This window comes from Pipistrellus kuhlii, unplaced genomic scaffold, assembly GCF_014108245.1.
Source record: "Pipistrellus kuhlii isolate mPipKuh1 unplaced genomic scaffold, mPipKuh1.p scaffold_m20_p_14, whole genome shotgun sequence".
In the NCBI taxonomy this organism is placed as follows: Eukaryota; Metazoa; Chordata; class Mammalia; order Chiroptera; family Vespertilionidae; genus Pipistrellus; species Pipistrellus kuhlii.
The window spans coordinates 38,190,954-38,479,311 of record NW_023425449.1 but is presented as its reverse complement, the minus strand read 5'-3'; the positions used below and the strand labels follow the sequence as shown (position 1 = coordinate 38,479,311).

General features: G+C 40.6%; 1 protein-coding gene and 1 long non-coding RNA gene across 7 annotated transcripts; both read left to right on the top strand.

Annotated features, from left to right (window-relative positions):
- The first annotated feature begins 29,708 nt into the window (after positions 1 to 29,708).
- Positions 29,709 to 50,374, top strand: LOC123652345. The gene is made up of 3 exons (XR_006741615.1): positions 29,709 to 29,866; positions 32,618 to 32,620; positions 50,364 to 50,374. It is a non-coding gene; the product is annotated as an uncharacterized LOC123652345 (long non-coding RNA).
- A 7,584-nt stretch (positions 50,375 to 57,958) lies between these two features.
- On the top strand, positions 57,959 to 180,000 carry ST18 (ST18 C2H2C-type zinc finger transcription factor). 6 transcript variants are annotated; one of them, XM_045581495.1, is made up of 25 exons: positions 57,959 to 58,295; positions 65,905 to 65,977; positions 83,025 to 83,067; positions 92,280 to 92,478; positions 93,586 to 93,689; positions 101,552 to 101,606; positions 103,901 to 103,931; positions 120,735 to 120,934; positions 126,875 to 127,672; positions 132,370 to 132,504; positions 134,369 to 134,459; positions 135,489 to 135,593; positions 138,109 to 138,302; positions 140,732 to 140,943; positions 151,425 to 151,670; positions 159,806 to 159,921; positions 162,269 to 162,331; positions 163,136 to 163,204; positions 166,396 to 166,458; positions 166,553 to 166,633; positions 167,744 to 167,965; positions 173,640 to 173,728; positions 176,188 to 176,291; positions 178,479 to 178,622; positions 179,798 to 180,000. In XM_045581495.1, the coding sequence occupies exons 6-25, from the start codon at positions 101,552 to 101,554 to the stop codon at positions 179,936 to 179,938; spliced, it is 3,159 nt and encodes a 1,052-aa protein (XP_045437451.1). In that variant the 5' UTR covers positions 57,959 to 58,295; positions 65,905 to 65,977; positions 83,025 to 83,067; positions 92,280 to 92,478; positions 93,586 to 93,689; the 3' UTR covers positions 179,939 to 180,000. The 6 variants fall into 6 exon arrangements, with proteins under 6 accessions (XP_045437451.1, XP_036293073.1, XP_045437448.1 ...); XM_036437180.2 differs by having other exon boundaries at positions 140,729 to 140,943; XM_045581493.1 differs by lacking the exon at positions 57,959 to 58,295 and adding an exon at positions 63,136 to 63,244 and having other exon boundaries at positions 140,729 to 140,943.
- The last annotated feature ends 108,358 nt before the right edge of the window (positions 180,001 to 288,358 follow it).

The following is a 288,358-nucleotide window of genomic DNA, read 5'->3' as shown; positions in this document are numbered from 1 at the left end:
AAGACAGTGTCTTATATTAATTTTTTCTCCCAAAGTTGCACTATGTCTTATTTTCAGGGGATGTCTTATCTTTCCATGCGCTAGGTCTTATTTTCGGAGGATGTCTTATTTTCGGGGAAACATGGTAGTTCCATCTCTAATCTAATTCTCCTTTTCCATGTAGCCTAACATATTCCCAGGTTCCAGGGATTAGGACCGGGATATCCCCAGGAAGCCATTATTCTGCCTCTCATAGACAGACGAGAAGGAATGATCTCAAAGTCTTGGAACATTTTTATGGATATTTTTGGAACACCCCTTTAATTTTATAAAAAGTTGAACCTTATCATTTGCACCCTTTTCAACTCATAGTCACCCTGGTGATTTGCCAGATGAAAGGGCTTTGTCTTATCTCTTTCTGTGGGTTTGATTTTTGGGTTCTCCAAAGTAACCCCCCCCCCCCCCCCCATTTTCGGGAAATAGATTGAAATTCATTTGTGTATATATCTAAGATGTTCATGGAAACTAGACGTTCGCTATACTTGCTGAAGTTAGGTGGGGGAGGGGAATAAGAAGACAGTAGACTTTCATTTCATTCAACATGATTTAGGTCAACTGCCAGTCTAGTGCACTCTTATACTTTTGGTCACAGGACTTCAGGAAATGCCTGTGTTAAATTCAGGAAGGAGATAGAGAAACATTTTGTCTTTCAGTTTATTCATGAGGAGTTTCTCAGAAATGTCTTGTTTTCAAGGTTTACTCTAGGGCCCATCCTTGTTTTTTTTTTTTTTTTTTTCTTTTTCTTTTCTTTTCTCACTTCCCAGTTCAGTGACAATGAGGAGACCCATTGTAGGTTGTGTTTTGGAACAAAGTGGAGAACAAATGGCATCCTCTTCCTGGTTCAGGGGTCACCAGAGTGTGTCTTAGGAAAGTGGGCCACATTTTGCAGAAACTGTGTGGTGTGGGTGGGAAGAGGACAGATGACAAAGGGAAGGAGGGCTAAGTGCTGGAGCAGTGGGTGTTACTTGAGAATCAGCATGAACAACTTATTCCTTCTGTTCATAGGTAGAAACGAAATCCTGCTGGGAAGGATAGACCTCCAGGGTATTATATTAAGTATAATATATTTTTCACTCAGAGAAAGACAAATACCACAGGATTTCGCTTATATGCGGAATCTAAAGAACAAAATAAACAAACACACAAAATAGAAACAGACTCATAGACACAGAGATCAGGCTGATGGTTGCCAGAGAGGTGGGGGTGGCGGCTGGGTGAAAAAGGTGACAGGGTTATGAAGTACAAATTGGTAGTTACAAAATAGTTACAGGATGGAAAGTATCACATTGGTAATCTATATTAATAAAAGGGTAATATGCTCGTATTTTCCGGCGTGTAAGACGACCCCCTAATTTTACAGGTAAAACATAGGTTTAGGCCTATATTCGCTGTATAAGACTACCCCCCACTTCCGAGGCAATACCAGTTCTTTTTTTTTAATAGACCGCCTCTCTGACTCTGGCCAATCTGAGCAGGCTTTTTACTAGAACACAGTGTAGCTTCGGGTACAGAACATGTTTTGTCCCAATCCAGCAGTCAGACATCCCCGAGGGGTCCCAGATTGGAGAGGGTGTAGGCTGGACTGAGGGACACCCCTTACCCCCGTGCACAAATTTCGTGCAACTGGGCCACTAGTATAGTCAATAATATTGTTATAACTATGTATGGTGCCAGATGGGTACTGAAAATATTAGGGGGATCACTTTGTAAAGTATGTAATTGTTTAATCACTATGCATATACTTGAAACTAACATAAAATGATCTTGAATGTAAACTATAATTGAAAAATAAATTTTTTTTAAAGAAGTAAAGCTAGGTTAAAAAAGAAAGAAAGAAAGAAAGCCCATCTTGATGATCTCAGAGGTCACAGACATTTGGTGAAAGAGGTACATGGAGATTTTATGCAACAGAAAAATGTGGCTCTTGTTCACTGTTACCATAGTCACAGAGCTACGTCTCGTCTCTGCTTCTCCAGCATCGGAATCATGCCTCCGAGGGGTAAGGACCAAGAGAAAGAGTGAAGATTCCTCCACTTATCCCTGTGAGTGAGAAATAAATTCAAGCTTTAGAAATGCAATGTTCCAAGATTTGAAGAATTGTCATCCTAGTCCTGATAGAGTTTTTACTCTAGCTTTATGAAGAATTTGAAAGAATTTCAATGTTGGGGAAAAAAAAAAATGTTCTAACTTTTTCTTAGAGTTGGTGGTCGGAATCTACTTGTGTACCAAAAGATGAAGTAGTTTATAAAATCAGTTTTTGAGTTTTGCAAAAAATTTCCAATATTAAATTGTCTCTACTTTGACTTCGCAGCCATAAGAAGAAATAAAACTTTAGATTGAAGGAACTCTCCAATCTTATGTCTAACATAACCAAACCCCATGCAAGTTAACACGCTGCAGCAACATTAATACAGGGTTAAAGGCAAAGCAATGTCACTTACAGAAATAGCAGTGGCAAACCATTATCTGGCAAATTATATAAAATGTTTCTAATGCCAATATCAAAGGGTGAGAAAACTTAATAGGCGTGGGAAGAGAAGAGCAATTAAAGGTGTCAAAAGATCCACAAGAATGAGTAATATCGAAGGTACTGGAAATAAAACTAGAAATGAGGTAGCAGGAGAAGGGAAAGATGTCAGTGAGGAGCACTAGCCCCCATGTGGCCTTGAGTGAATGGCCCTGGGCTGGATTGGAGCCAAGCAAAGGAGAAAGGAGGGCAAGGGGGGAGTGAGCTGAGCTGCACTGAGGCCTCAGACCCCAGAGCCCCAGCTTTAGCGCTTGCCATGGCACTGTGCTCCAGACAGACACCCAGGAGGAAGAGCCAATAGGTCAATCTGCAAGACTGGGAGCTCCTTAATAGATTCAATCCTTTGTGTGGAGGCAGGATTCTACTGTGGCCCCCAAGTCTGTATCTGCTGCTGTCTACGCCCTGTGTCACCCCTGGGACCTTGACCAGGATGGAGTTTACTTGAAGGAAGGACCTGATCCTCCATAGGCCTGACCTGATCCCAGGAGCCCTTTACAGTTGGGTGGAGAGAGCAGAGGAAGAGGAAGTCAGAGATTGGAAGCAGGAAAGGGATCCCATGGGAGGGAGATTTTCTGTTGTTGACCTTGAAGATGGAGGCAGCCACACTATGAGGACTGAGAATGACCTCTTGCAGTTGAGAGTGACCCTAAGTGACAGCCAACAAGAGGTTGGGACCTCAGGCCGACAACCACAGGATCTGTATCCTGCCACAAGTTGAATGCACATGGAAGAAGCCCCCAAACCTCTCCTGTGCTGAGATCCTGCCAAATCCTTGACTTGAGTCTTATGAGAATTTAAGCGGAGAACCCAGTAGCTCTGTGCATGAACTTCTGACCTAAGTAACTGAGGGTTAATAAATAAGCATTGTTTTACGCTGCTAAATTTGTAGTAATTTACTATGAAGCTACAGAAAACTAATACACGGTCTAAACTAATTTTAGAAACGTTTCATTCATGGTATTCATGAAATTTTTCTGGGTATTACTGTGGTGTGACTAATACATAAGATATTTTAAATATAAATTATATATTTTAATTGTGCAAGACAAATCATCAGCAGATATACCACTAGAAAATAAAATTTCTTGAAGTGAGATAGCCATATTTCCTACACTTCATTTTTTTAAACTCTATTTTTATTGTTGACATTATTACAGATTTCCTAAGTCCCCCCACCCTTTGCCCACCTCCATCCAACCCCCACCATCTGTTTCCCTCTGGTCATCACCACACTGGTGTCTGTGTCTATGAGTTATGCATGTATGTTCTTTGGCTAAACAAGTTGATCATGAGAATGACATTTCCTTTTGGAAGATGCTGTCTAATTCATCCTTACAAATATATGTATAATCACCCTATATAAAAGATTTGGAGTCTAGTTGTATGTCAATTTGACCCTAAAACTTGGGCAATGGAAGGAAAACCTGTTAGGCTGTAGCTAATTACACTTAATCACATGGAAGTTGTCCAAAGACCAGTGCCGAGTGGATCAGGGTTTTGTCCATCTACAGTACCTGAGGCTGAGGTGCCCTGTGGTGCAGGTTGGTGAGGTCTCAACTCCATCAGAAATAAAGCTGATGGCTTACCCTGAACAGATTAGCTCCAAGAGTGCATACAATATAGCTTTCTGGGTTTTGCCTTATACCTCTCATCAGAGATTTTACCCTATAGGTGTGGCATAGGCTCAGTAACTCTCCAGTGCATGAAGCTATTGGGCAAATAGTCCTTCTGGGTCTTTCGAGTCAATTGTGGGATTGTTTTCTTCCAACCCTGTGTTCAAAGCAGATTTGGCTCATTTCTCTTTCTGCTCTTCCAGGGTGGAAAGACAGAAAGAGTACTTGCAGTTTCCACTAGTAGACAGGCATAATAATAATCAAAGAACATGGAACTGAAGCCAAAACCTTTGCCAGACTAAAAGAAACAAATTGCTTAGAAAAATTATCCCAGACTTACTGGCTGTTGCAGTGGCAGCTCTTGTTATTGTATTTCTCAGTCCCATCTTTCTGTTTTTCTTATGGCAAATGTCACATTGTTGACTTTCCATCATGCAATGTCAAAAAGAATGATCATTAAGCAACCTTTGGAAAAACAAACATCTTTACTTGGTTTTGAAAGATTTGGAATAAAGGACTTTCTGAAACTGACTTCCCCATCTTTCAGTGGAGTGAGCGTGTAAAAGTATATGTTATTCTGAGAGCACTGGTTGATTTGTAAACTGGTTGCATTGCCTTCGAGTCAAAATCATATAAAAGGAAGGTACTTGAAAAGCAGGGGAAATATTTTATGCACGACTGAAGATTGTGACAGAGACTACATAAGGGCATAGCAGGCATCACTCTGCCCCTCAGGGTTCAGACCCTCCCCCAAGTACATTTTCCATGAATGTCAGATAATACCTCGGTGCTTATGTATTTCCTTTCACGAGAAATTTAAATGCATCATTGATAAGTAGGAAGCAAGAATTCCATAGATCTGCTCACTCCCCCTCCTCTCTCCACTCATCCCACCCCCTTCATCCTGGGAAGAGAGGATACAGGTCCCAGGACTTTTCCTAACTCTATCTCCCCTCTCCCCCAATGCTTGTATCATTGCTCTTATCCAGTTAATTATGCTCATATTACCTTTCTTCCTGACTATGAAAGGCAGGAAATTCAGACCTGGTTCCTGAGATGGCTCTGTGAATTTTGTTGTATTTTTGTCCCAAACAATCCAAAAAAAGCAAGTGAAATATTGATGCAGAATTCCATCCACTGAATTTTTGTTTATTAGTAGCTCTTGAATTAACTAGAGGAAGAGGGCAACAGAAGTATTCTCTGGGAAGGGTAGACAATGGGGCCTGGAAACAGGGAAGAGGCAGCACATTGGGAAGTCAGGCAGCATTTATAATAGGAGCCACACAGGCATGACGTGGTAGGCCACTTAAGGAATTATTGTCTTTATTCGAACAACAATGGGAAGTCCCTGAAGGATTTCAGTCTGGTGTATTCCCTTGGGCTGGGGAGGTGGCCCAGAAGAGAAATGGCAAGGTTGTAGCACTATTTAGGAATTCATATCTAAAAGATGGGTGACAGTTTGACTAAAATGAATGACAGGAAAGGAGATGTTGTGGAAGATTCCTAGATTTTGGAATGGTTATATTATTCCTTGGAATCTTAAACCTTGGAAAGTAACTCTTAAAAATTTCTTTGTTTTGTATAGAGGGCTTCCTTCCATTGTCGATGTAGTAAAATTGAGGTTCATTTTAAACAACAAAGTGATGTCCAAGAGGCATCAGGTATCTGATATACACTGAGTGGCCAGATTATTATGATCAACAGCCCTCCCTTGCAGGCCTGGTCCCTCCCAACTGCCCTTTCCTGCTGGTCTTCTTGTGGTGGCCACATTGTGTCCACATTGGGTACAGGATCTTTGACCACATGGGGGCAGCCATATTGTGTGTTGGAGTGATGGTCAATCTGCATATTGCTCTTTTATTAGATAGGATAGAGGCCTAGTGCATGAGTGGGAGTCAGCTGGTTTGCCCTGAAGGGTGTCCCAGATCAGGGTGAGGGTGCCCTTGGGGTATGGGATGGCCTGGGAGAGGGGCCTGTGGTGGTTTGCAGGCTGGCCATGCCCCCCAGTGACCCGAGTTGAGGCCCTGGGATCTGGGATTTATTTACCTTCTACAATTGAAACTTTGTAGCTGGAGCAGAGCCAAGACTCCTGCTTGCTCTGTGGCGGCAGCCATTTCTGTTGGGATTTATTTATCTTCTATAATTGAAACTTTGTAGCCTTAAGTGGAGGCCAAGACAGGCCAGGTCGGCAAAAGTTTGGCTTCCTCCATCACTGGGGGCAACCCTAGCCTCCTGCTCTCTCCAGCTCTGTGGCTGCTGCCATTTTTGTTAGGATTTATCTATCTTCTATATTGAAACTTTGTAGCCTTGAGTGGAGGCCTGGGCCCACCAGGGTATGTGGAAAGCTTGGCTTCCTCCCTCACCAGGGAAACCCAAGTCTCTCTCCTGCTTACTCTGTGGCCACAGCCATCTTGATTGGGGTTAATTTGCATACTTGCTCCCAATTGGCTGGTGGGCAGGGCTTGCGGGTGTAGCAGGGTGATGGTTAATTTGCATGTTATGCTTTTATTAGATAGGACATATATATGTTTATGTTTATGTTTATGTTTATATGTTAGAGGCCCGGTGCATGAATTTGTGCATGGGTGAGGTTCAGCCAACCTGGCCAGGGGGAGGTATATAGGCGGTTCAACCTGCCTGCTGGTTGAACTCCTGTCGAGGGGACAATTTGCATATTAGCCTTTGATTATATAGGATATACACTGAGTGGCCAGATTATTATGTGTTCAAAGATCAAAATAATCAGGCCACTCAGTGTATATCATCACCCAGTGGTAAAGACTTAAAGGGAAAATAGATGCTTGTCTCTAGAGATATCTTAGTACATTTTTAATGTCCTACAAGAGAGAGCAAATGGCCTCTCCAGGAATATCTGAGTCACTGCAGAACTAACAAGAGTTTCTCCTGTGATGGGCTGACTCATTCCCCAAAAATAATTCCCTTTCACAGGCCTGGAAGCTCTAGGCTTTCTCTGAGACCTGGGAGAATCTTGTCTATTTGTTCTGATAAAAACTATAACTGTCTCAATTATTTATTTTTATTTTTTTTAATATATTTTATTGATTTTTTTACAGGGAGGAAGGGAGAAGGATAGAGAGTTAGAAACATCAATGAGAGGGAAACATTGTTCAGCTGCCTCCTGCCAACCCCCTATTGGGGATGTGCCTGCAACCAAAGTATTATACATGCCCTTGACTGGAATCGAACCTGGGACCCTTCAGTCCTCAGGCCGATGCTCCATTCACTGAGCCAAACTGGTTAGGGCTGACACAATTAGTAATGATCAGTAACTCTAGAAGTAAGATATTCTGTTTGGTGTGGCGAAGTTTCAGTAGCAAGAGAATGATACTTTTCTAGAGCTGGAGGATTTACATGTGGGTACAGTAGTTTTTAGTGAAAGTGAGCACATATAGAAACGTAAAGAAATAGAAGAGTTTCTTCCTCTTTTCTAGAAGTTGTCTTTCTGGTCTTCAGCTTTCCCTTTCCTTCTCCCTCCAGTTTTCTTCCTTTTACTTTAGTTAGGCATTGTCTTTTGCTGTCATTTGCTCTTTTAAGAAATCCTATTGTTCTCAGCATTCTTTTCTTTCAAATCATCTCTGTTCTTCTTTTAACTGAAACTACAACCTATTCATTCACCCCAGTAGCTTCCTAGATAAGAAAAGTGTCTGACTAATTGGCTAAATATAGGCACCCCTGCTGAGCTGGTAGCATTCTTTAAAAGATTCTCAGTGGGATTCTCTCCTGCCACGCTCTTTTCTATTTAACCTTTTTTCTTCTTCTTCTTTTTTCTAATGGAAAAAGCTATGCAAGTCTTATTCTGCTACAATGATTAGTTACACAAGAAAATGCAGGAAACTTTCCCTTGAGAAACATTTAGGATACCTTACTTGGAAGAATTTCCTCAAATGCATTTCTTATTTTACAACGTGTCATTTGCTTAAAGTGAAGCACAGCTGTCCTTTGGCCAGAGCAGGTGGAAATTAGGTCTAAGGGTGAGAATTTATCTGCCTTTGTAGTTCACATGCCCTATGTTTTGGGGCAAAACAAAATGAAGATGTTGACAGGCCCTCTGAGATTGTTGAATGGTTAATATTATGTACCTTGCACATCTGGAGGGTCCTCCTGAATTTTGGCAAAAAAAAAAAAAAAAAAGTTACATTGGGTGCTCCTTGGTGAAATGGAAATGTTATTTTTACCACGCTGTTAGCAAAAATATTTTTCTGACATACCTCCTCAGGCCAGAGAAACAACAACAACAAAAGATAAACAAATGGGTCTTCATCAGACTAAAAATTTTATCACAGCAAAGAAAACCATTAACAAAATGCAAAGTCAACCCACTGAATGGGAGAACATATTTGCCAATGATACATCTGATAAGTGGTTAATATCCAGAACTTATAAGAACTCATACAACTCGACACCAAGAAAACAATATAATTAAAAAATGGACAAAGAACCATTTTTATCATCAAAGAAATGCAAGTTAAAACCACATTGAGATGTCACCTCACATATGTCAGAATGGCTATCTATATATAAAAGCCTAAGTAACTGAATGACCTGTAGACCAGTCACTATGTTGTGCGCTGACCACTAGGGGACAGACACTCAATGCACAGGCTTGGGCTCCCTCCTGTCTGGATTGGGCCTGCAGGAATCAGGCCTGTGGGGATTGGGCCTGTGGGGATGGGGCTCCTTCCTGTCTGGATTGGGCCTGTGGGCATCGGGTCAAAACTGGCTATCTGACATCCCCCAAGGGGTCTCAGATTGTGAGAGGATGCAGGCCAGGCTGAGGGACCCCACCAGTGCACAAATCCATGCACTGGGCCTTTAATCATTGATAAATCAATAAACAAGTACTGGTGAGGATGTGGAGAAAAGGGGACCTTTGTGCACTGCTGGGAATTTGGATTGGTGCAGCCACTATGGAAAGCAGTGTGGAGAAACAACCTTTTTAAAAAAAAAAAAAAAAAAAAAAAAATATATATATATATATATATATATATATATATATATATATATTATTGATTTTGTACAGAGTGGAAGGGATAGAGATAGAGAGTTAGAAACATCAATGAGAGAGAGTCATCGATCAGCTGCCTCTTGCACACCCCTACTGGAGATGTGCCCGCAACCAAGGTACATGCCCTTGACCGGAATCGAACCCGGGTCCCTTCAGTCCCCAAGCCGACGCTCTATCCATTGAGCCAAACCGGTTTTGGCGAGAAACAACCTTTGATCCAGCAATTCCACTTCTGGAAATATATTAAAAAAAAAACAAAACTGGAAACACTAACTGGAAAGAATATATGCACCCCTATGGTCATTGCAGCATTATTTATAATAGCCAAGATTTTGAAGCAGCCCAAGTACACATCGGTAGATTACTGGGTAAAATCCTGTGGTACATTTATACTTGGCTGTATAAAAAAAGGAAATCTTATCATTTGGACATCATGGAGGGACCTGGAGAGCATTATGCTAAGTTAAACAAGTCAGTCAGAGAAGGACAAATACCATATGATTTCACTATATATGGAACCTAATGAACAAAATAAACTAACAAAGTGTAGATAGACTTGTGGATACAGAGAACAGACTTATCTATTAGAGGAGAGGGCATTGGGGCTGGGTGAGAAGGGTGAAGGGATTAAGCAAAGGAAATAAAAACTCAGTGATTGCTAGAGGGGGGAAGGCAGAAGAAGGTATAGGGGATAAATAGTGATAGAAGACTTGACTTGGTTGGGGTGGTAAACACACAATATAATATACAGATAATGTATTGTAGAATTGTATACCTGAAACCTGTATAATTCTACTCCCCAATGTCACCCCAATAAATTTAATAATAAAATAGAAAAAATAGGAAAAAATAAAAAAGTGGGGGGTATAAAAGGTGATGGAAGAAGACTTTTGGGTGTGAATACATGATGCAAAATACAGATGATGTATTATGAAGTTGTACATGTGAAACCTTTAAAAAAAGATACATTGTGCCAACTCTTTAAGAAAAGAATGGATGAGTTCTAGGTCTGAGTGAAAATGCTTTGTCATAAGAAAATTTTCTTTTCTCAAATTGAAGGTAGAAAAAAGCACTGAGCAGAGTGTAGGGAATTCAAGATGTTTCTTAGAGATAATTTTATAATCATAGTTCTTAGAAATGAAAAAAGGAAAAAGATACATCAAGTCAGTACAAATTTAGATTGTGCTCAAAGTTAAGTCAATCAATCCATTAAATATTTCTGTCCTATGAGAACTATTTCTTTAACAAGTTAAACCTATTTTGATTACTGTTTAGATTGCATAGCATAATATTTCATATGTTGCATGTAAAAATGAGTGGCTGTACTTTATAATAAAAAACAACGGATTTGTTCTATTTGTCATATATTTATTACAGAGGCCTGGGGCATGAAATTTGTGCAGGCTGGGTGTCCCTTAGCCCAGCCCTGCACCCTCTCCAATCTGGGACCCTTCGGGGGATGTCTGCCTGCCAGTTTAGGGGGAATGTCCTAAACTGGCAGTTGGACATCCTTCTCACAATCTGGGACTGCTGGCTTCCTCTCCACTCACCTGCCTGCTTGCCCGATAGCCCCCTAACCACTCCCCTGCTAGCCTGATTGACACCTAACTGCTCCCCTGCTGGCATGATTGTCTCCAACTGCCTTCCCCTGAGGGGCTGAACGGATTGAGGTACTCCAGCTGGATGAGGTGGGCCTGAGGGGACTGGATGCTGCCATCTTGTGACTGTGGACACCTCCATCTTGTGAGGGTGTGACAGTCAATTAGCATATTCCCTCTTTATTGGCTATGAGTGATGCCATATTTGTGAGAGTGTGATAGCCAATTAGCATATTTCCTCTTTATTAGATGTGATACACACACACACACACAAATACTTTAAAAAATAGAATGTGAGAGGAAGAACCCTCCCTTTTCTCCCCATCTTTCCATCTGCACAAAAAAAATATTTACTGAGCACTAGCTGCATACAAACAGATTTGACTATGGTAACTGTTATAGGTCATTGATACAACTATATTAAACTGTTTACCTACTACTTAAAATGATGACCCCAGAGTTATGTTTCCCAGTGGCCATGCACTGCAAGATGCACACTTGTCTCCCAAGAAGGACCTGTTAAACCATTTGGTCAAAGTGTCAGTAAAGACAACAACGTGTTTACCATTTATTCATTCACTCACTGAATTTACTATGTAGCTATGATTTTTCAGCTCTGTTTTGCCAGGTTTTATATACAGAGATATAAATGTCCTACCTAAAACTGTCAGACTTAACGCTTTCTCCCTCTTCATTTTTCATTGCAGAGAGAGGTTGGATGTGTCAATATTTCATACTTAATATATGTGTGCATGTATGTGTTAGATGTCCACAATAGTGAGGAAATGACCTGTTATTAAATTGATGTGTTCACATCACATGGGACTTAAAGTAATTTAAGGAAATATGTGTGTCTAATATTACATAAATATTATACACAATTATAAACCTATAAATATATCCTAAAGTATAAATAAATATATACATTTATATGTTAGTAAATAGAATATAAATGTTTATTTACACATATTTCAGAGCTTCAAGTGGATATAGTTTAAAGTGATGTACCGTGTGCTAGTCTCCTCCAGCCAAGATTGTGGGCTTCTCAGATGGCTTAGCAAACAAGAGGTTAATGGACGGGGAGGAACAGGCAAAGTAAATAAAGTCAGTTAATTGCAGGAAGCAGTTGCACAGCAACTGCAGCCAGGGAAACAGTCCATAAGAACCAGCCAATCAAACAGGGGGATGAGTTAACCAGGAAGTGCTTGCTCCCTGTCCATCTCTCTGAATGTCTCTCTCTTTCTCTCTACCTCTGTGGCTCTTCTCCTTCTTTATGTGCTTCTTAGTCACTCTCTTTGCCTCTGCCTTTTTGCCTTTCTTTCTCTACATGCTCGCTAAGACTATGGTTTGTAGAAGCAGACAGGGAAACCTTAACCATCCCAATAAACACACACACACACACACACACACACACACACACAGCACATGTGTACACATAGTCCAGTTCTTTGCCCATGGCCTGGACTCAGTGTTCATGCAATGTGAAGTCAGGCTGCATGCTTTGCTCTGACTGTTTACCTGTCAGGTGCGCACAGGGTCTGTCCCGAATATGACATCATGATCCACACGAACTCCAACGTAGATAATCATGGTAACTTGATTTGTGATAAAGAATGGTACAGATGCCGTGTATTGTGGCTGGGCCCATCATGTGCTTTTCCTTTATCCCACATAATGAATTCTATATTAGCTACTCTTTGGAAAAGGACATCTGATATCAGATTTCTGATTAGGTTTTTAATTTTCATGGAAGAGGTGTATTGGCCTACAGCCCAGAAGACTTTTTATTTTATTTTATTTTATTTTATTTTATTTTATATTTTATTTTATTTTATTTTATTTTATTTTATTTTATTTGTCTCTCAAAGCTGGACTGGCAGGGGATTCCTCAGTATTAATTAATTCACTCCAGGCTCTTTTGGCAAAGTGCCTTGGAAGGGATGGCTTGTCCTGAGTGACCCTCACGTGTACTCTATGCCAGTGATCATTAAACGCGCAAAATTGTCTCACCTGGTTCCTCAGGCCATTAAATGAAGATAACAAGAACAATAAACTTGCATATTAACATAAAGGAAATCTTTTCATCTACTAGGCACATAAAGAAAACGATGTAAAATTTCCTCCTCGATCCTAGAGCAAATGCATATTTTAAGATCATTTTTAATGTTGGCCATCTATAATTCAATAAGGGTCCCGACAGGAGCAGGGCTCTGTTACACTCAGTCATTTACAAAACATGCAATCACATGAGACAAAGGGCCTTTGTAGCAGTCCGTCACACGTCACACCAGCAGCGCTGCACAAGCATCCGCTAGTGAAGCAACCCACCGTTAGCTAGGGAATCGCGCTGTTTGTCCTTGTAAATATGAGACGAGAGGCAGTGGTCTTGTGCAGCCCTGTGAGCCTCTAGGAAAGCATGACCCCGAATAGGGCTTGGATTCAACCCTTCTCCTTTTCCTTGGAGAGCTCAGGCTTTCACAGATGAGGAACATTCCTGGAGAAGGGTATCTCCTGTTGTGGAAGCATGTTCTTAGGTGCTGTACAGTCTCATCTGTATGATTCTCCATGAGGCCTACACCCACAGCGAGTAAGAACTCTATTAACGCTTTTAACCCTGAAAAGCCAGGCTCAGCCATTTCTTATCATTCCCAATAAACACACACATACACAGCACACGCGTACACATAGGAATACGTACACAGAACAACACACACAGACATATAAATACACAATGTTTCCCTAAAAACATTGCCTTATATTTTCAGTCAATGGAACACCCTTTGTGAGTGAAGAAGGATGAATTAATACCGCAGAAAAAAAAGGAACTGAAATAATTAGGGCACAAAAGGTGCTGCTGAAGAAGCAGAGACATGTAGGAAGGGGAAGTTCTGTTTTAGGAAGCAGTCAGATTACCAAGTTTCCACGAGAATGACTGGCGTGGTTGGGGGGAAGCCAAAGCGAGCAGATAGACATGACACATCCTTCACCCAGCCGACGGACTGCTCCTGTTCACCCGTCGTCGGTCTGGCACGCTTATATCCGCATTCGGTCCCCTTGCAGAGATATGTGGTGTTTTTCATTGGAAAAGCTGAATATAAGTTGTTTCTCAAAGGCTTGCATCTTGCTGATGATTTTTCAGTCTTCACCCGAGGATATTTTCCCATTGATTTTTAGAGAGAGTGGAAGTGAGAGGGAAAGACAGAGAAATATCGATGTGAGAGAAATATTGATTGGTTTTCTCCTGCACGTGCCCTGACCAGGGCCTGGGCCAGGGAGAAGCCTGCAATGCAGTCAGTGCCCTTGACTGGAATCGCTGGTCCACAGGCCAGCACTCTCTATCCGCTGAGCCTAACTGGCTCCGGCTTTTTATTTATTTATTTCTAAAAAATATATTTTTATTGATTTCAGAGAGGAAGGGAGAGGAAGAGAGAGGAAGAGAGAGATAGCAACATCAATGATAAGAGAGAATCATTTGATTGGCTGCCTCCTGCAAGACCCCTACTAGGGGGGGTCGAGCCCACAACCTGGATGTGTACCCTGATCAGGAATTGAACCTTGATCTCCTGGTTCATAGGTTGATGCTCAAATACTGAGTCATGCTGGCTGGGCTCTTATTAATGATTTTATAACGGGTGTCATTCTTTTTTTTTTTTAATTCTTCATTTTTTAATGCATTATACAATATAAGTCCCATTTTCCCCCATTGACCTCTCCTCAGGAACTTCCACCCCCCAGTACATGCCCTCACCCCGCTACTGTCTGTGTCCATTGGTTGTGCTCATATTCACGCACACAAATGCTTTGGTTGATCTCTTGCCCCTTCACCCCCTCCCTGCCTATCCTCTTAAGTTGGAGAGTATGTTCGATGGTTCTGACTATGGCTCTATTTTTTCTCATCAGTTATGTTGTCATTCTTAGGAATATGTGAAAGTCACATGTTCCAGGATCATGTGATACACAGTGGGTTGGAGGGCTCAGTGCTAGTGAGTGTATGCTGCAAGGAACTACTCAGCCAGGCCTGTGGACAGAGAGAACTTGTGTTCTAGTTTAAAAATCATTGGGAGGAGATGTAAATCAAAACAAAATGAGGTACCATCTCACACCTGTCAGAATGGCCAACATCAACAAATCAACAAACGACAAGTGTCGGCGAGGTTGCGGAGAAAAAGGAACCCTCGTGCACTGCTGGTGGGAGTGCAGACTGGTGCAACCACTGTGGAGAACAGTATGGAGCTTCCTCAAAAAACTGAAAATGCAACTCCCATTTGACCCAGTAATCCCACTCCTAGGAATATATCCCAAGAAACTAGAAACACCAATCAGAAAGGATATATGCACCCCTGTGTTCATAGCAGCACAATTTACAATAGCTAGAATTTGGAAACAGCCTAGGTGCCCATCAGCAGATGATTGGATCCAAAAACCATGGTACATCTATACAATGGAATATTATGCTGCCATAAAAAAGAAGAAATTCTCATCATTTGCAGCAACCTGGATGGAATTGGAGAACATCATGCTGAGTGAAATAAGCCAATCAATGAAAGAGAAACACCACATGACCTCACTCATTTATGGATGATAAAGAATATTATAAACTGAAGAACCAAAAGATAGATATAGAGACAGTAAAGCAACAAGCAGACTGTCAAATTACAGTGGGGAGGGTAGGGAGATCTGGGGTAGATAAGAGATCAACTGAAGGACTTGTATACATGCATATAAGTACAACCAATGGACACAAAACTCTGGGGAGAGAGGGCATGTATGGGGGGGGGCAATGGTATATGTATACAGATAATAATTTAATAAAATAAAATAAATAAAAATCGTTGGGAGTTTTGTAAATTCTAGGGGGTAGGGAGTAGATATAAGGTGCTATATTGTGGATGTGAGCCATAGCACATTTATTTTTCAACAGCAGTCAATTCATACCAGTTATTATTATTATTATTGTCATTATTATTAATAGGGGGAGTGGGAAGTTATCTCTGGGAGCAAATCTATATTCAGCACCTACTTTGTCTGAGCATCATAGCCAGGTGGTGAGGATACTTTATTCATGCCATTTTGCAGAGAACAGGTTATGTAGTTTGGCCAAGATCACCCCATTAATAAGTTCTCATTCTTTTCCTTTTACTCTAGGTTGCTCAATATTGAATAGCTTAGGTGATAGGCAATTATTATTATTTTTAAAATAATTCAAATCCATTAAGATTTTTATTTAAAAAATATATTTTTATTAATTTCAGAGAGGAAGGGAGAGGGTGAGAGAGATAGAAACATCAATGATGAGAGAAAATCATTGATCGGTTGCTTCCTGCACACCCTCCAATGGGGATCGAGCCCACAACCTGGGCGTGTGTTCTGACCAGGAATTGAACTTTGACCTCCTGGTTCATAGGTCGATGTTCAACCATTGAGCCATGTTGGCTGGGCTGATAGGCAATTATTGAGAATTATTTTGGTGTAGGATTGTATGTCTACAATGTGACATGCAATCACATTATATGTCTGGCTTTCCGTGTGCAATTCCAGTTTAATATTAACCAAGGGTAGGATAAATCGAAACAGGTATCCTTTCTGGCGCTCTTCTCTCACTTTGTAAGGGAATAGGATACACGTAGGCTTTGTTTTCTTGAGCTGAGATTATTCTCACATTCCTGAAAGAAAACATTACTATGCTCCCTTTTCAGATGGGGTATGGGTACACATCTCCATTTCGGTGATAAATCCAATTGCAAAAAACAAGATCCTTGAACATGAATTCATGATCTCGGCTGCAGCTCCTATGGCGTTTTTCTGCGGAGGCGGTTCAGGGACCTGAATCACAGCGAAAATGAGCGCCTTTGTGTGCGCTCTGCAAGACGGAGGGATTGCATTGAAGCAAGCATTGGCCCAACTTCATAGTGAGAAACCTGGATACTGATGGGGCTTAGCTTTGATTGGATTCTGGAACTTACCGCACTCGGCTGGGTGTAGGCCAGCAACGGGGTGGCACTGGCACAGGGAGGCCTGCCTCTGCAACAATTACTGGTCAATGGCAAGTGATTATAATGGCACCGTGTCTGAAACAATACGGGGAAAAGCGCTGCTTGCAAACCATGAAACAGTGTGCTCTACAATGGAACCAGCGAGTTGCTGAGTTCATCGATGAAACAGGAGATGTTGGATATTCCAGGCGCTACTCTAAACCACAGGGAGGTGGCACTTTAAAAAAACCTCTATGGTAGGGGGAGAGATCAACCAAAGGACTTGTATGCATGCATATAAGCATAACCAATGGATGCAGACAACAGGGGGTGAGGGTGAGGGCAGGATTGTGGGAGTGGGGGACAAAGAGGAGATATGGACACATATGTAATACCTTAATCAATAAAGAAAAAAAAAAAGATTCTCTCACCAAAACAAAAACAAACACACACACATACACACACACACATACACACACACACGTGCAAAACCTAGGGAAATTATGAAAAATCCATCTTCTTTATTTAGCACATGCAAATGTAATATCTATAAAACAACAACGACAAACACACAAAAACTCTGTGGTATTTGTCCTTCCTTCTGAGGCCAGCAGAACAAGGTCCCGTGGGTTCTATATTATCTCTAACAGTGAGTGGAGATGGTCGGGCAGAATTCAAGGTGGAGCAGGGCTGTGGCCAGTTTTGTGCTAGGAACCAACCCAAGAGATAGGAGGAGCCGACCAAAAATGTCTTCTGAGTGCGTGGAGGTTTACATCCACCCAGGAGAGGCACTCCCTTGGTGTGGCAGCATGCAGGTCCCCAGAAACGACCTCACTGGGAAAACATTCCCGCGATGCTTACGAGGACACGCTGGGTAGCCTTGACCAGAGGATAATTGCTCTGATCTTTTCGGGTAGCAGAGACACTGTGTTTGCCTTTGTGCCCTTTGTTGCTTGTGTGCGACGTGGCCAGAGGAGGCTGCAATTAACTGTGGACCAAGCAACTATCACACACAGCCCGACTGGAGGCTGTGGGGCTCCTTCACAGCACCAACCCTTGGCGAAGTCCGCAGTTTCCCTCGAACCCAGCCTCTCCGGTTTCCCCAGGAGCGCCACTTGGACTTGGCCCGGGCCAGTGGACTCCTCGTGGGCTGTGGATTGACTGCGACCAGCCTCACTTCGGTGACAAATTGTGACATATTCATTCTTGGCAGTCACCATCTCAGGCGTTAAATCACTTCTCTCAAATTTCCCGAGGTCTGACACATGTAATGGGCTTGGTGGGGGGTTTGCAATAATTCTTTTTCCAGTATTTATGAAATGGTGCAGCTCCCCATGGCTTCTGGGCCTTTAAGCTGCCTCTCAGACATCCCTCCCGTAAATTTTCCATGATCATCACTTCCCAGCTTGAAAATATACATCTTTATACATCGTTATTGGGACGAAGGAGGCGCCATTGACACTGCCTTGTGCTGCCCAATGGGTAACATGTCAATAGCCTCACCTGGCTAAATAAGTATATAGTTAGCTAGTGGCAGTTTTAATACAAAATGGGTTTTCTAACCATCCTGATTCGTTATTGCAAATGTGAGCCCTGTGGATCTACCCAGTCACCTTTATTCACTCGACCGAAGGTCACCCTCGTGAATGTTTTGTACATGGTGGCACCTAGCGTTGCCAGAAAAGTCGTGTTTTTAGCACTCTGTGCCTTTCTGTGTAGTAAACCCTCTCATTTCCAGTTCCTGTAAACCCCCTTTGCCCTCTCCCCTACTGCTCTACCCTGAATCCAGTTGTTACCACTGTGGGAATGGGAATAGATAGTAAAATCAAGAATTGCTATTCAAGTTTTAGCCTCCTTTTTTTTTTTTTTTAAATTATACTGCACTGATAGGACATAAACATTTAGAAATAAGTCTGTTGTATTTTGTAAGGTATAGAGATTTCTGAAATCTTGTCTGTGCTTTGCATCTTTACACATATGAATGCCAGGCAGCTCAGGATAAGAGAGTGAAGTCTGGCCGAAACCGGTTTGGCTCAATGGTAGAGCGTCGGTCTGCGGACTGAAAGGTCCCAGGTTTGATTCCTGTCAGGGGCATGTACGTTGGTTGTGGGCACATCCCCGGTGGGGAGTGTGCAGGAGGCAGCTGGTCCATGTTTCTCTGGCATCGACGTTTCTAGCTCTCTATCTCTCTCCCTTCCTCTCTGTAAAAAAATCAATAAAATTATTTTTAAAAAAAGTGAAGTTTGGTGAGGATTCCACCTGAAGTTTTATCACGAAATGACTATAGGTGTTCTTCACAGCTATCTCAGAAGCAGCGCAGTGATGTCATCCCGAGACATCGAAGAGAAACATCTGAGAGAAACTTGAGGTTCTTGAGATTTCCAGCAAATGAGTGTTCCGTGGTCAGCTGCCAGCTGTACATCATTCATCTACTTGGGAAGCTCAGTGGTCCAGGTGGACTTCTTCTTTGGGGACCCTCATCCTTAAAAGAGGATGGGCAAGATTAGGAAAGGGGGTAGTAGTGCAGGATCCCATCTACAAAGAGTCTGGGCGAAGTTTTCTGACTAATGGGGTCTAGAAACAGGGAAATGAAAGAACCACAGAATTTTGTATTTGGATTTTCAGTAAAGATGCTGGAGACAAGAAAAGTCACTCGAAGCTTGAAACACAAGGGCATTACTTGCTGTCCTCTTTTCCCTTTTTTGAAAATAAGATAGTTCTTAATTTATTAGTGTGATTCAATAATGATTCTAATAATACACAGACACCTTATTCTAATTAAGCACTTAGGATACATAACTACAGTGCCAATAGGGAACATATCATTCTTAGCTACAGTGCGCCAGAAGTTAGCCACTTTTAGCTCTGACTCAATGCAAACGTATTCATTCCTGTTCTATTTTAAGCACTGTGGAACCGGGCACTTAGAAATTCTGTACTCAGGAAGGCTGAACTGCTCTTTCAGATGATCTCCTGAGGACGTTTCAACGTCTACCAGTATCTTTGGTGCCATCGTGTTCGGTTAACCCAGAGTGAGAACTACTTCAAATTAGTCATTGAATGTTACAATGATTGAGTGTATTTTTACTGGCCTTTATAATCTCTTTCTCTCTCCATGGTATTCACCCCCACAACGGACCTCTGCTATTGTGATCATCTTCTACTTCTCTCTGCCTCTCACTGTTTTTGGCCTCACAATTTGTTCTGAACACTGTAGGCTGATGAATACTTCATCAGGCAACAGTGGGTCATGCCGCTACTCACTTTAAAATTTCCATTGGCTCCCTGTTGCTTAAAAAATCAAGTCCTGTGTCCTTAGACTGACATTCAAAACATAAACAAAAATCATGCCCATCTTAAATTTTCAAACTATGTTCTAGTGCTTTCACAAAAGCAGTCTAGATTGCTCTGGGCTTTAAATCTAGTTTTGTCACATATTGGCTTTATTACTTAGGACAAGTTACATTATTTCTATAGTTAGTGCCATAAAAAAAAAAAAGAGAGATGATCTAGCTTGTTCTAAGTAATAAACCTGACATGTGACAAAATTGCATTTCAAGTCCAGATCAAATGGAGTGTCTGGGGTTCAAGTGAGTTTGGGAGTCAAGACCCCCGGCTGCTTGGCCTCTCCCGGCTTCAGATGAATATTGCAAAGAAAGTCATTATTCTAGACACGTTGTTGTGGTTTCTAGAGCCCAGCTCTTTCCCTCCCACCCATAGAGCTTCTACAGCACAATCATTCTGTAGAATGTAAGTCTTGGCCAGGGATTCCTTCAAGGAGAAAAACTGTATGGCTGTCACTGCTTCGGAGCTCAGTGCGTAGCTGTGCTTGAGAAACAGCTGCTGATTGATTGATTAGGGATAGCTACTGATTCCTTTGGTGGCAACAGAGGAAGCAGGATTTTTAAGATGTTCAGCAACACACCGAATCGTTGGCTGTAGTTACCAGTTTTGTTGTAAAGTAATTATTGAGTATGGGTATTTTCTTTGCTTGAGGATATGACTTAACTGTGCTTTATTGGTTTTTAACAAAATGGGTTCTCTTACACAGGTGATCCTGTGTAAGAGATCATTGGGTAGTAAAAACAAATAGTGTTTTATTTTATTTACTCTACTGGAAATACCTGCCTTCAGATAAAGGTGCAAGACACAGTTTTGTAATTACACTGAATTCTGTTTCTGAACAAGCAGAGCAATTAATCCTTAGGAGATCCTGGATTGGATGACCTTATAGGGAAAAGGGAGTGTCAAGAATTAACCTTTGAGGCATCATGGAGAAATCTGGAGAGTATCATGCTAAGTGAAATAAACCAGTCAGAGAAAGACAAGTATCACATGATCTCACTTGTATTTGGAATCCAATGAACAAAATAAACTGACAAAATAGGTCCAGAGACATGGAAACATGGAACAGAGTGATGAATCTCAGAGGGAAGGGAGTGATGGAACAGGAAGAGATTAATCAAATAATTTATGTGCATATATGCATAGCCTATGGACACAGATAATAGTCATAAAATGGATCAGTGGGGGAAAAAGGGGGACATCTGTAATACTTTCAACAACAAGAATAAATAAAAAAGAAATAACACCACTATGTTATCTTTATGTTAACTTATTCTTTGTTGTATAATTGAAGTAGTTATTTGATTAAAGTAGTTTTAATGTAAAAAAATTGATCAGCTATGTCATAAATTTTTTTTTTTTTATTGTATACACAATAAATGAGAGCCAGTAAGGATATTCATTAAGGCTGTTTGCTGTAAGTGACATAAATCCAATCTTAACACATTTAAATGAAAAGGAGGGAAAAACTACTGGATATCTTACAAGACAGCTGAGCCACACAAAGGATGAGGCTCCATAGGAAAAGCTGGAGAAAGGAACTCACTCACTCATGTGTTACCAAACCTTTCTCTCCCTCCTCCTCCTCTCATACTGGCTTCGTGTGTCTTATTACAGGATATCTTTCCCCCCAAAACATTTCAGAGAAGAATCCTAAGTGGCTCAACTTTGTCAGTTGCCCACATCTGATCCCATAAACTATTCCAAGAAAGCAGCATTGAACAAAAAAGTTACGCCCATAGTAACCATATGGGTGGGAGGAGAAATCAGGAAGCTGGGGACAAAAACAAAACAATGTGTCTAGTTTAATAACTTAAAAATATGGCTTCCACCTAATTATTTAGCAGTTAACAGAGAAGTTCTGTTTAGTGGGTAAAGAGTCAGAAACAAAGAACCTCTTTGTTCTAATCAATGGTAATTCAAATGATATATTTTAAGTGTCATGACATCAGAATGAGGACTTCCTTTCACTGTATAAATAAATCTCTATAAGGAATTTTTAGAAGTATAAAATATATTAAATTTATTAAAATATTAATAAATTTTATTGACTTAGTTGTTTAAAACTTCATATTAAATTTTCTTGACTTAGTTGTTTAAAACTTCATTTTGCTTTGCTACTGTTTCTGCCAGGAATTGTGAAACTCATAATGACATGGTTGGTGACTTGTATTGACATCACTCTGTGATTCCAGAAACATACAAATACTGGTAGAAGCTCACTGCTTACCAGGGGACAATGGGACTGCTCTCCTTTCACAACTGTGTGTCCCCAACTCTCACGCACATCAACCCAAAGCAGCACAAAAAACAAGCAACATTGTAAAAATTGTGTACATTTTCTATTATTTAAACAGTGAATTTATAGCTCCTTTAAATTTTTTTCTAATTTTCATCAATATAGTTCACTAGAGGACCAGTGCATGAATTTGTGCACCAGTGGGGTCCCTTGGCCTAGCTTGTGGGATTGGGTTGAAACCAGTTCTCCAACATCCCCTGAGGGATCCTGGATTACGAGAGGGCACAGGCCAGGCTGAAGGGACCCCACCAGTACATGATTGGGGCCAGAAGGGATGCCAACTGGGGAGGGACTATGGGAGGGTCCTGTCTGTCTGGCTCAGTCCTGATAAGCCCGACCCCAGTAGCAAGCTAACATACTGGTTGGAGTGTCTGTCCCTGGTGGTCAGTGTACATCATAGCAAGTGGCTGAGCAGCCTTAGCACATCATTAGTATATTATGCCTTGATTGGTTGAACTGATGACTGGATGACTGGACACTTAGCATATTAGGCTTTTTATTACATAAGATATTGACAGGAAAGTGTAGATAAAACTAGAACTAACATTTAATAATTAAAATATTAATATTTTGCCTACTTTCTTTAGATCTTTGTTTCTTTAAAAAATTAAATGGCCATGCACAGTTGGCCTCCTCCCTGACCCCAACCCCTCATCTCCCTTTTATAGGTAATGCTCACCGTGAAATGGGAGTGCATCTTTCCTGTCTAGGTTTTTATATTTCCACCACATTTATATATAGACACAATATATGACCATACTGTTTTTGTATGACTTTGGAAATTTGTGTCATTGGTAGCATACTAAAGAAATTATTCTGCAACTTAAACAATTTTCATTCCATATTGTGTTGACTAAACTTAAGTATGTTGAAGCATGATGTCACACAGTAAGTTAGGCCATTACTGCTGCACTATATTCCCTGGTACATCTCTATCAATGAGCACTAAATTCCACTAATGCAAACTGTACACCATGAGCATCCTTAGAGCAATCTTCACGTGTAAGGTCTGAAATATTTTCTAGGCTATATCTCCAGCTGCTTTATTGATGAGCCGATGAAGATATGGTAGCAAACACCACGTTGCATCCTTGAGATGTTCAAGACTGAGACTCATCTATGCAGCCCCTCCTCTCCTCCAGAGCATGATATTGTTATTGATTTGCTGTCTTAGTGGAGAGAGTTGATCAATTATGGAGATTTTTTTTTTTTTTTGAGAGAATGTAGCATTCTTAAGGCATTAACTGCTGGAGGCAGTCACTAATTGCCATCTTTGCAATGGAATGAAGAGTCTTGTCCTGAAGGGTCATTGGTGCCACCTGGTCCACATCTGTGAGTCCTGACCTCAAGGAGCGTGCTGACTCCCAGGAGGTGGATTATGGATACAACACAGGATCGAGGGAGAAAGCTGTCAAAGCAACTGCCTAGCTGATGGCTATGGGGAAGTTATTAAATAGCTCTCTACTAGTTTCCTGAATTGTAAACATAAGACAATAGCCTTTGAAATATTTCATGGAGATCCTGTGGGAGGTAAATGCAAAGGAGCATTGTGCTTAAATAGCAAAATACACACACACCTGCACGCACACGTGCACATGTGGCATTATTTTGGTGAGCTTGTCTTACACTCAGTGGCTCAATGCAGACACTGTACAGCTTTTTATATTTCTAGGTATTGTGATAAACATGTTTAATCAAGCCTTAGAAGTGTGGCTATCAGACAGTGGAACTGTAGAGTGCAGGAGTCTCCTGGCCCAGGTGACACCAACAAAAGTGAGATTGACAAGGAGAAACTAGCAAAGGAGGAGCAGTAATGCCCACCGAGTTAGGAAGGAAACTAAGCCCATTTTCCAGAAAGCTAACGTGAAGAAAGTTTTTCCAAGAGGAGGACATGATCTGCTGTGCTAAATGCATCAATTTACTTTGGTATAAACCATTTCCTATAGATATTACCTAATATATGTTTTATTTTATTCTTGAACTAGATGGGGCTAGTTCATGAACCATGCTCTAAAATGTCCTACCTGAGTTAAAGCTTTATTTGTAAAGAAATTATCTGCTCTCAACATTTCAGTACATGAAATACTTCTTTAATTTTTAATTATTTGCCGTACCTAAATATTGTATAGTCACTGAAGATAAAGAATAAATACATAAAAAGTGGTAGAGACGGAATGTTTGTGCTCCCCACCTCCCAAATTCGTATGCTGAATCTTAAACTCTTGAGCATTTGTGAGATATTAGGCCATGTGACTGGCGTTAGTGCTCTTATAAAAGAGACCTCAGCGAGCCCCCTCACCCCCATGTGTGAGGACACAGCGAGGAGACTGCTGTCTGTTAACCAGGAGGTGAGTCCTCACCAGAAACGGAATCTGCTGGTGCCCTGATCTTGCACTTCCCAGCCTCTGCAATTGTGAGAAATAAATTTCTTTTCTTTAAGCCACTTGGTATTTTGTTTTAGCAGACTATGACACAGCAAACCAAAAATATTATCCTAAATCTAACAATATGTATATAACTACTATGTAACTTGTTTATTCGTTTTGATATGATAAACATCATTTTGATAAGCTTCTCTCTCTCTCTCTCTCTCTCTCTCTCTCTCTCTCTCTCTCTCTATATATATATATATATATATATATATATATGTAGTTATATATATATATCCACATTTTTTTAATCTAAATATATTTTTATTGATTTCATAGAGGAAGGGAGAGGGAAAGAGAGAGAGAAACATCAATGAGGGAGAATCATTGATCGGCTGCCTCCTGTAAATCTCCCACTGGGGACTGAGCCCACAATCTGGGCATGTGCCCTTGACTGGAATCGAACCCAGGACCCTTTAGTCTGAAGGCTGATACTCAACCCACTGAGCCAAACCGGCTTGGGCAACTACATCTTTTTATGTAATATAAAATAATTTTCACCAGGTGATCCTCTAGAATTAATATTTCTGTATGCAAAGATTTGAAAAACCATTTAACTGCTTAAATTAATATAATTTATAATATATTTTAATTCCCAAATATTAAGTTTCTTACATTATTTTTTACTTTATAAGTATATGTATGTTTATGTGCATGTGTGTATTTACTTGCATGCTGGTTATTTCAGACTTACTTGGTTTGAAAAAAATCTTGCTGGCATTTTAATTAAAATTGCTTAAAATTTATATGATAATTTTATTTTAAATATGTAGATTGTTTCCATCTAGGAATATAGTATATTTCTTAATTTAACTAAGCTTATTGTATATCCCTCAGTTATTTTGTATCTTTATTTCTTTTTTATGCTAAAGTGATTATTACTTTTAAGTATTTTTAGACTTGCAGAAAAGATGCATGAATAATACTAAGGACATTTTTCCCCCGATAACTATTTTATAGTAAGTTACCTACATAATTCCCCGTCACCTCAACTACTTTAGTAATTCCTACAAGTCAGGACATAACCACAATATAGTAAATTACCACCAAAATCAGGAAATTCACTTGTTAGATTACTGTGTACCATGCAGCCGGGAGACCCATTCAGGCACTGCCAATTGTCCCACTAATGTCTTACAGGAAAATGATTAAACCCAGGATGAAGGATTGCAGTTAGTGAAACATGACTTTTCAGGTTCCTTCAAACTGGAATAGTTCCTAAGCCTTTTTTAACTTCCATGACCTTGACACTTTTAAATAGTATAATCCTCTTTACAGGATATTTGTCCATATGAATTTCAGCTTCTTCATGACTACATTTAGTTTATGAATCTTTGGCAAGAACATCAGTAGACAGTAGAATATGTGGTTTCCAATATCTTAAACATGTATATCCTTATTCATCTGACACCTTGTATTTAAACATGCTCTTTCACTGCTTCTGCCCCCACGCTCTTTTATACCCCATGTGGATGACCCCCTCAAAAACCCAGATGGGCTGCTTTGTGTAGACGCCCTCCACAAGCTTGGGGACTCTTATGGACCACAGCAGCACTTCTGTGGGAGCTCGCCTCACTCTGTGTCCGTCCTTCATGGTCTCCGCCCTGTAGATTCCGCCTGCACCTTGCCAGGCTGGGACCACACCACCTCTTCAACCCACGTAGGCCCTGACATCTAGTATCAGGTTGCAAGGAAGGAAAACAAGGAGAGAGGGAGGGAGGGAAGCATTCAGACTATGTGTCATCATTTTCCCACTGAGGGTCTTGAGGTTTGCCAGGTAGATCACAATAACATCTATTTCAGCAAATTGCACTTCTAAGAAAGTGTTGAATCATCTGAGGCTGATACATTTTTTCTTACTTAATTTGAAATGTCTCTAGCATTTTAATTTTGTGCAAATATGGTAGTTGGTTTGAGATATACTTTCTTATATCAGGTTAGAAATAAGTATCAATTATTGTTTTATTTGTTTTTTGTAAAAAATGAATGTTGAATTTTGTGAAATGCATTTTTGGCACCTACTTAGATGATAGTTTACTTCCTATGACTGTAATATAACAAAACACATTAATAAGTATCTTAATATTAAAACATTCCCACATTTTCAGAAAAGACACTAATTGTTTTAAAAATCACATCATTCTTTAACTGTATGGTTATCATAATTTGATTATTTTTCAGGAATTTTCTGTTAGTTATGATGCTAACCTTCCTGTTTTGGTATCAGTTATTAATCAGTTTTCTAATTTTAGAAGACATGTTGAAAGATTTTCTTTCTAATTTATGCTTCAAAAGAGTTAAATAAATTAGAAATTATTGGATTTGAGGTAACCTGATGGTAAAACATTAGCACATATGGCCATTTTGAAGGGAAGGGACTAGTCTATCTCTGACAATTTTAAACATGCCTTCCATTGTTAGTAAGCAAGCCAGGCATCCTACCTCTTGCTGATAACATTTGAGTAATGCAGTTCTGAACATTTTAATAATGTAAGTAAAATTAGTTAAAATAGTTATTATTTTAGCATAAAAATTAAATAACATTTTAGGAATATGCAATTTCCCAGAAAATAATTTGTTTATTTGATATTTCCTAATTGATTTTCAACAAGAGCTAGAATGTTTGTATCTCTTTGGTATTTGTGTCTTTTTGAAAGTATATCTCTACCTTCTCTTTCTTTTTCTTTCCCACATCTCTCTACCAGACTTGTGTATATTTCAGGTCTCAGCACATTTCTTTCTTTTTTTTAAAAAATATATTTTATTAATTTTTTACAGAGAGGAGGAGAGAGGGATAGAGAGCTAGAAATGTCGATGAGAGAGAAACATTGACCAGCTGCCTCTTGCACACCCCCTACTGGGGATGTGCCCGCAACCAATATACATGCCCTTGACCAGAATCGAACCTGGGACCTTTCAGTCTGCAGATCGACGCTCTACCACTGAGCCAAACCGGTTTCGGCTGGTCTCAGCACATTTCTCTGTCAAGGGCAGGGAGTAAATATTCAGGTTTTGGGGGCCATACTATTTAACTCTGCTTTTGTGGCATAAAAGTAGCCCGAAACAGGATGTAAATGAATGAGGTGGCTGGGTTCCAATGGACCTTTATTATAGACACTGAAATTTGAATTTTATATAACTTTCATGTGTCATGAAATATTATTCTTTATTTCTCCCCTCAACTATTTAAAACTATAAAAAACCATTTGAACTCGAATGTCATACAAAAACAGGTGGCGGGCAGGATTTGGTCTGTAGTCTCTCCTTGCCAACCCTAGTCTCTCTCACAGATTTGAGTAAAAACAAATAATCCAAAAAAAAAAAAATAACCCATTTAAATTTATCACATCTATATCTAATTCTTTGTTCTCTAAATCACAACATTTTAAGAACGTGGCCATTCCTCCCATCAGTTTTTGTTGATGTTGAATTTTTCTAGCTTCTTGAACTTAATGCTAACTTTTTTTTTTTTTTTTTTTCCACCAATGGCCAAGCGTACAATGATCTGTAGGACAATATAACAAACAACCACATCCTCATCACCATACTTAATAAGTAAGAGATTCCAAATCGAGAAAAGCACTTCTGTGCTCGACAGCCTGGTGGACACACTAACTTTCATAACTCCCCAGTGGAAACCACTTTAGAAGCCGAAAGAGCTGGATTAATTGTGTCATTGCATTCTGAAATATATCACTGAGCTATACAAACAGAAGGAATCAACAGAAGGCTGAAAACAGGATTTAAAATCAGGAACCTCAAAGGGTAGATCAAAAAGTGTCAAAGCAACTCTGGCCCTAAGAGGCTTGGGTGTCTGCCAGCTCTTCTGGATCCAGAGCTTCTGCTGTGTTTTCTAACAGGTCAGAGGGAAGGGATTGATCCCAGGCTCTCCAGAGACAGGGCCTTGGGGCCACGCCTTCAGGAAAGAGAGAACTCAGGCTAAGAGAGCATGGCTTGCATGTGGCCCTGTAGGAGGAAAACAAACTCCTGTGAGTATTTGTAACCCAGAGGTGGCTTTCACACCCTCCTAAGCCTTAGAAATGAGTCTAAGGGGTTGAAAAGCTGAAACTGAGAATTTGATGTAAAGTGGTCTCAGGTTGATAATGGTTCCTGGTGAATGGCACGAATAAAAAACCTGCTTGGTACTATTTCAGGTAGGTGTGCAAAAGTTTATAGAGGACACATGGACTAAAATCTACAAAGGGAATCACAAAAATAACAAAGCGAAGCTCAGTCTGAACATGTAATGATCGGATTTAGAATATAAAATAATTAGGCTTAATATGTTTTAATACAGAAGAGAGAGGCTTGAAAATATGAGATTGGAGAATGATACTTTAAAAAGTGACGTTGAAGGTTTGAAAAAGAGCAAAATGAAACAATTGGAAATGAAAAATGTGATTACAGTTTTTTCAAAATTATAAAGAGCAAATTAGACAACACTAAAAGGAGACTGAATTCATGAATAGAACATAGATTAAATGCATTATGCAAAATGCAGCCCAGAGAGAAACAAACAAACAAAAAATAGAAAATATGAATGGGTGGTTAAGAGGTAAAAATCACTGAGCAGTTATTATCATATAATAAAAGCCTCACAAGGCAAATTGTCCCCTCAACCGGGAGTTCAGTTAGTTCGACTGCTTGCTATGACGTGTGCTGACCACCAGGGGGCAGTGTGGAACATGGCGGGCGTCAGCGATGTGGTGCTGGCAGCGGGTGGTAGTAGAGATGCTGCTAATTGAGAGCACACTGTGTGGAGCCAACACTGGGTGACCCAGAGGCCCATGCTATGCCCCGGCTTGTGGCATCTGGCCGCGCTTACTGCTTCTCCACATGGGAACTCAGGTGCTGTGACTCAGGCAGAGGGAGGCCCACAGGGACCCTGGGAACCCAGGTGTTGCCCAGGGCCCAGAGGTCAGCTGGGACCTGCCCTTCCGCATCAGATGCTTGTGCTTCAATAGCCAGCCAGGACCAGGGACTGCACCTGTGCACGAATTTCATGCACTGGGCCTCTAGTATAATATATAGATAGATATACCTATATATCTCAATTATTAAATATTGACATATATATACATATCTATATAGTACTTAACTTTTTTCTGTCTTCGAGTTTAATGCTTAGTTTTTCTTTTATTGTTTTTTCATAAAGTTCAAGTAACACCATTGATGAGAGAGAATCACTGATCGGTGGCTCCTGTACATTTGTTTGAGCCTCAAAATGATCCCAAACCTCTCTCCTTTTAATTGTCTGACCTTATTAAAAAGGTAGCATAACGATTCTGTTTTTTAAGTAGGGGAAGTCAGAGAGAGAAAATGAAATTTTGTATCAGGCAAAATTTCTGCACAGATTATTTCAGAAGGATTCATAACTCTGTGACGATATACAAATGATCCATTTTGTTAATCTGAATTTCTAGGGTCATTAAAATTTTTTTTCTCCCCTTCTCTGGAGTAGTTTATTACTTAGAGGGGGTGGGGTGGGGGAAAGCCAGTTTAAAACCAGGTAAGGGAAGAAAGCTGACAAAAACATAAATTAGAGGAAGAACTTAATTTAAAAAGTGTCAAAAAGGATAGATAGTCTTAGTTTAATAATAAAGCCTGGTTCAGGAGCCTTCTATCTTTAAATAAAGCGTCCAAGCACTCTATTACCTGTGTACAACCAATCTTTGATTTCCAATCTAAGTCTATTTTTGCTTCTGGTGATTAGCATACAAATGCGAGAAGAAGAAGAAGTGGTTACAGGGGTGCCGATTAGGACATGCCTTTGACTTGAATGTCAGCGGTTGTCAGGCCGGAGGTGGTGAAATGAATCGCTGCGTTGGGGGCTCCTTCGGGGTAAATCTTGTCTGAAAATGACTCCTATCCATCTCCTTTTATTTGCATTCCGTGTTCATCATCCAAACTGCAAGCATATCAGTGCATATTTGTTTTCAAAGGAATAAAACTCAATAGCATATAGCAACGTGCTAATATATGTGAGCAGGCGGCGAGCTGTGTGCGATGACGCCGGGGAATACACCCCCTCTACACAGCAGATTGGAGTCCAGAGATTTAACCTCAATGGGGGGGCTCTCCCTTGTCAAGAGTCATGGGCTGCCTTCTAGAAATGAGAAGGGAAATATTTGTTCAGACAGATATTAGGTTGGCCAGTGACTCAATGCACAGGAAGACCTGAGGCTAAAGACATCTTTTTTTTTAATTTTTTTATAATGTATTTTATTGATTTTTTTATAGAGAGGAAGGGAGAGGGATAGAGAGTTAGAAACACCGATGAGAGAGAAACATCGATCTGCTGCCTCCTGCACATCCCCTATTGGGGATGTGCTCGCAACCAAGGTACATGCCCCTGACCGGAATCGAACCCAGGACCCTTTAGTCTGCAGGCCGACGCTCTATCCACTGAGCCAAACCTTTTAGGGCTTAAGGGGTCTTCGTTTGGTTTTATCTTTGAAGATGGTGTTGACAGGCACTGCCTATTCATGAGTTTTATGAAAATGCCACCTCATCTACTCTGGTATGAGTGGAGGGTAGGCCTCTGAAAGCCAAACCTTAAAACTCCCTGGTCATGTTGTTAGGGAAGGATATATACCGAATCCCAGCTTTTATAAGAGTTCCCTCCAAGTCTTTGGAATCTTCTCTGAAGAGAGGGTCACAGGTCCTGAGGGCTCTGGCTTACTTCCCGGCGCCCGGGGCATGCTGAAACAGCAACTTCCTGGGTGGGCTCTGGCGCCGGCATGAAGGACTTTGCAGGAACAGGGAGGTGTGACTGCACGTAGGTGACTGCTGACGGATGGCCCCATTTACATCCCAGGCAGTTATTATGCATGAAACCACTCAGGCATCATTTGTTTCAGGGAGTTCAACCAGTCCATTTTTCAGGCCCATTCTGATTCAGGGTCAGACAGACATGAAGGATCTTGGGTTGGCTTCATTTTGGGCCAGTGCTTCCTGCCAGCTTATTTGCAGCAAATTCGCTTAAAGAGCACCACACTCAGACTATGTGGGGAAAAAAAAATCCTTTCACGGTGCCTCTGTGGGCACTGGGGAAGCACTAGTATGGCTGAGCCACGATGCACATTGTTGTAAATTCATCAGGACAGATAAGCTATGCCCAGGGCTCACCTGGACACTCGAAGGCGTACACAGGTGAGCAGTGTGCAGTGAGGAGGTGCCCACCATGTGCGAATGCACATGGAGACTGAGCTATGGCCACTGCTCCAAACCCAGGTCAGCTTTCAGCCTCACTTGAATCTGAACTTCAAGGAAACTATTCCTTCTCTGCTTTGATGTACGGCTCTAGGTTTCATTCCCAGACAAACAATGTTGGCTGTGGTCTTGGACTATCACTCAAAAGATTACTAACATTTGTAGGGTGCGTTGTAATGTAAAAACAAGGTGTTACTTAGAAATAATATGCTATTTAATCCACACAATAACCAGAGAAGGAAGGATTATTCTTACCCGCCAATGAAGAAACGAAGTCTCTAACTAGTTTAATCAAATCTTAAAGACAAGATAGGTAAAATAAAGGAATTAAACATTGCAAAGCAATCTTTGTATGTAAAGAATTCAGCAGCAATCCAATTCTGAATGAAAAAATAAGAAGGCAAAGTGTAGTGATGTTCGTGTTGGTTACTGGCCTGTTGTATGGAAACACTGGGCCAAAAGCACTCATTTTCTTTATTTTGTCTTTGAGCATGGAGCAGGCGAAAGAACGAGTGCAACACCACGTGTGCCCTGTCAGTTACGCACCACAGTGGCAGGTTGTGGGTATTGCACTGCCCTTGCTTTCCTCCTTTGCCTTCACGCAGTCATCACGGCCAGCTCTGGTCCCCGCAGCAAGGTCAGGACCTGCAGGATGTAGTGCAGACAAAATTTCCCTTCATCCCTTCCAGGTTCTTTGCCTGGTCTAATAATTACATTGGTAATCATTAGGTTATCAATAATTATATTATTGATTATTAGAAAAACCACAAAGATTTAATTACATATGTACAGGAGCTTCATAAAGATATGAAGACTTAAAGGGCAGTCAGGTAACTGAGGATTTTCTAACATCCTGAGCCAAGGAAAGGGGCGGGGATCGGAGGATACCAAGGGAAGGAAGACCTTTTATAGGGAGGGAGAGAAGGAAAAAGGTCCCTTTGGTAATAGCTCTCTTACGGATACAGATGGCCCTTTTTATAATGTCAGTCTAAGCACTTGAGAAGAGGTAAAGAGCTTTATTGGAGCCTGGATTTTGACTATTGCCAGTTCAAAAGAATCCTTATAACAAATACCTTGGGGTGGCGTATTCTGCATCCCTTCAAGAATACAGTGTTAAGCTCTGTCTTCTGACCCTAAATTTTATCTATTCTGCTATCCCTTCTTATCTTTTTTAGCAACTCTCTAAAGAATCTCCAAGTGAATGAAGAACTAAAACGTCATATGTAATGTAGCAGAACTGAGGCTTCCACTACTTCATACAAGTAGCAGAACCTCTTGTGTGTGTGTGTGTGTGTGTGATCTGTATGGATGTATAAATATCACACACAGGGAATTCAAGGTCCAGAGGGAACACACATAATTATTATGATTTATTAACTTCCAACCTCCTACAAAGATGGTTGAAGCCACAAAGGATGATATTTAATTGATAAGTTTTGTGTGCTGATTTGTTTATAGGAAAGAGGCCAGAATAACTTCATTATATACAGACCTTATATCTGAGATTTTCCTTCCTTTATTTGAAGGGAGGAGACAGAGTTGATTGACAACCTAATTTCTAAGCGTTCGTGCCTGGCTATTACAAAACCGGGGCTTTGTGTTTGTTCGCTCTGGAAGGAGGTTTTGTAGATGAGCCCCATCGTTTAAAAACACTCAATTGTAAGTCTGAATAAAAGTAAAAACAATTAAACTCAATAGACACACATTGGAGTTAAATGCCTTTCTCGGAATTCCCAGGGATCGCTGAAGGCATTGCTGAGCCAAGACTTCTCCCTAAAGGACAGCGTGCGGGGAGCTTATTCATTTTATGTTAATAATACGTGATGGTCCAGAGTGAGGAGATTCTGTTCGATACACACATGCACCTGAGGCTGTTTAAGGCATGGCGCGGATAAACTTGTAAGAAATAATCTCATCTCCTAGCCGCTGTTTCCTGCACACAGAATACATTTAATAAAACATTTCTTCCATGGAGGCAGAGACCGGTGTGGCTCAGTGGATAGAGTGTTGGCCTGAAATGTCCCAGGTTCGATTTCGGTCAAGGGCATGTACCTTGGTTGTGGGCGCATCCCCAACAGGGGGTGTGCAAGAGGCAGCTGATGGATGATTCTTTCTCATCGATGTTTCTAATTCTCTATCCCTCTCTCTCCCTCTCTGTAAAAAAATCTATAAAAAATATATTTAAACAAAAAACAAACACCCCCCCCCCCCTCACACACACAAAACATTTCTTCCATGGAGAGACACATACATGCACAAAATGTGACCAGGCCTACTTGTCTTAGCGCTGTCATACAATGTAGTACCATCTGGGCTCCCAACGCCAGCACCTCTCACATGAGTGCATTTCGGGAAAGTGACAAAGTGACGCTGCTTTATGAAAACATATGAATAGGTCTTTGTAAAGCAATGTGCAAAAATAAACATTTCCTCCCCCCAGATTCATGCATTGGAGTGCTTGAAGTGGTATCAGTGAGCATATTTCTAAATTTGCAAGTTAAATATTTTTTCTTCGACAAGTGTTAATATCTATTTTAGGGATTTTCAGTAAATACTACTCAAGTTTACATACATTTTCATAGTGTATGGATACTGTGTGCAAGAATGGAGAGCAAACCTACTCATGAAGCTGAAAAGTGAGAAATCCAAAGGAGGCGCAGTAACATTCAGGCCATTTGTAAATCCAAAGATGAAAACGTAAGATTGTAGTTTTGAACAAAAATGAGCAGTGGCAGATCTTTGAGGTCCACGGGTTTATCTGCTGACTAATACTCAGTGTCCATCAGCTGGACTACTAAGATAGTACTTCAAAAGAGAAAGGCTCACGATCACTTTAATTTTCACCCTCGTAAACCTTTTTGCTAAACGGTTAAACTAAAAGCAGTAGTAGATTCATTTTGCTTTTCTTTTTTTTAAAAATATATTTTTTATTGATTTTTTTACAGAGAGGAAGAGAGAGGGATAGAGAGTTAGAAACATTGATCAGCTGCCTCTTGCACACTCCCTACCGGGGATGTGCCCACAACAAAGGTACATGCCCTCGACCAGAATCGAACCCGGGACCTTTCAGTCTGCAGGCCTACAGTCTATCCACTGAGCCAAACCAGTTTCGGCCTCATTTTGCTTTTCTAAAGCCAATAACAAGAGTAACAAGCCTTAACAGTTACTTGTATTTCAACAAACGATTGGAGCTTGGACCATGTGCCAGGTGTTACCAGCCGCTGTGGGAGTAGGGTAGTGGACAGTGCAGAGACAGGACATGTGTGACCCGTCCATTGGGGGGAAAGTCCTCTGCCAGAAGTTTTAGTTCGCTCAGCAGATGAACTAAATGTGCAGTGGACAAGGCACAGGGTGCCTCTGTTTCTTTCGAAGTCTGTTCTGTGGTGGGAAAGGAGACTCTAGGCAGCAAGTATCGGGCAGTGATGGAAAGTTGGTGGTGATTGATGGGGGTACTCTGATCAGGGAGAGAAAGGAGAGGGATGACTTAGAGGTGATGCTCTTATGGCTTTCCTGCAGAGATTCTGGCCACGCCCATGTTGGTCAGACAGGAGTAACCAGCCAAAGTACAGTGAGGCGTTGAGGGGATGGTCAGGAAGTGGTGAAATCCTTTCTTAGGAAAACCTGACTTAGCCTGACTGTGGGGGGTGAAAGGGGGTAGAGGCTGTTGGGAGCTGATGAGGAAAGGCTCCCCTGAGCTGGATTCGGTGGATGAAAGGAGATTTCTAGAGACAGAGGGAAGAGGGAAACGGGCCACACATCCTGCTTTGTCCCGGGGACATGGAGGAATACAACTAAATGTCCCTGCCTTTTTCGCAACTCTGTATTAGCAATCAACATATTTAGGGAGTTTAGCAAATTAATCTCCTCTCTTTCTGGTATCCAATGGGGCAAGTATTCGCAAAGGAGAAATGTCTGCCCCCTGAAAGGGAGTGCTGATCGAGTTACAGCAGTGATGGGTGAGGTGCAGGTCTGAGTGACCAGGTGGTCATTTGACATAGGCCGTTCTCATCATCTTTGCTGTAGGTTTGTCTCAGAAGGTGATTTGGAGAAAGAAAGGCTTTGGAAGTGCTTAGGAAGCATGCTTTAGTTTTTATGCCCATGACTGCTGTTTCCTTTGCAGGTGAAAACTTGGCAGTTCCACCTTTGCCAGGCTATTTTGATTACTGTGGCCTTGTGGTGTAGTTTGGTACCAGGTATGTGATTCCTTCAACTTCGTCCTTTCTCCAGATTGCTGTTGCTATTCATGGTCTTTTGTGGTTCCACATAAATGTCTGGGGTATTTGTTGTAGTTCTGTAAACTATGCCATTGGTGTCTTGATAGCAACTGCATTGAATCTGTAGATTGATTTGGGTAGTATGGACATTTTAATGATGTTAATTCTCCTTCTTTCTTGCCTTATTTTGAATGATGGAATATTTTCTTCAATAAATACTACAGTTGTTTCTTACTACATTGGTGGGCTGTTACCTTCTAAATTTTAGAGACTTCCAATTTTTTCTTTCCGCTCACTTACATGTTCTGGGGATGAGAAGCATTGTGCTATGTTGCTATGAAAAATATCTGTTTATAACTGTATGTAATTTGTTCCAAAATAGGGCCCACAGCTTTTATCAGCTTCACGAAATGGTTTGTGATACTCTCCCACTAAATAATATAGGGTGACCTGAAAATGTATGCACACATTTTGAATTATTACAAAGGCAGTGTTTATGAAAGTACATTTCATTTTCAAAATTGAGCTATCAGCTATTGAAGTGTATATACATTTTTGGAGGCACCCTGCATATTAAATGATTTGTTATAACAGCCTATTTTCCCGTGATGTCTGCTTAGTTTATAGAAATAATACCATATTTTGTATAATTCCTCCAACTTTTTAGTTAGAAGGATAATTTACTACAGATAAATATTGACTTGCATTTCAGTATTGAAGAAATTATTATTGTTTGGCTTTTCAAAGATAATGGATTGAATTTGGCAAAGCTTGATGATATGACACACCAAATGCACTGAGAAACATTACTTCAAAGTTGATAAACTGAGACAAATGAATTTAAACTTGAAGTGAACTTGAACAAAAGTCATCCAGCTCATGTTAGTTATAATTTACTTTTAAAAGAACATAAGAGACAGCATTGTAATCCAGATAGTAGAAAACAGTGCACAATTGCTATTCATGAGGTCAAAAGCTTTTATTTACTTGTATAGTTTTCTCTATTTCCAGATTCATTAGTCACAATTATTTTAAGTTTTTACCTGGAGTTACAAAAAAGTCATAGAAGTACCCATCCTTAAATTATTTTAAGTATTTGAATTATAATTTTATATCACTCAACATCTAAAATTTTGACTATGAATTGTATAGAACTCAAACCTGTCAATATCAGCAAGTTTGCAATCTGAAGGAATGAGTAGCATGTCTTATTCAAAGGACATCAGAATTAAAATGCTTTAAAGCTGTGTATATAGTTTGGCTTATTATAAAGAAATAAATAATTTTATGTGTATTTCATATATTTAAACAAATATATATATCTACATTTTTATTTCTTCATAAATAAATAAATAAATAATTTTCTATGAATTAAAAAACTTGGGAAAAGATATAATAATACACCAATTATTAAACCATAAAATGAATTGAACCAGTTTTTTACAGACTAAAAGCTTGACTGTAGATCTGAACAAGTTTTAAAAATTGTTTTGCTATTTGTTAATAGGAATTTAAAAAAATTATGTATCAAAACTATATGCAACTGGGATGTAATATACTCTGTCACCATGAGACAGGGAATTATTGTTTTGGCTTATGTATTTATAGTTAAGGTGTTTAATAAGATGGAGTAAGCAGGATCTATTTCTCATCTCCTTTCCTCTATTTATTTTACGTTGTTGGAAATTATCTGTTTTTTGACAGAACAAAAATGATTGTGTCACTGAAATACCATATTGCTTTTCTTTCTTTATATTTGTGTTATGCTCATTAATGGAATTTTGCTGGACAAGTGCTAACTTCTGGAAACAAGTTTATAGGCAAAGAACATCTATATTTCACATACATATATTTTTATATACTTAATATAGAAGTTTATAATTTATGAAAATACACATATGTACACATATATGTATGTTCTATCTACATGTGAATTTTACATGAACTACTTTTGATGCATTTTTTCCTAAAGGAACTTTGTTTAGCACATAAACATCAATCATTTCATTTCAAGACTGAATGTGTAAAGTGGGATACTACTTAGCGTGATTATGGCATCTGATATATTTCCATCTTATAATTTTAATTATTTTCAATGTGTCTACAAGCAGGTGAGTTTTTCTTTTTTAGCTGCTCTAAGACAAGATGTTAAGGAATCTGGTTAAAGGTATTTTTGTTTACAGAAGCCTCCACCGCAGAGAGGATCCACAGATGTGTCCTGAGTAAAAAGAATTCACTTGAGAGAGTGGTGTCAATGGGTTATAGAACTGCTGAACTCATCTGAAGCATTGTGGAATGAAATGTTTGAGAAATACAGTATTCATAATTAAGATTGTTAATGAATTGCCTTGTTAATCCATATACTGTATGCATGTTGCAACGTTTTCTAGGCTTAATTAGTGTACTTGATGATTATGTTTATTTTCTGATGTACACACTGATTAAGCATTGTCCACACACTGGAGCTTGCAACAAGATCAGTCGGTACAGTAGTACCTTAGTCATCTAACTGGGGACTCCAAATGCAAATAGACCAACTTATGTAAAATTGAATTAGTTCTAATAGAACCCATTTTGCCTGAGCAGCTGGTGTCACATTATAAACAGCATTCTCTTGTTGTAAGAAATAACGGGCTTCTGTTGACAGACCCTTATATTCCTCTAAGCTTAAAATGCTGAGTGCATACGATGTTAGAGTGGGACTGCAACTCTCAGACACAAGGAATCATGGGGTATTTTTATTTACCTAATTCTATTGTGCTCTAGAAATGCAACTCATTATGCCATTATGGGAGGTGTGAGTGCCAGGTTTCAAAACGCTTTCATCAAAACCTCCTGTTTTTAGTCACGTACAACTTCTGTGAATTTTCTTCTGTTATGTTGAAATGTTCCACATTATCTTAGGTCATATATTCAAAATAGTCATATATTAAAAAATGTATTGAATACCTGTCTGCCTTAATTTACAGATACTTTAGACACATTCTTTTAATCCTCTCCATTTGATGGCTAGATTTACAAAGTTCAATTTAGCATTTAAGATGTTGCTAGACTAAAACATTTAAAAAATATATTTAATTGATATTTTACAGAGAGGAAAGGAGAGGGATAGAAAGCTAGAAACGTCGATGAGAGAGAAACATCGATCAGCTGCCTCCTGCACACCCCCTATCGGGGATGTGCCCACAACCAATGTACATGCCCTTGACCGGAATCGAACCTGGGACCCTTCAGTCTGCAGACCTACACTCTATCCACAGAGCTAAACCGGTTTTGGATAAAACTTTTTTTTTTTAAATACTTTTATTAATTTCAGAGAAGGAGGAGGGAGAGAGGTTGAAACATCAATGATGAGAATCATTGATCAGCTCCCTCCTGCTCACCCATTACTGGAATTGAACCCAGGACCCTTCAGTCCCCAGGCCAATGCTCTATCCACTGAGCAAAACCAGCTAGGGCAAGACTAAAAAGTTTTTAAACTTACTTGCAACACCATTAAGAAAGCATTTGTTCATCCACTTGTGCATTCTACACACATTTGTTGAGTAGCTACTGCTTTTCTATTTTATTATTATTTTATTTTTCAATTACAGCTTACTTTCAGTATTATTTTGTATTGATTTTAGGTTATACAGCATGGTGGTGGTTAGACAGTCATATGCTTTGCAAAGTATTTCCACTGTTATTTTCAATACCACCTGGTACCATAGATAGCTATTACAGTATTATTGACTACATTCCCTGTGCTGGACTTTACATCCCTGTAGCTATTGTGAGTAGCTTCTTTTGACATCATACATTGTCCTAAGCATGGGATGTGTATAAAAGGGAGTTCCTGTCCTCAGGGAGACGGTGGCTTAATGGGGAATGTAGGAAGGAAGATCAATGACAAAACAGCAGACTGATGTCATTTGGAGATATTAATAGTGCTCTGGTGCAGAACAGAGAACCTAAAAGAAAAAATTTAAATAAACTGCACGAATAGTCATCCACATGACATTTTAAAGATTTGTTTAATGTCACAAACCCATGAGCTCTGAGGGCAGACAAAGTGTGGGGGGCAATATGCAGTGGTAGCATTGAGTGTCCACTAGATGTCACATCTCTAGGGGGCGGTGCTTTAGCAAGATCCAGTGAGATCCAGCACTACTGAGTCGTGACTGGAAGGACAACATGACAAGAGGCGCTTTTGCATTATTGGTGGCAGTGTCCATTGGTGCTGCCATCGTGGGAAAGTCTGGAAGAAGGTGCCTAGTGCTTTGGATATGCCCAGACACTTGGATACAGTCTTTTCTCCTTCATCTTTTCAGCAGGGCTGTAAGAGTCTATCGCCTTTAAAATCCCCTTTCAATTCAAATGGTTTTGTTGATGACACAACACACTAACTGGGGCATTAGAATTATTGTTAGGCAATTTCCATAGCCCGCTCAAATTTAGGCCCTCCCCCCCCCCCTTTAAAAAATATATTTTATTGATTTTTTTACAGAGAGGGATAGAGAGTTAGAAACATCGGTGAAAGAGAAACACTGATCAGCTGCCTCCTGCACAGTCTCTACTGAGATGTGCCCACAACCAAGGTACATGCCCTTGACCGGAATCGAACCTGGGGCCCTTCAGTCTGCAGGACGATGCTCTATCCACTGAGCCCAATTAGGGAAAATTTAGCCCTCTTTTCAATCTATTTGCCCATTTATTTTTGTGAAACACATTAAAAAAAAGTGAACAATCATTTCGTATTGTATCAAGACTGAAGCTTTTAAGTTTGAAGTCTGTCACGTCTTAATAGCAGCTTTTGCAGCTCTGATCGAAAAATGAACTAGTAGTGGTATCTGAGCAGGTAGTTGGAAAGCCCTTAACAAATCAGTATCAGTTTCCTGTGAAATTGTTTAGTTTTTTTAAAAACAAAAAATATTTTCTATTGATTTCAGAGAGGAAGGGAGAGGGAGATAGAAATATCAATGATGAGGTAGGATCATTAATCAGCTGCCTCCTGCATGATGGGATCTAGCTTGCAACCCGGGTATGTACCCTTGACTGGAATCGAACCCTTCAGTTTCCAGGCCGACGATCTATCCACTGAGCCAAACCAGCTAGGGTTGTTTTTCAGGGAGCAGCCTAAGCTGGCAGCCGGACATCCCCCGAGGGGTCCTTAGCACTGCTCTGAAGGCAAAAAAGGCTCCCGTCACCACTGCTGTGCTCGCCAGCCATTAGCATATGGCTTCTGGCTGAGTGGTGCTCCCCCTGTGGGAGTGCACTGACCACCAGGGGGGTAGCTACTGCAATGAGCATCTGCCCCCTGGTGATTAATGTTCATCATAGTGACCTGTTGTTTTATCATTTGGTCGATTTGCATGTTAGGGTTTTATTATGTAGGAAAGGATTACAGATATCCTCTTTCGCCCCCACCATTGATCCTCTTCACCTCACACCCGCCCAGGCCTTCACTGTACTATTGTTTATGTCCATGGGTTATGCATATCCTATATGATAAAAAGGTAATATGCAAATTGACCATCACGCCCTTATACACGATGGCCACCATAAGATGACCCTCACACGTGGTCACAAGATGGCCACCACAAGATGGCTGGCAGGGGATGGCATTTGTGGGTGATCAGGCCAGCAGGGGAGGACAGTTAGGGGTGACCAGGCCAATGGGGAGGGTAGTTGGGGGAGACCAGGCCGACAGGGGAGGGCAGTTGGGGGAGATCAGACCTACTGGCAGGGGAGCAGTTATACATCAATCAGGATGGCAGGGGAGTGGTTAGGGGGTGATTAGGCTGGCAGGCAGAAGTGGTTAGGGGCAATCAGGAAGGCAGGCAAGTGAGTGTTTGAGAGCCAGCAGTCCTGGATTGTGAGATCAGGCCTAAACCGGCAGTCAGACATCCCCTGAGGGGTCCCAGATTGGAGAGGGTGCAGGCTGGGCTAAGGGACCCCTTCCCCCCTCCTCCCCCCAGCGCAAAATTTCATGTACCAGGCATCTACAATAGTATACATATAAGTTCTTTGGTTAATTTCTTCCAACTTCCTCACCTCTCCCCCATTTCCCCCACCCCCATTCCCTCTGAGATTCATCAGTCTGTTCCATGCTTCCATATCTCTGGATCTATTTTGTTCTTCAGTTTATTTTGTTCATTAGGTTCCACAAACAAGTGAGATCATGTGATACTTGTCTTTCTCTTACTAGCTAATTTTGCTTAGCATATATTCTTCAGGTCTTTCCATGTTATCTCAAAGGGTAAGAGATCCTTCTTTTTTTACAGCTATGTAGTATTTCATTGTGTAAAAGTACCAAATATTTTTAAAAAATATATTTTTATTGATTTTTTACAGAGAGGGAGAGAGAGAGTTAGAAACGTCGATGAGAGAGAAACATCCTCCAGCTGCCTCTTGCACACCCCCTACCAGGGATGTGCCCGCAACCAACGAACACGCCCCTGACCGGAATCGAACTCGGGACCTTTCAGTCCGCAGACCAACGCTCTATCACTGAGCTAAACCGGTTTTGGCTATACCACATATTTTTTATTCACTCATCTAAAGATGGCACTTGGGCTGTTTCCAGATCTTAGCCCTTGTAAATGGTGTTGCTATGAACATAGGGGTACATATGTTCTTTCTGATTGGTGTTTCAGGATTCTTAAGGTATATTTCTAGAAATGGGGTCACTGGGTCAAATGATTGTTCCATTTTTAATTTTTTGAGGAAACTTCACACTGTTTTCCACAGTGGCTGTGCCAGTTCACACTCCCACCAACAGTGTACTGGGGTTCCCTATTCTCCACATCCTTGCCAGCACTTCTTTGTTGATTTGTTGATGGTAGCCATTCTGACAGGTGTGAAGTGCTGTTTCATTGTTATTTGAATTTGCATCTCTGTGGTGATTAGTGACTTTGAGCATTTTTTTTTATATGTCTCTTGGCCTTCTGTGTCTCCTCTTTGGAGAAGTATCTTTTTAGGTCCTTTGCCCAGTTTTTAATTGGATTGTTTGTCTTCATTCTTTTATTTTATTTTATATTTTCTTGATTTTTTACAGAGAGGAAGGGAGAAGGATATAGAGTTAGAAACATCGATGAGAGAGAATCATCGATCTGCTGCCTCCTGCACACCCTCCACTGGGGATGTGCCCGCAACCAAGTCACATGCCCTTGACTGGGGTCGAACCTGGGCCCTTTTGGTCCACAGGCCGATGCTCTATCCACTGAGCCAAACCGGTTTTGGCTGTCTTCCTTCTTTTAAGTTGCATGAGCTCTTTATAAATTTTGGAAATTAACCCTTTATCATTTGTATTATTGGTAAATATGCTCTTCCATAAATGGGATTCCTTTTCATTTTATTGATGATTTCTTTTGCTGTGCAGGTTTTTATTTTAATGTAGTTCCATTTGTTTATTTTTTTCCTTTGTGTCCCTGGGCCTAGGAGATGTATCAATACACATATTGTTGTGAGAGATGTCTGAGATTTTTCTGCATATGGTTTCTTCTAGGATTTTTAGGGTTTTGTAACTTACATTTAAGTCTTTTATCTATTTTGAGTTTATTCTTGTGATAATGTAAGCTGGTTGTCTAATTTCATTTTTTTGCATGTACCGGTCTAATTTTCCCAATATTGAAGAGACTGCTTTTACTCCTTTGTCAAATATTAATTGAGCATAATGGCTTGGATCAATTTATGGGTTCTCTGTTCTGTTCCATTGATCTAGATGCCTGTTCTTATGCCAGTGCAAGTCTGTTTTTATTACAATGGCTTTGTAGTATAGTTTGATATACAACATTACTTTGTTTTGCTTTCTCAAAATTGTTGCACTACTCAGGATATTTTTTTGTTTCCATATAAGTTTTGGAGTATTTGTTCTAGATCTGTGAAATATGCCATTTGTAATTTAATAGGGATCGTGTTTAATCTATAGATTGCTTTGGGTATTATGGACCTTTTATTGGTGGTAATTCTTCTAATCCATGCACATGGTATATTTTTCCATTTGTTTGTGTCTTCCTCTATTTCCTTTAGGAATGTCCTGTAGTTTTCCGAGTACAGGTCTTTTACCTCCTTGGTTAAGTTTATTCCAAGGTATCTTATTTTTGTTGTTGTTATAATGGTAAATGGGATTATTTTTAGTTTCTCTTTCTGAGCAGTCATTTTTGGTGTTTAAAAATGCCATAGGTTTCCAGATGTTAATTTTGTACCCTTCTGCTTTGCCAAATTCATTTATTAAATCTAGTAGTATTTTGGGGGAGTCTTCAGGGTTTTTTACATACAATATCATGTCATCTGAGAATAATAACAGTTTTATTTCAAAGGCTGACTTGGCAGAGTCTTCATCCTTGACCTTGTAAGAGTGGATATTTCTGAAGAGAGGGCCAGTATGAAAGAACATCAGTTTTGGAGTCAGAGATTTAATAAATAATTCAATAAACTTGGCCAATATCACTTCTGTCAATTTCATCTACAAAATGAATGACTTGTGCTAAGTGACTTCTGAGGACCCATTTTGATTCCATGTCCTACCATGAAATTGGCAGTGCAGACAGAGAAAAGAGTTACTCTCTTCTAGCATTCAAAATACTGATACCCCAGATGAAGAGTCACTCCAAGGAGGATCTAAGCTGATCCATGTCTTCTCTGATGTGATCGAACACCCCTCTAAGATGTGATGTCAATTGCATCGACACCTATCCACATTGAACTTCTACTAGTTGAGCTGCGCACTGGCCCAAAGAGTAGCCAGTATTTTCTCCAACGTATCTGTGGTAGTGGTACAAACTGTGCCTACAGGTAGTTCTGACATCTATTACATAAGAGAGGCCTTTCAGAAACTTGGTATCCTAGCTTATGCTAATCTATGCCTTAGAATTAGGTATGTTATACCTGTCTTCACCATTTTCCTGGAGAAAATCATCAGTCATTCTGAGTAAAATTACACTCACCTACTTATCTGTGCACTAGAGCTCTTTAAAAAAATTTTTTTTTAATTGATTTCAGAGAGGAAGGAAAAGGGAGAGAGCGATAGAAACACACAATTCTAGAGAATCATGGATCGGCTGACCCCCGCAAGTCGCCCACTGGAGATTGAGCCCACAACCCGGAATCGAACCTGGGACCTTTCAGTTTGCAGACCGATGCTCTATCCACCAAGCCAAACCTGGCTAGGGCTAGAGTTCATCTTAAAGGTTTCTTACAAATAAACCCCCAGTTCACATTCAAATGGAGGACTATGGATCATCTTCTCAGGTGCATAGCCCTGGTTAGGTTTTGGATTTCCTCTATAGTATGGGTCTGTATTTAACTGACATATCACAGAGCTGCATTCCATGAAGGAGTATCTCAAAGCATCAGTACAAGCACTGGTCTAAATATTTTCTAACAGAAATAATATTTAGCCCTGGCTAGTATGCTCAGTGGTGAGAGCATCAGCACATGCACTAGAGGGTCATGGGTTCTAGTCCCGGTCAAGGGCACATACTTGGGTTCCCCAGCTGGTTTGGGGAGCATATGGGAAGCAACCATTCAATGTGTCTCTCACATAGGCATTTCTTTCTCTCTCTCCTCCCTCCCACTTTCTTTAGAAATCAATGGAAAAATATCCTCCAGTGAGGATTAACTACTACTACTACTACTACTACTACTACTACTACTACTATGTGATGGTTGCTTGAAGGACATCTTAGATATCCTAAAATATATTCCAGATTGAGTTACATCAGCAAAACTCTATCCATTTTGAACTCCAGACACTATGGCTTGATGTCATCAGCCTCTACTGAGGGACAGCACAAAGAGTCATGGTGTGTCCTGTGTCCACTGAGAGTCATGGTGTGTCATGCTGAGTCCACTGTCCACAGTGATAGGCAGGGTCTTCTTAATGATGCAAAACCCCCGCTGGTCTCAGCGCCAGGAGTAGCTGTATTTTTCCTGAGCACAGGGTCTGTAGTGACATCATAGGGACACTGAGCTGTGTGATCGGGGCCCCTTAAGCACCGATGCTAAGAAAGGTGGAGCAGTTTTGCTAGCATACCCACAGCGAGGGAATAGGGCTTTCTGCTCCCCATTCTTCAGCCATATCCCTGCCCAATTTTATATTTCCCAACTCTGCTTTTCCTTCTTTTATGCCTCATTTAGGTTGATTATACATCCTTTTTTTTAAAAAAAAAATATATATATATTTATTGATTTTTTACAGAAAGGAAGAGAGGAATAGAGAGCTAGAAACACTGAAGAAAGAGAATCATCGATCAGCTGCCTCTTGCACACCCCCTACTGGGGATGTGCCCGAAACCAAGGTACGTGCAGTGCCCTTGACCTGAATCAAACCCAGGACCCCTCAGTCCACAGGCTGACGCTCTATCCACTGAGCCAAACCGGTTTCGGCTTATTATACATTCTTAAATGTTATGAATTCTTACAAGCTGCTCTAAGTTCTTTCTGGAACAAATAATACATTAGTAGGTAAGTAAGTAAACCAGTGGTCTTCTCTGCTTCACCCAGTGATCTGGAGGTTTGGGAAGATGCCAGGTCTGCTCAGTGTTGGACAAGATTTCCTCCTCCTTGCCTGTCTTCGGTCCTCTTCACATGTTAGGGCATGTGGAGGAAGGAACTTGTCTATATTTTAGTCAATACTTAGTACAGCAGGTGAAGCACAGTAAAAAGTGCAACATAGGAAGACTCAGGAAGCCTACTTGTGTTTGTTGTCCAAATTAACACTCAATTTTTATAACGAAGAACCAACGAGGATTCACCTTCATGTGTACAGACACATTCATACTGGATGCAATGCTTTCTGCTATTTCTCAATATGTGCATTTTGTCATAACCAGCAAATATGTAGTAAGGCATCTTTAGTGAACTCTGTTCTACCCAAAGGGATCTTGATGACGAGGGTGAAAATTAATAACTCACCAAGCTTATATTTAGGGGTGAGCTGCGATTGGTAGGCTTCCGTTCATACCCTGCTTCCTTTCAATCTCACTCTGATCTTAGATGTCTACGTCTGGATGAATTAGCTGCCAAGATGAAAGGTGGGAACGAGACAGCAATCGAGGGGATCCCAGAGAGAATGCATCCGAGATAAGATCAGGGTCTGGCAGCCAGAGCATGTTTCTGCTCTTTGCCACTGCGCCTGGCAGCTGTGTGTTCCCTCCTAATTCCCAGGTGAAGTGTGTTGACATGAATAACCCGCTTAAAATTTGTATGCAGCAAGAAGAATGTATGACAATGCTCTTAAATACGAGCTCATAGTAATTATTTTGCCATTTTTTGTTAATTAATATTAATAATAGATAGATATTTATACTCAATTATAAAGCTCTTAAGGACATGGATCTTCTAGTGTTCCATTTTCTGAGGACACCATCATCTTGAATCCTTCCCAAGGACAGGTTGAAATTTTATGTTCTTTTTGTTTGTTTTTAGTTCTTTCTTTATTTTTTTAACTTACCTCTGAGTTTGGAGAGAGAATTGTAATCTTGTCCTGCCCTCCTCTCCAACTTCCCCATTGTAACTTTCAATTTATTAATACCTCTCCCTCTAATTTTGAAAATTTCAATTTATATGACGATCATGTTATCTTAACCACCCCTTCCTGTTCCTTGTTGTTGTCCCCACAGTCTTACATGGTTCCAGCCCCAGCTCACTATTCTCCTCACACTCCCGATACCTCTTGGTCATGTGGGCACCCTTCTCATATACTTGGCTCTCATTTCCAGGGCCTTTCTACCTCCAGGGATCTTTCCTTTAATTCCCCCAAGGGCTTATTCTCATGTCATACCTGAGTTGTTGTCACGAATATCTGCAACGTCCCAGAAGTCTACATTTTAATACTTCACTCCATCCTGATCTCTCTCCTTTTTCACATATCATGGAAATAAGCCTCAGCTTTCTTACCCCACCTTCACTCTATTGTACTCACCTGCTTACAGATTAATTCTCCTTATAGCCAGCTCCGTTCAACTCTGCACTGGCAGCCAAGCAGTTAAACCCTCTCCGGAAGCCACTCTCCCTTCCTTTCTCAGTGATGGTGGCATAGAAAACCCCTCATCCCTCTCCTGTGAATATGCTGCCATTCCAAATCTGTACGTTTCCTTCACTTGTGCAACGGATTTCACGCCCTTTCACTTCTCTAAGGGTTCACTCTTGTGACAATACCCTCCCTTCATTTCATCATCTGTCCTCCTCTGGTGTAAAATTCCTATGAGAACAAAACGATGTATCATTTTTAAAACAACCTTTCTCTGACCTCCATCTTTAACAACACTTATATTCCTACTAGAGGCTCAGTGCACAAATTCATGCATGGGTGTGGTCTGGCCAGCCCAGCCCCAATTGGGGTGAATCAAGGTTGGGCCTGTCAGGAGGAAGAGATGGCAGGGGATTGTCTGGTGAGTCCCAGCCCCGATTGGAGTGGGGGGACAATTAGGGGCAGGGCTGGCTATGGGGAGGAGCTGTGGGCGGTGGGCTGGTCATCCCTGTCCCTGATTGAAATGGGAGGGCAGGTCAGGGGAGGAGCTGGCTGGGGGAGAGGCTGCAGACTGATCAGGTAGGGCTGGTAGGGGGAGGGGCTTCAGGAGGTTGGCCTGCTGGCCCTGCCCCCTATTGGGGTGGGGGTGGGGCGATCAGGGGTGGGGCTGGCTGGGGAAGGGCTGAGGGAGGTTGGTTGTGGGGTCCCCTCCATTCCCCCCCCCATCCTGCCAGTTCAGGATTGCTGGCTGCAGAGGGCATCATAGTCACTGACGGGTCGTTCTGGTCATTCTGGTGTTCTGGTTGCTGGCATTATATATATATATATATATATATATATCACTCTGCTCATTGTCACAATAACACATCTTGAAAGAGCCATCTATGGCCCAAGACTCTGCTTCCGTGCATCCATTTTCTCATCAGTACACTATTTTATCCTTACCATTTCTAAAACTGCTCTTGCCTGGTCACTATTGACTTCAAATTGCCAATTCAATGGTTCCTTTTCTGTCTCCGATTTATTTGACTAATTGCCAGTATATGATACAGTTGACTGCATGCTCCTTCTAAATAAACTCTTTTTTTCTTGACATCTGTGATATCATCTGCTCAGTCTCTCCTACCGCCTTCTCCTCCTGTGCTTGTCCCTACGTGTTTCTTATTTCAGTGAGTGACCCTTGGGTTCCTACTGTTTCCTTTAGCTATACTCTCACGGCGTAATCTTATCTAATCCCTTTGGCTTTAAATGCTATCCTCATGGCTACAACATCCAAATTTATATTTTCTAACCTATATTTTTCACTGAAATCCAGAATTATTCCCAATAGGTTGCTTAATTTAACATGACAACTCTTCTATTTCCCTACCCTTACTGAAACTTGTTTCTTTCAGTTTCTCTTTGTCATTAAATGCACTACCTTCCATGAAATTGCTCAGGCCCCCCAATAAGAGGTAATTCTTACTTCCAAAAATTTCTATCTCCAAAATTTTTTCTAAATCTGACCATATTTCTCCATCTCTGCAGCTCCCCTTTTAGAACATAAGATATAGTTGCCTGGATTATTTTCATAGCATTTAATATTTTTTAAAAAAAAGAAAGAGAGAGAGAGAGAGAGAGAGAGAGAGAGAGAGAGAGAGAGAGAGAGAGAGAGAGAAGAAACATTGACCAGCTGCCTCCTGCACACTCCCTACTGGGATTGAGCCTGCTAGCTGGGCATGTACCCTGACTGGGAATTACTAGTAAACTGGTGACCTCTTGGTGTATGGGTTGATGCTCAACCACTCAGCAACCCTGGCTGGGCACTTTTTTAAACATCTTAAAGCCTAGGAATTTAACCACCTTTGAGAACATTTTGTTTTCTTTATCTCCTCAATATCTTACACTTACCTTTTGTTTGCTTCTACCCTTCTTAATTATAGACTCAACAATGAAGGCACAAAGTCTGGTCTAATTTCACATATTGATTTACTGCCAGATCTGGGCCCCAGTTCTTTCTGACTCAACATAGTGGTTAAGAGGTTAATTTCTTTGGCCAAATATTTCCTTATACATTATAAGCCTCATTTTTTTGTCTCTACTATGGAGATTGTAAAATATACACCTCAATGTTTTTGCGAGAATCAAATGACTCAGGAAAATAAAGCACTGGGATAACTGAGTGTTAAATAGATATTAGCTATTGTTAATAATAATATGATTATTAGCCCAGAAAAGCTTATAATGTTTCTATATAATATAATGTATTTGTGGTATTGTATAGTAACAATAGCTTCATACTATTATTTTTATAACAACCTGGTAGAGCATGAAATGAAATATAATAAACTTGACTAGTTATATGCATCTACATGTTCGAGTCTCTGCTGGCTTAAAGGTATGGAAGGCACCGTAACCTAGTTATTTAGCAATTAAAAAATTAAAAGTATCTCAATCACTGACAACACCACGTGCTGAGAACTCTCAGTCATTGCTGGTGAAAAGCAAAATTGTGCAACCACTTTGGAGAACAGTTTGGCAGTTTCTTATAAAACTAAACGCAATCTTACTATCTACCCCAGCAAATGCATTCATTAATGTGTTTCTCTCCCCCCGACCCCCCAGAGGAGTTGAAAACATGTCTACACAAAAATCTGCACATGGATATATGTATATAGCAGCCTCATTCATAATAGTCAAAACTTGAGAGGTTGGGTACTAGGTTATGTTAGGAGCTTCGATAGTGAACAGTGAGCTTAGAACAAGGCAATGGAAATAAGGTTGAAAAATACAATTAAAGTAGTGAAGTTCCGTGAGTGGCTGTGGGAACGGCGAAGCACTTGTTGGAGTCTGGGGGTCCTGAATGTGGTGTGGGTGGGCTTGTTATCTAGAGCCAATTGGAAGCATGGAAAGTGGTCAGCAGGGTGAGTAGTCAGTAACTCAATAGGACTAGAACTTTAAAATCTGAAATACCTGCTCAGATTGAGAAAGTTTATACTTGGGAGTCAGCCCAACATGAGAATGAATGAGCAAGTGCCTTGCCTCCTGGACCAGTGAAATGGCTGACTGAGCTCATCAACCAAACTCTGTGGAGAGCTCTCTCTATTTTTAAAAATATATATTTTATTGATTTTTTTACAGAGAGGAAGAGAGAGGGATAGAGAGTTAGAAACATCAATGAAGGAGAATCATCGATCTCCTGTAAAAAGAGATCCTGCACACCCCCTATTGAGGATGTGCCCGCAAAGTTCACACCCTTGACCGGAATGGAACCTGGGACCCTTCAGTCTGCAGGCCGACGCTCTACTCACTGAGCCAAACAGGTTTCAGCAGTGGAGAGCTCTTAATCATGCCATAGGCCAGAGATGAATAGTGAATAGTAAGAAACCCACCAAATCTGAGACAGCTCCCAAGATACTGAGCGTGGGCTCTAACTGGCTTTACTGCCAGAATCTGAAACACTTCAAAGTAAACATTTCTCCTTAGCTCTGACAGGATGCTAGTATCTTTCTTAGGGGTGCTCTGAGTCAGCAAGGCAGTCAAAACTGGAGAGAATGAATTCTCATGTCAGATGATTCCAGTTATAACTCAGCAGATTTTAGGGGGGCAGGCTGCTAGGAAGGAAGTGTGGCCAGCACAGTGACAAATTCCATTCCAGGTACTTGTAAATTTTTAGAGTAGAGGGTTTTTTTTTTTTTTTTTTTTTTTTCTCTCTCTCTCTCTCTCTAAAAAACACACCAAGTTAAGACAGTTTACTGTGTGCCAGGTAGCAATTAACTTTTAAGCTAAAAATGCTTTTAAACTTAGTTCTCAAAATCCCCAAATTAGCTAACATCCTGCTTAGTGGTGAAAGACTGAATTCTTTCCCTCTAAGACAGTGGTTCTCAAGCTTTCTAATCCTGTGACCCTTTAATACAGTTCCTCATGTTGTGGTGACCCCCAACCATGAAGTTATTTTCGTTGCTACTTCATAACTGTAATTTTGCTACTGCTAATGAATCATAATGTAAATATCTGTGTTTTCCGATGGTCTCAGGCCACCCTGCTAGCTGTTCATGACCCCCAGGTCGCTTAAGACCATCATGACCCACCCTCAGGTTGAGAACCTCTAGCAAGGTCACCTACAACCATCAGAAAACACAGATATTTATATTATGACTCATTAACAGTAGCAAAATTACAGTTATGCAGTAGCAACAAAAATAATTTTATGGTTGGGGGTCACCACAGCATGAGGAACTGTATTAAAAGGTCCCAGCATTAGAAAGGTTGAGAACCACTGGTCTAAGATCAGGAACAAAAAACCCCACAATGTCTGTTCTTGTCAATTCCAATCCATACTGGATGTTTTAGCAAGGGTAATTAGGTAATAAAATAAAATAAAATAAAATAAAATAAAGTCATCCAAATCGAAAGGAAGTAGTAAAACTATCTTCATTTGCAGATGACAAGATATTGCATATAGAGTTGTGTGTAGAAAATACTAAGGAATCCACTAGATAATTGTTAGAGCTAACAAGTAAGTTCAAAATAAACATACAGAAATTAATTGTATTTCTGTACAATAACAATGAACAAACTAAACATGAAAGTAAAAAGCAATTTTACTTGTAATGGCATCAAGAAGAATAAAATAGGATGGAATACATTTAACAAGAGAAGCATAAAGTTTGAAAAGTATAAAACATTGTCGAAAGAAAGGCCTACACAAATGAAAGACATGTTCATGGATTAAAAATTTTAATAATGTATAGATGGCAATACTAGTCAGTGTGATCTAATTCAACATATTTCCTATCAAAATCTCAGCTAGTTTCTTTTTGAAAATTGACAAGCTGATCCCCAGTTTTTAAAAAAATATATTTTATTGATTTTGTACAGAGAGGAAGGGAGAGAGATAGAGAGTTAGAAACATCTATGAGAGAGAGTCATCGATCAGCTGCCTCTTGCACACCCCCTACTGGGTATATGCCCGCAACCAAGATACAATACATGCCCCTGACCGGAATCGAACTCGGGACCTTTCAGTCCCCAAGCCGACGCTCTATCCATTGAGCCAAACCAGTTTCGGCTGATCCCCAGTTTTATATTAAAATTCAAGCGACCTAGAAAAGCCAAAACAATCTTGAAAAAGAACAAAGTTAGAGAACTCACACTTCCCATTTTAAAACTTACTCCAAGCCTAAAGTAATCAAGGTAGTGTGGCACTGGCATAAAGATACTGGTAGGCATATAGATTAATGAAGTAAAATTGAGAGTCCAGAAGTAAATCCCCTCTTCTGAGGTAAATTGATTTTCTGTAAAGATGCCAAGGTACTTCAATGAGGAAAGGATATGTTTCTCAATAGAGGCACTAGGACAACTGGATATTCATATGCAAATGAATGCAGTTGGACCCTACTTTATGTCAAATATAAAAAATTAACTTAAGGTGGATTAAGACCTAAATGTAAGAGCTAAAACTATAAAACTCTTAGAAGAAAACACAGATGTAATCTTTGTGAGGTGGGATTTGGCAGTAGTTTCTTAGATATGACAATTAAGCACAAGCAATCAAAGAAACACATAGATAAATTGGACTTCTTCAAAATTAAAAAAAACTTTTGTGTTTTGAAGGATGAAGTCAAGAAAGCAAAAAGACACACCATACAGTGGGAGAAAACTTTTTGCAAATGATGTCTCTGATAAGGAACTTTTATCTAGAATACATATATAAAAATTCTTACAACTTAAGAATAAAAGACAACCCAATTTAAAAATGCCCAAAAGACCTGAATAGGCAGTTCTCAAAATAAATAAATAAATAAATAAATAAATAAATAAATAAATAAAAAAAATAAAAATAAAAGACACACAAATAACCAATAAGCACGTGAAAATGCAAATCAAAACCATGAGAGAGCACTTCACATGCCCTAGGACAGCCATAGTAAGAAAAGACAATAACAAGTTTTGGTGAAAACATGGAGAAATTAGAACCCTCAAACGCTACTGATAGAGATTTAAAATGGAAAAGTTACTTTGGAAAACCATCCGTGAAGTCCTCAAACAATTAAAGATAGGGCTACCAAAGGGCCAAGCGATTCCACTCCTGGGTATGGATCCAAGAGAAATAAAAATGTATTTTCATACAAAAACTATATATTGATATATATAGCAGCATCATTTATAGATGTCCAGCAGCTGATGAATGAATAAATAAAATGTGGTATATTAAAATAAGGAACTATCCTTTAGTAATAAAGAGAAATACACTGACACATGCTATAACATGAGTGAACCTTGAACCTTGAAGATATTAAGCAGAGTGAAAGAATCAAATGTTGTATGGTTATTATGAAATGTCCAAAACAGGCAAATTCATAGAGACTGAAAGTGGATCAGTGGTTTCTGGGTCTGAAGGAGGAAATTGGCATGGGGGAAGGGAATGAGGGTGAACAGAGAGTGACTACCAATGGTTATGGCATCTTTGGGAGGGAGTGATACAAAGGTGTTAAAATGATGGCAATGGTTGTCCAACTCTACAATATAGTGAAAGTCATTGAATTGTGTGTATACTTTGAATAGGTCCATAATTTGGTCATTTATATTTCAGTAAAACTTAATTTTTAAATTTCCAATATTAGGTTTATTTCAGGGTTAACATCTATTAAAGTGACTGAACTTGATCAGGTAACTGGTCTGTCTGTTAGAAGTTCATACAGCTACTAACTACACTGTACCTGCAGCAACAACATTTGCATTTTGTATGGATTTATTTGCATCGCGTGGTGGTATAGCTGATAGCTCAGTAAAGAGGTTCATTTAAAGAGTTGAGTTTAAGTACTATACATTCCCAGCGTGGGCATTTTCAGATTGGACATCTGCTCCCTAATTTCCCTAGCATTGGAGTATTACCTTTAAATAGCACAATGATATTTTGCACTGGACGATTATTTTATTCACAGTGTATTGCAAAGCATTGATGAATGGGGAGCCCACGTGTTAGGAAGGAAAGTGAGCTACACACCCCCTAATGTGGGAAACAGAACGATTTTTATTATTTTACTCATTTTTAATCCTCACTCAAGGATATTTTTCCATGTATCTTTTAGAGAGAGTGGAAGAGAGAGGGAAAGACAGAGAAAAACATCCGTGTGAGAGAAAGACATCGATTGGTTGCCTCCTGCACTCACCCAACCAGGGCTGAGGCCAGGGAGGAGCCTGCAACCAAGATATGTGCCCTTGACCGGAATCAAACCCAGGACCGGTCAGCCCACAGGCCGATGCTATATCCATTGAGCCAAACCGGCTAGGGCGGAAATGAAACTATAATATTTTTTAAAGGGAGGTTTTAAAGAATTCATTATTGTACCTGACTTTAGCAAGTAGTAGAATACTTTGTTTAGATTAATATGGACTTGGAGATATGCTATCCCTGCTAGGCCCCCGGAGGGAAGGTGCTAGGAAGGCAGGCTGGGGTCAACCAGAAAAGGTGAGCAGGCGTGGGGGAGGGGAGTGAGGAAACCAGGAGTGAGGGTCAGGGTGGGGGAGTGTCTGTGCCTTGCCTAAAGCTGAGACACTGTAAGATAGGGGTGTCGAACTCAATCAGAGAAGGGGCCAAAATCTAAAATCCAGCCTAAATCGCGGGCCGAATGGTTTACTGAACAGTCATAAACTGTCATTGTGATGGAAACGCAGCGGAGTGCAGTGATGACAGCGCAGTGCGGGCCACATTGCAAGGCCTGGCGGGACGGATTTGGCCCGCGGGCCTTGTGTTTGACACATGTGCTGTAAGAGATCAATGCGGGAGGGTCTCAAACAAATTATTTAGGTCATTCTGGAAGAGAAGATGGAGATCTTTCACCTCACACCCATCATTCTGGACAGAGAGCCTATCACAGTGCCTGTGTTGGAAGCATGTGAGAAAGTGTTATTTATTGATTGATTTTTAACACCTATCCTCTCTTAAGGCAATGAGTTCTTATTAATATCTCTCTTTTCTATGATGGACAGAATCTAGTTTGCCCTTAAGAGATGATACTGCCATGGTGTTTTTTAAAGCAATACAAAATAAGCAGGCTCAAACTTTGAAAAATGTTAAAGTGGTTCATCTAGATAACTTTTGGCATAGTAGTGAGAGAATTACTACTGACAAAATAAATTATGCAGCTTATAGTTGGTGGTTCAAATTTATAAGCCAGCAGAAAGTAAATCTTCATTTATTTTTGTTGGCTAGCATGAAAATATTTCAAAGGGTGTTTTTGGTTGTTAATTCTTACTGGAGGGTATTTTTTCCATTAAATTTCTATTTTATAGGGAGTGGAAGGAATGATGGGGGAGGGAGAGAAAGAGAGAGAGAAAGACATTGATGTGTGAGGGACACATTGATTGGTTGCCTCCTGCAGGCGCCACAAACAGGGACTGGGCAGGGGATGGACCCTGCTTCGTGGTACATGACCTCGACTGGAATCGAACCTGGGACCCTTCAGTTCAGGGGCCGAAGCTCTATTCACTGAGCAAAACTAGCTAGGGTGAAAAAGGGTGTTTTAAAAATAGTTTCCGGGGGAAGATTTGGAGACCAGATTTTTTCACTCAAATTTTCATCCATACTTGTTTCACAAATGCACCTGCTTATTTGGGCAGTTTGATAGTCATTCTTTTATTTATTTATTTATTTATTTATTTTAAAAAATATATATTTTATTGATTTTTTTTACAGAGAGGAAAGGAGAGGGATAGAGAGTTGAGTTAGAAACATCGACCAGCTGCCTCCTGCACACCTCCTCCTACTGGGAATGTGCCCGCAACCAAGGTACATGCCCTTGACTGGAATCAAACTTGGGACCCTTCGGTCCACAGGCCTACACTCGATCCACTGAGCCAAACCGGTTAGGGCTGACAGTCATTCTTTTACAATGTAAAAGGGCTTGTTGTACATTCTTAAGAGTCGCTTTTCCAGTATTGAATGTATTTAGTACCATTAGGAAGTGAGAGCACATCGCATGCCCACTTGCGGGGAGGGCTGGAAGTAGCCACATGGAAAGAACTCCCCAGTGGAGGGTCACCCTCAGCAAAGAGCGAGGGGTGTGAGCTGGTGTCCGGTGGTGGCCGCTAGGCAGGCAGCTCTGGGCTTGGGGCTCAAACCCTTCTGCCTTCTTCGCTGCTCACAGGGAGCCCAGCCTGGAATAAAGCTTCCCGAAGCCCCTCCCCGGAGCGTGGCCGCCTTTGTCATTGTAATCGGTGTGTGTTTGCGGAGCGGGGCCGCTATTTACTCGTAGCTTGAGGCTTGTGTTTGCCGAGCCTGGTGGAGGCCAAGCAGCCGGGGCTCCCGCAAGCTCTCCCGCTGTATCTGGAGGCACTTTCCCCCCTTTCAGTGTCTGCGCCTGTCTAATGCGCGAGCTTCTGTGAAGCAAAGCGCAGGAGGGTACAAGGCCTACAGGGAGGAATTACACCTAATTACTCAAATAATTGCTAGGCTGTTGCCTTCTTAGTCACTGAAAATAATTTCCAGGTCCCTGGCTTTTATAGATAGTCTTCTCCGAGGCAGGAGGACACAGCCCCCTTTTTAACTCGAGCCCATTCAGCTCACAAAATCAGAACACTCGAGCCTGCAAAATTAATAAGCACCACTTCCATTACATATATTTTAGGTTGTTGTTGCCGTGGCGATAAAGTCAGGGACATTGAATCTCCTCTGTTGAGCCATTGTTATCATCCCTGGCCATCTGCTGCAGAGGAGTGATATTCCATCTCATTTGCATGATGACTGATATATGGGAGGTTTGGAAGGACATATGCCACAGCAATCATGTGATGAAAATTAAAGTGAAAGTTTTGGGCCCAGTGCCGAAAGGAGGAGAAGAGGAGGAAAAAAAAAATCTGTGTATGCGCAAGAGGCTGTTGATGTGCAAATGTGAATTCTATCGAGGAGGGCTGAATAGGGAGGTGTGACGTAAGGAGGGGACACGGACGCAGGTGCTTATCTGCACGCAGTCAGAGGCACTGCTTGTCATACCATGGGAACCACCTTCCGAAGACACAGCGCCCGTGTCTCCGGCCAGCCCGCCCGGGAGGAGAGAGGTGTAAGTTTTGGAAACAAGCAGAAAAGTAAGTTTTAAAACTTCTGGACCACATACGGCTTGCACTGATGGTAAAGTGGCTCAGTGACGTTCTCATGTCTTGTGCCGTAATGCTGTTTCTGGGGGAAAGAGTAGGTTGCTGTCGGTGGAAGTTTAGAAGTGTGTGTGGATGGCTTTTTCTGGTGCGTGTTTTTGAACTTCCGTGTCGGGTTTGTGCTGGGATGGATACGGGGTCATTATTTTAGATGCTATTTCTGCATCTTTTTTTTTTGTGTGTGTGTGTGTGGTGTGTGGTGAAAATGATTATTGTATCTGCTTTGAGGAGGATTTGAGGATAAAGTGTCATGGTGCAATTGCATTTATACTGCGTCGGTAACGCCTTTGTGTAGGTACATACTTGAAACGGGCAGATTTGCAGCGGAGAGCACTTGATAGGAGATGAAACTTTGTACACTTTTTTTTTTCTTTGTAGCAAAGTAAAGTGGACATGATTTCTGAAAATGCAAAAATTACCAGAGAGACCCAAAATCTGACATCTCACTATAATAGAGGAGATATTTTGGGGTACAGGGCTGTCAATACGATATGTTACTTGTCTAAAGGAATAACCAATATAAAAAAGATGTCTCATATTATTGTGGAACAGTAAAATCCTGGCCTTGGCTACACAGAGGGAAAGAGTTCGTGGCAAGTGGCAAAAGATTAAATTGATAAGTATTGTAATTATAATCTTATTTGTAAATATTTAGAGAATTGAATAAGAGCAGTCTCCTTAAAAATGATACAGTTCATTTTTGATAAATGCAGATGTCAGAAGACTTTTCAGCAAGTTAAAGAGTGATATTAGAAAAGGCTGAAGAATGAGAAAGACTAACCCTGAGCAAAATTTTGCAGAAGGATAAGTCCAATAAAATATTACTAAGAATAGAGAAAATTTTCAAACTTGATAAACAGTACTTAACCTCATATTTCTTTCATCCTAACAAGGTATTTATTAAACATGCTTGCTTAGATACATGTGGAAATAGTAGAAATAGTCTTCTCAATGGGGGTAGTAAGCTTTTACAAAGAACAAAGCAGCTATTAGGCAAAATGTATAAAACAATTTATCCAACATTAATTTTTTTTAAAAAAGAAAGTGGCTTATTGTCAGAAAAAGTAATACCAACTCTCATCTTATGCCATAACTAAAGGAAAAATGATTAAAAACCTCGAATATAATTATGTATACTACTTTTATGTTAGGGAAAAAATAAAGTTCCAGGGAATAATCAGATTCATGATCTAAAATAAAACTGAAATTAGACTTTGCCTAACTTTCTCCCTTGCTAATATCATCTGCCTATTATTCTACTTTTATGTGAGTAACTTAAGATTACCAGTTATCTCTTTTCTTCTTCTTCTAAATATTCAATTACTCAGTGGTGATTATTATGTGGCCTTCTTGGCTTACTCCAATATTAGATTAATATAGATTTCTTGTGCCAAATTAGCGGAAATCACTGTTGAACATAAGAGTGATTCACTCTCCTTTTGGTTATATTTATGTTAAAGAAGCAGCATCATTTTAGCTTAAAAGCTTTTGAATTTTAAATGTGAATATACTGTACCTTGGAGAGCATCAGGTAGTTGTATTTAAAACATTTCAAAGTACACTGGAACTTTTATAAGATTCTAATTCAGTTATGTTTAAAGGAGTACCCATCATTTTTTTTTGAAGGGTGGCATTACTATTCTGTTATAAAATTAGACAGTCGGATGTGAAGTTTCCTGGGTCTTCTTAAATTAGACCATTGTAAGTGCAAATTAAGTAGAATAGAAATGTTTGGAGCTGTCCATGGTAGTATGCTCTTCAAAATGTTAACTGTTATAAAATTCCTATCTGCATAATCTGTGCCATGGGCTTTATTACCATTTATAAAGGTCAGTATTAAATTCTTATTAGATAGATTAACCTTGTATATACAGACGTGTTTTTTTTTTTCAGGCAACGTAACAATCTTACTCTTATAACTAAAAGACAAAACTTTAAATTTCCATAATGTTAATAAATGTCCATGGTTGCAGCTTTAAAGTATTTATGAGTACATAGACAAAAGTCACAAGCTATTAAATATATAATTCTTTAGGTTGACAATATAAAAGCACAGTGCAAACAGTTGCCATGGTAGTAGGCCAAATGTGAACAAACATCAAAAAATGTAACTTGCCCGACTATTGCTCTTGAAATGAATTCTTGTCCTCAGGTGACCTGCCCATGCCTGCTATAGAAATTCAAAAAGATCCTAATTGTTTGATATGGAATGCAGAAAGAATAGTTAAATTGGAAGTTTAACATCATGAAATTCAAAATCCCAAGCGGTATATAAACATTAAAAGAAACTTTGGACTGCTAATCCTAGGAAATGAGTTTTATGGATTGAATTCAACAAGGCTTCAGAAATGGTTCCATCTGCTGCCTAGCAGCTGGTGAAAGGATAAATTTAATTCATTAATTCATTTGGAAAAAAGGATCCAAGTAGTAAAGACTTCATTGCTCATAATGCATATAGGTGAAAACACAAACTGAAATCTGGTCCAGTTGATCATCCCAGATAATGAGCTACATTTTGCCTTCCCCTTTTTTTGGTAAAGGTCTTAGTGATTGAGTCAATACGGTGTTGATTTTTATGACAATAATCAATCATTTCCAATCGTTTCAATGATTAAAAATAATCTCAGGGAAATTTCAACTAAGTCAGACTTTTTTTTTTTTTAATTAGAGAACTGTAGGTGCTAAGAAAGTACACCCTTTCTCAGTTTGTATATGTCTATATGAGTAGCAGTATGTATATTTATGCTTAATATATATATATATATATATATATATATATATATATATATTAAGCATATATATGTGTGTGTGTGTGTGTGTATTTATTCTGAATCACATATATTCTTTCTGAGCTATCTGGGTTCTCACACTAAATCATATATATCCTAAATCACATTAATGAACTACTGATATAAAGACATTTTCCCATTGGTTGACATATTCAAAATTAACATTCAAGGTTAATAAGGCAAATCTTAGATTCAAAATTCACATTTACTCAAAAGTTTTGAGATTCCAAGGAGCACTCGTGTGGCTTCCTCCTCTTGCGATCCTTCGGGCTGGTTGCTGCCGTCTGTGTGCGTTCACAGTGTGCAGAGCACCTCACAGGAGAGGGACTTGTGCGCAGTCTTCTCCCAACTCCTCTGCCATGCTAGTCCCTTTGACGTAAGACATGGAGAAAAGACTTCGTTAGCTGGCTGCACAGGACTTTTAGTACTTGTATATAAGCATAGTGGAAGTTTGATGCTCAGTGTTTGGATTGTTTAAGGTTAATCAATATAGTAAGGTATTGGAAAAGTTACCGTTGCATTCCCTTTAACTTGTAGTCCTATTGGTGGATTTTTTATTTGCTACCATTTCAAGGAGAGTGAGGTCTCCCTTAAAAATGCCCAGGTCACCTGTTTTTGGGCGAGGTACATGTTTCCTGGTTGCCAGTTAATGGATCGACGTCAGGGAAAGAACATCCTTGAAAGCAGGGCTGCTTCAGCCGCCAGCACTTAGTTTAGCAATTCTTTTTGGATGCTGGTTTCATGAATGGGTTTCTGACTTTTCTTTCTCTGTGGCCCAGAGCTCCCTGTGGTGGGCTTGTTGGACTTGCTATAAAGGTTCTGTGTGCACCCTGTGGGCTGGGTTAAGAATCAGGGTTTATGCATTTACTTGTACTGTTACATTGTTTATACAGCTTTGGTTTAGTTTTGATCTCTCTCTCTCCCTCCCTCTCTCTCTCTCTCTCTCCCTCTTTTTTTTTTTTTTTTTTTTTTTTTTTTTTTGCCTTTGAGGCTCTTCCACAGTGTCAGCTGCTGACTGATAGTAGGAAAACGGCCTCGTGGTGTGAATGAAAGGGACCTAGCGGTTGGTAAACAGAGATAAGGAATAAATAGAGCACAGGCAAAAGGAGATAGTTCTGTGGGGGCCCAGATTGCTGCCAGTCTGTTCGAGGGAGATGCAGGGGCTGTCCTTTTCCCAGATTAAATTAGTGTGTGAAGTCTCCAGCGACCCGCTCCCCTTCTCCCCGTCCTCTTTAGCCAAGCTGCACAGCCCCTGCTGTAAAGTATTCATTTTACCCAGGGACGAGCCGGACAATAGAGCGCTCCTGATACTTATGGACAGCTGTCGTCATTCAGAGTGCTCCCAGCCTTTCATTTACCACAGGAGTTAAAAGGGTTTGTACCTTGGAACTGAAAGGGGGCGAAGATGCAACTTTGCCAGTTCTGAGGGTGCGCGGGCAAGGGGCAGGGCGGAGGTGGGGGTGACTTCGGAGTGAGGAGGAACTGCTAAAGAAAGCAATTCTTACTTTTTTATTCTTATTATTTTTTTGGCTAATTTTATTAAAAGACAGAAATCCAATTTCAAACCTGGGTTCCTTGCGAAGAGAAAATACCATTGATCCTGAAAGTTTCCTAAAATTAAGGTCACCAGTACACAGGAGATATTTCATCTCTGCCTTTTCTCCCCTTGTCTTGGCTGAATATGCATGCCTCTTATTACCTGTGAACGTCCACCCATACACAGGAAGGCTGCAAGATACCTCTGTAGTCCCATTTTTTTCCTTTTTTTTTTTGTGTGTGTGTGTGATTTACTGCAAATATATTCAGCATTTGACTGATTAAATAGACCTTCGGCAACCTTGAGGGTCACTGTGTGGAGTATGTACATAGAAAATGCATCAGCCCATTGTACCCTGGCAGCTAATGAGATTGGTCGTTAAGTAAATGACACAAAGCCCACAAAAAAAGCTTAGCAGCTCACTAGAGTATCACAGAGTGTCCCCGCACACCACACCACGGCACAGCACTGGACTCCCCCAGCCCACCCCTGCTTTCTTCTACATCGCTGCCTCCCTGATGTCAGCGCCAGAGGCAGAACAAAGGCTAGGAGCACCGGTAAGTCAGTCTGGCAATTAAGCCCCAGGGAGAAGGTGGAACAAATCTTAGTCTCACCGCGCGTGGGGCTGAGAGTCCGGCTCTCGTAGGTCAGAAGGAAGGGGCTCTGCTGTCACTCTGGAAATAGTGTTCCACTGATCCGTGTTCTTACGTTGTTGTTGTTGTTGTTGTTATGTTGTGTAGCCGGTACATAAAAGTTTTTGCATTTCCAAAGTAAACGTGTACTCCAAAAAGGCAAGTGAACCTGAATGCGGGGCTAAGCTCTCTGTTGGAGAAACAGTACTTTCGCAATCATGCAGGTGTGTGTGTGTTCAGGTCTGAAAAACTTTCAGATGCATGCGGCAACTTTGATTTTAGTTAGTCCTGCTGCTTTTAAAGGAAAATGGAAACCCTGGGTGTGAACGTGTGCAGTAAAGTTTATGCCTGTCAATCTAAAATGATCACAACTGCTAATATTTGTTTGATATAATATATGGGATGGTCATTTTCTTGATCAGTATCTTTAAAAAATCTAATAATGGAACACAACAAAATGAAAACAGAAAATAAAGGCTCCTCTTTTGTTTGTGTATTCTATTCTTTTGAATCTGCAATGAAATCATTGCAAATCTGTGATATGGAATAGGATGAGTGTTATTTGCTTGCTTTACTTGGGGGGGGGAAAATCAAAGCTGTCTGACACGGAGTGGCGTTGGCTTCCTATGTCCCTGGGAAAATGTATTTGCAGCATTGAAGTCGAAGCTTTCAGAGAAATATGGCAACAGGAAGTTGCCAGAAAGTCTTATTTGCCTCGCTGAAATGTCTGTCTGCCTTAGACTTGTGTACTCAGAGGATGTTTAGTTCACGAAGGGATGATTTTCTTACAAGACATTCAGGTAAATTAAACATTTTGTTCTAGGAAACTGTCAGCTGAGTGGATTGCCACTGGTTTAACAAACTCTGCAATCTCACTGAGAATATTTGAAAAGTGTTGTTAACATAAGTGCGGCGTTTTAAAATAGATGGGATGCATCATATCAGTGTCAGGATTCAATTTTTAATGACACTGTCATTTAATATCAGAATGTCATGTCATAGTCATCTGTTCATGAAGTAAAACTCTTCATGTTTTATAAAAATCAGTTGCTAACTTGCACTGAGACATTCTTATTTATGTAAGGATACAGAAATATTATGATAGGGAGTAAGACACTCTTATTAGTATTTAGGAGAGATTCATAACAGAGGTTCATAATATGATCTGGGTGATTAGAGGTCACATATTCTTCTTCTTCTTCTTTTTTTTAATCTTAAAGTACTTTTCTTCTTCCAAAATGTGTTCCTAACATTCATTTTGTTTATCTAATTTGTTAATGTCTATATGTACATAATATATAACATATATATTATTAACTCTATTATGTTTATAGTAATGATAATTTAAAAGAAACAGATTTTGTAAAGAAAGTGGTATAATAGTGTTTTGTTAATTTCAAGTAAAATATATGTAGGGAACATGTACTTTTACTTATCCAAATTCAGATTTTTCTAATATGTAATCTCATCATGATGCCTGTAATATGGTAGCAATCATGGGAAAAGCAAGCTATCTGCACAGGCTACAACTGCTGCCTAACCATTTTAGTTTAAGGCAGAGTTATAAAACTAGTCATCCTTACAGATATATTAGATTATCATCCTGTGCTGGACATTTCAAGTTTGAATTTCCTGTTTTATAGCTTATTTCCCTATAGTTACTGATGTTCACCATGTGAACACAGGAGTGAAATGTTCAGAGAATGCGCAGTCATTTTGGATGGCTGAGATTATTTTACCCCTGTCCTCACCAGGATAGCAAAGGGTGAGCAAACTTGACTAAAATCTGTTTACAGTGTGGCTATAACTGAGTAGAATTACTCTCACAGAAATGAAATTGTCATTCTTGAAAAAAATATAGAGAGCTCTGTTGTAATTAAGAGGAGAGGGTACAGATCATTACTTTTGGTTTATATGAACTTGCTTCCACTAATGTTGGTCCTGAGTTGGAGAGATTTAAACATTTTTAACTATGAAAAACCACTAAGGAAATGGTTTTATCTAATGTATAACTTTCTTTTTCAAAGAACTTTGAGGGATTTCATTTTTGTTGACAGAAGGAAACTTTGTATTTCTGAACTTTTATTCAGATTCACTTACTTGACAAATATGTATTACTTACATGACTTGGTTTAAAGGATTGTATTAGGGGCTGCAAGGACTATAGGGTCTTCATTCCTACCCCCAAGAACCCCTGATCTAAGAAGAAAACAATTCCTAGATAATAAGGTAGTGGTTATACGTGACATATGAGTGACAAAAGTGACAAGAGAATCTACACCACCACTTTCTCAAGTTTAAAACCTGGTTCTTCCATTTACTAAACCTGGAGTCCTGTTTAAGTTATTTAACTATTCTGGCCTCGATTTCCTGGTCTGTTAGATGGGGGCTAGGTTAGATGAGTCTTGCCTTATGATTTATATGAAAATGAAATAAGATAATGTGCCTACAGCCCTGGTGTACAATGTTGTTGTTTTTTTAACTTCCATTTGGAGTTTGAGACAGTAAGTGGCCAATAATGTTGTATGTTCCATCCACATTTGCTTCTACCACTATAGAACTCTTTCTCATGTTTTTACTTTCAGAGCCCTAAATTTTGTGAGGTTTCTTGAAGGACTGGGAAATCCCATTTTCCATGACTGAGTGCTCAAGTTTAAGGTAACAAGTTAAAAATACTAAAAGTATATGAAGTATATGTGATCAAATGGACTTAATATGCATAGTTTTACTAACAGAAATCTAAAGTGTTCATTAGAATTTCATTACATTTCAACTTAAACTTTCTATAAGCAGAAATATTTAATTTCATCTAATTTCAAAATGGTTTATCTATAACTTAAGTATTTATAGAAAAGGTTGTTATTTACTAAAATTATTTAAACTCATTCTTCATTCTTTTTTTAAATTATTATGTTAATTTTGCTCCTTTGAGATTTATTTCAAGCTTTGGCTTAGATTAGTTCCTTTATTTAGTACTTTATATTTGGATAAAGAAAATTTCCTCTTCAAGTAAATTATCATTTTATTTTATTTTATTTTATCACCTATCAAACCTAATTTTTTTCTGAATATTTTAAAACTTCATTTCAGTGAGTTCTAAGAGATACCTGAATTTCTTTACAAGTATTTGAATATTGTTTGTCAAGTGTTGCATCAAATTTATAAGGTTTCATGCAAGAATTTATTACTTTTTTGATTTAACTCTTCAGATTTTTTGTAGGAATATTTGTTCTATATCATTTGAAGTATACATTTAAGTTACAACTTTGCAAGAAATTTGTTGCTGAAAATTTCTGTTCTATAAGTCTTATATCCTCAAGTAAATTGCATTGGCTCACAAAATTGCCAATGCCTTGGAAGTCTTATTAGTAACTTACTTATACTATTAAGTGCTGTTAATTACAATAGCATACTAGCTTTTAAGATCAGAACATTTAAATTTATTTGATTAATATAATGCAAATAGAATGATGCTAGAGATACCTGCACAAAATACATGCTCTCCAAATATCCCTAAGTATCATATTTGCTGGTTTATTGAAGTAAAATATATTTTAATAGCTATATTATTATAATGAAGAGTTACATTTGGTAATTCCATGAAAAAACACTTACATTATGATTTTATAAAAAATAAGTATGCAATTTTTGAGTGATAACAATTTTCTCCACCTTTTTAAAAACTTAAAAGTAGCATAGCTAATTTAATTTAATTTTCTAAAGGCTGAGGTTTTCCTCATGAAGGAAACATGGCTAAAGGCCAGCATGTAAACATCACTTCATCCTTTTTTATCAGATGTGTCCTATATGTACCCAATTTTTAGAGTAAATTCTTGGCATGATTTGAAACTTAGTTACCTTTACTGATCATGGTATCCAGAACCAGATCAAAATGAACTGGTTAATTATTTAAGTGGAATAAATAGTATTTTCATTCCTGAGATGTAAAGAGAGTAAGAAAACAAACAAACAAAATGAACAATTTTGTCATGAAAAACCTAATTTGTGAAAGAATACTATCAGCTAGAAAGATGCACCTCCTGTTCACTTTTTTTGTTTGTTTTTATAGTATATTTGGTGTGCATTAGAATGAAGGCGTTTACCTCTTTTAAATTTCCTTCTTTCAAATAGCAAACAATCGTAGGGAATTAGTTTTAACATTTCTATTTTGAAGGGTGAGGATGAAATATGCTCAAGAAGAAAATAAAACCGAGAAAGACTGAGGCTGGCAATATGACTACTGTAGAAAGAGGGCAAAAATGAGAGTATACAACCTTTTATGCACAGAGCTCTTGATCTTTTTTGTGTGTGAGAGATACCAGTGTCTACCAAAAGGGTTAAAGAAAATGCATTCTGTTGCATCTGCTTACTAAATCCCTTACTTTAGTAGAAATTCAAATTTTGTAAAGATTATTCGTTTTATTGATGCATATAATTATAATCACAAGCCATCTGCTGATTTGGCAGGCATGGTTAAAATTCTCTAACTCTCATAACCTTTCAAGTACAGTGCCCTTGGGACTCTATTTCACTTTTATATTTTGGAAAACATGTAGGGACAAATAAGGGCGGTCATCTGCAGAATGTCAGACCTGAGGAAATGAAAGAATGGAGATCAGGGTGGCTGTGGTGGTTATTTTTAATGGTAGGAGAAATTATTTTTTTCTCCTTTTTTTTTTTTTTTTTTTTTGCTCATGACTTCATGAAGGATTATTCTAGTAGTTTCTATGATGTATTTGGGATTTTTTTTCCTAGGGATTAAAGCTCTATCATTAGTCTAAACAAAACAAACAAATGAAAAAACAAACAAAAACAAAAAACAACCCTTCCAAATATTGCTTACATTTGTTTTCACAAATAAATTAAATGTGTTGAAGTAGATTTTTTTTTGACAGAATATTCCACTGTTTTTATTTTTTCTGAAATTTTCACACTCAACTGATAATCTTCCAGCCACAGATCTTAGGTTGTAGAAGAGTTTGTATGTGTTGATACAGGCTTTTTGGTTTAAATTTTTGGTCACATTTCCAAGTGTCTTTTTGTATGAAGTTATGTACTGATCAGACTTTTTGTGTGGAATTATGTACATGGCAGGTATCTTCTTGTGGCCCTCCTTTGCTGCCACCAAACGTTTCGCACCTGATTTACTTCCTTGGAAAAATTTCTTCCATCATCAACCTATCAATGAGGGAAGTCCAAGGGTTAGGTTTTACAGGTTAGAATTGGTATATAGGCTACGTCACAGCAGACTCTAAGTAGGCTGAGGGAAATTGGAAGAAGCCACAGGACCCTAGGATTTGTCTTTGTCAAATAATGAAAACTTACACAACTCTCCCCACCCCAACTCTCACTTCCACACCTCTCTCTCTCTCTCTCCAACACACACACACACACACACACCCCTTAAATATTTGTCCCAAGAACAATTTCTTAGAGTTTGGCAAATAACAGAAAGAACTTTGGGTACAAACATTGAGTTTTTTTGTTTTTACAAACAATGATAATATATATGACAGTAATAATAATCGTTAACATTCACTGAGTGCTTACACTGTTCCAGGCACTGTGTTGTTTACATGTACATATAATTTAATACTCATAATATTTCCATTGAAACCCCCTCTTTTTATAGAGGAAGTGACAGACTGAGAGACATTAAGATGTTTTTTTCTGAGGTCACCAGCAGGATAGAGGCTTGAACCCAAATATAACTGTTCCCCAAACGCATGCTTTTAATCTCTCCCTATGCTACATGGCCTCTGGGAAAAAATATAAGAAAAAGAAACAGAACAAAACAGTGTCCCAAGTGCACATGGATTCTAGTCAGAGTTAAATGCCATTAAGTAGTTAAATGATCCTGATGAAGTGACTCGAAGGATCGCTTTATTTCCCTTGTAGACAACATCTGTCCCATTCAGGGTTACGGTAGGTGCGCCCTGAACTCTTTTCATTGCTCAAATTCTAAAGCTCTATGAACTTTTTATGATGAAAACATCCCATGAATTTGAAAAATAATTCAGCGATAGCATTAGCCTTCATTCTACCTCTCTAAGATGTGCAGGCCAATTAATCTTGATGTCAGAAGTGGTCATTCTAAGAACCATATGAGTCTTAGCTCTATCAGTTTGAAACTCAAACATCTGGTCAAACTATCAATAGCTCTGTGAGCACCAACACAGATACTTAGAAACATCTGGTCATTCAGTTCTTCCTCTGAGTATGTTGGTGTAAAGCAGAATGTTTTTTTTACAATAATAATAATAACAACAACAACAACAACATACCACTGACATAGGTCCAACCACTCTTATAAGAACTTTATGTCTGTGAATTCTTTTAATTCTCACAACAACCACACCAGAGCAGCAGCTGAGATGACTGCCTCAAGAAGAGGCACTGCAGAGTGTGTGAGACCTCGTAGCTGCAGCGTCAGGGCCCAATGGCACCTCCACGCCATGGCCTTGGCCAGTGTGCCCGAACCATGACACATTTGGCCTCTGTGGGCTCATGCTCATTTCACTTTTGCTTGAAATAATGTTTGGAAACATACACTGAGTGGCCAGATTATTATGATCTCTGAACATATAATAATCTGGCCACTCAGTGTATATCCTATATAATAAAAGGCTAATATGCAAATTGTCCTCTCTACCAGGAGTTCGATCAGCAGGCAGGCTTGCCAACCACCCAAGTGCTCTCCCCCTGGCCAGGCTGGCCGGACCCCACCCATGCACAAATACATGCACCAGGATTCTAATATATATATATATACACACACACACACACACACACACACACACACACACACATATATATATATATATATATATATATATATATATATATATATATATATATATATATATATATTGTCCAGGTTATTATGAGTTCAGAGATCATAATAATCTGGCCACTCAGAGTAGATTACAGGTTATAAAATGTTTAGATACTTTGTAGTATTTAGTTATTTATTTTTGTTATTATTTTATTTTAATCCTTACCCAAGGATATTTTTCCATTGATTTTTAGAGAGAGTGGAAGAGAGAGGAAAATCAGAAACACTGATGTGAAAGAAACACATCAATTGGTTGTCTCCTTCATGCTCTCTCACCAGGTTTGGGCCGGGGAGGAGCCTGCAACTGTGGTATGAGACCTTGACCTGAATCGAACTTGGGAACCTTTGGTCCATAGGCCAATGCTCTATCCACTGAGCCAAACCTGCTAGGACAATTTTTTTTATTTTCTATCTTAATTAGGCAGTTGTGATAGTCATATAGTTTCCTTAGATGATTACAGATTAACCTGAAAGCCCTTTAAAAAATTGTTTGCAAATACCATGTTGAAAATATAATACTAAGTAAAAAGAGTCAAGTTAATGAGGTCAGACTAAAATCCTTTAAAGAAAACTGTAATTAAAATTATCTTATTTTTAGTATTTAGCAGAGAAACTTTGAACATATTTGAGAAACAAGTGTTTATTAAAAGGAAGAATTGATGTAGGAATGAAGATTTTCAATCACAATAGAACTCTTCCTAGGTTGATACCACATCAAATTCATAAAAAATTAAGATATTTTATTCCAGTTGGATATGATTTAAGATATGGTTGCATTTTATATCTACTAAAGTTGCCAAGAGAGTGAAGTAAAAAAAAGTAAATATCAGCACTAGAAAATTGTGAAGAGGTTATTTAGATTCTGTACAATGAGTTGAGTAAGAAATATAGATGTCCTTAGAAGGTACCAGAAGTATAGAGAATGAATATCAAATATGGCATCTTCCCTCAAGGATTTTATGAGCCAGTGTAGAGGGCCAAGGTTCTCCTAATCTTGTTTATGTGATAGTGGAAGCTTGTACCGTCATGGCCTGTGCAACAACAGCAAAAAGACTGTGACCACATGAAATTCTACTCTGCCACTTGGCCTTAATGTATGAGGGGCCATAGAATCTCACCAGACATAGTCAATTCTATTTTTACTCTAAAGATAGAGTTATGGCCCCCCAAATAGAATGATAACCTTACTATAGAGGTAGCATATGGAAAGATTTCAGAAAAGAGGCATTTAAAGATTCATGAATTCACTCTTTTAATAAACTTACTGAGAATCTATTATGTTTGAGCAACTCTGTCATACAGTGAGAATTTAGACCTAAGTACTGTATAATCTCACACCAAAGCAGGTGACACAAACACACTGAATTTACAATAGAGTGGGACTGTGCTATGCAAAAGGCAAGCCCAGGACAATGAATTGAAAACTGGTCAAGAGCCATAAATGACAGCCATCTGGCTTGGATTACAGGATGGGTGGGTAACCAAGATAAGAGATCCAGAAGGAAAAGGTTATTTAGAAGAAAAAGATGACGTACACATTGAATGCAAAAAACAGCCAGGTGAATTGACTATACAGTTGATCAATGGATCGAAATTCAGGAATGAGATCTGCGGATGGAAAGATGGACATTGGATGTGTGGTTTCTAAGGAAATATGTGGAGAACAAAATGAGGAATCCCAGGGAGTACCCATATTGAATGGAAAGGTAGAAAAGGGGTGGGGGGGCAACAAAGAAGGAATTTATAAAAGGCTGAATGCCAGGATTGTCAGAGAAACAAAAGACATAGAATATTTCTCTAGGAAACACTGAGCAATAGTGTTAACTTCTCAGAAAATAGACGAAAAATGCTCCAGTAGATACACCAAATAGAAGGTCACTGGTGATTTTAGCCAGAGAATAGTCAGTGGAATTACAGGTGGAAGCAAAAAGCCCATGAGTTGTATAGGGAAGGTAGGGTGAAAAAAAAATGACTATGGGAATTTAAGAAGTTTGACGCTGAAGAATAGAGATAGTAATAAATGGAGAAGAAATGTTTATATACTGAAGAGAAGGAACCATAGGAGATAAGAAATTTGAAAAGTTTGAAGATATATGAAAAAAAAAAAAAACCAACAACAACAAAGTGAGGTAGGAAGCAAATGTAATAGAGCCTATTTTCGATAGGAGGGACCTTCTTCCACTAAAACCAGAGCAAAGATGCAGCTAGAAATACATCGGTAAGTGTCAAGATGAGAGGTTAAGACCATTCAGAATTAATAGCATCAAAATTCTCTATAAAATTAGGCAGCAACTCTGTGTTGAAATGTTTTAGATGAAAAGTTCCTTTAACATGTTAGTTTTTATTAATTATTGCATTTACATCGTACTATTAAAAACAAAGGGTTCTGTCTCACTCCTAAATGTTATTTGTAATTCGTAATGGCGTAGAGGCTCAGCATATTAATGAGAACCAGGAGAGGCAGGGGTTCTCCCCTTGGATCTGCGCGCATTTAGGAAGGGTGAAGGGGAAGAGCAGAACATCTTCCTTCTGGAGCCATATGGAGGAAGGAGGGCAAAGAGTGGGAGAGGGAGGAATTGGCTTCTCTCCATAGAGGACGCGTGTCAGGGAGTTGGGAGTAATGAGTCTGGATCATAGCAGGAGCAGCAGTTACATTTCTACTCTTAATGTCTGTTCTTTTTGTATTTTTTCCTTGTTATCCTGGAGATAGACTTCCAAGCAGTCATCCTTCTCTTTGCTTTTACTACCTCCTCCCCAGACAAAGCCCACCTTCTCATACCCTGATGACTTCACCTCCTATAAACTGACTTCTCTGCTTTCACTCCTCTGCTCAAAGTTGTCCAAGGGCATCCCATCACACTTTAAAATTAAATGGCTCCACCTATTTTTTTATTTTTAAAACTTGGGGCCTGGTGCACGAAATTTGTGCACCGGTGGGGGGGTCCCTCAGCCCAGTCTGCCCCCTCCCACATACTGGGAGCCCTCATGGAATGTCCTCCCTTTGTGGGAGGCGACTAGGCTGATCAGGGGAAGGCACCAGCCCCATCACCCCACTGCTGCAGCCACTGCCAGTCACTGCAGCCACCAAGGTGTTTTCATCAACACGGACTCCAGTCCCTTCAACATGAAAAAATGACAGCTTTCTTTAGGCATCTTCAAGATGTGTCTTTCATAGGATATGACTTATCTTTTTCTCTCTTTCTTTCTTTCTTTCTTTCTTTCTTTCTTTCTTTCTTTCTTTCTTTCTTTCTTTCTTTCTTTCTTTCTTTCTTTTCCTCACCTGAGGATATGTTTCCATTGATTTTTAGAGAGGGTGGAAGAGGGAGGGAAGACAGAGAAAAACGTCAGAGTGAGAGGGACACTTTGATTGGTTGCCTCCTGCATGAGCCCTGACCTGGGCCCCAGCCAGGGAGAAGCCTGCAACCTAGGTACAAGCCCTTGATCAGAATCGAACCCGGACCCTGTGGTTGGCAGGCTGAGGCTCTATCCACTGAGCCAAAGTGGCTAGGGTAGAATATGACATTTCTTAGCCCTCCAGCAGCAGGCCTTCATTTTTATCTCCAGGAGTATGGTGGAAAAACCCTAGATCACCTTTTTGGATTCTTATACCCAAGTTACTAAGAATATTACCACTGGCATACAGGGAGCTTAGCCAATGAACAGTCAGAAAAGATGTTTCCTCTGTAGTTTACACCAATCACCAGATCGCCTCCAATCACCGGCTCCACCTCTGCCAAGGCCTAAAGCCTTGAGGCCTGGGCAGGGGCCCCCCAGCTCCCTCGGATTGCCGGCTCTGCCCCTGCCCAGGAGCCCACTGGCTCAGGCCCTTCCCAGATTGCTCAGGATCCACTTGAGGCCTACCTTGGAGTGACCTGGGTGACGAGAAAGTTCCCAGGACCAAGGCTGTTGGGTGCCTACATATGCAAATTAACCACCATCTTTGTTAGGTTAATTTGCATACTCTCTCTGATTGGCTGTGGGTGTAGTGGAGGTACGGTCAATTTTACATGTTTATTATTAGGTAGGATATATATATATATATTATTGATTTACAGAGATGAAGGGAGAGGGAGAAAGAGATAGAAACGATCAGACAGAATCATTGTTCAGCAACCTCCTGCACTCCCCACACTGGGAATCGAGTCAGTGTCCTGACCAAGAATCAAACTGTGACCTTCTGGTTTATAGGTCAGCATTCAGCTAATGAGTCACACTGGTTGGGCTACACCTGATTTTTTTAAAAATAGCTTTAATGCTGTTTAATTCACAAAATGTACAATTTGCTCACTTAAAGTACACCAGTAAATAATCTTTAGTATATTCATAGTTATGCACTCATCACCACCATATTAGAACATTTTATTTCCCACAAAAGAAACTCTTATGCCCCTTAGCCATCACCCTCCAGTTTGTCCTCTGTCTCAGGTTCTGGGACCCACTGATCTACTTTATGTTTCTGTAGATATGCCTATTGTGGAAATTCTATGTAAATAGAATTACACAATATTTTGGTCTTTCTAGCTGACTTCTTTTACTTAGCATACTGTTTTTAAGCCTTAGTACTTGATTCCTTTTTATTGCAGAATAATATTCCACTGATTGTACGTACCACATTTTATTTATCCATTCATTCGTTGATGGACATTTAGGTTGTTTCCACTTTTGGGCTATTATAATAGTGCTGTGAACATGCATGTACAGTTTTTTGTTTTGGTGTGTGTGGACATATGTTTTCCTTTCTCTTGGGTATGTATCTAGGAGTTGAATTGCCAGATTATACAGTAATCCTGCGTTTAATCATCTGGGGAGCTTCCAGTCTGTTGTCCAAGGCGGCTGCACCACGTTACATTCCCACCACTAATGCATAAAAGCCCACTTTCTTCACCTCCTCTCCAACTCTTGTTATTGTCTCCCCCTCTCTTTTTAGATTCCAGTTATCCTTGTGGGTGTAAAGTGGTTTCTCACTGTGGTTTTGATTTTCAGTTCCCCCGTGACTAATGATGATGAGCATCTTTTCATGCGTTTATTGGCCATTTGTATGTCTTCTTTGGAGAAATGTTTATTTTAAGTCCTTTGCCCATTTTTTTTTATTACTGAGCTGCAGTCATTCTTTGTATATTTTAGATACAATGGATCTGTTTTCCCTCTAGGCACTCTTTCTTGAATGAACAAAGGTTACTCTGACCTCAAACTAAAATATACCCCCATCCTTAGCCTACATTGTTTTCCATAATACTTATCACTGTTTTAAATTGCATTGTTCATTTATTGTTTACTCAGTTTGGTTCCCACACTGGAATATTATTTCTGTTTATCCATCCTTGCTTTTCCATCACCTGTCTTGTGATGCTGAGAGATGGACGTGGTTAAACACATGGGCATCGGAGCTAGAATCCAATTCCCAGTGCAGCTCCTCATTGGCTGTGTGACTCTGGGCAAATACTTCTCCGTGTTTTAATCTCCTCATTTGAAAAACAGGAATAATTCATAATCCCTGGTTCATATAGTTGTTCAGATTGAGTTGATATATAATATACAAAAGCATTTACAATGGTATCAGGTACAAATAAATAATAGAATTAAAGTACCAACAAGTATTTTTGAGTGAGTACTTAGCAAAATTTCCTACTAATTACATGTTCTATTGAAGAAAATGAACTGTTTAATCCCCAAGGATTTAGCTAATCTCATCTGCACATCACCACGGAAGGTTATAATTGTGTACTGCCCATCTGTGGGCTTTGCCTACGGACAGATCTCTTTCTGGATCATATAATTCATAGAATTTGTACTGTATGCAATGTTTTTATAGGTGACATGTAATTCTCACAGCTCTAGAGTGAGGTTCTATTACTGTACCTTCTTTATGGATGAAGAACCTGAAGATTAGGGAGATTAAATGCAATTCTGGAATCACAGAACTAGTAAATGTTCGAAGTTAGAATTTAAACTCAGCTTGGTATTAGTTCAGAAACAAAGCATGTCACCACTCTAAATCTGTGCTCACAGTCTTCAGTCATTATCAAAGCATTTCAAGATCATTTATCACTGTTGCTTCTATATACTATTTTTATGATTTTTATCATACTTCAGTCTCCTCCACCCCCACCCCAGAGCTGTCAGCCTGCTCTCTCTCTATCCATGAGTCTGTCTCTATTTTGCCTGCTAGTTCAGTTTGTTTATTATATCCCACATATGAGTGAAATCATATGCTCTTTGTCTTTCTCTGATTGGCTTACTTCACTTAGCATAATGTTCTCCAGGTCCATCTAGGCTGACACAAAGGGTAAAATTTTCTTCTTTTTCATGGCTCAGTAGTATTCCACTGTGTAAATTTACCACAGTTTTTTTTATCCATTCATCTATGGCTGGACATTTGGGATGTTTCCAAACCTTGGCTATTATAAATAATGCTGCAATGAGCATATATTCTTTTGAATTAGTCTTTTGGGTTTCTTCAGATAAAAGACCCTAAATAAACAATGGTGATCTTGAGAAGGAATAATAAAGTTGGAGGAATCACGGTACCTGATATCAAACTATTATATATTACAAGGCCACAGTAATCAAAGCAGTTTGGTACTAGCATAAAAACAGACTTACAGATTGATGGGACAGAACAGAGAGCCCAATATAAACCCACACCTTTATAGTCAATTAATTCTTGACAAAGAAGGCAAAAACATACGATGGACTAAAGATAGTATATTCAATAAAGTGTGTTGGGGAAATTGGACAAGTATGTACAAAAAGAAAGAAAAGAAACTAGACCACCTTCTTACATCACATACAATGATTAAAGACTTAAATGTTAGATTTGAAACCATAAAAATCCTAGAAGTCATGCACAGTTAATTAATGGCAGGCCTTGCTGAAAGCCACACCTGGTTTTGTTTGTTTTTACCTTTTGCCTCCTTTCGGCACCGAAGGATATTGCCTACTGCTTTCTATTCGCCACCACCAATGTCTAATTGGAGGTCAATAAGTCTCTTAGCACATTCATTTATATTTTCATGATAAGTAATATTATGTTATTCTATTATCTTTTTATTTTATTTCCTGGTTTTTTTTTTTTTTTTTAATTCCCAACTTAGTTTCTTTAGGCTTTTGTAACGTACCAGTCACTCTTCTAATTTAACACATGATTGAACTGGATGTGATAGCCCTTAAATTTTAATACTCTCTCCCTTTTGCATTAAAGTCAATAGTTAAATGTGTTAACAGCATAACATGTGCTTTGGGTCCATTTTAAATTTTTTTAAATGAGTCTCAATTTTCAAGTAACTATCCATAGGATTATTTTCTACTGTATTAATTTTCTGATAGAAAATCAACAATATAATAATCTACTTTAAGCCTTACATTTATTATAATTATAAAATAATCTAAGCTGCATATTGTCACCCGCATAACTTTTTGCTATACACTATAGACATTTTAATGTTTTATCTCTAAATATTTGATGCATTGTTTTCTTAAAATATATTATCGCAGAGGCAGTACACTCATCAAATTCTTCATTTTTAAAAATAGTCAACAGATACTCAAATAGTCAACACTCCCAGTGAGTACCTTGTCTAGGAAAGGGAAGCTAAAAGGAGCTCTTCCTTGTCCTGCAGGAATTTTCATCCAAAGTTGATGATAAACATGTCAGCAACTCATGATGGGGCCAGCCAGGTGCTATTCTTGTTTTCTTTTCTTTTTTTTAAATATATTTTATTGATTTTTTACAGAGAGGAAGAGAGAGGAACAGAGAGTTAGAAACATCAATGAGAGAGAATCATTGATCAGCTGCCTCCTGCACAGCTCCTACCAGGGATGTGCCCAAAACCAAGGTACATGACCTTGACCAGAATCGAACTCCGGATCTTTCAGTCCGCAAGCCGATGCTCTGTCCACTGAGCCAAATTGGTTTTGGCAGCCAGGTGCTATTCTGGGAGTAGGTATAGCTTCCTATGGGAACATGGAACCCAGATGCGAGACAGGAGGATTTAACAAAATAAATGGAAACCTATCTATATTACTCAGACAAAAGCCTTCATTTCATGAGCACTCCCATTATTCACTTTGAAAACACTGTGGAAATTAGGTCTTTGAAAGAATTCTATAGTTCTTACAAGGCATTTTCTTTTTCTTTAAAAAAATATTTTTATTGCTTAGTGGATAGAGTGGTTTGGCTTAGTGGATAGAGTGTCGGCCTGCAGACTGAAAGGTTCCCGGTTCGATTCCAGTCAAGGCACAATCCCCAGTAGGGAGTGTGCAAGAGGCAGCTGATCAATGATTCTCTCTCATTGATGTTAACTCTCTATCCCTCTCTCTTCCTTTCTGTAAAAATCAATAAAATATATATTAAAAATATTTTTATTGACTTCAGAGAGGTAGAGAGAGGGAGAGAATGGTAGAAATATCAATGATGAGAGAAAATCATTGATCGGCTGCCTCCTCCACACCCCCTACTAGGGATTGAGCCCACAATCCGGGTATGTGCCCTGACTGGGAATCGAACTGTGACTTCCTGGTTCATAGATCGATGCTCACCCACTGAGCAACACTGGCTGGGCCCAAGGCATTTTCTTCTTGCACACGCTTTTTGGGAAAAATTTGAATGTAGCTAAAAAATATGTATTCTGTTACTTCAGACAGAAAACTTAGGTCAGATTCCCTCAGTCATGATTATAGCTAAAATAATATTGTGATATAGAGAGATACCAACTGACCAATGAAAGCCAATAAAATTAATAGGCTGGAATTGGTTAAGCATAGGACAAAATGCCTGATGTGAACTGTAGTGACCTGTGATTAACCACAGGAGACGACAGAACCAGATGGTCAAATGACCAAAGGCACTCATTTAGTTTGACTCATTATAACGCTTAAAAATCATCCAAGGAGAGAGATCAGTTTAGTAGGGGTGTCAAACTCAATCAGAGAAGGGGCCAAAATCTAAAATCCAGCCTAAATCGCGGGCCAAATGGTTTACTGAACAGTCATAAACTGTCATTGTGATGGAAACGCAGCGGAGTACAGTGATGACAGCGCGGTGCGGGCCACATTGCAAGGCCTGGCGGGACGGATTTGGCCCGCGGGCCTTGTGTTTGACACATGTGGTTTAGGATCTCCATATTCACAGGAAGTCTCAGTCCATGCTAACTAAGTGTACTTCTCTTCTCAAAGTGTATGGTTATGAGTGCTTGGCTCAAACTACATACCCTGGTGGGCATATCGATACTTCTGAAGGGGAGTTTTTAAGGAGCCCAGCAGATTGTTCTCTCCAGTTACCAAAATGTAAATGGGCACCCACATCTCCTCACAGACGTGTGTGTGTGTGTGTGTGTGTGTGTGTGTGAATCAATCCTCATCTGAGGATTTTTTCCCCATTGATTTTTAGAGAGAGTGGAAGGGAGGGGGAGCGACACACAGAGAGAAACATTATTGATGTGTTGATTGGTTGCGCACCAGAGGCATATGCCCTTGACCAGAATTGATCCTGGCACCCTTCATTCCACAGTCCAATGACACTCTATCCACTTAGTCAAACTGGCTAGGGCTCCTCAGAGATTTTTTATTTTATTGTCTCTTTGATTTCCACAACAGAAATGCCTATACTCTTAGAGCATTTCTCATGCACACACCATAAACCCCTCTCCACTTACTGAGGACTCCACTTGTTTATGTAAACAGTTTCTCCTCTTCTCCAAAAGAATAGGTGCTTAATGAAAACTTGAGTAAATATATTATGAATTCATTAATTAATACTGTTCTGTACTGAAAGGGTGGGTTACACAGATACAATCAAATTCCTTATCAGTGACACTATCATCTCATCTGCTCCTATTGAGGTGAGATTGATGATTTTAAAGTAGCTTTGTTAATCAATGTCAGTGGGGGAGCACAACCAAATAAGGAGCGTGAGAATCCAAGAGTGGCATTTATCCCTTGAAAGCCTTCCTTATGTGCTCACTGATATTTCTTACAGTAAGCCATCTTCCTCCAGCGTTACTGCAGTCCTATTTAACAAGTTTGGGTTTCAGGAAAATAAATAAATATATATTTTTTTCTGATTGGAGCAGCCCAGTGCTAAAGTGCTTAATTTCCGCTCAGAGGGTAACTAGTTTGTAAACTCACCTTCCATGTATTTCCTGTACCACACTCAGCCAGGGTTCATTCTGTAACTTATCTTATCACCAACTGGTTGCATGTTCCTTTTCCTAATACACTGAGTGGCCAGATTGTTATGATCTCTGAACACATAGTAAACTGGTCACTCAGTGTATATTCTATATAATAAAAGGCTAATATGCAAATTGTCCCCTCGACCAGGAGTTCGACCAGCAGGCAGGCCGGCCAACCACTCATGTCTCCTCCCCTTGGCCAGGCTGGCCAGACCCCACCCATGCATGAATTCATGCACCGGGTCATATAAACACACACACTGAGTGGTCAGATTATTATGATCTCTGAACGCATAATAATCTGACCACTCAGTGTATATGTATTCCTATGCATTACGTTGCAAAATGTCCTTTTAAGAGGTTTATCACTGAGATATTTACATGAACAGCAATGCAAATATATCTTTAGTATTAGAATAAAAGGCTTTTCATCCTTCAAGAAGTTTTCATGATAATATTCTTCAAAACAGAAGCAATGAAAAGGAAACTTCATGCAGTGTATACATATAAGACACTCACACCATTTAGAAAAGGTGAGAATTTCCCAGAGCTGGAAAAATAATGAATGCCTCGAGGAACTTTGCATCATTGCTTGACATTGAAGTTTGTGTGTATTATATAATTTTTAATGAATTCGTTTTCATATTGTATTTGCTCTTGGCACGTTTAAATGCTGTGCAGTCCTATATTTGTAATTTGTGTGCTTGCAGTTGTTAATGACACCTGAGATGAAGGAGTAAATAATTGTTATTTCTGTGTTGACATGCGTGGGCCCATCTGAAGGGAAGATCAAGTTCAGGAAACTATGAAGTGGTTCTCAGAATGTACTTCGTTGTACATTGTAATGATAGGCCAGGACATTCACTTTTTATCTGTTCCTTCCTATCATAAAGTATTAAAACACAAAGCAGACAAACAACTCTGGAATAAAGTGGAAGCATTTCCGTTTCATGTGGATGCATTTAGCCTTTGGGAACTGAGTTGTTTCAGTGCATCTGATGGTAAATATCCAAGGCAACGATTCTCAGAGTTTAGTCCCCAAACCACCAGCACCAGTATCATCTGAAAACTGGATAGAAATTTACATCCTCAGTCCTCATCACAGACTTCCCATCAGTCACCTGTGCTTTAACAAGCCCATGGCTCTGATGCCAACCAAAGTGTGGGAACCCCTGCTCTGACATTTGCTATTCGAAGTGTGGTCCATGGGTCAGCAGGCGCACCTGGGCCCTTATTAGCAATGTCGGACCTGAGGGTGCCGGAGTCAGGACCTACATTGTAACACAATGCCTAGGTGATCCAGATGCACGTGAAAAATGGAGAGCCACTGATCTGAGGTTTATAGCAGGAATGTCACCAGTGTGGGAGTATCCTCTACTCAGAGGCATTTTGGAGGTTGTCAAAGTGGAACTCAATGGATACTTTACTGATTTTATGTTCCTCTTAGTTCTCTCTGAAATTTAAAATAAAAGGTGAGGGAAAGAGATGTATAAATCTCTTGGTTGCAATATTAAAAAAAATATTTAAAGGCACACTGTCTAGATTATGAGATGGAGAGTAGAGCCATTATCTGGATAGCAGAGCTATTATCTGGGTAATAAATTGTGTGCCTAGTATATGGTATATATATATTCCATAATCCCACATATAGATAATATATATATATCACACAATGATCTAGACATATTAGGTGAAAGTTGAAATTTTTTCAAAAACTCAGTTTTCTAATTCACTTTGCATATACAAATAAACCCAAGCTATGTTTTGTGTCTTTTCACATGAGATTATTTTCTACCTTGGACTTTAATTTTTGGTAGTGAATCTTTTTAGAAAGTCTTTGTAACTAGTGAAACAAGTTGCAGATTTTCCAGGCTGTGTCTTAGACAGGGTAATTGTTATGATGCTAAGGAATTAGTAAAACAAAACATTCTGAGGGAGGCAATGCTGCAGTTTGCTTCATCCTAAGCATTTGGCATTTTACATTTGCCAGTGGTGAATCCAGTGGAGGAAAAGAATAGTTGACCAAGTAAAATCTGATTTGCGAAAATATTTTTTTAGCATGGAAACACATGAGAATTAAAGGATTAAAAAAATCCTTTTGAAATTTTTGCACAACAGCCTCCCCCCCTCCCCCTCATGTAAATAGGACTGTCACTCGGTGTTTGTCCACAGCTAGAACTCCAGATGAACCAGTGTAGTGTGCGATGACAGGAACAGCTGACTCATTAGCAGAGAGCAGAGAAAGGTAATTAACCCTGGGAAAAGTACAGCTGCCATGCGGGCTGTTCCTTTCTGTAGGATCTGATTAGAAATTAGTGTTAAACCACTGATTCTTTTTTTTTTTTTTTTTTTTTTTTTTTTTTTTAAAGACTGTCATTGATAATTTTCACGTTCACTCTCAGGTGTGTCCCTAGAAAAGGTTCTCAAATGTACTTCTATACAATAGGGCTCAAATTTAAAAAGCATTTTCTGAAAGCAGTAGACACTTATTTTGCTTGTTGGGGGAGAATTCTTTCTAAGGAATATTTTGCTTGACTATGGAAGATTGGTCTTACCCCAACCCATACATGAATAGTCAGCGTGTAAATCACTTGAAAGGATTGTTTTATATAGTCAATAAGCTGTACCTAATTACTACTTAATTAAGTTTTTTCTTTTTTTTCTTCATTTTTCCTCTGATGATGCTTCTTGTCAATAGCAATGGAAACTCTCCAGTTCAAATCCAATGGGTGTGAGTGAAGGTAAGTGAAGACTATTTAAAATTAAAGTTTCCCCCCAAAGAAAAGTAATCCCTTATTTTCAACGCCCTTCACAAACTTGAGTTATTGAGGCACTTGTGTTTAGGGGACAACCCAAAATCGTTGACTTTATCACTGTTCGTATCATCGTGGTAATTTGAGATGCATCCTTATATTTTTGAGGAGTGTGTCTACCTGCTCATCTTGACTTATGACTTCACTTGTCTCATATAAGGAGCATTAACACGTTAACACATTGAAATTCATGTTCATAGTTAAGGAATGCGGTAGGCAGAATAATGCCTGTCTCCCCCCCCCCCCCAAAAATGTCTGTCTTTTTAAAAAAAAATTCTTTATTGATTAAGATATCACATATTTGTTCTCAACCCCAATTCCAATCCCCCATCCCCCCACCCCCACTCCAAATGTCTATGTCTTAATTCCTAAAACCTGTGACTAGGTCACCTTACCAGGCAATGCGATTAAATAAAGGACATTGAGTAGAGAGATTACCCTGGATTAGCCAGGTAGGCCCAACTAATCACACTGTTCGTAGTTAAGAAAAAGGCAGAAGAATGGGTTAGAGAGATGCCAATTTGAGAAGAACTCAACTCACCAATTGCGGCGTTGAAGATGGAGACCTGTAGCTATGAATCAAGGAATGCAGAGACCTCTAGAGTCTAAAAATAGCTCTTAGAGTACCACCAGCAAGAAAATAGGGACCTCAGTCCTAGCATCCTAAGAAACTGGAGGCTGCCAGCAGCCCAGATGAGCAAGGAAATGAATTCTCCTGGGGCCTCCAGAAGAGCCATAGCCCGACTTTCAAGTTCAGCCTGGTGCGACCGTACCAGACGACGGACTTCCACAGCTGTACAGGAACATATCTGTGTTGGCTTTACATTTGTGAAAATGTGTTACAACAGCAAAAGGAAACTAATATGGAAGATAAATAAGCCAGCCAATAGATGGGATGTATTTTGCTGTTGGCCATATAACATTCTATGAAGAGTTTCCAGTGTTTGAGTGAAGAGTGAGAGCCCAAGACTGAGAATCTTTTTTTTTTTTTTAAAGTATTTTATTGATTTTTTTACAGAGAGGAAGGTAGAGGGATAGTTAGAGACATTGATGAGAGAGAAACATCCATCAGCTGCCTCCTGTACACCCCCTACTGGGGATGTGCCTGCAACCAAGGTACGTGCCCTTGACTGGAATTGAATCTGGAGCCCTTAGGTCTACAGGTCAACGCTCTATTCACAATCTGACCTTGGACCCCATCAGACTACAGGCCAACGGTTAGGGCAAGACTGAGAGTCTTTAGGAATTGGAAGGTTCACTTAGTAGATGCTAATGGTGATTGTCACCAACTCTGGGATTTCTGTCTTCTGCTTTGCTATACCCCTCCCCACTCCAAAAATAATTCTCCACGTGATATTCGTGTGAACACAATGCCTATCATCCAAAGTGCAAATGAGTACATGTTATTGGAACATCTAGCCACCCGTGGGGACAGTGGGTAAGGCAGTGAGCTCACTTTGTTGCCTTTATTCTTATGGGAAATTGATAGCACCTTCCCTATAGGCAGGCCATTCGGACTCAGGAGAAAGGGCATATAAATAGTGACAAAATGCTTTCTTGCGAAGAATTCAGTCAAGGTGAGCTATCGTTAGTTAGAAGATACTGTCACTTACTATTTTGAGCAAAATAAAAGATTTCTTTTGTCTTTACTCATGATTAGTGCTACTTTATCTCCAGTACAAATGTCATTAGTTTGAAATAAAATATAAGTGCATAATAGTCAGGACATTCTGACACAGCATGTGTAGGAAAAGTGAGATATAAAAACTGGGAACTTGGGTATAGGTTGAGTGAGTTGGAGATCTTTTAGATTATTTTCATGCCAAATAGGGAAAAATAGGCTGTATTTCGATTTTTCCCTTTGGCTTTTGTTCTCACAAAAGAACCACATCAAATCACAAACTGGGCTTCTTATATAAATTAAGTGATAGTAGACATTAGGTAAAAAGCTGACCACAAAAAGGTCATGTTTGCTCTTCTTTGCATCTGGGAGCTGACTGACATCTTCAACATAAGGGAAGACAAAAAGGCAAATTCTCTTTAGTTGGCATAGAAACAAAACAGAAACAGTCTTACTCTATAGAATCCTAGATGCCGTGTACCTGGGATGTTTTATATTGAACTACAATTAATGAAGTATCTCAGGCATCTGAAGAGGGTTATTATTTGTTTGTTTCAATTCAATTCCCCTACTCTGGTTGCAACCGTTATGTCGCAGTACAAGGTCAACAGGATCTGGCCTCTCACTCCCATGAGCTTATACTGGGCACAGAGAACAGGAAGTGGACAGGAGTAAGTATAAAACCAGGCCAAGCATAATAGTCAAGATGAAGGTGCCATCCAAACACTTTGGGGACACATCACTTCTGTGAAATACTGTCCCTTGAGCCCCAACAGGAGCGAGACATCCCATTTCAGTGGATAGATTCTGCGGTTCTGGCTCTGAAGGGAAAAGTTTCTTTGAAAGCGACAAATGAAATGCACAAGTTCTAAACATTTAATCGCAGACATTTCATTTTACCATCTACTCTCCTTTGACCCTTTTGCAACTCTCTGGCTTAATACATCGTGTAACGGAACCACGCACAATGTTGACTTTTTGCATCTTTCCGATTGGTCTTGGGGGACATTTATTTATTTTAGTTAAAGTTCTCTGAATCTCTCTAGGGATGAATTCTAAAGTAATCATCATTTTCTAGAAGCTTTTTTCCCCAGGGTGGTCTAAGCCTGTGCTCCCATTTCCCCCTCTGCCTCTCTCCGTAGCCATACTTCCCACTTACTGGAATCATCAATTGCTGGTCTGTACTCATGAGGACAAGAGTTAGGGTTTATATATCTTTTACTGCCCGCTGTCTAGCAATGTGAATTGAGCCAATAGTATATTTTTTTTTTTTAGGAAAAAGGTACTTGTATTAAAATAATGCATATTAAGTTAAACACTGGAGTGAGATTAAAATGCTGCAAAAAACCAGTGCCCATTGTCCTCATCAACTGGGAATCACGTCGTTTTCTTTGTAAATTTCAGTAGGTTCTCCCATTTCATACTTGCTAGTCACATAATGATGATAAATAACTTTATTATGATTGTTTTTTTATCTCCATGAAAAACAAACAGCTACTGTTGGGAAAAACAGCAGACTTGTTGGGGAAAAAATTCTAAAATACCTTATAAAATGGATAAAGGAAAGCAGAAAGCACCTAAGTTATAAAGCATATTTTATAATAAACTATATAACAAAATAGCTTTAAAAAAAGAAAATTCCCTTTACCTAATAAAAAGCTTCATATTTGAAGCAACAAGTGGCTCTCTGAACTTTATTCAAAACGGTTTGACATTGTATGCATGTGTAGTATGGATTTACTCAAAATAGCACATTTAATGGCAACACAAGCCTGGGAGTTGAGTGCCTAGTTTAACAGAACAGAGTTTCCATAGTTACCATAGAGAACAGAGGATAACTTTTATTTCTTTGGAAGCCAGGAAGGGGCTTCAGGAAAAGAATGACACAAACAGAACCAAGCAGGTCCTGTACTGTGTCTAGGGCCGCACACCCGGTTGGCTTTTTAGAAGAGGAAACTCTTGATAAATTCCCAGAAATGAACGTTTTTCTTCCCCCCACCGAAATCTATAGCAGCGCCTTAAGAAATCTGAGCATTCTTTCCTCTGGCGTTTCACACTAGATCCTGAGTCGGAGGGAAAGCCAGCTTAATGCGATTATCTCCGGGAGATGCATTTCTGCTCAGAGTGTTTGGTTCATAAACCACGTCACAAACAAGTAGTAAGGACAGCAGTGCCCTGTGCTCCATGGCGAATCATGCAGCCTGGGGTCCGGCCTGACTTGCTCTTGGTCAACATGGTGTTGAGAGTCCCCAGGGAAGGGAGATGGACGCCCATGGCTGGCATGGCTGGCATGAAGGACACCAAGAAGGTGTCTCCCTGGCCAGCTATGCTGCTTCTTGGGGTAGCGTGATGGAGGTCACTTTCAGCGTTGTTTCTCCCTGAATCTAAGCCAAGGAGCTCTTCCAGGTTGATGGTTGAGAAACAAAAACGATGTGGTTTCCAGCATCTCACCTTCGCTCCCCAACCTCTGAAATGGCGGTGATTAACAGGACTTTCACAAAGTTTCTGTGTAGTTACAAGGACAGTTTCAATCTTCTGTCATTTTTTTGCATTAGCCATGATGATGCTTTTACCACCAAAACGCATTTGTTTTAAAGGTAACAATGCAGACTAGGAGAATAGCTTATGTTTCATCTATATTTATCAGCACTCACTGTACATTTGTGTCTTCATTACCAGGAAATATTAAGGGACATTGTGCCATCTATTCCTGTTTACAGTTTATTATGCAGAGATAGGAAACACTTAGCATGTAAAATGAATGTAGAAATTATTCCTGGATAGAAACACGGACATTTCCCACTCGTTGGCTCTTTCTCCTCCATCACCGGATCAGAGTGTAATTGTCAGTAATCAGGCCTGCTTGCTGCTGATAAAACCACTCTGAATGCTAGCAGCCTTCTTTGTGTGATGACTCAATTATTCCAGAAGTGCCTCATCAAATCTGCCCCATCAGCTGGGCTAATAAATAAGGAGAAGAAACTGGCCCCCCAAAGCAAATTATAAATCCATTTGCATTAACCATTTCACTGGTCCATGATCTAGGCAGAAATAAGCATGGCAGATTGTGCTAAGCTTATTTGAATATGTTTATAATGTTTACAGCATGCAACTTTTCCCTCCCCACAAGGTGTTGGAATTATCCGTCATGAATAGCATCTAAATGCAGTTATGTTAATGGCAGCCAGGCGGGAGGGGTCTGCGAGGGCGATTTTGTTACTGAAATCAGGTGAAAGTCAAATCCTCTTGCCCTGAGAAACACGGATCTGGAACAAGTTACCGGAGTTGAGGGGGAAGAGGCCCGTGTGCTCGTGTTCCAGGTGCTGGAAGGACAAACACAGACACTAATGCCTGCGAGGACAAGTACAATTACTTCAGAGACGGTGGGAACAGGAGTTGTTTTGAAGCTCGGGCGCTCGGTACGACTTCCGCAGTTTGCAAAGCAGAAATTGCGTTTTCTGAGAGAGCAGAGTTGCCTTTGCACTCCTTGTACTTAGAATTCCTTGAAAAAAAAAAAAAAAAAAGAATTGTATAAACCCAAGCAAGCCAGGGAGAACCAATGAAATCCATCCGTGGAAATGTTGTACATGGACCAGTCTTAGTTTTGTTCTTTCCAAAGCACAAACTATACTGAATAACAAGTTTTATTGACATTTGAACTTCAGTGGCCACGTGGGGAAGCCAAAAGAAAAAAAAAGATCAAAATGGATCTGAAAAGCAACTTGACTGCTAATAGCAGAGACTGCATCTGGTTGGCTGTGTAATGAGTTAAAACCCAAACACCCTCCCTGAAAGGAAGGGGCTCACTCCACAGCGGAGCAGTTCCTCCTGCAGAGCGTTCATGCCCGGAAGCTCTTCTCCGCCCCTAGTGGGATCAGGGCCTGATGATGGGCTAATGGTAAAAGGAAAGCTTGTGGCTCCCCTCCCGTCCCCTTCCCTCCCTTTCGCTCACCTCCCCTCCCTCCCCTTGTTCTCCCCTCCCTCCCCTCCCCTCCCTTTCCCTCCCCTCCAACCCCTCCCCTCCCCTCCATCCTCTCCCCTCCCCTCCCCTCCTTTCCCTTACCTCCCCTCCCTCCCCTCTCTTCTGCTCCCCTTTTCTCTCCTCCCTCCCCTCCCCTCTCCTCCTTTCTCCTCTCCTCCCCTTCCCTCCCCTCCCCTCCCCTCTGTTTTCCTCTCTCCTTTCCTTTTTTATTTCAGAGAGGAAGGAAGAGGAAGAGAGAGAAACATCAAGGATGAGAGAGAATCATTGATTGGATGCCTCCTGCACGCCCCCTACTGGAGACTGAACCCACAACCCCGGGCATGTGCCCTTGGCCGGAATTGAATCCGGGACCCTTCAGTCTGCAGGCCGATGCTCTATCCACTGAGCCAAACCATCCAGGGCCACATTGTTTTTCTTTGCCTAAAGCCCTGGTCGGCAAACTGCAGCTTTCGAGCCACATCTGGCTCTTTGGCCCGTTGAGTGTCCACAAAATACCACGGCCTCGGCAAGTCTGTTTTGAAGAAGTGGCGTTAGAAGAAGTTTAAGTTTAAAAGCTAACCAGACTGTCATCTTTCAGGCCTCAGTATAAAGTGGCAACTGGCTTACAGAATTTTTGTGAATCAATTTCTAAATGTCTCTCGCTATAATGGGAAGAAAACAATTCTATAGCTCATTGATCAGGAAGTAAGGGGCTTACAAGTTCATGGGAAATTTAATACAGCGAAACGGGAAATGGGAAACCGAAGAATTTGATTATCCGGGCGAAGACATCCTTAAAGTTTGTACGAAATTGAACTCTAACTTAAAATATCACCCTGATGAATATAAAAATACAGCTGGACACTTAGAGCTGCAAAGGGCTTGCTATGCCATTCACAAAAATAAACAGGTGAGAAGAACCCCGCCCCCACCCTCCATCATTCCAACTAATGAATGGTTGGTAAAGATGTTAAAGACAGAAGAGGGATTAAGAGACTCGAACTATAATATTTGAAGTTGTGGAGATGGAGGTAGCAGTGCTCAGGTAAACATGCTGGCATGCTGCTGCTTTCATTTTACTTCTTAAGACACTGATTCTGGGCGGGCCCTGTCGTGCCTTTGCAACCTGACTGAAATAGACGGGCAAATCCCAGGAACCAGTGGGTGGCTGTGGCGAGCTCATCATCTCAGTTATAACACAGGGCGCCAAGTGCTACCGTGTTTCCCCGAAAATAAGACATCCTCCGAAAATAAGACCTAGCACAACTTTGGGAGAAAAAAATTAATATAAGACACTGTCTTATTTTCGGGGAAACAGGGTACATGCATTTCACGTTACACTTATTTGTCTTCTCATCCCATTTTTTTACTTTGAGTCTAGTTGGAGGATTTTTTTTTTAAATGTTGCAGGTTTTTTTTAAAATTTTTATTATTATTATTATTATTTTTTGGTTTGGAAAGACAGGTAAATCTGTGATTCTCTGCTTTAAGGATACAACTGACATATACATCATCTCACTGTAGGTCACTCGCCGCCTCCCAATCAAATATAATCTGATATGCCTTTTTTGCTCTTAATAACACAGCAGATTCATTACATTGTGTCATAGGTTTAAAAAGCCCTTTCAGAGGCAGGGATGCACCCAGGAAGCAGCTGTAAAGAACTGAGTCCCTAATTACTGGCACATAGTAAAGCCGGCAAATGGAGTACTTTGCGATGACTCCATTAAACAAGTAAAGCCGTGCCTTTGTTTTGGTAATCCTCCCGAGGATACTTTTTTCTATTAATTTTTAGAGGGAGTTGAAGGGAGGGAGCGAGGAAGAGAGAGAGGGGGGAGACAGAGAAAGAGAGAGGAACATTGGTGTGTGAGACACATGGATTGGTTGCCTCCTGCACCCACCCTGGCCAAGGCTAGGGATCAAATCTGCAACGCAGGTATGTGCCCTTGACCGGAAGTCAAACCTGAGATCCTTCAGTTCATGGGGGAGGGCTCTAACCACTGGGAAACACTTCCCAGGGTCACAGAGACATGTCTTAGGAGTGCACACTTAAAGATTCGGTAGCCCATTAGATGACTAACACCTTAGTTGTCATGCCGTTTTATCTCTTACAATTGCTGTTTTAGAAAAATACGAGCTTCAGTGTGCAGCTAGAATGAACTCTGTTGCCAGGTGTGGGAGCTTGGTCAAGATCCCAAGTCTTGACCAGGTTAGCTGTCTTCCAAAATGCGTATTTCCCATAAATATTTTAGTGAGGCTGTAAGTGTTATAAAGTGGTTTAAGATTAGCAAAAGAGATTAAAGTGTGGCAATGAATAAAAATGGGGTTTTGCTCTAGCCGGTTTGGCTCAGTGATTAGAGCGTCGGCCTGTGGACTCAGGGGTCCCAGGTTCGATTCCGGTCAAGGGCATGTACGTTGGTTGCGGACACACCCCCAGTGGGGAGTGTGCAGGAGGCAGCTGATGGATGTTTCTAACTCTCTAACCCTATCCCTTCTTCTCTGTAAAAAAAAAAAAAAAAAAAAAAAAAAAAAAAAAAAAAAAAAAAAAAAAATCAATAAAATATATTTAAAAAAAAATGGGGTTTTAAGGGATTGCCTTCAAAATATAAATAGCGGGCCCAGGCAGGGGATGGAGGGAACCTATTTCAGCGGCACCAGCCGAGAGGATGGTGGGGTGAGTGATGATGGACACAGGGAATGAGGAGCCCCTGAAGGGCTTGCACATTCCGTATGTATTTTGTGGCCTTGGGACTTTTCGAGCCTGTGTGTGTGTGTGTGTGTGTGTGTGTGTGTGTGTGTGTGTGTGTGTGTGTGAGAGAGAGAGAAATCATGTTTCCAAAGTCGCATTTTGCCCCAGCCCTCTGCCCACGTCTCCGAGTGGATCTCAGCTGTGCAGCCTTCGCTCTGGTCCCCGGGGAGGGGAGGGGAGCGGCAGCAGATGGGGTCAGGGCAGAGGCCTGGTGCGTCTGACAGCCAACGGCCAGGCTGTGGAGTGGAAGCTTCGAGCATCAGGAAGCCGCTTTTCCCCTGAGAGCCGACTCGCCACGGAAGAAAGTTGAAAACGAGCCCTTGGAGGAACGCTATTAAAAGTAGTAAAAAAAAAATTGCAATTGTGCAGATGATATGCTGCTGTGTGCTTATTCTGATGCTAATGACTTTGACATTAGGGAACTCGGAGGGTTTACAGCTACTCCCTTATGCGATTCCCTTCTTTATTGGCAATCTTTGGGAAAATAAATGGAAAAACGTATTGCTAATAAATACATAACACGATAGGGTATTAGACAAAAAAGCCATTACTTTTAGGATTTAGAAAGAGCTTTGCTTGCCAGTTGGGGACTGTTTTCCAGGATCTTTTGTTTTAGGTTCGGGTCTGGCAGACAAAGGGGGAACGGGCAGGTGGGAAGCTTCAGAACTCTTTCTGAACCGAGGGTGAGGCAGAATAAGCCAAACACATTTGTAGGGAAAAGTGTTTTTTACGTATTTTTGGCTGCCACCGACCACAGACTAAGAATTCCCCAACTCCCATGCTACTTTTCAATTCTTGCATCCTGGCAGGAGACTACTGTAGCACTTGAGAGATTTCCATCCCTCTTCTTCCCGGGAGCCGCAGTTGCTGACTTGGAGTTGAAGAAGCATCTGCTTCATGTGTGGTCAAACCTTGCAAGTCACAGAGAAATCTATGGTTCATACTAAGCCGGTCACTTCAATCCACTGCAAAGGGTAAAACACGGGACGAGAGCAGTCGGCAAGGAAGGTTGGTGGTGTGTGTGTGTGTGTGTGTGTGTGTGTGTGTGTGTGTGTGTGTTTTAGAATACCAGAACTGCCAGAGAGAAGCATGTTCAGTGTGTGTGATATATGTGATGTTGGTATGAACAGGCCCTCTAAGATGCTGAGTTGCACTGCCCCGGATTCCAAAGTTCTCTCTCAAGGGCCACGTGGCCTGCAGACAGATTCTGTTCTTATCCCTGAGACCAAATAGAAGTGCTATAGCTCTGTGCTTTCTGTCTGAGGGCAAAGCAAACCAAGGGCCAACTGCTTCCTGGAAAACAGGTTAGCTCAGTGGCAAGAAGAATTAGCCTCTTCCAGGAGAGCCTTGCACACCAGCAGGCTGAGTTTCGATCCGTCTTGTGACTTGAGGGTAGCACATTCCAAGTGTGTATGGACTTTCTCCTTTGGTGGTTGGAAGTAAAACAACAGTGCGAATAGAGGGTCTTTCGTGCCCAGTTTCCCTGGTAAGTTGAAGACGTCTATATATATAAAAGCCTAGCATGCAAAGTGTCCCCTCGGGAGTTTGACCGATCGAGAGTTGACATGCACTGACCACCAGGCAGCAGCGCGGAATGAAGGAAGGCCCCAGCTGGAAGCTGCTAGGGACCGTACCCTTGCACGAATGTTGTGCACTGGGCCTCTAGTAATATATATAGTTTGGTAATAGAGACAAAAATAAACTTGGCTTACCTCTGAAAAAGTAAAAATGTTTTTACACTGATATGTAGTGTACTTTTTTTTTATTGTGTAGTCCCGTGGTCAGCAAACTGTGGCTCACAAGCCACATGTGGCTTTTTGGCCCCTTGAGTGTGGCTCTTCCACAAAATTCCACGGCCTGGGCGAGTCTATTTTGAAGAAGTGGCGTTAGAAGAAGTTTAAGTTTAAAAAAAATTTGGCTCCTAAAAGAAATTTTAGTCGTTGTGTTGTCGATATTTGGCTCTGTTGACTAATGAGTTTGCCGACCACGGGTATAGTCCAACTTTGAATTATAAGTAAAAGCGTCAGCACATCATTTATTGTGCACTTCACTGTTTATTACTGATCTATGTAACTTGCCCTACCTGATAGACTTCCTTCCTTTTTATCTTAATAGAATGAATTTTAGGATTTCTCACTGAAGTGGGCAGAGACATTTAGTCACTCGAACGAAGCAGGGCAAACCAAGTTGGCATACAAGTTACCCGGAGAAACAGAGAGGTAAGGCAACCTTTTTAATGAAAAAGTATCATCTAGTGAAAGAAAACGAATCCAATCAAAGCATACATGTAAAGGCTCTCCTGGATAGCAGTGCTTTATCTCTGTGAATTTGTTTTGAAACAAATGTTTTGTTAGTGCTGAATTTAGAAGTGTGATTTTTTTGTCAGAAAGATGGCCACTTTGATATTTAAAAATGTTAAGCGAGCCGAAGCCGGTTTGGCTCGTGGTAGGGCGTAGGTTTGAGGACTGAAAGGTCCCAGGTTCGATTCCGGTCAAGGGCATGTACCTGAGTTGCGGGCACATCCCCAGTAGGGAGTGTGCAAGAGGCAGCTGGTCGATGTTTCTCTCTCATCGATGTTTCTAGCTCTCTATATCTCTCCCTTCCTCTCTGTAAAAAAAAAAAAAAAAAAAAAAAAAAAAAAAAAAAAAAAAAAATAATAAAAAAAAAAAAAAAAAAAAAAATATTAAGCGAAGAAGTCCTCTGAGCCTAAAAACCTTTTACACATCGATTGGGATATGTTATTTGCCCACAGCTTTGCCCTTAAAGAAAGGTTCAGTGTTAAAATAGTTTTAAAAATTCAATTTAAATTAATTTTTATTAGAAAATGAGTACTTAAGGATTAAGTGATTAGGTGATATGTTTTTAAAGCATGTTTTAAAAAGCTCTGTATGATGCATAAAGTTAATTCCTACAAACACTGAAAAGTAAGGAATTGGGTTGTCCTTGGGGGAAAAAATCTATTTAAAATAATTTATCCATATATGAAGGCACTTGTTTGCCAGCATTTACCTATTTTGCAACACATGCCTCTCAAAATATCAGTAAGAAGAAAAAAAAAATAAGGCCCTTTTAGGTGTTACTAACTCTGAGTTATTTTTAAATAGGGCCCACTAAAAAAAATACAACAAAAAATGTTTCCTAAAACATAAAGCCAGCAATTACCCCCTTATGTTACAAAGCTGTGACTCAGAGGCCACTGCAGCAACTAATAGAAAACCTTGGCACCCGTTGGCTACCTAAGGGAATAATAGAACTATTTGCTGGAGTCGTTTGGCAAAAGGACACAAACATATGGCTTCGGTTTATGTTCAGCATTGCCAGTTGTGCAAAGTTGCGGGATGAAGTCTACAACAGCGGTGACAACTCAAATGAGAAGTGAGACTCAAAATAGATCAGCCTCCTTACAATGCTCACCAGCTGGTCTCAGGTTTAAGGTTTCGTTAGTGCCGTGCATGTCCAAGTGACTCCAGAAAATCACCTTGTCTCTGGGAAACGTGCACGCACTTGGCCCCGGGAAGAGCTGTTCTCAGGGAACTGGGCTGAGCCTGGTAGCAGACCAGGTCTGCCCCTTCCTTTCAGTGTGGTGTTGGCTGGGCGTCAGAGGGGTTTGTGGAGACAAGCAGCGGTATTATACCCATAAAGGGTAGACATTATGCAGTTCTTTGGCTTTCTACACAGAGTCAGACAGTACAACAAGAGACAGATAGGAGCAGAGGGTTGAAATCAGGGCCGGGGTGCCCTAAATGAAAGATTCAGAAAGTATTTATTTTATTAGGTTAAAGAATCCAGAAAAGATTTAAAAGATTATACATATGTTGTCACAAATGATATAAAAAACCCTGTTTTATTAGGTTAGGCTCTTGAATATTTATTTTCTGAATTACTCTTCCTGAGTTATTAATGAATGTATGAAAAAACTCAACAACCCAGAAAAGTAAGCAGAGGGTACAAACAGAGAAAAACATACTTGAACATTCTGTCTTAGTGCTCCTCTCGATTAGTCAACTGTTCTTTTAGAATCACAACTTATTTCCATCCATGTTGCCCACTGTATCAGGGAAACAAACATTGCTTCCTGCCATTTTGGGCTGATCCAAAGCTGTTGTCAAACAAAGCGATGGCAGAATTATCCAAAGAAAGGGCTCTCACTGTAGGGTTCCTGGTTCTTCAACCTTGCCAAGGTTTATTCCAGATACTGGCATCATCTAGTTGTTTCATTTTGGGGGGTTTAGTTTTTTCCAGCTCCCTGAGTCTCTGTCATTTAAAACAATGATTCTTGTAAAGGAAGTTACAAAAGGTTAAGGGCCCCTCATCCAGAGGACCCTGGCACTTCCTCTCACCATTGCAATGAGAGCTCCTGGACTGAAAGGACATCACACAGGTGAATGTGACACAGCATACAAAACTACATCATCGGTTCAGAAATATCAGGAGAGGAATACAATGCAATATGGTTAAACATGGAAATTATTACAAGTTGAATGTGTGTGAAGGACTTTTCAAATGTAAAGTAGCTTCCTGCATAAGACTATATATACCTAGTACAGTACTATGATTAATTATATAAGGATTTTGAGAAAGTGTCCTTAAAACCTTTGATCACCATGGCTTTTTATATTAAGATTAGAGAGGCCTGGTGCACAGATTCATGCACTGGTGGGATCCTTTGGCCTGGCCTGCGGGGATCAGGCTGAAACTAGCTCTCTGACATCCCCTGAGGGGTCCCAGGTTGCAAGAGGGCATAAGCCAGGCCAAGGGACCCCACGAGTGCAGGAACCGTGGGAGGGCTCCAGGGCGTGTCCAGCCCATCTAACCCAGTCCTGATTGGCTGGACCCCAGTAGCAAGCTAACCTATTGGTCAAGCATCTGCCCCCTGGTGGTCATTACGCACATAGCGACTGGACAAATGATAGGACACTTAGCATATTAGGCTTTTATTATATAGGATTAAGAAACACAAGATTACTTATAAATGGGTAGTGAGGATGTCTGTGTCTAGAGTTCTGTTGAAGGAGACATAAAACTGAAACATGGCCAAAAGATTTGTTTTATATAGTTTTTAAGAAGTAAGTAAAGCATGGGAAATATACAAAATAATACTGTGATAACTTGCCAGTTGAGGTACTGGAAGTGTCAAGGGAAACACGATGTAAAGTATATGATTGTCTAACCACTAAGCTGTACACCTAAAACAAAAGCAACATCCAACTGAAAGAAAATAAATAAATAAATTGGAGAAGCAGAAAATTAAAAAATATATATACTTGAATATTTCTTACCATTAGGTTAAAATAGGATTATAAGTGAAAAATAAAGTCAAACCAAATCTACTCACATTCCAGTAATTTACTTGTGTGAATAAAAGCAAAATTGAGTTTATGAATGATGTGTCCTGCTTCTTGAGTCTCTCTATGCCCCAAAATGGTAATTTCAGGGCTCTCTCATTATCACAAAGGAAGGTACCAGATCTTTGCACTGGGGTGCTGTGGACAGATCAGGTGTCACTAAGCACCAGTGAGAAAAGATGCTCAAGTACCAGTAACTAGAAAATGACTATGTACCTGTATATAGGTTTATAAGCATATAAAGATGTTAAATGAGAACTCCCCAAATTCAACTAAGTAGTTACATTTTACCTTGTGGTCATTTTTCTTCTTGCCTCTCTACTTATTTCCATTGTTTGTTCTTGCATGTCCTTCCTCCAACTTTTGCTTCTTTGCTTTCTTTATTTTATAATTTTTTCCCTCTTGTCATTTCTCCTTGCATAAACTCCTAGAGATCTGGGAAATAAAGTGTTCTTCAAGATTTCCTCATGCCTTTATCATGATTCAGATACCAAGCAATAACTACTTTTTTTCCTCCTTTCTATATAAATATTATATCTATTAATAAAAGGGTAATATGCTAATTAGACTGGGTCAACTGGACATCTTCTGGTCATCTTGCCTTTCTTCCAGACAAAACCACAGTGGCAGGAGTCAAGGCAGAGGTGGTTAGGGGTGATCAGGTCAGAAAGGGAGAACAGTTAGGGGTGATCAGACCAGCAAGGTAGGGCAGTTAGGGGTGATCAGGCCGGCAGGGGAGGGGAATTAGGAGAGATCAGGCAGGCAGGTAGACAGATATCTCCCAAGGGGTTCAGGATTGGAGAGGATGCAGGCCAGACTGAGGGACCTCCCCCCCCCCCATGCATGAATTTTGTGTACCGGGCCTCTAGTTATATAATATTATATTATACATATATTAAACATATCCATGCCTATAAGTTAAATAAACTTTTTAAAAAGTAGTTTCAGATCAATGAAAATAAGAGTGGCAAAGCCTACCTTTAATATTATTACTCTATTGAGAAGTAGACTGCAAAGCCAGGAGGAATCATAGGAATCTCAGAAAATGTCTTGTCTTGTTCCTCTATAAACAATGGAATGAGATAGATGAAGGCCCTAAGAAACTGAGAGAAGGACAGCTTTTTAGAAAATCACATTTCTGTTTTGAAAAAAGAAGTGACTCATTAAATTTTACAAAATTAATTGCTGACTTGCCAATAACATTTGGGACTTAAGTAGTAAAAATGATCAAGTCTCCTTTCCCAATGAAAAACAACAATGTTCCCAATGGGAAAAGTCATTCTAGGATTGCAGCACATGTTATTTAGGTCAGTGTCCTGATTCATACCATAATTACATGCCTCTTCTATAAATCTGAGAGGACTTGGAAGATGATGATCCTCACCACATCCACCTAGGTCTCAGCACGTGCACTGAGGTACAAGTCTCTCTCTGCCTTTCGTCAGCCATCACCTGAATGAGATATTCACTGAGTATCAGGTTTGATTTTACAAAAATTAAGGCTATTCATTGGAAATTTATTAAAGTTCCTGATAATAATTTAAATGAAGAACACATAGAAATTTTTACTCTCATATTCAAGATTTTATTTTTTTAAAATATGTCTTTATTGACTTTTTTGATGGACTTTTTTCTCATATTCAAGATTTTAGAGAACAAAGACTTGTTTTCAAGCTAGAGCCCTAGTGCATGACATTCATGCCCTGGGGGTGGGGGAGTCCCCCTCAGACCAGCCCCCAGCCTCTCACAGTCCAGGATCCCCCAGGGGTCCCTCGTGCTGCTGCAGAGGCGAGAGAGGCCCCCACCACTGCCACTGCACTCACCAGCCATGAGTCCAGCTCCCCATGGGAGCACACTGACCACCAGAGGGCAGCTCCTGCTTTGAGCTTCTGCCCCCTGATGGTCAGTGTGTGTCATAGCGACCCATTGTTTCACTGTTTGGTTGATTTTCATATTAGCCTTTTATTGTTTAGGATTGGGATGCATGAGGAGAGTGAGCCATCTCATAAATGGTAGAAACTTACACTCCCACATGCTTTAGATTTCTTGTATTTTTACTCCCTGGCAAACTATAAGACAAGACTGGACACTGACTTTCATACTTTTATTATTCTTCAGGTGTGAGGGAGAGAAAGAAGGTGAAATAGATAGTCTGTATTATTACGGCCTTGGTCCACTTTGTTCCTACAACTTGGCCCACAGGTTAAATCTGAAAACGTAGTTGTGTTAGTGAGTATCAGTCTTTACAATATTTATACAGGACATACATGCTACCCCAACAAGAGGACAGCAGCTCCATAAAATGCAATGATAAACCTGCATTCTAAACCCAATCAAGCAGAGGGCCATGCGTATTTACATGTCCCTCCCAACGACCTCACTGGGGAGTGGCTGCGTGGGTTGATGAAAACACAGTTGCGTCCTCGGATAGCCAAATTGCCCCTGGCTGGTGCGGTCAGTGTGGTTCAGAGGTTAGAGCATCAGCGTGCACACTGGAGGGTCACGGGTTTGATTCTTGGTCAAGGGTGCATACCTGGGTTGTAGGATCGTTCCCTGTCCCTGGTTGGGGCGCATGTAGGAGGCAACAAATAGATGTCTCTCTCTCCCCTCTCTTCTCTGCCTTGCTCCCGACTCCCCTTCCACTCTCTCTAAATATCAATGGGGAAAATATCCTCATTCCTCAGGTGATATTTAAAAACAAACAAACAAACAAACAAACAAACAAACAAACACATAGATAGATAGAACTAGACTTAAAGCTGCTCTAAAGAAGGTTACATTTAAGGAGGTTTCAGAAATTTTTATTTGTGCCCGTGGGTACTCTGCAGTCTATGCTTCATTTTGGGAAAGAAACACATGGAGTTCAACCTTCACTTGCCTCTTGGGGAAGATTCTCAGCGGCTGGGGAGAGCTAATACCACCTGTGTGGCAGGATAGCATTTCACCTGAGTTGAGTAGCTTTTTCAGAAAGAGTGGGTGGTTTTCATCCTTTTAACCCCCTTGCTACCATTCTCTCTCAATCTAGTTATTCGTTTAGCACATGGAGGGGAGTTTGCATGAGTTGAGCCACTTTATATGCAACAGAGATGCTCACAGAGGAGGAGGATTTTACAACACAGTGCTCACCATCCTGAGTAAACCAAGCCTTTGTAATCCTAGCCAGTGTCACATCTGTCATAAATCCATGTGGTTTTAAGAGGGGCGGGGGGAGGGGGAGGGGGATCTACAGAAAAAAAACACACAACACCACCTTTGTTTTATCGTTGTTTTGTCTTGTTATGTAATTTAAAAATATTCATAACAATGAACCATTTTGTGCTGCTCAGCAAAAGCGGTGTGCACTTCTTGTTTGCTAATTTAAAAAAGCAGTACAATGATTGGTGTGGTGTTTATTGTGAAATGATGACAAAAGAGTGCTGGTGGTTTTAATAGTTTTAGCTGACGAGAGCTGCTGTTAATTTTGTCTGTAGTGTTGCAGGTGAAAAAATGCACAATGGATAAATAGTCTATATTGGTTTAACTGAACATAATATATAGTGTGTTCTGGAGTTGTTTGTCTCAATAGACTATAGTAATCAAAAGTAATGAACCTATTATGTGCAGGACCTTGGAGAGCGTCAAATGGCAGTAAAAGTGTGGCACATAAAAGGTTTATTAAAGGGAATTAAAGTCCATCATTGCCACACCTGCTCCCCTATTATAAGTCTATGGCAGGTCAGTGCCTTCAATCACAACTCAGCCTCTGCGAGCAGAGATGCGTCTCCCATTACCATTGCAGTCACTGGCTTCCACGCCAGGGTCAGGATTTAGGGACGGGAGCCACACAGAGCACCTTCTGCCCGTGTCTGATTCCCAACAAGCAAAGCAACTTCTTTCTATTTAAGAAACCCTCCTGACAACGTGTAAATGTGAACTAAGCTAAGAAATTGCCAGGGGAATCTACTGAAATGGATGTATGCACCCAGGTCAGCATCTATCTCCATGTGGACAAATGCTATAGGCTTCTAGAATTTTTGTCTGCCTTTGAGAATGTATTTGATTATATTTAAAATAGTTAGTGGTGACATTTTAAAATATTTACTGCCACACCTGACACTCAAATTTCACCTTCCTTATAGATTGGGGTGATTATAACCAGTGTTTATTCTGGAATTCTGAAAGTAAATACACGCCATTTTTGCTAATCAACATTTCCAATGGTATTTTGAAATAGGGACATTTCAAGGGGTTGCCATCATGTTGCTTTTTTTTTTTTTTTTTAACAGGGGGAATAATCTTTTCTGACTCTGTAGGAGGTATGTATCAGAAAAGGTCTAGAAATGCAAAGGAATCAAGTTTTAGGAAATCAGTCTGAAACCTTTAGGTTTGGCATTTGAGGTTTTGGCTCCTTCACAACCACTGTGAATCAGACAATCCTTTTTTTTTTTTTTTCTTCTCTCTTTTTCTTTCTGTCCTTGTAATGCCAACCGTGTTTGAATCACTAGCAAACACTTATGGACAAGGACATCTGCCCTCTTGTCACTGTTTCCTGTGGCTCCAGCATCTATATAAGTTATTTCCCAAACTCAGGGAGTGTGAGGGCAGCCACAGTTCTATCCCTGCGGGGTCAGAATGCCATTCAAGAACACGGAAGTCTACTCTGCTTTTCATCGTGACCTTAAGAACTTCTAATGACATGTTTTCACATCTTGATCAATGTCGAAGGAATGACCTCAGGACTTGTGCTCCTGTTACAGATGGATGCAGAGGCTGAGGCTAAAACGCAGCATACCCACTCCAAAGGAACGAAGGGTGAGTTAGCAAGCAGGTTCCAGGACACCGTGCCCACCACACCATGAAATATGGGTGTTCTGGTGCTCAGTTCCTGCATGCAGAATGGTGACAACTTCCTCAGAGCTGCTGCTGCTGCTGCTGCTGCTGCTGCTGCTTCTTCTTCTTCTTCTTCTTCTTCTTCTTCTTCTTCTTCTTCTTCTTCTTCTCCTCCTCCTCCTCCTCCTCCTCCTCCTCCTCCTCCTCCTCCTCCTTCTTCTTCTCTTTTTTGGTAAATCAAGCTAGAACATTGGGTCATGGTATTGAGAGGCAGCCTATTCTGAACCAGGAGCTAAAGGACTCAGAGAAGCCCAAATGATAGAGGATGCTAATTTTTGTGAAGTGCAATCATGAAGTAGACTTGAACATCTTGCAAAGCAACATCAGGGTCCGAGAGGGAAGGATGCTTCCTGGAGACCTTCCCACAATCGATGTGACCTTTAATGGCCCAGGGAAAAGACCACGTTGTTCGTTTATTGCCAAAAATGGGTTTTGATTTTTATGTTATCTGGCTCCGTGGCTCCCAATCTAAACTTAGTTCAAGTAAAATGATGATGTTTATCTTTTGACTGCCCCTGCTGGGAATTTCAGACAGCTCCGTGAAGAAATGTGTGAAAGGTTTAACTTAATGGTTCTCCCTCCCTTTTGGTAACCAACAGATGGTAATGTAACATTGAAATAGAAACAGGCCCTTGATGATATAAACATCTGGAAAACGGGATTGACTTGCAATAATACACCTTAAGGAAAATAACTTTTATTATAATGAGCTGTCTTTTTGCGACTCTTAATTGTAAATGGATGTCTGTAGGTTCATCATGGCGTCGGGAAAGGCTCTGGGTAGCCATTCCCACCGAGCCTTCTCACGGTCGGCCTGGCTGAGTACTCAGGCCTTAGTCAGGTAGCAATGGGGCGATACTTTGGAAACATTTTGAGATTCATCGTTGAAAGTGGCTTGCTTTTGTTAGCTATGCTTACATATGTAGTCAAGGTCAATGGAATGCTTTTGTTAGCTATGCTTACATATGTAGTCAAGGTCAATAATTCCTGTTTGGGAAAAGTTCAGATTCCAAAATTTTAAATAAATACCAGGATGATTTCCCTCCCACCCCCATTAAAATGTAATTATGTTTATCACTAGACATGATGACCAAAATATAGCATAATGCAAATATGAGATATGGGGCTTTCCCTAAACAGAAATTTGACACTGTATTATTTTCCAGTTTTAGTTTTGAGTTACCTTTAAAGTAATTGCATCATATAGTGTAATATTTATTAGTAGAATATAGTATTTCTAAACATTAAGATTTTATGTAGCAAACTTCCCCATTAAATATAAATATAACAAAAAGAGTTTGCATTATTATTTAATAGAAGCTCATGTCTGCCATAAATAACAGAGTTCTAGGGACTGTATTTGGATAATAATCTCTTGCTTAGACTCCTAAAAGCACACTACTCTAGCACACTTGGAGACTGTGGCTGTTTTAATTTGCAATTTTTTTTTTTTTACTTCGAATTCCTTTGGCACATACATATACATTCTTAAATCGAGCCAAAATGTTCTTGGAGAAATGAGACAACTGTTTCTTGTGCAGCATGAGTAATCTTCCGAACCACCTGTTGTCTCCCTCAATATGCTGCTTATCCTCGTGTAGGCAGGTATTTATAAACATGCACTTTAGTTCCCATCTTCCCAGTAAGAAAAATCAAAGCTCTTTTTTTTCTCTTCTCTATGAATTGCTTATTTTGAAAGATGTTGATATTTAACATGGCTGATGCCTATCCTCCTCTCTCCATGTATAAAATGTGTGAAACAAATCTTGGGACATATTTTTTAGTAAACCTTTTGCCAGTTCTATTTATATGCTTGTTTAATGTCAATTAGAATGTAAATAGGGGTGTGTGTGTGTGTGTTTTAATTCTTCATAAACAATAAAATGGGTTAAATTGATTTAAAAAGTAATTCAAGTCCTTCATGCCCCTGTGATTTTTGAATGTATCTCTACTAAAGACAGATATTCAGAAAGTCCAACCCATGACATCAAGTTCCCAGGGCCACCCTAGGCACTAAACCTAGAGTCATCTGTTCTGGGCCATAGTCATTTGTCCTCCTGTCTCCAAGGAACCAGAACCAGCAACAATCGACCCACCCCTGGGAACCTGAGTGGGGTCTAGACTAGCCATCTGCTGGGCAGTATGTCTAGGTAGGTGAATAATTTCAGTTGCACAGTTTTCAAAATTAGTAACTGATATATATTTTTTTCCAACAGTGCCCATGAATTCTCTAATCCAGGAGCTCAGGTAAGGTTTGTCCTACATTACTTTTTCTAACATTGATTTGCTTTAATTATTAGAATGTTTTGTATTCAGAATCCCTGTTTTAGTATGAGGAATAAAGCCAATGGGTTTACTCCATGTAGACTCTGTCTATACACCAAAAAGGGGAAACACTATTGATGATTAACCTAAAACGGTTCAAACTTCTCTTGTGATAACAAAACCCACAGCGTTTTTGCTGTAATGTGAGTAATTTTCCACTTTTCTCCGTAGAGTGTGTGCTGCCTCTGTGTACACACCTCACATGTGGTTTGTTTGTGCCGGATGGTAAGTGAAGAACTTGATTAATGGATAACCCACGTTTTAAATTCTTTACTCCTTTTTTTTTTCTTTCTTTAATACTCAGATAATTCTACCAGGTAACCACATGACTTTTTCTAATGTGACTGATAGGCATTGGGGTGGGTCCAAGCATTTCCACCACGTATACTGTAAATGCACCTCAGGTAATATTCTGAAAAGTCCACCTTAATAGGTTTTGCAGAATAAACTCCAATTAGATTTCCTTTCACAGTATCATTGTGAGGTACAGTGTGGTTTTTGAAAAGTATTTATTTATTTGTTTTAAATATATTTTTTTAATTGATTTCAGAGAGCAAGGGAGAGAGAGAGAAACATCAATGATGAGAGAGAATCATTGATGGTCAGCCTTCGGCAGGCCCCCTACTGGGGGATCGAGCCCACAACCTGGGCAGGTGCCCTGAGTGGGAATGGGACCCTGACCACTGAGCCACACCAGCCAGGCTCATGTGGTTGTTTTAAGTACATATTTGAAGATAAACACGTACTGACAATACGTTTCCTGTACTGGCGACACTTTGTAGTGAAATTGTTTTTAGGAACAGGATTAGAACCTTGCCTCTGCTCTAGGTTTACTGTTGCAAGCCCAGAAAGTCCCAGGCCCACTAACTCACCCCACTTTCTGTGAAGACAACAGTGGCCTGTATGTGATCCTCAGGGAAATGTTGGGAAACTGAAGGCTATGTCACAGTGTCTGATCCACGCTGACATTGATCATATGTGCATTCACAGTTCACATAGTTCTTTTTCCAGGCAACTGTGCTCTGTGGTTTCCCCAAGCAAGGACCGAGTTGCTTCTGTTGTCCCAGAATTCATCCTGTCTGTTTTGGTTCACCCACTTCGTGGGACACAAACCCATCAGACCTGAGTACAAGCTTTCACGCTAATGCTCTTCGCTGTGGAAATATTTTAGTGGGGAATCCCTGTCTCCCTGCCTCCATTATCGGCGTAATCATTGAGAATTTTACATGACAAGCTACTTTTCTATGAGAGCAAAGCATAGAGCCTAACCCACACTGAGACAGAATGAAAATATTGAAGTTTTCTGGCTCACTTAAATTCTTGGTTTTAGAATCTGTCCTCATTTAAAAGTCCTATCTGTTTGGAGACTTCATGTTCCCTGTAGAATGATCAAAAGACGGTGACGTGATCAAAGGCCCAGAGTGGGTGAGGTGTTCGCCAGCACGGGGAGCGGCTTCCTCCCGGTCCGCCACAGAAACTGGGCGCCCAGGAGCCCACAGTCCGCTCGCCTGGGCCGTGAAAGTGGTCATCCAGAGTCTTTTTTAGAGACTCCCACTATTCCGAGGGGAGGGGAGAGGCATTTTGAGTGACGTGTCGTGTGTGTGGTAACATGAAAAAGAAAAGAGGATATTGAAAAATGAGTGTGTGCTTTTGGCCAAAGAGAAATATATAATTCATAGAGAAAAGGGAAGGAATTCATAGAGAGAAGCAACCTTGTGGGAAGGGAGGAGGAATGTTTAATAGAACTTTCTGGAGGAATAGGAATTACTATTTAAGTTACTTTATTAGCATTTATTATAATAATAGAACTAATATTTATTGTGATCTTATTGTATGCCAGACATTCTTGAGCATTGTCATTTAATCCTCACAACAACATTATATTAAAAAAAACCAAAACGATGAGAGTTCCAATTTTCAGATGGAAAAAAATGAAACTAAATAGCTTATGTAAATAGTCCAAGATTTCACCACTAGTAAGTAATCCAGTCTTCTGATTCAGAGACCAGTTTCTCAACTCCAAACAAAGCTTTTTGTCCTACACAATTAATAGTACCTGCTTAGATTATAAGTTAAAAAAAAGAAACGGTTCAGCTGGATTTTGAAATTTTATGCTTTAACACTTATGGTGTGTTTCTTCAAGCTTAATTTTCTGAAATTCAAACAAAGAATATGTTTTAATTAAAAATAATAAAACAATATAGTAATAAGTTGTTCTAATTCCCTAAAAATTATTTTTTTTATCAGATATTTAATGTTAGCTAATTTGTTAGACCAACTCAGAAAACTGGTGATAATTGCTGATAAAATTTAGAAACCAAATTAATTCACCTATTTTTCTTGAATAAGAACCAGTTTGTAAAAATTCCCGATTCCTGTTAATTTTATAACTGCTTGTTTTCAACGGAATAATCATGCTTAGGCTGAGTAGACTCCAAGTTGCTGCTGAAATGGATTAAATTGACCCCAGATACAGACCCTAATGATTATTCTATGTAAATTCTTGCAAAAAAGTTATAATTCACTTGCTAGGTTATATTTCTAGTGTCTTTAATTTTGTACAACTTCATTTGTACATTTGAGGCTACACTTGTTCCTCCATTTTTCCCCTCAGGTTTGTGGAGACCTAGAATCCAGAATTTCTTTTGCGTCTGAAATTTGAGTATCTTAGACAAGGTAGCATATTTTCCTCGATATGAAAGTTAAGTCTATTTTACAGAGAACATCGGCAACTTTATTTAGTTTTCCTTTTTAGAATGCATTGAACATGCTATTGCTTCCAGAGATACCACTTACAAAAATACTAAACCAAAAGCAGCTAATTTAAATACACTATATTATTCATGACGCTAATAAAAATTGATACTGACATTCTCATCTTCTTATTATCCTCTATGTCAGCTACTATCATCACCATTAGAAAAGCAATTTATAACCAGAGGCCCACCTTTCATCATATTTCTTATTAGCATTCCCCCGTCTTTCCTCCAACACCATTCGGGTTACAGTTCAGGTGTTGAGAAGGCTCTCTTGACATCTTTCTACATCATGACCATGGGATTATCTTTGCTTTTTGCATTTGTTACTATTATCCTTAATCCGATCCTCATGTTTTGAACCTCCTAACATCGGTCATTGTCTCATGCATTGGAAAAATGTTTTTACACCAGTCCAGCCCCTTTGCTCTAATTAGAAGATATATTCCAGCTCTCGAATGGCTTTCTTATTCTTTTGCCGCAGGGGGTACGGAAAGGCCTGGGGCAACCACAGACCACCCAGTGCTGCCTCTGGCTCAGCCATGTAGTCAAAAACCATGTAGAAAGCCCTAAACTGCCCTGAACTTGGCTCCTGAGTTAAATGTGGATAAAATCATTTGTCCTGACTATCCTGTGAGCTTTTATGGATCCAATTAGACACAGTGCATATTATTTCAACAGGTCACTCAATAGATACATACTGCAGGCCCACTTGATAGCAAACTCAATGCTTAATGCTATGAAAGGCTATGTCATACTATTATATAAATATGGGATAGCATTGTTGTTAATGGGATGTACTTATTAAAGAACAAGCTCTTTTTATTTATTTTCATTCTTGTCAAAAGTCTCCCTAATACATTTTAAGATACTTTCTTACCCTAGTAAATACACTACCATAAACAAAACAATCTCTCTGGAATGATTAAGTCATCTTATGCCTCCAAGTTGCACTCCCTGTATGTTCCCTATGTTTTGTAAAGTATGTCTTAAAGTATATTTTAGAAAAAAAAATACTATTAGGCTTATGAGTAAAAATTCAGAGTGGCATTTCTCAGAAAAGAATCAGAACAAGAAAATATGGTTTATTTACTTTACCTTTTCCCCGTGATAAAATACCTTCACAAGGATATTAATCAATGAGTTATAGGAGTCTAAGGCACTAATATTTCTAGAAATCAGACATTTTCTAAATTGACAAAATGCCACCACTGCAGGCTGTACATGAAAGCTTACTTCACTGTGGCGTTCAAGTTTGCAGAGTTCACTCACGGATATTTTTTTCACCCATCTATTATAGCTTTTATTTTTGTAACACAAATCTTTTAAAAATTTTTTCAAATTAAATTGTTATCTGTGTACATATACCATTGTCCCCCCCTCCTATAAATGCCCTCCCTCCCCAGAGTTTTGTGTCCATTGGTTGTACTTATATACATATATATAAGTCCTTAGGTTGATCTCTTATCTACCCCAGATCTCCCTACCCTTCCCATGGCAATTTGACAGTCTGCTTGTTGCTTTACTGTCTTTATATCTATCTTTTGGTTCATCAGTTTATAATGTTCTTTATTATCCATAAATGAGTGAGGTCATGTGGTGTTTCTCTTTCATTGACTGGCTTATTTCACTCAGCATGATGTTCTCCAATTCCAACCAGGTTGCTGCAAATGATGAGAATTTCTTCTTTTTTATGGCTGCATAATATTCCACTGTGTAGATGTACCATAGTTTTTGGATCCAATCATCTGCTGATGGGCATCTAGGCTGTTTCCAAATCCTAGCTATTATAAATTGTGCTGCTATGAACATAGGGATGCATATATCCTTTCTGATTGGTGTTTCTAGCTTCTTGGGATATATTCCTAGGAGTGGGATTACTGGGTCAAATGGAAGTTCCATTTTCAGTTTTTTGAGGAGGCTCCATACTGTTCTCCATAGTGGTTGCACCAGTCTGCATTCCCACCAGCAGTGCACGAGGGTTCCTTTTTCTTCACAACCTTGCCAACACTTGTCATTTGTTGATTTGTTGATGTTGGCCATTCTGACAGTGTGAGATGGTACTGCATTGTTGTTTTGATTTGCATCTCTCAGATAATTAGTGACTTTGAGAATGTTTTCATGTGCTTCTTGGCCTTCCTTCTGTCTTCTTTTGAAAATATTCTATTTAGATCCATTGCCCATTTTTTAATTGGGTCATTTATCTTCCTTTTATTAAGTTGTATAAGCTGTCTGTAGATGTTGGAGATTAAATCTTTATCAGTGATAACATTTGCAAATATGTTCTCCCATACAGTGGTCTTTCTTGTTGTTTTGTTGATGGTTTCTTTTCTGTAAAAAAGCTTTTTATTTTGATGTAGTCCCATTTGTTTATTTTCTCTTTAGCTTCCATTGCCCTAGGGGCAGTATCAGTGAAGAAGTTCTTTTGGCAAATGTCTGAGATTTTGCTGCCAACACAAATCTTTTTACATAGCAGAATTTGTCCCTCTTGATTGAGGAATGGATATTTCCTTCAATGTTTGTTCACTCACAAACTATAGTCTACCCCCCCACCCCCTTTTTAAAAAAAATATATTTTATTGATTTTTTACAGAGAGGAAGGGAGAGAGATAGAGAGATAGAGAGCTAGAAATGTCAATGAGAGAGAAACATCGACCAGCTGCCTCTTGCACACCCCCTACCGGGGATGTGCCCACAGCCAACGTACGTGCCTCTGACCGGAATCGAACCTGGGACCTTTCAGTCTGCAGACCAACGCTCTACCACTGAGCCCAACCGGTTTCAGCTGTAGTCTACCTTCTATAGGTATTGCAGTGGGAGTGAAATTAAAGATGTCCATGTAATAAACCCAAGGAATTATATACGTTTCAAAGGTCATTAGAAAGAGCATTTATGTAAGGACACATTTTTAACACCATTTTATATGCATCCATAGATGACTCTGTAGCCATGAGTGTATTCTCAGAAAAGTTATTTTCTCAAACAAAATCTCCAAATCTGTCAACTTCCATATGTCACTCGACTGTCTTGCTACTTTGATGCATTGGTAACCAATATACAGAGGTTTCTTTCAACCTGCTGAGCACTTCATAGTGTTGTTTTGGTTGGTATCTTCTCATCTTAATATGCTCTTTGTAAATCTCTGACTCAACACAAAATTATTTAACACTGTTTCTTGTTTCTCATCAACCCTCCGCGAAGGAATGCATTAATTTTAATTCTCAAGCAAAACACTTCATTTCTTGTTATTGTTTAAGTAAACTATAGTCACTTGAATCCCATTTCACTTACATGATATGTTTGTAAACAGTGTTTCTGACATCTTGTAATATTGCTCTTGCTTAAAGCGTGAACTGAAATAAATGTCCCACAATGTTGACAAATCTACTCCCTACAATCAAGCCATGGAGTGCTTTAGCATCTAATATTTTCTTAGAATGGGTTACTATCACAATTCTATTATAAATGCAAACCCTCACTTCGAGTTTGACTGGTTCATGTGGCGGGGTGAACAATGGGGTAATAGCAGGCCTGGGTTCTGGGGCTCTATCAGGGACTAGCTGAGTTACCCTGGAGAAGTGTTCAAATGTCAAGTCTTGCTACCTTCTTGACTAATGAAACCTTTTTTTCTAGAAAGCACCTTAAGTTCTGGCCTCTAAATTTACCTCCCATCCCCTCCCCCATCTCAAAACAAAGCTAAATGTAACCTCTTGCTTTATTCAAACACTAGAAATTCGTGCAAGAGTCCTTTCTTCTCTGGCTGCCCGCACTGGCTTCTCTCTAAGCACCCAGAACCCAGACTTCCCTCACATCCTGGGCTTTGTCCGGAAGGTCATCTAGTCTAATTAGCATATTATGCTTTTATTATTATAGCTATCTTCTGAGTTTATCTTTGCCTTTGAGCCTCTCTTTTGCTACCTTTCACTTTTTTTCCCCCTTTGCATGCTTTCTCTCACTTATGTTCTTCTCCTTGAAAGAGAAAATACTTTTTTCCCTAAGCAATCCCCTCCCCCAAAATGTTGTTCTTTCAAATTCACCACCATACTATTTTCTTCAGGAAATCCATACCTGAGGATGCTTCATGTTTTTCATTTTATAAAATGCTCTTTCCATCTCAAATCTGTGACAGGCTATTCTGGAAAAATTCTTTCCTTCATCTTCCCCATTTGGAATTTGTTCTCATGCCTCAAGGCCAATGATTAATGTCATCTTCTCCATGCGTTCTCCCCATGACCTCCCAGCCTGACGGGTACTTTTTTCCTTGTGTACCCAAAGCTCTTCTTTTCCTGTCTGTCATCAGGCACTTATTACATTTAATCATAGCTATTTTATTATTCATCTCATCCATCTGTCCACTCATGCAAAAGAAAGCAGATCTCTGCCTTTAAGTTTATAGTTTAGGTGGAAAAACAAAAAAAGGAGCGAACTGTAAAAAACCACCTGCACTTTAATCAAATGTAAGTCTTCCTTTTCGATACAGTCAACATTTAAAAAATAAGAAATCTATTTATTTAGTTTTGGCCCTAGTACATGATGCTTCTTGAGAAATATTTTACTTTATATTGTCTATCTGTTTGTTTTGAGAATAAATAATGCAACTAGTAGTTCATTGTAAAGGAATGTCTCATATACCGATTTTCTATAACATCTTTAAAGGGACTGCAACTTCTTTGCTTCTGAATTCTTAGATTAATTTGCTAGTTCTGTCCATTTAAAGTCAAGACGGTTTGCTAACACTGTCTCCTTAACTACAAATCATCCTCCCCTAGCAACAATCATTTCTAATTCATTTTCTTACTGCCAATAAGTGTTTTCCTCTACAAATATATTTCCTGAAAGTATCGAATAGAAAAGTGAGGCTCTCTTATTTTTGTTAACCTCTCCCTTGATCTCATCTGGTCATTTTTGGTCCCAAAAAGAAAACAAAACTGGGATAGAAATGCATCATGCCCTTCCTGGGTCTCCTTGTATGAAGGGATCAGCCACAGAAGTCTGTGGACAGGAGTGGCTGATGCCACAAGATGAAAAAGTGAAGCCACGGCTGGATAGGTGAACACGGACGAAATTGGAGGTGGAGACAGCAAAATACAGAGACTGTAGATAAGAAAGAATATTTGTGGGGCTTTATTTAAAGGTCCTCACAGTGGTTTTCAGCCTGAGGCATGGGAGTTCACTTCTTCTGTGTGGGAGACACACGTGGGTTTTCCCCCAGAGTTGGAGTGGACAGTGTGTCTCCAGGGACCCACTCAAACGCAGGCCAGGGAGTGAAGCGTGGGGGGCACATGCTGGAAATGATGGCACATGTCCCTGAGTGCTGCTCTCCCTCTCTCCCCTGTGTGCAGAGAGGCTGAGGCGCCGGTCACCCGAAGTGTTCATGGTCATTGCCGCGGAGCCGCCAGGGCCCCTGTGTCCTTGTGGGTGAAAGCCAGCAAAGCCTTTTTTCTTTCTTTCTTTCTTTCTTTCCTTCTTTCTTTCTTTCTTTCTTTCTTTCTTTCTTTCTTTCTTTCTTTCTTTCTTTCTTTCTTTCTTTCTCCCTTCCTCCCTCCCTCCCTCCCTCCCTCCCTCCCTCTCTCCCTCCCTCCCTCCCTCCCTCCCTCCCTCCTTCCCTCCCTCCCTCCTTTCCTTCCTTCCTTCCTTCCTTTCTTTCCTCTTTCCTGTGGGATCGCGGGTCTGAGTGTCTGAAAGGCAAGCCGGGCGGGCTCGCTCTCCATGGCCATTTTCAAAGAAATGTGGCCTCCCAACACAACATGCTCCCCCATTTCCTTCCACCTCATGGACTATAGCTTCTTAGTGTTCATTACCAGTTCCCTCTCAACACCCCAAACACCCACCACTCTCACACGTCTTCCTAATCTCCCTGCCTTCCTCCAATCTGACCCCTTCCTCCTCAGACACGTCCTTCCTCTCTTCTCTGCCCCTCATTCTGTATTACCTGTCCTCCTGCTGCCAATGGCCATGCTAACTGTTCCTAATAGACCTGCCTTTCTTCAAGCTGGGGAAAACATTCTTTTGAACATTGAGAAATAATCTGTAGTAAAAACAACAGAAATCGTCAGAAAAAAGAAACTGGAGGATAATGAAAAGGTCAACATTAATAACATCTGTTCTAGATGACAAATATAATATGACTCGCCTCACTAAGAAATGATACAAATATGAATAACACCCGATAAAACTATTTATACATGAATCTCACTTACAAGCAGCAAATGTCAAAGAGAAAGAAGCCACCATATTATATTCTAATATGCAAGGTAGGGTTATCTATTGCATGAAAAAAAATTAATTCTTACATCAAAAGTTTGAATTTATGTTAAGCTCCAATCTCGGTTATTCTCAATAACACCCCCCAGAGCCTTCTCCTTAGGAAGAGTTCATGTATGTACATCTTGGGGGAAAAGAAAAAAACATGTTCATACTAGAGAACAGAAGGGCACCTATACTTCATTCATTACGGTATTAATTAGGCCCCTGATGTTGATTTCAAGCCTTACCTACTCCATTAACTCAGAGTTACTCACAGGGCCCTGGTCTGAGTGTTTCTGGGAGGGACTGACCTGCAGTAACGAAGAAGGGCCAACCCCCATCATTAATTAGTTAATGATTCTCACTTTGTGAATAAATGAGATCATTTTGATTAATAAAGATGTGCTTGCATCACACACAGAATGGGAACTTGATGTTTGATAGATTTGGGTATGGCAGAATAGAGATAATGCCCTTATCGGTTGATCACAATAAACGTCTCCCCCTCAGAGTTCTCTAGCGCAGATGATCTGGAGTTTATCCACATGATCACAGATTAGATATTAACCACCTTTGTCATTTTTGTCCAGAAATAGTTTAGAGCTGACCCTTTTCTATGCGCGCTTTACAGTCACCATCACTTACTTGATTCTGATGATGTCCCCCTTCAAAAACGGGGGCTGGAATCGAGCTTTTGAAATGGAATTTCGCCAGCGCCTGGACAGTGGCTCTGCATTCTCTTCCACAGCCGTGCAGTTCTCATTCCCGTTCGTCAGTTGCTGCAATTCCCCCTGACCTCTGAGTGTTGTGAGGAAGTTCACTGTTTCTCCTCCCGTTGGAAGTGTGCAGGAAAGGGCCCTGCTTCTCCTCCCACTGCACCAAGTGCGTGCACAGGGCCCCGGCGACACCCCCAGACTCTCCATGACCTCCAGCAAGCCCCCAGCACGGCGCTACACACACCCCAGGGAAGTCTAGACCAGGCACAAAGTTAGGAGCGGACATATCACCAGGCAAAATAAGCGAGGACGCTGGCTGACTGCATGGCAGGGGGGGTGACGGTTTTCTGTGCCACTCACGAAGATACTTGCACTCAAGATTTATGTCTTTTTCCTTTCGAGTTTGAGGTTTGGGGCTTAAAACCCCTTTTCCGCCGGGAAAGAGCTGAGCCGGTGTGGCTGGATCTTCCACAGAAAGCAGGAGGGACTCTGGCAGACTGTGCCGTTCTGTAGACTCAGCCTAGGGAAGAGGGAGGGGAGGGGGAACACCTTCCAGTCCCCCTACTTAAGCAGTACCTTGATCTTTGGCTTTTAAAAATGTAACCAATTTTGAAAGCATAATATGCCAACGAAATTTCTGCTGGCAGCACAATCTATAATAATAAAAGGGCAATATGCTAATTAGACCGGACGTCATTCTGGATGTCCTTCCTGAGGAGGCTGGGCTGGAGGGAAGCCAGCCCGGGTCCCGGGTGTCTGCGGGCAGCTGGAGGACGGGAGCCTGGGTCCTGGGTGCGGGAGGGAAGCTGGTGCCAGAAGCTGGGGAAAGGAAGGCCTATGCTTGCATACATTATCATGCACCGGGCCTCTAGTTTCTATGTAAAGTTCTATAAACTACTGTGCGAGAGAAATTAAAGGGGTGGTACATTTTATTTTCTTCTAAAACTAGGTATTTGTGAATATATATGGGCTTATCATATGCTAACAAAAATACAGTATTTTTATCTTCATTATTTTAAAAATTTCACAGGCGTCATTCTTATTTTATTGTTAGGAATACAAGTTCAAGCCAAAAAAAAAAAAAAAAAAGGTATTCAGATGATTGACTAATTAATTAAAGTAAAAAGAGTCACTTTAAATTTGATTTTATAATTGCATTTAACCTGCATTGTCAAGATGCTGTTCTTATTCAACCACATTTAATTTTTAGCAAATCCAATCTGCAGTAGGTCAGCGAAGATGCCGTCATGGACGGAATTTGCCGATGATGTTTTGTGGGATGCCCTCTCTCGAGCTCCCTGTGGGCTGTGCTATGACGGAGAGCGGTAGCATTTGCACAGTCCCCAGGAAGGCTATATAGACTGCCATTTTCCCCTTATTATCGGGGTGTTAACCGCTCCTGGTTCTGCTCTCTTAGGGCGGTGGGAAAGAACATATTTGTCCTGTTAGAGCTACAAAACACACACTTAAGTCTGTTAATCTGCTGAAGTAAACATCACGTATTTTGGTCTAGCAGAAAGGACTATTATCTGTTTGAGTTTGTGGCAGTCCACTGTTGATTGCCAGGACCAATCTCATGGGGGTCCACACTTGTAAACTTAATGGGAAAAATGATAGGGGACATCCAACCAAGAGTTTTCTAAGTTTTAAGGGTGGCATTAACCTTTGCCATTCCTTCTAGAATATAATGTTGTAGGTTTACTATTTTGGTGCTGGGAAGGGAGACGTTTTAGAGGGTCCCACTTAGGGTTCCTACTTTATTAGCCAAGAAGCAAATGCCTATATATATTTGTGTTTCCCTGGAGATGAAGGAGCCTGAACACCTCATCCCATGTGTATCAGTTCTTTTGTGATGTGCCTGCCCATGGTTTTTGCTACTTTTTAAAATTGATTGCCATTTTCTTAATTATCTGGAAGATTTTTAAAGTATTCTGTATATGAGTTAGAAGAAACGTTTCCCACTCAGTAGCTTATTTTTTTACTCTTACTGGTCTTCAAAAAAAAAAAAATGGTTTTGAAGGGCATAATGGAAGGAGGTATTATACATATCCTAAGAGCAGAGCTCAATGAATCTTCACAATGTAAACATGCTTGTGTCAACAGATGAAGAATCAGAATATTGATAGGAAGCACTGGTCTCAGTTGATGAATGTAATGTCTTTAATTTTAAGCCATTCTAATTAGTCTTTTCCTTAAAACTAGTGCTTTTTATAATATTCACTAAGGTCATGAGGATATTGTTGCACATTTTTTTTTTTAGTAGCTTTAAATCCAGACTTTTCCTGGAATTATTTCTTATATCTGCTATACAGTAGAAGTCAAGGTTTTTTCAGATAGGTATCCCAGTGACATGGCGCTATTCATTAAAGTAACAGCCCCTTCCCAAATGACACCTTTGTCATAAATTGACCACATATGTGTGAGGCTATGACTGGACCCAATAGATGGAGCATCTACCTCTTCAGTCTCATTGATCTATTTGTTGATGCTTGCTGCAATAACACCCTATCTTAAGTATTACAGATTTATGAGAAACTTTGACATCCAAGACAATAAGTCTTTCAACTTTGTTCTTGTTCTTCTTTGAGATGATCTTTGCTATTCATGGAGCTTTTCATTTTCATACAAATTTTAGAATTAACTTGTTAATTTCTAAAAAAAAATTATTCTTGAGATTTTTTTTTTCCTGGGGACTGTATTAAATCTAAAAGATAAGTTTCGGGAGAATTCAAATTGTACAATATTGGGCCCTTTATTCCATGAATATTTTATACTTCTCTATTTGTCTTTAATTTTCTCAAAATGTTACTTGTTTTGCATTCACTTTATACATATTTTGTTATATTTATTCCTAGGTATTTATTTCTATATAGTATAGTTTTATTTTTAAATTATTATTTCTAATTTTTATTGCTTCTTTATAGAAATGCAAATAATTTTCTAAAGTGACTTTACTAAATTCACCTCTTTATTTTAGCGTTTTATCTATCGATTCTTTTGGGTTTTCCTCAAACATAATCATGCCTCTGAAAAAATAATAGTTTAAGTTTTTCTTTTTCCATCACCATATACTTTTTTATTTTCTTTTTAATTCAAATTTATAGTTTTTGCTACCTCCCCATAAGTCTGTAGTATTCTGCCTAGATAGAAGAAATCAGTAGAAATACCAACTATGAAATTTCCATGGAAATATTGGAGCATGTAAATAATTTCTTTGGACTCAGGGATTAATAACTTCCAAATCACTTTTGTTATATTCTTTTGGTGAAATGTTGTCATAATATATCTATTGCTGAAGCTACATTTTTAAATATGTTAAGATATTTTCTGGTAACTTGCATTGAGAATTGATTACTCTGGAAAATAAACTAGAAAACTGTTCTGGAGCCCAGAACTTAATGGACAAATGTTGGGGGTTACAGTTCCCTAATTTGTTGTACTCTTTTTTCTGAAATCTGAAAAATTAATGAATTTGACTTCTAAATATATTTTCAGCACTGACTTGTTCATTCATGTTATCTAATTACTGTTTTCCTCAGTCATTTGTTAAATAAAAATTCAGTCATATGTTGTCATCAGAGGGAATGTGATTTCCAATTAGTATTTGAGTTTCTAAATGGAAGCATTTATTAAAGATGTAACCAAAACACTTCCTTTGGGTAAAAATGCAGATATGTTACAGATATTTTAATAAAATCGCAACCATAGCTTTGCAGTGTGGCATTGAAAGGTATTTGGTGCGTTGATAAAGTTCCCTGGAGGACTCTGGATGTTTCGAGCAACAGTTTGATTGAATAGAACAATAAATGCAGGGGTCTTTTTCTCTTTCTTTCTCATCGACTAGAAAAATATAGATAATAGAGCTCATTTATTTCCTTAACATTTCAGAGCTCCGCAGATGGGAAAACACAACCCAGTGGAAATTATTTCTGGCAACCTTGGGAAGATATGTTAGCATTTTGTGACATTTCTTTCAGTGACATGTAAAGCATGGCTTTCCCTCATTGCAGTGTCACAGTGAAGTGTCACAATAAAGCCAAAATAGTGTGCCCTCTGGGAAAACGAGGGAAAGGGACCATTTTCCACACGCACACAAAGGGTAATATTGATTACAAAGCCTTTCCATTTTAACTCCAAATGCTGTCCGGGGCCGTGGCTACTTTGCAACAGAGAAGTGCACGGAGTGTGAGATTTAAAGCAACTGTTATGTATAAATCGGATGTAATTTATGTAAATATAAATTATGTGTAAAAAGAGGAAAGTGCCTTTATGGATAGGCAAGCAGGCATAAATCTGCACAGTGTGTTGGGGAGGGAGTGTGTGTTGTTGCAGAGCGGGGAGCTCAGCCTGATGTTGATGGAGTCCAAAGAGCACTGATCTGGGAGTCAGACCAGCTCTAATCTGTCCTATTTCTGCTCTTACCAGCCCGGATGTTACCTTCCACCTACAGCATGTGATATAAAAAGTGTTTTTCCAAAAGATTCAATGACATGTTACAGATTACACAGCTAACATTACTTAAGGGACATCATACCCAGTGCATCAAGTGCCCTAACATTATTTCCAGTTAAATGTGTGTACTTTTGCTAAAACCTTGCATTTCCTCTTCGTCTTCAACACCGTTATTATTTGGATCCAAATACTGATCTTGAGTTTTATCGCCATTAAATGACACCTCATGAGTTTCATTCCACTGCTCCATCTCTGGACACTTTGGGGGGGGGGGGGGTTAATTACATTTCCCAGCATGCTTTTCATGACTGTAAGTCAGCAGCACCCCCAGAGTGCATGGACATCATAGATGTCTGCACCCCAATCCTGGAGCAACGCCCGGAGGCAGGCAGCTTCCTTCCGGTTAGAGGGGTGGCTGGTTCATTCTGGCACCACTTCACCCCACTGTCACGTGCACACGGAAACCCCCCAAGTTCATTGCTCTGATTTGGCAACACGCAGGAGGGAGCCTGAGCCTTGGGGCCCGCAGACTGGGATTTAAATATCAGCACCACCAATGACTGGATGTATGATTTGGGGAATGTAATTTGACTTTGTAAGTACGTGTAGGTAACAATGTTAACAAGACTCCGTTTGTAGGGTGTTACAGGTAGTAGATGTGTAGTCCCATTCATCACCCCAACCATGGAAGAAAAACGACATTTTCTTGACCGACCAGTTCTTTTTAACCATCCCGACCTCCGCATGTCTCCTTGATTTGTGTTTCCAGGACTGACATGTCTTCATCTTCATAAACTTTCTCAGCCTCTTTCCATTGTTATGCTTAAATTGGATTTAAGAATCCACTTTCCCCCCTTGCTTTAATATCTGAGTGACATTTTTTAGGACTCTCTTTCATTTTGTCTATAAAGCTTCTTAGGTTGAGATAATGGTTTAGCGGGCTTGTATTTCTTCTGAGCATCTTTGATGGAAATTCACTTGAAGTAGGAGACTTCATTTAGGAAATTTCTTGAACTCTTTTTTTTTTAAATCTAACTAGGAAATTTATTCTCTTTGTTATTTATTTATTTTTTTTCTGTCCCTCCTTCTTTAAAGGTCAATCTCCTTGACAAAGAAGGCAAGGGGCAGGGTAGTTCGGTGTCTCTGAGCTTGGTCTCATTCTATCATAACCACATTTGTAGGCTCTTTTCTTTGACAAATTGGTAGGTTCTGGCCCATTAGTTTCTGTTTGCTGCAGTCTTCTTATAAAGGCACCTGTTTGCTCTCTGGTTATTTTATCTTTTGCTCCATCTTCTGTACATGGTCAGTTTAAATTTGAGCTCCCAAGAGAAATTTTACACAAGCACATTAGCTTATTTAGGCACTATACCCTTCTCTTTCTCAGAATAATTTTAAATTCTTCTATTTTAATCTATTTTTGAGGGATTTCTAACCATCTTAAGTGATCTTTCCTTCGAGAATCTTTTTTCCCCGTAGAAAAAATAGTATTTTTTCTTCTGGTATTTTAAAAAAAATCTACTCTTTGAAATCGAAGGATTCATGTATAACTATAATCAAGTAATCCTCATGAATGGGCCACCATCTTTGCATTGATGTTTCTAAGAGAACAACTTAAGGCCTTTGTCTATTTAGTAACATGACTGAGCATTTCATCAGCTTTTTAGTGACAGAGTAAAGAATAACGTATTACTTTGAGGCTCACTGCTGCCTAAACCCTCTGCTCTTCTTGTATCTTGCCAAGAGAATGCTCGTCTTAGCTTCAATGCATAAAGTGATCTACAGTAAATCTGAGTGAGCTGTTTGCAGAAAATCTATTTGAAAGGGCCATGCACAGGAGCATTTTCAAATAAAACGATATGAAAACAGGAGTAAGAATAAATTGTTGTCCATTTTTGTGAAATCCAATCTTATTTCTCCTCCTTTTATGTGTTTGTTCTGTGTGCTAAAAGGGTGAGAATTAAAAAATAGAATGCCACATAGCATCTTTTCACTTTTTTGGGGTGAGGGGTCTTCTGGAGATGGGCTAATTAAATGCTCATAATGTCCCCTTTCCTTCTCCTTTCTTTCAACTCAAAGCTCAAGATGTGGCATCCCAAGTTTGATGTGCAACTGTGGCAGAGATAAGCAGTTTGGGTAACAAACAACTATTGAAAAACCTTGCAATTTATCCACGTTGGACATGTGATTTTTTGTTTTTGTTTTTGTATCCATTGGTAATTTTTCACATTAGCTGTTTCTCGGGATTAGCCGGCCAGTGCAAATCTTGTTTCATCCTTCTCTGGGTATTTAGTGTAGTGCCAAGCAAAGCACAGATTAACATATGCTTACTCAGGATTAAGGATGATTTTTTTTTTTTTTTTAAAACCCTCTTTGATAGTCAGTAAAATAGAATCCATAATCGATTCAGTGGATGGGCTGTTTTCTTTCATGCCAACCACAAACCCTGAACTTTTAGTTCCAAGTTCCCATGAACTTGGAGTCATACTCATGAACATCAAAAGGCAAATAGCAGTATACTCTTTCACCATGTTCTTCATTTGCCTCAATCACTGCAGCATGGCATATGATTGCTCCGCGGCAAAGAAGAGGAGAGCTGAAGAGCAGGCCTCAGGTGTCCCTATCAATAAGAGAAAGTCCCTGCTGATGAAGCCCAGACATTACAGCCCAAACGTGAACGGCCAGGAGGGGCTTGATACCAGGACGGAGGCGGAGGAGGACAACGGCCTGCTGGGGACCAACGCTCACCCGACCACAGGTAGCAAGGAGGGGCCCAAGCTCTGTATCTGCTCTGAGGCCCCGAAGACTCAGTCTGAGCTTCTGGAGAGCACACACAGCTTGTGTGTCTGAATTTGGAAGCAAATTAATTATTTATTTCATGTTGGATCCATTTGTTGAGGGCTGATTTTTATCTGTGACTATGGGATGTCTAAAGATAAGCGTGGGGGAGGCCTTGCCCTGAGTTCATTTTCAAAATTCGGGGTTGGACTGTGCCTCTTTTTGAAGAATATAAGAGACACTAAGCCTGAAAGCTGATGAATACCTTGACTCCCAAATAAGGTAGATGTCTAATGCCTGAAAGAACCTTTCAAAATAAAAGGACAGATTTAATCTTGAGGAGATGTAAGATATGATATACATGAATAAAACATATTTTTGTTATATATATGTATATATACACATACACACACACACACACACACACACACATATATATATATATATATATATATATATATATATATATACCCTCAAAATATAATTAGTGATAACATGGACCAATGCAGGTGGAATGCAACCTTAATTTTTTCAACATTAAAAAAAATATAGCAACGGATTGCAGAAGCACATAAAGTTGGCTATCTAGCTTTTCCCTCTAGAAAAATGATATAGAAAATTTGTTACTGTGCCCAGTATTTCCAAACTATTTCCAAACTAAGATCAATTTAATTTACCTATAAGCACACATTATGTTTCACAAATTCAGTTCTTCACTCATTAAATGCTGTTTGCATTACAAGTTATATGTAGTTACAATTTCAGAATTTTAGGATGTTTGTCCATAGTTCATAGTTACTCCCAGTAGTCACCGTGCCTCTGGGAGTCAGAATACTACCAACCACATTGTGCATGAGGCTGAAGTTAAAGGACATTCAAAGTATCTCAAAAATTATATTAAAAAAAAGAAATATAAAGCTTGACATATTAGAAAATGAAATTAGGTATTCTGAATCAAATACACATTTTTTTTTCTAAATGTGACTTTATAGGAATCAAAATATACCAAATGAATTGTTATTTGAAAAATAAGTATCCTATATAATAAAGAACTAATATGCTAATTAGATCGAACAGCGGAATGACCTTCTGGACGAAGTCAGGGCTGAATTTCATGCATCAGGCCTCTAGTATATTATACAAACCAAAGGCAACAAGAGTGTTAGATCATAAATATCTATTTTGTGTAGAAAGATAGTAATAGCAATAGGTGACAACAGAAAAGATGTAAAAGCATATGAAAGATGAGTGTGCACAAATCTCAGATCGCACTCAATAGATCTCCAGCAATCTTGGCTTACAAGTAGTTTGAGATTCTATAGTTAAAAAAATATTTATATTCTGATTTGATGATGTTTAAGTAAATGTCCTGACTTTCCTATATTTAACATGTGGCTTAAAGCCTCATGGCTCATCTGTAAATTATAATCATATTTGACTTTTTTTTTCATTTGTTTCCTTGAGTTGGTTAGATTTTTGTTGATTCATGAAAATTGCAGATAGAATCTAGAAAGCCCTTGAATCAGTGTGGTTGGACTTGGACTGTATCTGCCCACTGATGGTGTAACCATTGTAGATGCTTAGTATTTACCAAGAAAATAGACTGTCAAAAGGTGCTCAGTTAAAATTTCAGTTATAAGTGCTGATGGACATCTATTTGCAGGTTCACAAATGCTACCTATTTTTTTATACTTAGTGCAGAATCATGACTAATAACAATGAATATGCTGAAATTCCAGAAGTAGTGGCCATTATTGTTGAAATTTTAATATATTATTTTTCTTAGTAGAATTTTTTTTTAAAAATTTCTTTATTAAGGTATTATATATGTGTCCTTATCCCCCCATTATCCCCTCAACCCCCTCACTCGTGTCCTCACCCCCCTGTTGTCTGTGTCCATTTATATTCTTGGCAACTAAGTTATATCACTTAAGCAACCCAGCAATGACATGTGTGTGATTATGGACACAATTTTACAGACATGATGATTAAGGGCCAAGGAGATCGAATGCTTAAGGTAATGCAGCTTGTCAGCGTTGAAAAGGACATAATTAGGAAACAACTGAAGAATAAGCAAAATAACTAGCTAGCCACGCTTCAGCGTCTAACTCTCCCCAAGCCCCGACCCCCCTCAGAAAGCAGACTGCGCAAAGTTTCTGCAACATTAGGTCAACGTTTTCAGAAATGACAGGTCACAGATGCTCCTTTCTCTGGTCAAAAGAGCAAAACTCTAAGTTTTCTTCAGCCCTTTGAGCAAGTTACCCCCACCCTTGGCAGGAGAGAGAGCTAAGCTGGTCCCCAGGCCCCAGGGCCAGGGCTTCTCCTCTCTCATCTCCTTGACTGCTGGTGCTCCAAGGCTTTCCCCCGGCCATGTGTGCGCCCCCTTGTGTCTTCAGGGAGCAGTGCAGGTGCTGGAGAGGGCCTAGTGCTCCTGGGAGTTCAGGTAACGAGCTTGTATCCACTTAATGTCAAAACTACACCCTGTGCCTTCCATGTGCTAAGCAAGCTCCATCTCGCTTACGTGGAGGCTCCATGTAGTCTGTCTACACCCGTGGTCGGCGAACCGAGACTCGCAAGCCACATGCGGCTCTTGGCCCTTGAGTGTGGCTCTTCCACAAAATACCACGGCCTGGGCGAGTCTATTTTGAAGAAGTGGCGTTAGAAGAAGTTTAAGTTTAAAAAAATGTGGCTCTCAAAAGAAATTTCAATTGTTGAAATTCAATCGTTGAAATCAAACGTGGCTCTGTTGACTAATGAGTTTGCCGACCACTGCTATCATCAAAAACAGTACCCAGTGAAAGGGGGAGAGAGCCGTCCTTACCGAGCACCCGTGGGGTGTCACCTGCTTTCCACGCGCTCCCCCGTCCTGTCTGCAGGCGCCTCCCTGTGTGAGTGAGGGCACCAGGATCAGAAAGGTAGGGACCGTCGAAACCGGTTTGGCTCAGTGGATAGAGCGTCAGTCTGCGGGCCAAAAGGTCCCGGGTTCGATTCTGGTCAAGGGCATGTTCCTTGGTTGCGGGCACATTCCCATCCCAGTAGGGAGTGTGCAGGAGACAGCTGGTCGATGATTCTCTCTCATCGATGTTTCTAACTCTCTATCCCTCTCTCTTCCTCTCTGTAAAAAAAAATCAATAAAATATATATTTTTTTAAAAATAAGAAAGGTTAGGGACCTGTTGGAGTTTCAACAGACATACACGTCAGGCCCATCGTCAGACCTAGGCTCCCCTGATATTTAAGGCAGAAATCTTCTAGTATGTCAGTGGCAGAAGCACAAACTAAGTCCCTAGGCCACCCTGGGCAATAGAAACACACCAGTATAATAAAGAAGCAGGCAGCCCGTGACAAAGCCAGGAGAAACAAGTCCGTCACAGCTCTGTCGGGTTCAAAGGCTCACTCAATGGCCCCCCTAACCCCCCCTCTCCCCCCCATAATGACAGGAAGAGAGGGATTCACAGGAAGCTGGTTGCAGGTTTGCAGGCCTTCCCTGGAAACCTTCGTGCGCGGCCATGGCTGTCGGCAGGACTCCTCTCTTTCTGAAGAATAATTAATAAATATTTTCTTTTAGCATATAACAAACAGTTGAACCAAGCAATTATGGAAACTGGAAATGACCCAAAATGCTAGCGGTTGGCAGCCGCACAGTGAAGCGCATTGTCGCGCACATGTGCATTTTTGTCACTCCCGCCTCTCTGGTGATCTGCACTTAATAGGAATATTTTAAACTATGTAGCTAAGCAACAGAGGTAATTGTTGCTTTCTAGAGCTTTTGTTAGCACTCTACCACAGCCCAAATATGCATAATTAGGTATAATGTCTATAAATCATTATTGTACACATGTGGGTAGTTAAGTGGAGTGAGAGAATAGTTCAATGAATTGAGCATATTCACCGAAAACGCTTTTTATTTGTTTTCCGTAGTTCATAATACTTTAAAATCATCATAACCCTTTACACTTTCTCTTAATCACCAGCCGTGATATTGAGAAAAACTTCATTTGCATTTTAGACTATGTTTAATATATTATTTAAACCTGGAGTTCCTCTGATAGGAATTCAGGAGAGGATAGACCGTCCTAGCAAACATTATGTGCTTGTTTATCCAGCCTCTTTTCTAGGAAGTGAAATGTTGAATTTTTCAGTTTGTGTTGAATAGATCCCAACAAAAGCCTGCACCCTATAATCAGCATTATTTAAAGGGGCTAGTGTTGTGACTAAATTCTTCCCTTCATCCAAAAATGCTTTTAGTTACTATGGCAATATTTACTTGATCCTGGCAGTCCAGTGTTGATTTAGGGAGATAATTACCAGAAAGGAAGATGATGGAGATGTATTTTTGAGTGTCCTTGTCAGAGACAATGTTTATGAAAAAAAAAATTAAACGAGACAAAAAAAGGCTCATTGTCTTCTGCTCAGACACCCTCGCCCACAGCCCTCACATGGGATGGCTGTGCTTTCCTTCCCGCCAAAGATGCTTATTAACACAGAATGCACTTCGCTTGGTGTCCTTAGCAGTCTTTAAGGTAGCTGATTATTGTGTGTTGCCCGTCCCTCACCCCCCTCCTGCTCCTCCTCCTCTTCTTCCTCCTCCTCTTTTATGTCATAGTATTCACTAAAGGAAGCATTGCTGGGCTGCCTGGCCATTTCACAGCCTGGTATGTGCTGGGTGCTGTGCTCGCTGAGTACACCTTGAGCTGGGCAAGGGTTAGGTCACCAGATAACCCGACCCTTCATTGGTGTGTTTGCACTGTGACACACACACCACACACATACACACCCACACTCACAGACATACACATGCACACATGAACACACATACACTCAAACAAGAGCTCACACTCACATGAATGTGCGTACACACACACATACACTCACACACACACACACACACACACACACACGCAGGCACACACACAATCCCACTGGGCCATTGCTGGGAAGGAAAGGGGGTGACGCTAACAGTTGTCCTTGGACAAGGGAGATCAGTGGACTGTCCTAGGCAGACCAGCACAGGGGCCTGTTCTCAGTCATGGGCCCCATGACTGCCAAGATCCCAGCTGGTCCTGCACCAGGAACAACCAGTTAGCGTTCCGCATCCTCCAAACATCCCCATCTCCTTTCCTTTTCACATAAATGCACGAAGCACCAGACCAGGAACTGTGTTACTAGCTGAGATGTTATTCGATCATGCTGATGCTCCCCATTCGCTAGTATTTCCTTCCACATGGAACTTCCGGGTGACTATTATGAAAGTGGTCAGGAAATCGAGAAAGCTTTCAGAACTTGTTTAGTTATCATCATGTAGGTGAATTTCCTATTTTAGCAAAAATCCCATAAAATCGGAAAGTATGTTTGAAAAGCTCTGAAGGCAGAAAACTGAAACCAAATAGGCTTTTGGAAGATATATTGCCAAGCTAACAGAGAAATCTGATAGCTGTTTCCTTTGTAATGCACAGCATTATATATACTTGATTTCCTTTTAGGTGGCTAAGATTTGCAAATATAAGAGGTAAAGTAACAACAATTTCATATTCAACATTCTGTTACTATTATGTATGGACTTCAGTACCCTAGAAGTTCTTAGTTCTTAATATATTAATACTAAAAATTCTAATAGCTCATTTTTTTTAAAAGTTAATTTTCAGAATATGAAGGTCTTCTAAGTTTTATTTTAAGAAGATATATATTCTCTCCCTAATTCTTTCAAAATTAATAGAGCCTACATATTCACATATTTCACATATTATATATACATGTTTATGTATACATTATGTATGGTTGAAGTATTTTCGAAAATATTTCTTAAGTAATTTTTAATTATTAAACACGTTTAAATAATTTTCTTAGAATAATTTCCATGAACTATTTTTGTTCTTGTCTTTCAAATGTTGGTGTGTGGTTTTTCTTTTTTTTCCCCATAGAAGAAATCATGGCAAAACCGATCGATGACAGTGTTCATTCAACTGCACAAGAAAACTCTCACGGGAGGGAAGACAGATACGGCTGCTACCAAGAGCTCGTGGTCAAATCCTTAATGCACTTGGGGCCATTTGAAAAAAGTGCCTCTGGTCAGACCGCAAATGAAAACTTAAATGACAGCGGCATCCAGTCTCTCAAAGCAGAGAGCGACGAAGTCGACGAGTGCTTTCTCACTCATTCCGACGATGGGAAGGACAAAGCCAGCGACTCCCAGCTGAGATTCTGCTCCTCCTCCTCCTCCGACAGCGAAAGCAACTCGGAGGGTACGGAGAACGGCTGGGACAGTGGCTCCAACTTCTCAGAAGAAACCAAACCACGCAGAGTCCCAGAGTACATGTTGGTGGACAGCAGGAAAGACATGCTGGATGTCACCGAAATAAAAACCGAAGGTGACAGGTTTGCCTCGTGTGAAGACAGGTGCGATTCTGACCTCGAAAGGGGAGACCCGCAGCACGCTCACGCAGAAGCGTCGGGTGGCAAAGTGCAGGCCTCCTTCCCCGGGGCCGAGGAGGACGACAAGCAGTGCCTGGCGGTGATGACGGAAGAGTCTGTGGGCCTGGAGAAGGCGAAGGGGAACTTGAGTCTGCTGGAGCAGGCCATCGCCCTGCAGGCCGAGCGAGGCTGTGTGCTCCATCACACCTACAGAGAGCTGGACCGGTTCCTGCTGGAGCACCTGGCGGGGGAGAGGAGGCACACCAAAGCCATGGACGTGGGTGGAAGGCAGATCTTTCACAGTAAACGTAAGACATGGCTTTGCATTTACTTTAGAAATAAAATTGCGTTAGGGTTGGAAAGAAAAGAAAAAAGATCAGTGAAGACTTGATTCCTTCTTCCAGATAGCTGTTTTGACAACTTAACACGATTTGAAAGCTAGCTTATATTTTATATTATAAAATAAGCAATTTCTTTTTTGTTTCCTTACGCTCTAAAGTGTTCTGAGATCAAGCTTGGTCAGTTGTGTAGTGTTTTGACCCCACGATAAAAGGATCATTGCTTCTGTTTCTTTTAATTTATATAGTACTTTTTAAAAAGAACTTTATTGCACACTAGACGTACTTTAGTACTTACTGGATTTTAAATCATCACATTAATCGAGTCAGTTCCAAAAATTTATTATTTCTTTCCCACCCTCTTTCTGGGATCATCTGACTGTCTTTAAGCTTCAAAATAGCCTGGCCAGTGTGGCTTAGTGGTTGAGCATCAACTAGGTATAAACCAAGAGGTCATGGTTTGATTCCTGGTCAGGGCATATGCCCAGGTCCTGGGCTCCATCCCCATTGGGGGATGTTCAAGAAATAGCTGATTAATGATTCTCTCTCATCATTGATGTTTCCATCTTTCTCTCCTTCTCCCTTCCTCTGAAATTAATGATAATAATAAAAAATAATGTTAAACTACTTGTAAGTCAAGCAGGATGATCTTCTATCTGATCCTTCTTAGGATAAAACTGGCTGCTAATGCTTTTATAAGCCTATGCTTTTTACAAGCTCTCTAACTCAGAGTCCACAAAAATCTGGGCCAAGCTTGAATGAGAGAGTAAATAAGCTTAAACTTGCTCCTCAGACTTTAGGGAAATTGTGTTTTCTCTCCCATAAAGATAATCCCCTCCCCCACTCCACCCCCAGCCTCGCCCAAGCTGGGCCTGATGATGATGATGTTTAGAGCTAAGCGGAGTTTCCCAAATGGTGCGATATCAGTATCTGGAAAGCTGTGTAAGATGGGTATTTCCAGGATCTCACCAGACTCACTGCTTCAGAACTTGACATTTTTAAAGCAAGTTTGTCAAGTGATTCTTGGACATCCAGAAGGCTGGTTACCACAGAACCAGCGAACAGTCAAGGTGGTGCTTATTAGAAGATTTAGATGTTCGGTTGCTATTTTTGCATAAATGAATGATATGCTTTGTCATTTTAAGTCCATTTTAGTATTCATCTGCAATCTTGTTAGGCATTGCCTTGCAGCTTAGAGCCGAGAAAGCAGAAAAGAATAAGATGATGTCACATAGTGAGGAACAAGATAATGCTACGCAAACGTACTGCCAGGATTCGGATGGGACAGAATATTAATGACATGTGTGTGGTTTGGGACAGGACACTCTATTTAGCTCTGTGTACTCCACTAATATGCAACTGTTGGATTTATCTGCGTGTTTTGTTTTTTGTTTGTTTGATTTTTTTAAATAAAGTACAAGCCAGAAAAAAAGAAATTTACTTCCAATTCCCCCAACTCATAATATCTAATATATCATATTTCATTCATCCTAAGATAGTTTCCTAGTTCAATATCTCTAAAATCAAAGGATGTGCCATAATTTAATTTTAGTAGTTTTTTTTTTTATTTCTTACTAGCACAAACATTTTGTTTCATCTTATAATTGATGAAATCTTCCAGCCAATAAAATCCAGTGTTTGGAGAAATGTTAATTATTTGTGCTACAGCTTGAAATACTTGATGATCTTTGGGTCAATTTTGTAGATTGTTTGAAACTATTTTTTTTCTTCCAAAAATTAACAAGGCATTGGAATCTGTGCTTGTAGACTTGGATCATGTTGGAGATTTACTGAATTATGAATGCTGCCTCATGCGTCAATAGTACTTTTTATTGTGTAGAGCCTTGTACTGCCTTGAGATGTAGAAAGCCTATGCAAGGAAGATCCAGACCAGGTTAGCATCTAGCAGAGAGGGGAAAAGAAGTGGAACTCAGGGAAATTGTAGGTTTGGCCTAGAGCACATGTGTCAAACACAAGGCCCGCGGGCCAAATCCGTCCCGCCAGGCCTTGCAATGTGGCCCGCACTGCGCTGTCATCACTGCACTCCGCTGCGTTTCCATCACAATGACAGTTTATGACTGTTCAGTAAACCATTCGGCCCGCGATTTAGGCTGGATTTTAGATTTTGGCCCCTTCTCTGATTGAGTTCGACACCCCTAGCCTAGAGAATGCCTACAGAGTCCAAATTAAGTACTAACTCTCCTGTCCCTCTTTATAGATTTGGGAGCCAGCAGCGTGAGGGGTACTTTTTTCTCTGTCATAAATTTCATGCTTCTAAGTCAACACTTTTCCCAAATGATAGCCACGCTCTTCAAAAAATCCTCCTCTTTTTCTGTAGACTGTGGGCATGTGACAGCTGTTAAGGAGAGAACAGTAGAATGTTAAAATACCATGTTACCCAAGACTTCAGATGAGTCAGCAATTCTAAAACTAAGTTTGACTACCCTGTTGCCACTAAGCATCCTGTGAGACTTTACGTCGAAACACAAGTGGAGTCACTGTATAATGCGTGATTCAGCCTCGCAGAGCGAAGGGGCGTGATGTGAACAACCGCACAGGTGTATCAGCTGTGAATGAGGACAGTCCCAGACAAGCCAGGATGCAGAGCCACCAGGAGATAGGGTCCTTATGCAGCTTCTGGGCCCGCACACGGGCTCTGCCCTGTAGAGAGCGCTCCATCAGCATCTCGTTTCACCCGCAGAAAAGAGCTTGCAGACGACCGGCTGTCAGGGGACCGCCCCTGGTCAGCAGCCAGCCCGCCTTATCTCCCACACCCTCCCTGGCTCCCTGTCCGCGGAGAGCGTGGCAGAGAGGAGGCACGCTCAACGCCAAACCTTTCAGCGTGGCTTAGACATGTGGCCTCACCTGGGTGAGATCCAGGAGAGGAGAGGCTCCGAATGGCCCATTGTTTCTCCTCTTTTCTAATCCTCTCTCCTGTGCTGTCAGCCCTCCGAGTTCCGCTATCAGCAAACTTCAAGGACTTTGACGTGCGGTCTCCTGGAGAGTCCGTGCCCAGCTCGGACTGGAAGTGGGCAACATTTTTGGATTTAATAAAATCTATCTCCACAGAAATCACGGGACGTGGCGAAGCTCTTCCTAGGACCCTTTTGTCTCGGACAGAAGAGTGTGTATTCTCCACATGATGGCATTTAATTAAACCTTGTCTCTCTGTAAGCAAATGCCTGCACCTCAAGGCATCCCTGTCTTTCCTCTGCTCATTTCTCACTTAACATAGGAGCTTCCTTTGGGCTCCCCTGCCCCCAGCCCCTGAGTGACAGCGTGCAGGATCCTTGGCTCCTCCCCCTTTGCTGAAACCTTTCCCCCCCAAATAATTGCATTACAGACAACCTGCTGTGCCCATCTGCCCAGGACCGCCTGCACTCCACCAACTGGGGTGGCATGCTCTCCCAGAGGCACGTCTGCTCTCACTGTCTTCTGCTCTGGAGACACAGCCACATCCGGGGACACTGCCCTGCTCCCCCGGCCACGCTTGGGGCTGCAGCATATGTTCCCTCCGCATCTGCCAGGCAGGACTCTGTCCCTCCCCCCTTCCCCCCCAGCCCTGCACCCACAATCCCATCGCCGACAGCTTATTTATTTTCATTATTTTTCATCCCATGCATTCGTGAGGGGGGCCGTTTGGGCTATAAGAATGCATTTGTGTTTGAAGTTTACCTGCCATCTCAACCACAAACATGAAAATTCCATAGAAGGCCTCTCTCACCTCCTGAGTAGGCCTGTTTGTTCTCATTCATTTTCTGTATTTAGCTGACCCTTTCGCTGACCCTCAGCCATGTGTGTGCCAGGAGATTAAAACCCAGGGTGTGTCTTCAGCCTTCCCTTGGCCGAGCTGTCCCTGGTCCCTGCCTGGCTGTGCCTGGGACCCGCGCCCCCACCTCTGCTCTTGGCAGCACCCCCAGGCCATGCTTCCATTCCCTCTAAGTCTCCCGCAAGAATGGCGCTTTGCCAAACCTCCTTCCTGGGGCCTCTGCTTTTAGCGTTTGCATTCAGAGTAAAACTAGCAGTTCTCTTTCTGTAGCCACTGCATACAGGTCCCGAATGGCGAGCCATTGGTGTTCTGGAACCCGGGCCTCTGCAGCACTGGGCACGCACCGATGGCCTGCTGGCATCCCCCTCCTGGCTCTGAAGCAGGTCCCGGGAGCAGCCGCTGGGCCGCTGGGCCCTGAGGCCTGGGGCCGCCGGCTTTGTGAGGGACAAGGCCAGGAATGTCTTTCTCCAATATGGTGGCTTCTTTGCTTTTTCCGGACGCCTTCAATTAGGAGCTAGGTTTTGGTTTAAATAAAGTCTTTCTTTTCTCTCACTGCTTTTCTTTTCCTTTTCAGGGGGCTGTGCATCCTGTGGTGGGGACTGGCTTTCTCACAATGAGGCTCTGACTGCAGCCTTTGGCAAGGCACCGGAAAGCCATCTTGCGTTTTCACACTCCTTTGCCCCGGGTCAGCCTTCGCTTAGGAAACCAGGGAAACTGAAAACCTTGTTTTGTGTGTGTCCACAGGTCTTAGCTGAGGGTCTCCCTCAAGGCAATGCGAGAGGCATGTTTACGATGACAACACGGAGTGAAGTGAGAATGGCACCGTACAAGGCCATCCTGTTGAAAGGGAAGGGGCAGGAGCAGAACCGAAGCAATCTTTCCGTTTGTGTCTCTGCAGACTCGCCACGGCCTGAGAGGAGGGAGACCAAGTGCCCCATCCCCGGGTGCGACGGCACAGGCCACGTGACCGGGCTGTACCCCCACCACCGCAGCCTTTCGGGGTGCCCCCACAAAGTGCGGGTTCCCCTCGAAAGTGAGTACTGCTCAGCCCTAAAAAAAAAAAAAAAAAAAAAAAGTAGATGCCTTGTTGTACATCCCACAGCATCACCGTGTGATCCTCTTTCTCCTCTAGTTTGGAATTAGGAATGGAAATAGAAAGTTTTTAAACATGTCATCAAGATAGTTTTCATCTGGCCCGGTGTTCAAAATACAGGGTAGAGACAGAAAACGTGGGAACAGCCAGGCCCAGGGGTCATGCCATGACTGATATTGAGAAGATAATGTGTTACTCATAGTTCCCAAAAAGATGGGGCAGGCCTCCCCGGGCAGGACCATCCTGGGAAGTCCCAGGGCCAGGTGGAGGGCAGAGTGGTGGTGATGGTGGGGGTGTGTGGGCATCAGCTTTTATTGGGGTTTCCTGGGAACAGAGGGAGCAGGTTTGGGATTGGCTAGTTTGACTCCTTTTTTTTAAAAAAAAAAAAATATATATTTTTGATTTCTTAAATAAAACATAAAATACAGGGAGGAAGGGAGTGGGATAGAGAGTTAGAAACATCGATGAGAGAGGAACATCGATCAGCTGCCTCCTGCACACCTCCTACCGGGGATGTGCCCACAACCAACGTACTTGCCCTTGACCGGAATCGAACCTGGGACCTTTCAGTCTGCAGGCTGATGCTCTATCCACTGAGCCAAACCAGTTTCAGCTAGCTTGATTCCTTTCAGTGGGCTCTGGCCCTGGGAGGTGGGGGCAGGTGAGAGGGTCCTGTAGTGCCAGAACCTGATGAAAGAGGCAGTGTGGGGAGGGCTCCGAAGTGGTTGGTCTTCCATTGCAAAGTGTCTACTGTCTCTAGGAATTAGGTAGCCCTGGGAGGGGCGGTCTCCCCAAGGTGAGCAAGGCCCCAGGTATCAAAGCATCCACGTACAGAGAGTGAGAGGCAGGGCCGGTACACGGTGTGACCGCACAGCCTTTCCTCCTCGGACACCTGGTTTCCTGTGCCCACAAGGAGCTCAGCCTCGGGGCATCACTGAGATGTGGGGAGTGCATCCCTCACCAGTGCCCTCTGGGCGGCCTCTGCACTCAGGGCCGTGGAATGTCTGGGGTGTTGTCCCAGGACATCCTACAGCAGCTGAGGGCCCTGGGCAAGAGCAACCCTGAGTTGGTCTCCTCACCCACATGCCCACCGTGAACCAGGAAACTATAGGGAAAGGAAAGGACTGCCTCCTAAGTTTTCAAGTGTCTCTTGTGTTACATCCTCTACTTTCTGAACCTACTTATTGAAACACCTCTTGGGTCATAGAAACCACAATGATGGGAAGGTTTTTTTTGTGTGTTTTTTTTTTGTTTTTGCAAATCCCTGAAACTAATCAGCTCAGCACTGCCCCACTGGATTACCAGTTCCTCACACTGATTGCCTCAGCCATATTCTTTCACCAATAATTGGGTGGCAGTGAGGGTGAGGCGTGGGGCGGGGGGTGATGGACAAAGAATCAAAATAATGTCTCTTAGGAACTTTCACACTGTGGGGAAATGATAGAAAGAACAACTATTTGATAAATAATGTTTTCCATTCACTCCAAGGAAAAAGCACATAAATATAAAAGGAAGAATATAAGCTTTTCAGTTTAAGTTAAATATAAGCAGAGTGGTCTCATGTAAGTCTAGCGTTAACCATAATGTGAGGTTCAGAAGACCTCACACTTGGGCCAGCTTGCTGAATTTAATTGTTGAAGTCCTTAAGTGCTCATTTACTTCAACCCCAGTACCTAAGGGGAGGAAGCAGAGTGGGTTATGTGACTGAATTCATTTGAACGAGAACTTGAGAAGTCCTCTTGTTCCTGTGTTATGTGCTTACAGCATGTTATTTTTTTCCTTTTATGCTACATCCTGGGCCTAGTTCTTGCCATGCATGAAAATGTGCTCAAGTGCCCCACCCCAGGATGCACAGGAAGAGGGCATGTGAACAGCAACCGGAACACCCACAGGAGGTAACGGTGGTGCGCTGCTAACCTTTCACATCACAGACAGGAAGTGAGGGGCACTTTCCCCCAGGAAAATAAGAAACTAGCCATGTGTTATCCAAATCACGGCATCGGTATCAGATACCTCATCACTGGGAGTAGATAAGACGTGTTCTCAATTTGTGCAGAATGAAAATAATGACCTCATTATTTACTTTCCTAGAAATGTTCATTTAGCAGTCAGGGATGCTAACACCAATGTGAAATTTGAAGACCACGATTACACATTCACATGGTCATACAAGTAGAACAAGTTCTTTTGCTGTGAACCCATAGCCGTTTTGATATGGAAAAGAATTGCTTAGGAGTTACCTTGAACCCCATTCTAAGAAATACCCCAAGGGCTTCCATATACTGTGGTTTTGACTATGCATTAGGATGAAGCTAAACATTATTACATTTCATGGAGATTCATCTCATTAAGATCTCACCTACCTTAAAACACATATGTGCATTTATATACACATATATATTGTATGTAAATATTTTTGGTGAAAATGCTCATTGTTTTATGTGTATTTTGTATTATGTATAGACTATGTGGTCTGGAGATACTATTTGACTCATAAGCATATTGCCAGACACCTTCATCTTCTATTTAAACTAAGACATCCCATGAAGTCGCTAACATGTCCCTAAAGATCCGAAGATAAGTCACGGAGTTATCACGCTAACATCTATAGTTGGATACATTGCAATTGGAGTGAGCATTTCCCACCTAAAATATTATAGAAGTTTCAGGATAATTTAGTTATTTCTTCCTTAAGTAATATTTTGATTTTTAATATGAGTTTGTTTATCTACCACCTCTGAGATGCGGTTGAAGGACATATGTTGACACTATAGTTTGCAAACCCCTTTACTGTGTTAAGCACGCTATTAATGTGACTTCATATTTAGTGTGTGACAGGTATGACATGAGGTACATGCCAAAGCAAATTATGTTATTTTATTTTAACTCCAATCCTTACCTTATTATTTTTTTTTTTTTGACAGTCTTTCAGGTTGTCCCATCGCTGCAGCTGAAAAATTGGCCATGTCCCAGGACAAAAGTCAGTTTGATTCTTCCCAAACAGGGCAGTGTTCTGAGCAGGTTCACAGGTAGGACCCTCCCATGACACACCTGGTACTGTATTCATGCCATGCTCCTGCACAGTGGGTCTGCCGTCTCTCGTGTGCTGGTTCACACTACGGCCCAACCTTCATTCTCAGCCACCAACATCCTCTGGAGGGGCTGGTCTAGTTGGTCACACTGTCACTTACATGAACTTCTAGATCCTCCAGAAGTTTCACTTGAAATTAATCTGTATGCAAAGGTAACATAATATGGATGAATCTAGAAGAACTAAAGTATATGGTAACATATATTAATGAAAAATTTGCATCAGTAAAGGCAACCCATCCCACTGGTCAGCAATGGTCTTCCTAATGATTGACTTCACCTTTTTCCCCAGAGAAAATGCCACCATAAACCACTCCTGTCACTCAAACTACGCGATGCTATATTTTCATCCTTCTCTTACACATGCACATTTGGCTTTTTTAAAACAAAGATTTAATTGAGTAAGTTGGAACTATCAATAAAATATATCTAATTGGCCCTAGGTGCATCACAATCTCTGGTGGTTTAGAAGACTATATTTATTCCTAAGTAGTAAACTACATATGATGCCACTTAATGTGATGTTATACATTTAGGTAATACAAAAATTATATATCTAAGAAAAGTGATTTCAGGAAGAAAACAGATGATCAGATCTTCATTGTTACTGAGACACTGAAATGCAAAATAAATAGTAGGAATTTTTTTTTTTTTGAGATTTGGCTTCTATTAATATGTGATCCTATAGATTTAATTAAAAGATTCAAAGTAGGCATTCAAATCCCATGAGTGAAGAATGTATGTCAAATGAAGTACATGAATTACCAAATAACTAGTAACTTAATATTTCATAACAAGCTTCTTAGTATTACTGTATTATCTAGTTTCTCCCTAAGTAGGTTATTTATTAAATATAAAAATAACATCAGTTTTAATTTGCTAATTTCTTAAAAAATAAATATTGTTTTAGACTGGAACACAAGCACCATTAGGGGTATAAGCCAAGTTATATACAACAGCAAGATTAATTCATCACTCAAATATTTTTATGTTTCAGCAAAAAAGTTTTTTATAAATCCAGGAAATATCATCAAAACTTTGACATTCTGATGAGTCAGGCATGTTTTGGTAGGAGACACACATATATAAATATGCAGAGGTATCCCACAGAAATGTATACACACTTTAAATGATAATAAGTCAGTGTTTATTAACATACGTTCATTTTGAAGATTTAAAAAAATCTACAGAAATGAATAATTTTTTTTTGTCAGCACCTGTTTCATACTGATTACTGTTCTGGCCCAGACAGTGCTCATAATGCAAAGCACTAGCATTAAATATAGAAATGCATCAGGAAGCATTTCCTTTGGGATTTGTGTGCCCTCAATTTGTCAACTGTTGCCAGCTTTGTACTGTAAACTTCATCTTTTATGTATCCCCTTAAAAAAGTCTAGTGGATAAATTTTCTCTGTTCAAAGCTTAGTCTGGCTTCACCTATTATTTCAAATCAATTAAACCTGAAAAAGAGTGAAAATTAAGTGAGTTACCAGCTGTTAAAGTGTATACATGTTTTGGGGACACCTTGTATATCTATCTATATCTATATATCTATGTATCTATCTATATCTATCTATCTACGTATCTACAATATATATATATATAAAGGCTATATTTGTTTAAATTCTTTTACCACTAGACCATAGCACAACGGTATTTGTGTTTTCATTGGCTGGAATAGGTACTCCATAAATACCTTCTTGTTTAATCCAAATACAATAATCCTAAAGGAATAGTTAATTCACATTGAGCTTAGATTGGGGTAATTTTGTTGAAAACTGTGATAGCTGTGACAACACAGTAATTTAGATCCATATTGAAACGGTGCCAATTTAATAGCTAAAATATTGAAATGCTATTTAAACTATTTGTAAATTAGCAAAAACATTCAGGCTGCAGTTAGCAAGAAAGGTGAAAAGCCCGAGAAGAAACTCACAACTGAGGAGTCAGTTTCCCGGTGCCTTTGCCGCCCCTGTTGGTGCTGGGCTCCTGCCAGTTCTGCTGAGCACGGCAGAGGCCAGCACCGCGTCTCCTGAGCAGAACACAGCGGCTGTTCCTCACTAGCTGTACGTTATGATTATGACTCTTCACTGCTAATCTGATGAACAGTCCTCGCAAGCAGAATGTGCACACCTTGTCTCTAAGGAGCTCTAAGTACTAACAGCCACCAAATGCTTGCTCCTTGTGGCACCTGCATAGATGAATGGGAGATTGTACATCGTTCTTTGACCGATGGGAGACGCGGACATACAGAAAGAAGCCTCGCCTTAGCTGCCCAGAGCCCAAAGCGCCTCCCTATCTCTCACTCCGGGTGCGGAGCTGTGACCACAGGCCTTTCCCACAGTGCAGTGTCGCTAAGGGTACCACCCGCAGCCATGCCACCTCTGATCTGCTTTAGTTCTGAGGCTGATGTGTCCACCAACAGTTTCACCATCTTTCTTCCAAACTCTTCAGGACGAGCGTGGTGAAGCAGATAGAATTCAACTTCCGATCACATGCCATCGCCTCCCCCAGAGCCACGGTGTCAAAAGAACAAGAGAAATTTGGGAAAGTGCCATTTGATTATGCCAGCTTCGATGCACAGGTGTTTGGTAAACGCCCCCTAATACAAACAGGTCAAGGACAAAAACCACCACCGTTTCCTGAATGTAAGCTTTGAATTCTAATGCTTATTCCAAAAAAATGTATATGGTATGTGTGTGTGTGTGTGTGTGTGTGTTTGGGGGTGTGTGTACTTAAATATGCTACTCATTGCTGGGAGGAGAGAAAATATATTATACATTAAAATAACAGAAACAACGATAAATTGATGAGTGTTGCTGATTTTATATGAAGTTACACTGAATATGGTGATTAATGAATGAATTATTCTATTAATGTGGTACTATTATTGAGTCTGAATACAATTTTCTAAAGAAATATTTAATTCACATTTGGCTGGATTTGGGATTAACATATTGAAAATGGTAATAGCTATTATAAGAGAGTAAATTTGACTGAGAGTGAAATTTTGAAAATATAATAGGTAAAATATTGAAATACTACTTAAAACATTACTTAATTAGCGAAAGTGTTCAGACTGAAAGTAAGAGAAAAAGTGAAAAGTCTAAGAAGAAACACAACTTACTGGGGAAAAATGTGTGTGGCTATGGAGATATTTACTCACAATTTGAAGAATTTATATAGAAACATTTAAAATGTGTTAATACTCTAATGCTAACACAGCCACATGGAAGATGTGTTCATAACTCAAAGATACTCTAACATATAAAACTTGACAGTTTTCCTAACACATTATTTTTCAAGTTGTTTAGAGTCTTTGAATATTTTAATGAAAAGGGAGAAAGTTGACAATGGCAATAAAGCCAGGAATGATTTTTTTCATTATAGAGAAGAAGCGAACTAATTTCCCACTTTGAGTCCTCCATAGACCATGAGTTATATACAATATTCCACAAGTCTATGAAATCCTTTGATCTCACACCTCTTCCCCAAGACTGAGTGCTCCTAGAGCACAGAATCTTTGCTCATTCTGTGATACTGACCTCCTCTTTCAAAGAACTAGGATGCTGCATAAAGCCCAACAGTGGATAAAACCAGGCTTGAAATGAGTCTGCTACCAATGAGAAGGAGATTAGACTCCAAAATATGCTTTGCCTATTCTTACCAAAAATAGGTTCCAGACACCATAAATAACCACTGAAAACCTGTTAGATTAAGGAAAAAATATCACACAAACACACACAGAGTATGTTTTGTATCTACCTATGCAATTTTATGTACAGTTTCACTAAAAATATGCAACATACACCCGTGTACATCTGTTTAATTCTGGTAAAGCTAGTTACTAAGAGCTATCTGTATACTCACATAATATCAATATTGTTTAGAAATGTGAAATGTCCAGTGATATTTTTATATTTTACGTAGGGATAACATTTGGTACATTTTCAAATTTCATTTTATAAAAATAATGATAAAACATTTAACATGAACAATATGGACAACAAAATGAATAACTCAATGCCTTTATATAATCCACCATTACATCTTGGGTGTGTCTTCCTGTAATCTTGAGTGATGTTTATACACACCCAGGGGAGAGAAAGCATGTATAATTCTATCTCTCAGCCATGCCTTGGTACCCACCACAGAAACAGAAAACAGAGACTCCGCCTTTCCGTGCACCTTGAGGACATTCTCTCTGTCCTTCGCTCCTCATGTGCTACCAGAATATGCCAGCTCACTAAAGACGCTGCCACCTAGTTAGTTCCATCTAGTTGGAGGAAGAACGACTTCTCCTGGTTTAAGCACAAGGCAAACCTGGGTATCGAATAAACAAAAATGCAATTCCACATCCGAATATAACGCGTTATTGTGAAAGCAAATATTGAAAGGATGTACATATATTTCCTCTACTGGAATGACTTGTCCATACACACACAGTTTACAGATGTACAAGCCTTAGCCCTCTGTAGGCCCTGATGTGTTTTTGCTGGAGTGTTTTTTTAAAAATATATATTTGTATTGATTTTTTTACAGAGAGGAAGAGAGAGAGAGAGAGAGAGAGAGAGTTAGAAACACTGATGAGAGAGAAACATCAATCAGCTGCCTCCTACACACCCCCTATTGGGGATGTGCCCGCAACCAAGGTACATGCCCTTGACTGGAATAAAACCTGGGACCCTTGGGTCTGCAGGCCGACGTTCTATCCACTGAGCCAATCTGGTTTCGGCTGGAGTGGTTTTTAATATACAACCTTTGCCCCAATTGCTTCCAGTGAAGCTGCCCCATAATATTAGCTCTGGAGTTTTTGCCATAAGGTGTATAAATACAAAAAATGTTAAGAGAATAGGCCTTTTTTTTTTTTCCTCCAGCAATCACACCATTTGATCTGTGAACTCCTGTGAAAACACGTCTGAATGACCTTCCTTGAATGTACCAAGTGCATAATGGATCGTGCTCTAATCTATTCTTCACATATTTTAATGCAAGAAGTTATATCTTTAGAACAAACCTGTTTAATGACCGGCACACCACGTTACATGCAATTGCTAATCAAATCTCTTTTCAGCAGCGAGGCATTTTTCAAACCCAGGGAAATTTCCTAATGGACTGCCGAGTGCAGGCGCCCACACACAGAGCCCTCGCCGTGCCAGCTCTTACAGCTACGGTCAGTGCGGCGAAGACACCCACATAGCAGCAGCTGCTGCCATCCTGAACCTTTCCACCCGCTGCAGGGAGGCTGCAGACATCCTCTCCAACAAACCGCACGGCCTGCATGCCAAGGTAGGCCGGTCCAAGAGCCTGGAGGGGGGGCCGGCGACTGAGCTGTCAGAATCAACTGCCTTTCATGTTCCCAACCACGTGCCTGCCCTGCTGCTCCCGCCCCTAAAGCACACCCCCTCCTCGTCTTAAGAACAGGGTCAGGGGCCCAGGGACAGGGAGAGTGTGGCAGGTTCCAGGAGGCATGAAAGAGGGGCTGCTCTGGACGCTGGTGCCCCCAAGTTGGGGGAGACGTGAGCTAGAGAGACTGGTTGGGGACATGGGTAGCTTTCAATGTTATGTTGCTTTTTTGTTGTTGTTGTTATTGTTGGTTTGAGGAGTTTGGCACCCAAGGAAAGAGGGTTGCCATTAAAATCCATCTGAGCCCTAACCAGTTTGGCTCAGTGGATATATCATCAGCCTGCAGACTGAGAGGTCCCCAGTTCGATTCCGATCAAGGGCATGTACCTTGGTTTGGGGGCACATCCCCATTTGGAGGTGTGCAAGAGGCAGCTGATGGATGTTTCTCTCTCATCGATGTTTATTAACACTCTTTCCCTCTCCCTCTCTGTAAAAACTCAAAAAAATCAATAAAATATATTTAAAAATAAATAAATAAAATCTGTCTGAACAAGGGAGGCGTATTGCTGTGTGCAGATCAGCGATGGTGGGAACGGTATGATTCAACAGCGACTCGTAAAGCCTTCGCAAAATGGACTTGGGGCACTTGGGGATTGCCCGTGACAGCTAGCCCAAGGTGCTATGGTGTTCTCCGAGGACATGTAGGAAAACCTGGACACATGAAACCCACAGGAGGTAGTTCAGGGGGGGACTTGAGGACTGAGGGCACCCAAATCCAAAATCTAATCCTAGGAGGTTCATGGAGAAGCCACATTTCCGAAGCCTCAGAGGTGAATTCTATCTCTCTAATGGCCCCACCTTTCTAACCAACAACGGGAAGTCCATGTGCGTGTTCCTGATACCCGGATGACAACAGGACACAGAGGCCCTCCCTGTCCTGCCTTTTGAGAAGGAGGGGCTGAGGGACTGTGAGTGACAGGGATCCTCCCCAGAGGCCGGGCAGGCCTGAGCCTGCCATCAGCCTCAGCCGGAGCCAGGGAGTCCCACCTACACAAAGGGCTCCGTTAAAATAAGTCAGTTCCCACCCAGATGACTGAAGGCAACCGAAATAGAGCCTGGGCTTATTTGGGGAAGAGGTTTCACTCCTACTTTCCGTGAAAGAACCCGGGGTTAAACGCGAACCCCGAGATTCAGGCGATCCGAGGATGCCGGTCTCCTTGCCAAGGAAGCGCAGCCCCATCCCCGGTGCGGTCAGCTGCTCACCTGCGCCTGCCAGGCCTTCGGGAGAGCGGGGACGCGGTGCCGCGGAGCATTTGACAGAAGAATCGGAATTAGCTTCTGGACAGATCCGAGCCAAGTAAACCCCAGGAAGAGTTGGTGGCCAAGAATCACTCAGAAACAATTTTTAAACAAATGAGATTCTCAAACAAAGAAAAATACATCCTCTAAAAAAAAAAAATATGAAGAAAATGCCAAGTTATCCAAATTCAAAGTTATCCAAATTCAAAGGATGCCAAGTCAGAAATGATTTACTTCAATACATGATCTAAGGTGCTTTAAAAGGCAACTTTAGCTATTTAAAAATTTGTTTTTAAATCCAAATAATTTTTTTTTCTTCTTTTTCAGTATGCAGGTAGTTGGAAAAATACTAAACTTTCGTCCTTCTTTGTGCTTTATTATTTCTTTGTATCGGCTGTTCTATGAAAATAAAGGACCAATAGTATAATGATTAGTGCTGCTAAACCACTTGAGTAGAAGATTTCTAGGTTGAATGCTTTCCACGTGCACATGTAGATATTTTTTTTTTTTGTTCCTCAGAATTCTGACTTTAACCTTAATTAATACACTCCTGTGCTCTATTAATTGATGAAGCCAAACAATGAATCAAAAATGACTAAAATCTGAGAGCATTTCCCCTTATCAATATGTGTTCTCTTTTAAAAACACATTTCTGGTCAGAAAAGTGACTGTTAAATTGGCTTATTTCAAAAATGCAAACGACTGACTTCCTATGTACGTTCTTCTGCTCTTCCTGGGTCCACGCCGAACGCCAGTGCTGCCTGCCCAGGGGACAGGGGCTCAACTGCTGGTCTCAACCTCCCAGCTGCCAGCCCAGTCTTTTTTTTTTTTTTTTAATATATTTTATTGATTTTCACAGAGAGAAAGAGAGAGGGATAGAGAGTTAGAAACATTGATGAGAGAGAATCATCGATCAGCTGCCCCTTGCACACCCCCTACTGCCGCAACCAAGGTACATGCCCTTGCCCGGAATCGAACCCGGGACCTTTCAGTTCGCAGGCCGACGCTCTATCCACTGAGCCAAACTGGTCCCGGCAGCCCAGTCTTTTTAAAAAAATATATATTTTATTGATTTTTTACAGAGTGGAAGGGAGAGAGATAGAGAGTTAGAAACATCGATGAGAGAGAAACATCGACCAGCTGCCAGGGCATGTGCCCACAACCAAGGTACATGCCCTTGACCGGAATCGAACCGAGGACCTTTCACTCCACAGGCCGACGCTCTATCCACTGAGCCAAACCGATTTCGGCTGCCAGCCCAGTCTTAACTGCAGAAGTCAAATCAGAGATGATAAAGATGGAAGAGACAGGAAGTGCATAGATAGACTTTCAGAAGGAGTTGGCTCTTCTGGAAGCTTTCTAAACCATTCCCCCATGAAAATGACCTCGTTTGACATAGTGGTTGTTAAAAGAGGCTGAAGATGGCACATCAAAATTGTCACTTTGTCAGGAATGCTTCTCTCAGGCACACATTTGCACACAACTGTAGCAATTCAATTGGTAGAATTCTGTCCTCGCTGGATCCTATTTTCTGAATAAAGAAAAGAACCTCATAAATTCCTAAAACCACAAAATGTAATTTTTGTAGCAAAAAAAGAAAAGGAGAGGGAGGGAGGGAGGGAGGGAGAGAGAGAGAGAGAAAGAGAGAGAGAGAGAGAGAGAGAGAGAGAGAGAGAGAGAGAGAGAGAGAGAGAGAAAGCCAAAGTAATTAACCCTGAAAAATGGCCTCCGACAACTATTGCCCATTGTGGACCATCCGGTTTCGGCTAATGTCCTCTATTTTAATTTGGAATTCATATGAGTTTGTAAAGCATACATGGACCACAGCCTCAGACACTCTCTCTTCAGTTGCTAGTGATATGAGCAGAGAATGCAGTCAAAAGGGCAGCAGGCGTGGAGTCAACATTGCACTTTGCTCTGTGTCTTTTACTTAACATCGGACTAACCATCTTCCCCTCCACACTGAGTGCTAGGCTGCATCTCTTCCCACTAGGTCTGCTGTTTCCTCCAGGGCAGGTTGCTGGCATGTTTATTTCAGATAGCCAACAGCCATAGGTCTCTGGAGTTCCCGATTCAGAACCAAGGATGCAGACATGTGGAGTGTTCCCTTCCTTTTGACTTCTATCGCCGAGCATTTTGATGTAAAAAGAGACAGTTCGGCAGGTGGACTCTTAACTACATGGACCAGAGGTGTTGGAGTGCGGGCCTGCGAGAGCCCAGGCTGATTCCGTCCCAGGCCCTGCCTTCCAGAAGCTCACAGACACAGTGGGCACAGTGGCTGTCCCAGGTCGAGGGCTAGGTTTTCAGAGGCTGTGGTCCTTGTGTCCGGGTGCAGGTGGTGGCTTTGCAGAGAATTTGATCAGAACTTGGACAGGAGCTGATTTCTCATTTTCCGTGTGCTTGCAGGATTCTTCGTGTCTGGATTGCTGTTTTCGTACGTAGTATTCGCTTTCATTATTTGCTGAATCTTGACTTTACCTACACTTGACCTTAACTTCCTTCCCTTCCCTTCCACGCCCTCTTCCTTCCTTCCCCCCTTCCCTTCCCTTCCCTTCCTCCCTTCCCTTCATCCCTTCCTCCCTTCCCTTCCCTTACCTTCCCTTCCCTTTCTCTCTTTTCACTTTTTATTTTCGTTTGCTTTTCTTTTCTTTTCTTTTTATTTTCTTCTTCTTTTCTTTTCTTTTCTTTTCTTTTCTTTTCTTTTCTTTTCTTTCTTTTTTAACATAAGCAGCTTCTCAGAAGTCACTTAAGGAGCCCAACGAGAGAACAAAATTATAGATCATGACACCGCCTAGACACAATCTTCTTAACATCAAGCCTCAGGACAGCAACCTTGACGTTGCCTTCCTAATTCACCTGTGGAGGTGAATATAATTTTTTTTTTCATGCTATTTGCAAGCTCTCAGCTGGTTCCAAGATTAGTGGGAGATCTGGATTCTTGACTTGCAAAATCCCTCCTCTAATGGCAGATAGAAGCAGGGGCTGCTTTCAGAGTGGCAGGGGAGCTTTGAGTTCTTAGCACTAAAAACAACAAAGAGTGGGCGCTGTGGATATTCTAAAACCTCCTTCTCTTTCTGAAGTTCCTCAGCCCCGAGCAGCTCGCCACCCAACACGGAGACAGGGTCTTCGTCAGCCCCTTCCCAGCACCGCGCAGAGGATGGCAGTGCTGACACCCCCACCCAAACTGAAGTCCATTGGATCGGAATATAACTTTTAAAGGGATTATTCATTAGAATACGACCTGGCATGAATGTAACACATCCACACTGCCAAAAATTACCCATATATGTTTTAAGTATCTCTTTGAAGAATCAAGTCAAGAGAAAAAAATAATATTAATACTTAGTGGATAGCATAAAAGTTAGAGGTAATTTTGTGTGAGGTCTGAGCCCTCTTTTGATTCTAGTACTTTACTTACATGTGTTCTAAGATTTATCTAATGTCCTCTTTTTATTTTATATATATATATTTTATTGATTTTTTACAGAGAGTAAGGGGAAGGGATAAAGAGCTAGAAACATCGATCAGCTGCCTCTTGCACACCCCCTACCGGGGATGTGCCCGCAACCAAAGTACATGCCCTTGACCGGAATTGAACCTGGGACCCTTCAGTCCTCAGACCGATGCTCCATTGACTGAACCAAACCGGTTTTGACTAATGCCCTCTATATTAATTTGGAACTCATATGAGTTTGTAAAGCATACATGGACCGCAGCCTCAGACACTCTCTCTTCAGTTGCTACTGATATGAGCAGAAAATGCAGTCGAATGGGCAGCAGGCGTGGAGTGAGCATCCTGGGGGTGTGGGGTTTGCTGAGTGCTTCCCTCCGGCCCCAGAACAGCATGTGCCAGCACGGGTCAGAGACTCCCCCCTCTTCCTTCCTCCCTCCCTCCCACGCGCACCAGCAGAGGTAGAAGCGCGCTTCCCAGTCTATCTTTATCCCGGCCGCTGCTGCTTGCCAAGTGTTCTGTTGTTTGTTTTGGTGTCTCCCCCACCTGTTTAGACAAAGTGGCATATGCACAGTGTGCCTTAAAAGAAAACAAAAAATTGACACTTGCTTGAAATGTTTAAAGTTCAAAGTCTGTTTTGTGCTTGAACAAGGCCGAGAAACAGCATGATATCACATCGCCATGCTCGCTGCCTGATATCACCAATAGCCTGGCAGCACTCAGGGTGGTTAGAATCTGAAAGCGGCCTTCTCAGTGACTTCACACCACGTTCTGTTTGTAAAATGCAATAAGGGACTCAGGTCAAGGATTCAAGGAGCCAAAGTAGGGAGAATAGATATTGAATAACTGGCACTTTACCTCTGTGCACAGTAGCATAGAAACATGTCTCTTGAGTATTTAAAACCTGAATTATTATTATTACTAGAGGCCTAGTGCACGAATTCTTGCATGGGTTGAGTCTGGCCGGCCTGCCCCTTTCAAGGCTGATTGGGCCAGGCAGGCTATGGGGAGGGATGGCAGGTGCCAATTAGAGGTGAGGCTGGCTGGGGGAGAGGTCACGGGTGGTTGGCTGGCTGGCCACACTCCCTGGTCAAAGTTCTGGTTGAACTCCCAAACTCATGGTCAAGGGGACAATTTGCATATTAGCCTTTTATTATATAGGATTAGTTGTTATTCATTGAATGCCTATTTTGTACCAACATATTAACTAGCACTTTGCCCACGTTAATCATTTTTAATCTTTCTAGAAACTCAATAAAGCAGTTATTATCATCTCATTCTGCAGATGAAGAAGCAGTGGTACAGAGATATTAAGTAATTTTCTCCTAGTGGCACAGCGATGAATGTTGGAGCTGCAGGTTGAACTCACACCTGTTCCACTTCTCATCTTTTTAGAGAGCTTGTCCCTGTGTGGTAGTCAGACTGCTGGCTCACCAACAATATCCACTGACTCTGATTCCAAGTCCCCGACAAAGATTTTTGGGGAATTCCATTTTAATTTTGTACATTTTTCAGACAAAGACTTGAGAGAAATTTCATTTTAATCTTATACCCCATGGCAGACACCTACTTTCCCTCTGAATGCCATAATTCTATTTATATTGAGTGCATTTCACTAGTTTATACCCTCAGTTTAGGAGTTTTAATACTCACTCATTATTTAGTAAGAATTAGATATTTATTTTTCCCCTTATTTTTTAAAAAATATATTTTATTGATTTTTCACAGAGAGGAAGGGAGAGAGATAGAGAGCTAGAAACGTCAATGAGAGAGTAACATCGACAGCTGCCTCTTGCACACCCCCTACTGGGGATGTGCCCACAACCAACGTACATACCCCTGACCGGAATCGAACCTGGGACCTCCCAGTCCACAGACCAATGCTCTACCACTGAGCCAAACCAGTTTCGGCTATTTTTCCCCTTATTTTTAATAATCTGCTTGCTTTGGAAGCAGATTTCAGTTAGCTTTCAATTATGAAAGATACTCCCTGAAGCTAGCATGAAAGAACACAGGCCAAGAGCTGAAAATGAGGGAGGGGCTAATTCCTGCAGGATCCTAAGGCTGAGGGACCCTTCATTTTGCCAGCCCTTCTAGCCAAGTCAAAAAGGAAAAGGTGATGGGTGGCCTACTTTGTATTAGTAGAAAATGTTGCCAAATATGGAAAACAATGGCTTTCCCCACCAATATTTTGAATATTAATAATTTTTATAATCAGAACATTTAAAGCCAAAATTATGATTTTGCTTCTTTAAGTGTACTGTCATCTTTAATGTATGGTAAAAGTTTTAATTGTGGAAACAATGCACTATTTTCATTTTTTTTGAAAATATTAGAGGGAATAACCACAAGTCCATCCTCTAAATATAAGGACCTTATTTTATGCAGTTTTCTTTTTTGTTCTTCTGGAAACACATTTCTATTTCTGATTTCCCTACTTGTCAGCAGAGTAGAAATGCTGGGTTGTTTCCTGCTTTCGGTGATAGGTGATATGTCTTTTCTCTGTTGCTATAAAGTCCTAATAATTATTATTTTACAGGTAGCATAATGTGTCATTAAATAGACATAGCATAATTTCAGTAATCATCTCTCTGTTGGTGTACAACCGAGACACTTCTTATTTTATAGTGCAGATAATAATTACAGTGAATAATTATCTCCATTTTCAGTTTAATAATTTATAACATTTGTTAAATCACCTTTTACTACAAATTTCTTTTTCCCCCAATTTTTATTAAGGTATTAAATGTGTACATATCTTACCAATCCCCCCCCCCCCCCCCATACAAATTTCTTATACAGATAAAATAAGCTCCTCAGAGGCAGGAACATTGTATTTTCTCAATTTTTTTTCCCTCCAAATATAGTAGCTTGAAAATATTAAACACTTTATCAGCAATTTAATGAATGAATAAATAAATCCCAGGTAACACCTTTAACTTGAAAGGGGCTGAAATGGCTAAGATGGTGTTTGATAGGTATCCAAACTGGAAAGACCATGACTTATGCCTACCCTCAAGAAAACGTTAAAAATTAAAGTTACAATAAAGATCCCAAGTAGCACTTTGAGAAATTAGAATATTAGAAGTCTGGAGGTGGGGGCTCCATATGAGCTGAAGGGCTATTTTCTCCTCCTACAGTCCCCTCAGCCTCCCAACTTCTCTCCCTCCCTCCCCACACCCCCTTTATTCTTCCATTTGGAGTTTCAGACTCTGGAGAGGAGTGATGTCCCTAGTTACAGCTCTGAATAAAGCTCCATGCAGTAAACGTGTGACCCAGCCATCGGTGGGCAGAGAGGGGCCTTCCTGGGACTGTGCGTAATTGCCGAATGCATCTGTGTGCTCGCCGAAAGCCCATCTGTACCCTCTGCCCAAACGTGCTCCCTCCCAGGCAAGTCAGGTGCTCAGAGCAGCCGGCTGGAGCTGGGGCTGCAGAAAAGTGCCTCTTTTAAACATTAGGAGTGATTCCCCTCCCTCCCCCCCCCCCACCCCAATCAGCACACAATTACTCACGATGTATACGCATAGCAACTCTATTTTTGAAAAATTTACTATTTGGAACTCCCCCCACCCACCCCCCAACCCTGTGAAAACTAAAATGCATATTAGCGCTGCCTTGGGATAACTGATATTTTTCAGTGAGCTCAAAGCTGCACTATTTGTGGGTTTTGTACTATAACATTCTGCAGCCCAGTCACATGGCTCCCTTTTCCGAAGCCATCTGTCACAGAGGTCTGGAATTCCATGTGAATGCTAGTTGTACAGTCTTGACCCAAGTGTTGTGTTTTGTTTTTTTTTTTAAATGAAAAAATGCCAGCAACTATGGCATTTAGCACTTTACGTTGGTTATTAAACTTGATTACGATAGATCTGTTTTACTGCTCTCGTTACATAGCAGCGATGAAGCCAGTAATTGCCTTGATATGCTCACGACAGAATGCATTGTGGTATCATGGAGAGAGCACCTGGCACTGATATGGTTAATATCTTGGATTTTTTTGTAACTAAGGTTTATTAATGCTGGTATAAAAATGTATTTGATGTTATACAGATGGCCTAAGATGTTGTGGTTACTAAGTTATTATCCCGGATAAGCTGTGCTGTCAAATTCGGGGCTTAAAACTATCACAGGAGATTAAACTATTTACTAAAAAAGGACAGAAAGATATGGCCAAAGCATCTTAGTACAAACATGTTAGAAGTGTACTTACCTCCCACAAATACAGTAAAGCATGTCTGAATCACAGACCGAGGGCCTGGAAAATAGGAACTTTACAGGCAGAACAAACACACTGAAGAGGTGATTTTTAAAATACATTTTTATTGATTTCAGAGAGGAAGGGCGAGGGAGAGAGAGAGAGAAACATCATCGATGAGAGAGAATCATTGATGGGCTGCCTCTTGCAGGCCCCCCCACTGGGGATGGAGCCCACAACCCAGGCATGTGCCCTGATCTGGAATCTACCATGACCTCCTGGTTCATAGATCAGCGCTCAACCACTGAATCACACCGGCCGGGCTTCATTTTCTAAATCAGGGGCAAACCATGGCCCACACCTGAGTGGCAGCTATTGGGACGGGTGAGGCAGTGGGGGAGGTGCAGGCACAGTGTAAGTGGGGAGTTAAAGTCAACCCCCTGGGAGGTAACTGGCTACCACACCCGTCAGGGATCCTGCTAACACATTCAGGGACGCCTCCTGCTTTGCCAGCCTAAAGGGAAGAGGAGGGGAGTCATTCAAAAGTCAACCGCGAATTGACGAATGACGGTGAAAACGCCAGAGAGATACTCACTGGACCCACGTAGGATGAGGACAGACGTGTTCTTGCCAACATGTGGCGGTGCTCCCAGTGTACATGCCACGGAAAACCCGCCTGAGCAGGGACTTGCAGAATATTCAGAACACACGGGCGCGGGGGCCTCAGAAACAGAACAGGAAAAGCTGAGCCAGAGGTGTCCCCAAAGACATGCTGTGAGGACAGCTTTAAGGTTTTTACTAAGTGTTTGGGAAGCACTCACCGTCTGAAGATGTGACTGTGGAACTGAAACCTGAGTGGCCACCCCGGCAGCTGCCACCCACAGGCCCCCAGAGGGAATCACAGTCTGCGCGTCCGCCGCCCCCCAATTTAACAGAGCTTTTCCGGTCCCAGTCACCCAGGGCAACATGTTCCTCTCATGTTAGTCTAATATTCCCATAAAAATTCTCTCCCGGTTGGTTATTTTTCCATGTTTCTCATGCTATCAGATTAATATTGTGATTTGGATTGGGGGGGAGGAATACTGTTGTACTTTTTTATAAAGTCAAGTATTGATGCTTTAAGTGGTGGATTTCGAGTGAGGATTCTGCAAACTAGGAAAGAAGATTTAGAACCAGACTTTAAAAATAAACGCCTCCCAGGGTTAGCCAATACATTTAGCATTTGGGACACCTTATTGATACCAGGCTTACTCTGTTGAAACCCAGAAACATGGAGCCCACTAACGGGCTGCTCTGAAAAAGTCTGCCTAGGAATCGAACATCAACCAAAGCAAAGCAGAGAGCGAGGTTTAACATCAGATATACTTACACGAAAGCTTGCATTTCAAATGATCCCTTAAAAGCTCCACGTGGCTAAGCTATGACAGCAAACAGCTTAAATGTTGTGTGTTTTTTTCTTCTGTTTCCTGTGTATACCAGGGAGCCGAGATAGAAGTGGATGAAAATGGCACATTGGACTTAAGCATGAAAAAAAATCGAACCCCGGACAAAGCTGCTCCCCTCACTCCCTCTAACACGTCTATTCCGACTCCTTCCTCATCCCCATTCAAAACCAGCAGCATTTTGGTCAATGCGGCCTTCTACCAGGCGCTGTGTGTCCAGGAGGGCTGGGACGCCCCGATCAACTACAGCAAAGCCCACGGGAAGACAGATGAGGAGAAGGAGGTATTGTGTCAGTCTGTCCGTAAGGTTAAGAAAGCATGATTGAAGATATTGTTGGCTTTCTTTCTCCTAAATTATTCTTTCACAGTCCTGTGTAGATGATGCATCATTCTGTACCTTGTTTTAGATTTTGGTAGAGTGTTAAGTTTAAATTTCAGAGGAAATTTGTAAATACATCCAACGTTGTCTGTTACTTGCCTAAAATAATAATATGTTATAACTGTGGGGGGAAAAAATCTTTTTTGGTTAATCCTCACCCGAGGATATTTTTCCATTAATTTTTAGAGAGTGGAAGAAAGAGGGAGAGGCACAGAGAGAGAAACATCAGTTTGAGAGAGACAGATCAATGGGTTGTCTCTCACACAGGGAAGGAGCCTGCAACCAGGTATGTGCCCTGGACCAAATTTGAACCTGAGACCCTTCAGTCCACAGGCCAATGCTCTAGCCACTGAGCCAGACAAACTAGGGCTATTATTGTGAATTTTACCTCCATTATGGCTACAATTGTGTGAACTGGGCCAGAGATTACGTTATCTATCCCTTCAGATACAGCTGCCCGTATTATGAATTCTTTCTGAGCCAGGACATAGAAGATAAAACCAATTCAGGGACACATAAGAGTCATGTCAAATGTGTTTCCTTGGTTTGGTGAAGGAACCGTGTTAGCAAAACTACGTGCTGTCTGCCTTGCAGATTCACCCAACTGCAGATCGAAAATAGTCAGAAAAGAGTTACGTTCTTGCTGACATGGGCTATATAGTTAAACCAATGATTGAATGTGTGCTGGACATGGAGAGCCCTTTTTTCCTTGCCATTATTCCGGAAACAATATAATACCACAACTATGAACATTGCACTTTTATTGTATTAGGTGTGAAGAGTCATCTAGAGATGATGTAAAGTATGCAGGAGGATGTGTGTGGGTTCTGTGCAAATACCTCAAGGACCCATGGACTTTGGTGTTTGAGGGGATCCCGGAACCAATGCCTGAAGACCCCGTGGAGCAGCTATATAGAGTCATTGGGTCACGTGCTGGGTGACTGAGTTGTCTCAGTCCAAATGTCAAGAAGATGCACTCACACACTAGGTTATCTTAGAGGCGCTTTTCCTCCTGCAGGCCAGATGTCCTGACTGTGCAGGAGTTCCTTTAGCCTCCATCTCCCTACGCTGAGCCACCTGGCTTGGCCTAATTAGCATGACGTAGTGTCACTCAAAAGAATTCATGGCCGGAGCCCTCTGTGGTTTAGACTCTCTATCACTGCAAATGTGACCCTAATCGCGACAATAAGTGCTTCTCTTTTTGCTTGTTTGTCAGGAAAGTTGTAGATACTTGCCAGTTTACATGTTTCAAGGAGCGAAATAGCCATTCTCTTTGGAAGTGTGCACCGCCTTTTTCAGGCTTTTGAAGTCCAGGAGACTTTAGGGGAAGAGTAATTTCATTTTAGCATATGCTTTGGCATCTCAGAGCATAAGTCAACATAAACAGCAGTGATCTCAGATGGGTTTGTTTGCAATTCCATTCTCCCTGCCCTCCCCCCTCTCTCTCTCCCTTCCTTCTTTCCTTCTCCTCCTTTCTTTCCTTCCTGGAGCACATGTTCACTGGCAGTATTATCTCCCCGTCCAGTCAGTAAGGTAGGCCCTGAGGATGCAGTCCCATTAGCCCACCACGTATGCGCTCAATCTAGCAGGAGGACTGATGTACACATCCCGCTGGTCCATGGAGCAGGAGCAGGCACAGAGCAGAAAGGAAAGGCCAACCCCATGTGTCACAGCTGGGGACGGGTTTCTGGGAGTCCCGAGGTACCAAGGCATGCTCTGTGTCACCAGCTCACACACCATCCCAGGAATGGAGAGGGAGATTGATACAGCAGCTGCTTCTGATTAGATTCCGTCATGCTGGACGTAGTCACTTGATTATGCGTGGCTTTTAAGAATGTATCTGGAGTGTTGAGGGATGGTCTTAGTCAATCTATCCTCATTGTATTTTAGAAGAACAGTTTCTTAAAATAAAGTATATTTGACTTTAATAAATGTAAAACTGACACATACCAAGTATCAAAAGCTGATTACCGATGATCACAAACTGACTAATGTGTTCCTCCCACCACATTCCACCCACCCCCTACCCCTGCCGCTTCAGGCTTCTGTCTATTTTTATAACCCAGAAATCTGCTAAAATTCATAGTAACTGATCAAGCATAGTCATGATGAGATTAAGATTGTTGATTCAATCCCATGTCATGCAAGACAGCTTTAGAAAAGGGGTGGAGGTTCCCTCCAATCCACAGGTCTCCCCAGTCTCCAGCCAGTTGACTGCTGGTGGGACGGTGGCCCATCTCACCCACCCACTTATCCTAATCCAAGCGGTAAGACCTGTTGCTGCGGGTTCAGTAAAAGTCTTATGTCACGTGAAGGGCGGTGCTTTTGCCAAGTCGGCCTAACTGCATGCTTATTCCTGTCTGGATAAAACCCACCATGTTTGAACGTGTCCCAGGGCCATGTGCGGGGTGGGACTCAGGCTGTCTGGCCTCATCCTGTGACTGTGCTGTGATGGTCCATGGTCCATGTTCCCCGGACAGCCTTCTATCAATATTCCTACAGACTCAGACACACGGATCCAGTCTTGAGTTAATGAAGCAAATTTCAGACAAGTGGGCGCTCGTTTCCATTCAGGGCCTTGTGTTTGACATTGGTTGTAATTCTGTGCCCTCCTCAACAATGCCAACACTGTGCCTTTTATATGCTGAGGAACTCCTCCCATTTGGGGGTTGCATTAGTGCCTTAGACTTTTATCACTCAACCAGAAAGCGAGGTTTTAAATATAGTTTGTTTATTTCTTAATCTCATTTTTTTTTGCATAATTCCAAAAAACAATATGCATTCACATTGGCAGCTTTTATAATTCAATAGAAGTATGTTCTTATCGAATGCTTAAATCTATGTTTTATTTTCTGGCCAATTCATGGGGAAAAAATGGGTTTGTTTAGATTCTTGCTCTTTTCGAATGGCTTACTTACTTCAGGTCTGATCATACAGACTTCTCCTACAGTTTGCAACCTAAATGATCTAAAGTCTGAAATTTAGAAAGTATGTGGAGATTCAATGTCATTAGGAAGAACAAAAAGGAATTGGAAGATGCTAAGTGAGTTCTTGGAGTCAAAGTGCTTGCCCTACGTTTGAGTTGACAAAATAGTTTTTAAAAATATATATTTTATTGATTTCTTACAGAGAGGAAGAGAGAGGGATGATAGAGGGTTAGAAACATCGATGAGAGAGAATCATCGATCAGCTGCCTCCTACGCACCCCCTAACTGGGGATGTGCCCGCAACCAAGGTACATGCCCTTGACTGGAATGGAACCTGGGACCTTTCAGTCCGTAGGCCGATGCTCTATCCACTGAGCAAAGACAAAATAGTTTTTAAGCCTAAGGCTTCTTACCACAGTTACCTGACTTGGGTGAGCCGAGGCCTGGGGGAGCCACAGCCAGCAGGGATAGGCACAAGAAAGGGTGCTTCTGGGTCACTTTAGCCCCCAGGACATGTTCTTACCTTCTGTTCTTTGTTCCTTCATCTGCGACGAGGTAATCGACTGATAGTACTTTTCACATCCTGTTCTGAATCTTGAAAATGAGAAGTGAGATACCTAATAGGTATTATTTTGAAAAAGTAGATTGCATTCAATGTCCTCCTTGGGAAGGTATCAGAGGGAAACCTTGTTCTGAAAAATAAAGATAAGGGATCTTTATCCTGAAATCTACGTATTGAGAGGCAGGATGATTATCCATGTTTTTAGAGGAGGAAACTGAAGCGCAGGGAGGGAAAGGTGTTGATCCTTGGTCATGTAGAAATTAAATAATGGGCTGGGCTTCCCGAACATGAAGAAAAGGGAGAGGAGAGAAACAAAAGAAACACACACACACACACACACACACACACACACACACACACAAAATGAAGACAACTAAGGAATATTGAAAAAACTAGAGAGGAAGAAAAAAGAGAATAAAGAAGAAACAGTATATGGCAAGGTTGGTGGAAGCAACCCTGATCTACAGTGCTTCTCAGAATAGCAGGATCCAGAACTATAGGATGTGATGACACAAGTCACCAGGACTGGCCCACGCTTGTCATTTTCAGTGAGCTCTCCTGGGATGGCTGCACATGGCCCAGCGATACATTGAAGACTACCTGGCGGTCTGTTCCTGCTCCCATACCCCCATCCTTCCTGTTGCCAGCTCTGTCACCTCCCCACCCCACCTCACACGAAGCACGTACATCTACACACAGGCAACCAGAAATTGAGCGATTATTTCTAATTCATTGTTATCTAGCTCATATGCACAACAGTTGCTTAATTTTGGTGGCAATTTTCAGAAAATATTGTCTGTCTCTCTCAGTAAAATAGCCTGTCCAGATGCCCCCTAAAAAATTCCTGAATCTGGAAAAAACTCAAAATATCTCAGAAGGAAAGTGCTGAGAAATAACTACGGCTGTCAGTTTCATTCAACTGTCAGTTCTCCAACAATTTCAGGGCTTAAAATGTTAAAAGTGCCAGATGCTATTATCTGTTATTCATGCTACCATTATGTTCTGGTCTTTACTAAAACCCACATAAACTTCCATCTGCACATTAAAGGAATTTCATTGCATCCATGTCCTCTCTAAACACACACATATATGTCACGTTCTTTCTTACATAGCCATCGTATAAAAATATTAACTTCAAAATATCCATTTAAAAATAATATTATTTTATTTAATGATATTTTATATAATGAAAAAAGTTCTTATATATTCTTATAACTTATTGTTTTACTCAGTCCTATTTATGAATTTATCCAATATAAAATGCTTCTGTAACAAATGAAGAATTTTCGTAGTAATGGCCATCTGTATTTGAATAACTATGTTCTCGGCAAGTGTTTTAAGGGCCATATGCTGAGCAAAGAAAAGGAAGAAAACAATTATTTTATAATGAAACCAGAGGCCTGGTGCACAAGATTCGTGTACATGGGGGGAGGGTCCCGCAGCCCGGTCTGCACCCTCTCACAGTCTGGGAGCCCTTAGGGGATGTCTGACTAACTGCTTAGGCCTGCTCCCCCCAGAGAGCAGGCCTAAGCCATCAGTTGGACATCCTTAGCGCAGCTGCGGAGGCAGGAGAAGCTCCCGCCACCACCGCTGCACTTGCTAGCCCTGAGCCCAGCTCTGGCTGAGCAGCACTCTCCCTGTGAGAACTCACTGACCACTAGGGGGCAGCTCTTGTGTTGAGCGTTCTGCCTGCTGGTGGTCAGTGCGCATGATGGTGACCTGTAGTTCCACCATTTAGTCAATTTGCATATTAGCCTTTTATTATATAGGATTGCATACATAAAAGCTCACAGTTTTTAAAAGAAGTTTTAAAAATATTTAAAAAGTCATACCCAGTAAAATTGTCTTATTAAAGCATCACCACATATTACCATATCAAACAAAATATCATATATTCTGCAAGCATTATTTTGTATTCATTTTAGTCAAATAACTTTCATAACTGGTCATTTCTTTCAAAGGCTCCTATTTCCTTTCTATAATGCACAGATTCAGCAGTTGAACAGCTGATAAGTTTTACATGTTCATCTATATAACTGTTCATACCTTCTTAGAGATTCTTTGTTTTTTATAATAAAAGAAATAGTAAGATGGCTTTTTACTTTATGTCATTTTTGTGAGAACTTTAATATCTATACAGAAAAACAAAGACTCTTCTACATTGAGACTTATTACTAGACTTAACATTTGTATCTACTTTCCAAAAGCCAAGGCATTTATAAAGTATAGTAGAAAATACTAGCCAGGCTGAATCAAGATAATACTAAATGGAATGGATGGTGGTATTATCAGGTTTTACGTCTTATAATCAGGAATTGCTTTACTTTAGGCATTCACACTATAAAACTTGAAAAGTATAACCATCATTCATCTATTTGCTTCCATGAAAGCAACCACTAAAATAGCACTTCTCGTTGTATCTTAGTAGGCAACTATTATCAAGAAACTATTTCTCTTTAATTCTCAAGAGTATATTATTCTTTGCTGCTATTTTCAAACATTTATCAATAAAATAAGATGGGCCATGGCGGGTTTGGCTCAGTGGATAGAGAGTCGGCCTATGGACTTCAGGGTCCTGGCTTTAATTCAAATCAAGGGCACATGCCCAGGTTGCAGGTTCGATCCCCAGTGTGGTATGTGCAGGAGGCAGCCGATAATGCTTCTCTCACATCAGTGATGTTTCTATCTCTCTCTCCCTCTCCTTTCCCCTCTGAAATCAATAAAAGTATGTTAAAAAATAAAATAAGATGGAATACTTAACGCTATAAATAATACGTAGAAAAACTATATCAAAACAGGTTTTATTAATTTTATCTGATGATAATATAATGGGATAGTTTACCAATGTATTTACACTATATGGTCTTGTGTAAAATAATTGATTGAATTGTTATTTAAGTAATTAATGAAATAAATTGCATTTGCCTTTATAACTGAGATCAAGGTTTAGTATTTTTCTTTAGTTAGAAATATTTGGGGATGTTGTTTTTCCATTGTTTTTTAATGTAGACTCAGGTTATTATAATTATATTTTACCATTGCATTTTTATATCCATTTGATTTAAATGAGATTTACCTCAAAAATTTAAAATTGTTTTATCACCTTATTTAGATCAGTACTTTTGAGAATTAGAATACAGTTTTCTATATTACCGTAGTTCACCTGAATTTAATATTAAATCCAGAAAATATTTACCAGATATAAACTAAATGATAAACTAATTATGTGATTGAGGAAAATGATTATTAGTTTCCTATAATATAATATATCAGATGATAAATAAGTAATTTGAAAGGATTAATGAGCCTTATGAAATAAAGATCAGTATTAAGCTTAAAAGAAGGTCACAAAAATTAGTGATAACCCAACAAGAAATTCCATTCAGTAAGTAAAAGCATACCAATTTAGCACACACAAAAAAAAACTTCCACAATTGCTCTAATTGGTTTGGCTCAGTGGATAGAGTATTGGCTTGCAGACTGAAGGGTACCAGATTCAATTCCAGTCAAGGGCATGTACCTTGGTTGTGGTCACATCCCCAGTAGTGGGTGTGCAGGAGGCAGCTGATCTATGTCTCTCTCATCGATGTTTCTAACTCTCTATCCCTCTCCCTTCCTCTCTGCAAAAAAAAAAAAAAAAAAAAAAAAAAAAAAAAATCAATAAAATAAAAAACACCTCCAGAACAATTAACTAAGGTAACTTAAGAAAAAAACAGGAAGTGCTAAATTAATTAAAGTCACTATCCAGAAAAATAAAACTTAACTAATTAATTAATTAATTAATTGGTTTGTTTGTTTGTTTGTTAGTCCTCACCCGAGGATATTTTTCTATTGATTTTTAGGGAAGGTAGGAGAGGGATAGAGAGAAACATTGATGTGAGAGAAACACATCAATGTGTTGTCTCCTGCACAAGCCCCAACCAAGGTCCTAACAGTTAGGGCCTAACTGGTTGGAACCTGCAGCCGAGGTATGTGCCCCTGACTGTAATTTAACCTGGACCCTTTGGTCCAAAGGCCAACGCTCTGTCCACTGAGCCAAACCAACTTGGGCAGTTATTGTACAGTTAAATAATTTAAATCTTAGTTATTTGTATATCAGAAAGAACATTCTGTTCACTTAAATTTACTTATTCCTTTTCAGATTTAAACTTTTTGTGATTTACTTTTGCGGTATTTCTTCTGTTTTACCAATGACTTCTGTGGACATAAAGAACTAGCCCTATGTTCTTTAGGAAATGTTCACTGTACAATAAAACCTGAACTCGATTAGACTAGTAACTTAATTATTTGGCTAAACAAATGCCTCTGTAATTATATTTGCCAAAATGTGAAAATGTTAAAGGTATCCCCATGAATTATAATTTCTCATTCCTTATACTCATTATCTCATTTATTTTGTGTACAAATCCTACAGGAATTTCAGCTAAGTCTTTAAGCCAAAACTCACATTTGACCCTGAGGACTTCAAATGCAGCTGTCTCTCCAGGGTTCCCTAATGCCTCCTGTGCTTCTGTTTTTTTTTAATCTTTTTTTTTTCTTTCCTCTCTCAGAAAGACCCAGGGAACTCTCTAGAAAATTTGGAAGAAAAAAAGTTTCCTGGAGAGGCTTCCATGCCAAGCCCTAAACCCAAGCTCCACACAAGAGATCTCAAAAAAGAGCTAATCACGTAAGTGATCCAAAATGACATAGTCTGTGAGACTCTGGGAATAAGGTACTCAAGGTCTTATATTTTGAGTAATAGTATCTTGGCTTATATAGTTGATTTTAGGAATGTTTTAGGGCAATTTCAACCAGTCAGTCATTAGATATTCTATATGGACCTAAACCTACGCACAGAACTAAGAAGATTATGAAGTAAAAGGAAACACCAACAATCAAAAAACAACCCATTTACTTGACGATCTTATGCTAAAAGAATGAAAAGTCTAACTTTAAAAAAAAACAACACCATTAAGCCAATATAAATGTTTATATTTTGATCAGAAATTCTTAATTTGATATCCATCGACTCCAGAAAACCCTTCACAGCTTTAGATGTCTACAAACCTTTTCGCACTTAATGCAAATTGCTTTTTGGGGCAGACAGATCGTCATTTTCATCACTTTCTCAAAGGACAGAAAAATGAAGTGTGATTATCTTCTAATGGGCACTTATTACCGGTACAAAAGTACACCGATGAGGAGGGTTTTGAAAAGATTTTGAACAACTTTTGGGATATATTTATGAGTTCCTAGAAAGCGATCTGTAGAGACCTCACTGTTCTCCCATACTTTACACACCGGTGAGTGCGTTAGTGGGTGCCCCTTATATTTATGGGTTAACATTCTGGTTTTATGAAAGTCTCACTACCTTAAAGTTCCACCTTGTCCTCCTTGTGTTTTATGTTCATAGTGCATGAATAAATGTACCTCAATAACTTCCCAAAAGTTGTTTGAAATAGGATTTTTGGTGTTGTTGATTAGCATCAATTTGCTTAGAGTTGGAATGCCACTTATTTAACCCTTTGCACTCCGAACCACTCTGGACATTGGCTACCAGCTACTCGACGCTACTTTGCGGTGGACACGTGCGTTGAATTAACTCAATTCCCCGTGATCACTAATAAACTGCAATGTCCCCTGAGAGGGGACATCCGAGTGATATGCTAGAATTCCGATGTCCCCTGAGAGGGGACAGCGGAGTGCAAAGGGTGAGGGAACTAGCTAGTTTCTGCTCTCTGATTTTGGTACTTTCACTTGCAAACTTCCTCAGCATACTGGCAAATGTTATTGTGTAGTATTTTTCAATTAAGATTTGTAATGAAAGCTAGCTGTCAGAATCTGAAACATAAGCATTTCCCACTACAACACTGACCCCAATTCTTTTTGTTGTTGTTTAACCTCTTCATACCACCAAACATGAAAATTAATCAGTATATCAGTGCACAACTTATTATATTTACTAAGTATTTATAGCTGATTTGTTTAAAAATTATTAGTACTTCTTTACCTATCCTCCGCAGTACTAACAGTAGTAATTTAAAAATGGAAATAAGAAGTAAAGCAAATGCAATGCTGTTTTGAACACTAGGTGGAGATGTATTTCCAAAGTGGGAATTAACAGATCATTATAACTTATCTTTCACTCTGATATACCATTTGTATAATGTCCAGAAAAGATTATTTCTCCATGCGGGGGGAGAATGTCACTTGTAAGATAACTCAGATAAAATCTTAGTCATTGTTCATTTTTTCTTCACTTGTTTACATATGCTATAGCTGGACACAAAACTGCTCAGAATAATGCACCTGTTATCTTATTTTTAAAACACACAGAAGAGGCTCAGAATGTGACTAGCTTCTGAGATAAAATCAAGACTCTGATCTTTGCCAGATGCCCTGAGAGCCTATTACTCAGGTTTATTTTTAATTAGCAATTGCTTTGTTGGGTTCAAGACTTGAGTGAAAGTCTTACCTGTTTCTGAACTGTCAGCAACTTTGTCCAACTATTAACGTCAGTTTATATTTCAGTCACATGTAGTTTTTTCAAAGATTTTTTCTTTTTAAGATGATCTAAAAAATGTTTATGAAATTATTCTGTTGCCTGGCCTCTTAAAAAACTTACAAAAATCCCTTTCTGAAATCTGTTATATAATGGGTGGTGGTGTTCCTAAGAGCCGCCATCATTGGGTTTACAATATTTATTTTTTATAACCCATATTTTCAAAGAAATAAAACATCATTGATTGTGGACTCACAACATCACTACAACATATATTTTAGCATCGCCTTCCTGCATTATTTGAATCAGAGAATTGGATGTGGTGCTGAGAGCTGGTAAGAGCGTGCCAGTGTTCTTTTCACTACTCTACTCGTTCTTCAGTAGCACAGATCCTTAGTTCACTGGCTTCTGCAGGTCCCATATACTGTGTTAACTGACCTTGAGAAGAGAAGCTACCTCATAACAAACCGGACAAGGCAGATGAAGCAATAAAATGCACTTGACGCTAATTATATATTTTCTGTTGGTCCAGCTGTCCAACCCCAGGATGTGATGGAAGTGGCCACGTCACCGGAAACTATGCGTCCCACCGCAGGTACCTCGTCTTATCATCTGGTTCTGATTTAAATATTAATTCTCGCCCATTCTAGAACGATATCTTGATCATGAATTAGAGAGTTAGTTTGTGTGTGTGTGTGTGTGTTGTGGGGGGTGGGGGTTTGTTTTACATAAATAAAACTAAGTTAAATCTTTAGTCTTCTTACTTATGTAGTATAGATATCATGATTTTGGTTAAAAATAGTTTTCTGCTCCTGTAGTTCAGGCTACAAAGTTATTCGAGTTTATGCCAGGGCTTTGGTTGTATCTGGCTTTAGTATTCAGGTAAAACAGAGGTAAGACAACAGAGTGACTGGGGTTGACCACTTACCTGTGGATGTGGCATTCCCAGTCCTGGGTATATAACAAGTCGAGGTGTTAAAAAGGTTAAACAGTGACAAAAGGCTCTGCTTAATCTTTGCACTTTCCTTCTTCATTGATTGGCTTGCCCTTTGGTGCTGATTGAAACTCGTGAGCCACCATCCTTTGGTGATGCCGTGGGAATGGACTCCTTGTCAGTAACGATTGTATCACTGCATTCTAGAATTGCCGAGCTCACTGGGTTAAAGCCCTTCGTTTGATAAAGAGCAAACCCAAGTCTATCAGGAATAATGGAGGTGTCCATGAGCCCAACCTGCTTAGAGTAACAAAGCCAGATTCAAGCCTAATTATTATTATTTTTTTCCAATCCCCAGTCACCAGAAAATATAACAGATATTCCCAGACTCAGGATGACATTTGAGGCAGATTTGTGTAATTCAGTGTTCTGTGTTTTGTTTTTGTTTTTCTCACCCCATTTTAGTGTTTCTGGATGTCCTTTAGCAGATAAGACGCTTAAGTCCCTCATGGCTGCTAACTCTCAGGAGCTTAAGTAAGTGTGGGAAGCATGACCTCTGTGCCTGTGCCCACTGTGTTGGGACTCTGCTCACTCAGGACCAGTGTGGTCACTAATGTCTAATAAAAAGTCACTCATTTGTCTCAGTGTATTATAACTAGAATGTTCAAATGACAAATCACTAGCTGTTAATTATTTTGCTTGCTTTGGGAGTTTTGATTTTTATAATTAATTTTAAAAGCAGTGATGTAATAGTATAAAAATACATGTTTTTTGTTCCCCTGTTAACTTCAGAATTTACATAACAAATCAGACTTCTGAAGGTGTGGCAAACAATTTCCATCATCTGATTTTAAGAAAACGGCATCATATTTTTCTTTATGGGCATTTTGAATCATCCGACTGCCTTTCACTTTTGGGTGCTAGACACAGGTGGCTCATTTTTACCTTGTTTACAGAATCTCAAAGTCATATGTATATTAACTTTTACATATTGATTTTATTTTCTCCATTCTTATCACTCTTATCTTTTTTTTAAAACATATTTTTATTGATTTCAGAGAGGAAGGGAGAGGGAGAGAGAGATAAAAACATCAATTATGAGAGAATCATTGATTGGCTTCCTCCTGCATGCCCCTTACTGGGGATTGAGCTTGCAACCCGAAGCACGTGCCCTGATTGGGAGTCGACCAGTGACCTCCTGGTTCATAGGTCAACACTCAACCATGGAGCCACCCAGACTCTTATCTTCTTTTATTACAAAGTTCTCACTTGTTTATTTTCATATTTTGTTATATTACATGTAGAATAATTAAAAGTAATTATCCACTTTATAACCTTTAAGAATAAAATAGGGCATACATTTAAAAAAAAACAAAGAAATAATATTAAACAAAATTAATAAACTTTACATGAAAATAATAATATTTTAGGAGAAATGAATGTTACTAAGTTTAATGATAAAACACTATTTATATAAATAGTAGAATCAACTTCTGGTATCTAAACCACAGGTACAATTTCAGACATTAAATGTTCTCAATTGTTTTTAGTATACCTATTTTCTAAATTGTTCTAAAATTTTATCTTAAAATTACAGAGAATAAGTCTGTGAGGAAAGATGGAATATTAAATAGATATAACATTCAGAATTTTAGTACCAGAAAAAGTAAAGAGAACTGTACAATATACAACTTTCCTCATTTTCAAAGTGTAAACTACAATAGATTGTGTTGGTATAGATTCTGGAAATTGTTTTACTGACTACCACTTCCACAGACTGACACATAAGAATGCTAACTAAAAACTAATAAGAGATTGAAAAGAGAAGTGCTAGGTATACTTACTCTTATTTCATCTTACTCAGTACTTAGCTACTCAATCTTATAGAATTGCTCTGAACTTCCATATTGCTGTGCCTTGAGAGTGACTGTAGGTTCTCTTAAGTATTTTCTCGAAACGTTATTTCTAGGGAAAAAATGTAGGTTGATAGGTCTTATAGCAATCTCCAGTACTTATGTTTTATATGGTCATCTACTAAGTAACAATTTTGGATCTTCTCTGTACATAGAAGAAAAAGAGACACTTCATTAACCTCTTCTTTAGAGACTCAAGAACTCCAAGGCAAGGTCACTTGACAAAGATTTTTCTGTAATTGCAATATGGTACTAAGCCAGTAAAACATTAATAGAAAAAAAAAACAACAACAACTAGCATTTAACTCTTTCCTGCAAAATAAATGGTATTATATATGAAAACGGTTGATTGAAGACTCAATGCATAAGTATGATTTCACTCATATGCAGGCTATAAAACTGAAAACAAGACAAACAAAATTTCATAGACTCAGACAACAATAAGGTGGCTACCAGAAGGAAGGGTAGGAAGTGGTGAATATATGGTGATGGGAGGAGATTTGCCTTTGGGTGGTGAACACACAATGCAGAATACAGACGATGTATTATAGAACTGTACACTTGAAATCGATATAATGTTATTCATCAAGGTCACCCCAATAAATTTCATGTTAAAAAAGTAAAAAATAAAAAAATCAATGCAGGTTTCTCTGGTTGGCTTAAAGAGATATATGCTGATTTTATATTTCATTTGAAAAAAGCATTTACTCCTATTTTCTGCCTCAGGATTGAATGTAAAAACATTTTCATGAAAGTTCAGTGGGTTCAAGTTTAAGAAAAGGGGAAATATTCAAATTTTCCTTTTGGTTATTATTTTTCTAAAACTTGTGTTTGGGTAGAAATCTGAACCATTGTGAGCATATAACTGAAATAATAAAGATAATTTCTTCAAGAAAATTTTTATGTCAGTCGGCGTGTATCTATTAGCATTTGGGATTTTTAAAAAAAAGCAAAAGGGAGAGAAGCAGTATAAACTGTATTCAAGTGTATTTTGAAACTGAATTCTAATTAGCCTTCGAGCAGAATTGGGTTTCCCCCCCTCTTTTCCCTTTCTCATTCCAAATTTAACAGTTGATTGTCAGTAGTAGTTATTGGTAGATTTTCCAAAAGGCCATTTAAGTTGGACCATGAGGCAGAACAGACCAGGTGTAATGCCTTCGCTCCTTTGGCAACCATATTCGTGTGCCAGGCCTCTGGATTCACATAGAACACTGTTGTTCACCTGAGCTCAGTGGATTATTATGGTAGTGGAGATTATCAAAGAAAATAAATTATGCCCTAAACCAATTTGGAAGACTGTTTTTCTTAAGTGAAAGATGAGAACTTTGCATGATATAGACAGAAGCCCAGCACTAAGTTGTGGGTCAAATTTTAGGTTCCTTTAAAAAAAAAAAAAAGTTTAAAAAAAAATAGGCCCTGGCTGGTTTGGCTCAGTGAAGGGTCCCAGGTTCGATTTTGATCAAGGGCATATGCCAATCTCCAGTGGGGGGCATGCAGGAGGCAGCGGATCGATGATTCCCTCTCATCACTGATGTTTCTGTCTATCCTCCCCTCTCCCTTCCTCTCTGAAATCTATAAAAATATATTTTAAAAAAAGAATGTATGATAACTAAAATAGTCTATCAAGCCTAACACAGGAGCTGCATAACTTAATACATGTTTAAGATGGATTCTTTGCCAAAAACTAATTTTACTTAAGCTACACGGGCCCACCCAAAGCAGCTCATTCTGTTGAGTTCTGTGTGCATGTGTCATGGTTCCCCTCCCTCCACCACAGCCACGCGGCCAGAGCTCTGTTCCTGTGTTTTCCAGGTGTCCAACCCCAGGTTGTGATGGTTCGGGGCACGTGACTGGAAACTATGCTTCCCACAGAAGGTAGGAGGGACCCATTTCTGAGAAATGAGCTCAGTGCCAGCAGCAGTGGCCATGGAGATGACACGGTTTGTTCTTTGTTGGGTGCATATTTTAGTTTGTCCGGCTGCCCTCGTGCCAGGAAAAGTGGCGTCAAAATGACCGCTACGAAGGAAGAGAAAGAAGAACCTGAACTCAAGTAAGTGCGACAGCGGTGGCAGCAAGTAGCTTGTGGGTCCGATGGGCGGGACCTCGGCTGTGGTGCCAGTGGGTGCTGATTGCATCTCACACACAGGGATCCTGGAGGCAGCTCTCAGTGTTTGAATATTTGAGAAACATTTTCCATTCATAGCAGTATTTCCACAGATGGTTGATACAGTAAAGTTAGGAGGAGAAGGACCATACTTCTTGCAATTGTTTTAAAGGAAAACAGCATTGTGGAAGCACTACAGAACAGCAAATTGGCAGCATTCCCCGCCCTGGAGCTTTAATTTTGCTTAAGGCGAACTTTTATGTAAATTAAATTTCCTCCTCTGAGACATAGGTTACCAAGGCTAGGATGACATATAAAAATATAGATATAGAAATTAAAAAAAAATTTAATTGATTTCAGAGAGGAAGGGAGAGGGAGAGATAGAAACATCAGTGATGAGAGAAATCATTGATCGGCTGCCTTCTACACGTTGCACACTGTGGATCACGCTCGTAACCCGGGGCACGTGCCCTGACTGGGAATCGAACCGTGACCTTCAGGTTCCTAGGTTGATGCTCAGCCGCCGAGCCACACCAGCTGGGCTAGATGTAGAATTTTAAATTGTTTGCTAGCGTTTCTAAGAATAATGGATATCTGGACACTGGAATTCCAGCTCTATGAGCAGTGAGCTATGTGATGTAGGACAAGGTAGTTAACATTTTGCAGGCAGTGTAACACAGGGCTTACCGGGTTGGTTAGGGCTAACGAGGGTGCGTCTGAACTTGGCTCCACTTCTTGTAAAATGGATGACAAGTTTCCGAAGCTGTATAAGCCTCATTTCCCCCACCTGTAAAATGGGATGATTACACTCTCTGCCCATTAGATTTTCACTGAAGGCTACGGGAGGTAATGTGAGCCCAGGGCCCGTGGGCCGTTAGCCCTGCTAGAACCACGGTGTTTCGCTAGTTGCATTGGCGTCTTTCAAAGTCTATAATCTCCCCATTGCCTGCTGGGTAGTGAGGAACCGCCACTCCCTTCTTGGTCGCTCAGTTACTGCATGTCTTGTGAGTTGTCCGTTCTCTCCCGGCTGGTAACCTCTCTGCTGTGTCCCTCTAGATGTCCTGTGATAGGGTGTGACGGCCAAGGTCACATATCAGGTAAATACACCTCCCACCGCACAGCTTCTGGCTGTCCCCTGGCTGCCAAGAGACAGAAGGAGAACCCTCTCCATGGGGCCCCCCTCTCCTGGAAACTGAACAAACAAGAACTTCCACACTGTCCCCTGCCGGGCTGCAATGGGCTGGGCCATGTAAATAATGTGTTTGTCACCCACAGAAGGTAACCTTTACTCTCTTTCTGTCTGTTGTCGTGATTATTTGTCACCTGGGGGTGGGGGTGAGGCTTTGGGGGGGGGGGGGTTGGGGGGGGGGGCCCTCCGCGGGGTTACAGGGCAGAGCGTTTGAGATGTGATGACAATGAGTGTTGCAGAGCGTTGACTGGCTTGAAGAATCAAACCCTGTTTCCCTGTTTCTGAACATTGGCTGCACGATGTACAAGTGATTCCAGCAATGGTGCCTTTGTCCTTTGTATGCTGAAATGTTGCTTATGCTGCTATTTTTCTTTAATGGTTCAGTCTTTTCATGGTTTATTTTAGTCCCAAGAGGTAATATCTACTGGGTTATGCTGTGTCATTGCAAACGTTCACTCTGCATATTTCCGCCATTTTCTGCCTCTCATGAACTGGCACAATTTCAGGCCAAGTTGTAGTTATTTTTTTCTGCTGGGAAGAGGGGACTCACCCCCAGCAGCCAGAAAGAGGAGAACAGTGACTACTGAGTGTGTGACAGGATGAGAGCGATTTGGAAAAGCCTTTATGGTTTCACAGTGATGTCCTGCCTTTGTCACCGAGTGTCACACATTAAACAGAGGTTGTTGCGGGCACAGTGACCACACTCTGCCTAAAGGCAGGTTCCCCACACGCTCCTTCCATAGCGAGGGCCCTCCCAGCCTCGCAGCCTGGGCATGGGATACAGGTTTCTTATCAAACGGAGCTCCAGTGAGCCCGCTGCTTTGCTTAGGAGCAGAATGTGGATTGAGCAATGCCGGGCCATTTTAACATTTTGTTCCGTTTTAAAGCTGCGCATCCATGGAATCAGAAAAGTGAAACCTTCCAGGAATCACTCATTTAAGAGGATATGCAGTGACACCTGCTTACGGAGAAAACCTGAACTTTTAAAGTCATTTATCTTTTGATGGTTTTCAAATGCCTCGTCTCTTCCCTAGTAGTACAAACTGTTTTATTCTGAGTTGTTGGAATCACTGTCCCATAGTCAGAAATGGCAGTGGCAAATCAAGTGTGCCTAATATCACTATTAACTTTCTTATCACGAACTGAGCAACAGCCACGTTCACACTGATAATGAAATGTTACTGCTATGCTATGGTGAGCGCACCCCTCAGTCAGCAGCAACAGGTAGCTTTAAAAATATATAATTTTTATTGATTTCAGAGAGGAAGAGGGAGAGGGAAAGAGAGAGAGAGGGAAAAGGAGAGGGAGAGGGAGAGGGAGAGGGAGAGGGAGAGGGAGAGGGAGAGGGAGAGGGAGAGGGAGAGGGAGAGGGAGAGGGAGAGGGAGAGGGAGAGGAGAGAGAGAGAGAGAGAGAGAGAGAGAGAGAGAGAGAGAGAGAGAGAGAGGGAAACATCAATGATGAGAGAGAATCATGGATCGGCTGCCTCCTGCACACCCCCACCGGGGATGAAGCCCATAACCCAGGCATGTGCCCTTGACTGGAATCAAACCTGGGACCTTTCAGTCCACAGGCCAACACTCTAACTACTGAGCCAAACTGGCTAGGGCAACAGAGGTAGCTTTAAAAGCATGAAGAAGCTTTAGACGACACCAAGGCAAGCTGAGGACCACCGGATTCTCACACAGCTGCAGGTAGAAGAGTAGTGGGGAAAGCCACGCCAGGAAGTGAGTGGCCTTCAGGAGTCAGGTTGAAAAAGAGCAGGCGAACAGGCCTGCTGCCCAGCCTCTGAGCTGTTGGGCTGATGCCCCAGAAGGTTCCTCATGGTGCAGCTCAGAGACACGTCTGAGAATGTCTGCCATGGCATTGCTCTACCAACTCCAAGCTGGAGGCAACCTGCCTGCCCACTGGCCGCCGAGGGCATAAGGGATCAGTGTCTGTCCTAGTACACAGGGATTGCCACGCAGGGTGAAAATGAAGGCACAGTGCAGGGGACTTTTATAGAGCCCAATGCCGAGCGGGAAACATTTGCTGCTGGAGATCATGTTCGGTATGATTCCGATTACAGAGAGTTAAAAATGTAGCAACATTACGTTGTAAAAATCGGGGTAATGATTCCCCCACAATTCCAGTTAGTGGTTTTCTCCGGGGCGGGAGACAGCAATGGGGGAGGGGCTCAAGGAGCTGCGGAGGAGCTGACAAGGCACGTGTCCCATGGGAAGGAAAACCGTGTTCGTTGTAGGAGAATTCCTTACACTGCAGACCCATCGTGTCCATCTGTGTGCACATGATGTATTTCTTAATATGGACATCGAAATGAAGAGTTCAAAGAAAATACAGGCTGCAAAATTAATGACCAGATAGTGTTTTTCTAGGAGAAGGAAAGCAGTTAACAATTTAGGCAAACGAGTAACTCAGATCTCACTGCTCTTCACTGGAGATCTCTCTCGTTCCTCACAAGATCCCAGAGACTGCATTTCTTTAATGCTGAATGCTTTTCTTCCTTATATATGTGTATATGTGCATATTATTTTGCATATTATTTAATGGAATAATATAACAACAACAACAACAACAAAAGCCCAGCTTCTCCTGGCACACCCACAGGTGTTCGATACAGACTATCTTCTTTCTCTTTCTATAAAAATTACATTAACACACATAGGACACAATATTTTTTTAAAAGTGAGAATGACTTAAACTGGAATAGCACATTCTGACCTGCCATAGGCATTTACATGCAATGTATTCTGAACCTAAAGTTCAGGACTCTTTCCAGTCACCAAAGGCAGCTGGCAATCACCAGCTCCAGGCTCTCTGTGTTCCAGCAGAAGGCACTGTGCTAAGCAACGTTCATGGTTTATTCTCTCAAACCTCCACACATCCCTGCAAGCCGCAGGGCGCTGTAATGATCGTCCATGGGCGTAAAGGACATGAGCACAGGGATGTGCCGGAGTTGCCCCTGCAGACAGCACTGGGATGCCAGTCCCCTAGGGTGAGCGCTGTTAACAATAGTTAAAAAATATTCCATCTCTATGTTAACTCAGCGTTATATTTACATGCCAATTGCTTTAAAAGCTTGCTTTAAATCAGGCGTCTTCAAACTACGGCCCGCGGGCCACATGCGGCCCGCAGAGGAGTCTGATCCGGCCCGCCAGGTTTTTTGGGCAGTGAGCGCAGCCGAGGTGTTACAGTAGGACTTAGTAGTTCATATAGTCCGGCCCTCCAGCTCTCTGAGGGACCGTGATCTGGCCCCTACTTTAAAAAGTTTGAGGACCCCTGCTTTAAATCTTTACATTATAAGCTCCCATTTGAGGAATAGCAATCTGGCCCCGACTGTTTTAGCTCAATGGATAGAGCGTCATCCTACAAAGGGTCCTGGGTTCGATTTTGGTACAAGGGCACGTACCTTGGTTGAAGGCTCCTCCCTGGCCCAGCTGGTCAGGGCTTGTGCAGGAGGCAACCAATCAATGTGGTTCTCTCACATCAGTGTTTCTCTCTGTCTTCCCCCCTCTCTCCCGCTCTCCCTAAGAATCAATGGGAAAATATCCTTGGGTGAGGATTAACAACAACAAAAGAAACAATATTGAAAATCTTTTTTTTTCCTTGAAATATTAATGTTTATTGCATGTAATATTGTTATATTTAAAAGTTTTTCTTGAAATATTAATGTTTATTGCATGTAACATTATTATGTTTAAAATCATTTTTCTCGAATTAAAAAAAAAGAAAGAAGAAAAGAAATAGCAACCTGAAGACAACTATGACATTAAAATACAAAGACACAAGCACACAGGCACATGATTGTGGTTGTATGTAGCTGTTAAAACAGAATTTCTGTGACTAATAGAACTCAGTGCTAGGCCATCACTTTGTAATTTTATGAGGTTCATTAATCTATTAGAAACAGTGATGTCCACTACATAAATTTTAACACTTGCCATTTTATTTTAACAAGGTAGATGAAGATAGGATGGTTCAAAATTGCCTTGATATGACTTAATAGAATTTAAAATTTGATCAAAACCATTTCGGGCGCACTTTCCCACCATTTGCATTATGAAGCCCAAATCCTGACAGGGACGTGTCCCAGCCAACCGCCACCTTTTCTCAGCCAGCGACATGGAACCGCCTGGAGGGCATCCTCAAAAGATGGAGGACTTTTAAAATAAATATTTTTCCACCCAGAGTTTTAGATGCAGGATCTGCTTTATATTCTGAAAGGTGAACTGCATTGGATGATACAAAATGTCAAGCAGCTATTTAGAAACCAGAGCCCTTCTTTCAGATCTTAAATAGACTCACACTGCTGGCACTTGCCACACCAGTGAGTTACAGCTGGACGCTCACTGCCGGGCTGTCCGAGCCACGCAGATCTTTTAGGGGAAACAGAGAGAGGAATGAGCTGTGAGTGTCCATTACTTCACACACGGACTCTGACGGGTCACTTTAAAAACCGAACTTAGCAACAAGTTATTAGTCCTCTTCATGGCCATTTTCTGAGAACACTCTGTGCCATGAAACAAGACAGATTTGTGAAAACGTTCCAGAAAAACAAATGAGGAAGCTTAGGTAGGCTGCACTTTACAATGAGAAACTTCTAAAATAAAAAAAATCAGGTGCAAATTCAGTTTGTGCTTTTTCTTTATTTTACATAATTTATCAATTTTTGGCAAATCACACGATCCTTTTTATGTATAATATTACATATTTAACTTTTACATTTTATATAATCTTTGCATACAATAATGCAGAGTTCTTTAAAAATACACTCATTCAGCAAACTTTTACTTTGCTTCAGACATAGTATTTTTTCCACTTGGCCAAGTGTCCTAATCTTTGGATTGAAAAGAATTGTTTCATATATGGATTATAATCACATTTCTGTGGGAAAATATTTTCAATGACTGTGATCATCTTTAATTTTTATTTAAAAATTGTATATCCAAAACACAACAAAATTACAAAAGGATTAATAGGTGTTTAAAACAACAAAATCATCTGATTATGTATCATGGAATACAAGCTTTGTTCAATGTTATTATCCTCGTGGTGCAATTTAAATATAGCAGATTCATTAACGGAAGGACTGCTGCAGACTGAAAATAAAGAACAGAGTATAAACATCACTATAGGTGATGTGCTGCCTGGGCAGTGATTATGTCTGAATACATTTATAGTGGTTCCTTTTATTTTCCTTTCAAGGTAGAGCTTTTTTTGAATGACTAATAATGGCTTAAAAGTTAAAAAATAAGTTAGAAACTTTCCCATACCCAACTGCCTGGGGAAGGAGGGTTATTATTTTGTAATAATTGGAATCATTCTGTACAGGTCAGGCAATATAGTATGTATAAAGATGGAAAGAACTAGACTCTGCTTTATTATTCATGGAAGTTTGACTAATTTGGGACAATTCTTATTAATAATGTATGTACCATTTCATGTTTACAGGAAATAAAGTAACCACTACTAAAGAAAGGCACTTTACATGAATGCAGAGTAGAAATAATTTGATAACATTAATTAAATGGTATCGGCAGTAGCTATTTGTATTTCTATTGAAAAAACCCCACACAAAACATTTTACATCTTTTCAGGGCATTTTGCTTTTATTTTTATAGATATTGTTACTTTCTACAAAGGGACTGCATGTTATAATGTCACTAATAGGCAGGCAAACACTTAAATAGTAAATAGTGAATAAAAATTTTAATTTTTATATGAAATAATATGTTTCACACATCAGCATATTCATATTTTCACAGCTTATCTGGATGTCCTTTAAATGCACAAGCTATCAAAAAGGGCAAAGTTTCGGAAGAACTAATGACTATCAAGCTCAAAGCAACAGGAGGTAAGAGTTCATGGCCAGGGTCAACATCTCCATGGAGGTCCAGGTCACAGGGTTCCACATGCCAAATTATACTTCATTTGGGAATTGTAATTTTGATATACACTAAAGCTTTTCTCACATTTGAACTAAAAGTAAAATGTTTATTTCAAAACAATACCGTAAGCTTGTTTTATTTTCCTTTTTAAAAAATATGTTTTTATTGATTTTAGAGAGAGAGAAAGGGGGAGGGATGGAGATATGAAAATCAGTGAGAAAGAGACATCAATCAGCTGCCTCCTGCACATCCCCTACTGGGGATCGAGCCTACCACCTGGGCATGTGCCCTGACCTGGAATTGAACCGGTGACCTCTTGCTTCCTGGATTGACACTCAACCACTGAGCTACACCAATCGAAAATGCCATTCCTTGAAAAGGAAGTTGACTCCAAAGAGACATAAAGAAAAAACCACCACAATATACTGTATATAAAAGAAACATAGCAAGAGAAGTTTTCATTTGCTCAAAACACTTGTTTAATTGAAAAATCTATGCTCCAGAAAGTTGTTGAAAACAACTTTATATTTTAATCCCTGTGGCCTGGGAAAAGATTCCTCTACCAGCACATCAGCCAATAAGACACGGTGCTGACGGTGCAGCACCTTCTCCAGATGCTGCAGGCCAGTGCGGAACGAGCCCCGTGTCCCAGATAGTGCCGTCAGGGAGGCCATGGGTGATCGTTTTATCTTTTCTTAATGACTGCATCGTCCTGTTACTCACACGCAAGCTCATTCAGATACTGAAATACCGAGATCTAAGCTGGTGAGTTTGCTTTTATTCTTTATCGAGTCTCAGAGCCCAGTGTTAAGCATTTATCACACTCCCTCCATTGGTCCACGAATGGCCCATTGTGTGTAGGTAGTTAGTTACTTATAATAAAGCAGAAAGTACCTACAAAACAGCCACCTGATGAATCACGCCGCATGTACGTTCTCCAGGCTTATTTTTTCTCTCGTAACATTGTAGGAGTAAGAGTCATCCATGTTGTTTTCGGGGAGCATGTAGCTCCTTTCCAGGTCGGACCTCTGTGAACAGTATGCTGCATGCACTTGTGCCGCCTCCCCTCGGACACATGCAGATGCTTGTCTCTGGTGTGTCCCTGGGGCTGAAATGGCTGGATCACAGCGTATGTAAGGCTCACCTACAGCAGATAATGTGCTGGAGTGACCCCAGGAAAGTGGAAGAGCCTGCATCTCCAAACTAATTGTCAAGTCCCCATTCTGCTCTCATGAAACTGGTCTTATTCAATCTAAAGTGAAAGTTGACATGTGTCTCTCTTAATGGCCATCTGTTTGCTTTAGATTCATCACTATGGACTGTTGGGATGACCTTCAACCCTGCTTCCGGCTTCCTTCCTATCCGCTATCTATCCCACCTTTTAAAACCTTATACAGTACATTGATGTTCCTTCTATGAAGTAGTGATGGGAAAGGGATGCCTGTTCATTGACAGTTTACTCTGTGTTCAGCACTCTATATATATTATTTTGCATTAATTCTCACAACGTAGATTGTATGCCTCTTTTACAGACAAGGAAGCATAAAGAGCTGAGTTTCCCAAGTTTAAGAACAAGAATTACAGGCAAAGCACATGTTTCTTGTAGGTTGCATTTGCTCCCAACCCAGGCCCATGTTGAGAACCCAAATTCCGTGTCCCTGGACTCGTACCCTCCTGCCAGCACCCTGTGTAATGGGACATTAATTGACCAGCATAACTGGATCTTCATAGCCTTTACAGTGCTGTGCACAAGAGGACGCATGGCCTTTGGGATTCGGCCCCACCTCGGCCTCTGACTTTGGACTTGGGCAGGTTCTCTTTAAAATATATATATATTTTATTGATTTTTTTACAGAGAGGAAGGGAGAAGGAGAGTTGAAAACATCGATCTGCTGCCTCCTGCACACTCCCTACTGGGGATGTGCCCGCAACCAAGGTACATGCCCTTGACCAAAATTGAACGTGGGACCCTTGAGTCCACAGGCTGACGCTCTATCCACTGAGCCAAACCGGTTAGGGCCTGGGCAGGCTCTCTCTCCTGTCAGTGATGAGGATGGCTTCACTCAGCTTAAGGCTCAACGTCTTCATGTTTGAGAAAGGGACCATGGAACACGACTCCCAGTGGGCAGTGAAGCTGAAATGAGAAAACACAAACACCAGCATGTCTCGCATCTCACCTGCAGTGTAAAGGGCAACATTGAACAGTGGCGCTTTTACCCGCCCTTCTTTTTCTTACATGGGATTTAAACCCTCCAACTCCATTTCCCTCTCATTTTAGAATCTTGAACATGAATGTGGAGACAAATTCAACATTTCACACTGAAGTCTGCTTTCTACTTCACACACCACAAACTAAATGTAAAGTGAATGAGATTGATCGGTCTCATAATTTCAGCGTACACTAAGGGAGTCTGATTCTCTGCAGGTATAGAGAGTGATGAAGAAATTAGGCATTTGGATGAAGAGATAAAGGAACTGAACGAATCCAACCTTAAGATTGAAGCAGATATGATGAAACTTCAGACGCAGGTAAAGGACCAGAAAGGTATCTTCCTGGTAATCATTCTCTTTAGCGGAGGCAAAACATGGAACTGCTAAACTTTGTGATAAAAAAACAAAACAAAAACCCACACACTGATATCTTATAATGAATATGCTAAGCATGTCTAGATTACGTAATTATTGTAAATACGAGAGTAGTGGGTCACTTGGGCCAGCATTGATTTGGTAGCTGAAGGCAAAGGTATTCATGTTTCTGTTTTGGGGGCATCAAAGGCTTTATGAGCAGGTTCTCATCCTGAAGTTGTAGAGTCCTTTAGAGCAATTGTATATGGTGCTTTAGAGGAGTTGTATACGAGAAGATCTGAGTACTTAGTTTTATTCAAGAATGTAAGTAAAACAGGGCAACTTTTCACATTCAATTTTTCTACGGCACCTCTGAACGTGCCCATTTTTATTAAAGACAGATCTTTCTGGAGAGTTTCCTGCGTAGCTTCTTTACCAAAAATTGCGAGCCATGTCTTAACTCTGCATTCTCCTTTGTAAAGTCTGCCCCATCCCTGCCTAGATTTATCCAAATGGAAACTAAAAATGTAGTCCAGAATTTTTTTTTAGCACACTAAATAATAACTCTATTGCAAAAAGTACGTATCTTTCTCCCTTCTCTCCTCTCCTGCAATGTAGGGTTTGTAGACCATGGTGGTGACTGACTCCCAGAAGTCATTGCCAGCAGTGTAAGACAGAAGGTTTAAGTCCACCTGAAAGTAGGTTTGCTTCCCTGAACCAGTGTAACGTGAACCATGCCACGATCTTCCATTGAATAATGATCGGTCTATAAAAGAGCTCGTTTACAACTCCTCTCACAATCATTAGGGAAGACAGCAAAGGCCTCTGCCCTCATGGAGCTTCAGGTCTAGAAGGGGGAGGCCGACAATAACATAAACAATCATAAATAAAAAAATTGTTTGACGTGGCTCTCATGGCTCAGTGGTTGAGCATTGACCTATGAGCCAGGAGGTCATGGTTCCATTCTTGGTCAGGGCACATGCCCAGGCTGTGGGCTCGATCCCCAGTGTGGGGTGTGCAGGAGGCAGCCGATCACTGGTTCTCTCTCATCATTGATGTTTCTATCTCCCTCTCCCTCTCCCTTCCACTCTGAAAGCAATAATAAGAGAAAGATAGAGGGGGGGGAGAGGGAGGGAGAAGGGAAAGGAAGGAAGGAAGGAAGGAAGGAAGGAAGGAAGGAAGGAAGGAAGGAAGAAAGAAAGAAAGAAAGAAAGAAAGAAAGAAAGAAAGAAAAAGAAAAAGAGAGAGAAAGAAAAAAATAAATTGTTGTATGGGAAAAGAGGTGGGGAGAGGCAACCAGATTTCAATATAAAACAGGAGAGCCAGGCTGGGCATCAAGAAGGAGTCATTTTAGCAAAGACTTCAGGAATTGCGGGAGTTTGCCAAATAAGTATGGGGGGCGGGGGCGCAGGGGGAGTATTTCAAAGAGTGAAAGCAACATACCAAAACACTAAATTCAGAGAAAGCAGAGTTTTGAAAACTAGCAGGTGAGTGATGTGGGAGATAAAGGAGACTAGTCCCAGGGGCAGCACAGGAGCGTCCGAGGCCATTCTTAGGACTTGGTTTTTATTCTGAATGAACACAAATCATTTTAGGGTTTTGAACCAAAAGAAACCTGTGTTGGTAGCTGTGTGGTAGATGGACCAAAAGAATCGATTGCAGGGGCCAAGGCCACACCCAGGGCCACCCGTGAGAAGGCAGCCAGTCACTCTGGCACTTGGCTCAAGGGACAGCAGTGAAGATGGGGACTATCGTCCCATCCTGGATGTCCTGAGGAGGAGCCCAGGGGATTTAGAGGGAGAGAGAAAGAGCCATCAGGGATCACATGAAGGCCTGAGCAATGTTCTAGTTGCGACTCGCCGGGAAGGAGAAGACTGAAGTACATGGGGCGGTTGGGGGAAACACACAGAGCCTGAGATATCCATCCTATAGCCACGTGGGGGCGAGGGGCAAGTCTGGGCCGACGACATACATTTGGGAAGGCCATTTCAAACCTGAGCGCCGTCGATGGGGTTGCTGATTTGTGAAGAGAAGTTATAGGGGAGGCATTCCTGGGCTTCTAAGTTCAGCCAGTGCATTCCCTTCGAAGAGAAACATGTTGTACTCCTTCCAAACTCCACTTCTTTTATTTTCAAGTCATTTCCATTGCAGATCACATCAATGGAGAGCAATTTGAAGACAATAGAGGCGGAGAACAAGCTGATCGAACAGAGTAACGAAAGCCTCCTGAAGGAGCTGGCAGGCCTAAGCCAGGCTCTCATTTCAAGCCTCGCCGACATCCAGCTCCCGCAGATGGTGAGTCCAAGGCCAGGACGTGGCCGCCCCATTCCCAGGGTTTGCGGGTCAGTGCCAGTCACCACCAGGGCAGCCGGACAGAAGCACCGGGCTTTGAGGAGACCTGTCAGCGGTCACTGAGGGGTCATGCTTCATCATGGGTGACTTTGCAATGACCTCCTTCATTCGGAGATTCATACACTTAAATTACATGAAGGCCAAGGGTTTTTGATACTGTAGAAGTCATTTAAAGGTGAAGGTCTATTTGTAACTTGTTTTATAATGTAATATGAAAGTTGGAGGCCAAAACTCTCAGGCTAAAATTGTTTCTCCAAATAAAAAAAAAAGCTTTACAAGCGCATGTGGCTTGCACAATCTGAGACGCAGCCATTTGTGGCATCCACCCCATTTAAGAATTGTAGGAAAGAATCTAACCTGATGGTGTTTTTGTGCTAAGTATGAAGGCCATGCTTAAGTCATCTTCGTATAGAATGGAAAACACAAAGGTGATATTCCCAAATCTAAACACATTATTTGAAGCACGGCAACTATTTAACATTTATAGGAAACTAGTTTCCTTTACATTTTCATAAATATAATAAACATTGGAAAGGGGGCTGCATTGTTGAATGCTTTTAACTTCCTCACAGTATCCATTTTTAGAACAAGTTTTCTAATGCTGCATACTTTATATATAGGATGTGTTAAAGAAACAGCAATTTAATAAGAGAAATATGATATTTTCTGAAAACAAGTCCCTCAAGTTACCCAAATTCCAAATCTGTCTCTTGACAATTAAAAAAAAAATCAATAATGTAATACTATAAAACACAAAGGAAACCAAATGATTACTTTGTGGTCAGTGTTGAGGTAATTATTGAACATTATTGAATATTATTTATTAATGTTTGTTTAACTCATACTTCAAACATATTCCTTAACATTTTTTTCCTTATCAGTGCCACTAAAATAATCACCACCCTACAAGGTAACTTGTACTTTGCATAGTTATCCTATAAGGTACTCTAACGGCGAGTTTTAGGGTCAGTCACACTACATTTTCACACAAGCAGCCGCGGGCATCCTTCCCTTCCTTCCCAGACTCAGAGTCCCTGCAGGCTGCCGTGCCCTTTGGTCCTCCTTTCGCCTCCGCCTGGACCCCTGTGATTGGTTCCCTCTGTTTTGTCTTCCTCCAGGGGCCTATCAGTGAGCAGAATTTCGAAGCGTATGTAAATACCCTCACAGACATGTACAGCAACCTGGAACGGGACTATTCCCCAGAATGCAAAGCGCTGCTAGAGAGCATCAAACAGGCGGTGAAGGGCATCCACGTGTAGGAGTGCAGCGGGCGGGCACCAGGGATCCCCCTTCGCAGCCACACCGGTGCACCGGGCACCTGCGCTGCATTTACAGCTGCAACCTTGCACTACTCTCCTCCCCAGCTGACATAAAAAGGAAAGAAAGAAAAACCTATACTAGACTCTATGGATGAAAAGCAACGCTGTCAAATATTAGATGGTATTTATTTTCATAAGTTTTTTTTCTTTTATTTCCTCATGGCACTCTTTGGAATTTTTTTTTCTTTGTAAAGTATATGTAAAGTAATCTGTGACCTTTTAATATTTTATTCTTTTCTAATCAAAGAGGTGTGTTTTTTTAATCTTTTAACTGCATTTTGAAGTCTGCCATATTTTTTACAAGTGTGTTTCTTTCTTCCAGTAGAATTTAAATAGAAATGCTAGTCTCAAATCACATACCTTGCTGGGCTTACATGAGAAAAAACAAACAAAAAAGTCTGAAGGAAATCTTTGTCTAAGGATTGCACTGTGCCCCAGTTTGATTTTTATTACACTCTTCCCCCCTCCCCCTTCCCCCTTCCCCCTTCCCTAGCTTTTGCATTTGTAAGTGGGCTTGTGGTAAGGTGAGAGGCATGGAAGGAAGAAGATAAATGGCGCCCCCTAGTGGACAGTGCGCTCTCACAGAAGCACAGGTACTGGAGAAGCCCGTTCAGAATTGGTTAGCAATAATTAAATATAGAAATCAGCCAATTACTCTACTTGGCTGTATGGTTTTGAATTATTTATCTGAAATGTTTTAAAGAAACATGAGCTTTTTTTAGTGGTGCAGATTTGTCTGTTTGTTTTTCAAGTCATATCAGATAGTTGGCAACTCTTATCCCAAGACGAGAAATAGGACTTGATGTGACCAGCCAGGTTTCCCTGCCATATGTTGGTACAATATACAAGTGACAATATTGATGTAGATTTGTACTTAGCAGATACAAACACATCCGAATGGAAAATTTTGTAGATACCGTATATCCCCTGAAATAGCATTTATCTTACTTGGTTGACAGAAAGGAATGGAAAACTATAGTAACACATGGGAAAAAAAAAAATGTTATTCCAATCTGAGCAATTACTTTAGGCAACAATAAAACTTTCAATTCGATCACTTATCTTTCTGAAGAACTACAAGTGCTGCTGAGTAAGCACACTCAACACACAGGCACACACCCACACAGACACACTCGCCTACGCTCACACACACATACAATTGAGCCCGAAATCTTGACTTTCTGCATAGATCAGAGTTTAGTAGTTGCTATAGTAAAGGCAATGTCTATTTCAGGGATTGTAAAGTAGTTAAGCATTGTTTCAAAAGTTTTTTTATATTTATTTTTTTTAAAGAAAAGGTATAGACAACCAGCTAAACTGCCTTTTTGGTGTGCACACACACCTCGTGTGCAATGTGCCTCCGTGTAAATGGACACTTGAACTTAGTGTGGGCTTAAGCTTCTGTTCTATAACAAAAGTGTTTATTTTCTATTTGCCTCATGGGTAGGTAGGTTGAATGTGATGGCACTCACAGGCTTGATATATTCCACTGTTATTACTGTTACCTGCACAAATTAAGAGTAATATCGACAGTGATTTCACTTCCATGCCACTGTGGTCATTGTTATGTATTAAATGGGGCTTATCTTTGGTTTGGGGTTCATTTGAACTCTTGGATTTAGTTTAGTGACAATGAGATGTCTGTTCTTAGGTAGGAATGGTGTTTATTTAAAAATCAATTTATAAAGAAAAAGAGCTACCATATGTGCTGTCTATTATAAATGAGACACCAAACAAAATTTTCTATTAAAGTTATGTACTGCAAACAGTTTGCTCTAGAGTACTTGATAGTTGCATACAAATGGGTTCACTTATTATAAAGACAAATCTTAATTTGCTAAATATTTTAACAACTTTGTTATATATTTTATTTAATTTAAAAGAAAATTTCTTACCAGCCTATGTATTTATTACTATAATTTACTATGACTTCCGAGTTAATAATTTATTTGTGTTTGCATAGTTTGAGCAGTATGTTTTATGAAGTATATTTGTATTTATTTGCCTCCTTTGTACTTGACGTGTTTTGTAATTTGCACTGAATTTATTTTCCTTTCAACTATGTTGATCGATACTGTAAATTGGGTCTTTTGTAAACAACAAAAGGACAATGATGTATGCATTTTTTTTTTAATTTTGAGTAGTTTGTATACTGTTTCTTCAAACAATTAATATTTCTTACATCAAAGCAACAAAATTGTGTTCAGTGCTGTACATCTGGTGTATGGTAGGAAATAAAAATTGATAATGAGTCTTGCTGTAATCTTCCTCAAGCTGCCATGTAGAGCAAGCATGTCAAACTCAAAGGCCAACACGGGCCAAATAAACGAGGCGTGCAGCCCACGGGCCACGAGCTGGATATGCTTGATGGAGAGACTGTTGTCACCATCACATGGGAAGCACGAAGCTCGGCTGCGGTTGAGTACCCCTGAGTCCTTCAGTAGTTCTGATGCATTTTGATCCTGTCAACCCATCTGCCTGGTTTGTTTGTGCACCACGAGCAGGAGGGATTTCTGCCCATTGGCAAGTCCTCACAGCCTTTGGTCCAGTCCACACTGTGGAGCAGTGGGCGCCTTTGATGCAAGAAGCACCTTTGCTAGCACTGGCAGGACACACACCTGGATCTAGTGAGCAAAAGACTGGAGGCCTCACCCTCTTGATTCCAAAACTGCTGTGGGCATATCTGCATATTCATTTAAGTTTGTTGAACTCCAATTAAAGAAAACTAGTTATCAATTCTTTTTCTTTTAAATAATTTTTGCTCATTTGATTTTTATTGATTTTGGAGAGAGGAAAGGAGAGGGAGAGAGATAGCAACATGAACGATGAGAGGAATCATTGATCCACTTCCTTTTGCACACTCCCTGCTGGGGTTGAGCCTGCAACCCAGGCATATGACTGGCCTGGAACCCAACTGTGACCTCCTGGTTCCTAGGTTGACGCTCAACCACTGAGCAACAGTGACTGGGCTAGTTATTAATTCTTGACAGCACTCCTTTACTTACATGTTTTTCTCATGTAATATCAATCAGCTTAACTTAATTTTCCAGGTTCTGAAATAAGCCAGGTAGAAAGGTCAAGAACCATGTAATTTCACTCACATATGGGATATAAAGCAAAAAGCAAAAATGAGCAAAGAAAAATGAGGTCATGGATACAGATGAAAGAATGGTGAATACCAGAGGGCAAGTGGGTTTGGGGGAGGATGGGGCACGCAAAGGGGGTCAGATTCATGGTGACAGAAGGAGACCAGACTTCAGGGGGAGAGGACACAATAGAATATGCAGATGTCCATCATAAAGTCGTACACGTGAAATTTATATATTGTTACCAGCTAATGTAACCCCATTACATTTAATTTAAAAAGTCCCATTTCTGCTCAGATTTACACATCTCTAGGATTGGATGCCATTTATACTCAATGTGGTAAAACCCATGTAATACATGTATTGAAGCGAAATTGGCTAAAGGGGAGCCTGGGTCCACAGAGGGAAGCAGGGTACTTGGGTGGACCTTTATGTACCGGGTTGACACATGGCGGTCCATGCACAATAGAGCTTGCTTTTCGTCACCAAATTTATTTGTCTGAGATGTGCATACAATACATCCTGTGAAGATTCAAATCTGCTTGCTCTGCCTGGGATTTTACATCAATGAGCAGTGTCTGCATTCTTGTCACCCAACCTGTCAAAACAGTATCAGTTCCATTGGAAATAAAAAGACAGTGATGAGTAAGTATCATGTATTCATACAACAGAAGCTTAATTGGAAGATAGTTATGTCAAGTGCACTTCCTGACTACCATGGAAGTTCAGCCCAGGGGTGATGATGAATTGAGTGGTGAGATGATGACCGAGGTACACACAGGCTCCTGTGGAAACAGTGCAGAGGGTTATTTATATAAATAACTGATTTCCTGGGGAAAACACTGGTTACAGATGGGCTCAGTACGTTTGAGGAAAGGCATTGCAGGTAGCAGGAATGTCATGGTGAGGAGACAAATGCAAGCAGCTTAAGGTAGTAAAAATACAAAAAACGAGTGAGAAGCAAAAAGCCCAGGTAAGTGGGAGACAAGTTACATTCTAAACAGCCATGTTAAAGAGTTCTAATTTCCACAGGCAGACTTTGGAATGCCAAAGAATGATTTACAACCAGAATGATGGGATCCGATTTCCATGAAAGATAATGTATTCTAGCAGTTCAAACAATGAGTATTTCTTTCTTACACTAAAGCAACAAAAGTGTATTCAGGGATGTGCCTTTGCTATATGATAGGAAATAAAAATTGATGAGTTTTGCTGTGATTATTTTCAGCTACTCCATAGAAACGATTGTCAGCCTCCCATGAAAAGTGTTGGAGTCTTTAGAGTCTAAAGTTTAGACACAAAACTAAAATACTTCTACTTAAACCAATTGTCTGATTGAAAAGAAAAGGTGAATGATTTTTGATTTGTCTTATTATGAAAAGTTTTTAAAAATTAATTTGTTATGATTCATATATATTTTATCAATATGCATAAAGCTAATGTTCTCTGTGTCTCTATACATGTCTATTTATTTATTTAAAAAATATATATATATATTTATTTTTTTTTACAGAGAGGAAGGGAGGAGTATAAAGAATTAGAAACACCAATCAGCTGCCTCCTGTACACCTCCTACGGGGGATGTGCCCATAACCAAGGTACGTGCCCTTGACCAGAATCGAACCTGGGACCTTTCAGTCCACATGCCGACGCTCTATCCACTGAGCCAAACCAGTTAGGGCTACATGATGTCCATTTTATTGTGGCCTGAGAATAGGACTCTGCTCTTTCCTTACATCATTCAGCAGGTAATTCTATAGTAAGCAGATTTAACTGGCTAGTAACTGTCTCTACTGTTAGACACAATCAATATTGCCTTGTATTCTTTATCTCGTGAAATCCTCAAATTTAGGGAGCAGATGCCACCATGCCCAGTTACACCGATGAGGAAACCGATGCTCAGAAAAGTCAGTAACTGGTCCGAGACTGTAAGACTCAGATGCAGAGAACAAACTGATGGTTGCCAAAAAGGAGGGGAGAAAGGGGCTGGGTGAAAACAGATAAAGGGATCGAAATGTGCAAACCGGTAGTTATGGAGCAGTCCGGGGGATGTAAAGCACAGGATAGGGGACATAGTAATATTGCAATAACTATGTATGGTACCAGGTGGGTGCTTGAAATATCGTGGGGACCACTTTGTAAATATATGATTGTCTAATCACTATGCATACACCTGAAACCAGTACAAAATAGTATTGAATGTAAACTATAATTGAAAAAAAAAAAAAAAAACCTAGGAAAAGGCACAGCCTAGAGTTGACATCTTTTCACTGCTTTTAAGGTGTAACCCATAGGGATCTGTCAGAAAGAGAGAAAGAAAAACCTGGAAGAAAGACAGCAGGAATTAATTAAGATTCAGATACAGACGAAGGCCCAGACATAGTCAACATTCTTAAATCCTAACACTGCCATTCCTGAGTGCCTGATCGAGCCCCGGGAGCCCCTGAATTCGCTCTCATAAGCTTGACTGACACACCAAAATGTATTATGATCAGCCTGATACTGACAGGAACCAGAGGCTTAGAGAGAAGAAAGAATTTGCTTGAGCCTCAGAATTCAGTGCCAGGGTCAGGATTCTACCCAGTTCTGACCCGGAGTGGAGCTCCTGTCAATGCCACAAGCCATTGGTATTGCATCTGGCCATCCCCTAACCTGCTGACCATCCTCCTAACCTGCCTCAAGCCATAGTCACTGGGCAAGCGACCCCCAGTTTAATCCCACTCCAGACAAAGCTGTTAAAAGAAGCATTATTTTCACATTTAAACCACACTATTATGATACATTTCTCCTGTAAAATCATATCATAAAAATGTGACATCTTAATAATTTATGTGACAAATTGGGATTGAAAACCTTAATATGGTTACAATAGCCAAACAGTCAGAAAAATGTAAACAACGTATTTTTTTGTTGTTGTTGCTTCCAGAGCAAAACAACACAATTATTGTGTTCTGTCATGAGCTGTGGTTTTGGATTGGCCTTCAATAACAAAAGGGCGCTTTGTACTGACCTTTATCAGTCATTAAAATCTCAAAAACATCAAGAGAACATAAAATTCCCTGCTCTTAAGTAACAGCTGCTGTTTTAGACTTTTCCACTTAAAAATATATATTCTCACCAGTAAATGCAGTCATTTTCATTCTGTGGTGGTTACCTGATGCGCTCTGAAATGAAATCCAGGATTCAGTGGGTGGGCCAGATATTTTGAACTCAGAATGGCTCTTTGAGGACATGACAGCCTGATAATATTTAAAAGGATCAAACTTTTAACCACTGGAAATGCTTGTAAATACTTATCCCCAATGCTAGTGTATTTGAGAGAACTCTCCAGTATTGTGCCTCATACAAACCCCGAGGACTGCCCTGCTGGTGTGGCTCAGTGGTTGAGTGCTGATTATGAACCAGGAGGTCTTGGTTTGATTCCTGGTCAGGACATATGCTGAGGTTTGCAGGTTCAATCCCTAGGAGGGGGCATGTAGGAGCTAGTCGACCAATGATTCTCATCAGTGATGTTTCTATCCCTTCCTCTCTGAAATAATAATAATAAAAATAATAATAAAATGAAAAATCCTGAGAACCAAAACCCTCCATATCCACACAGAGGGCAGCCCAGGCCACAGTGTGCTGTCTTCTCTCACAAGCCTTGACTGTCGATGATCCCCATTAACATGGGCTTACTATTCTAGGACGTTCTTTCCCAGGAAGAAAAAATGAGAAGATCTTCATTATTTGTTCCAGGAACTTTCTAATACCGTGTTTCCCCGAAAATAAGACATCCTCCGAAAATAAGACCTAGCGCATGGAAAGATAAGACATCCCCTGAAAATAAGACCTAGTGCAACTTTGGGAGAAAAAAATTAATATAAGACACTGTCTTATTTTTGGGCAAACAGGGCAGTACATTGATTTGCCTGGGAGCTGTTCAATGTACTCGCGGAGTCAATACCCCTCCTCAGGACCACGTGCTCTCAAGTGATTGTTTTCTCTCTCGGAGACTCACGTTAGAGCTCCACGCTGCGCTGGGCACCTCTCTTCTACACCATGACCTTGTGAACTTGCCTAATTCTCATCACAGCCTCACACCTGCCTTAAACCCCAGACCTCCCAAACCACAGGAATACGCCACCTTCGCCTGTCCGGAGGTGCGAAGTCAGCCACTGGCAGGCGCTTCCAAGAGGTCTGCGGATGGCTGATACGTGCACTGGGTTTGGAAATGCTCTGGTGAGGCCCGGCTGCGGAGCGAGGCAGGCCAGTGGTAGTGTAAGGTGACCAGATTTTAACATTGGTAAAGCAGGACAACATTGACCCGTGTGTGTGTGTGTGTGTGTGTGTGTGTGTGTGTGTTCTTGATTAAAAATTTGGTCTATATGGAGCAACAAAATTTTTCATAGAACGCAAAAATAGTAATATGTATTTTTAAATTTCAACATAAGTACAATTTACAAATATAATAAATAAAAATTATGTATAGTCGTGTCACTTTCAAGGCCGGCGCTATAAAATACAAATAATACGAGTACTGTCTGCTAAATTCAGGAAAATGTATGTATTTATGAAATAAATAAATAAATTACTTACCTAAATTATCTGAATAGCTGATTTGTAAGGACATCACTTGTTTAACTAGCTTACTAGCACGCCGGCCGTACGATGTGTATCGTCTGAGAGACAGTTACAAAATGTTTTCGTCGTTGCCAATCCCCCAAAAATGCCATTGTTCATTAAATCCAAACAATGGTGGTCGAATTCTAACAACTGGATCAACAATGCAAACTTCGATAAACAGTTCTCGATAATCAGTTCTCCACATTTGTTATTATTAAAGTTTAACATTACAAAATTAACAAAAATAATATAAAACTCGTATCCCGGCTAAATAGCCACATGGCCAATGAAAACCATATATTCCCTTCCTGTTTTCCCGCTGTTCCCTAGCTTGTCGAGCATTCTTTCCAAAAATCAGGACTTTTTTTAAAATGCCGAGGGACAAATTGTTAAAAATCGGGACTGTCCTGCCAAAAGCGGGACGTCTGGTCACCTTATGCTAGTGCCAAGTCCTGGGCCTCTTACTGGTAGGTTTGGGGCACGCTGACTCCAGCTGCAGCTTATTTGGGAGATCTTACAAAGTCTGCAGCCTGAGCTCTGTCAGGCCCTTCATAGGGAAAAGCTGCTGCGAACAGCTTGGGTGGGGCTACACATTGGATGGGGCGGGACCTCAGGGAATCACAGGGCGGAGCCAACAGTGTGGGCGGCTGCCAGTCAGCTCTGCACAGGAAGGATGACCCCTGGGGGCACTGAGTTCCTGCGCAAAGCTAGACGGTCCAGTTCCTCCCACCACGTCTCTGGCTCCTGAAGTGGGACCATGTAAGTCCATGCGCCGGCCCTTTAGGAGCAGCTGCCGTGGGTCTCCAGCAGCCTCCGTGTCCCTCATCCACAATCCCCTCTGGTTTTTACAGACGGAACTTACAGGGACTTGTCTCCCCAGCTCTCCAACCCTGTGCTGAGGGGCCTGGTGTGGGGCTGGGACCCCCTGGTTCTCAGGGGAGGTCTTGGGGATATCTCTTCCGACTAAAAACACAGCAATGTGGGTGTCCGAGCAGCCTGTCCCCTGCCTCTGCCCCTCCTACTGTAACGGGGCAATCAGTGAGTGGGTCCAGGCTGCCTGTCACCGCCTGAGCCAGTTGAGCAGAGTCAGGGTTGAATCCTATATGAGTGTTTATTCCAATACTGCCGGCAGCATGGGAGGCAGCAGGACATCCACAAAAATCTGCTCTGCGCCTCACCATAAGCTGGCAGCTTATATTGGGTACAAGGACAAAAGTGACCTGGGGAAGTAGGCAGACCGGATCAGAAGGGTCTGCAAAGTGGGCCGTTGACAGGCCATGCGGGCTGGGAGGTTGCAAAGGCCTGGTGCCTCTGGTTTCCGAACAAGGTTGTCCATCTTCCCATGATAAGAGGCAGCTCCTGGATGGAGAGCATGGGCTGCATTTCCAGGTGAGCTCCCAAGTCCCAGGTGCAACTCCCAGCCAGGCTAGAAAGTGCTTTCTTTAATCAGCACAAAACAATCATGGTTAACAGAGCATTACTAATATCTCTGATAATTATTGCTGGTCCCCAATATTTCTTCCCCTAACACTACCAGTCTCATTGTGCCTTCTTCTTTACTTCGCTAGCTTAGGATTTCCATGCAGGTTTCAGGTGCTTTCTGAATTATATATTATTGATTTTTTACAGAGAGGAAGAGAGAGGGATAGACAGTTAGAAACATAGATGAGAAAGAATCATTGATCAGCTGCCTATTGCACTCCCCCTACTGGGGATGTGCCCCCAATCAAGGTACATGCCCTTGACCGGAATTGAATCTGGGACCTTTCAGTCCACAGACCAACACTCTATTCACTGAGCCAAACAGGTTTTGGCTGAATTATATTTTTAGATGTGATTTTGATGCGGGTTGTGGGAGGCGGTGAGTACTAGCATTTACCTACACCTCTATTAGAAATTGGCAAACTAAAAATCTCACATAGATTTCTTTTCCTTCAAGCAGCAGCGCTCTTGGGTTGTTAGGGAAGCCTAGGTTTGTTGTTGTCAGGGAGGGGTGACAGGGTGGGTTATGGATAGTTGGTGAGCTCTGGTTTAAGACAGATCTCCCAAGGGCAGTGCCAATGAGAACTGGGTAAGGTGGGTGATCCGACAGCTTCCTATCCATGGGCATGGGTTAAGAAGTGACGGATTGGTAGGGAGTCCTGGGAGTAGAAGCGGCAGTGGGAAGCTGTCGATTGAAAGCTGACTGCTCTGATATTCATTTACATGGAGTTTGGAGAAGATCCTGAAAGGAACAGCAAGTGGCCTGCAGTTTGATCTTCCGGGGCAGAATTTTCTGCGATGACCAAGTCCTATGGATAAAGACATTGTAATAGTGAAGTCGTGTTAGCTTATATGGCCGGCTGTGTGGGGTAAAGGGTTTCTCCTCTCCCAAGTACATTTGCAGAGATTTTACTGTGGACTCGAGGCATCCTGAGGCCTTGGAGCGAACAGGGATGGTTCCAGGGAAGATGTGGGCACCAAGTAGCCAAGGTTAGTAGGAGCTCCCAGGCATGGGGACAGGACAGGTTCTCAAAACATGGCGATGGCAACAGCACCAGTGTGGACACCGCAGCCAAGCTCCCCTGTACAGCGTGTGTCCGGGAGGGGCTGACGAGAAAGAAAGAGTGAACAGTGCCCAGCCCTTAGCAGACAGACGTAGTCCTTGAACACAGCGGAAGTGGGGAGCAGAGGGCTGGGCAGAAACCAAAGGGGAGATGTCCACATAAATCAAACACTGCCAAGTGCTGGAAGTATGTGCTCTTAGTCTCTCAGCACCACGCTGGTATTTATATTATTAAAAAAAAAAAAAAGTAACTTGTCCAATATCATCCAGCTGGCTAATGGAATAGCTAGAATTTAGCTTGTTTAACTCCAAATATTATGGTTCTCCCACCACTTTATAATGACCCTGATCCTTGATTGGGAAAATTCCAGACCTGGTGGGAGATGAAGTACCGTGTTTCCCTGAAAATAAGACATCCTCCGAAAATAAGATCTACTTACAGGTTTCCTTCTGATGAAATATAAGGCATCCCTCAGAAAATAAGGCCCCCCCCCAGGCTAAACATGAGAGATTTGGTCCACTGATTCTGAAAGAAATGGAGTCACAAGAAATTCACCAGGAAATTCAGAAATTGGATTGTTATGATGATGTTCCAGAAGATGATGACATGATTGTCATTGAATAAATGAGTAAATTCTTGATACTGTAGGATTCACAGTTTGTCTGGTTTGGGTTGACAACTACCATACTACCGTACCGTATACAGGTAATAAATTTCCTTTATTTTCATTTAACAATTAATGTGTACCGTATTCTTCTTCATGGAAAAATAAGACATCCCCTGAAAATAAGACCTAGCGCATCTTTGGGAGCAAAAATTAATATAAGACACTGTCTTATTTTCGGGGAAACAGGGTAGATGGTGGAGACGAAGTTGGGAAGAAAAGGCAGAAGAGATGGTGAGGGATTAACAAAGGCAATTGTATGGGAATTAGGAAGGCCAAGTTCCAGAAAAAATTCAAACTTTTGAATTAGCTAAGAAAACTGACACCCTTTTCTTTTCACTTGTACACTTAAAGAAAAAGGTGTTCATGACTTTTTTTACCCCTCAAAACCCTGAAGGTTAGCTGATAATGCACTTTATTTAATCAGAACAAAACAATCATGGTTAACATGGTTAATATTTCGTATAATTATTGCTGGTCCCCAATATTCTGTTTCTCCCCAATATTCCATTTCTCCTTAATGTCCTATTTCTGTAGTCTGGTGAGCAGGCCACCGTGAGGCCCAGAGGCCAGCTCCATAATCTGCAACACCTGTAAGTGTTTCAGAGGAGCAGGAGGGAAACAAATAGGTCAAATGCATCTCACAAATTTGAAATGTAATCTCAGTGGTTATTTTCACAGAAATCCCAATTACCATTCACTTCTTAAGAATTGCATCCAGGCAATAGGATGGCCAAGGTTAGTTTGCATAAGCTAATATTGCTAATGGGAGGCAGTTCGTCTCAGCAAACATCTTTTCAAGTCCACTGTGCCTTCAGTTTAAGCCAGTGGTTGGCAAACTCATTAGTCCACAGAGCCAAATATCAACAGTACAACGATTGGACATTTCTTTTGGGAGCCACATTTTTTAAACTTAAACTTCTTCTAATGCCACTTCTTCAAAATAGACTCTCCCAGGCTGTGGTATTTTGTGGAAGAGCCACACTCAAGGGGCCAAAGAGCCGCATGTGGCTCGTGAGCCGCAGTTTGCCGGCCACGGGTTTAAGCTGATTGAATTTCCCTTGTCTTGGTTGTTGATAGTCAAATCAGGGGCTCAAACTGGATTCAACTGAAGTGAAAATGAAGAGGTGGCAATTCCAACACAAATATTCCCGTTTAGAAAAACATACTCCCGTGAGGTGGGTACTCATGCTTTCCCCAGTGATCTACGAGGAAACTGAGGCACAAACAGATTTCTTAAACTAGGATTGCAAAGTTCCCACGAGGCAGAGCTTGGATTTGAACCCTGCCATTGTGGGTGGGTCTGGAGCCTGAAGTTGTAAGCGCTGTGATCCATTGCCACACAGTTAATGAGGGAGACTTGTTCTATTAGCACCCACAACCTGTGAGCTTTTTTTTTTCTTTTCCTGAATTAATGATGAATTTGAAGCCATTATTTATACTTAGTATCAGCACTAATGAAGCACCTGCTAAGTGTGAAAAGAGGAAGGGCACGCCTGATGGGATAAAACCGGTTCCACCTGACTGCCAACCCGCAAACTACTCCATTCACAGGGAGCAGCTGGCATTGCAATATGCCTCTTGATGTTAATACGGAGTTGAAGGAAATAGTGGAAATTGGAAATTTATCTTTGGCCACTAAATGCACATGTTCTTAGCATCCCTTGTGCTTTTTCACTCTGAAGTGCACTCTCTAATCAAGGGAAGGAGCAAATGCTATTCAAAATAAAGAATGAGATAAAGATATTTATTATCTTGATATTCCTACGATAGCCATCTCTGAGATTTCATGCATCTTTATTAATTTTGGATCTGAAAGGTACTCAGTGTCTTAAATGTGCTAGACTTATAACTTTAATGTCAAAGTATCATAAGGTTTATTGTTGAGGATAAGATAGCAGAATTTCTGAGTAAAGCAAACTATGGGTCAAACAGTTTGGTCACCTGGAGTCCTTTCACAGAACTCAATTATTTCTTCACCCCCGGGGGAAAGAAATAAGTGGTCCCTATTGGGTAAATTTATCAGCTATACCAAGATTAAGTGCATTACAAAATGCTTTCAGAGACACATACAACCAAAGAATGGATTAGAAGTCCATTCACAGCTGTTGTCCAAGTTAACCTCAGTTTTGTATGAGGTATTTGTCTCCTTAATTCCTTTGGAGCACTTAAATTAGTAAGGAGTGAGAAACCCCATCATTACTTTTAAATTCATGTTCAATCCAAATATCCAGAACTTCCTGCCAGAGCCATCAAATAATTTCTATCTTCATAATGACTGATAAATCATGTTGGGATTTTCCAGTTGCAATTAGGAGTATGCCTTAGCTCAGTGGTCAGCAAACTGCAACTCGCAAGCCACATGTAGCTCTTTGGCCCCTTGAGTGTGGCTCTTCCACAAAATACCACATGCAGGTGAGCATGTACAGTGTGATTGAAAGTTTGTGGCCCATGCACGGAAGTTGATTTTCGGCTCTCAAAAGAAATTTCAATCGTTGTACTGTTGATACTGTTGATATTTGGCTCTGTTGACTAATGAGTTTGCTGACCACTACCCTAGCTGGTTTGGCTCAGTGGATAGAGCGTTGTCCTGCTGACTAACAGATCCCATCCCAGGTTTGATTCTGGCCAAAGGGACATGCCTAGGTTGTAGGCTCCATTCTTGCCCCCCTCCCCCCCATAGGGGACACGTAGGAGGCAGCCAATCAATGATTCTCTCTCATCATAGATGTTTCTATCTCTCTCCCTTCCTCCCTGAAATCTATTTTAAATATATATATATATATATATACACACACACACACACTTTTTAAAAAAAAATCAGGAATAATACACTTAATTGTTTGGATAGATTTGGTTCATCTGAACATAACAATAAAACCCATTAAGAGTAGCTTTGTGATCTCTCTGTATCTCTGTATCTCTCTGTCTCTCTATCTGTCTCTCTCTCCAAGAAGTTGAGTGGTTGGCAGTCCAATGTGGCTCTAGTTTATCTGTCTTTCTAATCCATCGTCCTATCACTAGGTTGCATCCTCAAGGTTATCACATAAGTCAATAAGGCTGCTAGATCTCCAGCCATCTTATGTACATCCTAGTAAAGGATGTCAGAACAGACAAAAAGAGCCAAAAAGGGACCCACGTTGCTTGGCCAGGTCCTCTTAACCAGCCATTTCCTAAACTATAACACTGCACTTACCTTCATTGGCCAGAATAAGTAAGTCACAGGACTTACAGAACTCCAGAGAAACGCTATTATTCTGGTGAATGAGGGACATGGCTAATAATTAGAATTTAGAGTGCTGTTACTTAGTAGGAAGAGAACAGGGTTGCAGGCACCTCAGTTCTTTACTGAGCCAACATGATGTGACAATCAGTGTGGCTCATTTATCCAGGGGGAATTGGTGAAAGGTCTTCACTGCAATTTTAAAAATTGTTATTTTTAAATACTGTTTATTATTTTTTAAATTCAGATAAATCTTTTTCCTTCCTAAAAATGGCAGTTTGCAATTGTTGGACACTCATTAAACAAACCCATTCCATATGCCCAAAGTTTTAATATGCACTTATTGACGTGATTCAGTTTGAGGGGGACAAACTAGCCCAGTTTCTCTAAATACTAACCACACAGGGTTCCACTCTCCACTGATCCTAAAATTTTCATCCATGGAGGAGCATGAGTTTGCAATATCAGGCACACCAAACACTAATTTGTGGCTGTTCACCTGACCTGGTGGAAATGTGAGGTAGAAAGGCCCAGACCTCACCATAGTGGTGGTTTCCAAGGCAAAGGAAGAGTCCCCCAAAGAGTGCGACTGCCGGACTAAACGAGTACGGGAATAATGCACCTGGGTAAGCAGCCACATCTGAAATGTCACTAGATCTTTGCTATGTCTGTTTTCCAAAATGTGAAATAGTATTTGACCGTTTTCTCAGCGTTCTTGGAAGATAACAGATGTGAGAATATCTGGAACTTTTAAAGAGTAAAGTTATATGGTGATATATTAAATTCTCTCTCTATATAATCTATCTATATCTATATCAACTGTATCTATCTATCTATATCTATATCTATATCCATCTATTTCTATCTATCTAATATGCAAAGTGTCCCCTGTGGAGTTAGACCAGGAGACTGGGAGTTTAATTGCTTGCTATGACATGCCCTGACCACCAGAGGGTGGCATGGAACAAAGGAAGTCCCTGGCTGGCAGCTGGAAGGCTCCTATCGGCCCTGATCACCAGCCAGGCCTCAGGACCCTACCTGTGTATGAATTTCATGCACTGGGCCTCTAGTTACATTATAACTATACTATATAGCAATTGTGATTACCAATAATTTTCAGTACATTAATGCTTTGTAGTTTTAGAAGTGCTTGAGTTGTCCTGAAAAATGTTGTCTAACATTTATGATATATGATGCCCCAGATTCCAACCCACTCCCGCAGATGTGCAGGCACCATGTCTAGCTTGGGGAGGCAGGCTGAGGGCTGGTGGGTCCTGCAGTAACCCCTCCTCACTGACCTGATAATGCAGACAGGGAGCCTGTAAGTTTCCCCATTGGCCAAGATGGCTCAGAAAGAGGCTCTATACTGACCTCACCAAAGGCTGGAAAGATGAATGGATAGGGCCTGAGCGTGCCGATAGCTACCAAAATGATTGGATAGAGAAAAAACAAGACAAAAGCCCTTCCCACCCTATCCCTATAAGCATTGGGGCTTGGGCAGGAAGGCAAGATGATGTTGAGATGCGAGTCCACTATTCTCCCAGGTTGTGGCATCTGCATAAACTGTATAAATATAGTGGTTTTTTTTTAAATTTTTTTTAAACTTTCCATTTGGAGGTTTTGGCACTAAGTAAAGAGGCTGAAAAAGATTACTGCCTGACTCATGTTGGCTAATGCTATATAGATTTAGAAAAACACATTGGCCAATACACAATTTTTCAAAACTGCTCTGCAATAATCTAATGCTAATTCCCTGACTGCAATTACATTTGGATCTGGCACTAAACAATGAGTAAATCAACTTTTCAATGGCCTTTTTTAGCCTCTTCCTATGACTGAATTATACACATTTCCCACGATGCTCTTAATTTCAGAACTCATTTCCTATCCCAGTGCATTTCATTTTTTCCGAATGATTCTGAGGTGGTTTCTCCATTTGATTCCTCCAACACCCGATCATTTAGGTACACAGTGTGAGGAAAGCTTATGTCACATATAGACAAATGGTTTACTCTTTTTCATTTATTTTTTACTTTTATTTTTAAATTTCTTTATTGATTAAGGTATTACATATGTGTCCTTATTCCCCCCAAACCTCCAGCTCCTTACCCCCCCTACTAATGCCCTCACCCCCCTGTTGTCTGTGTCCATTGGTTAGACTTATATGCATGCATACACATCCTTTGGTTGATCTCTCCCCCTTACCCACATCATGGTTTATTCTTGAGCAAACGGGTTAGAAGATCCTTGGAGAGAAACTCATTAAAATGGGCTGGGATTTATATATATATTTCATAGACTATGACAACCATGACATAATTTCATCACCTTTCAACAACTCAGTTTAATTTTGTTTTTCTCCCACTTCCTTTGCTCTCATAATTCTTTTCCAGCCAAGCCTACATAATAGTCTATTTGAAAATCAGTCTGATTTATACTCTGATATAATTTGGTCAAAAGCCCTTTGGTAAATTTATAATCAATTGATATCCACTCTATTTTGTAGGCCCAAAAGAATTTCTCTTAATAAATGTCCTTTAATGGTTCTCAAAATGGCTGAAGGCTTTTTCTAAAAATACCCATAATAAAATTTTCTTTTATTAGCTTTGGGTAATCCAAAGAAGTGATGAGACAAAAAAGCATAGCCTACAGCCACAGTGTCCCGTCACTCCCAAGGCTCACCAAACAAACATGGCCTCCCTGTTGATCTTCCTGGGGAATAATCTCAGGTGTCCTCTCAAGACGGAAGGAAGGGTCATTCCCTCTCTCGGCTCTCTCACTCAAAACTGAGGTGAGAACTCATCTCATGCAGCTGCCCACGGAGCTTTCCAGGGCTGCGGGCACATCCCCAGTGGGGGGTGTGCAAGAGGCAGGTTCATTGGGAATTGTAAACACATTTTGGATTATAACAGTGGAGCTAGAAAGCCAGACTCTACTAGTCTGATTTCCACCTCTCCCAACATCTCATTGCTCCTTGTCCTAGCCCTTCCCTGTAGGGTAGGGATGCTGGATGCTGCAGAAGAGATGCCCAAGACACACGAGCCCCAGCTTCAAAGTAAAGTTTCAAAACCACAGCTACAGACCACCCAGAAAAAGGCCCAGATTCCAGAGAGAAGTCTGGGTTTCCAGAGAGAGTGAGGACCAGGAAAAGCCCACCAGACCTTTTTTTTTTTTTTTTTTTTTTTTATTCGAAGGAATGTTTGAATTTTAGGTCAGTGGCAAAGTAAGACCTCAAACGTGAAGTCAAGGTGGAGCTAAACTTGATTTTATTTCATTAAAAAAAATGAGCTGAAGAGCACACATGCATAGTTCATGGACACAGTCAACAGTGTTGTGAGGGCCACAAGGGGGGAGGGGAGTGCTGGGTAGAGGTGGGCAAAGAGAGGGGGCCGGGTGGGGAATATCTGTAATAGTGTCAACATTAAAAAAAGAAAAAAAATATCTTTTTATAATGATTCCACTAGAATCAATAATTTCAAGAGGACTGGGTTGTAGGACTCCCTCTGTTACTTACTAGCTGTGTAATATTGGCTGAAGTTTTTTTAAGCCTCTCTTGGCCTCTAGTACAGTTTCTTCCACTCTACAAGGCACAGGTTTAGTTTAATTCAGTAGTGCATCCCCACCTGGAATAAAAGGCCCAGCCTCCCACACATAGCTTTTAAACAGCTCAGAGCTAATCTGTCATAAGAGTGAGGCCTGCAGTGGATTCCTTTTCTGGAAGTTGAGCTCTGGTAGAGGACAGGACTAAGAGTCTAGGAATTGTGGTTCTCTCTCTCTGTGTGTGAGAGTTCTCTGAAAGTATTTATATTTAGGGAAAAGTTTAAAATAGTTTTCCCCAGACTTTAAGACTTTGAGCCTTGAAATACACTAAGATTTTGAAATAATATGAATATAGCTTTAAGAAATCAAATTGAATTATTCTGAATTGATCATAAATACCTGTGTCAGATCATCATGTTGTGCATCTGAAACTTTGACAGTGTTATGTATCATTTATTTATCAATAAAGCTGTGTGAGAAGAACTAACATAGGCTCTATTATTCTTTATTAAAAATATATTTTGATTTATTTCAGGGAGGAAGGGGGAGGGAGAGAAACATCAATGATGAGAATCATTGATCCGCTGTCTCCTGCATGCCCCCTACTGGGGATAGAGCCCACAATGGGGCATGTACCCTGGACCAGAATTGAACCTGGGACCCTTCAGTCCGCAGGCCTATGCTCTATCCACTGAGTCAAACCAGCTAGGGCTCTATTATCATTGACTTAATTGAGTGTGTAATTAAAACATTGCCTTACCTCCCCCCCCCCAAAAAAAAAAAAAAACAACCAACCAATCAACCAAAAACAATGCCTGCTACATTGGCTATTAATATTTTTTATTGTTGTCATTGGGAAATAGATCTGAAGTAAAAATATATTGATGAAGTTTTACTTGTGTTAGAGCCAAACAAATATTTATTAATTTATCATTAGCTTATTATAATCCTAATTTTTGTGTGCCTCATTTGGAAGCATTGTTTTTCATACAGGTAACTTATCCACCAATGTTTTACTGCCACAACTTCATTTCTTTGGCATGTTAGGCGATTTTGCAATAAAATATTAAATTTATGGAAAATTAATTGGCTTATAAAGGTGATAAAATATGTTAATGTGGGTGATACAATTCCACAACCAATTCAGAATAATTCAGTTTGATTTGTTAAAAAGCTATATTCATATTATTTAAAAATCTTAGCATATTTCAAGGCTTAAGGTCGTAAAATCTGGGGAAAACTATTTTAAACTTTTCCCAAATGTAAATACTTTCAGAGGACAAGATTACACACACACACACACACACACACACACACACACACACAGAGAGAGAGAGACAGAGAGACAGAGAGAGAGAGAGAGAGAGAGAGAGAGAGAGAGAGAGAGAGAGACAGAGAGAGACAGAGAGAGAGAGAGAGAGAGAGAGAGAGAGAACACTACATTCTATTTATAGAGATATAGAAAGAGAGAAAAGAGTTGATATTGACATTAATCAGGTTGGAAATAACATTGAATTAAATTAAATTGATGTATATTTAGTCTTGAATCTGCAACTAACATTGGAGAAGCTACTTTCTCTGATTTTCCTTCCCACAAGAAAAAATAAGAGGTTGGATTTGAAGGTCTCTTGGGTATCTTTTTCTTCTAAAAACATATTAAAATTCTACCAAAACAATTTTAACCCCTGCAGTCATCTTATTGTTACTCTACTGTTTCTTGTATTTTTCTCCTAAGAGACTCCTTTTTAACGCTAACACTGATAATTTGAAGCTGATAATACCTATAACGGAAGTCATCTAGTCAAAAATACAGTTTATAATGGGTAAGTCAGATCAAAATGAAATTAAAGAGGTTGGAGCTTGCTATAAAAAAATTGAAACAAAAGAGATCTATGTTCATCAAGAAAAGTGTTATGGAACTAGTAAATTTATTTAATATAATAATTCCACATTAATATAATTTTCTATTTGGGACTGAGCCACATGAACACTCATTAATGCAGAACAGATCAAATCAACATCTTCATTCTAGCTTTTGCAGCCACTTCTCTAAGATGACCTGAGGGAAGTCATTCTGGTAATGACAGATTATACTAGATTATCAAATTACCTGTAGAAAAAATTGTAATATGTGTTGAAATTCCTAAAAGGTGGGCATTTTCTAATATTAGAATGGATAAACTTTAACAAATGGAATATTTTTTCTTGATTCTTACCATAAGAAATTTTGTTTTGTGACATTCTTCATGGAGAGAAGAAGCAATATTTGTATTTTAATTCAACTACCACAAGTTTGGTTTTTAAGGTCCTATGGCTTGATACCTTTAGAATTGGTCAAAATTAATGAAATGAAAATTCTCCCAACTAAGATAAACATTGCTTCTTTGAAAACAAACAAGGAGATAGACATTCTGGGACAGTAAGAGACTGGGGTCATCAAGGGTTTTCTATTTCCCATTTATCTTCTGCCAAATTCTATTAAACATTTAGATATTACTTACATTAGTGTCAGCCTTCTGCTGGATTTAATTAAGCCATCTGCTAGAGAATTTCTTCTTCCTGTTTTTTTCCTCAAAAGTTCAAACTGGTTCTGAGCCTCATCCTTTTCTGGAGAGTAAATATGGAGAGTTTAACATGTAACCACATGACTATTTCGGTGCTCTGAACACCCCATATTACCGTTCCTGGAACAGAGTGATGAGCCACTTACAACTAATAATTCTGTATTTGATTGGTGTTCAATAGGCAGATCCTTCTTTCTCTGACCACAAGCATTACAAATTTTATTTTTGCAATATGCATATTGACTATTTCAGAGAAATATGTTAATACATTTTGTCATGCTTAACTTGAAGACAACAGGTATCAGTCATATTTCCCCATTTGCACAGCAATGTTTTTCATGAGAAAGGGGAAACCATGCCTATAAAGGTCTTGGGAATACTTGGTAACATATAGTTTACCTGTGTTGTTCCTGGTGATACAAACAATGAGGAGAATCTGAAGGAATGAGAAGCAATTTTCACTCTAGCATAGGTTTTTTGTTTTTTTGTTTTTTTTGTTTTGTGTGTGTGTGTGTGTGTGTGTGTGTGTATGTGTGTGTGTGTGTGTATGTGTGTGTGTGTTTTCACCTGAAAATCTGTGAGTAACCATAATCGCATTTTTGTTGTTGTGGCTTTGTTAGTTGTGTTGGCAGTAGCAAGTCTCCCCAAAAGGAAGTTGTATTTTTCCTGTAGGATGGAGACTGGCTTCAGGCTTGTGGGAGGCCTGTTATCTGGACTCAACTCCTCCTATGCACACTCTAGACTGCCTAGTAATGAGTGTACATAACAGGTGTTCATTTACCACCTTTACTTTGTTGTCCTTTGGACTTCTGATGAGAACACACTGCTCTTCATTCTCCTTCGTCAGCATTTTTCCTTTCCTGTCTCAGGAGGGACAGCTACCTTTTCTTAGGTGCATGGTGGTACACGGAAATCTGTATTATTGGCAATCTAAAGACATTTATATATTAGCATTTTTCTAATAAGTAAAAAATAAAAAGGTATCAGTGAATCCTTCCTTCACAGATCTCGGTGCTTTAGGTTGATGAAGGAAGTAAAAAGACAACAGTTAGTATGAAAAGACTAAATTTATAGACACCAGCTCACTTTTCCCTTTTAACATCTGAGAGTGTTTATCATAACATTATATTTAATCTTCTATAATAATATCTTATTGCCTATCTGCCTCCATTCATTTTCATTCTCATTCCCCTGGCATCTCTTGACGATTTATACTAGGACTTACCAAAGATTAATTTATTCTCAGAAATTCCTTGCTGCCCTGCCGGCATAGTTCAGCGGTGAGCGAGGAGGTCACGGTTAGATTCCCGGTCAGGGCTCATGCCAGGGCTGCAGGCTTGACCTCAGTAGGAAGCAGCTGATCAATGATGCTCTCTCATCATTGGTGTTTCTCTCTCTCTCCCTCTCTGAAATCAATAAAAATGTGTGTGTGTGTGTGTGTGTATATATATATATATATATATATATATACACATATATATGTATATATATATATACATATATATGTATATATATATATATATTTATTTATTATTATTATTTTTTAAAACCCTTCTTTTAAATAGGCCCAATGCCAATGATGACCAAGGCTAAAGAGCTCTTCACTTGTCTTTACTCAAGCTTGGTAGGCCTAATCTTTAGCATTCCCACATCATATCCCATATAATAAAAGGCTAATATGCAAATCTACCAAATGGCAGAACGACTGATAGCTATGATGTGCACTGACCACCAGGGGGCAGATGCTCAACGCAGGACCTGCCCCCTGGTGGTCAGTGCACTCCCGCAGGGGGAGTGCCATTCAGCCAGAAGCTGGGCTCACAGCTGGTGAGCACAGCAGCCGTAGCTGGAGCCTCTCCCGCCTCTATGGCAGTGCTAAGGATGTCCGACTGCTGTCAGTTGGGCATCCCCCAAGAGCTCCTGGACTGTGAGAGGGCACAGGCTAGGCTGAGAGACCTCCCCACCCCACAGTGCACAAATTTTATGCACCAAGCATCTAGTTTGATATAAAATGAAAGTCAACCTTTCCACCCCCCAAGTCATTAATAAAACCCATGTATGCTCAGGGCTTACAGTATAAGTTTAAATTTTCTGTCTTGTGGTCATCTGCATTAATTTTTAAAGTCCAAAGATTATACCTTAAAATGTTAATATGCTAGTGTTCAAAATATTTTAAATTAAAAACAATGATTTTCACTTATTTATTATATTAATAAAGATAGCAAAAGCTAAAAACTAGTCTTGATCAGGGTTTTTGGGAATATGCTTTCTATTACACTGCTATTAGAAACCTCAGTTGCTACACATCTGGAGGAAAACTTGTCAAAATATATCCAAAACCTTAAGGATGTGAGTATCTTGGATTTGGCTATTTTATTTAAATCTAAAAATGAGACTTAATAAAATAAAAGTGTGTGCAAAGATGATAATTACAGCATTGTTTATAAAAAATAAAAATATCTTCATTGTTAAAGAAGAGGGTTGTTTAGTTATGACATAGAATAGGATGCTATAAGCATTAAAAGGTATTTCAACATTATATGCACTAATGAGGAAAAATTTCTCTTAAAGAAAAAAATTTTGCCCTAGCCAATTTGGGTTCAGTGGATGGAGAGTCGGCCTGTGGAATAAAAGGTCCTAGGTTCAATTCCAGTCCAGAGCACATGCACAGGTTGTGGGCTCGATCCCCATTGGGGGATCGTGCAGGAGGCAGCTGATCAATGATTCTCATCATTGATTTTCTATCTCTCTCTTCCTCTCCCTTCTGCTCTGAAATCAATTATATGTATGTATGTGTGTGTGTGTGTGTATATATATATATATATATATATATATATATATATATATATATATATATATAAATATAAAATTGTAAGCTTTAAAATAATGGAAAAATATAACAAAATATCACTAATGGTTATCACTGGTTAATGAAATTACTGTTGAAATATATTTACATGTTTGTTTGTTTTAATATGGACTTTTAATTTTACTACCCTAAACTTCTATTTTTTTTATCTTTCAAGATTAATTTTTAAATTTTTCAAGTCAATTCCATTTTATAAAAGCCATCAGGGCTGTCAATGTATCCAATCCATAAAAAAATATTGAGACAAATTGTTGGAAAAGCATATAAACATGTTCAGAAACAAAAAGAGAAGCCAACAAAGGCAGGAAAAAATGAAATATGCAGATAGTTTAAAACTTACATCTTCTCTTTTTAAACAAGCATGCATATAAGAAAATCAGTCAGTTTAGTGTCAGCAGTTTAGTACCTGACAAAAGTAGGGAATTATGGTGAGTCAACTAGAACAGGAGGCATTATATATATCCTCCAAATAACCCAATAATTATGCATTAATTGGCCTATTGATTTGGTCAAGTTTAGCTATAAGCCCTTGATAGTCAATAGTCATTCAATAGTCAATAGTGAAAAATGAGAGGGTTCAGGAAGTTTGCTGAATGATGGACATCGTTAAGGAGTGAAGTGTAGACCCCCATGATATTTCTTGTCATAGTATTTCCTACACTGCGTTTTACCTTCATAATGCTTTCCTCCATTAGGCTGTAAACTCTTAAGACACAGGACACATTTGTCCTCACTCACTATTATATTTGTTTCCCTCCATATGCCTAGTGTTAGGCTACACTGGTGATACCTCTATTTTATTAAATGAATGAATCAATGAATGACAATGCCTTGTTGATGCTTTTCCACCTGGAAAACCTATAACAAACCTTTAGTTTCTGCTCTTTCTGATCCTGTGCTCCCAGGAGTCAAGTTGGGTAGAAACCTGCCCCCAAGACGGTAGGGGGGACTGTGGGCTACTTCCCCCAACCACCTGAATCCTCTCATCCAACCTGTGTGTCCTCATCCCATGAGAACAACTGGGGAGCTGTTGTGAGAGAAAGTAACTATGAGAGCTCCCTGAGGGCAAGGGTAGTGTCTTCACTCCCGAGTCCTTCCTGACTGGTTAAGGTGAGGACCTGTGGCTTTGGTAAATGTCATTTCCCCCTCTCCCCTCCCAGCTACGAGTCTCAACCAGAATTCTAGATCAACTTCTTTCCGATGGGAAAGAGAGAGAGGAAGGGTTGTTTTACCGGTGTTTTAATTCAGTTCCACACATTTCTCAGTCCCAGAATATCTCCAATGGAAGAATTGGTCTGAAAGTCTTTCAGTGATTCTCCAAACTGCCATTTGGCGCCTGGCTAATTATTAACACCAATCTAATTATAGGCGGACAATCTGTTTGTAGATATTTTCCTGGCAGTGCTAGGATGGTTTTAGTCCACTTTGTATCGTTAAAAAATGTTTCATCCTTTTATGTTATTATCAAGCTGCTAATTTTTTACAATTAAAAAAAAATCCTTCCAATTTCCTAATGGCAAAGACTTCGGGGCATTTTCTTTTTACCTTGATTCATTCTCATAACAAGTCCAAATTTTTCTTGAATGATAAAACATTTACATATTTTTCATGGACTTTTATAGATGTTTTCAGCTCTTTTAGATTTTAGGGTTTTTGTTTTTTTCATCCAATATAATTTTAACTATTTTTTTTTTTTTTAGTTAAATAGCATCAAAATAAAAAACTAAGTTTTGTGGCTTAAACATTTGAATGATGTTAGTCTAAGGAGCTGAGTCAGAGTCCAGGTCTGCCACACTAGCTCTGTGACCCAGTCCCTTCGCTTTAAGCTGTGTGTTGTCAGGGAATAAATAATATTGCCTCGCTGAAACTGGTTTGGCTCAGTGGATAGAGTGTCGGCCTGCGGACTGAAAGGCCCCAGGTTCAATTCCAGTCAACAGCATGTACGTTGGTTGCGGGCACATCCCCGGTAGCGGGTGTGCAGGAGGCAGCTGGTCGATGTTTCTCTCTCATCGATGTTTCTAGCTCTCTATCCCTCTCCCTTCTTCTTTGTAAAAAATCATTAAAATATATTTTAAAAAATATATTGCCTCACTGCCCTGTGATGAGGATTAAGCAAAATAATCGCAGTGAGAGATCTTTGAAACAACTAAGCTTATTCTTCAGTTATTCACTCCACAGCCGAGACTGTTAATTTCTAGATGAGGGCATGTGTCCCCATGTGCCCATTGGAGGATGGTGGACTGGGTGATTGACAGGCTCTGCCAGTTCCTGTGAGATGTCAGGTCTCCAGCCACACAACAGAAACCACAGCCTTCCGAAGGATTATTTTAGACTTAGTTATATTTTATAGTGACTATTTTGACTAAAACTAAGACTACAACGTTTTTAAGCCATTACTTCTTGAGACACCAATCGGGAGCCGAAAACCAGGGTTGCAGGCTTTGTCAAGAGAGAGACCTGTGGGCCCACACAGCCCTTGCAGAGGTGACCACGCCTTTGCGGGGGAGGAATGGGAAGGAATGGGGGCCTCTTGTACTCGATGTATGGCCCATATAAGGTGCCTGGTTAGGTACTCGGGTATTTCAGGGCTGCAGGTCATGTCATACTCTGCCCTCCAGTTGGGGGAAGGGAGGATCTGTCACTTTTCCATCGGCATCAGCTTTAACTTTGGAATCAGACAAACGTGGACTGAATTCCTGGCTTCTTGATGATCTCTGTGTGATTTTTGGACATTAACTTCTCAGCAGTTTACTTCCTTATTTTGTGTGTGAAATGGGAATAATAGAACACATATCACTGTTGATATTATATTTTTGTGGATTAGATATCATTATCTATATATTTTGTGCTGTTTATCAAGCGCCCATTCAGTTTTTTAGTTTTGTCCACAACTTTCATGAAAACCAAGTATTTATCTTGAAAATTATTGTATTTAATCACTAGCACTAAAATCTCTATTCATCTCTTCATCGTAAAAACTGTTTTTGAAAAGAAGAATTACATAATTTTACAAGGAATACCTCTATTTTCTATTTCATGATTAGAAAGACATTTTGTGTGTGTGTGTGTGTGTTTTTTTTTTAAATTATTGTTAGAAGAATTTCTTATTGCATTGATTAGCCAATAGGTGGCAGGACTTCAGAGAAAACAAGTTTTGCTGCCCCTCTGCAAAATATTATCTGCATAATCCCAAAGTAACAAAGGTAAAATAGCCCAGTTCACAGTTTTAAACTTCGCCTATTTTAAATGTTATGCTGTCTTCTATCAGTCTGACAAGAACCTGCATTTCTGTGTAATTTCAATGCAAAAACATCTCATGAAACATAAAAATACAATGGCATGTTATAGTGTAAGGAAAAAAATGCTATTTCAAACACCATGGCAGACATACAATTCATCTCAGAATAGATAGCTTTTAGTTTGGAAAAATAATAGTTGTTTAGGAAAAACATAACGCCCCCAGTGTAAAAGCCGGAAGGAAATGGAGAATGAAGAGAGCAATTGAAGAAAAACGATAGTGAGAATAGGAGAGATACCTGAGTAACATAGAGACCGAGAGAAAAGGCCAGGATGTGAGAGCTCCGAGAGAAAGAGCTGGAGGCAGCCTGCTTCCCTTTCCCCTTGCAGCCGTCTTTGAATTCTTTGGAAGCTTCCTGAAGCAATCTGTCCTCCTGAATATTACCTAATGTCTCCCCCTGGGCCATGTGTCCTCAGGTGATTTCACATGCGACAAACCTGGGGCTTCATTCTGAGACATATTTGCATAATTCCGTTCCTTTTACAGAGTCTGTCCTCAAGTTTACATCTACAAGCAGCAGCTTGAGTACGGTTCGGTAAATTAAAATAATTTTCAGGCACGCTGGGACATTCACATCCTGTATTATCCTGGCACTCTTGGCAAGAGCTCAAAAGTAATTGTATACTACATTAATACTAGACAAACCCGCTTACATTTTTTTTTTTTTTTTTTTGGAAGGTGGTGATGCAATTTCAGTAGCTTTGTTCCCCCTGGGCATTGGTAAATATCAAATGGGCTTAGTAAAGAGGCACTACTAGAAGGCTTCAGCATGACCTGCACCTCTGAAAGCAATCTTTCCATATATCAGGTGGAAACCGCCACAGCTCTGGTGCTGAAACAGATGGCACAGTTGTGCTATTAGCACCAATGTCGTCCTTGGACTGTTAATTCCGATTAGGAGGCGGAAGCCCTGGCGGGGTAGGTTATGTTAGTGGTCAGCAGCGTGTGTTCCTCAGGCCACACATTTCTTACGTTACTGTAGGGGAGAGGGCTCTCACGGCCCTTGGACCAGACCACTGTCAGGGATATAGAAGCTTCGTTTTAGAACACTCTAGACTTGCCATGGATGGAATTTAATCCTCTCAGGATCATTTTCAAGAAATAGGCTGACAGGACCCCAAATTTTCACCAACTTTCCTTTATTGGAGAAGCGTTTCAGAAGCAAGTGGGTAGAATGGAATAATGAAATAATGATAGGATGAAGCCAGAAGGCAACATTTTGGTGTTTTTTTTTTCTCTTTTCTTTCTTTCTTTCTTTTTTTTTTTTCTGAAACTGAACAAAAATAAACAATAACATACCTTAAAAGCAAAGAAAACCATGCAGGAGTCCTACAAAGGAAGGAACAGAACTTCACATTATTTATTATCTTTGAAAAAGACAATATTAAAGAAATATAAATATGCTAAGGATTTTGATTATTTTGCATGGTAGCCCTAGGAAACAAATGTAATAACTGTGTATTTTGACACTAAACCCAGAAAAATAATGTGTGTGTAGGGGTGGGAGGAGAGGGTGAGTTAATAAATCTTCCAAAATCTTAAAAATACCAAGCAATTTGCAGAAAAGTGAGCTATCGGGATTTGGTTCTTTGGGGAGTTAGTTCAAAAAATAAATACAACCGTTTAAAAGCAGAACTGCCTCTCATCCTTCAGTAAACTCACCACTTCTATTGTAGGCTGGACAAATGCCAGAATAGGTCCTGTTTTGTTTTTAAAATGTTTGAGTGGTAATAGGAGGGGTGGGAAGGTGTTGGCTCAGGATTTTTGGGGAAAAATAATAACGCAAAAAGGAAAACTATCACAGTTATTACATTTGCTTGCTAGGACTGCCATACTACACATCAGAGACTGGGCGGCGTACACAACAGGAACTTATGTTCTCACAGTTGTAGAAGCTGGAGGTCCGAGATCAAGGTGTTGGCAGGTTTGGTTTTTCTGAGTCCTCTCTCTCCTTCGTTAGCCAATGGCTGCCTTCTTGCTGTGTTCCCACACGGCCTTTTCCTCTCTCTGTGTGTATGTGCATCCCGGTGTCTCTTGTTCTTTTGGGGACATCAGTCATCACCCATTTAGCTTCATTGGAACTTAAAATTTACCTCTTTATAGGTCCTCTCTTCAAATAGTCATTTTCTGGGATGCCAGAGGTTAGATCCTCAATATATGAATTTTGAGGGAGACACAATTAAGTCCATGACAGTTGTCTAGAATGGATTATCATCTGTAAATAGAGATTTAGTGAACATTGAAGACAAAGTGAGTAGAAGTTCCACTTCGGGCATAAAAATATGAGCAGCTCTATGGATCTACTCCACAGTGGAACAGGTAAAAAAAAAATATCAAAAGACAACCATTTAAAGCTTCTGAAACTAGTTCTAAGGATAAACAGTAAATGAAAAAAATATTTATTAAACACCCAGAACCAGGCTGTTTTTAATTACATGGGCATTGTGGTTAGTTTAATTATCTCCTGTTAGTCAAGTCTGCTATCAATGAGTTCTCTCAGCATTTGTTTATATGGGAATTGTCTATATTCTGTGTTCATTTGTAAAAGATAGCTGCTGGGTATAAAATTCTTTGTTGACAATCCTCCCTCCCCTCTCTCCCTCCACTGTGATGGAAAATTCACTCCAGGTGGATGTATTCCAGAATACAGGGATCCCTTTTGCCCCAGCAATCAGTTGGAGAATTAAGGTATCCTCCTGGAAGTGGCAGGATGACAGATTTTCTCATCTAGTCCTTGGCAACCTGTAGCTGAAGCTAAGTTCCAGAATTTTATACCCAGCTGTTATCTTTTACAAGTAAAGGAAAAATAAAGACATTCTCATATAAACAAAACACTGAGAGAACTTGGTGAGCCAAGATGCAGGGGCTCTCTTCTTCTACCAGTCCCCATTGGGTGCAGACACTGAGAATACTGGGTCCCAGAATCCCCCCAGCCCAGCTTGGTTTATAAGGCAAAGGTTCCGCACCTGGTTAGGGAAGCTGAGAAAATTAGAGGTGACTTTGCCAATAAGAAAAAAAAATGTTCTTATAGGGGACCTTAATAAGATTATAGTTGACTTCTCATCAGATACAATGGGAGTAAAAAAGAAGTAGGATGTATATTCAAAGTGCCCCCCCCAAAAAAAAATTGTCAGCAAAGAATTTTATATCCAGCAGTTATCTTTTACAAATAAAGACAAAATATAGACATTCTCACATAAACAACCACTGACAGAACATGTTGATAGCAAATTTGACTTACAAGAAATACTTGGGAACCTATACTACAAAGTCATTGTAATCAAAACAACCTGGTTCTGGCATAAGAACAAGCATATAGATAATGCAATAGACTAGAGAACCCAGAAATCAATCCTCACTTTGATGGCCAATTAATGTTGGACAAAGGAAGTTGATCCGAAGGTTGTGGGTTATTGTTAAGCTAATATTGGACAAAGGAGGCAAGAGCATACAATGGAATAAAAACAGTCTTTTCAATAATTGGTGTGGGAAAATTGGACAGGTGCATGCAAAAAAAAATTGCAACTAGACCACCAACTTTCACAATACACACAAATAAACTCAAAATGGATAAAAGACTTAAATGTAAGTTGTGAAGCCATAAAAATTCTAGAAGAAAACGTAAGACAACAAAATCTCAGACATCTCTCAGAGCAATATTTTTGCTGATATGTCTCCATGAGCAAGGAAAACACCAGAAAAAAACAACAACAAATGATACTACTTCAAACTAAAAAACTTTTCCACAGCAAAAGAAATCATCAACAAAATGAAAAGGGGAGGGTGTTGTTCTACACTGTATTTCGAGTTCTGTGGACCTCAGTTTGCTATGGTGAACAGTGAGTTCCTTATGTGTATGTATATTATGTATGTAAGCATTTGTGTATGTATACATGTACATATATTTGTGTGTCCATGTGTGTGTCCCTGTTTGTGTGTACATATGCGTATATGCATGTGATGGGAATGTAGCTAGTGGTGTGGTTTTGTTCCATTATCTCTGGATTCTTTAAAAAGTAAAACAGTGTGAGGCTTGCATTACCTTTACTTGGTTGTACTTCGAAGATTCTGAAGAAAGTCTGTTGGCAGGGAGGGCTGCGACTAAGGATCACAGTGAAGACTTTCTGGGTGGGATTGAGAGACTAAAAAATGGGGAGGTCTGTTTTTGGTTTCTACTTTTTCCTGGGAACTTTGTTAACATACAGGAATTCACAGTGGTAACATTCGGAACATTTTTATTTTGCTGTTGTTGTATAAGGGGAATATTTTTAGATGGTCTTTCAGTTACAGTGTATGTGTGGACATCTATACTTGACCACACAGCTTGGCAAGACCAAGGATGGATAATAGAATAGGAGAGAATTGTCATTTTCAGAACGACACTTCCCTGGGGATAAAGGAGTGCATTGAATAACTGTGTTGGTCAGGGCACCCATCTCATGAAAGCTGGGGCGAGGCTGATGAAGAAAACATAGAACTTGATTTCCTCCATCCCAGGGGTCAACCACAAGCCCATGGAAGGAAATGAACTCCTCTCCTCCCCCCAATGTTCTTCATGCCTTGGCTGTTAACATGGGGCCTTTCTACTGAAACACCCCTGACCCCTGACCCTGACCTCTGCCTCTCTCCTATGCCCATTGTCCCCGAAGGAGGCGTAGCTTCCTTGATTCGTGGATCCTGAAAAGAGACTGAGCTTGTTTGTCATTCTCCCCTTTCCTCTTTTACAAGTAGCTGCCTATCCTTCTGGCAGGTAGCCCCAGGGCCCTCACTTAGTCCGCCTTCAAGCCTGCAGGGGAAGACCTGCAGTGTAAGAGAGCAAGTCCATTAGGCAGGTGAGGAGGAGGTGGGATGGATGGGGCGAGGGGTGACTGGCCAGACCCCAACGGCATTCTCCACCTAAGATACTCCAGCAGCACAGGAGAGATCATTTTGACTACTGGTCTGATTTTTGCCTTTACTTCCCCACTGGTTCTGAACTTGAAAAGAGACTGAAGAGTTCACGATGATCCTCAAACCTCAGCTGTGGAAACAACACATTTTACTGGACCTGGCTGGGTTGGGTGTGACTTCTGAAGAGTGGTGGCTACAGCTTTCTCGTTTCTGTGTGAACTCAGCCGCCCTGAGTCTCCCACTGACCCGCTCCAGGGCAGCTGTGATGTCTGTCTTTTCACCCGGTTTGTCACTGACACTCAGCTAACCGTTATGCCTGGCTGAGGAAGGTGAGGAAAAGTGAAATCTACACCAATGCATCCTTTTACATTTCTTCCTCCATGTGCCTTTCCACTGCTACTAACCAAATGAAAGTGGAGCGAAACAAAAGATTTTAAAAAACAAACAAACAACTGCTGTACAGAGACCACTTTCTTCGTGAATGTTTTCCTCCTCACCCTGGTCATGAGCGTTTTCCTCCCTCTGTGAACCCCAGAGTTTGAGATGCTTCTGTAATGCCATTCGCTGTATCCTAACATATTGTAGTCTTCATGGCTTGTCTGCTACTCAGCTCTGAGCCATGCGAGGCCAGGAACATCATGCCAGTCGTCACGTGTCCTTAGGAGAGTGACGTGCAGAGAGCCCTTGAGGCAAGTTGGTTCAGTGAAAGGAGTTCTACCTCCTGGTGCAAGCATTTAGAGAGCTCCGCATCGCAGCTTTGTCCATTCATCCCGTGGGGAATTATTCTCTCCCACCTAGAAACTGTGAATTGCATTTCAGATGAAAGGCTTTGATTAAAACAGGCCTTGCTGGCAAAAGAACCTCATGCCACTAGCTGCAAGCGGTGCCAGGATACAGCGATGAGCCAGGCCCCTTCCAGCTTTCAGATGGCAGTAAACATCAATACTCACATGTTGAAAACGGAAGCAAAATCCTTCAAAAGGTCTTAAATGGTGTTGAAGTGAGGATGAAAAATGCTGCTGATCTGAGAGTTGGCACAGAAAACAGAATTTCTCAGCTCTCTGATCAATACTTAAATGGGCTGAGAGTCTTATAATGGGAGCAACCACAGGTTATGCCATCGATCACCACCCCTCCTTTTATAGACGAGGAAACAGAGACGTGGGGAGGGTCAGTGGCGTGATCAATGAATTCACAGTGGTCAGAGGTTGAGACAGAACAGTGCCATCTATCTCCCATAGCTCCCATGGAGGCTGAGCATGAGAAGCAGTGCAGACATGCAGAGTTCACCCAAACCTAGCTATGAGAATGGGAGTCATGCTCAAGGTGAGGCCAAGGCACAGAAGCAGGGTTATGGAGACCACCAGAGATACCCTAGGCCCCAAGAGAAACATGCAATGAACAGTGGAGTGTTGTGTTGTAGGGGACATAATTGGGTAGAACATCTGAGAATGCATTTAATAGCAATTATTTGTTTGATAAACTGCTTTCCAAATAATTTAAGGATTATACCTGGTAGGTGTAGCTCAGTGGTTGAGTATCGATCTATGAACCAGGAGGTCACAGTTTGATTCCTGATGAGGCCACACACCCAGTTGCGGGCTCCATCCCCAGTGTGGGGTGTGCAGGAGGTAGCTGATCAGTGATTCTCTCTCCTCATTGATGTTTCTAGCTCTTTCTCCCTCTCCCTTTCTCTCTGAAATCAATGAAAATACATGTTAAAAAATAACTTAAGGATTAGTCATCCTTGTTATGTTTTGTTATAGTTATTCTCTAGGTCTCCTGCCAGATTTTTCCTCTGGACAAGACATTAAAAAATGGTGGAGTTAGAGATTTTGTCCACAATAAGCAGGATGTGAGCCCTCTTATCCATCTCAGAGAGGAAATAAAGACACCTAACTTCATAAGTAGGGAACATTCAACTTTGGAGGATTGTCCAGCCACGAAAACACCGAGGGAGAGTTTCTGTAAGGTGTGGCTTCCTCCCAAGAACACACATGTTCTATGAATAATGCAAGTCAGAGAACAACATGTGCTACCTCTATGTTCATAGACAACTGACTACTTGGAATCACCTTTGAGAAAAAAGAAGCATGCTCTTGTTTGCCTATAGTCATCCACACTGGTCAAACCTTTGCCAACAATGCATTTATGTAAATTTTGGTTAAAATTAAATTTAAAAGCATGCTAACTATACCATTTTTTTTTTTTTTTTTGGAATAATAGACAAAAGGTACACCTCTACCAAATTTTGCTTTTAGGGTTTAAAAAAATATTTTTATTGATTACAGAGAGGAAGTGGGGGAGGGAGAGAGAAAGAGAAACATCAATGATGAGAGAGAATCAGTGATTGGCTGCCTCCTGTGGGGATGGAGACTGCAAACCAGGCATATGGCCTTAACTGGAATTGAACCTGTGACCCTTCAGTCTGAAGGCTGATACTCTATTGACTGAGACAACCTGGGTAGGACTTTACCAAATTTTCTTGACTTGTGACAATAAACAACGTTAGAGTAAGATAGCTTTGAGAAGACATGCCCTTAGAAACGTGGAGAGGAGCAGATACAGGAGCCGGGAGCTGGTGAGCCCTGGTGTGGTGAAGCAGACACCTGTCCTCCAGAGAGCTTTTGGCTGTGGTCAGCACCACCGGCAGCAGGCCCCAGCAGGACTGAGCCAGCGATTTGTAGGGTATGGTTCACAACAGGAATTGTCAACCCCTGAATCGTAAGAATTTTTAAAGCATGCAGAACCTGACTATTTAGTCAGGGCCACTGACTTCTTTCCCCATAGATAGTCAAATAAAACGACAACAGCCAACACAACAATAGCCATCCAGTATGGGCAAATCAAAATTATACCTTTTTCCCCCTGTCAGACTGGAAAAATATATATTTTTTTGGTGTGCTGCAGAATTTTAGTAATTAGTTTGTGTGCCATGAGATAAAAAAAGGTTGAAAATGGCTGGTTTTTAAGAATTTATTGCACTGTCTGCTATTCAGTGTGATAGGCAATGTCTGTTGCTGTTTCTCCTTTTGATTTTCTATAATGGAAGTCCTTCTTTTTCATTAATTTGGCCTTAAGAGGTCAATAAGACAAATAGTAAGTAGACTTTTCTAACTGAAGGAGGTGCTAAAATGACATTAATTTTTTCACTCTAGTCTCCTTCCTTCCTTCCTTCCTTCCTTCCTTCCTTCCTTCCTTCCTTCCTTCCTTCCTTCCTGTTTTTTTTTTTCCACTTTTCAAAATAATCTGAGGTTTTTATGGTAATATTTTATTTTTGTTCTGAAAATTACTTAGGCTCCTAAAAAAAGTGATCTAGCAATTAATTGATTATTTTAAAGATTAATTAAGAATTGCTTGGGTACCATCATTTTATTGTAAACATATTACCCATAATCTATAGAAGAATCAGTAACTGACTTGGAGCTGTGGGAATACTATTATTATAGATCCTCACTAATGCTGAATATGCCCCCTTTTAAAATGAGAAAATAACCTTCAGCTCCTTTAAAAACGTAGAGTTTGGCATTTTACTAAATTTCATAGGGAGAAAATGTAATGAGTCAATAAACCCAATTTGGAGGCTGGTTATTGTCACATAAATTAATTTGCCTGCTAAATGATCAGACTCACATCCACCTTTTTCCCCACCATCTGCCTCGCAACAAAGTTGGCATTGTGCTCCTTTGAGGGCGAACTGTAAAAATGTCATCACTTAAAGGCTTATTATCCACTAAGTCATGCTAAACCCCAATTTCCCTCTCCTTGCTGGCTGATCAGGTAAAGAACAGAGTTTGGAATCACCCCCCCCCCCCCCCCCCAATGATATACGCCAGTGGTATGCCTTGAGGCATCTCTTTTTGTTGGGCTATTATCCAAAGGAGAAATGCCTCCATGTGACCTTGGCCTCCTGCTTGGCAGGCACCCCCATTTAGTGGGGAGATGGCAGGCCACGACTGCATGGCTCGGTTTTGACTGGTCTCTCCAAACACTTGTGATCTGTGAAATCTCCCCTGACTGTCACACTGAGCGATCCTGTCCCATTTCTCTGTGCAATCAGGCACCTGGCAGGCTCTGCCAAACAGAATGCTGGTCAGGGAGGAGGGGTGTGCGGGAGCCAGATTGTGGCTCGAGCCAAGTTCTAAATATGACCCTGATGGAATCCAAAGGCCAAGATAATCCCGATCAGGATCTTCACACAATCCTTGTTTGAATGGAGAAGGGAACATATGCACAGTGGGGAAAGCATAGTAGCTGTAAAATAACTGTTAAATATTTAAAGGTTTGTAAGTCGGAAACTAAATACAGAGTCGCGAGTAACGGCCTCTTACCAATCGGCAGGCTGTTGCACCCAGTGGCAGGTAGTGCTTTTTTTGTGTTTTTATTGTTTGCCTTTTCATTTGTGTTCTTCTCTAGCTATCAAGATTGTAATATATAGTCAGCAACCCATTCTGTGCTGTATCACTTCTGTTTATGCTTCACTCTAATGGCATGATGTGGATTTCTTGTTTGATAAATCACTTTTTTGGGGGGGGGCAAACATGTGACATGTAAATAATGGCAATTACTCAAAGATCAGCTGATAATTATATAACGTGAAAGAACAGTGGGGGATATATTTTGACCTTGGATTTTCACAAATATATTGTTCATCTACTAAAATACGTGAAGATTTATTATGTTAAATATGCTGCCATAAAAAAGGAATTCTCATCATTTACAGCAACCTGGATAGAACTAGAGAACATCATGCTGAGTGAAATAAGCCAGTCAATGAAAGAGAAATACCACATGACCTCACTCATTTATGGATATTAAAGAACATTATAAACTGATGAACCAAAAGACGGATATAAAGACAGTAAAGCAACAAGCAGACTGTCAAATTACAGCAGGGAGGGTAGGGAGATCTGGAGGAGATACGAGATCAACCGAAGCACTTGTATACATGCATAGAAGTACAACCAATGGACACAAAACTCTGGGGAGAGAGGGTATGTTTGGGAGGGGGGGGGCAATGTTAAAATATGTACACAGATAACAATTTAATTAAAAAAATAAAAAAATATGTAAAGATTTATTATGTTAAATATGCAAAACAAACAAAAAACAAATCAATGTGAAGGGAGCTGGTCCATGTCCATAGGGCTTCCTGTCTAACTCTAGCAGAGAATTCAGACAAGTACGAAACAATTGACTGCAGCATGTGATATTAGAAAACATCACGTTGGGTGCATAGAGGAGCAGAGTACAGGCGACATGGAAGACCTCCGGGGATGGCCAGGTCTCCAGCAGGGGGCGCCAGTGAACGGGGCCACCACAGAAGACCTGCCCCAAGCCCCGGGAGCTGCCAGCTGGCCCGTGGGACGTGACTTGCTCAGGTACTCCGTTCTCAGGTTTTTCACATGTCTTGCAGAGGGTTTTAGAATCTGTCTAGTTGGGAGCCATTGAAGAGTTTGAGACAGAAGAATAGCATGATCTGGTGGTAGTTTCAGAAAGCTCATGCATTCCAACACCATTGCAGCGAATATATTGGCATGGGATGACATTTGAGGTGTGGAAACCAGACTGGGGGGCTGTTGTGGATTAAGCCAAACAGGAGAGGGTGAGGCAGGCCTGGGCAGTGACACCCCAGGAATGAAAGGAATGTGGTTTTAAGACAATGAGTAGAGACAACCCGTAGCAACTGGTGAAAATTACATCAAGCGCGAGGAGAGGAAGATGTCAAAGCCGACGCCCCTCGGCCTGTGAGTGGTAGCTCCCGTGTCACAGTGTGGAAGGCATTTCCATGTCCAGCCGAAGGTGTAAAAGCAACGAGAGACCTGGATTAGACAACCACCCGAAGGGCAGACAGTTCACTTACTTACGGGGGGAGGGGACATAATGAGGTTCTGTTATTACAACAGCCTGGAGATGAAACAGAAGGAAAATGACAGAAATCTTATCAAGTATTATTTATGGAGCAGCCATCTGGAGAAGCCGTTTGGGAAAGAAGAGCAAAAATATTGCTAAAGGATGAGGACAGAAGGCAAGTGGGTTCAAGTTCTCATTTTTTTTTTTTTTTTAAATTGGGTTAAAAAGCAGTGAAATGGCAGAAGAGACACTGAAAGGTGCTAACTATCTCTCTTCTTTGGGACAATGGCAGTGAGAGGGATCTGGAGATCAGTTAGGAAAGGCCAAGCGCACAGAGGATCAGAGCGACCTGTAGAGAGAGAAGCACCCGTTTTCCAGGGAGCCAGGCGGGTCCAGGGCAGAGGAGCGTGTTCCTGCCTCCTCTTTAGGCCCATTCTGTTTATTCTGAGTTTATACCCAGCACCGATCCCCAAATCAGCTAGGACAGTGGTCGGCAAACTCATTAGTACACAGAGCCAAATATCAACAGTACAACGATTGGAATTTCTTTTGAGAGCCACGTTTTTTGAACTTAAATGTCTTCTAACACCACTTCTTCAAAATAGACTCACCCAGGCCATGGTATTTTGTGGAAGAGCCACACTCAAGGAGCCAAAGAGCCGCCTGTGGCTCACGAGCTGCAATTTGCCGACCACGGAGCTAGGGAGTCTGGTCTTAATAAAGGATCTGCTGTTACTCTGAGTTTTCTCTGGAAAATTAGGAAACATCTGGCTACTCCGAGTGAAAACGTTTTAAATACTAGGCGAGAGGCTGCCAAGTAAGTTTCCATTCCAGTCAGGTTAATTTGCATTGTGGGAGAGAACCCGTCATGCCCCAGACTCTCACCTCGAGACTGATTCTCTGAACCTGCTAGCTTTATTCACTCCAAATTGGATCATTTCTAGGTAAATCCTTTCACTTAATACTGCACAGGCTCAGCTTGAGGGACCCCTTTCTAGAGGAAATTAAAAAATCCAATCCTGTAGGAGAACTAAAGAGGATCCTTCCCCAGGCTAATGCTAAGGAAGGTCCAGGCTCACTCGACAAGCATGGTGGCCGTAAGGAAATAATCCTGACCGTCCCAATAGCTTGGGGAGAGGAGAGGGGGATTAGAAATCACAAGTATCACAGGAGACATAGTGACTGCATGTACAAATGATCATTTCTCTATGGTAAAGATAGTCTGTGAAATATTTCCATTATCTGTGCCCACTTTTTATTTGAACGAATCCATGCTGACTGACTCTAGCGCCCCCTAGCAGTCTAAGAACCTTTCCTCATGTCCTTGGGAAAAACATTTTGGTCACTTTCATATTATCCATGTTAGTGAGAATAGCAACGATCCATCTAAAACTGTTGCTATCTGATTTTTATTAGGCCACCAGTTCAACAACATCATCAAACTGTTCCAATAGGTGGGGCTAAGTTATATAGTGACTTCATTTAAAATTAGATTTGATTTTAAGTGTGTTGAAAAGTAGGCACATTTATTTCCTATAGAAAAGAGCTCTCTCGGTCAAAATACTTTTTAGTAGTATCGACTACTTTTGGAACAAGGTTAATTATAATGGCTATCTCAGTGTATAATCCTAGTAAATAAAATTTATTGTTCAGGTTTTTTTCTAAACAAAATTTTTTGACACTCTGTAAGTTGCTTTTCTTTTCTTTTAAAAAAATATATTTTTAATTTCAGAGAGGAAGGGAGAAGGAACAAGATATAGAAACATCAATGATGAAAGAGAATCATTGATCGGCTGCCTCTTGCACTCTCTCTACTGGGGACCAAACCCACAATCCAGGCATGTACCCTGGACTGTAATTGAACCTGGGAACCTTCAGTTTGCAGGCCGACACTCTATCTATCCACTGAGCCAAACTGGCTAGGGCCCTGTAAGTTACATTTCTGATCATTATTTGTGAAGTTCTAGAAAATTTATTCATCTCCACATTTTTATACTCTATTATTATTTTACTTTATTTTTACTTAATTAATTTTAATTTCTTCCATTTTTTTCCATGTAAAATCAAAACCTGCATGGCTAACATGTCTTTAAATATTACACTATTATTTAATAATAATAAAGTAAATGTTTACTAAAAAGATGTTGGTCAACTAAGAGGAGTTTGCCATCAGAATAGAATTTTTTTCAACAGAGATGAAAAAGTAAAAGCTAGGTCAAATGTCATGGATATATTTAATATTGTAGAACACAGACACATAGACACAGACTTAGACATACAGACACCCTTCATCATCATCAATTTACCAGAAGTACATTTGAATGTTTGAAACTAAGGTGTATTTGTCTTAAAACCAGACACATCAGAAAACCTCCACTGCACATTCATTATTCAGATCTGTACTAGCAATTCTGAACTGGTACTAACTAAATTGAATTCTGTTAACGCACTGTGATAATAGGATTAAGTAGTTGAATATTGTTTGTTCACACCTGATGCAAGTATGATTCGCCACTCATAGTTTATGCAACTTGAAAAATGCATAGTGTATACAGCCCAATGACCCTGACTATGTATTTTTAAAGAAATATCTTTTCTCTATATGAATATATTTCAAAATCATATTTATTAGGTCTAGTAATAATGTCGTTTTCTAATACTTTTTTAAATCGAATTTATTTAAACAATACAACAAAATTTAATCAACAATATAGTTGCCGTTGTTTTCTACTACTTGTGCCCAACGCTCAGGAAGCATTTTAATCCCTCTGTTGTAAAATTCTTGTGATTTTGATGCAAAAAATTCGGTCAATGCATTTCTGAGGCATTCTTCATTATTAAATTTTTTTCCAAGAAGAAAGTTTTGCAAAGAACAAAACAAACAGTAATCGGAAGGGGCAATATCAGGAGAATATGCAGGTTGAGGGAGAACTTCCCATTCCAACTGGCGCAGTTTTTCAGCAGTGATTCTTGCAGTATGCGGTCGTGCATTATCGTGGTGAAGAATTACTCCCTTCCGATTAATCAGCGCGGGTTCTTTTTCTCTTAAAGCTTGGACTAACCTTTCCAATTGGGCACTATACACTGCACTTGTAATGGTTTGGTTAGATGGTAAAAGTTCATAATGAAGAATTCCTTTAAAATTCCACCAAACACACAACATCACTTTTTTTGCATGCAAGTCAGGTTTTGGCGTGGGCTGCGGAGCCTCATTTTTGTCCAACCATTGAGGCCGCCTTTTCAAATTAACATACAGCACCCATTTTTCATCTCCGGTAACAATTTGCTCTAAAAACGGCAAACGGTTTTTGACGAGAGAGGAGCGAACTGCAAATTGTGACTCTTTGATTACGGTTGTTGTCGGTCAACTCATGAGGAACCCATTTTCCAAACTTTTGGACTTTGCCAAGAGCACGCAATTGATTGGAAATTGTTTTTTGTGAACAATTTAAATTTGTCGCAAGCTCTTGTTGGGTAATTTGAGGATTTTGCACCAAAAGAGCTTGAAGAGCTTCTTGATCAAAATTGGACACACGGCCTCGACCACTCTTGTCATCTAACGAAAAATTTCCCTCGCGAAATTTCTCAAACCAACGCTGGCATTTTCTGGCGCTAACTGCATCTTGACCAAGAGCACTACAGATATTTTTTGCAGCCTCACTTGCTTTTCTTCCTAATTGGAACTCGTAAAGCATGCAGTGCCGAATATGCTCTTCATCCGCCATCTTCTTAGCCCTAGTTTTGCAACAAAAACCAAACCAAACACAAACTTTTTCAAGCAAAACTTGTTAATTGCACTTCACACGTTCTGTAGATACCACGTGTTTGAAGGTTCTGTCAATACAAGTCAACGCCAAGCAAGATTTTAAACGAATGTTTAAAAACGACATTAATTATTACTAGACCCGATAATTCAGGGGAAATATAAGACAACCTAACATCTTATCAAAATCTTAGTATAGGCTTAACCGAGAAAGGAATGTTAAAGGAAGACAGTATTTTTCAGATTCGAGACCTCCTGGTACTGTTTGTGTGCAGAGAAAAAGGACTGAGAACACAGAAAGCAGAAGCCAAGAAAGAAAAGAGAGGATGACAAATAAGAAAAAAGATGCATTTTAGAAATTTGTACTTAGGCATCTGTCCTTTCAGAACTGTTTTCACAAAATATGTTTTTCACTTTGCAAACTATGTTTCATAAAGGTATTACTATGCTAGATATTCCAAATCCTGAATCCCGAGTAGGGTCAATATCTGAAACTTAAAATCACATTGATGGATAGAAATGTGACAGAAATATTTAAATATCATTAATAGCACTTAAATCACATGGACCTATTCTACTTATTTTTCCATCAAATAGAAGCTCTTTCTACTTCCAGTCAACATAATCATAGCACCTAAACCCATTAATATCTAAGGAAATTTATTTTCCTCTCTTTTCTTTAGAATTTTGTGCTTTTTAAAAACAAGTATATATTTTAATATTATTCGTTCAGAGAGGGTGAAAGGGAAAGGGAGAGAAACATTGATGTGAGAGAGAGACATCAATCATCTGCCTCCTGCTCATCCCCTACTGAGGACTGAGCCCTAAATCCAGGCATGTGCCCTGTTGGAAAATCAAACCTGGAACCTCTCAGTGCATGAGACGATGCTCAACCAACTGAACTACATCGGCTATTTTTTCTTATGGAAGTGAGACATCTGTTAAATACAGATAATAGGTTCCTGATATGGTTTTCTATACATTTTAAAAAGTATTTTAAACATTTAATAACTACTTAAAATTATAAACATTAAGAGGGAATATTTGTAGGTGCAGAATGATATAAAATTCTAAATAAAAAACGTTGTCAGAAGAGGGTCTGCACATTTTCCTGTCTCCTGTCTTCCCCTCGATTGGCATGGCAGGCACGGACGCTCTGGGACAGAGCAGTCTGGCACAAACCGGATTTCTCTGAAGGTGAATTCAGTTCCAGGAAAGGACAAGCCTTCTTGGGCCTTGAGACTCCTAACTTCTGAGGTGCTTTTCTATTTGGTTGCTTGAATGTGTAGCACTGGGGGGTTTAAATTTTTACTAAAATAAGGCAGTGATTGGACATTCTACAAAATTCTGCTTTACTTTTATACTATAAAATTAAGAACCTTTTAGACTAGTTCCCAGTGCATTGGAGATGTCAGAGAGACCCAAGTGACATTGCTAAAAAACGGATATGTTTTATTTTCAAAAGTTTGGTTGATTTTTAAATAGACATAAACATTAAAAAATCATGCTAGTGTACAAATATCAGGGTTAAGTTTCACATAATATTGTGTCATATTCATTAAGATATAATGCAAAGACACCTTGACAAAATCTGACCAACAGGTTTTCTAAAAGGTTAATGCATGGATTTATGTCTTCGTTAAATATATAAAAGTACTCTAGTGTAAAATCTGTTATCTGTCTACCATCCCAGGTGGTCTTTTTAAGAGACAAGTGATGATTTTCCTCTGTCCCAGCCATAGATTGGCTTCCTAGCTCCTCAGAAGAATTGCCAAAGTTCCTAAAAACACACCCCTGGTGACTGGTACCCATAGGTAAGCCTGGGTGTTCTCCTGTTAACGTAAATAATTTCACAGAACACTACCAGCCGACAAGACTGTTCTAAGGCCAGGATCCATCAAGACAAAAACAAGGCCACTCCATCAATTCTGAACACCTTCAGAATAACATGTTCAAACCACAAAGTGACCGAACATCACCCTCTCCTGGCGAGGAGAAGTAACTGCAGCTTTGTGTGTGTGAGAATCACAGCTTTAACCTTGCTTCTTGTCATGTCACACAAGTTTATTAATATAGCCACAGAATTGCCCCTGCTTCCTGACAGAACGGATCCTTAGCAAAACTCCGCTTGTTTGAGAACTCCTCCAAAATCATGTGACACAAACCCCAGTCCCACGTTTGTTTCTTCCCAACACGCTCTTCCTGAGACAGCCGTGGTTTCCTGGGTGCCCATTGTCCCTCACTGCAGCAACGGACCCAGCTCCCTGCAGCACAGGTGTGCTCGGGTCTTCGGTGTTTCCCCAATGTCATGTGGTGCTTTGCTTTTTGCTACTAAATACAAACATTAAAAAAAATGGCTTCTGATCACTTTTTCATCTAATGTAATGACATTTAAAAATTAATGTTGAAGATAAGACCACTGACATCACATTTAAAATCCACACTGTCAGAGGTGAGTCCAAGGTGGCAATTCAGGACACTATGCTGTACACTTCAAACAAATAGAAAGTGGTTTCAAATGTCAGCTGTGATGGAAAAATGTAAAAAGCAAGATAAAAATCTCAACGTCTTGCTCCACCAGCCTTAGGAATCGTTCTTATTTGAGCATCCCTTTCTGGAAGTTTCTATACTTCAGAACCTAGTTAACAATTCCTTATGTGATATTCTCTGCTAAACTAACGTGTGTGGTTCTGTTTCCTGACTTGACTCTGGAGAAAATGCAGAAATACGTGTTACGTGTGGATCCAGGAAGGATACCTAAGAAATGGATCATTTTGGTTGTGGCCTTCGGCTTGCGTGCATTGTGGAGCTCCTTACCAGTAGGAGCTAGTCACCCAAGGAAGGTAGGAGCATCCGAATTAACCACAAACCCCTACCTGTTCTGGATAGTAATTAAACAGCTGCAAAAGGAGGGGACTGCTGCCATTGGCCACTGGGCAGCAGTGGCGTCAACGGGACCATGGCCTGGAACAGCTTCTCCTAAGTGCCCTGAGCCCACACAGAAAGCAGATGAGCAGCTCCAGAGAGTCCATCCATCCCGTAGCTACACAGCCATAGAGCTGAGAAGCACACACAAACCTCATAGGGGAGATTGCAGGATTGTAGTGTAAGTTAAAACCACAGCCACCTGAGTCTCTGGAGCAAATGTCAGGGACATCGAGATGGAATCATGCAAAGCTGAAACTCTTTAATGATCAAGTCTCTCTGATCTTTTCTTGCCAGTTGTAGTCAGGCTTCTTCAGAGAAACAGTCAGATATGGATAGGCAATAGGTGATAGATAGGTGATAGATATAGATGATAAATAGGTGATACATAGATAATAGATAAATGATAGATAATAAATGATAGATAGAAGATAGATGATATAGATTAGGGGTGTCGAACTCAATCAGAGAAGGGGCCAAAATCTAAAATCCAGCCTAAATCGCGGGCCGAATGGTTTACTGAACAGTCATAAACTGTCATTGTGATGGAAACGCAGCGGAGTGCAGTGATGACAGCGCGGTGTGGCTTTCAGTCACATGAGGACTGTTGCAGGTTTGTGCTAGGTGAGGCTCGCTTCCCGTTCATTGTACATTATTTCTATGAAGCATTATTCATTATCCCGCATTTGTGTGAAAGATGGTGTCTTCAGGAGGCTAGAAACAGAATGTGGCTAGGGAGCTTACCAAAAAAGAATTGATTCAGAAGCATGCTTACTGATTATGATCCTCATTGGAGCAAGGGCAGGAAAAGAACTGGTTATGTATTAGCAAAAATCAAATTGTGATTTAAAGGCATTAATTTGGTTAACCAAATGTATGCATGTGATTAAAACGCAATATTGCTGTGATTATGATGCAATCAGCAAATTATTAAACTGCAATCAAAATGTAAACAAGTCCTATGCGTCTGCCAGAAGTCTCCTCATCTCATTATTTTAACTCGATCTGTAAACTAGTTTTCAGTAAATAGACTGTCATATTTCTCAGCTGTCACATTTTGTCTTTTTTCCTTTAATTTGTTAACCAAATGAAAATATCACAGGGACATTTTTAAGGGATGGAGTGTATCTTCCCCAATATAAATTTTGAAAGTCTGCAAATCAGGGCTTAACAGTATTATTGTATTATTTGTCTGCTAAGAAGAAAAATAAGTATATTTAAACATCTTGTTCACTTGTCTATAACCCAAAGATTAAGCAATCAGTTAATGAATGATAAGCTTAACACTATTTTCATTATTGGTAAATTAGCTTACAAATTAATTTTTAAAAGATTACAGCATATAAATGTGCTTAACACTGGCATTGTATATAGCTACACTTTTAAAATATTTTGATGCAGGTGATTATCATATGTTAAAATTATAAAATCAACAACTTGTAAGCATCAAAACAGTGCATTTTATTTAAATTATACATGCTAACCATATCCCTGGCTCTATTTGCTCTGCCTAATTTTAAAAAATACCTTGCTGATTTCTGATCCTAAGTCATAAGGAAGGAGTGCTCTAAAATATTTCACCCATTTTATTCCAGTACATGCCCTAAAAACAAAAACTTTTACCAACAATATATCCTATTTTTTATTTTAATTTAGCATTATAGCTCCTATTGTTTAATATGGATTGTCTTTTCCGGGATTCTTAGGATTCTCATAATCTAAGTTTTGTCCTTCATTGGAAAACTACTAGAAAGAACTATAGTTGTGATGCTGTAATACAGGTAGGTTGAGCTGTCTTCAAAAGTTGAGACACAAAGAGCTACTTCATTTAAGCAAAACAGAATGTTCTAGAACTTTTTTTCTTATTCTAGGATGGGTCCCAGTGGCATTTATGGTGTTTGAGAGCAAGCATTGTCTGTCTCCAGGACTGGAGTTTGAAGGCGTCTTAAAACTCAGCTGGTTTGTAAGGGTATTGCATTTTTTTTTTCCTTTCTCTGTTAAAATAACAATCTATCCAGTTAAAACACAAACTGGCTAAAATATAATACTTTGTGATTCTCATCTTTAAACATTTGAAAGTTATATATAAAATGAATGTATAAATATTAGTAGGTATTCTATTTTTCATACAAAATTTTCATAAATCTGTTTTTCCATGTTTGTCTTTTAATTTACAATAAAATATTTACTTATTTATTCTATAGTTATTAAAATTTGAATTGTTTCTAGTTGTTAATAATACATTATTCAACCATCTGTATATAAACAATTTTCCCCCACCTTTGGAATAGTATATAAAATAAATTGTTGTTGTAACCCATAAACCAAAAGCTAAAAAATCATATTAAAGAAAGTTCATTGAATTTTAAGAAAATACTATACCACCCTAACTAGTTTGGCTCAGTAGATAGAGCGTTGGCCTGCGGACTCAAGGGTCCCAGGTTTGATTCTCGTCAAGGGCATGTACTTTGGTTGTGGGCACATACCCACAACCTCTCATTGATATTTCTAACTCTCTATCCCTCTCCCTTTCTCTCTGTAAAAAACTAAATGTATTTTAAAAAAGAATATGCTATATCAAACATTAATAATTTGTGTCAGGCTATGTTTTAAGTGACTTACACATATTAACTTTTAACCCATAAAACAAGCTCATACATGTGGGATAACCAAGTTACAGACAAAGAAATCAGAGAACAAAAGTAACGTAACCAGCCCCAGGTCACACAGATAATGTATGGAAGACTGACAATCCAGCTTGGGCCTTCTGGGATCAGAGTGCATACTTTAACAGACTGTACTTTCTTTATGAGTATAAAAGGATTCTCTCCTTTTATAAATAAAAAAGATTAATTTAAGATAGTGGACTAAAAACAAAATAATAGGGAATGAGAAAAGAAGGAAGAAAGAAAGGGAAAGAGGCAAGAAAGGAGGAAAGAAAAAGAAAAAGGGAGAAAGGACAGAAACCGGAATTCTGTAATGGTGCTGGGAGATAGGAAATGAGCATCGGTGGAAGAGAACTTGTGAGGAATTCCTCAATGCTGAGGTGATGATGTGAATCTCATCATGTGGAGCAGACAGAGTGGGAGTCTCTCTCTCTCTCTCTCTCTCTAGTAGCATTCAGCAGTTGGCTTAGACCTTTTTTAAGGCTCAAAAGTCTTAAATCTGAACCATGATTTCTAATGGGGAATGAATATCTGAGAGAGAGGGAAATGTATCTCAAAATCTCAAGACCCTCTGGATTATCATGACAAGCATAAAAGAGAGGGGGAAAAAAGTTTTTACCCAGAATAAGAATAGTGCACTTCCGGGGCTGATCAGAGACCCTGAGTGACGAATGGATGGATTACCCTGACCCACGTTTCTGTAAAAGAGAAGCCTAAGGGGTTGCTTGGCTATAGGAGCAAACATCCCTGTTCACCTTCCTCTTTAGGCTTTTATTGTAACAACAGCTTGAACTAAAGTGAATTATTATTGTAGATACTAACAGCTGGGTAAGCATCCTTGAGAAAGCACATGCTTCTACAAGGTCAGGTTTAAAGACTAAACATAGAGATTCCAGTAAAATACCAGGGGGTTTGGACTTGTTTAGAAAAGTCAAGGCAGGGCTGCCACATTCAGCACGGTCCCCCTGGAGGCCCCGACCTTTCGGAGAATCCTCCTTACGGACTTTCCAACCAAGTCCCGTGCTTTCCCACAGTGCAAAACCAAGAAAGATGGCTTCACTTGGTCTGTTGGGATCCTCAGCTGTCTGACTGTGTCATACCTATAACCCTAAAGTGAAGCTGCCATGCGTTTATCTTACCCAGCTTACCAACCTGCCTAAAGTCAGATTTCTCATTCAAGGGAGAAGTTGTTGGGAAGATAGACAACAAATCACAGGAAAACACACAGCAGCTCCCAGCAAGGCACTGGGGAGAAGCATCAGATGGAATTCTGGTAAGTCTATAGTGCTTCAGGAAACAGAATAATTTAGGAAAAACAAAATTAAAAGTTATCAAATGATTTGAGAGAATAATGCATGGAAAAGAACAGTTATCTATGGAAAAGAGCAGAAACAGGAAGTTAAAATGTAACCATTACCTGGGGGTTTCATATCTTAACAATGGCGATGGTTAATTGATGATTGATGCTTTAGTCAAAATTCACAGATCTATGTTCTAAAAGGACTTATGTAATTTACTCTATGCAAATTAAACTGACTATTCATGACTTTAATATTTTAAATACGATTATAATTTTAAAAAATAATTAAAATAACTAAGTGAAAAAATGGCACAGGTACATTAAGTTAGTAATCTAAAAGAATACTAATATAAGGGCAAAGTCTCCATGAAGACTTTGCCCTTATAAAAGACAAAAAGAAGAACAGTATGAGAAAACATTTTACAAGGAGGAAGGATAAATCCATAAAATCTAATTGCTTTTAGTAGAGCAGTTCCAGGAGGAAGAAAAAAAAATGTAGAGAAGAAAAATAAAATAAGAACAGTATTTCTCCAAGCTAAAGAGAGGCACAAGTCCTTAAGTTTAAATGATTAGTCAAACATCAAATGGGGTAAATAATCAGACCATTACATCCTAGAAGAAAACATACATGGCCAGCTATTTGGCATTGGTCCTGGTTGATGAAGTTTTGGCACTAACTCCAAAAGCAAAGGCAACAAACAGCAAAAACAAATGAGTGGGACTATTGTATCCACCATTATTCATGGTTTTGCTTTCCATGGTTTGAGTTACTTGCAGTCAATTGTAGTCTGAAAATATTAAATGGAAAATTCCAGCAATGAACAACTCATACGTTTCAGGTTGCATGCTGGTCCCACACCCACATGTGGTGGATAAAAATTGGGAGGGATATCGTTACTGCAGAGTGAGGGGCCCCATCCCAGGGTTGCAAGGTCAGAAAGAGAGGTCCCATAAAACAAGCTCATACATGTGGGATAACCCATAAAGCTCATACATGTGGGATAACCAATTCCTGGTGATAGAAACCAATGAGGATTGAAGCTGAGGGAGGCAGAGGGGCTATGGGAGGCCCAGGCAGTTTGTCTAAAAGTGTCCATGCATACACATACTCGAACTCACTCTTTCTGTGTTACAGCACGGAGGCAGCAGCTTGAGAGGCACTGAGACATACAGGGAGACACTGAACTGTCCAGCATCAGGGTGAGAGCTGGTGGGCAGTTTCTCCCAGACAGAGGTCTTGGCAGAGGCCATTGTGCCTTTGGTGAGCCCTCCCTGCACAGAGAGGGTCGGTGAATGCCATGTCTGAGACTCCATCAACCTGGCTCTTCCTCAGGGTCACAGAGCTAATGGGTGGTGGTGCTAGGATGAGGACCTGGGCAAGCTACCTCCTGAACCTACATAGTTAATTAGCCTCTAATGCCTCGCCCCTTTCACAGAGGACAGAAGTGTACTAGTCTGAATCAATCACTTATTGGGTGGCAGATTAGAAGCTCAAAAACCTCAAGTAGATAAGAGGTAGGAAAAAGATACTGGTTTTAATCATCTTGTATGACTCAGCTTACTTTACCAGCATTTATACATTGCATCTCTCCTTTACAACTTTGACTGTGAAGGCACTGTGGCCAGAGGGGAGGGGGGCTGGGAGGCTGGGTGCAAAAGGAGAAGGGACTGAGATGTACAGATTGGTGGTTATAGAATAGTCACAGGGATATAAAGTATAGCACAGGGGACATAGTCAATTCTACCTAATAAAAGAGTAATATGCAAATTATCCATCACTCCTACAAGCTATACCCACAAGCCATGCCCACAAGCCACACCCACCAGCCAATCAGAGTGAGTGTGTAAATAAACTCAACCAAGATGGCTACAGCTACAGAGAACAGGAGGGAGACTTGGGTCTCCCAGGCAACGGTGGAAGCCAAGCTTTCCACCTGCCCTAGCCAGCCTAGGCCTCCACTCAAGGCTACAAAGTTTCATTTATAGAAGGTAAACAAATCCAAACAGAAATGGCGGCAGCCATGGAGCAAGCAGGTGGCTTGGCTCCACTCCAGACTACAAAGTTTCAATTGTAGAAGGTAAATAAATTCCAGATACCAGGGCCTCTGCTTGGGTCATCAGGGGGCATGGCCAGCCTTGGAACCACCACAGGCCCCTCACTCAGGCCACCCCCATGCCCCAAGGGAACCCCCACTCTGATCCGGGATATTCTTCAGGGCAAACCAACTGGCCCCCACCCATGCACCAGGCCTCTATCCTATCTAATAAAAGAGTAATATGCACATTTGACCATCACTCCAACACACAAGATGGCTGCCCCTATGTGGTCAAAGATCCTACCCCCATGTGGACACAAGATGGTTACCACAAGATGGCCAGCAGGGGAGGGCAGTTAGGGATGACCAGGCCAGCAGAGGAGGAAAGTTGGGGGTAAACAGACTGGCAGGGGAGCAGTTAGACATCAATCAGGCTGGCATAGGAATGGTTAGGGGGTGATCAGGCTGGCAGGCAGATGTGGTTAGGGGCAATTAGAAAGACAGGCAGGTGAGCAGTTGAGAGCCAGCAGTCCTGGATTGCGAGAGGGATGTCCGACTGCCCCTTTAGGCCCGATCCCACCAGGATCAGATCTAAACGGGCAGTTGGACATCCCTCGAGGGGTCCCAGATTGGAGAGAGTGCAGGCTGGTCTGAGGGACACCCTTCTCCCCCAGCCCCCGTGCATGAATTTCGTGCACCGGGCCTCTAGTAATACTATAAGACCATGTATGGTGCCTGGTGGACACTGATAATATCAGGGGGAGCACTATGTAAAACAGGCGATCGTCTAACCATTGAGCTGTACCCCTGACATTAATGCAAGGTTCATAATCAATGCCAATTGGAATTGAAGAAAATGAAGGGCGCTGCAAGCATGTTTACCTGGATGAGTGTCCGTCTTTGACGGGGCCTTGAAGTGTGAAGATACTGTTGTCATTTCCCACCACAGCTACTTATTTTGAAAATCCTGTTAGGATAATATTTTGGTTTTCATCAAGAAAACATATGCTCTGAACCTAACAGGGTCAGAAAACTCGTAGAGCTCTCATCCGTGACGTTTCAGAAGTTTAAAAACTCATCACCCGCTTAGTAAAATGCTGCCAGCCTTTTCATTCTTTGTTGTCTTTTTAATAGAATGAAACTGTGATATAAAAGGAATAAACATTAAAAAAATAGAGACCTTGCCCTTGCTCTAGAGCACATGTGTCAAACACAAGGCCCGCGGGCCAAATCCGTCCCGCCAGGCCTTGCAGTGTGGCCCGCACCGCGCTGTCATCACTGCACTCCGCTGCGTTTCCATTACAATGACAGTTTATGACTGTTCAGTAAACCATTCGGCCCGCGATTTAGGCTGGATTTTAGATTTTGGCCCCTTCTCTGATTGAGTTCGACACCCCTACAGTGGTTCTTAACCTTCCTAATGGTATGGCCCTTTAATACAGTTCCTCTTGCTGTGGTGACCCCCAACCATAAAATTATTTTCGTTGCTACTTCATAACTGTAATTTTGCTACTGTTCATGAATCATAATGCAAATATCTGTGTTTTCCAATGGTCTTAGGCTCTACAGCACGGTTCTCAACTGGTGGATCATGACTGCTAGCAGGGTTGCCTAACAGGGAAAAACAAATCAAAGGATTCGGTGAAGATAAAACTCTTGAGCCTCATTTCTTCTTTATCCACGTCTCCCTGCAGGGCCCTTTGAGTCTTCGATCCAAACAGGCTTTCTGCCTCCTGTCTGATACTCACTGTCCTTGGTTCTTGCACGGGGATCTGATGTGCGTGTGTGGTGCCCAGGTTCACTGCACAGGTGTCTGGGTTGTTCAGGCAAGTTGGCATTGGCACCAATCTGTAATAAATAAAGGGTAATATATGCTAATTAGACCAGACATCTTCCAGAAGTCATTCTGGATGTCCTTCCTGAAGAAGCCAGAGTGGAGGGAAGCCAGCTGGGTCCTTGGTGCCTGCTGGTGGTCAGAGGAGGGAAACCCAGGTCTCAGGTGCCAGAGGGAAGCCCATGCTGGCAGCCAGGGAAAGAAAGGCCTACTCTTGCATGAATTTTCATGCATCAGGCCTCTAGTAGTTATAAACTGCAGTAGAAATTCAGAAATGGAGAAGCTTGGAAGCAATTGAGAAAGGCAGGTATTGTCTTCATTTAAGAAGGGTGAAATAAGGTAAATGAGAACTTGAGTGAGTTTATAAAGATTGGATAATGTTTTCATCATCAAACTCAGCCTTTTCTTTTAATTCCAAATGCTATGCTTTTTGTATAGTGCATCTAAATCAATATTTAGAACAACATTAATACTATTTTGTAGGTTGATGTAGATTTATTTAAGGAGATAGTGTTACAACCGACCTCCAAAGTTACTCTTTGGGGAGCTTTTGCAACGTTCTGTTTCTGCTGTGTTCTCTTTGTATAACTATACCCCTCTTTGATTTGTTCCTACTCCTGCTTACAGATGTTTAGTTACAGCTGAACGGCATACTACGTATTTTCCTATATGTTACCCAACTTGTCATCTACACTCTTACTATCAGATGAAAGAAAAATGTTGTTTGAAGCTAGAAAATGATTATAAAAACATTGGCATGAATATATTTAGTAGAAAATGACAAACTCATGAAATAGAATGAAAAGCTAAATAACCAAGTCTTAAGAAGGACAGAAACTGGAGTTTTGGGTGTCAGATCCAGGGATTAATGGTCATCTGTTTTTCTTGATAAATGTTTTATTGTTGTATAAGACATGTCCCGAGAAATCTGTCATTGTAATCATTTTAGAGAATATGCCCAGTGGCATCCACCTTATTTTGTAACCATCACCATTGCCTACCATGTTTCCCCAAAAATAAGACATCCTCTGAAAATAAGATCTACTTACAGGTTTCCTTCTGATGAAATATAAGGCATCCCCCCCAAAAATAAGGCCCCCCTAGGCTAAACATGAGAGATTTGGTCCACTGATTCTGAAAGAAATGGAGTCATAAGAAATTCACGAATTGGATTGTTATAATGATGTTCCAGAAGATGATGACATGATTGTCATTGAATAAATGAGTAAATTCTTGATACTGTAGGATTCACAGTTTGTCTGATTTGTGTTGACAAGTACCGTATACAGGTAATAAATTTCCTTTATTTTCATTTAATAATAAATGTGTATCGTATTCTTCTTCATGGAAAAATAAGACATTCCCTGAAAATAAAACCTAGCGCATCTTTGGGAGCAAAAATTAATATAAGACACTGTCTTATTTTTGGGGAAACAGGGTAGTTCCAGAACATCACCCCTGAAAGGAAAACCCTACCTACTGAGCATTACTCCCAAATCTCCTCTTCTCCCCACCAGATCCTTAATGGTGTTGTCTCTTTATAAATTAGCATGTTCTGTATATCCTATATAATGAAAAGCTAACATGCAAATTGTCCCCTCAAGCAGGAGTTCGGCCAGCAGGCAGGCCAGCCAACTGCCCATGTCCCCTTACCCTGGCCAGGTTGGCCAGAGCCCACCCATACATGAATTCATGCACTGGGCCTCTAATACACACACACACACACACACACACACACACACACACACACAGAGTGGCCATATTATTATTCATTCAGAGATCATAATAATCTGACCACTAAGTGTATTTACTACAGATGGAATCATACACTATGCAGCCTTTTGTTTCTGGCTCCTTTCATTGAAGATGTTTTCAAGACTCATTCATGTTTTAACATGTACCACTTTTTTGTTTTTTAGGAACAATCTATTTTATTGGGAGCCTTCTGGGAAGGGTCAAAGTGCTGGGAGGACAATGGATCTGATGTCTTCAGCCGGCAGGATCTCACAAGCTTTAGCAGGCGTCTTCAAACTACGGCCCGCGGGCCACATGCGGCCCGCAGAGGAGTCTGATCCGGCCCGCCAGGTTTTTTGGGCAGTGAGCGCAGCCGAGGTGTTACAGTAGGAATTAGTAGTTCATATAGTCCGGCCCTCCAGCTCTCTGAGGGACCGTGATCTGGCCCCCACTTTAAAAAGTTTGAGGACCCCTGCTCCAAAGCCACACCTTTCTAATGGCTGAATCCTATCACATGAGTGGATATAACACCATTTTGTTTATTCTTTGACCAGATTTAACTTGTTACCATAGTTGTGTGTGTGTGTGTGTGTGTGTGTGTGTGTGTGTGTGTGTGAGGGTTTTGCTATTGGTCACCTCCATCTAAAAACCACATGCTCACCGGCAGCTTTAATTCTTGGGAGAGTCGGTCTCACTGGCCTAACTTAGGTCGTGTGTATATCTGTCCCTGGAGAGTGAAGTTCTGTGAGTGACATGCACATGATAATGGATCTGTTTCATTCCTTAAAAAAGCACAAAGCAAAGTGAATTGAAATCAGTGCTCATGTTGTGCCTCTTGGACATTTTATCTGGCAGAATTTCCCAATTTTCTAGCATGTTGATGGCACTCTTAACATCTTATGCTTTTTTTGTTGTTGCTGTTTTATGTTTTGAAAAATTTTTTTTATTGATATCAGAGAGGAAGGGAGAGTGAGAGAGTGGCAGAAACATCCATGATGAGAGAGAATCATTGATGGGCTGCCTCCTACACACCCTGCTCTGAGGATTGAGCCCCCAACCTGGGCACGCGCCCTGACCTGAAATCCAACCAGGACCTCCTGGTTCATAGGTCAGTGCTCAACCTCTGAGCCATGCTGGCTGGCCATCATATGTTTTTTGAGGATGAACATTTACTCACTGTATACTCCGTGGGGATTTGGGTGTGGGAGAGAGTGCTGCCAGGGCTCAGAGTATCAGTGTCCAAGAGCTATGTTCTAATTATTTACAGACCACAGTGCTGATGGGAGCTGCCTCGGCCTAGAAAAGTGTCAGCTGCAAATGAGCCTGGAATTCGATGGGACGGGGCGGGGGGGGGGGGGGGGGCAATAAGGATCCTCTTCTGGAAACGGGCATGCATGCAGCTGACATCAGACTGTGAAGAGTCAGGTGACAAGGTCGCCTCTGTGTGGTTACAGTGGGACAAAACAGCTGTGGGACTCCATGCAGGAAGGCTGTGGCTGTGTATAAGGAAGAAATGTCCTTCATCACTAGGCCTGACGAGCAAAGGAATGAGCTGATGGTGCCATGAGGGCCCAGGAAGCTCTATCAGAAGGATGAAGATGCTTTGCTGGGAGGGAACTGTGTGTCCCTCAGATCCTTCCCAGCCCAGGAATTCAGGTTTCACATAAAGGTTGGATAGGGTTCCCTCACCTATTACTGGTCTTTAAAAATGGCACATGCTTCAAGTTTTGTGTGGGAAAATAGCATAAAAATCTATAGGATCAAAGGTGACCGCTTACGTTTGTTTTAGGTATTTGGTGCCCAATGCCTGAACATTTATAATTACATTTCCTTTCTGAATGATGGATAAAATAATTTTCTTCTTTTTGTTAATTTTCAAATGGAGATATAGAAAAATCATTATAAAATATATTTCATAGGTGTCCAGTCTTTTAAAATGGAAATGCAGTGTTTTAGGAGCTTATGATGAAACATCACAGTTACGTCTTCGGCATGTTGAGCCCCTGTCACTTGCAGGCACATGATAAGCACAACCCATGTTTTCCATTAAAATGAGTCGTCATGCTGCTGAATAGTTCAAGGAGGGACGAATGGATTGTGTGGAGAAAATGATTTAAGAGTAAGCTATCCCAAAGACCTAGGACAGATAACATAATTCCAGGGAGAGAAAAAAAAACAAAAACAAAAACAAAAACATGTTCAAAATTATTACTATGGCATGTTTGGAGGGTTGTATGCAACTTGAAAATGTTGCAGTAAAAACACAAAGGGGGGCCCAGCCAGTGTTGCTCAGTGGTTGAACATTGACCTATGAACCAGGAGGTTATGGTTTGATTCCTGGTCAGGACACATGCCTGGTTTATGGGCTCAGTCCAGCAGGGGGCATGCAGGAGGCAGCCGATCAATGACTGTCATCATTGATGTTTCTATTTCTCTATCCCTCTTGCTTCCTCTCTGAAATCAATAAAAATATATTTTTAAGAAATGTGAAGCGGGAACAGTGGGAGGTGAAGCTGATCAGGGCCTATCTGGAAGAGCTTTGTTTGCTGTATTAACAAGATTAACCTTCCTTTACTAAAACATTGTGGAGCCAATGGATTATTTAAGAGAACATCAATCCAAGGTTATAACAGTCAAGATCAAGGTTGGGAAATTAGGGAACGATAAAGAAGCTCTGTGGGAAAGCATGGATACTGTTCAGAACAAGGAAAGGATGGTGCCTTGACGAAGGGAGAAGGCAGATCCCCACCTGCCATACATTGAGTTCAGAGAATGTATGTTTCCTGTTATAATGTAAAATATTAACTACCCTGGCCAGTGCCCTTAATTATCCTGAGGTTGGGTTAGAGACAATGGAGGCATAGAAAAGGGTGTGTGTGATATGTAGAGCAATATATTTGAGAGTGAATATTAGAGAGCACCCAAGTTGTAGACTTCTCATGGGAAAAGAAAGTAGATGCTGCATTCATTACTTTGAAAATGGCAGCAAGCACTTTGGTTATGGTTTCTCTGTAATGAGTTTATTATCATAGACGTTGGTTTACTATCTTTTAATTTATATTTTCTTGCAGATTCCTACCAGATTCATAGAATCTTTAGATTAAGTTTAAACTTTGTATCATGCAAAAAGTCCTGAAAAAAATAAGAATGGGAAATTGGAATTCACTACATTTTAGGTTATATGCTTGTATGTCATTAGATACATTTTATAATGCATTTTGTGCAGTATTAATCCATCAAAAGATAATAGAGAATATATTTGTTGTTATGAACAAATACATATCTATCAAAAAGTGAATCTAAACATCAAATGGATTAAAAATCTGAGGAGCAGAATAAACTGGTGAATATAATAGAATCAGGGGCATAGAATGGAGTGGATTGATAATTCTCAGGAGGAAAGGAGCCTGGGGGTACAGGAAGAACTGGACGAAAATCATACACCTATGGATGAGGACAGTGCGGGGAGGTAAGGGCAGATGGTGGGGTGGGAACCAGGTGGAGGGGGGCTGGCGGGGGGAGGAGAGACAATTGTAATAATCTGAACAATAAAGATTTATTAAATTAAAAAGGTAATAGAGAATAGAGGATAATAGAGAAGAAGTGGATTCAAATCGCAGTCCATTATTTAATTTTTTGAGGAAACTCAATACTGTTTTCCATAGTTTTTGTTGTTATATTTTGTTTGTTTTTGCTGCAGGAAGCTTTATTTAGTCCCAATGCATGGGAGAGGGCTCCAGGGTGGTTAGAGGGATGGCTAGGGCTTCAGGGAGAGGCTCAGGCAGAGCAGACACCCTAGGATGCAGGGGGCCCTCCAAGGCCTCTGGGCTCCAACAGCTCCTGTCGTGCTTAAGGCTGAGCCTTCGGAGGAGCTGCTCGCCCAGCCTGGCCTGGGGCTGTAGCCTGCGGAGGGGAGCAGGTGTCACCCCTCTTCTTGATTAGTTTCACCCCTCACCCGGAAGTGGCTCTGCAGGAAGTCCCAGGCTGAGGGACTGCGGGGAGAGCCAGGCCTGCAGCTCCAGGGTCCCTTCTGAGGCGCCCTGAGTGCTGCCCCTCCCCCGGTGGAGGCCTCGGCTCGTCCTGGAGAGAAGGCGCCTCCTGCTGGTTTGGTCTGTGAGAGCCGCGGTGCCTCCTGCTCCTGAGCAGCTCCTGGGAGAGGCGCCCTCCAGGCCACACGGTCCCGGTGGAAACAGAGGCCAGAGAGGTAGGTGCGGGCCGCAGAGGCGGGTGGCCAGGTGGCAGGCGGCAGCCTCGGCCTCGGGGGAATGATTCTGACGAATTTGGGGGCTCCTGGTTGTTCTGCAATAAGGAGTTAAGGTAAAAAACACATAATGGCACTGGCTTGCCGAAACCGGTTTGGCTCAGTGGACAGAGCGTCGGCTTGTGGACTGAAAGGATCCGGTTCGATTCCAGTCAAGGGCATGTACCTTGGTTGTGGGCACATCCCCAGTGGGAGGTGTGCAGGAGGCAGCTGACCGATGATTCTCTCTCATCGATGTTTCCAGCTCTCTATCCCTCTCTATTCCTCTCTGTAAATAATAACATATATTTTTAAAAAATGCCGCTGGCTGGTCTGGGCAGTGAGGACGGTGAGGCAGTGCTGAGGGGGGGCTGAGTGAGATGCTGGGGGCGGTCGGAGGCCGGAGGAAGGGGTGTCCCTGGGTCTGTTCCCTCCAAACGCTGTTGAAGATCAGGGTCAATTTGGTTGAAAGGTTTAACAAAACATTTATTTTGTGATTTTTTTAAAGATATACTTTGTCATGATGATTTCAGGTTACTGAATCATCTGAGACTGGCTAGTACTTCGATTTCATCTGGGGGTGAAGTCATATCTTTATTAGCCATTCCTCCTAGTGCATTGCTTTGCCATATGAGTTCTACTGTCATTTGTCCAATTCCTGAAATAGCACATTCTCTCCCTGGCTGGTTTTGTTCAGTGGTTAGAGCCTTGGCCTGCAGACTGAAGGGTCAGGAGTGTGATTCCAGGGTCAGGGCACATGCATGGGTTGCAGGCTCCATCCCCAGGAGGGGTCGTGCAGGAGACAGCCAATCAATGATTCTCTGTCATCACTGATGTTTCTATCTCTCCCTTTCCCTTCCTCTCTGAAACCAATCAAAATATATTTTTTTAAAGAAATAGCCAAAACCGGTTTGGCTCAGTGGATAGAGCGTCAACCTGCAGACTGAAAGGACCTGGGTTTGATTCCGGTCAAGGGCATGTACCTTGGTTGCAGGCACATCCCCAGTAGGGGGTGTGCAAGAGGCAGCTGATCGATGTTTCTCTATCATCGATGTTTCTAACTCTATCCTTCTCTCTTCCACTCTCTGTAAAAAATCAATAAAATATATTTTAAAAAAACAAAGCATCACATTCTCTTCTTGAGATATAACATTGTGTGTTGGGACCTCTGAGGGACTTTGTTATAGTTTCTTCCTGCTACCCTATGACACCATAGAGTAAAAAAGTAAATAAATAAAGCTAAGATGATGCTATGAATGGTTTAAGATACTCTAAAAGCTTTAGGTCATGGCTCTGTAACTTCAAAACTTTGAATATTTTACTGACTTCAAACTCACTGAACTGTAATTTCACAGTTGCTTAAAGATTTAAGGTTCATGTTATTCCACTCAATAAACTACCTATGTAGATAGATGAGCTATGATTTGTTGGTTGGAGGGTTTCAATTATAGTAAAGGTAATTGTATTTCATTCTGAAACAAACTTTCATTCTCTGGATAATTACATTCGGAATGAAAAGAAAATATTAAAACCTTGGTTACCCTGAAGATCTGCTTTTCCTGGCACTTTGTTATTCTGGCCTCATGATGGCACCAAAGGGCAGGAAATTATATTTTGAATCCCCCTTCACTTGGAATTGTAATAAAAGATAAAAATAAAAACGAGCAAAGGACAGCTGAGATTTTTAAGCCTTTCCTATAAAGAAGGTTGGAGGGGTTGGCACAGTTTGGGGTATGTCCCCTTTGGTATAAATGGTGACAGTTCCCTCCTAAGACAGTCTCCTTTTTTTTTCAAATTATTTTATCCTTTCTCCCAATTCATCTTCTCTGGTGCAGCAAAGAAAAGGTTCTGATGAAAAGAAAAAAGAAAAAAAAAGAGTTGCTGGATCTAATTATAAACTTGTGTCTGAATAACTTTGAAAGATACAGAATTAGCAGTTGGCCAATACGGAGACAGACATGAAAGGAAATGTGCATCAAACAATATAACAAGATGCCCTTTGGGGCCTTAGGTCACTCATTTTCTAATTTCTTAGAGAATCAAAATTCAGAATCTGTGCTGACACCGTAATAAATCTTACTTACGATGAATAGCGGCAATCTCAGCTGTGGTTGTCTCCCTCTCATTGGGGGGTGGGACACAGTTAATGTGTATGTGCGCCTCCATATATCAAACCCGAGCTCTGGGCTGCTGTTCCACTATCTGAGGGAATGAAATAAAGGTACAACCTGCCCCTTTTCCCTTCTCCAGTGAGAAAACCCAGCTCCAGCAAGAAAACGGGGGTATATCTAAAAATAGCTAATAATAACAGTTGATAACAATAGGAAGGCCTTGAAGAGTAGAAGATAAAAAATAGTGCAAACTGGCTTTTGATTAAGAAAAAACCCCATACAATTCTATATAATGGAATGTAAAACAAGAACACATTTTAATATGAGTAAATGATGTTTGCTTACACAGCTTTTATAACCTGAAATTGATTTCCTCAATCTAAGGAGCATAAAAAGTTGCACATTTTTCATGTTTCCTGATAATCTTTTGGGGGTGGTACAAAGCATGATAACAATAATGCTTTCTAGTCTTTTCTCTCCAATCTTTCTGGGATTCGGGGCCCTCATGGGCTGTTGTGCATAGAGAGTGCTGGTTCCTTCTACCTCTCATCCCAGCACCTTTCTTTTCTCCACAACCACCTTTGGTGAGAAGTACTTTTTGGCTCCTTGGCCCTCCGCTCCCCCAAACTGCTCAGATAGTTTTCTTTGCTTTTATGTAGTGAGTATTGCTCTTTCCAAAAATCACTGCAGGAAACAAACCACACATTGCCGACTTTGGTGTAAGATAAAATAGTTCTCTTCTGCTTTTGTATCAGATCTTGTGTTTGAAAACTTAAATTTTCTCTCTGTCCAAGATCCCTGAGATTCTTGAGGTTGGGCATCTGAGAAGCGGGGCTTGAGTCAGTGTCTTGGATCCACTTGGTCTCTTAACTGACTTTTCCTTTTATGAAAAGTTCCTTCTCTATTGGGCACTGTGCTGGGAATTTTTTTTTTGAGGGTACACCCAGCCCAGAGGTGTGACCTTGTCCACCTGTCTGCTTCAAAAGATTTCCATCATCTCCAGCGTGCTTATAATCATGCCAATCCAGGATATAGTTAAACCTATAAAAGGGTAATGTAGTTATAGATATAAGATTCTTACAATTTTATTTTAATTACTTCCATCTTTATCCGCTTCTGAAAATGGGAAGTTTTTGCCTGGGTTACATTAAAATTAAGTGACATAATTGTAGAAACCAACAGACATGGTTCTTAAAATTCATTTGAACAGATTGTCTAGGTGGACAAAATTACACACGGATTTTGAACTTTGAAGCTGAAATAATACTATTTGTTAAATTGGTGTCCCTCATCTTTAGATAATCAAGGAACAGAAAGGCTCATCACTTGGGGCAAGACTAGAATCCAGGACTTTTAGATAATTGTTAAATATTTTTGTTTTTGTCCTCATTTCCCCCCCGGCAAAACCCCCCCCCCCCCCATGTTTCATCTGCTGGATGAGGAGGCCCTAAGTGCAGAAAAACGAAACCTAATGCTGTATTACTCTAAGTATATGGATTTTTTCTTCTAAAATATCCATTTCTTCCTCAAAGATGGAAAATGCTAAGAATGACTGTGTATTTTATTGTTTAGCTGGCAGCACTATGATCTATTATATAAGTGAAAAAGTAGTATATGTTTAATAATAAATGTATACTTATTAACAACTTGCAAATAGACTGAATGCCAGAACAACTAATCAATCGCTATGATACTGCCCACAAGGGGGTGGATGAGGAATGTGGCAGGCATTGGCCAGGGCAGGATGGTGGAGCAGGTGAATGGGAGCATTAGACCAAGGTGGAACACCAGTCACTGTCATCTGGGCGAGCCTCTGGTGGTCCTGAAAATTCTTTCCTCCTGCATGCACTTGCACCTACTGCTGGTGCCAGAGCTGCCGCTCACACCCACTGTGGGCGGCTGGCACCAGTCCTGATCGCTTAGCACCGTCAGCAGGTGCAAGCGGTGACCGCCAGCCCTGATCACCCTTCAGGGCTTCTCCACCACCCCCTGCTCCAGAGGGGCAATCGGGGCATTAGCTGCCGCTCACACCTGCTGCTGGCTCGGGCTCCAATCGCTCTGCACCATCAGCAGGTACGAGTGGGGCTGGCGCTGACAGAGGGAGCAGGTCAGCCAGCAGACAGGAGACCAGTGGCCATGACAGGAGGAACTGATTGGGGGTGCGGAGGATTGATGGAGACCTGCCTCTGTGCCCACTGAAGCCTTGTGGCCAACAGTTCCTTTTAAGGTGCACGAATTTGTGCACTGGGCCCTAGTTTATAATAAGTGCCAGAATAAATACTGTTTTATTTCCATTCTCCAAAATGATATTTATAGGAGCAAAACAAGTATATATGCACACACATACATATATGTACACAAATGTCACATACATGTATATATGTATATGTAAGGTGCACACAAAAATATACACATGTGTAAAATGTCTATTGTTAGCAGCCTGACATGTGTGTTTAGAACTTTTAATATTTCCAAGGCTCTGAAAGCAATACCTAGCATATTGCAAGTGTTGCATACATACTTTCTCTTTGCAATGCAGTCTGTAATCTAACACAGTAGATTTAAGGTCCACGAAGAATAATAAAAACACATAGGCCTATTTTACTTTTAAAAACATTCATTTACTTTCTATACAAAAGGATGAAAAAAGTCTCCATCATGGCTGCAACATTGCATGTCTCCCAGACAGTAAATAAGTGCTAAATGAGCGGGATGGAGAATAGGTCTTGGGGAAGTTCCGAAGGAGCGATTGCTTCCAGATGAAGTGGAGGGAGTCTGCACCGGAGCATGGTCCGAGCTGCGCTGGGAGAAATGTGCACAGTTGGACAGACAGAGCAAGGAGGGTTGCGCTGGGAGGTGCTATTGCAGGAGGGAAAGGTAAAGGCAGAACCGAATTTTCAGCTTTTTCTGCCTCAGGTTTGATAAGAGGAGATGAATACACTTAAGCATGAAGCCAGAGCGAAGTCTCCTTTCTCTCTTTGACCTTTGAACTCTCTCACTATCTCTGTATATGTCAAAACAAGGTTCCCTGGAAAATTCTCCTTTCTGTTATGTTCCCTTGCATAATGATATATACATACCTTTGCTTACAACATAATGATGATACCATTTTGCATTTACAATATCAAAATGAAAGCAAGTAAGTGTGTGTGTGTGTATTGTTTATAACCTGGCTACTTTAATTCAGAAAGAAGTAAAGAAACTGGAGGACTTTTTATGTCAGAGTAGGGAGAACTATATTGTCCCTACTGAAGCAAAATAACTATCGAGGTACAGTTAGGCATCAGGTGACACAGAGCATACCATGTTTCATAAACTTCATGAAAATCTAGCTACAAGGGGTGGCTATGGAGGCATTTGTCTCCTCAGCAAGCAAAGCTCGGCTCTCCATCCTCAATCAGCTCTGTTACCCAGATGGCCTTAACTGGCAAGAGACACACTCTTGTATATATTGGCTAATGAAAGGTATGGAACAGTTTAATCATTAGTAAGGTGTAATTCACACCTTACTAATTAGTAATTCACAGGACCTTAACCTAAGGAAAACGAAATTAGGAGTGGATGTCTGATGGGGGGAAAAAAAAATCTCCTACCTGCACATCCAAGTTGAGAAGAAATGACTTGGGGATTTTCTGCTGTTCAGGATTATGTGCACCAGTGAGCGCCTCGATTACTTCTTGTAACTGAGTGTTGACTTAGTTTGTCTGTGAGAAGCCTGGCCCAGCTGCAGGAATATATAGTAATTACAATAGATTTAGGTTATCTGTCAAGGTAAACTCCGAATCAATTATGTATACAAATAAAAGCATTTTATTTCCTGTGTTATGTGGTCAAAATTGCTTTGAAACAAATTCAAGGTGTATTTGGGGTTAATATATATGTAAAAAGAATGCTTTAGCAAATACCAGATTGGTGAAAATGAAATGGATTTCATTTTCTCTAAATAATGTAGCTTCATCTGTTAATATGGACCCGTTCAATCTACGATATTTATGACACCTTTTTTTTTTTTGTGTGTGTGTGTGTGTGTGTGTGTGTGTGTGTGAGCGAAGTCCTGTGATTGCATCACCTGAGGATTTATTTAGATGTGATTAAAGGCTAGTTTCAGCTGGACGAGCCCACAGCGTTTGTGGCTCCACTTTGCACCTTAAAACTTGCCTTTGCACCTGCACGAGGCTGAAATGAATCGCAAGTCTGCACATGTGCGTTCCATTATTCATTTTTTATGAGCAGATGTGGGCGATGTGGGCAAAAACTTGATGCATCTTTAATTGAGAAAACCTGTGGAAAAGCTATCCCTACGTCTCTCCTGGGGAACTGATTTAGAACACGACACACCGTGATTTGGAAACTACGAGTCAGACCCAAATGTTGACCAGACAACCTAAACGTGAACACAGGCTGTCAGAAATGAATATTAAGGACATTAATCCTCAAGATTTCCCTTCTTTCAAAATTTCTCTTTGAATAATGCTGTGTCCATTAGCTTTTTTTTTTTTTTTTTTTTTTTTTTTTTAAATGTTCACTCTAAAAATAATATAAACCATCAGGATTAAAGACAGAAAACCCAGTGGCATTTATTGATAGAAAAATAAATTGTATCCCACACTTACTTTTGCAGGCTTCATTCACACAGAAAGAATTTTGGAATTGCGCAATTAAAAGATTCCGTTTCACTAACACCAATTAGCATATAGTGAATATGTATTCTGTTGAAGATACTCCTCTATGAGCAGTAAAGGTAAAAGGGGATGAGATACAGACTTGAACATAGAGAAATACATATTTCAGAGGAGCACAGTTCATAAAGCTTGGCTCTTCTAGAGCTAATGCTATGGCTCCTGCTCAGATCAGCTCAAATTGTATATGTGACTGAAAATTAGATTATTTGTTCCCAAAAGCTAATGCTATGCGTACGTAAGCCAGTAGCAGTGGTGGGCACCGGGGAGACAATGAGGAATAAACCCTAAAGGAGTTACTAATCCAACAAAGAAGAATGGAGTGGTTTGTACGAGGAAAAATTGTGCGAGGGACTGATGGAAACCATAAGAAAACCACCCACCTTAGCGCTGGGGAATCCGAGGCAGAAAATGACATCCACAATCGGACCTGAAAGGTAAGTTGGTGTTGGGAAGTTTGGAGAAAGCATGGAAAAGGAGAAGTAGGTAGAGGAAGAAGCATGAGAAAGACACAGAGGTGGGGCAATATGGTGACTTAAAGGAAGAGGTTCATCATTCACGTGCATTGAGCGGGGTATATTAGGAGGTGATGAGGTTGGAGAGAGAATAATTACAGCTGATAGTACGTACTACGGTGTGCCAGATGGTATTCTAAAAACATTGGAGAATTCACCTCATTCTGTCTTTATCATAATCTTATGAAGAGATTCCCTGTTTTAAAAATGAGAACTCCGTGGCTTAGAGAAATCCCTTGCCTCATGCCTCCAGCCATGAGATGACAGAATTCAAACCTAGGCTTGCAGATGCATTTCCTTGGCTTCTAAGGCACAAGTTGAGGCATGTTGAAGGGTTTGTGTTTGGCCTACAGAACAAATGGCAGCCATTGAGGAACTTTGGGTAAGTCTTGAATTTTAACACAGGAAAAAAGGAGACTAAATGAAAGATTGGAGGGGAATGATCATGCAACCAGGAGGAATGTCCAGGGGGCTGGTTGTATTCCAAAGAAAGATAGGAGTGCAACTAAGACCATGGCAGAGGGATGGGGAAAATTAGAAAATTGTAAGTGACACAAAGGAGACAAGAGGCAGCAATGACAGAAATTGTTGAAGGAAGTGTTTGGGGAATAAGTTACTAGTAGAGTGGCCGAGTTACTGGATATGGAGAAATATTGACATATCAAGTGTTATGTACTTTCCAGGGCCTGCTCTTCCACATGGATCTTTCACCATGAAGGTGAGAAGTAGATGCTTACTAGTATTTCCCGAGTTTTTACCGCATTCTTCATGCTGGCCATCGTACTGTGTGGTCTTTCCCACTTGACTCAGGCTCATGGAGGCTCTCTTGTACACTTAGTATCTCCAGAAGCTAACAGAGGTTTGTTTAGATATTTGTTGAATGGGCATCAGGAGATAATGGAGAGTAAAATCTATGTCATATCCGCTATCTAAGAAAGAAAAAGAAAGAATTGGAATTACTAGGAAATAGGCATTATTATCTGTTCTTTTTCAGAAAGCATGGGTTCAGGAGAAGAAGGACAAGCACTGGGAAAGATGACTAGCTACAAATATTGTATTGAGGAATAAAATTTTCCTTTTTGAATCATGGCTTAAAATTTTACAAGATGGGGTCTTTTCTTGAGGATAAACTGCATCTTATCTCTCTATATCAAACCCTAATATGCAAATAGACTGAACAGTGGAACAACCAACCAATCAACAAGTGGTCGCTATGATATGCACTGACCACCAGGGGTGTGTGTGAGGAACATGGTGGGTGTTGGCTGTGGTGGGATGGTGGAGCAGGTGAGCAGGGACACCAGGCCAAGGTGGGGTGCCAGTTGCTGTCACTGGGGAGAGCCTCTGGTGGTTATTGAAAATTCTTTGCTCCCAGGTGCCACTGTCCTGCCAGGCACTCAAACTCACTGCTGGCGCCAGCCCTGCTTGCACCCACAGCCAGCACTGGAGCAGTCGCTCACACCTGCTGCTGGTGCCCAGCACCAGTTCTAATCACTCAGTGCCATTAGTGGATGCAAGTGATGGCTGCTGACCCTGATCACCCCTGAGGGCTTTTCCACCTCCCCCTGCTCCTGAGGGCCGATCGGGACAGCAGCTGCCACTCACACTCACTGATAGTGCTGGCCCCACACACCCATGCTGCTGATGCCGGGCCCAATTGCTCCATGCCATCAGCGGGTGTGAGCAGGGCTGTCACCACCAGTGCATGGGAGCTGCGGTGGCAGGAGTGGGGCTGCCAGCCAACAGGGGACTGTGGGCTTCAGCTTGAGGGGCTGGGTGGGAGCACAGAGGATGGACCAAGACCAGGCCCTGTGCCCACCACAGCCTCGCAGCCCACACTTCCTTTCAAGGTGCATGAATTCGTGCACTGGGCCCCTAGTATGTTTATAAAGAGATTATTCATTTTATCAAAATCCCTTCAACATAAAAATTCACCGGCCAGAGAGAGGAAAACTTTAAAAAATATTCTTACGGAAAACACTGGGAATGGCATGATAAGAGGATAAGAATGGAGGAAGTAGCAAGGATGATATATTTAGAAATGGGGTCTGGACAGTGGGACTGGGGAATGTGGGAATGCAAAGTGTACATGAGAAGCTAAGTGAGATTGTGTTGAGCCCTATGGCAGAACACAAGCAACACCTTACAGGAATCAGCATTGGTTTGATGATGCCAGGCTCAGCTTTGTCTCCTTCCATTAGGCATGTTCTCTGAGCTTAAGACTAAGAATTATTTCAACCTAGAAGTGGGGCAACATCACTGATCAGATGTTCAGTTCCATTGTTGGTTAGAATCTTACTCTACTTCTCTCATCTCCCACCTTTTAACTCCTAATTACCCTTTTGTATCACCTGAATATATTGTGCATATCTTCTTACAGCCTTTTCACCTGATTGTATATTTAAAGTTAAGTTCCTTTTATAGGTGGAGCGAAATTACTCAGGGACTGTGTATCATTTCTTTCTGTCTTCCTAACACTTCACATGGAGTCATGCACATACAACACATTTGAAAACGATTAAATTATATAGTAGACAAACGAGATATAATAATTCTATAGTCATTTTGTAAGGGGGATGGATTCACATAACACATGGGAGGGTCTTTTATTTGCTGCCTTTTTGTCAACTTGAAGACAGTATAAATGATGACTGTCAGATTTGATATACTAGAAGAGATACATTAATCCACATTTGCAAAAAAGAAAGACATAAGTGGGCCACGGTGAAAGTACAGCCTGTTGGGGGAAGGGAAGAGAAACTTTGGGAGAGGGGGGAGACTAAGAGGAGGTGGATGCTGTGGGCCCAATGTGGAAGGAAAACGAGATTATGAAGTAAATTTTCATTCTCTGAGTTATGGAAAGACCTTCTAATTTCTAAATTTATTTTTAATTATTTAAAAAATATATTTTATTGATTTTTTACAGAGAGGAAGGGAGAGGGACAGAGAGTTAGAAACATCGATGAGAGAGAAACATCAATCAGCTGCCTCCTGCACACCCCTACTGAGGATGTGCCCGCAACCAAGGTACATGCCCTTGATCGTTATCAAACCTGGGACCCTTCAGTCCGCAGGCCAATGACGCTCTATCCATTGAGCCAAACCAGTCAGGGAAGGCCTTCTATTTTTTTAAATAAATATTGAATAAAATCCTCATTCCTTAGAGGTCTCTAATAGAGATGTGCTGGGTGGTGGGGACTAGGAGGAAGGACTGGCTCCTGGTCATGGTGGCAACAACAGAAGCTTCCTGAAGTGTGTAACTGCCTTAGCATTGGGAAGGAATGTGAGAAAGGAAGAAAGGTGGAAATCACAGGGAAGAAAATGGGGGTTTTGTCACAGGGGCAAAATACCAGTGTAGCCAGATAAAGAGGACAAACCACCTCCTGTGCAGGCCTGAGCAGGGATGGGGCCCAGCAATGCAGTGGAGAACACCACAGGGCTCTGGTTCAACATTCAAACTCTAGGAGCATCAGTGTAGATATGCGGCACTAAAATGTTAACTACGTTACCATATGGGAACATACAGAACATGGGTGCCTGGGACATAGCGTATGCTCAAATATTATTTCTTTTCCTGAAGCTTTATCTCTTCAGGTGGTTGCTGAAATGTCTATTCATGTCTAAAAAGTGGAAAGGTAAAGAGAGTGATGACACCTAACTTTTTAAAACAGGGGAAATTTTGTTTTAATATGCGAGAAGGTTTGTATCATCTTAAAGTTCCCAGTTGTTAGTGAATGGAAATGCTGGTTATAATCAGACATGTGCCTGAAGTATTGTAAAAGGAAGGTACAGATTCTTCAAAGCAAGGTAGTTCCCAGACAACATAAGCCTGAGGATATGGTCCTAATTCTAGATCATAATCACCATCACCACCACCATCACCTTCATCATCATTACCATCACATCATCATAATCATCACCACCACCACCCATCGCTCTTCTGACTTGTCTCTTGGCTTCTGGGATGGTAGAAAGTTGTTCCAAGATTTTTTAAATTACACTGTGTGATACAATAGCTACAGTTTAATAATGCACTAAGTACAGTTTTGTTCCCTGCATCTTTGCCACCACCAAAGATCACCTACCTGAGTGTGCAGATCTTTTGCAGAACGTCCTCATATCACTGGTAGCCTCTTTGCTGACCATAAGGAGGTAGTCATTGTCAGAGATCGAGGTGCATTCAAAAGGCCAGAACATGTCTGTATTGCTTTAATGGTCCTTTTATCTATCTCCCCCTGGGACTAATAGGATTAGAAACTAGACTGAACACCACAGAGCTCATCCTTTCTATGCAGTTCCTTCCAGGAAACTGCTTTATTCCTATTTCCAGACAGCCAGAGTTGCATGAGATGATTTGACTTAAGTCATATCATTTCTAAGCTTCTAACCTAACAGATTTGATCCCACTGCTTGACCCACTAAAAGGGAAGATGAGTTAAGAAGGCTGGGAGCCTCCCAAGAAGAATTTCAAACTCTACAATTGCAACTGATCCAAATGAAAACGAAAAAGGGGAAGATAATATATAGAAATAGTTACAACTGCACAGAGAGCAATTTACTAAGACATCATATTAAAAAGATTGGTAGAAAGATGGGTTGGATGACAGTGACCTAGGGAGGTACATTAGAGTAACATTAGGATGTACATTACAGCAATACAGAACAATATAAGATGCATCATGAGAACTGTAATAAGAAAAATATATAGACAAAAAATGCATAGAACAACTGTAGAGGCACCAAAAAGGCTGTTTTATTTTTTGTTTTTGTTATTTTGTTCAAGGCATGACTATAGAGCAAAGCTGTAATGTGGAGTTGAAGAAAGTAGATATGCTCAACCATTTCCATTTGTTTTTTATGTCAAAAGGGGATAAGTTTTAGATGAAGATGTTTAGAACAAGAAATATGAAATCTTGGTGGAATGAAATGACTATTAAGAGACTGGTACTGCCTGGCTGGTATGGCTCTGTGGTTGAATGATGACCCATGCAACAGGAAGTTGCTGGTTTGATTCTCAGTCAGGGCACATGCCCGGGTTGAAAGCTCAATCCCTGGTGAGGGCCATCCATGCAGGGGGCAGCCAATCAATGCTTCTCTCTCATCGATGTTTCTGTCTTTCTCTATCTCTTCCTTTCTCTCTCTAAGAAAATCAATAAAAACATATATGTTAAGAGACTAGTATGGTACTTAGGTCTTTTGACTAGGAGACTATACTATTATTGAAACTCAGATGCTGTAAGGACTTGCATATGCACTTGAATTTTTCTCAGTGATCTCATAGGAACTAAAAAGAAATATGCCAAGAGAGCAGACAGGCACCCTGCTGCCCACTTTTTCATTGAGGGGAAGCTGGAGGCGACATATAAATCAGTAATCATGGCTTCAATGCTGGGCAAAATTCTAGGATGGCTTGTCATATAGGTATTAAGATTAAGGGTATTAAGATTGGAACAATACTTGTCTGAATTCATCGTGTGCTATATTCCCGGTTAGCCTTAATATTTTGATTAATTAGATAGATGAGATTCAAGAAATGTATAGCATAATATTTGGATGTTAACAAGGAATTTGAATAAGTTTTTCACTACACCCTTTGGAAGAAAGTAGAGAAATAAGGGCTATGTGGTAGGAAAATAACATGGTAAATTTGTATGCTTTTGAGAAATGTGCTGGGTGCCAATTCCAGCATTCATAATTACAAGAGTTTTATCAAAAGGTTAATGAAACTTGGGGCTCAACAAGGGCTGAGTCACATATGTAATTACCTGTTCGAGTGGCTAATAGGCTCTTCCCCCAAACCTGAATAGGATTATTGTTTGCTGCCAGACAGCTCAGGGCATCTTAATCTACATGTTATTGCCTCCTGTTGGGCAAACACCTGAACAGCTGTAGGCTATTCCCCAATCTGACAATGCTTCTGTACCTCCCTATCCTTTGAAGTGTATTATCTCCACCTTGCCTTTGGACAAATTGTATTAATAAAAAGCAAGGGTCCTGAGTCAAGGGAGATCTTTAGCTCCTTTAGCTGAAGCTCCTCTGACCCCTAATGCCTTTCAAAACTATCTTTCATCTTTGGACCCCTACTTAATCTACACATAGCCTTTCTCCGGATCACTGTGCCTTTCTTAGTGCTGGGAAAAGAACCCCGGCATAAATGTGTACAGTGGGCTGGGTCACAAGTATCTTCAGGACAGGGAATATCTTTTATTTATCATGATATGCCAGCAGGGAGCACATAGTGTATGCTCCAAAAATGGTAATATCTGTCAGAGTGAAGGGATAAATATGGAATAGACCCATTCATTATTAGTTTATTTTCTGAGTATTTTTTAATAGGGATTGTGCGAAGAGAAACCTTGCATGGTGGCTTCCGTTAAGGGCCCATGAATACTTCTGGATTAAATACTTGCTGACAGTGATAAGGTTGGCTCTGAATCTACTTTTTGTTTGAAACACACTAATGACTATTATCAGTTAGACCGAAACATCTGTGTCAACATTGCAGGTAATTATACCTGTAAGGCACAGAAAGTAGACATTCAATGCTTGCTATATTCTTAAAATATTTTGAGTGTGCAGGTCTTTTGCAGAACTACACTACTTCACAAAAAACTGAAAGTATTAGAGGCATTGTCTTTAGAATTGCAGTTATCTTCTGTATGTGATATGGTGACTAATTTGAGGTTGCATACTTAATGAGCTCAGAATATTTTAACTTAATATATCTAGTTTCATTTTGCAATGAGCAAGGAAACTTTGACCTTACAATGAATGGATCGGAGTTGGCAAGAATTGTGCTTGGTGGTTTTGGGATGCAGATTTCAGCTAATGGACCATGTAATTAAGATGACCAATTGCTAATGCAGTTGGAGAAATGCCAAGAACTCTGATACGAAGCCTACCAATTACAGTGCATTTCCCACTACTATCCAAGGGGATTAATAATTCTTTTCATTGGCTTATTGAAATTCTTCAACAAATTTAAGAATATTTCAATTCATAATGGAAGAAATAGTATTATATCTACTGTACAGTAAAATACAGGAAATGAGAGATGCATAGCTCATCTCTAAGTATCTATAATAGTCCTATCTGGTACTTCTTTATGTAATAGTACTTTCGTAATTATATTTTATCTCACTGATATTGAGTATATAGAAATGAATTCACAATATATTGATCTTTTTGTCAAGGATTAATAATATAAATAGAGGTGAAAGGCAGAGGATAACATACACTGATGAGTCCTTTTTTTTTTTTTTTTTTAGATATACAGTTTCAGTAAGTAAGAAAGATTTCTCATAATTAGAAAATTTTCTTCCCCTTTATTTTCACTGCTTGATCTTCCCTAGGTGCTCCATACATGTTTTTGGAAAAGACTGAATCATCAATAACAGAGTCCTAGTAAAATTTTATTTTCAAAGGCATAGTTCCAGCATTGACCTAAAACATAAGTGGTTTAGATCTCTAGTGCTAAGCATTGTTCATAATATTTAATTTTGAATCAATGCATGATAATTAAAAGGATGGATAAATACATCCTCTCCTCCTAGAAGTTATTTGTTTTGATAGCTTTGTATGGCTCTGAAAGAAGATGGAAACACATTTAGAGGAATACCAAGCTTTCTGATATCCGGGTGGTTAGAACTTGATATTTACTATTTTTTAAAAATATATATATTTTATTGATTTTTCACAGAGAGAAAGGGAGAGAGATAGAGAATTAGAAATATCAATGAGAGAGAAACATTGACCAGCTGCCTCCTGCAACCAATGTGCACGCCCTTGATTGGAATCGAACCCGGACCCTTCAGTCCGCAGGCCGACGCTCTATCCACTGAGCCAAACGGGTTTCGGCTTGATATTTACTTTTTACTTTGTTTTATATTATCCTCCTTATGTTTAAATATTTATAAATTAGAAAACAGTTCTTATGACTTATTTTTGTGGTGTTGGTTTTTTAAAAATATGAACAGTCCTGTAACATTTACTAAATAAATACCTTTGTGTTTGCACAGTACACAAAGTGGTGGGAAGCTAGCCAGTTGTAAAAGTTTACATAAATTTGTTTCCTTTAAGCTTTTCCTCAAAAAAACCAATGATGTCAATCAAACTAAAATAAATATATTTTTAAATTCATAGCTGAGTTATTAAGAGAGTAAAGGACATCTTCAAGTTCTGCCTCTTTCTCTAACAACAGTGAATTAAAAAGTGAAGTCAAAATGGCAAGCCACTAGACACAGACAATAGGGTGGTGAAGGCTTGGTGAGGGGGGAGGGGAGTAGGAGAGAGCAATAGAGGGAAAAGGGGACATATAAAATACTTTCAACAATAAAGATTTATCTTAAAAAATGGCAAGCCAGCTGAAACCGGTTTGGCTCAGTGGACAGAGCGTCGGCCTACGGAATGAAGGGTCCCAGGTTCAATTCTGGTCACATCCCCAGTTGCGGGCACATCCCCAGTAGGGGGTGTGCAAGAGGCAGCTGATCGATGATTCTCTCTCATCGATGTTTCTAACTCTCCATCCCTCTCTCTTCCTCTCTGTAAAAAATCAATAAAATATATTTTTTTAAAAATGGCAAACCACTATGAAATCTGGCGCATTCCTTTGGACCCAGGAAGGGAAGACCCAATCATGTTCCAACCAGAGATTTTGCGGAATAACGGTAAAGTATGGCTCAGAATATTAGGTCTGGGGCCTGTACAGTTGGGGGATGTGAAGAGAATTTTTATAAAGTCTTGCTTCTCCAAAGGGATATACACCCCGTGAAAGCACAGGATGGAAAAATCTGCCGGCCAGATATGGAAACAGACATGACAATCTGTCTGTTTGGCCGGAGCAACAGATGGGGGAATGAAGTGGGTCCTTGGACGTGTGCCATAGGCTTGCCTCACACACCCCTCAGTCTTGGCCTCTACTTTATGTTACCTGGGTGGTCAGGGAATCTGGAAGCTGAGAGGTTAAATCACAGTGGTCCCAGCTTGTTGAGATGTCTTGTCTACAGCAGTAGCCCATGAAATTCCTCTCTAGGGGATTCATCCTTAATCTGGTCCCTCCTATTCATCCACAGACTAAATTCAATCAAATATAATTGTACAACTAAAAAATTCAAATACATTGGGTAGAAAACAACAACAAACAAATGTAAACCCCGAGGACATCAGGTATTGAATCATTGCTTATATGATATTCAATAAGAAAATATAAAATATATATTCTTAAAAAAGTGACCAAAGAATAAAGGATAAAAAGTAACCAAATAGAGTTAAAAAAGAAGTAATTGGACATTTGTGTTAGTCAGGAGACTAATAATTTGTATTAGACTAAGCTGAGCCATAGCAAAATGCAACCCTGACAACAAATGTTGCTTTTACTCCTTTAAATCCAGCCAAGAATCAGTTGACTCTCTGTGGTAACTGTGCTCACTGCAGCAACTTAGACATCCAGGCTGATTGAATGCCATGCTCTGCTATCTCAACATAAGGCCCTCTTCTTGGCTAAGGCTAAGGGACAGCTGAAGGCTGGCAAACAGGCCCATCTAAGATTCTTCTTGGAAGTGACTCACATCATGTGGGCTCAAAAAATGTATGGGAACACAGAATATTTTTCTTCTCCACATTCCTACGACAGAAAAGTGTAATCATTTAAATCAAAACTTCATTCAATGGGTTAAATACAAGATTTAGCAGAAAAGATAAATCATAAGCTGAGTTAGATGATAATTCAATGATCATATATTACTATGAATAAACTAAAGTAAGGCAAATTAAGTAAATTAACTGGGAGTTTGTGTCTTTGACCTTCCTTTATTTTTCTCCTCTCCCATCCCCAACTCCACCCAACCACAGAGGCCCTGCACCTCTGGTATATACAATTTTGATATATTTTTCTATGAATTTTTTTTCCCAAAGATTCCACGTATATCATTTAGTATTTGTCTTTCTCTGTCTGACTTGTTTTACTTATCATGTTTTCAAGGGCCATCTACATTGTCACAAATGGTAGAATTTTCTTGGTATTTACTTTTTATTTATTATGGCTAATTAATATTTCATTACCCCAATTCTTTTCCCGCTTATTCACTGATGGATATTTAAGTTGTTTTCATGTCTTGGCTATTATAAATAATGCTGCCGTGAACATGGGAATGTAGATAACTTTACAAGTTAGTGTTTTTGTTTCCTTTGGATATAGTCCCAGAAATGGAATTGTTGGATCATATGTAGTTATATTTTTAATTTTTTTGTGGAGTCTCCATACTAGTTTTCATAGTGGCTGCACAAGGGTTCCCTTTTCTCCATATCTTCACCAGCATTTGTTTTTCTCTTGTCTTTTTTAAGATGGTCATTCTATAGGTAGGAGATGATATCTCATTTTGGTTTAAAGTTATGTTTCCCTAATGACTTGTGATGTTGAGAAAATTCCATCTGCTGCTGTTCTTCTGTATATCTTCTTTGAAGATAAGGCTATTCAGGTCCTTTGCCCATTTTCAATTGGGCTATTTTATTTATTTAATTTTTTTGCTGTCCAGGTGTATAAGTTCTTTATATGTGTTGGATTTTAAACCTTTATCAGATATATGGTTTGTATTTTTCCCCAGTCCATAGGTTATCTGTCTACCTCGTTGATGGTTTCTCTTGCTACGAAGCTTTTTAGTTTGATGTAATCCCACTTGTTTATTTTGGGCAGGTTCATTTCTTCCACTGCCATAGTCAGGCAGAAGGTAAGACATTTTGTGCTGCTGAGATGTGGGAGGGAGGCTCTATTGAGAAGTTGAAGAAGTTTTTACCTGATGGTTCCTACCTACCGTATTAAGTAGGTGAGTTTCTTTGCTGCCTCTGAAAGGGAAGGGAGAAGAGCTAGGAGCACGAGGAGAAGGTAAGAGATTGAAATTGCTGCGGTGAGAAATGAATGAAGGACCTTAAAGTAAACATGCACAGCCCCAATTCTTCTTTATAGCAACCCAAGGGACTGCCCATCTTTATATTTTCCTCCAAAGTCAAGTTCCTGAAAAGAATAGACCACACGTCCTATTGTGTTTTCTCTCTTCTCACTCCTTCCTCTTCCATTTCACCAAACCTTCCTTCCTTACTGAGCCCCCACTGGCCTCTTTACCCATCACAGGACTGGGCTCACTTCAGTTTTTTACAGTAAAAGTCGCTGTTGCTGTATTTGAAACGGTTCTCCATTGCCCTTCACACTCCTCCTTCACTTTTGTTTCCAAGGCTGTGCTCTTCTCTGTTTACCTTGTTTCTTTGCCATAGATTCTCACTTCGGCCCATTTACTGGCTTTTAAAATACTGATGGATGGCTGTGTTCTGTGCTGGGACTTTCTCTCCTCTCTTCTGTCCTTGCTTCTCATTGCCGATCCCTCCTCTCTCCTTGCTAGCTATTTCCAATACTGAATTTACTTATAAAAAATTGGAGAAGAGAATTCCTTTTTTACTTTTCTTGATTCCTTAAAGTCTTAAGGATAAAAATGTTGATAACAACTTTATGACTTAAAATTTCTTCTCGCCGAAACCGGTTTGGCTCAGTGGATAGAGCGTCGGCCTGTGGACTGAAAGGTCCCGGGTTCGATTCCGGTCAAGGGCATGTACCTTGGTTGCAGGCACATCCCCAGTAGGGGGTGTGCAAGAGGCAGCTGATCCATGACTCTCTCTCATCGATGTTTCTAACTCTCTATCCTTCTCTCTTCCTCTCTGTAAAAATCAATAAAATATTTAAAAAAAAATTTCTTCTCATAAAATGGATTCCTGCTGAAAATGAATCACTTGTTGTCTAGAGCTCTTAAATTGCTGGGCACTTCCAATTCCTTTTTTGTGCTCTCTTTTTCCTTGCTTTATGACCATGTAAATTAATTAAGACTATTAGAGTGAGTTACTTATTACCTCCATTTAGCTGAGTACATTTTGACTGTTCTCCTCTCCGCTCCCCTGACTGGAATTACTACCACTACTTACCTCTCTCACCTTAGAAAAAAGGTTTCCCAGGAATGCCTTGCTTAAAGTCACAACGTCCAGTGGTCCTTATGAGAAGCCTTGCTCTGCCTCACAAATGCCCTCTTTAGACTCTTAACATTTTCTTCTTTTTTAAATTTATTAATTTTTTTATTGATTATGGTCTCACATAATTGTCCTTATTCCCCCATTCCCATCCCAAACTCCTCCCTAGATATGCCCCCCCCCCCAACCCCCATTGTTCATGGCCACTGGCTAGGCCCATATGCATGCACACAAGTCCTTTGGTTGATCTCTTCCCCTTACCCCCATCCACCCTACTTTCCCTCTGAGGTTTGAGAGTCTGATCGCTGCTTCTCTTTCTCTGGGTCTGTTTATGTTGTTCATTATTTCCTCTAGATGTGTCATTTTCTTCTTTTTGTTAGCTTGTATCTTTACTAATGTTTTAGCTACTCATTGAGGTAATTGAATTTCAAATTGTTTTTATTAGGTTTCTGTAATACTATGGGGAGATACTCTAAATACTATAATAATTATTGCTATTAACATCTGGTGCTGCTTCCCAGGTCGGTTAATGACTTAAGCTCAGTATTGTGTTCATAAATGTAAAATGATCAAAGCTTGCACAGCGGGAGGGCCTGGCTTCCTTTCTCTGGCCCTGGTTGAGTAAGTTGACTGATCCTCATATTGTTTCTTTCTAATCGTGAAATGGATGCTTTGCATTTTTTTTTCTTCCAGATCTCAGCTACATCTAAAGAAAGTGGTGTTCTTGATAAGAGCTTTTAAAATTAGAAAGTTGTAGAATTCCTTAGTAATATGTGTCTTAATAATTCAAACTATCATGGCAACATACAATTAAAACTTTCCTTTGGGACTAAAGATAAAAATCCCAGTTGCTTCTAAAGAAGTTGAACCAGTATATAATGAGAAGAATAATTCAAGTAAATGGGACTGAATTTCATAGAAAAAAAAGAAAAAAAGAAAAAGAAGGGCAAAAACGTTTTTAACAAGGAACTTAGTTGTTATTGTATTTGATGATTTCACAGCTTTTATAGTCTCATTTATTAGACCATCTTTTCATTATTCTGAATCAAAACATTCTTATTTTTATTTTATTTGGTAGGGAAAGGGGTATTAACTTTCTTTCATGACCCCCTTCACCAATTATTCTTCTTTTGTAGAATAAACATAACTGACATCAGATATTATTTTGACTTAAAGGGAATATATGATACCACTGATACTACATGTCACTACTATGATGGAAACATTTTGGACAAGGTTAATCAAAGAAGAGGTTTATTCATATATATATATATATATATATATATATATATATATATATATTCATATTGACATTTTTATATCCCTTGTATCTGATTATGACATGTATAATTTTTATAGTCAGATAGACATTTTGTTTTATATAAGCTGGAACGTAAATTTTTTTATAGCCCATGTAAACTATTTTTTTCTGTGCTTACTGTTAAAATTCCATTGTCTATAGACCATTGGTTCTATATCATTGATTCTAAGATGCCCATTTCTCTTTTTATACATTTAACATCTTTGAAATAAGAATGCACCTTATAGTAGGTGATCTATCATAATTAAATTGTTAGCATGTTTTGTTTTGTTTTTTCATTCTATGTGGTTCAAAATATAATGTGCTGTGAGGATCAAAATAACTTTCTTCCCACCTTCTAAATTCTTCTAGTTGGGCTAATAATCAGATTCACAGGAGGTGGAGTATCAGGAGGAAATGTCCAGAATTGATCATGGATGTCCATGAAGGGCGCCATAAGAATATGGGGCCCAGAGATGCATGCATGGGGCCGTTGAGGCTTCTATGCCATTTTGGACAAAGGAGAAGTGGGCAAGGGTCTGCGAGTTCTCAGGAAAACTAGGAAATTCACAAATAGACAAGAAAGAAGCAATGGGAACCCAGAAGGAAGTTCCACCAACAGGCTCTGTTAGATTTCTCTCCTGCCACATTCAGTTCATGTGATGATGCAAAGGTGATGCTTCCTTCCTTTAAGCAGGTTTTTCCACCTGAATTTCTTTAGTTAGGTAGGGGTGGGAGGGACAGTAAATGGTTCTTTCAGAGTCTTTTGTTTCTTCATAACCAGCTGAAAGTCAATATCCCAAAAGGTATATTTTGGGGTGGCAAAACTTCGGTCCTCCTCAGTGCTAACACACCTCTCACCATTAATAGTGACAGATTCAGCCAAAATCGGTTTGGCTCAGTGGATAGAGCATCGGCCTGCGGACTGAAAGGTCCCAGGTTCGATTCTGGTCAAGGGCATGTACCTTGGTTGGGGGCACATCCCCAGTAGGGGGTGTGCAAGAGGCAGCTCATCAATGATTCTCTTTCATCGATGTTTCTAACTCTCTGTCCCTCTCTCTTCCTCTATGTAAAAAAAAAAAAAATCAATAAAATATATTTAAAAAAAAATAGTGACAGAGTCAACATAATATGAAGTATTGAGACCACCGCTCAGAAGGTAGCCTGCTTTGGCAGAGACTGCCTCTGGTCCTACAATAATCATTTTCCATCTTTTCCAAAATTTTGGCTAGACATAGAGACGAAAAGCTAATGTTTGCCAGACCACCCTTTCCAGATTAGAATAAACATTTATTGGTTTGCCAGGATTGCCTTAAGGAAATACTACAAACTGAGCAGGTTGGAAAATGGAGCTTTATTGTTCCATAGTTCTAGCAGCTGGAGGTCCGAGATGAAAGCATCAGGTGGGCCAGGCTTCCCCTGAAAGTGCCGGAGAAACACGTGCTCCAGGCCTCTCTCCTGGCATCTGGGCATTCCTGGGCTCACCTAGCCTGTTCTCCCAGTGTTCACACCTGTTTCTGCATGCCATTCATTAGGACTTCCCCATATTGAATCAAGGGGCCCACCTACTCCAGTGTGACTTTCTCTTAACTAATTACAGCTTCAAGGGCACTATTTCCTTCAAGATATGCAGGATTAGAATGCCAACATAGGAATTTTGAGGGACACAATTGAACCCATAATTCTGAGGCACAGGGTTCATGGGGCTTAAAAAAAAAAAAAAAAAAAAGGAACGAAAAAGGCAAATATTCAATATAGAGTAAGGAAAGGTTTATTGGTTGGAAAGACCAGGTTTGAGAAGATGGAGTACCTTATGACCTCTGCAGATTCCTCATAAGAGAGGTCAGAATTGAGGCATCTTTTGTGGCCAAAGGAAGGGAGGAGGGGAGAGGCAAGAGGTGGGTGTGGTTTTTCCACCTGAATTTCTTTAGTCAGGTGGGGGTGGAGGGATGGTAAATGGTTCTTTCAGAGTCTTTTGTTTCTTAATAACCAGCTGAAAGTCAATATCCCAAAAGGTAGACACCTGGGTATGAAAATGATCCAAGGAAGCGCTGGAAAATTCTAAATCCCTTTTCCTGTTTCAGTCTGTTGACTCCCCGCTGATCTGAATCCAGTTCTGCAGACGTTTGGGATCTCTGACGAACTGTCATTACTTTGTGCATATTTCCTCACCTCTTTGGGCAAGATTCCCTCTGACCAGGGGTTGCTCAACCCTCAAGCAGAATTCCTCCAGTTAACTGGTATTTCTGAGGTAGCAACGGTTAACCTGAAGGCCCTGGGAGAAATGCAGGTTAGAATCCAGAGAGAGCAAGCATTTCACTCTGTTGCACATTCTGGTCAATGAGAAGTCAGCAAATCTGTCAGCTCACAGAGCTTTCCTTAAGACAGAGTTTCATGTATTCCTCACTGCTTACTCTTCTTAGATTATTGCTCCTTGGAAGAAAGAGATTGCCTTAGAGTCAGAGGATGAAGGCCACCGTCCAGGAATGTGTGAGCAGGGACCTATACAGATCATGGGCTCCTAAAAACTATAGAGAGCACAGCTGCCATGCCAGCCTGCGGTTCAAGCCACTGTCCTTGGGAAGTTTTCTGTTACTCTTAGCCAAACTTTCCCAAGACCAGTTAGAGTCTCGGCTTTATCACTTGCTGGCTTTGGGCCATTCACATGTGTCCTGAACTTTATAGACTTAATTTTCCCATCTGTAAAAAACAAAACAAAAAACCATATATGCTCACTATTGGCATTACAAGTTCCACTGTAGGCATAGCATTTAGCATAGTACCGACACATACTGGGTTATTATTAAGAAGATTTTCACTTAAGGGGAAGAGGAGAATAAATATTCACCAAGGGCCTTTTGATTCTCTATTTTTATTTTATTGAAGCAAGATTGTAAGTACTGGAAGGAATAGATGCTGTAAGAGTATTTGTATATTTATGTGTTCTTTCAATAAGCCTTTATGCCACATCTCCCCTGCACCAGGCACTGTACTGGGCAATGGACACTGGACAGTGAACATAAACAAATAGTCCCCTTTTCTGACCTCAGGAGGCTCGCACTGAGTATACTTGCAGCAGAAGAAAAGTAATATTGGTGATGGCGGTGATGTTACACACCTGACACGTGACCTCGTGTATTGTGGACTGTGTGAAATTGTTCACCTGTGGAGCTGTGAGAGAAAGGGCACCTGCTTGACAGAATCAACGTGGGCCACAGACATGGTGACGTGGACAGGCCATTGTCACTCAGTGAAAGTGGCTCGCCAGCACAGCTCACATTTGACCTGCTGCTTTTCAGTTAGTATTTGATTTTCTTGACCACATTAATGACACTTATAACAATAAAAAAACGAGTGAAGCACATAACATTTATACCCTTAAATACATGTTTCAGTTTTTTAAAACTTAAAAAATAAAGCTTTATTATTATTATTGAAACCAACAATTACAATCTTTCATCAGTGTTTTATTCTGAATGATATTCCATCAATGCTTGTCTTTGAATAAATAGCTGTCTGTCTCTAACTTTAGAGCTCATTATTTTTGCTATTTGCCTTTTCCTTCCATTAGAGACTTTTATTTTCTTGTCTTCTTGTTTTCTCAGCAGGAATACTATTTTAAATGGATTTCTCTGTGTTTATATTCTGCCTCTGGAATTGACATAATTATGCTTGTGTTTTTAATGGGAGAATTATTCAATGTAAGGAAGGTTTCATCTTGATAAAACTAGACCTTGTCTTTGACCATTTCACAATGAGTAATAAAGATTTAGGTTATCATTTTATCAGACCCTGAAACTCTAGGAATGGATTTGTCATAAGATTTATAATTTCAGAAATTTATTTAAATCGTCTATATTAAAATACTTCTTAGTTAGTAAAAGTGAAATTGGTTGATCTTTCTAAGAGTGTTATTGTAGAATCTGAAAACTCCAAAAAGATAAATCCCCCTAATGACAGACAGGCTAGTGGAAGACTGAACACCTGTGGCTTTGTTGATACATAGTGTCTAGTCCTTTATAATAAAAGCATAATATGCTAAGTGTCTGACAAATTGGTCAACTGTTCGGTTGACCACTCAACCAGTCACTATGACATGCACTGATTACCAGGGGTCAGACGCGCCAACCAGTAGGTTAGCTTGCTGCTGGGGTTTGGCCGATTGGGCCTGGGTAAGAGGGCAGGCATGCCCCAGAGCCCTCCTGCAATCCCTCCCCAGCCAGCCAGCCTCTTGTGATCCCTCTCCAGCTGGCTGGCCCCCATGGGTCCTGATCAGTCCGATCGCCAGCCAGGCTGAGCGACCCCACCCATGCACAGATTCATGCACTGGGCCTCTAGTAGTAAATAACATATCATGCAATAGAAGAACTGCCATATTTACCTTTATGTCTTCTTTAGTGTATTTGGGGCCAGTGTTCAGTATCTGGATTGGGCTCTTCTCAGCTACACCTTTTTTCAGAGCCTAAATATTTATAAAATAAGTTCCATGCACCATACCAGTTACAATAGCTAACCTTGTTCTCCCAATATAGAGGATATTTAGATAAGATAGAAGTATGTATTTCTCTTTTGTGCCAAGATTTTTATGATTTGTAACTACTTCTAGTAAATGTACTTTCAAAATCAAGTGATTATTATGTAATCCTCATGTATTACGCAAGCCTCATGGTAACCACAAAGCCAAAGCTTATAATAAATACAACAGAGATAAAGAAAAAGAAGTTTAAGCATGTCACTCAAGAAAGTCATCAAACCACAAGGTAAGAGAGAGAGAGAGAAGAAGAAACAGAGAGGAACTACAAAAACAGCCAGGAAACAATGTGCAAAAAGGCAATAAGGCCATACCTATCAGTAGTTACTTTAAATGTAAATGGACCAAATCCTCCAGTCAACAGACATAGAATGGCTGAGTGGATTACAAAAACAGGTCCCATCTATCGATATATGTTGCCTACGATGAACTCATTTTACATGTCATTACACACAGCCTGAAAGTGAAGGAATAGAAAAAGTTGCCACATGCAAATGAAAACAAACAAACAAACAAACAAAAAAAAGGTGGAGTAGCTAAATTTACACATTGACTCTAAAACATACTGTAATAAGAGCAAAAGAAGGGCATTACATGATAAAAATTTAACAATAAGTTGTAATGTTTATAAATATTTATGTGCCACAAATAGAACACTTAAATATATACAGCAAATATTAACAAACCTAAAAGTAGAAATAGACAAAAAGTTGAAATAACCAGTAATGAAGTGTTCTTAACTTGATACTCAAGAAAAACCTGATCTGAAGAAATATGAAAACACTGGTTGTTAGAGGAGACAAGGACAGTTTATGGATGGGAGATTTTATTTTATTATTTTTTAAAATGAGAGTCACTAATTGTATATATTTAAAAAAATAAAATAAGATTACTAAGTTATACTTATGCATCTTGGAGTATAAAGGAAGAACTTGATGATGCAGTCTGAGAGGATAATTTCAAGGTCATTCTTGTGCAGTGGACTGGGAGGGAATCCTGAGCACTTGGGTGGGAAGTGGGCATTCCTTTCAGTCCAGAGGGTGGAAGCCGAGTCCACCAGTACAGATGCAGGTAAATTAATAGTTTTGTTCATAAGCAAAATAAAGACCTCTTCCTCGTTTTCCCCCATGTTTCCTGTTTTATTCCTTCCCAGATAGCGAGAGGAACATTTGAATTGTTTACCATGATGTACTGGTGATTTCCAAACTTCTAAATACACTAATTAAAGCTTTTCCCAGAGTAGGAATTTCATTTTAATGTAAATGCTGACACACTGAGTAGAGTTTATATTTTGGTTTCAAAGGTTTGAAGAAAAATGTCTTGCATGAACTATGAGTTCTGTGAGAAGGAACACACCCAGCACTGAGCAATTTCATGACTCATTGGTCTCTGCTGTCACACGTGGGGAAGTTTCTTAGATTATATCTGAAGCACTGCTCTGTAGCATTCTGGTCATGTTTGCATGCCCACAGGGAAGCATTACATTTTTATAACATACGAAAAGAAAACAGAAATTGCTTTAAAAAGAGCACAAATGCATTTTTTTTTATTCTGAGAGAATAAGGTTCTCAAAAAATGTCAATCTCATTGTTACCTTAGTACAAAATTCTGATATGCCAGAAAAACAAACTTGAATTTTAGTGCCATTCTTCATTTGATTAACATGGTACTGAGCGATCTGAATTTCATCTATTCTAAGAGATCTAATTTCATTTGCCATTTGAATGAATTATAATGCTAATTAGTGTAGAAATAATAAAATTCAGTACACTACTGAATTTTTAAATCCCATTTCTTAAATAATTAAATACAGAATATCACTTCTATTTTACTTTAATTTTAATTTAAAATCTCCACCCATAAATACAGAGAACATTTTATTTTAGACTCAGGTCACCTGAATCCTACTTCTTGACTCTAGGCTATCATTGTTTACTATTGCTAACTTCATTTCCTATAACATTTTGCATTCCAAATTTTAAACAAACTACCGCAAGGTAACATTTTTTGGAAATTGCAGGGTCAACTCAAACTTATCAGCTTCTGTTCCCTAAATTCAGTTATCAGAGTGATACGTCAGGTGTTCTCTCCTTTATTCAGTTCACCCAGACAGCAAATATTGGCCCCTAGAATGGCAATAGTAAGCACACACTAGGGAATAACATGGCTAACACCCCTAACCTAATGAACCCATTGTTTATTGGAAGAGATAGATGTTGGACTAACAAGCTCAAGGATGCTGAGTGAGGATGAACGGAGAACATTTTGTGGAAGAACAAGCCTCGCCTGGCTCCCTGGACCCAGAGGAAAGATGGAAGCAATCAGATGCTAGAAGCGTGAGCATTGTCCAACCAATCCTTGATCTGAATTTTCAAACATCACTTTGTACATTCTTGGCTGGGGATACATACCACTTGCATAATTTTATAAAATGAGGGTATCCTGGAGGCTGGGCCTGAGTAGATTAATAACAAGTTCACGGAGCAAAAATCACCCTGATTTATAAATAATTACAGCCTATTTAGTTCAAGCTGATAATGAAACTTTATCTACAGTTGGCCAAATCACTTGGGTCTAGAAATAGCTGTAGGTCTCCAAACAAATCATTTCTAATTTTTATGTGGTAAATGTAATGACAGGCTGAGAAGTCGCTTCTAAATGAACAATGTCAGAAGATGTATCAGTGTTTCTAATTTGGATTCTTTTTTTTCATTTGGCCGATAAACATTTTCAATGGAGATGATGAAATCAGTGCAGACAAGGCTGTGTTTATTTAAAAAGAGGAATGGAAAGCATGCTTTTTAAACCAGTGATTGGCAAATGAAGTCAAGGTTTAAAAGCTCTGGCTGTGGCCTGACTGACTTAGAGGTAGAGATATCTAAAACTTGGGAGACTGACTTTTAAACTAAAAAAAAAAAAAAAAAAAAAAAATAAAAATTAAAATGATTGTAGGATAAAGCTTGATAGCTTTCCTTTAATCAGTATCAAAATACAGAAACCTCAGAGGGGAGGGACAGGGGAGAGATTAACCAAAGAACTTAGATGAATATGTGCATAACCCATGGTCACAGACAGGAATTCGGTGAAGGCCTGGGGAGGAGGTATGAGCAGGGTGGACAGGTCAATGGGACAAAAAGGGGACATCTGTAATACTTCCAACAATACAGGTAATTTTTTAAAAAAGATACAAAAACCCTTTGCACTGTTCCACAAGAAAATTCTTTTTAAAAAAATATATTTTATTGATTTTTCACAGAGAGGAAGAGAGGTATAGAGACTTAGAAACATCGATGAAAGAGAAACATCAGTCAGCTGCCTCATGCACACCCCCTACTGGGGATGTGCCCACAACCAAGGTACATGCCCTTGACCGGAATCGAACCTGGGACCTTTCAGTCCACAGGCCGAAGCTCTATCCACTGAGCCAAACTGGTTTAGGCCACAAGAAAATTCTTGATGTGGCCCCTGCATAATGAAAAAATTGCACAAAACTTCACATTTTAGTGAAGCAATGTGGATAGTTATATCTTATACATGATAGAAGAAATCACTTTGAGATTTATTCCAAAAACTCAATTTGCCAAATGGCTGTACTGATAATTTCTTTCATTAAATCTTTATTGTTAAGATTGCTACAGTTGTTCCTCTTTTTTTTCCCCCATAGCTCCCCTCCACCTGGTTCCCACCCCATCCCATGCCCTTAACATCCCCACTCCCCCCACTGTCCTCATCCATAAGAGTATGATTTTAGTCCAGTCTCTTCCTGCACCCCCACACCACTTTCCCCCCGAGGATTGTCAGTCCACTCCCTTTCTATGCCTCTGATTCTATTATATTCACCAGATTATTCTGTTCATCAGATTTTTTTTTATTCACTTGATTTTTAGATTCACTTGATAGATATGTTGATAGATATGCATTTGTTGTTCATAATCTTTATCTTTACCTTTTTCTTCTTCCTCTTAAAGCACATGTGTCAAACACAAGGCCCGCGGGCCAAATCCGTCCCGCCAGGCCTTGCAATGTGGCCCGCACCGAGCTGTCATCACTGTACTCCGCTGCGTTTCCATCACAATGACAGTTTATGACTGTTCAGTAAACCATTCGGCCCGCGATTTAGGCTGGATTTTAGATTTTGGCCCCTTCTCTGATTGAGTTCGACACCCCTATCTTAAAGAATACCTTTCAAGCATTTCATATAATACTGGTTTGGTGGTGATGAACTCCTTTAGCTTTTTCTTATCTGAAGCTCTTTATCTGACCTTCAATTCTGAATGATAGCTTTTCTGGGTAGAGTAATCTTGGTTGTAGGTTTTTTGCTATTCATCACTTTGAATATTTCTTGCCACTCCCATCTGGCCTGCATAGTTTCTGTTGAGAAATCAGCTGACAATTATATGGGTGCTCCCTTGTAGGTAACTAACTTTTTCTCTTGTGGCTTTTATAGTCTCTCTTTGTCTTTTGCTCTTGGCATTTTAATTATTATGTGTCTTGGTGTGGTCCTCTTTGGATTCCTTTTGTTTGGGGTTGTCTGCACTTCCTGGACTTGTAAGTCTATTTCTTTCACCAGGTGGGGTAAGTTTTCTGTCATTATTTCTTCAAATAGGTTTTCAATATCTTGCGCTCTCTCTTCTTCTGGCACCCACATATAATAATTCAGATGTTGGTACACTTGAAGTTGTCCCAGAGGCTCCTTACACTATCTTGATATTTTGGATTCTTTTTTCTTTTCTGGTTGGGTGTTTTTTGCTTCTTTGTATTTCAAATATTTGACTTGATTCTTGCAATCCTTTAGTCTGCTGTTGGATCTCTGTATATTATTCTTTATTTCAGTCAGTGTATGCTTAATTTCTAGTTGGTCCTGTTTCATATCCTTGAGGGTCTCACTAAATTTATCAGCCTTTTCTAGAAAATTCTTGAAAAACCTTTTAACTGTGGTTTTGAATTCTATATCCAGTAGTTTGCTTTCCTCCATTTCTTTCATTTGTGACCTGTTTCTTTGTCTCTGCATTTTGGCTGCTTCCCTGAGTTGATAGAATGGCTCTCTGTGCTAGGTGTCCTATAGGGCCCAGTGGCTCAGCCTCTCCAGGTACTTGAGGTAGACACTCTTGGTGCACTCATTTGTGGGCTGTGTGCACAGTTTTGTTGTAGTTAAGCCTTGATTGTTGTTGGTACCACTGGATGAATTGACCCTCTAGGCTAACTGGCTGTGAGGATCAGCTGTGTCTACGCTGGGAGAACTTCTGTGCTGGAGACACTTTTATTTATTTATTATTTATTTATTTATTTATTTATTTATTTAACTAGTTAATATAGTGAAGAGAGTGGTATTTATGCACTTGGAGCAGGGTGTTGGAAATTAGGTCTATAAGTATGGTGAGAGTTTTAGCAGGGGGCATACAGAAAAAATAGGGAAAAACTAAAGCTGGAAAGGGATAAGATAAACAGGGTAAAAGTTAGTAAGAGAGTGATGGTGTAAAGGTCAAGTGAGAAAGGGCTGAACGATGCTATAGTAGAGATTAAAATTGAATGAAGACTAATAAAATGGTACTGAAAAAAAAGGAAAAAAGAGAAAAGAAAAAGGAAACAAAAAATGCAAAATAGCAGCAGTAATAATGATGATTGAAACTGAAAAATGTAATAATTGAAAAGGTAAAACCAAGTAAGGAAAAAAGAAAAAAATTTGCTTCTTAAGTAAAAGGTGTAAAAAATGAAAATAAAATAAAAGTTGTAAAAAATGAAAATAAAATAAAGAATAGAAAAATTAGCATAAAAATGTGCAGTAGTGGTCATTTACTTCCTCTGTTATTCTATTTGGCATGCCTGTTTCTTGGTCCAGACAGTATTGCAGTTTCCAGCATTCCACTGCACCTCAGTTTTGTAAGCTGGTCCTTAATTTTAAGTAGGCTATTTCTTAGTTATTTGTGTCCGTTTATTTTTGATTATTTAAAAGTAATAATAAAAAAAAAAAAGGAAAGGAAAAAAGGGGAACAAAAAATAAAAACAAAAAAAAGTCAGTTTGTAATTCAGCCCTTAGGTGGCAGTGGTTCTGGTTTGACTTCCCAATCTTTTTGGCTGCTCTAGCCTTCTTTCTCTATGGCTCTATGTTTTGTCCTGGTAGGCTACCTGGGTGCCGGCTCCCAGACTATCTCTTCTGGCTCCGATCCCCTGTTTCCAAGAAGGCAATTTTCCCCTGCAGTTTCCCAGGATATGCCAAACTGGGCAGTCCTTCCCTAGGACTCAGAAGCAAGGGGGTGAAAGGGATCAGGCACAGGATGGGTCTGCGCCAAGGTGTCCAGATGTTCCGCTTTTGGTGGGACAGTCCCAATTCTTAACAATTTGTCCTATGTCCCTTGGCTTTTTAAAAAAGTCCCAATTTTTGGAAAGATCACGCCAAACCCAGCACTGGGTCTCGCAGCGCACAATTCTCTCTGCAGCCCCTGCCTTTTTTGGCGCAGCTTGGCGAGGGGCCGCTCTGGCTGTGGAACCCCTTGGGCACGCAGCGGCTACAGTCGCTGCCAGTGCAACAGTGACCCAGAACCCTCAGGCTATCCCCGCAAACTCTGACCTTTCCATGGGTGATTGAAGTACTCCCTTCAATCTACGTGTTTGCACAGATTGGGGTGTTACAGCTGTTCGATGGTCTCCTCTGCTGTGGGTTTTCCAGGCCTCAGAGAAGATCCTCCTTTCCTGGTAAGATGGCGCAGCCTTCCCTCTGAGCCCGTAGCTCCGGGAGAGGTCTCCACTGCCGCAGTGCTGGCTGCTTGGTCAGGAAATCCTGTCCAGCGGACCCTTACCTTCCTTTAGAGTTCTGCTACCCTTAGCTTGCCAATCAATACTCCCTGAGCGACTCTTAGATGCTGCTTCTATCTGTTCTAGGACCAGGCTCAGAACAAGTCCGTCTGTTCGGCTGCCATCTTGTCCCTCTCTCTCTGGAGATACTTTCATGAGGCAAGACTTGCTTCAGTGGGGCTTTGGTGCTCACTGAATCTGCCCCATGAGTGTGCCCCTTATGGATCTGAGGAGTTGTAATCTGAATGGTTCTATTTTGACCCCTGGTTAATTAGAATTGATTGTGTGTGTGTGTGTGTGTGTGTGTGTGTGTGTGTGTGTGTGTATTTAAAATTATATTTGTGATTAGGGGGCAGTCACAGTACTGAAAGAGTGAGCATTACAAAAAATACAGATTCATTATCTTGCTAGAATCAAGATATGTTAGAGTTGTTTGTGAAAGAGAGAAAATGTCTGAAATTGCAAGTTACAAGTTAGAAACTGGGACCAAGAGAAGGGCATACCATATCAATGATCATGTTTGAAAGAAATGCAAGTGGGACCCAAACCTAGGCTTTATTATTTATTTATCTATTTATTCCGCAACCATTCACTTATTGAGCCTCTGCTATGCCTAAGCACTTCTCATGGAATCTAAGAATGTCTGCTCTAGGGCTCCCTCCTTGCCCAATATACTATAGCTTCTGGGCATCCCTGTGTCAACCCTGCACCTTCTTCATTAAAACATTATAAATACACTAGAGAAGAATTAGAAAAGAAAGTAATACCTGTGAGATTAATTTGGAAAATCTATAAAGAAATAGAACAGTCTGGCCAGTATGGCTCAGTGGTTGAGCATCAACCTATGAACCAGGAGGTTAGAGTTTGGTTCTCAGGTCAGGCACATACATGGGTTGCAGGCTTGATCCCCAGTGTGGGGCATGCAAGAAGCAGCCAATCAACGATTCTCTTTCATCATTGATGTTTTTGTCTCTCTCTCTCCCTTCCTCTCTGAAATCAATATATATATATATTAAAGTAGAACCAAAATAGGCACATAGATGAATAAGGTAGGAAGAAAATGAGAAAGCCCATTCAAGAGATGTTAATATCTGAATACTATGAATTCCAGAAGGACAGCACAGAAAAGATGGAAGGAGGAATCAGCGAAGTGGTCTTCTGAATCCTCAGGTTACTTCTTACACTGGGATACTGGGTCTGAAAGCTACTATTTCCTTATATTGCAAATATAAAGCAAATAAAACAAACAAGTGAAAGATGTTTAAGAACCAACTCTCTTCTCCCTCATCCATGTTAATTCTCTTCTACCTACAGTTAGTTCCTAGAGGTTATTTTTATGTTTCTTAGAGACTTTTCTGTTTATAGCCACACTAGTATAGGGTGAACTGTTCCTTCTTGATGTCGTACATCTTCTCTTTGAACAATTACTTATTTTCATGTCACTCAGAGATTATCCATTCTCCAAGATATGCATTTTCCCTGTGCATTCGAGCATCATTGGAAGGTAAATTCTACTCTTGGTAATGGTAGCCTAGTCATTGAGTCACAGAAAGCTATTATTCCTACAATTTTTCAATAGCGTGTAGATTCTGCGGGGGTGAAATTTTAAGATGTAAGTATACTGTTTTCTACGCTCAAACTCCACTGCTCTTGCCATAGAAACTGATCAGTGATGTGTGTTGATGACTTTTCAAAGTCCATGTAAATATAAGCTATTGCTATTGTATATAATATTGTTCCTTATATTGAAACTCCCACTGATTTCACTACACTTACAGGTTCATGATTTAGCATCTTTATTGCCCTCTGCTGGTGGATCCTTTGAACTGTATATTTAGAGGTCTAGGATGGCATATTTTCTAGGAGCTAAGAAGATATTCAACTTCTTAGGTTCAACCTAAAAAGCAGATGATGGAAAAACACTGATATTTCTTGAAATGAGTAGGGAGGTCAATAATTTGACTCAGAGTTTTCAAGGATGTAAAATATTTGTAGGTTTTTTTTTTCTTTCCAAACAATCATATTTCATGAAAGAGGATATAAATCCTTATTTGCTTTGAAATAAAAGTACCATAATTGAAAATTTTATTCACTGGGACCAAATACATTCTGTGAAAATATAAGTTAGTGGTTGGACTTCCCAACAATCCCATTAAAAGTAAAACTCCACAAATAATTTCAAATTTGATTTAATTTTGCCTTAAATTGAAGTAGCTGCATCTCTAAGGACTTAAATGTTATATATAGTACACTGTAGTTCAGGTGCTTCCCTAGTTCCTGTGCTCTTCCTCCCTTCACCACAGAGTACACACGGAGGGTCTAGTACCGTTAGGGAGCTCTGTGTGGAACTGGGGCGCTGGTGAAGCTTGATCACAACTAAGCATAAGGTATTGCTCCCAGAGTTGATGGATGTTCCTAAGGAGTGTGGAAGATGGTGGGTGGAGAATGGTCAGGCTTGTCTCTGTTCTCCCTGATTTTCTCTGTCAGCTGTCAGCCTACAGTGTTAGGAATAGTGTCTTTTGTCTGAAAGGGGTTTAAGACATTAAAAATCTTCTATTAAAATGCCAGCATTTTCAAAGCCTGTAAAAGATGGGGCATATAGCTCTTCCTTAGCTAGTATAACCTGAATTTCAACAGAGCAGACTGGGGACTCTATGTTCATGGGTATGCATGCATGTGTGTACACGTGTGTGCATGCATGTGTGTGCAGGCCCACTGAGGATACACAAGAGACCCTGGGCAGGAAAGAGGAGAGGTATAGTAAGAGGGGAAAGAGCATAAAATACAAAACCCACCTACTTAATTTACCCCTTAGCCTGGGGTTGTCTTCTTTACTACCTTCCTGTGCTCATCTATTTACTAAGTGTCCAGTGTCCCCCAGGTCCCTCTGTGTTACAAGCCCATCACTATCCTATGTTTAGGGGATACAACCTTGCAATTTTGCCCATGTTGTTTCTTTTCCCTGAGAGTTTTCCTCTGAGCCACATGGTGGGGAAGATGCTTCGGTTATAATTCACATTCATTTGTTAAATGTAGAGTGGGGTAAAAGCAGGTTTACAGTTGTTCATATGGAAAATCCTATATAATAAAAGGCTAATATGCAAATTGTGCCCACGGACAGGAGTTTGACCAATCGGGAATTAGACTGTGCTGACCATCAGGGGGTGGCATGGAACATGGCAGGTGTTGGCAACGTGGCATCAGCAGTGTGCGGCAGTGGAGGCACTGACGGTTCTGATGGGCCCTGATGAGATTAGGACCTGGTGGGATGGTGGAGCCGGTGAGCAGGTGGTGCCAGGCCAAGGCAGGTGCAAGCAGGGGCCCTGATCACCCTTCTGGTAACCCATAGATTGGCCAGGCCTAGGGACCCTACCTGTGCACAAATTTTGTGCACTGGGCCTCTATTAATACAATAATCAATAAAGAATAGAAGAATAAACTATGTTTCCTATACTCACAATTGTAAACCTACCTTTGGCCCATCCAGTGTTTACACAAACACAATGTTTTGAGTCAGTTGTAGGACACCTCCAGCCCCCTACATGACAGAGATACCTTGGGACTGGCAGGGCTTTTAATTTCCCTCCAAATCAAAGCACAAGCTTTTAGGCAATTCTAGGACAAACCTTATTGATATAAAACGTGGGAAGAGTACCCTATGTTCTGCATGGTCTGCCTATCCCTTTACAGACCTCGATGAGCCCTTACACTGAAGTCAAAAGGAAGAATCCCACTGGAACAAAGTCTGTGCTTGAAGTCTGTGCCTTATTTTCATCCTTCCCTGGCATGCAGGCCGGCACTAGCTGCTCATTGTCCTCTTGATGAATATTCAGGCTCCAAGATACTTCATTTAGAAATCTCCACTTTTCTTTGGTGTAGGGGTTGATGATGAAAAGTCCAGACACTCCCGGTCCAGGTTGGTTTTTCTGCTTGGAGGACTGCTGCGAGTGGCACGTAGATGGGAAATGTTGCCAAGAGAAGCTGAATAAAGGCAACTTGTGCTGTTCTTTCTTACGTTGTATTGGTTTTTATAGTCTAACTTGGAAGAGCTGCCCGAGGCTGCCCAGAATCTGCCACAAGACTCCCAGCTGTGCCACCCTGCCCCACCCCATCCTGTCCCCATGGGGGAGAGGGGAGGAGGGTACAGCGCGGGCCAGCAGTGTTGGCACAGCCCATGTTCTCCGCCCACCTGCACCTGGGTTCCCCTTAGGGCATGGCTTTCCTCCACCAGCCTCCCTTGCTCCATTTGACTGCTTTGTCCAGCTTTACAGACACATGACTGATGTATGACATCGTGTCATTTTAGGTGTATACTGTGATGACTGATTGCATGTGTATACTGCCAAATGATTACCCAGATGTAGTCAACACATCTACCGCCTCGCATCATTACCTTTTCAGTGTGCGTGGTGAGAACATTTAACACCCACTCTCTGAGCACTCGCACAATTACACAATGTGTAGGTGTTGTTAACGAAGGGCACCATGCTGTGCAGTAGCTCCCAGAACTCACTCTACTTATAATTAGAAGTTTTGTACATTTTGACCAACTTCTCCTCATTTCCTCCACCCTCCAGCCTCTGGTATCCACCATTCTACTCTCTGTTCCTTTGAGTCTAGCTTACAGGAGATTCCACGTATAGAAGTGAAATTATGCAGCAATTTGTCTTTTTCTGACTGGCTTATTTCACTGAGAATAATGCCCTCAAGATCCACTTATGTTGTCACAAATAGCAGGATTTCCTTTTCTTATGGCTTAATAATATTCTGTTCTGTATATATTACATTTTTTTATCCATCCATCCACCCACCCATCCATCCATCCACCCACCCACCCACCCATCCATCCACCCACCCATCCATCCATCCATCCATTGATGGAATTGTAACAGAAACTTGGTCAGGTCCTACATGTGTCTAAGAAACTACAGACCATATCTGGCTGTCATAACCATGGAGAAAAATATCTGGTGGTAGAGTTGATGCTGGCTGTAGATTAAGTTTCTCCCCAGTCAGAATGGCCATATTTTGGGAGTAGCTGCTTTGAATATCTACCAGATAAATCAGTGAATTGATTCATATGTGCGTAGGACAAGTGTACCCATCTGTTTTAGGCATCACATTATGGACATAAAGCGGGAATGAGTGGGAAAGGAGGCCTCTGAAGGCAAACCCAGTTTTATTTTTCTGTGGAAGGGAGGATATACAACCCCACCTTCAGAACCTCAAATCAAACCGTGACATCTAGCAGCCTTCGTAGGATGTAATTGTAGCCGAAAAAATACAAGCGGAAGCAGAGGAAAAAGAAGTTCCATTTCATTTGGGAATAAATAGCTCAAAATATATCAAAAGCCTCCTAAAAACTAGCCTGGATTTCAATATTGTGTAATAATTAATTTTCAAAGACCTTGAGCCTTAAGAAAAAAAATTACCTTTTGCTTTCTTTCAGAAAGTGATAGAAAGGTAACTGTATTTGAGGAACTTAATAAATGTAAATATTTTGTACATTTGCATATTTGGTTTAATACTCTAATAAATCTTTCTTACGGAATATATCATTTTTTAATGAAATGGGGAGGGATAAGGTGCTAAGGGAGTGAAGAGGGCAAGAATGATACAAATTTTATCTTTTTCTTATTTTACCTGAAGGCATTTTTCCAAGCCTAAAAAAGCAGTAAGCTTGTGCTCCTAAGTTTGAATAGAAGGTTCTGTAGACACATTTCACTTCATACATGCAATTCGATGTCCACAGAGTCACTCAAACTGCTGACAGGGCTGCTTGCTTCAGTGGAGGCCCCTCTGAACAGAGCCCTTGGAGGAACTCACCACAGTGCACCTCAGTGTGTTCATCTCCGTGTAATCAAGAGGAAGGCTCTAACTTGGGTCTCCTTGCAGAATCTCAAAGGCCAGGTGGTGGGCTCAGTTTCCATGGCTTCGATGAGAGAAGAGAGGCTGTGACGTGGTCCACTCTGGAGGTGAAATCCCAGCACTGGTGCAGGCTGAAGCCCATCACCCTGCGGTGAATCACGGAAGCATCATAGGTCAGGTGAAGCCAGTGTTTTTCTAATGTGAACCTGACTTTGTCCTGGGGAGGTAACATTGATGAGGGATTTTGAAATTGGTAAAGTGTGCAAAAGCACTTGACTTTGTAATGATAAACCCTGGGAAATAAAAGAAGGAGAAATTGGTGAATTCTTGACAGGTTATAATAATCCAAGTTGGCTGTTTCATAAGGAAAAGTAGGGAGTGGGTCATTTAGGAATCCAAATGAATGCTTTGTATCTCATCTGTTCCTATGAAAACTAGAGGTTAGGTGAACTAAAAGTTTAGTTATAAGATATTCTTTTTTTTTTTTTGATAAAAAAATTTTTTAACCCTTTCCTCAGTTGTGAATTTAAATAGTGATCAGTTTCCAAGGACCTGCTTACAACCAATGGGTTGGCTAATGGCTTTGGGGAGAACTCATTTTATAATTTGGGATTTCTAGTTCTGTCTCCATTCTCTTATTTATTTTTACTTCACATATTTTATTGTTTGGAATAGTAATCATAGCACCATTATTATTTTTTTAGTTAGAATAGAGTTGTTTCTATAATTTCTTATGGTCAAGCACACACTAAGCAACACACATATTTTGTTTATTTGTTTGTTAGTTTATCTATTGTCTAAAGTTTTACATGTGTCTCCCTTTTCCCCAATTGACCCTCCCCTGCCCCCCAGCCATTCCCATCCTGGGTAAGTCCCCACTGCCCCAGTGTCTGTGTCCATTGGTTATGTTAATATGCATGCATACAAGTCCTTTGGTTGCTCTCTATCACCCCTCCTCCCCTTTTATTTGTCTCTGGGTCTATTCTTGTTCATCAAATTATGTTGATCACTATATCTCACATATGAGTGAGATCAGGTGATATTTATCTTTCCCCGACAGGCTTATTTCACTTAGCATAATGCTCTCCAGTTCCATCCATGTAAGCAACACAAATTTTGAAAGCACTTTTGTTGGGGATGGGGAGACCAAAAGTAAATTCAATGCTGGAAACTCTGTTCACTGCTCTTAAAGGAGCTTGTGGACAGGTTGGGAAGGAGTGACACATGGAAAAATCAGAGGGGTTAAATAAATAGATGGAGCTGAGAGCACAGGTGACTGAGAGTGGGTGGAGTAGGGAGGAAGCAAGCTGCAAAGAACCCATCTCCACTCCGGCATCAACAATTCTTAGGTCTGCTCACACCTTTTCATGACCTCACAGACATAGCAGACAAAGCTGGAGAATGAATACACTCCCATGGCCAAGAGGTATTAAGAATCACAAATCATCAACAGTCAAATAATATCTCTCCTCCTCTAAAACTTAAAGTAGGATTACAGCTGATTCCTAAAAGCTTATTCTCTTCCATAACAAGAGTGATTTAGGCCATTTCTTGCCCAGGTATTCTGAGCATAGAGGTTTGTGTCTGCTTGCCCTTTGACCTTCACTCACCTTGCCCTGGGTGAATGGGACAGGTGGGAGCACCCATGGCTCAGCCACCAACATTGCTCCTGATGAAGGTTAGTGGCCACTTTTAATCCGACACAGCAAATTGCTGACATCTGGGGGTTCCGATCAAGTTTTCCAGATATTCCACAGTAATTTCAGTGTTTACACAATATAAAAACACTGACATGGAGCTGAGAAAAGCATTTTATTTAAAGACAGATGGCGAATACTACAAAACTGCTTAGACTTTGTGAAGGACTGCATTCAATAAGGTCTATTGAAGGTTACATTAATATAAAATTGTCTACTATAAGTAAACAAATAGTCACCAAACTTGTGGTTGCCTGAGAAGCAGTGGCCACTGATAACTTCAGAGTTGTTTCTTGACTTCATTAACAGGAGCAACTGTGCTGCCAGCTTACTCTTGGGAAAGCTTATTCCTTTGTTTGATGCTGAATCACTTTTATGGACATATAGAAACTATTCCTGGTTCTTCTTTTTCATATTCCAATGACTCTTAAAGTCCGGTTATCTGTTGCTGCTACTACTTTTGGCTGGAACCTAAGACAAGGAAGGTTATAAACACATGTTAAAGATTTTTAGCATACAACTGAGACTTTTTCTCTACTATAATCTTTTTCCAAAAGAAGTTTTTGTTGATTTTGAGAGAGAGAGAGAGAGGAAGGGAGAGGAATAGAAAGATAGAAACACCAATGAGAGAGAAACATCATTGATCAGCAGCATCCTCATGCACTGCACTGGGGATCGGGCCCAAAACCTGGTATGTGTCCTGATTGGGAATCAAGCTGTGACCACTTGGTTCCTGGGTCAATGCTCAACTATTGAGCCGGGCTGCACTACAGTCTTAAAGAATAATAAAACTTCTTCTAGCCAGGTCAGTCAGAACTTGCACAAATTTTGGAAGCATCTGTTTCATACAGGTATTTCAGGAGTTGGATATTCCCTGGTGATCTTACCATGTTTCCCCAAAAATAAGACATCCTCCGAAAATAAGACCTAGCACATGGAAAGATAAGACATCCCCTGAAAACAAGACCTAGCACAACTTTGGGAGAAAAAATTAATATAAGACACTGTCTTATTTTTGGGGAAACAGGGTAGGTCCCTGTCACCTGGAACAGAGAAACCTTGTTACCTTTTTCCTCAACATTTTCACTTTTCTCTTATTATAGGCTGGGAACACTTACATTCAGCATTGTAAGGCAAGGAAGGGAAGGTCCTCTTTTGTAAAGCCAACAACACAGAGATAACATTCTCTAATAGCATTTGCCTGTCCACTCACCTCCTTGGTGGAACACTTCAGCACTGTGACCTGTCTCTGCACCCCACTAATTGGACAGGGCATCTCATTGACATTCTTAGGGAGCATCGCTGGTCACCCCAAAAACTGGTGAGAGCTTGTGCAGTCCAAGTGTGCAGGAAAGAAACATACCATATTATGCTTCCTCTGCTTTTCTCAGTTAGCATTTATCCCCTGTAAAAGGTTGATTTCTGCTTTGACAAAGATTAACTATCTGCCCAAACCATAAAAAGAAAGCTAACGTATCTCACTGGAAGAAATGTATAAAATTTCAAGTTCGTTTTTAATTGCTGCAATTTTGAATGCCCGAAGCCCATTAGCTGAGCTGATTAAAGTACAGTCTTAATGAGAATTCCCCTCCCCCCTCCCGTCCCCCTCCACCACAGCACGTGCCCCTTTCCTCACGATAGAGGCAGGTGAAAAAGTGTCATTCTGTCACCACTCAGCCGTAAGACCACCACAGATATTTCTCTCACAGAGGATGGTGACTTTTGGGGCAGGGAGGGGATGGGTGGAAAGGAAGAGCCAGGAGAGCATGCATTAGGAAGGCCTGAGTGCCAATTCCGTGGAGGCGACCGCTCAGGATAAAACTCCCTGGACATGGCCAGCAGCCTGAGATGGGAGGCTGACGAGTAAACTGGCCGCTAAGTGTGTCTTTCTTCAGAAGTGTGGGCTTGACAGGAGAGCCTCATTGCAGCCAAATGCGTTTGTTTTCCTGAAGGAAGACATTTGTAAAGGAGCACTGGAGACCTACTTCTTTCCATTGATTTTTAGAGAGAGTAGATGGAAAGGGAGAGACGGAGGGAAACATCGACCTGAGTTAGGCACATTGATTGGTTGCTTCCTGCATACAACACTTCAACCAGGGCCAGCGAACCTGTAACCAAGCTATGTGTTCTTGACTGGAATTGAACCCGGGACCATTCAGTCTGTGGGCCGATGCTCTATTCCACTGAGCCACACTGGCTAGGGCGAATGCCTACTTTTTAAGCATCTGCAATCTCGAGTACCTGCTGTGTCTGCCAGATTCTATCTTTGTCTTGTTTATGAACACCACATATAGGAGGAAACCGGCGCTCGAAGACCATGCAAAGAGACAAGTCCCCCAGCCTTCGCAGGCCCACTGTACCCAGGACCTCCCCTTGCCTGAGCTGCTCATCCAGAGGTCCTGAGATTCCAGGGTGAACCTCTCTCTCTCTCAAGTGGCTTTTAACACACATTAGATAACAACCAAGTCCAGCATCTGAAAACTAGAACAAAGTGCTTTATTTAAAACAGAAACAGAAACAATGCTCATTTAAATCACCCTTAAACAATCTTTTATGAACCAACAGGCTTCTATTTTCGGGGTATTTTCTTCTGGTTTTTTTTTTCTTTTTTCTTTTTCTTCTAGTTCCTTTCACGTGTGCCTCCTTCCTTTTCCATCTGAAATGTTTATGGTCTCAAAAGTAATTACTCCTTGAAGACCATTTTCATGGATGCTAAATGCTACCTAATGGAAGCCATAAGCGTAGTGTCTGCTAGCGTTTAGAGCGGCGGAGTACACGTGCCAGATTGAATCACGTCGGAGGAAGGTTCCTCAGTCTTTGAAATGGGCAGTGTTGCTGGAGGTGGATTCACATGCCTTTTGAATCCCGTATGTGCTGCAAAGCATCTTGATTACAAACACTCTGTTCATGGTTTAGATTTTGAATTAAGGGTGGTCAGCTGGGCCAACTCCTCTAATCTCTCTGGCCAGATTAGGTGATGGCTTTCTCATTTCAATACGCGATGCATGTCAGAGGGAGTGTTGAAGGTACCAAAGTCTCGTGGGCACCCAGAGAACGGAAGGATCCCTCTACTGATCAGGAGTCATAATTTTCCTCCTGGTGAATCTAGTCTCCCCTCCATGCAATGCGGGAACTATGTGGAAAGTGGAGCGTGTGTGTACGTGTGTGAGCCTGTGGGACCTGGCATGCACTCAACCTGTCAGCTCACGGGCACAGCAGGCTTTGTGCCAACACCAGAACACAATGTGAAGTTGGCACCGCCAGCCTCTGCACTGCACAGGAGATCCCTGTTTAACTCTGACAACCAGAACATTGGGCGACTTGAAATTCTTGTCATCTGGTTTTCTTTAGTTCCTTCTTGGGGAAATGAACGCCTTTGAGGAGCTTGTTAAAAAATCTGGACTTCTGATGCTGAGACTTTACCAGGTCTTTGGAGCCATCCATCAGCAAACGTTGACCCAAGCTCACTACGCCCCCAGGTGTGGTGCTAGGGACTCAGACACAGGCCAGGGAGTAGCCCTGTTCATTCACTGAATTTATATACTCTATTTTATTTTTTTCTAAATGTAACCAGAGCTCAGGTAAAAACAAGACACAAATTTGAGTCTGCGGTAATTAAAACTGATGGAGCTGATCCCTTCACGTCTCAGAATTATTTTGTCCAAGTAGTAATTGTCCCAACCCCATGGGGCCACATCCTGTCATGTTTCCATTACTTTAATATGGATACTCCCATGACTGTCCTTGCTCTGTGATACCTAGTGAGGAAACTAACATAAGATACGGGACTATGCAAGGGTTTGATGGGTAAGTGCAGACAATGATATGAATACAATTGAAGATGAAGCCCCACCAAAAAAGTGGAAAAAGCAGTTCTGAAGAGATACAATAAGGTAGAGGATATTTGAAAAAATCAGATGGAAAAGATTAAACTTAGTACAATAGGAGTGGGGAGCTTTGGGGAATTTTCCAATAGGTGGGAGTTTGATTTTTTTTTTTTTAAGAACATACCCAGCAGTTGTGTAACTATAAGGGAGAGCCTATACACATGAGGCCCACTGAGAACACTAACTTTGTGGACCACACATTATGTTTGAGTTCACCCTCTAGCATACTAGAAATTAAGTTAGGAAAGAAAGAGTAATCTGAAGCCGTTTTAAATGAGAGATTCACAAGATATTGGTTTTGGAAGGTATCTGTAGTCATGTAGCTTACATGTGTTGAGCACCTACTATGTAGCAAACAAGTTTATGGGCTAGAAATAAAAGAAAGGTAGAAGCCCAGAGGAATTCAAAAGGTAGTGGAAGATACGTATGGGATGCGTTATAATCGAGCAGGGATATACCGCTAAAAAATCATAAAAATGCAATTTTGCACAACAGAACTAGGAGTGACTTAGGAATATTAAAAAGGTTTGGCTCAGTGGATAGAGCATCAGCCTGCGAACTCAAGGGTCCCAGGTTTCATTCTGGTCAAGGGCATGTACCTTGGCTGCGGGCACATACCCAGAAGGGAGTGTGCAGGAGGCAGCTGATCGATGTTTCTCTCTCATCAGTGTTTCCAACTCTCTATCTCTCTCCCTTCCTCTCTGTAAAAAACAAATAAAATATATTAAAAAACAAACCAAAAAACCAAAAAACAAAACAATGAGGGGTCTCTGGATTGAGCTTTGAAATGTTAGGAATTTTCCAGGTGGGGAAACGTCAAGGGCACGCCAGGCAGAAGGAGCAAACACCCTGGATGTGTGTGAGGCAAAGAGATCATGTTTAAGGGATTGTAAAATATATATACATTTTGACTGGAGCATCGGGTATAAATGGTGGAAAATAAAGTGTAAAAGATAGGTTGAAATAAAAATATGAAGTGTCTTATAGTTCCTATGAAGAAATATGGGTGTTTTCTTACAAAATGTCTTACCAGTAAATGTTTTAAAATAGAGACCGTTGTGTAAGGCTGGAAAAACACAAAATCTGAGTTGCATTGAGCACATGGCTGACTGTGAAATTTTCTGTATTTTTTTTTTCTGGTTTAGACACTTTACAATTCTTTATCCCCGCCCCTTTCCCCCCACCCCGCCCCTAAGTAAAGCCATCTGGTGCAAATGTGTGATCCATTTTATACTCAACATTTTTGCCTTCACTCCTTTTCTATTTAAAATGCAAAATCTAATCATTATGAACTTGGGATGCTTGAAGTACCTGCTTATGTTCTTTCTCCGACATAATGGAGTTAACCAGAAAGTCCTGTCTAATTCTGAGAGATAGAATGATTGCTCTCTCAGGTTGGTCATTCCCAGCAAGGGGGCAACTTTAGGTTCAGTGCATAAGGATCTCCTAAGTGATTTTTAAAATTCAATCCTCATGGATGCAGATTAAGCAGGAGTGAGGAGATATCCAGGAATATGTATATTAAATAGGGCACTCCAGTGATTCTGGTAAGCAGCCAGAGGCAGAAGGCATAGTTCTGTCCTCTGCCAGGAATGCAGAGGGACCAGGGATCCCATGGATGGGGAATGGGAAAAAATTCCTGGTAATTCAGATCCTATAAGTGGATAAAACTTTTTGGAGTATGAAGAGATTTCAGAGTTCCAATTAAGGTTATTTTCATTTATCCATTCATTCACTCAATGAATTATTCACTCAGCTATTTAATATTTCTGGAAAGTCTAATATGTTTCAGACATAATACTCAATTGTGATGGCACACAGAAATGAATAAGGCATTATCTCTGCCATTAGAGCTGACATCATATATAAGTGAGAGGAAAGAAGAGAATAATAATTGAGTGAGCTAAGTGCTATATATTATAGAGATAAGCAGTAGAAATTTGTAGTAAGCACAAAAACAGATAAGGTTCACTTACAATCTTTCAGATCTTATTTTCTCTCAAAGCCTGAATTATTAGCTACATATGATTACCAAATCTCTATCCAACTTTTTTCTTCTGCAGTCTAGATCCAAATACATAGTTGCCTAATGAATACTTCCTCTTGGATTCTCCCAGGTATCATTCTTCAAAAACAACCTAAAGCATAAATCAAACTCATCATACTTCTGCTCAAACTAGTTATTTTCCCAGTATTTCTGTTTTAGTAAATGGCATCACTTTAACCCCAATTGACCAAATAAGAACCTGAGAGTTATTCTTCACCCTTCTCTCCTCCCTTAATACCCAGGACCTGTCAGAATAACAATATATAAAAATTATAATTAGCTTGCATATATATATATATATATATATATATATATATATATAGAGAGAGAGAGAGAGAGAGAGAGAGAGAGAGAGAGAGAGAGAGAGTTTAGTTTTTATGTCTATTGTCATACCCTCTACATTTTTTTTCCAGATGTAACAGCCCAATTTACTTTCTCCCTGACTCCAGAATGATTTCTATCTTATTCATCCTCTGCATTGTAACCTGAATCTCACTCTTCTACTTCTACAAGTACTGTGTTCTTGTCTACCACTTCATCTTCATTTGGTATCTCTTTTTTTTTTTTTTTTTACTTTCTCTTCCATAAATTTTCAGAAATACTTGATAGTCTTCAGTATTTTAAATGTCCTCCCCTACCCCTGAACTTTCTCCACACCATGCCATCAATTTGGATCATTCTTTAACTATTCAACTCTTGGCTAATGCATTCTCATCATTTAAGTTTTAAAATACAGTAGTCTTCCTTATCCCTGGAGGATACATTCTAAGGTTCCCAGTGGATGCCTGGAACTGCAGATATTACAACATTCTATATGTATTTGGATTTTTCCTATACATACATACATACATACATACATACCTATGATAAAGTTTGATTTACAATTAGGCACAGTGAGAAATTAACAACCATGTATAATAAAAGCCTAATATGCTAAGTGTCCAACTGTTCGACCAATCACCTAGTCACTATGATGTGCACTGACAGATGCTCCAACCTGTAGGTTAGCTTGCTGCTAGGGTTTGGCTGATGGGGACTGGACAAGATGGGCTGGACACGCTCTGGAGCTCTCACCTGGTCCCTTCCCGGCCTTGATTGTGCACCAGTGGGGTCCCTCAGCTTGGTCTGTGCTCTCTCACAATCTGGGACCTCTCGGGGGATGTTGGAGAGCCAGTTTTGGCCTGATTCCCACAGGCCAGGCTGAGGGACTCCAGTAGTGCACAAATCCATGCAGTGGGTCTCTAGTAATAAATAATAAAATAGAACAGTTTTAATTATACTTTAATAAAAGTTAGTGAATGTGGCCTCTCTCTCAAAATATTTTATAGTACTCTGTACAGTATAGATATGCTGGAAAAAACGTTGATTCATATTTTGAGCTAAGTTTTGAATGAAAAATCTGCTGTTGCCTTATGTTGTTTCTCTTATTTATAATAATAAGAGTGTAATATGCTAATTAGACCTGACAGCTAGTCAATCTTTGGACATCCTCCCAGATGTGCTTCTGGGTGAAGCCATGGGGGGTGAGGCAGAGGTGGTTAGGGGCAATCAGGCAGGCAGGCTAGTGGTTAGGGGTGATCAGGCAGGCAGGCAGGCAATTGGTTAGGAAATCAACAGTCCTGGATTTCTAGAGGGTTCAGGCTGGGCTAAGGGACCCACGTCTCCAGCCCCCAGTGTGCAAATTTTGTGCACTGGTCCTCTAGTATGTAATATGTTGCTTCTCTCTGTCTTTTACCACTGAAATTATAATGTGTCTTGGGGTGGATCTCTTAGGATTCATCTTATTTGGAACTTTCAGGATTTTCTAGACCTCTTTCTCTCCTTCTAAGACCCCTATAATGCAAATTTTATTCTAGTTGATATTTTCCCATAGTTCCCTTAAATCATCTTCATTAAAAAAAAAAAAATCTCTTTTCTTGTTGCTGCTCTGTTTGTTTGAGTTCAGTGCTTTGTCTTCCAGCTTGCTGATTCATTATTCTGTTTCATTGATTCTGCTGTTGAACCATGTTAGTTTATTTTTAAATTCAGTTACTGTATTACTGAGCTCTATGACTTGTTTGATATTGTGTGTGTGTTTCTATCTATTTGTTGAAGTTATCATTGTGTTCATCCATTTTTCTCCCAAGTTTGGTGAACATATTTATGACCATTATTTTGAATTCTTTTTATTTTATTTTATTTAAATCAATCTTTATTGTTCATATTATTACAAAGGTTCCTCATTTCTTCCCCCCTCCACCAGGTTCCCACTCCACCCTCCACCCCCTCCCCATCCCCCATTGTCCTCATCCATAGGTGCACAGTTTATGTTCAGTCTCTTCCCGCATCCACCACTCCTCCTTTCCTGAATAACTGTCCACTCCCCTCCCATATTTCCGACTCTACTACCATCAACAGCTAATATTGTTCATCAGGTTTTTCAATCTCCTTTTTTGTTGTTGTTGTTTTTTTTTTTTAATTAATAAACTTTTACACTTCTAAGAATAAATTTTAAAATCTAATAATTTTAAACCTTGTTTTTTTCTGCCCTGGGAATTGAGAAGCAAACTTGTTTACATGTAAACTTGCCCTTAGGCTATCAAAAGGTATAGCCATTCAAATGTAAATGAACATATTGTTTAAAGATACCTGCTGGCTGGAATTGGATTACCTGTTCTGGGTGGGAAGGGCTTGTCCTCCCCTTTCTCCATTAAAATTAAGGTGTTAGCTTTAAAACCTCTTTTTGGCAAGAGACCTTAAACTTTCAGAACTTTAAATTTTTCAGATAGTAAATCAGTTACTTAGCATTTTCTCAAATTAATAATACCTCCACATGCCCAAGGATACACTTCACACAAAAGACATTTCCAAATAGATCAACCAACCTCATCCAGACCCCACACAAGGCATTCACAGATCAACACCCCAGTGCTATACTAACTCAACACATCCAGATCTAAGCCTTCATCACTTGATTCAGCAGACCCTCAAGTTCCCCCAAAAGTTTCCAGCCATGTCTGAGAGGCAGCCCTGGGGCATGGGCAGGCAAGGAGCTAGCTGTTTCGGGCCTGGCTGCTCCGGGCCTGGCCTCTGTTGCTCTGGTCCGCTCCACAACCTGCTGCTCTGGGTCTGGCCACTGCTGCTCCTGGCCTGGCTGCTGCTGCTCCGGGCCTGGCTGCTCCCAACCTGGCTGTTCTGGGCCCGGCTGCTCTGGGCCCGGCCGCTCTGGGCCTGGCCGCTTCTGACCTGGCTGCTCCAGGCTTGGTTGCTGCTATTCTTGGACTGGCTGCTCCTGACCCGGAGCAGCCGGGCCCAGCTTCTCTGGGCCTGGCTGCTGCTGCTTTGGGCCTGGATGCTCCGGGCCTGGCCTCTCTGGGCCTGGCCATCCTGACCTGGCTGCTCTGGGGTTGGTTGCTGCTGCTCTGGGCCCGGCTGCTCCCGGCCTGGTATTTTGAATTCTTTATCAGTAGATTAGATATCTCCAAATCATTAAAATCTTTTTCTGCCATGTTGCTTTATTCTTTCATTTGGAACATATTTTCTTGTTTCCTATTTTGATTGACTCACTGTGTTTGTTTCTATGCATCAGTCATGAAGGAGTGGACTTATGTAGGAGTTCATTCAAACTTGCCCTAGCTCTTGGTTGTCTCTGTAATTTTGTGATTGTTTCAACAACCTGATTTACTCTTTTATTTAAATTCTTTATTGTTGAAAGTATAACATATGTCTCCTTTGCCCCCCATTGACCTCTCCACAGCTGCTCCCATTCCCCAGCACATGCCCTCACCCCCCTACTGTCTGTGTCCATTGGTTATGCTTATATGCATGCATACCAGTCCTTTTAGCTGTAGTTTAGGTGGGTACATGGGAGGCAGAAATGCAGGATCTGCCTAAGCTGTGTCCTGGACCCTTCCCTCTACTCTTATGACTTTGTAAAAACCATGTTTCTATTTCACTTCAATTTGTTTCACCAGAAAGAGAGTCTCAGAGTTACAGACGGACTTTGATTTCTCACCTTTCTAGTCTTATTCACAAAGTGACTGAATAGCGAGCACCCATCTTTCCAAGTTAGATTCACCTTGGAGGATCATTAGAATCAACTGGACATTTTTGGGAAACTTCACACCACACTTGGCAGCCTAATCGGATCATCACATTTTCAATCATATTTTATTCTGGGGAAAGTGCATTTTCTTAAAGAAGCCTTCTTTTCTCAAAGAAAAGGGTTTTCCTTTCTTCTTTGAGAATTTTTCCTACCAGAGGGCTTGGTGCCTGAGGGCTGAGCCACAGAAGGTCCTCATTGTTAACATCTGTGTTCTGTCTACTGGCTTTGGGGTGTCTTTTCATACTTGACAGGGATGTCATACTGCTTTCAAGCTGTTTCTTCTCTTTCTTCTCCATTTAAGACCATCCTGCTCTGCTCCTTGGCTCTCCCCAGTAGCCTCCCCTCACCACTGAGTGGGGCCGGTAGGTCTCCATGGTGGAGCTGGAGGCGTAGTAAAAAGTAGCAGACTTGAGGTAGCTTGGTCCTTTAGAGACTTTCTCTTTCCAAGTAAATACTATTCTCCTTTGGAAAATATTCCTTCTTTCCCTCTTTAGATCTTAAGAAAGTAATCCATGAAGCCTGTCATTTAAACCTGCTCCTGGGACAGATTACAAACTATAAAAATGCCAGGAAGAAAATCTGAAATACAATGAAATGTGTAGAGAGACACAAAGCAAGTGACAGAAAGACTCAAGAGTTTGAATGCTCAGTAAAACGCCCCGGAGGTGGCCTCTCTTTTTAGCATGCCTTTTGATCTGAAAGTCACACTAGAGCTCTCACCTAATAACACATTTTGAAAAGAAATGACTGGTTTGAGCGAAGGTGGGAGGAGTCATGGGAATGGGCCCCACCACCATGTCCTTGTGAATTGGCCTCTGGATGAAATGCAAAAGAATGCGAGGCAAGAGAAAGGCACAATAAAGAGGCATGATACCTGCTGCCAACACACTTCATTGCAAGCTGCAAGTAATGCTTTTCTTTGAGGAAATTTTAAAAATAATATCCCCTTTTCAATATTTTCCACCTCTGATGTTTTTAGTAACTTTTAAAAGTGAAAAATACAACTGAAGTTGAGCAGAATAGAAGAATTACATATTTTGAAAAGCAAAAGAAAACAAGTCTTCAGCATCAAAAACAATTGTTCAAGTTCCCTTTTGACTTTGGTCCAGGTTGAGACGCATAGAAGTCTGTGGTGTGGTAACATGAAAGAGTTCTAGACATCGAAAGACTTGGGCTTAATTTCAGATTTAGCTATCACAGTGTTATA

Bases quoted from the DNA above. Each gene is read 5' to 3' on its own strand.
- ST18 (XM_045581494.1), top strand. From the start codon at position 101,552: ATGGATGCAGAGGCTGAGGCTAAAACGCAGCATACCCACTCCAAAGGA. The intron at 135,594-138,108 runs GTAGGACCCTCC...CAAACTCTTCAG, and splicing joins TGTTCTGAGCAGGTTCACAG to GACGAGCGTGGTGAAGCAGA. The intron at 178,623-179,797 runs GTGAGTCCAAGG...GTCTTCCTCCAG, and splicing joins ACATCCAGCTCCCGCAGATG to GGGCCTATCAGTGAGCAGAA.